The sequence below is a fragment of the Chiroxiphia lanceolata genome, chromosome 11, assembly GCF_009829145.1.
Source record: "Chiroxiphia lanceolata isolate bChiLan1 chromosome 11, bChiLan1.pri, whole genome shotgun sequence".
In the NCBI taxonomy this organism is placed as follows: domain Eukaryota; kingdom Metazoa; phylum Chordata; class Aves; order Passeriformes; family Pipridae; genus Chiroxiphia; species Chiroxiphia lanceolata.
The window spans coordinates 19428615-19657963 of NC_045647.1; the positions used below are offsets into that span (position 1 = coordinate 19428615).

At 45.3% G+C, this 229349-nt stretch overlaps 3 protein-coding genes across 17 annotated transcripts; 2 read left to right on the top strand and 1 right to left on the bottom strand.

The window, feature by feature from the left end:
- Positions 1–1790: 1790 nt before the first annotated feature.
- Positions 1791–26195, top strand: CARD19 (caspase recruitment domain family member 19). Of its 5 annotated transcripts, none has more exons than XM_032698924.1 (6): positions 1791–1924; positions 12120–12262; positions 14138–14291; positions 18297–18356; positions 20165–20236; positions 21653–26195. In XM_032698924.1, exons 1-6 carry the CDS (start codon positions 1906–1908, stop codon positions 21763–21765), a joined length of 561 nt encoding a protein of 186 aa, XP_032554815.1. In that variant the 5' UTR covers positions 1791–1905; the 3' UTR covers positions 21766–26195. The 5 variants fall into 5 exon arrangements, with proteins under 5 accessions (XP_032554815.1, XP_032554813.1, XP_032554814.1 ...); XM_032698922.1 differs by lacking the exon at positions 1791–1924 and adding an exon at positions 5582–5698; XM_032698925.1 differs by lacking the exon at positions 1791–1924 and adding an exon at positions 5997–6046.
- An 11145-nt stretch (positions 26196–37340) lies between these two features.
- Positions 37341–55448, bottom strand: NINJ1 (ninjurin 1). Of its 2 annotated transcripts, none has more exons than XM_032699483.1 (4): positions 55247–55448; positions 45373–45607; positions 40429–40590; positions 37341–38952 (listed from the first exon to the last, which is right to left on the bottom strand). In XM_032699483.1, exons 1-3 carry the CDS (start codon positions 55316–55318, stop codon positions 40436–40438), a joined length of 462 nt encoding a protein of 153 aa, XP_032555374.1. In that variant the 5' UTR covers positions 55319–55448; the 3' UTR covers positions 37341–38952; positions 40429–40435. The 2 variants fall into 2 exon arrangements, with proteins under 2 accessions (XP_032555374.1, XP_032555375.1); XM_032699484.1 differs by having other exon boundaries at positions 45373–45602; positions 55247–55397.
- Positions 55449–102763: 47315 nt separating this feature from the next.
- Positions 102764–223276, top strand: WNK2 (WNK lysine deficient protein kinase 2). 10 transcript variants are annotated; one of them, XM_032698754.1, is made up of 29 exons: positions 102765–103524; positions 143518–143690; positions 144663–144883; positions 150207–150364; positions 160240–160328; positions 161170–161389; positions 163860–164148; positions 167589–167785; positions 171625–171771; positions 176119–176295; positions 177323–177868; positions 180666–180980; positions 183769–183818; positions 185809–185974; positions 186055–186171; positions 186327–186494; positions 186711–186756; positions 187948–188064; positions 188484–188736; positions 188785–189571; positions 191113–191176; positions 193017–193072; positions 193153–193838; positions 194318–194532; positions 196782–196997; positions 197897–197995; positions 203437–203481; positions 204961–205214; positions 213849–216239. In XM_032698754.1, the coding sequence occupies exons 1-29, from the start codon at positions 102802–102804 to the stop codon at positions 214197–214199; spliced, it is 6945 nt and encodes a 2314-aa protein (XP_032554645.1). In that variant the 5' UTR covers positions 102765–102801; the 3' UTR covers positions 214200–216239. The 10 variants fall into 10 exon arrangements, with proteins under 10 accessions (XP_032554652.1, XP_032554645.1, XP_032554643.1 ...); XM_032698752.1 differs by having other exon boundaries at positions 188484–189571; XM_032698753.1 differs by having other exon boundaries at positions 188484–189571; positions 191113–191155.
- The last annotated feature ends 6073 nt before the right edge of the window (positions 223277–229349 follow it).

Sequence of the window (229349 nt, forward strand, 5' to 3'; positions counted from 1 at the left end):
ATCTCAAATCCTGTCCACCCCAAACTGATATATGGAACCTCTCTTGTTTCTTCCCTCAGCAATATGAGCAGGTGATCTTTTCTACTTACTTTTAAGAACTATTTTGAAGAGAGAGATGATTGACAGAGCCAGTGTTGAAAGGCTCTTGTATAATTATTCCACAAGCAATAGGCATTTCTGCTGTCACTGCAGCCCAAGCGTATCAGCTGGTGGGAACACTGGATAGTTCCCCAGCACATCGAGGTGTTTCAAAAGCCAGTCTCCATTCCTGGTAGCCAATGTTCCTGCAATGATGGAATGGTGCTCTGGCACAGCAGCAAGCGAGGCAGGGAAAGTTCATCTGGTGTAAAACAGAGCAGAAGAAGCTTGCTCCCCAGATTTCTGGTGTTCAATATGTTTCAAGGCCAAGGTGATACTGAAAATGGTTACAGCAGTGTTTCCCACAGGATGCATGTTGTCTGTATGAGCTGGAGTCTGTAGTGACTTCTAACCCATGCCCAGTGCTGACCTTTCCTTCACACAGCCTGAGGGTTGCATGCTGGCTGCACATCATCCTCTCCCTGGCCTGTGGGGCTCAGGTGAGGCCAGGAGCTGGCACAGGGATGACTCTACATGTGAGGACATGTAGACAAAATGTCTTTGTTCCCTCCCCAGAGCTCTGTGGCATGTCAGTTTGCCAAACCTGTCAGCTGTTTATTTACACACCTATTTTAAGGGGAGGATGCTCAAACAGATTTATTTACTTCCTGCCTTCAAAGAATTCAATTGTTTGGCGATTTTTAAATAATTAGTTGAGTATTTTTTTCTCCTGTGTAAAAGTATTTTTTTCTCCTGTGATTTGCACTTTACAAGGGATCAGATAAGGAGCCAAGTGTGGTACTGAACATGTTTGTGAAGCTGGCTCTTCATTATCCTGTGGACAACCTAACAGCCAACACAGTAACTTCTACAATATTTATCAGGACGATTTATGATCAGTATAGATGGGCTTATTCTATATGCTGATTTTTCCCTTTTGCCAGGAACAAGAGGTACTCAATTTTTCCATTATCTACATCATCTTGTTTTACTAATGCTGTTAAAATGTCCAAGGATAGGGTGTTGTACAGCAGAACTGGGGGGGTGGGGATGGGTGTAATTCTCCAGGTAAATATGCAGGAAGTTAAAACTGAGCAGGGATTTCCAGACCTGTGGGTGCTCCAGGATATCACAGAACCACAGAATCTCCTGAGTTGGAAGGGACCCACAAGGATCCTCAAGTCCAGCTCCTGGCCCTGTACAGACACCCCAACAATTCCACCATTTTCCTGAGAGCATTGTCCAAACACTCCTTGAGCTCTGGCAGCCTTGGGCCCTGGGGAGCCTGTTCAGTGCCCAACTATCCTCTGGGGGAAGATGATTTCATCCAAGTCAGTTCTATTCCCATTTAACGGTTTGGCTTAACTGGCTGGAAATAAAGCGCTGAGAACTTGCAGCACAGCTTCTGCCTTTGGTTAGAGTCAGAGAATTTTTTTTTTCATCTCCTTCTAACCAACAAAGGAATAAAAGGAATTATACCAATAATAATACTATGACCACATAAATAAGACTGGAAAGTAATCCATTCTATATGCAAAGCAACCGTAGAAATTACAAGTACACACACACACACACAAAACCCTTTTGAGAAAGCAGACATGGTTTTCAGAGCTCAAATCATCAGCAAATTGCCGCTGGCTTGCAGGAGCAGCGGATGCCGCCGGTGGCGGGGAGCTGTGCCGGATCTCTGGCCGGACTCGCTCCCTCCCCGTTTACTTTCGCTTCTCCAAGCAGCCCGTGACCTCTGCTTATCCAGGCGAGGAGGAGGAGGAGGATTGCCCCGCGTGGGACGTGTGCCGGGCACGGCACTACCCCCGAAACCGATGGATGATGCTCTACAGAAGATGTAAGTGCATATTTGTAACGGGGAGTTTGGGCAAAACAACGGGCTGAAAAGTCCGAATCTGCGGGAAACGAAGTGCGGAGCCGGAGGGGCAGTGGCTCTGACGGGAGTGGCCAGCCCGACACTGCCTGCCCAGTTTTTTTGCTTCTTAGAGCTTGTTTTTATAAATTATTGACGAAAATGTGCTGAAGGGAGCTTAGTGTGTAATCTGAGCTTTTAAGAAATATTTTATTGTATTTTCTTAAACACAAAGAAGGACTTTATTACGGGAACTCCCTGCACTATCTGGATTTAATTTGTTGCTAAAGAGATTCAGCCCTCTCGGGCTGTGGGAAAATAACAAATTGTATTGTGATTCAACAGTTAACAGATAAAACAAAGCACTACATAGCGATGCTGCCAGGACAAGGGTGAGATTTAGTAAGTCAAGTAATTCACTCAAATAAACAAATCAGCCCGTTTAGCGAGGGGAAACAGCACTGGCTTTTGAGATTAGCTAACCAGGAAATGGATCTGCTGGGAAATAAAACATTGTTGGGCAGCTCACTTCGCTTGGCCACTAAATTAGGAGGCAGAACCCTGAAGTGGATCAGAGTTTTGGAAAGGCGCTGGGCTCTGTCAGGAGGTGGGGGCTTCTCACAGAGCTCCTTGGCCTGGGAGCAGTTTGAAGGAGCAGTTTGAAAGCCCACGTTCCTGTGCTGCAGGAGCGTGAGGGTCCGTGGGGCTGTCCGTGCCCAGCCCATGGCTGGGACCGGCCCGAGGTGTGGCTTCCATGTCCGCTGTGCTCTCTCAATGTCACGGATCACACCACGGGAGGGGGTCGGTGCCCAGCTCCAGCCAAGTCCGTGCCTCCCAGGGAGGGTGTCCATGGCTGCTGCCTCTGCCGTGCCCATGTGGCTCCCCGAGGATGCCTTTCCAAGGCAAACCTCACAGCAATCCTGCCGCAGAGGTCTTGCGTGCCACAGGCATGAGGAGGAGATATGTTTAACCTCTGCTTCTTGTATCATTATCCGAGTCTGTAGGACAAAAATATCTCCAGGCAGCGTGGCACTGTGCATCACAGCACTCCTGAGGGGTTGATTTTCACTCCCATTTCACTCACTGTGTGCTGAAAAACATTTTAGATTTATGTTAGAGATTTCAGTCTATGTCACATTAAGATGACCAGGTCTTCAGTTTGGTGGTTTAGATTCTGGTAGTTTGAAAAGTTCTAAAAGCTTTTAAATTAGGAATTTCTAAAATTTCTAAAAGTTTCCAGAGAAACTTTATAGCAGAGCACAAAATGCAGTGAATTCACAAAGTTATGAAATGGTCATAAAAACAAATCCTCAGCATACCATTCTGCCATTGCTTCTTAATACTAGGCAACACCTCTTGCTGTAATATTTTAATAAATATATATATGAAATAAAATAATAGAATCACAGAATGGCTTGGTTTGGAAAGGACCTTAAAGATCACCTTGTGCCGTGGGCAGGGATACCTTCCACTACACCAGGTAGCTCAGGGCCCCAACCAAAATAATATTAAAAATATATGATGAAAGGATTTATAAAGTGACAATTTCCTTTCCTGTTTCTTTACTAAAATACATTGCCAAAATCACTCTGGTACAGGTATGAGCAAGGCCTCCATGTGCAATAATAATAGTAATTTAAAAATCTATTTTCATGCTGTTAGAAAGATCTGGATTCCTGAGAGTAAATGGAATAAACTTGGGATGTTTATTGATCTTCTCAAGGACATGCACCATGAATGTCACAGCATTTGGCAACACTAAAAATATTTCAGTGAGGTGTTTTCCCCATGTTCTTACACTTTCTAGGGATGAAGCTGCTTTCATTTCTTGTACAGAGGTAGAGATCACCATGTCAGAGGGTAAATGTGGGGCTGCAGGTATTTCGTTTCTTAATGGAGGTGCCTCAAATTGTGATATAGCACAGGGTGGGACACTACTTTCTTGGGAGAGCTGTGCCACACTAGGAACTGCTCCCTGGCAGGGAAGGGCAGACTCTGAAAGCAGAGGTGAGAGTATCAGAGAGAGAAATGATGTGGAAGAAAGTGTCAGGATGGTGTGGGTAACCCTGCCAGCTGAAATGCTGCCCCAGGACCTGCCCAGGTACGGCCCAGGCCTGGTCTCTGCGGCTGTGCTGGGTGTAACACTCACCCTGTGACACCACGGAGTGGCAGCACTTGCAAACTGCAAGCAAATTCTTTGTTTTCTTTTTCTTTTTTTTTCTTTTACTAACTGCCATGCTAGCTGCAGCTGTCAGGGTGTACAGCATGTCCTGTGCAGAGCCAGGAGCTGGACTCGATGGTCCTCGTGGGCCTCTTGCAACGCGGGACAAGCTATGATTCCTGATCCAAGCACAAAGTCATGTCCTCACTAAATCGTTCTGGCAACTCGTGCCCACCCCACAGGGCTTCAGACACCCCGGCCTGTCCGTCAGGACATGTTGACTGACTTCCAGCTTCGGTGCTACACACTCCCAAGACACTACACCACTCCAAGCATGGAGCCATATTATTATTATTATTATTATTATTATTATTATTATTATTATTATTATTATTATTATTATATTTATTGTCTGTTTAACCACTCCTGGTGTATTGGCACAGCTTTTCCACACACTTGGGTTACGATGGGTTCAAACTGAACGAGTGGAAATTTAGGTTAGATATAAGGAAGAAATTCTTCCCTGGCACAGGTTGCCCAGAGAAGCTGTGGCTGCCTCACTCCTGGGAGTGTCCAAGGCCAGGTTGGACGGGGCTTGGAGCAACCTGGGCTAGTGGAAGGTGTCCCTGCCCATGGCAGGGGGTGGAATGAGATAAGCTTTAAGGTTTCTTCCCACCCAAACCATTCTGTGATTCCATTATTAAATGGCACAGAGGCAAACGAGGGCAAACCTCTCAGGGTCATATGGACTAGTATCATGCATGCAATGGGTGTTTCCTGGTTTAGCATATATTTTGCTGCTTGAGGACTTGTTACTTAAGCAAATTTTAAATAAGAAGTGTCTGTGCAAGGGCAGTTGTGTGGTTGAAGTGTTTTATGTACCAATCTAGAGGCAGCTTTGCCTACTGTGATTTTAATCCCTCTGGAGGATTTCTGTCCCTCTAAAACATTTTCTTCATGGTTTTGACATAGTCATAATTAGAAATAACCCTGTGTCTTTGCCATAGTAGAAATCCACCTTTTCTATACAATAAAAAAAATACCAGATTTTACAGTCAAACCCCCCCTGCAATAATAAATAACATATCCCTTTCTTCACAATTTTCAAAACCGAGATTCGCTTTCAACCCTCTGCAGCATTTATACCTAGGAAGGGATATTGTCCTCCATACCTTGCTGGGTAATTAAATGGTCAAATTTAATGCTGGTGAAATTTAATGCAAATCGGATTTTTTAAAATCCACAGATTTGCTTGTACTTCTTCCCTCATAAAGTTAATATATCCCAATTAATTAGATGCTTCCCTGCAACCTTTTCTATGAGACAGGTTGCCCCTGCCCCTGGACTTGAGTAACTAGGGAGCCAAATGTGCAGCTGCACTAAAACTGCTGCGGCACAGGGAAAACATGAACTGTACGTGGATATTGTGGAGATGTAGACGTGGTATTTTGGGCAGTGAAATCAGCAGTGGGAAAGGAAACTGTGGCATTACTAATGGTGCGTTAATTGTTCGGGCCAAATGTGCCTTACCCGCTGCAGGCGCGCCAGAACTGCTGCGGCACAAGGAAAACACGGATATTGCGCAGGTGTAGACGTGGGTATGTCGGACAGCGAAATTACCAGTGGGAAAAGGGAGTCGCGGTGTTACTAACTGTGCAATGAATAGTTTCAAACCCCGGTGGTTGTGCGGGTGTAACATTCACGTTTTCGCGCCCCGAGGCTTTCAGGGCGCGGGGACACCCGCCGTGGGCTCGGAGGGTACCGACCCTGGGACCCCGGTCAGCCCGGTTCCCCCGGTCCCCCCGGCCCCGCAGCCCATCCCAGCTCCCTGTCCCGCCTCCCGGAGGCACCGCCCTGGCCCCGCCCCGGCCCGGCACAGCCCGCAGGCCGCCCAGGGCCGAAGGCCGCAGCCCGCGGGCCGGGCGGGGCCGGGGCCGCCATGGCCGGTGAGTGCGGGCCGGGCCGTGAGGGACGGAGCCCCCGGGACCGGGGGGGGGTTCGGTGCCTTCCCGCGGGGTTTGGCTGCGCGGCCGCGGGTCGGGGCCGTCGGTCCCTGGGGCTGGGGCGGTGACAGGCGCGCAGGGCACAGTGCGGGCCCCAGCCCGGGGTGTCCCGCTCCGTTCACCCCCGTCCTCCGGCCGGGCGCTGCGCCTGCCGAGCGCACGGGCTGCCCGCCGACTCGGGGGCCCTTTGCTTCGGAGCTTGGAGGCCCTGGGGGCTGTGTGTAAGCTGGTGTCACACTCGGAGGTTAAGGGCGTTTCAGTCTTTTGCTCGCTGTTATTACTTTTTCTCTTCTGTTTTTAAAAGATGTTTCAGGTAGAAATGAGTTGCTGAAGTCTGCAACTTCCTGACAGGGGGCTGTAGCCGGGTGGGGGTCGGGCTCTTCTCCCAAGCAACAAGTGACAGAATGAGAGGAAACGGCCTCAGGTTGCCTCACGGGAGATTTAGGTTGGATATTGGGAAAATTTCTTCACTGAAAGGGTTGTCAAGGCCTGGCACAGGCTGCCCAGGGTACTGGTGGAATCACCGTCCCTGGAAGTGTTCAAAAAACGTGTGTATGTAGCACTCAAGGACATGGTTTAGTGATGACCATGGTGGGGCTGGGTTGATGGTTGGACTCAATAGTCTTAAGCTTATTTTCCATCCTAAATGATTCTGTGATTCTCTGACTTGCTGTCAGACACTCTTGACTTCTGGTGACTTGCCAGTAGCACGTGGCAGTGGGTGAGTGTGGCTGAGGAGGGTGGCATCTTGTCTTTCACCTCTATATCGCCCTTCCAGCCCAGAGGAGCAGAGCAGTTGCTGTCGTTGGGGGTGCATTGAGTAGCTGGTGCCATCTGATCATCTCAGACCATTTCTCTGCAGCCAGAGATTCCTTCTTAAATCTTCAGCATCCCTTTCTTGGGCTCTTGAAAGGGAGAAGCCAGAACTAAATTAGCGTTAAGCTAACAGTTTGTTTAGAAAGGCTTTTTCGTCTCCTTTCTGAAATGCTTCAGCAAGGAGTTTGCATGGACACGTGCAAATGGTTTGATCATCAGATCCAAACTTTCGAGGTCTTGGTTGCCACCTTTCCTGTATAAAGTTTATGAAAATCATCCAGGAGTTTTACAGGAAGTGGCAGCTTGTGTTTGCACTGCAGACACCACTGAGGTTTCTGAACGGATGTTTGCAAGTTCTGTGTGTTGTTATGGTGAATGTCTTGTGTTGCGTTTTGTGTCTCAGTGTTTAAATTTATCTGCCTGATGATCCTGTCTGTTTGGTAAACTGAAGGAGGCTTTTAAGGGGAAAGCAAACCAAAGATGGAACCATACTAAAGATACAGTGGTGCCAGAGGCAGTCTCAAGAGTCCTTATGTAAATGTTGGTGGAGTTGCTAATTGGGGGTGTGCACCTGCCTGACAAGGCAGTTGGCAGCATTTACGCTCCCAGGCCTGGATGAGAGGAGTTATGTGTTGCAGTGTGGCAAGGAGGGGCTGATCTCAGCCTCTGAATTTGAATGCAGCTGGATTTATTCATTTACTGTGATAAATACGAGTGGCAGTGCAGACCCAGCCTAAAGTGGCAAGTCCATAGGGCCTTGTGGCTTTATCCAGAAGGGCAGTGGAAGTAGATGGTGGAGGAACATGTGTTCCTGCAAGAGACAAAATCCCATTTATCTTCCTGGTACAGAAAGCAACATGGGGTCTTTTATGGTACGAATAGTTAGGCAGAACCAAATTTACAAAAGGGTTTTTGACAACCAAGGTAAACTGAAAGTCCTGCGTTGTGTTGTGCCAGTGGCTAGCTTTCAGGGACCAGACACTTCAGCACAGGCTGGGCAGGAGTGCAAAGGCTTGCCCAACATCCTGGCTGCTGCCCATGCCTAGGTTAGGAGTTGTCTCTGACAAACTCCCTAGGAACACTGCTGTTAAATCAGGAAGAACTTCAGCAAATGTGTCCCTGTCACCCGTTCCATTTTTCCTGCAGGTGCTGTAGCAGACAGCCTGGCACATTGTGGTCACATCTGATCAGGGGTTTTATGAGCTTTGTTACTTCCAAGAGCAGAATATGTTTCTGCAGCCTTACAATACCAGCAGTTTGTGTAGTGGCTGGGTCATTCTACGGCTGTTGTCAGAAACCTAATTGCCCATTTGGAGGGAAGGATCAAGAGATGCCATTTTATGAAGGGTTTCAATAGGGGCGACTTGTACTTGCAGGTGGAAAATGGTGAGTGTGCTGCTTTGTTACTGTCATATGTTGCTTGTGAATTTATCATCACTAAATCAGTGATGATGTTTTATAATCTATTTGGTAAATTATAAATGTAATATATGTTATAATTATTTTATATTCTATTTTATCCTCTGTTTGAGGAGCTGCTGGCTGCTTTCCTCTGGTATCTTCTAGTTTTATGTGTCCTTCCTTTCCTTCCTCAGGTGCAAGGTGTGTGTGCTGGTGTGGGTGCCTGTACTGTGTGCCAGAGGCTGCTTGGACTTTGGGTAACAGAAAAGAGTGGTTGTGTGTGGTGTGTCACGGGCTTTTAGTAATTATAAATCAATAACATTAGTCGTGTTTTCTTCCCAACTATCGGAGACAGTTCCTGAGTTTCCTGTTTACCTCTTTGCCTCAGTTTACATTTCCTGTGAGTAAGGAAAATACCAGCTTTTTTAAAGCAGGTCAGGTTCAGTGTTATGGTATCCAGTCTGAGCTGTATTTGCTCTTCAGCAGGGCTGAGCTCAGTGCCAGCCCTCCACTTCCTCCCCAGCACTTGCACACTTGAGCAAACCTGCTTTTGGCTCCAAAGACTGTGGGACAGGATTAAGCCCAGTTAGCTTAATGTTCTGGCAGAGGGAAAGGTGAAACTGTAGTATGTTCCATTTCAAATTTGAAATTATAGACAATCCTTGTGCAGTCTGAGGACATTAAAATGCCTGGCAATGGCACACCTGTGCACTAAACTGTGGTAAACTCACCTGGTCTCCCAGTTTTGCTGCCCTGAAATTTCTAGGCAAGTACTGACTAACAGCATTACTGTCCCTTTAATGCTGGGGTGAGTCCTGCTTAAAAACAGTCTCCTTAGCATAAAGATTTTAAATTGTTCTTGCAATAGCTGTTGTCTCTTTGAGGCAGTGAGATAAAAGCTGGATATGCAAAACATCCCAAACACCCCCTCCCTAAATTCTTAAGACCTAAATTCTTAATTCACATCAGTAGCTTTGCTGCAGTCGTGAAGTCACCTGTTTTGGGGTTCCTGTTACTTAAAAATGTTCATAATAGGTATGTTCTATTAAAAAACTGCTGCTTGTGAGCAGTGATCCTAAAACCTCATAGCACAGCCATACGTGGGCCATGGCTGGCAGTGCACGGGAACAGTGACAAAGCTGCCAGAGCTCCTGGGGCAAACTGGGCCCAGGAGCCTTCAAATGCACACATGTGCTGTCCAGATATCCTTATCACTCCAAAGCAGGGTGCCATATTCCAGCTGCTAGGATTGGTGGGGCTTTTTTTGTTCGTTTTCTTTAAATTTAGTAGCTGGGGCTACAACTCTGCACTGGTGAGCGGTGTCAGTGTGGGAAGTTTCCCTTCTCTGGTCTGAAGGCAGTTCCTTGTGTGATTTGGACAGAGATTTCTCAGAACTAGAGAAAAGACAGAAGATTTTGGAAGAGAGAGGTGAGATACTGGAAGGATGAGATACATTTGCTCTGCTTTCATTGAGCTGGTGTTGAGCTTGGTAAGTGCTCTTCAGGAAATATTAAGCCTTGCTCCTCATCCTAAATACTGAGCTGACATACTTTGGAGGAGGTGCAGGTGCACACAGGGGAAATGTCTGTAGGAGATGTTTCACGGGGGCTTCTTAAACACGGAGCATCCCATGGGATGGGTGAAGCATCTTGCAGGTGCATAAGCCAGGCATTAAACATGTCCTTGGCAGGCACAGTTTAGCAGTAGCCAGAGAGGCCAAGAGCATGGTCCCATTCTCTGCTCCTGTCTTTTGGCTCAGATGGTAAGAAAATATAGCCCCCGAAATCTTGGAGAGGCCTCTGCCCTGTAATTTGTTGCCCCGGGTGGGGGGTTTCAGGTGGCAGCAAAAGGCCTTGGTAAGACCTCATGAACTGTCACATAAGGTGATGGTTTGCTGAGTGTGTGTAAATGGAAACTACCAGGAGGACAGGGAGCACTTGGGACTCCTCAGAAAGTGCTTTTGGCTTAAGTGGAATCTTCAGCTGGTCCCAGTTCCCTTCGCTGGTGTAACTGCTGTGTCTGGACGCTGTAATGACGGGGCAGCAACAGAGAGGAGATGACACTCTGAGCCTGCTTTTATTTCACTTTGGATACTCATTCTTTTGGACTTTTAGCCCTTGCTGTGGTTGGTTGGTTGTCACAGTGTTGTTTGAAGTTTAATTGCTTGGCTGTAAGACCCTGGTTCAATGCATGTTCTGTCCAAGTGCAGGTACAGAGTTGTTGGTGACACTGAGAATCACTACAAATCATGTCACTGAGGCAGAGGAGGGGGAGGATGCTTCGGGGAGCTTCATTACCCAGAAAGCATTTGCATGAACAGGCACAACTTTATGGTCTTCCTGGTCCTTGCCTCAGCCCTTTGTGCATGCCAATGTGTTGATTTGAAGAGAAGTTTGATCTCAGCTCTGAATCCGGGAGAACCTGGAACCTCTCGCAGCAGAAGGGAAGTATTTCAGCACAGCAAGTGTTTCACGGCAGTGTGTTTGTGACAGTGCACTACAGCTGCCTTGGAGCAAGCTGTGGAAAAGTGAGGCATTAGAAAGATGTGGAAGTAAAATGGTGTTTGCATAAAAAGTAAGAATGTAGCTGGAATCCTGTTGTGCCCGTAGAATCACAGCTCTCTGTGCCACATCAGTAGCAGTGTGTTCTTGTTTGAATAGGAGTGGCACTGGCACTGCAGAAGTAAGTGATGGTCACACTGGGAGGTTTTCCTGAACCATTTCCTGTAAATGCTGTCAGTGCTACACAGATACAGAAAAAGGACAGTGTAGTACCCAAACCAGTGACACTACAGGAAGGGCAAGGGCTGTGCGTAGGTGCAGTGCATCAGGGCAAAGTTTTTTGGTTCTTTTCTTTCCCTCCTTTGTTTGTCTTCTCTAAATTGCAGGGCACAAGGAGCTGATGGTTTTGCATTTTCTGGTAGCCAGAATACCATAAAACCTACACATTTGCTTTAAACAGAGAAAGTGCTGGGGATGTGGGTGTGTTTTGTGTTTGTTTTCTGTGCTGCTCAGTTGTAAAGCATTGTACTGGCATTTTAACACTCATTTCAGACACGGTCGTGGATGTTCTCTTTTTAAATCTGATAAGGGCACAGTAACCTGTGGAACCAGTCTGTGCTTGTATCTTAATCTAGGGATTACAGACAAGCAGCTATAGGGAAAGCTATGCTCCTGCAAAATCCATTGCTGACAAATTGGGTATGATGCCTAAACCAACAGCAAATCTGGATTTGTGTATTTGCAGAGGTTTGGGTTAGTAGAAAAAGATGTGGTTTATTTGTGTGTGTGTGTATTTGAGTGTACTTACCTGTAAAAATGTACTACTTTTTGAATGCCCTTTCTTCCCTTCCTGTGTGAAATCCTTTCCTAAAAACCTTGATGGCCCCTTGGCAGAGATGCTGTTATAAAACACATCAGTTTTAAATGTCATAATCTGACTTCCTATATGATAGAAAATTTATTTTCAGTGAATTATTAACTTTAGGGCTGTATTTGATTAAATACCCATCAGTGCTTGACTTCTAAATGATTTAGAACCATCTCCCTTTGGAAAGAGAGAGGTAGCAGGACTGACCAGCCAGGAGTTTGGATGTGTGTCATTTCAAGTGGATGGGTCTTTGGAAGCAAATGGCTGTGTTGTGTTTCCCTAACAGATAGTTCAGTTTTCTAAAATTAGGTGGTGGTGGTAATTTTAATTTAGGTATTTAATCACTGGTAGGAAAATGAAATTTACAGAATTTAAAAATGGCTTGTTAACTAACTGCTGTGGTTTGTTCTGTATGTTATTTTGTCTCTAGATCAGTCGTATTGTCATCGGCTGCAGCACGACATGTATTTCCTTACAAGCACTAGCCGACTGAATGAGCAAGTGGTTGATAAAATTATTCTTCAACTTAACAGAGTCTATCCCCAAATTCTTACCAATGAAGAAGCAGAAAAGGTAATTTGATGAGTTCTGCTGTGTCTCTGACTGCTGTGTTGTTTTTGCGGGTCACTAGCCTAGCTCTTCCCCACAGACAGCCCATCTTCCTCACCTCCTCATTGCTGGCCAGTGGTATCTGGGATCTCATGTGAGAGGAGCAGTCACAGGGCTGGCACATCCCCCGTGCCAAGTGCTTATGAGAGAGGACACTCTCCCAGCAGCAGCTGAGTGCCAGGGTCCCTGCCCTGACCAGGAGCACGCACCCTCACAGCCACTCCATGGGCAGGAGTTCACCATCCTGTGACCAAGTGCCCCACGTGCCTCCTCCTCACATGGGGCGGTGTGGGGGTGTCACGTCAGGTGATCTGTGCTGCATCCAGCTCTGTCCACAAAATCATCTCTTTTAGCTTAATCAGTTTTAGTAACTAATTAATAACTCTGAGTATTCGTAGAGAAGGGGGGGGTGTTAGTCCCACCAGTAAGTGCAGGAGCCATGGGAAGTGGATGGAGTTAGTAACATCTTGCAGTGGTGCTGCCAGGTGTGCAGAAAGGCCGTCCTCCCTGGCATGAATCCTTCAAAAATGGGAGATGTTTTTAGAGAGAAAGAGCTTCTAAGTTTGTGTGGAGACAAAGTTAAAGAGCTTCCCTGATCCTACTTGTAACAGTTTGTACTTGCCCTGTGCTGGCTTCCTGTCTGCACAAGGCTTAGGGGTTTGGCATATCAGTGTTTTAACCTCAGGAAAAATGGGTCTAATTCTGCCATAATCAAACCTCGTGGGGACAATTGGTGTTTTGTGGTGTAGAGCAGAGCTAGATCGTCAGCTGAGCCAGTCTTGCCACTCAGTTATGATAACCAGTGTGACATGTGCCAGACAAGATCATCTCATTCCCTCAAGAGCTTCAAAAGAAATACATAAAGAAACTGTGAAATGTGATTTGTGAGTTCTGCACTTAGATAGCAGTGAGCTGCTTTTGCATGGGTCCAGGCAAGTTTGTGTCAACTCTGTTGAGTGTTTAGGAAGCTTGTAATCTCAGCTGTATCTGGTAGACCCTGTGGGAATTTAATCAGAATAAGGAGTGTTGTGTAAGGTCTGTGGCATTCTCGTCCCCCTTGAGCAGGAATTGTTCCTAAGTCAGTATGCTCCAAAGGTTATCCACTGTGCTGCGATGAAATATGATGCTTTGCTGAGAATGGCTTTGGACATTTTCCAAATAAGCTGAAATCAGTTTGACCTGTAAGCCTAGGGATGCATTTTCCTTATCTCTGTAAGGTCTCCTAATACTTATCACATTCAGCACTACAGAAAAGAGGTAATTTTCCTCTGCAGTTGCTTGCCATATCACCTGAGTAATGGGAATTTGTGCCTGTTGAACTGGGCACTCAGCAGTTAGTTGTGCTGGAATCAAAGAAAAACAATGAAATATGTAATCTTGGGATGATAAGCACTCCAATACTGGGACTAGGATAAGGAGTATAAAGTGCCTTTTTGGGGATCATTACTAGACAACTAAGAGCAAATTTGAAAACATCAAGCTTTATTATAAGATTTGACGATATTTTCTATCAACAGTCAGAATAGAATTGTAGAATAGCAAATACCATGTTAGCTTGGATCCAGGGAAGACATCAAATACAGTGGCTTTCCCTTGATCAGGATGGAAAAAAGCATGAGGGGAAGCAGAGGCAATATCCTCCCCATCAGGCAGTGCTGACCATGTGGAGCTCAGTGCTCTGCAATGCATGTATGTCCTTTATAGGTTCTGCTTATTTTTTTTGGCCTTTGAAATATCAAAGAAGCTCCAAATCTTTGCTCCCTGGCATACTGGAAAGTGATGTAAAATTGATCTCTAGCTGTTGTAATCTGTCTTCTGATGAGTGCTTTTCTCTTACAGTTCAGGAATCCAAAGGCATCACTCCATACCAGACTTTCAGATCTGTTAAAGCACCTTCAAAAGAAAGGAGACAGACACTGTCAGGAGTTTTACAGGGCTCTACAGATCAATGCTGAACAACTGTTTAATGACCTGCCAAGTAGGAAAATCTTGAGTAAGTTGATTCGTAAATTGATTGAGTTGTGAATTTCCTCATCAGTGAATTTCCTCCTTTCAGATGAGGCTTAGGTTATTTAGACAACCTAAACAGGTTATAAATAATATAAATAAACAGATTTTTTAAAGAAATTTTGGGATATACCTTAATTCCTTCTCACTGGGGTTTTCCAAAAGCTGTACGGGGATTTGACTTCTTGTTATTTGCTGATTAGAGCGGGCAAAACTCTTTGATTCTTTTGAAATATGAAATATGTCTTTAAAACAGTTTAAGTGCAACATGTCAGCAGTATGACACCTATGAATTACAGCTTCTCTTTCATAGCCATTGCTTCATAATGGCTTGTTTATTTCCTCTGTGCTTATTCTGACTTGCAGCACAGGGGAACATCACAAACCTCCAATTTGTTAAGCTCAAATGTCTGCTGGCCCAGGAGCTTGGCTTTCCCTCAGTCCATAAATCTCCTCATTGTGTCTAGTTTAACACGAAGCACACATTCATAGGCCCTTGCACTGATGGACTGTGATATTAAAATCACTTAGGACTTGTTTTGTGCAGCTGACAGGCCTGACTGATGTCCATAAAGCTGCCCCCCAAATACACTTGTATGCACTTTGTAAGGGCTGAGGCTCAAACAGGTTTGATTCTGTACTGCAAAGGAGTTCATTTCTTTAAGGAAAATTTCAAGCCTGACTTGCCAGAGTGTGATAATGCTGTCTACTGTGTGTTGGTCTTTCTTTTTTTCCCTACCTAAGAAATGCAGGAAAGAACACTGTTGCAGGTGGATGGGAAATCGGTTCAGGCATCCTGCACACTGAAATGACTTGAGGAGCTTGAGGGAAAACTCCCACATTTATGTTAAGGAAGCTGCAAAAGGACTGCAGTTTAAGAAGTCCTTATAAAGTATCCCAGCAGTAATGCTTCACCAGTCATTTGATTTCTTCTTGTAAGAAACTCCACAGTGAGGTGCCAGGGCAAATTACAGGCATGAGACAAACTCCAGTGGGATTCAAACCATTACTGCAAAAGTCTGTAGGTTGACCTCTTTTATTTCTGCAGTGAAAATGTTGTGTAAAAATGTAATTAGCTTAATTTCAACTTTCATGTTGAAGGAAGGGATTTGTATCTACCCAGCACAAACACTGTGAGGCTGCAGAGTTACCCCACATCCATACCTGAACCCTTTTGAACTGGGGACTTCAGGGCCCATCCCTGCCTCAGGATCTCAGCTGAACACCAATCCCAACTGATTGAGCCTCACAGCAGCTTTAAGACAGTGTTATGATCTGATACTCACCTTGTAGAAGTCATGCCCTTTGGGAAACAGGCTCTTAGTTTTGGATCTATGGTTTTTACTTGGGTAGAACTCAAGAGCAACAGGTTTTTCTGCCAGGCTGACTAAAAGTCAGCAGACAGCCTGTGTAAATTAAGAGCAGTTTAAAAAGCCTTAGTGTAGTCACTAAGAATAAAATTTCAAGACTGTTTTGATGTTTAAGAGTTCAAGCTTGTTAATGTTCAATAGCACCTTCCACAAGCTGTTTCTGATAATATGTCTTCACAAGGAGACTTGGGTAAGGTCTGTGGGGTGTTTTCACTTTTAGCTAGAGCAGAAGTGTGCTCATCCTGGTGACTCAGAGCTTTCCTCAGGTGGCAGGGTAGGCAGGGTTAGAGCTTCTCATGTGCAGACTGTGCATAGCAGGTACCTGTGCTAGAAGTGCTTCGTGTTAAACATACAGCTGCTTGTGGTGCCCCAGAACTGTTTTGCTGCTGCAGCATTATGCAAAGGGACTTCAGTAACCATCAAAAGTTGTTAAATTCTCTGTATCTTGGCACACTCTCTTATGTTAACCATCCTCAGAAGGATGAGAATAGTTTAAATATCTGGGTTAAAACACTACTATTTGCCGAGATTCTGCAGTTTCCTTCTGTTGACCTGAGAAGGAAATACTGAGATGATTGTGTTAATATGCTTGCTGCTTCTTATGAGTTCTGTAATTGAAACACACGTCTGCAGTCTGGATTGAATGGTCAAGAAATGGTCTAGTGGAAGGTGTCCCTGCCCGTGCCAGGGGGGTGGAACTGGATGGTCCTTAAGGTCCCTTCCAACCCAAACCTTTCCATGATTCTGTAATACTCTTAGAAGTTCTTGTTAAATTTGTCAGATTTAGCACAGAGCATTTACCGAATTGCCACTAGAATTTGTAAATGTGAAGAAAAAGGAGAATCCCTAACATGGGGAGTTTTTTCTAAGTGTAGATTGAGCTGAAACAAACAGCATTACAAACACCTGGAGAAATTATTGATAAGGACATGAATGAACCATGGCCAGGATGGAGTTCTGTAATATCGTACATACTGTACATATGACAAATGTTTTCTACAGAGGAAATACTTTCAAATATATCTTTTTCATTTTTGAAACAGCTTTAAAAATTGTGCTAGAACAAAATTTCTTTGCCTGAAGTGTAAATTGCCAGTGCAATGTCTGGTAATGTCAGAGCATTCCCACTAGAGGGGGGGTAAGGCACACGGTTGGGGCAGCCTCGGAGCTATTGAAGGCAAACAGGAGCTTCCAAGGGACTCAGAAAATGTTTTTATTTCCCTCAGTGCTGACATAGACTAGAAGGATAAAGGCTCAGACCAGCCCCAGGCAGCAAAATCCTGAGGGAAGTGCAGAGGTCTGGTTGTGCTCTCCTGTGCAGAGTGAGGATTTCCAGCTGGAGTTCCTAGGGACATCAGCCCCTCAAAGGGGCCGGCTGGGTGAGGCTGCCAGTGACACAGAGTGCTCCATGGAGGCTTTGCAGCAATCCTTCCTGCTTCAGGGACTCTCAGGCCTCACAAAGCGAAGTGCTGCAAGGGTTTCTGTCCTGCACCAGTGCCACGTGCTGCCCCCACACCGAGGGGGATGTCTTTAGCAGGGGAGGTGGCTGTTCCCCTGACAGCAGGTCCTGTTGCTGCCTGGGTGTGCAGGGCACTTTTCCAAGGCACCTCACCGAGCTCCAGATGTCATGTAGGAGAAGGAGATCAGTTGAAACCAGTCAGTCTCAAATTATTTCCTATTGACAGCCATATTTGGAGCTCTCACTTTTTCTCCTTTCCTTTTTTTAACCCTTTTAACCCTTTGGCTGTTGGGCTTGGTGATCTTAGAGGTCTTTTCCAACCTTTATGATTCTGTGATTTTTATGACCACAAAGAGATTTGGCTGAAAAAATTGTTATGCAGATTGGTGATGTGTTGAGGAAAGTCACTCCTCTGCCATGTCTGGTGACTGCTGTGTGCACACCCATTCTGCAGTGTTGTCTCCACATCTGTGTGGCAAAGGCAGCTCTAAAAGGGTCTTTCTGCCCAGAGTGGAAACTACTGAACACCCTGTCTTAAGGCCAACCTCCTTTTCTACTTGAATTTGCAGAAAGATAGAGGTAAAAATTATTTATGCCAAAGGTTAGCACATAGAACCTACAGATTTTCAAAGAAGCTGAGCATGTCTTTAGCCAAGACCTGAATTCAGGTGAATGATCTGCACCAAGAGGCTTTTTCCAAGTGCTTTATCCATTAAATACATCAATACCCAGAGAGATTTGCTCAAGAACAGAGAATGGTGATACGTCAAATTATAAAGGTGTTTTCAGATTAGTGCATCTATTAACAAATAGTTTATATTTATTACCATGAAAATTGCTGGCATTATGGAAGAATTAGCTCCTGCTTTCCTCACTTGGGAAACAAGTGTAATGTTATTTATGTGCTCAGTGCTTAAGCAGAGCAGAGGTGGGGCTGCAGCTGTGTGTGGTTGCATTCAGGTGACTGTGTACCTGTCTGTTGATCAGCATATCCCCACCTTTGACTCTAGTGATGATCTGCCTTTGGAGGGTCTAAAACTTTATGTCAATATTGGGAATTTTTTTGAAATGTGTTGTTTTGCACCATTTTGCATGTGCTGATTATGTTTGTTTGTTTGCTTGAGCTGAGTACTAACTTCTCATGTGTTGCTTTTATTTCTAGAAACCTCAGATCCCACAGAGATAGACACTGACAAGGAGCAATATATGCTAAATGACAGGGGTAAATAAACCATACAGTGTCACCGGATGGAATGGCTTTGCAGATTACGATGCAATTTATTTTATCATGTAATTTGCATTTCATGTAACAACTAGTTTGGTTTATGATGTCTTTACTGTCACAAGTTAAGTAGAATTAATGGAGTAAAATGTATTGAGCTGCTGTTGAGGAAACCAGTGCCAGGAAATTGAAGAGACTGTAGAGTTTAATCAATATTTGCAATGGTACTTTCACTTATACTGTTACAGCTAAACTCTTCATTTCCTGTGATTTCTTCAGTGCTTGAACAGTAAGGGCTATTCAGATGCTGCTATCACTTTGCATAAGGCCATCAGTTTTTTTTTGAATATGACTTTCATTTTTTTTTCATTTTTTTGAGCTCTCAATTTAAGTACAAATCATTTGAAAGCAAAAGCAGAAAGGAAAGATGTACTTAAATATATTTTCCTTAGGAAAACATGTTAATTATTTTCACCTTCCTCTGTTCAATGCCAGATTACACAGACAAATATTTTATTCACTGGAGGATATTTTGGAAAGGAAGAGCTGAAAGAAAGATGAGGAATTTTCTGAATTTATAATGAGCTGTTTTATCATTTAAGTTTAATTAATATTTTATTTAGAATTTTGGATACAATTATGAGATATTCAAGACACTTTCTGTTAATTATACCTTTTTGCCAGTTTTCTGGGAGAAGACTGAAACAAGGGGCAGAAACACAGTCTAATGCAATGTATACTTTTGCCTGTGGTGGTGTTTCTTTGAATATGGAACCAAAGTACTCTTCAGATTTTTCACATTGCTGTTGCTGTCTGCATCATAAAAGTACAGGAGGAGCAGAGAAAGTGCTTGGAAATAAGAAAATGAACTATTATTTTACTTTATTTTTATTTTTTAAAAGGTTTTTTTCCTGAGCTGTCCTCAAACTGGAGATTGTCTGGCCTCTAGCCACCCTCATTGGGAGGTTACATCCCAAGGAGCAACCAAATCCTTGCTCCTTTGCTGTTTCTCCAGTGTCAGCTCCAGGAATTTGTTAGTCTGCAGTACACTTGTCCTTAAATTGACAGATGTAGTTTAATTGTAGCTCTATTCCTAGTGATGTGGTAAATACAAATAGAATATTGGGCAATAAAGAAGCAGATATAAATCTTTACGAGGTTTTGTCAGTAGCTAAGTATGAATTAGAAAGGTTTTATTGAACATCAATACCAACCATCAGCATTAAATGTGTAATTCCAGGCAGGCAGTTTCCAGGGGGAGATTTGTTTTAGGCCCACGTGTGGCTCTTCATCCCAGCCCTCAGGAGAGCTGTAAACAGGAGCAAGAATATCTGCTCTTGTCATGAGAGTGGAGTTTGTGGAACATCTGTGGGGGATAGAAAAACCCCCTAAAAATGTAGCTCTGAGGGGCCGTGGTCTCTTACCCTCAGGCAGGGGCTGTGAATGGAAGTGCCATGCTGTGTGGTGAGAGCCCTGCAGGCTGGTTAGTGTTTCTTGTGGTATTTAAAGGGGGTTTGCACAAAGTTTGAGAGTGATGAAACATCCAAGGAAGCTTTCCCTTAAATTCTAGAGGCTGTAGCTAGATGAGCAGAGGGGAACAGAGGGTGGTGGCAAAGCAACTGTAGTAAAAATTAATTGCTGTCCATTAAATGTGCCTCATAGAACATTAGCCACAGAACAAACAGAATTGTGAATGTGTTAGCTTCATTTGAATATGCTTAATTATGCATATTAATAGCAATTGATGATTTATGAACCAAGCTAAACTTCTGCTGCCCTTAATGTGTTCCCTTTCGCGTTTTCTCCAGGCCCAGTGTTTTTCCTGGCCTGTTTCAGCGTGGCTGCAGGACTTGCCCTGTTTTGGTATTGCTGTAACTCAGGTGAGCTGCTCTGTGGGGTTTCTCTTGGGAAGGGAAAGGAAACACCTTGGAAGGCTCTGCCTTCCCTGAGCACGGGACAGAGAGGGCTCCTCATCAGACACGTCTTTAACGGGGAGGGTCAAGGTGTCATCATTCATCAATGAGCTCAGGATACAAACTGCACTGCAGACGTGCTGCAGTATAAATAATGGATAGTTTGCCTGAGAGGATGCCACAAATAGGGACTCTTTTTAAAGGCAGTGGTCACATGAGCTCCTGTTGCTATAGCAATGGGTCATGATTCCCAGCAGTCATGAGACAGACCCAAGGCCTCTGGTTCCCACAGCCCCTGGGAGCCGGTGTAAGCTTGGCCAGTGCCAGGGCTGGACCATGCTGGCTCGACTGGCTGAGCCCGAGCAGCTGCAGCCATTGCCCCTGCTGCTGGCTCTGGGTGTTGGCTCTCCCTGTCACTTTTGGGTTAGTGCCTTCTGCTCCTTGTGCCCCGGGCACAGCAGTTACAGTTACATTGTTCTCTGCTGGTTTCCTTCACAGAGTTGTAGGTTTCGAGTAGCACCAGTCAATGGACTTTTCAGGTGATGTGGAAGTCTGGGCTCTGTGCTTCATTCCCAGATCAGAATCCCTCAGCTGGACTGTCCATGGTGTCACAGTTTAAGGCTGAGGGAACCCTTAGACCCTCAAGCCAAACCCATGTATTTCCTTAGATGCCATTGCTTCCCCTCATCAGGTTCAGTCATCCACATTTAATAAAAGCATTTTCAGAAAACTGTTCAGGGACTGATACCAAAAAACAGAGAATTCATCACCTCCCCTGATCCCAATTAGTCCATAGCATTAAAAGTGTGTATCTTTCAATTTGAACTGGTTTCAGGTCCAACCTAACATTTTTGTTCAGCCTTTCTCTACCAGACTGAGAGCCCCTTGCCCCTTGTTTCTGTGCCAGCTGACTTTGCACATTTTCTCCCTGTAGAGCTCCTTGTGCCTCAAGTCATCTCTATGTCTTTAGTTCGTAATTTTAGCAAAAATAATCTCAACAAGTGTTTTGTTGCAAGGCTGCTTTTTCCAGTTTGTGAGGCTCTTTCCTGACTCTTTGTAGTATCTCAGTGCCCCGTGTGTAACAGGGCCAGCAGCCCTGGATGTGGTGGTCCAGCCTTGCACCATCCAGTGCCATGCTCAGGTGTGAAGCTGCCCCTTCCCTGACTCACCAATCTCCTCTTCCCGTCTGAACTTGCAGCAATGAATCCCAACAGATTCCTTGTTCTCCTCTCTTGGCAGTTGATTTCTACAACATTGAAGGAAATTTTTCCTCTAGTTATTTTCAATTGATTTTTAATTTTTTGCAGGTGCTGCTTCCCCGCTAAGAATGAAACTTAACTGTGTTCACTTTCTCTTTTTCCTCCCATCTTCATTCTCTTTTAGATACAAAAGTCGTGGGAAGAGCCAGGAGAATCTTGGGCTTTTCTCCTATTATCATAGGAAGACATGTTAGAAATATTTGTATGTTGTATTTGGAAGACATATCAAGAGAATAAGGAAGAGCTGCCTCTTCGCCTGTCTGTGCGGTAACCTGCCAAGGGAAGCCAACGGTGCATAAATATTAATCTCCTATACTCATACCAAAGATTTTATTAACTAGCTTCATCAATAATTGCCTTGCCTCCAGATGTATTCAGAATTTCAGCTATAAATGTCCTTCCCTCTGGGAACGGACCATTTATTTTTGTAAATGCTTATTTTAAAATATTTATCATTTGGATAAAAAAGGTATTTTTTAATACAAGCTTTAAAACGATCTCCTAAGTGAGGGTCTGAAGCCATGTTTGCATATGTGTTTTATACTGGAACGAAGGATCACAACTGTTTGAAGAATGCTAGCCTGTCTTTTGTGGTAATTAATTTAAGAAAAGTACTTCAAACAAACACATGCACTCAAAGCCTTATTAAGAAATGGATCTCCATTTCAGAACTGTTTTGTCTGGATCCTTTTTACTCCCTGCCCTGAGCTCAAGTGTGAAAAGTTTATGGGTGCCAGTTCTCTTTGTGTCTGCCTTGTACTCAGTGTGTCTTTGGATTCCCCGCTGGTGCTCATCCCCGCCTGTTCCTGGTCAAACCCTGCTGGCCCTGGTTTGAATGCCCTGGAGCTGGTGCTGACTGGTTCCAGGCCCACAGAGGGTCCCAGGGACTGGAATGTCTGACCTGAAGCACTTCAGACTACCAAGATGTTTAAGGTTTATTTAGTTCTCCCTTTCCCAGTGAAGTGCTTTGCACTCTGTGGCTAAGAAACAGAACTAACCCAAGATACTTTGCAGTGACTTAAGTGTCATGACATGGGGCTTTTTTATGGCCAGAAATACTTGAAGAGTCTGGGATTGTTCATATGTCATGTGATGATGTTGTTTTTCTTTTCTGTGAGTTGAAACCTGAGAAACTTGCAGAAACCATTGTAAGATAAAATTCCTGAGGGAGAGGCAGGGAGTTGGGCTGCAAGTGGAGCAGCTGGGGGTTTCTGAGCTTGCTCCTGCCTCAGTCAGTGCCAAGGGCTGTGGAGAGTTCTTCAGTTACTGCTCAAGAGCATCAGGAGCTTGAGGAGACCATGATCCTGTACCTGGTGAGAAAGACACTTTTGTGGCTCTTCATTCAGTCAGGAAATTTCCAGATCAAATCAAATGTCATCTGAATAAGCAGATACAGCACAAGTTACCAAGCACTGGAGGATCTCATGTGAAATTTTCAGTCATTTCAAGTGTTTTTTTCAAAACAGACTGAAAATTGTCTTTCAGCTTTAAACCTTATTCATGCTATTAAAATGTCATCATCAGGGACTTTTTATATGGGTAGGACAAGGGGAAATGGTTTTAAACAGGCAGAGGGCAGGGTTAGATATTGGGAAGAAATTCTTGGCTGTGAGGGTGGAGAGGCCCTGGCACAGGTTGCCCAGAGAAGCTGTGGCTGCCCCATCCCTGGAAGTGTTCCAGGCCAGGTTGGACGGGGCTTGGAGCAGCCTGGGCTAGTGGAAGGTGATCTGTGATCTCCCCCAAAGCAAATCTTCTTGTAATGACTGTGTTTCATTCCAGTACAGCACTCTCTTGATAGAGCAGCAAGGATATAGTCCAGGGGAGGAGTTGGGTACAAGGCCAAATGTCCCAGCTCCCCGATGTCCCTGTGCCAGCAGAGTGTTCTGTGTCCACAGGCAGACATGCCCCAGGATCAGCAGTGGGCCAAGGGATGCTACAAACATATAAAATCCTGGTTGCTGCAAACATGGAACGAGGCAAATGCCATGGAACAAAATAACACCCAGCAGAGCAGGTGTTTTGACTCCTTTCCCCTGCCCCCACCCCCAAGCTCATGTGTCTCTTGATCCCATCTCAGGGAGGACTCTTATTAGGGAGAAAACATCTTATTTCCTACAGAATTGGGCAGCCACGAGCTCTGCTGCCCCCATTACACAGTGGCTGCTGCTGTGCTGCCTCCCAGCTTGGGGAGGGCTTTAATCATGGTCTCTTGTTTTCTCCCTGCCTTGCCTTGTCTTTAAGGTGAAAACAGGTTGTATTTTTCTCCAGCAAAGCAGATCTAGTTTATAACATTTAAAACCATCCCTCTCTCCACTGCTGCTTACCTAGTCTAGCTGCCCCTTCTTGAGGGACTAGAACTACCTCTGAAAGCTGAAGGGGTTTTAAATCTTTGCTTTGAAGCAAAATTTGAAACCTCATTAGAGGAGCAGTATACTGTTGTACACACAAAAATCATTATTCCAAATAATACAGTCACACCTTATTTTGAAGCAGAAGCAGAGGCCTTACTGCTCCCAGGCAGATTCTTTCTTTTTAGCTTACCCCCCATGGAATAACAGGTTACAAATTGTTGTGAGCTGCTGCTGAGACTTGCAGAAGTTATCAGTGCCTTTCTGAATCTGAAGATGAGAATTTGCTGGATTGCCCTCTTGGGTCGATCTAACCCTGTGCAGCAGGACATGGTCCTCCTAGTGCCTTAAACAGTGCCTTCTTGGCATGAAAACCATATGGAATCAGAGAGTCATAGACTGGGTTCAGTTGGAAGGGACCTTAAGGACCATCTTGTTCCAACCCTGTAGGGAGGAACACCTTCCACCAGCCCAGGTTGCTCCACGCCCCGTCCAACCTGGCCTTGGACACTTCCAGGGATGGGGCAGCCACAGCTTCTCTGGGCAACCTGTGCCAGGGCCTCCCCACCCTCACAGGGAAAAATTTGTTCCCAGTATGGTACAGGGAAGTTTACTAAAGGCTAGAACTGTATTTCCTCCCTTCCTGAGGTTGCTTGAGATGAGGATGCCTCTCAGGGGGGAAAAAAAGTGATCTGGAATGAGCTGTGCCAAGATTTATAGCTGGGAGGAGAGAGGAAAGATGAGTCTTGGTTCATCCCAGTGTTAAAGGACCTGAAAACAAAGAATAGAAAATAATCTGTTCCTTTATGAGGGCCAGTTACTAATTCCAAAAGTGAAGGTGAGGCTACCTATAAGACTGGCATGTGCATAGGTTGGGAGACATTCTTGGAAGATTTTTCTTTCAGAAGCTTCTCTGCAAGCACATGCAGATAGTGATAGTTCTGTCTTCAGCTCCTGGAGGAAGCCTGTGTGTACCTGTGTGGGAGTCAGGTCTTTTTTGGCAACCAGTGTTATGGACTTGGGAATAAACCAAGCAGGGTCTTGGATGAGGCTGCCTAGCTGCAGAATTCCAGTTTCCCTGGCAAGTCTAGAATATCTTGGCCTTTGCTGCTGAAACTGTGCTGGTATTTATTTATAACTATCCTTCACTCTGCATACAGGGACGTTGTCCTGGCTAGGTTGTAGGTGGGTACATGTGCAGAGGGTGGGGGGCATCCTTGTGAGTGCTGCAGGCAGGAATTTCACAGGAGCTAAGGAAAAGCAGACGTGTTTCCAGCATACCCTCTCTCACCTTGTGCAGCTCCCTGAAGAAGTTTTTGCATATCCCTGCAGCACTGTGCCTTTAGTGGCATTCCAGGCTAAGGAGCCAGATGGTTGCTGGACAGGGATGCTCTCCTGGAGGGCTGGATGTGGCCGTCAGGAAGGAGATCCTGCTCTGCAGCAGCTGCTCCCATCAGGGACTGTCCCCCTTTGCTGCCAGGAGACTTGGGCACAAATCCCGAGGGCACGAGGGTAGGGAATGGGGGATGAGCTCCGGGTTCTTCAGCCCCAGGACCTCCTGATACCTAGCAAAGAAATCATCATCCTCCCCGTTTTTCTTCCTATGAATGGGCATTTTAATTTAAGGTAAAGCTGAACTGCCTCTGATTGTCCTGGTGGTGATGTCAGGGCTATCTGTCCCAGGACAAGAGCTATCCCGTGGGATAACCCCCAGGCTGACGTGCAGGTGCTGGCCTGAGCCATGGAAATGGTTAAGGCAGAGTGATGGGCCCATGTGTGCAGAGAGCTGGGAAGTGAAGTGACAGATCCTACAATGAATTTGCACAATTCCATTTAGAGCCAGGCTGCTATTTAAAGGACTTGGTGAAGGATGGTGTGCCTGCGATCCGGAGTGGGTCTGAAGTGATGATTCATTCTGGGATGCGCTGGGCTGTTTCAGAGCTGCTGGCTGCAGTTCACAAAGCTCCTGAGGCAAACTTAACTCCTTTTGCTTCTTTCATTTGTTGTTATTGTTCTCATACTGTAATAAATTGGAGACACGTTTGGTCCAAATGTGCAATTGTGGGTGCTTTTCCCTGCTATTCTGTGTGCACAGATGTTATTCCCTGTTATGCCATGTCATGCCATGTTATGCCAAGCCTCAGCTGTGCCCCAGCATTGCTACCAAGGAGCAGTTTGCTGCACTTTGCAGATCCTGTGCCTTGTATTAATGTCTCTGAACGTACGGCTCCCTGAATCCTGTAGAAATTCATGAATTTCTTTTTTTAACGGGGTAAAGCTGGCAATTAAATTGAAATAAAATCTGTTCTGAGAAAAGAATGCTGCTGGTTTTTTTGTAGTTAACGTGATGTGCTTCCTTCCAGAGGGGCCCCTCGGTTGTTGCCCTCTTGTCGGCCCCTCCTGGGCTCTGCCCTCTCATGGTTAAAATTTTTCTGGGTATTTGTGGCAAGATTTTTAATGTTTTCATCAGCTTTCAAAATTCTTTGCAGTTTTTCTGCTTAACATGTTTAATGATCTGGAGTTAAACAGGACTCATCAGTGCAAAGGCTGGGTGTCTTTGGGTTAAGCCTTGACTTCGTGTCATTTTGGGAGTCTCATGAGTCACTGCCCACAAAGGCTTTGTGTGGAGACCCTCCTGTGCTTGTTGCAAAGGGACTTTGACACGGGGTTGATTTTAAGGGCTACTTTGACCACCCAAAAAGGGCCTTCAGGTAAGAAAAAGATGCAGACAGATTTGTTACTGGCCTGTTCTTTTGGATAAATTTTGAAGGGGGATCTGCTGGCCCAGGTGCCTCTATGGGCTGTCTTAAGGATCCCACCGAAGGAACTTGTTGCTGTAGTAGGAGAATCATAGGATCCTGGAATTGTTAAGGTTGGAAAAGACATCTGAGATCATTAAGTTCAGCCATCAGCCCAGCACCACCACCACGTTCACCACTCGGGTGCCACATCCACACGTTCTGTGAACACTTCCAGGGATGGTGACTTCATGACTGGGCTTTCCAGGGCTGGACAACCATGAAGAAATCTTTCCTAATATCTAATCTAAACCTCCCCTGACAAACCTGAAGCCTCAGGGGGAGTTGCTGGCCCACAGCCAGGATTGTATCCCCTGTTGCAACACTCTTTGAGGGGCAAGAGGAGCCCCAGAGCCTTGGCACTGGATGCTGTTTAACAGGCCCTGGGTGGAGGAGGATCTCCAGCTGAGATAACTTGATCAGCAGGAGAGATCCTCATCATCCTGTGCCTTTCCTTGGACTCTCCCTGATGAGTGGGAACCAGAGCCTCTCCCCTCCTTTCCCACTGGTTTGTGGCCCTCTGGGAGGAGGAGCAGCTGAGGAGGCTGTGCTTGTGCCTGTACTGAGCAGTGTGCCCCGACCCTCTGCCCCTGCAGGAGTGGCCTCGTGCCAGGTGCCAGAAGGGACCAGTGCAGAACTTCATGGGCATCTCCAGGGTTTGGATGTGATTGAAAAAACAGCTTGATGATGCTACGACACTGTAGGATTTGGTGCAGGGGTAATTTTGTTCATATCTTCAACTCACCCACTTTATTGGGATGTTACTAATGCCACATGCAAAGAAAGCAGAGGCAGGAGATGAGGCAGGCGTGCAGCAACGCTGCTCTGGTTAATTCAGTGCCACTGCTTTGGCATAAAAGAGCATTTTGGGTGAATCCTGAGCTGCCCTTTCTATTTTGGAGCACAGGCCACTATACACTGTGGTCACAAGGAAAAGCTTTCTGCCGTGGTGCTGTTGATAAATCTTTAATAACATTGTGTCTAGTAAAGCAAAACCCTTTCAGTCTCGGTCTGTGCTTCATGAACTGGTGACAGGGGAAGTCAGGTGCCAGCAGCTGGAGTGTCACGGCTCCTGGAGCCTGAGTAAATCACTGGCAAGACACGTCCTCACAGCACAATTTACATCAAATCCTCTCTTTTCAGTAGCAAAATATTTCATCACACTTGAGTGGTTTGGTTTTTTCCTTCTGAGCCCTGGTTTTAGCTCTCCTGGGTGTCTCAGTCCCTTTCCAGAAGATGCTCTGTGCCATCCAGCGGTGCCTCACAGCCACAGCTCCAGCACTGGCCTGGAATGGCAGCACTGCTGAGTCTCTGTAGCTGCTCCTGCTGAACACTCTGCAGCAGCAGAAAGGGGGACATCTGAGGGCGTTTTTCCTCCGTGGGCTCTGAGCTAATTCATTTTAAAAGCTCCTAGCAGAGGTTGAAAAGAGGAAGCCTGTGCCCCTTAAATATTCCCAATCCGTAATGATTGTGGACAGGTGGCTTTTGCTACTCATCTCCCTGTGGAAGAAAAATCCCACCTGCAGAGACTGAGATTTCCAAATCCCCGCAGGGCTGAGAAGCACACTGGAAATCTTTGGGAGAGGTGTGTTCCCTGCTCCCATGGCTGCCTTACTGAGCTCAGCTCTCTCTCCCTCTCCCACCCTTCCTGTGTCCTCGATGACCTTTCCACTTGCCTGGGTGTTTTCACTTTTAAAGATTTCTTAAGAACAGTCCCAAGTTCAAAGCAGATTCTGTGTATTTTCAGGGAGGGAGAAGAGGCAAAAAATCTGCCATCTCCATCCTACCAACTCTAGCTGGGGACTTATCCTTGCTTGGAAGGACAACACATCTTAAAACTTGGAGATGTCAAAACCAAAGGATTGCTGTTGGTGTTTCCTGCCCCTTTCTCCATGAGCCAAACTGGCAGGAGGGCACAGATTCCTGGCCCCACTCCAAGGTGACCCACACCATGGCTGATGCTGGGGATGCTGGCACAGAGGAAACATGGGCTGGCACAAGGGAGACAGTGCCATGCTACAATAGCCAGGAGTGAACAGAGAGCACGTTTAGGTTGGATGTTGGGAAGAAATTCTTTACTATAGGGGTGGTGAGGCCCTGGCACAGATTCCAGAGGGTTGTGAACTACCCATCCCTGGAAGTGTCCAAGGCCAGGTTGGATGGGGCTTGGAGCAACCTGGGCTAGTGGAAGGTGTCCCTGCCCATGGCAGGGGGTTGGAATGAGATGAGGTTTAAGGTCCCTTCCCACCCCAACCATTCTGTGATTCTGTCATTCTGTGATAGCTCCAACTGCGGTGCTCACCCCTGCACACCCAAGAGAGGGGAAATTCATCACTGTTTTCAAATGCAAAATTGACCCCATTATGCACAGATGAGGACTGACCAATCAGAGGCTCTGCTGGATCCTTCTGGACATGTTGCAGACACCAAAAAGACCTCCATATGCTCCCGGGAGCTGTTGCTCCTGCCTCAGCCTGTACCCACACTGCTGTGTCCTGGTGGATCCAGGGCTCTGCAGGGGCTGTGAGCTTTGGCTGGACTTGCATCTAAACCTCTCACCTGGAGGGTTTGTAAGGCAGGTACAGGAGCTTTTCCTTCCACTCTGGAATCACACACCACCCCATGCCTGCTTTGCTTTAGTTTTGTGAGCAGCAAGGTGCAGTCAGAGCCTCCAGAGGTGAGGGAGCTCATCCTTCACTCCGAGGCCCCACCTGTGCTTCTGGAGCTGGCTCAGAGTCACCCTGATTTATCACTGCTCTGGAAGAAATCTGTTCTGCCAGGAGATAGGGAGATAAATTAGGGCAGGTAGGGACGAAATTCAAAGTCCAGGTATAACAGGTAATATTATAGCAGAAAATAATAATAATTTTTAATAATAATAATTCAGATGTTAGTTTTCTATGAAAGAGTTGCAAAGGCATCTTTCAGGGACCCTGGCATCAGGCTGGGAGTGCTGTTGGGAGCAGATGAAACTGGTCTTGATGAACTGTGTCAATAAGAAAACAAGTAGGAAGTAAAATCCTCATTGAGAACTGGATGAAATTCAGCCCTGGATGAGTCTAGGCTGGTCCTGACTCTGGAACAAGACTCATAATTCCATCACACCTTGTCTTTGCAAGTGTAGGGGACGTGCAAGTTAAGGAAAATAGTGACAGTGGCATCAGGTTTGAAGGTGCCAGCACCTCTGTGTGATGACCATGGTCCCTTCAAGGCACTGTGATGAGTCCTACCAGTGTGGCTGTGGGATGTGGACCTTTCAAACCTGGTTTTTAACAGCACGGAGAAGAAAGAGTTTTTATAGAGTGTGAAGGAGAACACTGACCCACACAGGCTTATTCCCAGTGCCCCCCATTTAGTGCACTTCATACATCCGGCTTTGTTAAGTCACATTCCCAGAATATGAATCTCCACGAGGGATGGAAAGGCCTGGGGGGAATACAGTAATTTCTTTCCTGAGTGATGCTCTCTCTCCCTGGCATGACTGATGATTCATGGTTTCTGACACAGAAAAAATAAATCCTATTTCAGGGTAAAGACACATAGCTGCCTCCCTCCATAGCTTCCACAAATCCCAAACAAATCTGAAACATAAGGCCTTCCCAACAGTTTAAATTTCATCCTCGATGCCAGAAATCTGGGGTAATGTTGGGTGGTGATGAAACCGATTCATTCTTGAATGTTTTTGGCACTGATGAAAACAGTTGGCAATGTTTCAGGAGTCCTGGTGTGGTGCTTCATACCATGGCACAAGATTTACCACTCACCTCCCAACTAATCAAAACTTGTACCATTATAAAGGGGGTTGGGGCGGCCTCTGGGCTGGAAGATTGGAAAAAAGAAGAGGAGGAGTGGAAAACATCATGAAGGATCATGGAAAAATCATCATGGAAGAAAAAGGAACCTGAGTTTTTTCCATCTCCATTGGACAAAGCCCAACTTGTCTGATGAGGAGTTGCTGGGTGGTCTCTTTTCCCAGCTGGGAACCATGGCTCTGGGAGCTCCCTCTCCTTGGGAAGGTAGCCAGGTCAGTAAACAGTTCTTGTTATGAGAACCCAAGATGGGAAAACAAACCATGAAAACAGATCTTCAGCAAACTGTGGAGGAAGAGGACAGTGAGTGTAAAATAACCCATAGCACCCAATAGCAGGGCAGGTAATTTTTTGTCACCACCCTATTAGGAAGTTGGATAATTACTGGTTGGATATTATTCTTGAAAAGATTGTATTCTGTGTCTTCCACCATCTATCACAGCCTGTCCTGCACTGATGTGTTGGTGACACAACCCAATGACCCAACCATGGCACGTTGGGGGTGAGGCTGAGTGTGGGCATTTACAGCCCAGGGGGCAGAGGGGCTGGACAGTGGTGCTAGTGTGACTGAACATGAGCCCAGGTGTGCCCAGGTGGGCAGGAAGGCCAAGGGCACCTGGGCTGTACCAGCCATGGTGTGGCCACAGGCCCAGGGCAGGGACTGTCCCCCTGTGCTGGGCACTGGTGGGGTCACATCTCAAATCCTGGGGGCAGTTTTGGACCCTTCATGACAAAAAAGACCTTGAGGAGCTGGAGTGTGTCCAGAGAAGGGAAGGGAGCTGGGGAAGGGGCTGGAGTACCAGGAGCAGCTGAGGGAGCTGGGGGGGCTCAGCCTGGAGAAAAGGAGGCTCAGGGGGGACCTTCTCACTCTCTCCAGCTCCCTGACAGGAGGGGGGAACCAGAGAGGGTTGGGCTCTTCTCCCAGGGAACAAGGGACAGGATGAGAGGAAATGGCCTCAAGCTGTGCCAGGGAAGGTTCAGGAGGAATTTCTTTATGGAAAGGGTTGTCAGGCATTGAAAGGGGCTGCCCAGGATGTGGTGGATTTACCAGTCCTGGAGGTGTTCAAGAAATGACTGGATGTGGCATTGGGCGTGTTCTGGTCTAGTTGACAAGGTGGTGATTGGTCAAAGGTTGGACTCAATGACCTCAAAGATCCCTTCCAACCTAAATGATTCTGTGCCAGCAGAGCCTTTATACACCACATTTTTTCCTGTCAGTGCTTTAGCTGTGGAGGTACCTCTGACAGTGGGTTCCTGCCCTCTGACATGCCCGAGAGCCATCTGCCATCACTCAGCAGGAGCAGTTCTGTCAGCTCTTGCAGTGCTTCTGCCCTCCCTGCCCCCCTCCACTGCTGCTGGGTGTGTTCAAGGGTCAGGATGGGAATAATTGGTGGTGGGAGAAGGATGAAACTCTGGGTACAGCTGACACATTGTCCTGCAGCATCTGGATGTAACTCAGCCTCTGATGGAAACTCTGCTGTGGCCATGCTGATATTTAACTCTTCCTCAGGTGCCTTTTCTCATTTATTTTAATTTATTTCTTGCTCTAGTAATGTCTCAGCTTCTGGCTCTGGTTCAGTCTTGTTGATCACCTGTGAATATTAATGGGCTGTGGCAAGACCCCTACACAACAGCAGGAGGGTGGAGTCCTCCCTCTCAGGAGATGAGATTGGGCAACTCCTCTCCTGCTCCTTATGTGTTTCAGCTACAAGGCAGAGACCTCTCCCTTTCCCATGGGAAAAAGGCATCTGCTCCTCAGCCATGTTGCTTTCCAAGATAAAGGGGTGGGAATTTGGGACAGAGCAAACTCTCTTCCCTTCTGAATGCTTCCAAGAGGGCAGTTAGCTCAAGCTTAGCAGTCATCCTGAGTCAGAAACTCCCTACTTTCCAAGACTTGGTGCCCTGTGGTGTTGTGTGTGAAAGCTGCCAGAACCAAACTGAAGTGCTGAATTTTGTTCCATAGAGGACATTTCCCACTGTTGGGAAATGTTTTTTCCAAGATACATCCTGTCCTCTGTTCCTTGGGGCAAAATCTGCATCTGGATGGGGTGGTCTTCACAATGAGGGAACTTCATTTTGAGGTCATTAAATTTGTGTATATTTAAGTGACCTTAAGAGCTGTGCTGCTTTCTACTAGGAAAATAAAATAAAGAATTTACAAATAGCCACCATCTGGTGCTATCTGGGGCACCAGTTGTTTCCAGACTATTCTAAGGGAAATGTTGTATCTCCACCATCCCTCTGCAGTATCCTTTCCTGGGTATGGGTTGAATAGTGGTAAAACCAAATGGGTTGTCTTTAAGACCAGAACAGGACTGTGCCTGCTCTGCTAGGTCATCTCCTTCCACACAGCCTAGAAAACTGCTGGGAGAAGCTCCTGGTTTTATTATTTTTTAATTTCTTAATGCCCTCCACTGCCTCTACCTTTATGGGAGATTTGATGAATTGTTTTCAAGGAGTGGTGGATTTGAATGTGCAGGTCATCAAAGATGTGAGTCATATGTATGAAAACATATCATCAGTTTTCTTTTAAGCGTCCCCACTGCCCTGCAGTAACCAAATACTCTTCAGCAGAACCTGTTCTCATGTGGTTTGACAAAATCATATTGCAGAACAAGGACCAGCTTTTGATCATTTTTTAGGTGCTTTTTAGAAATAAATTGTAAAATGGTGCATCATCCATCATCATGGTTGGGCTTCATGAATGAAGATTTGGGGAGGGCTCTACCCACGTTTGTTACAAACACACTGGTGGCTAATAAGGCCAATACGAGATAGACACGTCTGATTGCAAAAGGCACAGCAGAAAGACTCCTTAGGTGGTAAATTCTGCAGGACACGATTCTTTCCGCATTGTCTTTTCTCCTCCAGGGTGATCCTGCTGCGTTCTCAAAGGCATCAGCAGCGTTATGATGGTGTGTCTCCAGACCTCCCAATTGGGGGCCAGAGTAGACCAGTTCTGATGATCAATATGGCCAAGGCTGAGATGTTGTTTCAGGCAGTCCTTGTATCTCCTCTTCGGGGCTCCTCTCTTGCGGCAGCCGGTGGCAAGTTCACCATAGAGCAAGATCTTAGGGAGGGGGTGGTTGGTCCTTCATCCTGGAGATGTGCCCTGCCCAGCACAGCTGTGTTCTCAGCAACATGGCCTCAATGCTTGTGACTGCTGCCTGTTCTAGAACAGATGGATTGGTCACATAATCTGACCAGTGGATGCTAAGGATTGTACGGAGGCAGCGCTGATGGAAGCGTTCCAGGAGTCGCAGGTGGTAGCGGTAGATGACCCATGATTCAGACCCGTAGAAGAGAGTAGACAGCACTATGGCTCTGTAAACACTGATTATTTTACCTTTCTTCAGGTGTTTATTTCACCAAACTCTTTTATGGAGTTTCCCAAAAGCTCTCTATGCCTTTGCTAACCTGTTGTCTATCTCCCCGTCAATCTCACCATCCGAGGAGATGAGGCTCCCTAGGTAATTAAACTGCTGGGCTGATTGGAGCTCTGATTGGCCAATGGTGATATGGGGATGATGGAAGACTTCCTGAGGTGCAGGTTGATAGAGAAATTCTGTCTTCTTCAAGCTGACTTCCAGCCCAAAGAGCTCAGCAGTGTCTGCAAAGCAGGATGTTAAACGCTGCAGAGCTGCTTCTGTGTGAGTGACCCTTCCCCAGCTCCCTTCCGTTCTCTGGACACGCTCCAGCTCCTCTATGTCCTTCCTGTAGTGAGGGTCCCAAAACTGCCCCCAGGATCTGAGGTGTGGCCTCACCAGTGCCCAGCACAGGGGGACAGTCACTGCCCTGGTCCTGCTGCCACACTAATGCTGGCATAGCCCAGGTGTCCTTGGCCTTCCTGCCCACCTGGGCACACCTGGGCTCACGTTCAGCTGCTGTCACCAGCACCCCCAGGGCCTTTTCCAGCCTTTTCAGCTGCTTTTCCTCATGCCTGGAGCTGCAGGGGGCTGTTGTGACCCAAGTGCAGGACGTGGTGACCCTCATACAATTGGTCTCACCCCATGGATCCAGCCTCTCCAGATCCCTCTGCAGAGCCTTCCTGCCCTCCAGCAGATCAACACTCCCACCCAACTTAGTGTTGTCTGCCAACTCACTGAGAGTAAAGCAGTCGTTAGAAGAAATTAAAACACTTTCTGAATGGCAGTTGAGCTGAGAACAGTAACCAGGATGATGCTTTCTGCTTCAGCCCATTTTATGTAAGACTCAGCAGCAGAATAAGCTCCAGCAGTGACCTGGTTTAAAAGGCAAACACTTAAAAAGTCAGTTCCAGTAAATATAGTTGTTTGTCACCTGCTTCAGTAAGTACAGCTACGCTGAAAATCTCAGCCCAGGCAGTTGTGGATGCTGAAGAGACTAATGAGAAGCACCATGTGCAATGCTCACCCTGCCCAGCAGCTTATGAAACAGGAGCAAACGGCTGACCTGGCACGAACCGCTCCCCACACAGCCTGGAAAATTCATCTCGCTTCATTATTGATGACCTCTTTTTAAGGGAAGTATTTGCCTCCAACCAAGAGCTCTGGAGAAGCACAGCAAACCAAAGAACGAGTCAAACCCATGGATTTGTTTGCCTCCCCTCAGAGATTCTTGCCAGGATTTTAAAGCAGCACCTGACTTAAAAGAATAATGATCCCATGATTAAATTATTTATATTTGAAACCAACTTGCAGATGCTTTTGTTTGCTAAAAAATACATGAGCTCTGAAGGCTTCAGAGACTTAAAATACAGATTGTGTGCCTGAGGGTGTTTTGCAAATCTTAATTACAATAAAAGACATGGGAATAAACCAGCAGCCTTTTTATTTAAAAATACATCCAGTGGCAAGTTGAATGCTGCTGGTGCCCACACAGCCTCAGAGGCCGATGGATGGCTCTCAGATCAGGTTTTTGTATGTTTAGAAACAGAAGAAGAGACCAGGCTCTCTCTGTTATGATGCTTCAGTCCCACTTGCAGGAGGTCAGGAAGCACAAGGATTCCTGACAGGTTTTTGTTGTGGTTCTGAGCCCAGCTCTGGCAGACTGCAAGTGAACAGGCACCCATCCCCTCACTGCACAGCTCCAAATCCAGCTCTTGGCATCCCACAATGTGTTCAAGCTTCAAGTATTTTTTTCTTTCATTCTAACAATTCCAGAACCTCTGTCTTGTCAAGTCCACTGGAATCTGCAGCTGAGAAGCTGCAGCTGAGAACTGCCTGGTGAGTGTTCCCTGCCCTACAGCTCTGGATTCTGTTAGCTCCACAGGCTGCCAGGGGATGGGATACACAAGCCTTGGTAGTTTGTGTTGGACAACAGCTCAGCAGGGCAGATGCTCTAAGAACAACTACTACATTTTTCAGGAGAAACCCACTGAAACCTTCTTTGCCTGAGTGACCTGAATAATTATGGTCCAATAAAGAGGAGAATAAAAGGGAAAAAGTCCAGGTATGTCTGTACTGTATCCCTGCACTGCTTGCAAGTGTTTCACTGCAAGACAAACATGATCATGCTCATAAGAGGCGATTCTCCCCCTCTACTCTGCCTTCTTGAGACTCCACCTGGAGCCTCATGAGTCCAGGTCTGGGGGCCTCAGCAAAAGAAAGACGTGGAGCTGTTGGAGTAAGTCCAGAGGAGGCCACGAAGGTGCTCTGAGGGCTGGAGCCCCTCTGCTCTGGAGCCAGGCTGGGAGAGCTGGGGGGGTTCCCCTGGAGAAGAGAAGGCTCCAGGGAGACCTGAGAGCCCCTTGCAGGGCCTAAAGGGGCTCCAGGAGAGCTGGAGAGGGATTGGGGACAGGGGATGGAGGGAGAGAACAAGAGGGAATGGCTTCCCACTGCCAGAGGGCAGGGAGAGATGGGATATTGGGAAGGAATCCTTCCCTGTGAGGGTGGGGAGGCCCTGGCACAGGTTGCCCAGAGAAGCTGTGGCTGCCCCATCCCTGGAAGTGTCCAAGACCAGGTTGGACAGGGCTTGGAGCAACCTGGGATGGTGGAAGGTGTCCCTGCCCGTGGCAGGGAGTGAATGAGAGGAGCTTTAGGGTCCCTTCCAACCCAAACCATGCTGTGATTCCATGACAGGACAGGGCTGTGGCAGTAAGAAGCACGATCAGAAGTGGGCCCAATCCCCCAGAGTATGGAGCCAGCAAACATCAGCAGAGCCTGGGTGTCTGTCAGCACCTGCCCTTGGGGTGGCAAGGACAACTCAATAAATGAGAGGATGAACTAAGTGCCAGAAAGACTTTTCTTCCTGCTTTTACGTCTTGGTTAAAAAACTAGAAGGATGCAAATCTGGCAATGAAAAATATCTAATAATCATACTTAAGAGTGACTTTTGGACAGGTTGTGTATTTAGGACAGCACAAAGCAACAAGACACCTAGCTTAGGTACAAAGTTTCTTGTACAGAACAGAGGCAGCTGCCCCCAGAAAGCCTCTCCAGCCAAATCAGATGTGCAGACAGGCAAAATATTCCAGAATATTCAGAAGAATGCTGAAAGTAGAAAAGGTGATAAAGCCAAGAATCTTATCAACATTACTGCCCAGTGTTGAGCTACAGGTAAATTTCATACTGGAAGGGCTCTGCCTACAGTCACTTATTTCCTTCAAAAGAAAGGCTTTCAGACTTTCAGCACTGCTCTGTGGGCAGTGAATTCTCTGCACTGCAGCATCAACAGTGTAACAGCACAAGGAGGGATAAACAGTCCTTCGACAGTTGGCTGGTTTGTAAAAACATTAATACAGGAAATTGTTCTAAATGCCTCATTCAGAACTTGTTCTGAGCTATGTTTAAACTGGTACAGCACACACAATTAAACCATTGACTGCCAGATGCTGGTTAAATACATGCTACAATGGAAATGAAGCAACAAAAGACAAATTAAAAAATCAAAAATAATTCCATTACTCATCACACAAGTTTCTGATTTGTTTTCTGTTAGCAATTCTTACAGAACATGTACATGAAGATCTTGTACATCAATGAACCTTGAGACATAACCAAAGAGAAATGTGAGCAATAAAAACTGTAAATGAAATGAACGCATAGAAGTCAAACTTCTATTCCTATGTGCAAGGGAGCATTTGAAAATTAATGGTAAGGAAATGGATTAGTACAAATCTGCATCTACACATAAGCACAACCTAGAAAACTCAGATTTTTCTAATTGCAGATGAAATAAAATGACTGAAATGTTTTTGTTGTAACTCAAACCATTACTGGCAACAGTGTATTTAGAAAAAGTATCAGTCCCTGAGCCAGCAGGTAAGAACTAGAAGATATTTCTCTCTATATATATATACTTAAAAATAAAAATTTAAAAATTACTTATGCTTCCAGCCATAAATTCATAAGAGTAACAAAATTGCAGCAATCAATGATGGGAAGAGGGAAAATTCAGCCATAGAGAGACAAACTTCTTTCATTTTGCCACTTGAATTGCTGACAGGCACTTGGGACCAGTTTACAGGTACAATTCACCCTTGATCCTCCAGTTTTCCAGTTGAGCCTAGAAAAGGTGCTGCTTCTAACAGGGTTTCCAGAAATTTGATATAAGAAAGAAGTTTTTTACAATGAGGGTGGTGAGACCCTTACCCAGGTTTCCCAGGGAAGCTGTGGCTGCCCCATCCCTGGAAGTGTCCAAGGCCAGGTTGGACGGGGTTTGGAGCAACCTGGGCTAGTGGAAGGTGTCCCTGCCCGTGGCAGGGGAGCTGGAACAACATAATCTTCAAGGTCCCACCCCCCCCGAACCATTCTGTGATTCCATGAAATACATACAATGCACAGAATAGCAGTTCATAGTAAGAAACTATTAACAATTAGGTTATTTGTGTGTCTGTGCACGAAGGACAGGAAACTTTAAGTGTGTCCAGCGATGAAGAAACAAGACAAATGAGTACCTGTGAGCAAAACTGGACAAAAGAGAGCTGATTGTTTCTGTTTGTCTCATCTTTCCTTTAGCTAGAGTAGAATCAAAAAGGAAAATGAGGCACAGTTACCTTTGCACTCTGCAAAGAAAGAGCATTGCTGGGCTACAGAGTACATGGGCTTGGTGCCAGGCTGTGAAATAAAGGACAATGTGGCCACGCCAGAATCCAAGGCCTGACGTTTCTTACCATGGTGGAAATGACAAATTGCTACAAAAACCAAAGGCACATAAAAAGAAAAGTCCTGTGAAGTGCTACCAGATGATATTTCCTTGCTCGACGAGCTCATGTCACTTCTCTGAAAAAGAATGAGTTCCTACGGAGATTGAAATGCCAATATTGCAGAAAAGCACTGTCCTTGGGGCAAAATCAACCTTTTCCTAGATTCCAAACAGTTTAAATATTAACACAAGGGAAAATTTTAGGTACACAAACGTATTGGTTGTTGGAAACTTGAGAAGGCTGCTCAGTGTGTCCAGCTCCTTCAGATAATTTTGTCTTCCCCACTGTGTCCAGGTGTAACTGGCTCAAGTGCAAATGGCATCTGGAATGAATGCTCCAGGTCTCTGTAATGCAAAGATACTGAGATATCAGTGATACAGGAATTATAACAAACGACACATTTACTTTAAAGAGGGAATTGAGTTTCTGTGGAAAAGAGTGCATAACAGTAAAGGTGAGGCCAGAAAATGGTGGCCACCCACCTCTCTCAGGGTTTTGAGAAGACTGTGGCACCAGACTGAAAACCACTCATTTTTTCAAGTTACATTCAGATGACCAGGTGTTTTTAGCAAGGGCAATGTGTACAGATGAGCAAACAACAGCTGTAATGTTCCAAAGCAATACAGAACTTTTACATTTAACAAGTCTGGAGCAAAAAGATACACAGGTCCTGGACACCACATTTGGCTGTTTTATTAGGGACCTAATAAATTTGAGAGCATGAAGGCAGGAGCCCACAGTTGGTGGTTTGGTACATAGGAAAACTCGCTTTACACATCCTCTGGTCTTGCCTCTACCTGAGTTTACATAAACCAGTTTCTTCTTTACTGAGACACTGAACTGTGTTTCATGCTCTCGTGACAATCTCAGAGAAGTTGCAGCAATGTTTCTCATTTAACCTGGCTTTCTAGCTAGGCACTTCACAATCCCAGTCATGATGAAGCCACAAAACCCTTTGGGTTGACAGTCTGTGGAGAGCAGAAGGAATAGTAGAGAAGCTCCAACACAAATGCTGTCAAGAGCACCTCCTTGCCAGCTGGTGCCAGCTAAGCAGCCAGGCACAAAACCACTGCTGTTTCCTCATGCTTATTTCAGATTCTCGTCTCTGCCTCTGTTCCTGGCTGTTCTGTGTGTTTTGCCCTGTGAAGGCAGCTAAAATTCCAATAATTCTTCATTCAGCTCTCTTGGCTTGGCCAGTGCAATTTTGGGGTTAGTGCTTCAGCTGACAGTGAAGGTAGAGCAACAATCTTGTTCTAAATGGCCATGTGTAAAGTGATAGGGCTCATTTTTGGGGGCTGGGTCTCCCTCAAAGCAGAGCCCAGCCCTTGGGAGGACAGAACAGCCACAGTATGTGCAGAGGAACTGAGGGTTCCAGGACACAGAGTGTTACATGTCAGACTTAATAGCCCTGGTTACTTGGAAATAGATTAAGTCTTCAGTGCTCAGGACAGACTGGATTTGAACCTTCCTTAAAGAAAGGAGAGGCATTTGGAGAAAGCCAAACAACACTTTTTCCCTTATTGTCTCAGTCAGCAGTGAGGAAAAGGAGTGGCTAAGGCAGGGCAATCCTCACACTTCCTATCCTGGTACATGCAAGGGGGCCCTGACAGGGTGAGGTTGCCATCAACTTTTGAACTCCACATTTGCAAACACTCTCATAATTTACCAGTTCCCAGCTGCTTCTGCATTAATCTGAAGTGAACTGAGTTACCTGCAGGGACTAGAAGTGTATAGACAAGGCCTAAAGCCATGGTCCAGTGTGCCCTGCATTCCTGGATGCCATGCCCTGCTACCTTATGGTGCAGGGAGACCACACTCACCTGGTACTTATTGTTTTGGTGCTGAATCAGCAATTGGTTTCTGCACTCCAAAGGCAGTGATAAAAATATTCACAACTACTATAATGAATACTAGTCCAGTTGCAAGGTTGTTGAGGAAATCCAGCTTTCCATGTTTTGCAGGGTTGTTAAGGTCATATTTTACTTCAAAGAGAGAGGAGAAAAAAAAAAGTTTAGTGAGATGAATATTTCAAAATCCAGAATAAAAGTCTTCATACTGATGTAGTTCAAGGATTTCTCTTATGCTGAGCTATTTGCATCAGTCATATTTAAAAGGGAAGTCAGATATTCTGCAGTGTCAGTAAAAATGCTAAGGGGAAGGTCTGTAACCACGAGGAGCCTATTAACTTCCAGTAATTAGCATCTAATCTCCGTGGAGGCACACAGGAAGTAATGGATGCACTAACATTACTAGGAATCTTCTGAACTCTTGATCTTTTGAAGCCTAGCTTTGTTGCAGATTTAAGCATTTAAAAATTATTTCAGTCTTGAATATATGAAGTTTTGAAGCCCTGACAGGATGAAGCTAAATTTCCCACCATTAAAATGCTACAGATCTCTTTACCACTGCTGGATTTTTTTCTGTGCTGGTGCCCTTCCCCAGCTTGTACTCCCTTGTACTCCCTGCTTTTGCCCTGGCTCTGTTTTTAGAAAGCAAGGGCTCTCTATCTGTTAAACAGAGGGAGATATTGGAGCAGTGTAGCTGCAGCCCTTCCTACAGAGAGCATCAGCTGTGTAAACATTTTCCTTTGTTTCTTGCAGTTGATTTTTGCTTGAACTTCTAATGGGAGTGAGGGAGGATCACACAAGGGAGATAGCATTAATTTAGTGTAAATTTTGATTCCAGGCCTTGTCAAAACATACAAATTGGTTACACTGGGCTGATAATAGGCTTGGTACAGGACAGTGAGAAGTCTGGGGTGCTTGCCTGATGTCTTAGAATCATTAAGGCTGGAAAAGACCTCCAAGATCATCAAGTCCAAACTTTGCCCAAACAGCAAACGGCCACTAAAACATCATGTGAATACCCAAGATTTTCCAGTGCCACTGTTCCCTCGCAGTAAGGGCTCTGCAGCTCAGACCCTCAGCTACATTTCTTTGATGCTGGTAGAATGAGTGAAGAGGAATCCTGGAACAAGTTTTGAGAATGGTTTTTGCATAGGTCACTGGAGCTTGTGTCTGCAAGAGAAAGTTTATACCTGACAAGTTTTTGCAGCAACATAAATAAAACTTAGAGCTCCTTCTGACAGGCACATACACAGATGTGCAGCTTATATGGCTCTACTGCACGAGATCAACTTTGTTATTTGTGTGACTCAATGACCCTGCCAACACTGCAGAGCTAAACCACAGCCTCCCTTGCTTGTGGCAGCAGTTGAGTGGTGGCAAACGCACTCATGATGCTGAAATACTAAAAGCCAGGTTCATCTGGTGTCCCTAGTTTGGAAGTCTAATGCTTGGTCTGGTTTCAAGGAATTCTGGGCACCTGTTCAAGTCCTGTTTGCTAAAGCAGTGTAGTCAAACATCACAGGCCAGGCAAAGCAGTGAAGGACAGTGTGGGGGAACTGTCTGAGAAGCTCCTGCGCACCTGTGTAGGCATGAAATAATTTAGTCTCAGCAGTACCTCAACCTTAAAGTGAGTTTACAGGTCTGCAAAGCATCTGGAGGTACGTGGATGTTTGCATCCCACCAGGACCTCGAAGGACTCTAGTAACTGCCATGTGAATGAAGCAGAATAAATGAAATGGAAAAATTAATTCTGAAATGTGGAAAAAAAGGCATTTCAGATGGTTGGTTTAAAAAGGAGAGGTAATAATGGCCTAACCTGTCATGCAAGTTAAAAGAAATCATGCTGAAAGGCAAGCTGACACTTTCAGAGCTGTCCCTTTGTCCAAAGGAGGGTCAGAGAAGACAAGTAATGCTTGTTAGTTTAGGAAGAGCTCTAAATTTTGAAGCAGAATTGCAGTAATCCTATCTTCGTAATTACAGTGCTTAAGATGAGGGTTTTTGTGAAAATGTTCTTAAGAACAGTTATTCTTTAAGTATTTTATTATAGTGGGATTAGATTACTATGATTTCATGCTACTGAAACTATTTCAAGACATTCTTTGCTTTTCTTCCAAAAAGTTAAGATCACCAAATCACTTTCAAGGACAAGTTTGCTGAACATTTCTCACATTGTTTTTGTAAAAGGCTCTTTTGAAGGAGGAAAAGCTTTTAATTCCCAGTAGAAACTGTGAGAACTAGCAGCTCCCAGGATAAAACCTGTCTCAAGGAAAGAAACTGGATGGTGGCACAGACTTTTGTTTGGAGATGGTAGAGGCAGAATTTCGTGGCTGGGCAGAAAGGCAAACTGTTCCTGTAGGCCAAAACTCCCAAATATACATTGGGAAAAGCAAGTTCTCACTCTGATGCCTGTATCTTTGTACCTTCATGTCCTATTTCCTCTCTTCCTATCTTCTTCCTATCCTTTGACCTCAGCAGGACAGCACTGTTCCAAGAGGGCTTTGCCACTCTCAATGTGACAAAGATAAAACTGACAGCATTTAAGCCATTTTGGCAATGTCTTGCAGGAACAAGCACTAAAAAGCAATAGCTCAGCACATACTGAGAAATTGTTGCCCAACAAAAAGAGAGGGAACTTGTTTACAGCCTCAAAGCCCGCTGAAAGAACCACCAGGGAGATGCCTTGAGGAACATCCACGTATTTTGCTAATTTTTCCATGACTCTCTTCCCACCTCTCCCAGTATCAACAGGTTGTTTTTTTCCAGTCCCTTTCTGGAATCTCCTCTGAGCCAAGACCTGGATTTTGCTCTTGCACCAACCCTACCAAATGCAGAGACAGCTGTATTCTGTCTCTTTTGTAAGAAAGAAAAAGCTACATCAGCTACTTATCAATATTACAAGACTCATATCCTGGATCCCCAGGAACTTTCTCCTTTAACAGAACCTTGTTTTTTCAGCTGTGATTAAAAAAGTAGAACACTGAAGGACTGACAGGGATGCCAAAGGTGGCACCCATGTGTGATCTCTGGCATTTCATTTACATTGGGCTTATTGTACTCGTTAAGGTAAAGAGCAAGATTTGAAAAAGGTTATGAGAAGAAATGATCACATAACACCAGCAGAAGGGATCCACAGCTGTTTCCTTCCAGAGGAGATGTCATTTATTTCAGTGAACAGTGTGGTTCAACATTTCCTCTGATTTCCATAGGAATCTTTGCCTGACTCTCCAAAGGGCTTTGGGTGCTGCTCATTCACGTCACAGGTTTTCAGCAACTCTGCAAAGTGCTACTGGATTCTTTTTGCATTTGGCATCACAAGAGCACAGGGGAAAATACCACAGTAGGTTAAGACAGCAAGGAAAGGTACTGAAGGCTTGTTTAAGGTCAAACCAGAAAACCCAGTTTTCCAGAATAGTGCTGTGTCTCCACTCTTGGTGGAGTTTCAGCTGGTTTTTTTTGGGTAATGCATGATCACTCAGCAATGACATTGTTTTTTGAAATAAGTCTGTTTCTACAGCTACTTAAATCAATATTCTGCCTGACAGAATATGGCAGAGGGTACAGGACATAAGTGTGCTACTGATTTGGCAATACTAACTAATTTTTAGTGATAAATACTGTGTCTTGTGCCTCACAGTGTTGTACCTGTTAATATTGAATGCCTATTTTTGAGAACAGCAAAACCACTGCATTGAACTTCTAGGAATGTGAAGGTCTGTAATTCAACAAGACAGAAAGGGGAGAAGGGGAAGGCAGGGAGCAGGGAACTAATTCTACAGCTGCCTCATTCAATGTGCCCAAAGCACACATTTAACACAACTCCTATTTGAACTCATCCTCTCGAATGAGTGATTTCCAGCATATGCTAATGGCATCACATCACAATTCTCAGGCAGAAAGTAAAAAGGGTTTCCCAAGCAAGTTCCAGGATTATACTCACACTGTATTTTGATGTCAGGTGTCATTTCAAATTTTGGACTGAAGTCACTATGACTTCATGTGGATAACAGATGAGATACGCTCTTCGGGTGAAACGCTGCTCCAAGTAATCTATTTTTCTTTTTAATTTTAATTTCAGTTTAACATGGATTTGAAAATTAACAACAACGAGTATATTTCTACCAGTCCCCACTTAGAGATTTGGGATCTCTAGCTGGGGAATGGTAGATGCAGTTTGGTTGCAGAAACACGGCCAAGCTGAAGACAACGTGCCACACCAACACGAAAACGGGCATTTTGACTTTCACTTCTCTGTCAGAGTTCCATATTCACAGTAAATTTTTTTTGATAAGACTGATATGGAAGAAACATATTTCAGTCATAAGATTAAGTAACAGGTCTTGCTGGAAACAGTATTATGAAACTGGGCAGGCTGCATGATCCTATCTGGCCTACTGATGTTTCTTTTATGATATTTCATCATTTTCCTTCCTCCTCAGGCTTTCTGCTGAAAAAAACATTCATATTCTGGGAAATAAGAACATTGATAAAAATAGAAGATTCCACATAAATCTGCCCTTCCTGCCTTTGTTGCGCTATTTCTAGGGTTTCAAGAGAAAATCAATATTTTTGGATATTTAAGAAAATTTCTTCACTTGAAAGAGTTGTCAAGCATTTGAACAGGCTGCTCAGGGAAGTGGTTGAGTCACCACCCCCGGAGATAACTAAAAGATGTGTAGTTGTGGTGTTCATGCACATGGATTAAGGGTGAACATGGCAGGGCAGAGTTAACTTCTGGACTCAGTGTTCTTAGGGGCCTTTTCCAACCTAAATGATTCTATGATTCTAACTTTGATCAGTTCTGAGGTAAAGACTTCCAAACACAACAGCTTTTTAAAGTAAATGGTGTGTCTACACACCATCTCATAGGCTGCGCCCTGTAAGAAAAACACACCAATGGCTCTTGCCATGGCCACCTACCAAGGAATATCAGGAGCACTCCCACCATAATTTGCAGTGTGAGTGACAGACTGATGAGAACGATGAGGGGGATGTAGAAGTTGAAAGAAGGTCCTTGCTCCATCACAGCTTTCAGCTGGGACGCGTTGGCCATGAGCAGGGCAATGTCCAACATGCTCTCAGCCGCGCTCTTCTTGTTGGCGTAGTGGTTGATGTTGAGGGGCCCGTTCCTTTGGAAGAACTGCAACCTTCTGTGCTGAAATTGGGAGAGAAGAATGATTATTCACATCTCTCTTAACTGGTGGTGAGTGAGAGATCCCTCGGCCCATCCACTGATTTCTGTGACCATGTGGACAGTTGTTACCACCGTCCTCCCAGCTGAGAGGAGAGCAGGAAACAGGGTCTGCCTGTACTGCCCTTTGGCAGGGACACGTTTTCCAGCTTGCCTATAGGATCAGTCTAAACAGTGGGAAAAGGAAAGATCGGAAAAGCTGAAAAGTTTGCCCTGACAAAAAGTTGGGAGGGAAAAAACACTGTAATACAACCCAGCAAACAACAGATTGTTGGGACTAATTTACTCCTGAAGGCACACTTAAAAATACAGATTTATTAAATTCACTTTCTCTCATCACACATCTAAAAAGTTCCTTCATTACTCACAAGTCTTATTTTGAGGACTGATGTGGAAGTTGGCCACTGTGTGAGCTTTGCTAGCCCTCTTTTTCCTGCTGCTTCTTCCTCCTCCGTGCCACCATCCAGGGCCATCCACATACAGATGTTTTTCCACTTTACTATCATATGATCCATGGTTGCCAAGAACTGCCCAGCTACAAGGGAATCTTTTTCTTTTTCCATTTTCACATCAGATGGTTTTGGTATTTTGGTCTTTTTTGGTTTTTTTTGTTTTGTTTTGTTGTTTATTTGTTTTGGGGTTTTGTTTAAGTTGCTCTGCAAGCAAACAGGAAAATAAAAACCAACTGCAGGGCAAACCCAGGGCTAGTTAACCAGCGGGATAAATAAATGTTTCCTGATGATGGCTCATGGGACTCAACTTGAAATTTGACAGTTTGTCTCCCAGAGGTGCCTATTTCTCCATGGATTAGATGCATTTTAGGGTGACTAGGTTAGACTTAGCTGCCTGACTCCATGGGGGAGGAAGAGGAGCTGATTCTCGATCCTGCAATCTCTGGATAGGGCAGGAACTTCATTCTCTCTGCTCTTACTTCGAGATTTCATTTTCAAAAATAATAGACAAATATATGAAGAGTAAGCTCATTCTAGCTGACTTCTTCAAACCTGCTTCTTAGAGACCTTTTTACTGGCCAAATGTGTTCCCGCTTGCCAGAAAATCCTGTGAGGGAAGTCTGGCTTTGAAGGTTAGTTCAAATGTAGAAGACGCCCTCTAATTACTCTTCCCAGCAGCACTAAAAATGATCACATTTCCAACTCCAAAGCCAGGCTTGCCACAGTCCAGACCTAAAAGCCTCCTTTTAAATAGGGCAAATATTGATGCACATATTGCCAGTTTTTCCAGGGCATTTAAACACCAAACTTGACCTATTTTCACCAGACATGCTGTAATTCACCATAAGCCTAAATATTTGACTGAGTGTAAATCGACATGGGGCAGCAGCAAATGTTTTTTCTGAAAAGGGAAGCAGTCATGTAATCGCAGCTCCACGCAGAGGCTTCTTCACTGAGACCAAGTTCCTGGGAAGAAAATGGCTCTGAGACCGATACTAGCTTCAGTCAGGAAGAACTCAATAATCCTTTGGTTTTGTCTAAATCCCACAATCCAAAAATGCAATTTGGCTAGGGAATCTGTCCCACATTTTCCACCCTTTTTTCTCCTCCAGAAGAGCCTCCTATTTACACCACCCTGCTCCATTATACCAGCACAGCATTTGGATGCTTCAGAAAAAATACCATAATTCCTGCATATCGTCCACCAGAAGCACTAAACCAGGTGCAGATGTTCAAGTTTCCCTTGGGGAAAGAAAGCAGCATTGAATATATGCTGGCAGGACTCAACAGAAAAATCCAGACTAACGTTTTTCGTTAGTTCATCATTTTCCTGTTCATCATGCAGGAAAAAGCCAAACACATACATTTAGCTCTTAGCTACCTGATGCAGCAGAGTAAGAGGGGATAAGGAATTATGTGTGTAACATCAGAATTCCAGTACTGGGCAGGGATTATAAAAAACTGTTCTCAGTACACTACAGAATTAATTTCTATTTTGTCACAAGTTCATAATAGAGGAGAATTTTCCTGTGTCTAGGAAGTAATTAACTCCTTCTTGTCAAAAATACTGACTTTGAAATCTCTATTGGGTCTGCAAGGCTGCAGTGTGTCACAGGCACAAACTACCAGGGAATATGTGAATCAGCTCTTAATCCTGATGGAAGGGGACTGCAGTGAAAACATGATGACTGGTTTCTTTGTTTTCCCCCCATGTAGGAATGTGAACATGTTTCACATGTTTTATCCATACAAGAGAGTAAATAGTCTGGGTGACATCTCCCTTTCAGTCACATCTGTGACTCCATGATGTAAGGCAGTTTCTACATAAACAACAGAACACGGTATTTTCTTTTCCCTGAGGAAATGTACTGCTGCACTTTCAGGACCTTGCTGTTTGCTAATTTTCCATATGGTGGAAACAGCAGGCTCTGGTGTTTGAACTGCAAAGGTCTGAGCCGCTTCTGGGCTCCAACAAATGGAGACTTTTCAAGGTAGGGAGCTGCTAAAGCAAACTAAGGAAAAATCTTCTTATTCCTGGAATGACAACTCAGCTATTAACTGTGTTTAGAATCTAAAAGCTGGCATTTTACTCAGTTAAGAGGCTTTCAGCTACCATTCCTGAAAGCTGACCAGTTCAACATCAGAACCAGGCATATGCAGAAGTGAAATGTCAGAGCTTTTTCTCGGCCTGTCATCTTGCCTTCAGCAGGAAAAAGGACCAGTAATCAGGAAAGCCCCAGAAACAGTCACTTCCCTTCTCCTGACAGAGGAATGGGACCTCCTGACTCATGCTGGAAAACCATAAAACAAAATAAACAAAAAAGCAAATTAGCCTTGCCTTCTGGGAACAAGCTGAAGTGATGCAGTACTACAGTACTGCCAGTACTACAGAGGTAGTTTTTAAGATCAGACTACGTGTTCCACAGCAATATATAGACAGGCAATGAAAGAAGAGCTGTTGCCTTAACCTCAGGATAATGACAGTTGTGCACAACAGAAATTACATGGGAACTTTGTGATGTGGCTTTATGGCTTCAGTGAGATTCTAAGCATGTAGCAGCACGTGCAGCCCTCAGCACCAAACAACACCTACTGATCACCTGCAGGGAAAGTGGAATGTCTGGAGATTTTCTAGGATGCAGGTAAAGCGAGGCTTTTCCCGCAGGTGCCCCTTGGCAAAGAGCAGTATGTATTCCACGTGACCTGCTTCAGTCTCAGTGTAATCAAAATACCTCATTACACACATTCAGTGTTCAAATTACCCGGTGCAGACAAGCTGAGCCCTTCGGTTGGTGTCTCCAAAGGAATCTGAGCAAAAACAGAGCCAGAGTGCAGCCGAGCCACGTGCAGCTGGAACTGCCTTCCCTGCAGTCCCAGCCTGCCCTCAGGTCCCCTGTGCCACCAAGCTTCACCTCTGAGCACAACCACCCCACCAGTGCTGGTCTGTGCACGGCTCCACAAAGGAGAGCAGGGAAAAGCTTCCCTCTCTTGCTCTATCTGTGACTGGAAGAATCCTATGGAAGAGCTTATTTTCCCAGTGGCACAGTGCTGTCCCCACAGACAGTACCTCTCTGGGCCTGTTTGCTTGTCCAGAGCACTGCACTCTGCAAGGATAAAGCTACAATACTGCATCAGAAACTGGCACTTTTCTGGCTCTGTAGGACCAAATCTTCTCCTCCAAGACTGCATGGCACTGGGTTTACAGTCTCACTGTGTTGGCACAGACTCTGCCACTGCTTTGCTTCACTCCCCATTTCAATGGTCCACCCAGAAGAACTGAGTCCCTTCAAAATACAGAAGGGATTTAACTGTTACATTTTTAAAAAAATAAATAAAAGTGGCTCTGAGGCAAATGTCCTCAGGTGCTGAGTTTCATGAATCAGGGCTGTGACCCACCTGGTGACTCAACAGGAAGGAAACAGCACTGAAAATGGAAACATTTGAAAACAAATAATAAAGTATCTTTGCTAAATACAGTAACTGTTATAGTAAGGATTACAGCATTAAATCCTTGCTTGTGACAAAATTTATGCAGTCGTTTGTTCAACAGTCTCTATCAAACACTAGTGACTGTTGAAGGGGTCAAACCCACATGCTGAAAGTCTGACCAAAAAAAAAAAAAAGAAAGGAAAGCCCAAAAGTTATTTGTTTTTCTTGTCCAGCTTCCCAAAATGTGCCTCTCAATCTGTCCAGAGAAGACAAGGTGGGGTTTTGGATCTGCCAGTCTTCTGTAATCCACAGAGAAAAAAAATGGAGAAAATGACATTTATTTTGCATTTGTATTTAGAACTTATGTTTGGTTCTGTCTCTCTGCCCTATGAATGCAGAAGGAAAGAAAGCATTTGGATTTTGCATACAAGGTTTTAGGATTCACTCCCTCTTTTCTGGTATATTCCTAGGTACTTCAGTCAGCTTCTCCCACCACATATGAGACCCCTTAAAGAGATTGTTTTAAGAAAAATCTAAAAAAACCCAACCCCAAAACAAAAATTAAAGCCTCACAAAAACTGTAAAAGGCAAATATTGCTTGAACCAATAGGACCTTGAAATCGCCAATTCAAGAGTCAGATCTGTTATGGACACTGAATGCCCTGTTCCTGTTCAGAAGTCAACACACATTTGCAGTAGCACAAGACTGGTTCCTGTTTTCTTCTTAAATCCCACCAGCAAAGCAGTGTTTTGCAGTTAGCAAGGTGAAGAATGAATACTTAGAACCAAAATCTGCAAAGTACAAGCCAGAAATACAACCTGGGTTGCTTTAATTTTAATTTGCAATTTGTGATTGCAGCTACTTAAGATCAGCTGTGGCTGCAGGACCCAGAGCTCAACACATTTTGCATGTCAGGCCCAGAGTCTCATGTCTGGGTTCTGAAAACACACAAATACTTTTTTTAATATTGCTTCAGTATTAGCACTCATCACTTCCATGGTATTCTAACTTTCAACCATTATGCAGCAGAATGTCTTTATTAAATACAGGAGAGCCACATTTTTGTATGGGATAATTGGAGAAATATTGCTGATTGTTAATTTTATATTCCAAACAAGGTTTCCAATAACTTTGCTTCTAATTAATAACACCTTCCTGAAGCTGTCAGAAAGTTCTCTGCCTTCAGTTACATTTAGTCTTGAATACAGTTTATATTTACTCTGGAATAGTCTTCACTGTCTTTGGCCTGCTCTAACCCTTCATGCCCTCTAATCCTTCCTCTTTTGGGTTAGTGATTACTGCAATTTTATGGGAAAACAGCCTCCATTCCAACTGAGGCTGGACCAGCATGACCTCTGGGTTTGTAATGCCATGGAGCAAGCTTTCTGAAAACCTTATGTTCAGGGACAAATCTGAATTTTAAAACAATGGAAACTTGCTATGTAATCGTGAGCAGCAGAGCTAAAGCAGAGCCATTCTGATGTGTTTTGCAATAGCCTTCCCAATCAGAACTGTTAAAAAGATGCTAAATTTTCTCTTTGTTTGTTTAAAAAGCAATTTGCTAAGGTTTTGAAGTATTCATCTTTAAGAGAAATACCACATGGCAAATTTTTCCAGATCTTTGAGGTGAAATTTCATGTTCGGAAAAAATTCCAGTTAAATCAAAAAAGAGAAGGATCAGACATAAAAGGAATAATGCAGGACTAAAACAGAGCACAATTTCAGAACTTTTATTTTTTCTAAGATCAACCCTAAAGTTACAAAACTGCACTAGTAACTTTATACTAATATTTAATAATCCTCATAGATGTGGAATTTCTGTCCACATCTCCATCACCTACACACTGAAATTGGAAAGGGCCATATGTGGCCACACTGAAGTCAGACTTCCCCTCCATCTCAGAGATCTTGCTGATCTATGAAAAACAGGGAAGATATTCTAAAAAGAAAAAAAATACTCTCCACCAAAAGTAATTTAAGCCATATCAGTCAAGTAATGGATGATTAGGTCCTTTGTACACCTCCTCAGAAGATATTTCATGTTTTTTTCCCCTCAGTAAAACATTAGATCACTTGTTCAGCTTAGCACTGACTCAGAGAGAAAAAAACCTACCTCTGGCTCTGGACTGAATCATCAGTTCCATTTCCTATGCAAATTCCACCTTAAGGAAAGGGGGAAAGATGTCTATCCAAGATGTCAATTCAAGTTTAACACTAACTAGTTCATGAGACTTCTGCAATCACATCTTGGGATGGTGTGGGTGGAGGCAAATAAAAGAAAAAAGGGAAAAACTCAACCTGTGCTCATATATCACAGACATCATGATTTTCTAACACCTTCAAAACCCTGTGCTTAAGAAAAATCACTTCTTAAGCAAACAGAAAATGCAAATATGACTACAGGAAATAAAAAAAAGTGGAAATCATGCTGACTCCTGAGAGCTAAAAAAGTTAATATTAAAAAAAAGAAAAGTACAGTCTGCTGATGTTTTCCTAAAGCTGTACTGGTTCCAGGATCCAGTTAGAATATTTCTCATTAATACTCATTAAATGACTTAAATATAACCAGCACACCTCATGACTAACTTTGTGAAATGAAGGAGTAACTTAAACTTGTTCCCACAGCTATTTTAACGAAGTTTGTTCCTGTAGATTTTTTTCTGCCTTGCATTATTACTGCTCATTCCAGTCATTTGGTCTTACAGTACTATTTCTCACAACTGGGCTGTGGGCTGCCTGTTTTGTGTGGTTAAAACACTATTTGTTTACTCTGGCTACTTAAAAAACAGGCAAACAAAAACTTATCACCAACAGCATCAATATTTGCAGTATATCAAATACCCCAAATTCAGTTTGATATGAGTAATGCTCTAGAACATAATTTCAAGTTCCTACAGGTTGGTTACTTGCAGTATGATGCCAAGAAACTGCCACGTACCAAATTACTTCTGAATTACTATACAGACTTGAATATGTTTTTAGGAATGACATGATTAAAGCTGTTAATTTCTACTATCCAATTCTTGTTCACCTCTTGCATAGCTCTTCTTTAACTCCTGCATCAAGAATGTCCTGTTATCTTGGAAACACTAAACTAGATTTTACAGCACGGTGGATTAGAGTGTTTCAATATGGACCGTGAACAAGGAGAGCAACTAGAGGAAGATGAAAAAACAGTTACAATCTGTATTTGTGTGAACAGATCCTTTGCAGAAGAGGCAGACACTTCTGCCAGCTGTAATTACACACATTAGTCAGTGAGGTGTGCCCAGTCTCAGAAACAAGGAATTTCTTGCTTCTAAAAGCTTGACAGTTGCTAAAACAGTCATCCAAGTTAATGATGGAGTTAAAATCAACCACATCAAACCACTGTGTGACCACTCATTCAGAACTACAGAGGGGTCAACTGGTCTTTTTTCAATAATTCGAGTGCTTTAATTGCTTTGCAGGTAAGATAACTACACCTGCATTTTGTGTCAGCTCTTCTGCAGGAGGAGGCAGTGGTTGGTGGTGAAGATGTACAGGAGAGTCTGTTTTGAGGAGAGGACAAGTGGTGGGGTGGGCAAGGAGCAAACCAGGGTGGCCCATGTTGTGGTGTTTGTGACCATTCCTAAAAGAAGACACACACTTTTGACTCCAAGATTTAGGCACCTGCAGATGGTCTCTCCAGGTTTACTTGGCTGCTGAGCTGGGGTGTTCTTTTGTTTGTGTGAATTGTGAACTTTGGGGTGTTCTTTTGTTTGTGTGAATTGTGAACTTTGGGGTGTTCTTTTGTTTGTGTGAATTGTGAACTTTGGCAGATTTTTTAAGGTATCTCCTATTCATAGACTGTTTTTTGAGAAATCTGTCCCCATCTGTTTTGCCTTGCATGTATTGTGTGTGTGTGAGAAAATGAAAAAAGTTTCTATAAAGTTCTCTGAAGTGCCACTGCATACATTTAAAACAATATAATACCATGTCTCACTGCTTATTCTTTATATGGCACTCACAGAGAACTTGAGTTTTGATGGGAAAGACATAACAAAATAATGATTGCTTGAAACCCAAGATGAAGCAAAACAGGAAAGTTTCAGAAAAATTCTTGGAGCAGACCATACTGAAAAAAAAAACCCTATCACGAGTACTTGTGATGTAATCACGACACTCTGTCACAAAAATGAGAGGGTTGCTGAGAAGTCAGAGGCTTACAGGAAACCACTCCAGGCCAGCAGTTTGACCTGTATATCCCAGCCCTGATTCACTTCAGGTAGGATTTCCAGGATTTATTAAAACCAGATTATTAGTTTTCTTGCTATGATATTCATGACTCCAAGGGGTTGTCAGGGACGGAGGGAGGAAGGGAGGAAGGACAGATGTGCTACACAATGAGCCCAGTCTGTTTGTAACCACAAACTTTTACCAGTGACACGGAAGGCTGTTTAGTACAACGGTTTCTATGTGGCAGAGCCTTAGGTTGGAATAAGAGCTGCCTGTAGAGTTTAGCCCTTTCCAAAACGAGATAAAAGATGCTCTTTTACTAGTCTGGTTTTCCAGATAAGTAGCATGCTCAGCAAACATCCTTCACACATAAACAGAATATGGGATGAATGCTTTCCAGCGAGGATCTCCAGTCATGTTTTGACTACATGGAGTACTAAAGAGTCGGGTATTTCACTTCTTGTTTTTACTTGAATTACTGTATGGAAAATTAAATTAAATAAATACAGGCCCAACCCCTTCAACAACTCCTCCTACTTTTGTAACTGCTTATTGCTGTGTGGATATCCCGGAGTAACTTTCACCATCCTCTCCCGAGTCACTTGGGGGGACAAACCCCTCCGGGTGCGGCCAGATCCGGGCAGATTCCAGGATGTCCAGGGAGGACACCTGGGACCTTGGCGGGGACAGACACCCGGGACCTTGGGGGTTACAGACACCCGGGGGGGACAGACACCTGGGACCTGGGGGGAACAGACACCCCGGATCCTGGGGGGAAAGACACACGGGACCTTGGGGGAACAGACACCTGGGACCTGGGGGGAACAGACACCTGGGACCTGGGGGGAACAGACACCTGGGACCTGGGGGGAACAGGCACCCCGGATCCTGGGGGGAACAGACACCCGGGAGCCTGGGGGGACAGACACCCAGGACCTTGGGGGAACAGACACCCGGGAGTCTGGGGGGGAACAGACACCCGAGAGTCTGGGGAGGACAGACACCCGAGAGTCTGGGGGGGAACAGACACCCGGGAGTCTGGGGGGGAACAGACACCCGGGAGTCTGGGGGGGAACAGACACCCGGGAGTCTGGGGGGGACAGACACCCGGGGAGGACAGACACCCGGGACCTGGGGGGAATAGGCACCCCGGATGCTGGGGGGGACAGACACCCGGGACCTTGGGGGGACAGACACCCGGGAGCCTGGGGGGACAGACACCCGGGAGCCTGGGGGGACAGACACCCGGGACCTCGGGCTGGTAGGTGTCGGAGCGGTGGCTCTGCCTGCCAGGGCCGGCGGGCACGTTCCGCTCAGCCCTGCCTTGGCAGGTGGGCCCCGAGCAGCGGCCTCTCCACACAAACAGCGCCGAATCCACGGCAGACACGGCAAAACACAGTAACAACCGAGAAGCACCGGTGGATCACGGGGTCTCCCCTCCCGCCCGCCCCGCGGGACTCCCGCAGCCTCGGGGCGGGTACGGCCGCGGGTCCCCCCGCGCTCGGCCCCGTTCCCGGCCCTCACCCTCTCGGCAGCCGCCGGCTCCGCGCCCTCCGCCTGCCCATTCAGCTCGTGGGTCTCGCTGCCCGAGTCCATCGCGGGTCCCTCCTGCCCGGGCGGGCCCGGCCAAGGGGAGAAAGTTTCCAGGGAGGCAGCGGCTCCCGGAGCCGGACTGGTCTCCCCGCACACCGCCCGGGGAGGATCCCGCTGGAGGGGCCGCCTCCTCTCCCTCAATCCCTCCCCTCCCTTCCTCTCTTCTCCCTCCCTCTCTCGCCGCCGGCGGGGTTTCCGAGCAGGAGGAGCCGGGCCAGCGCCCAGGGGCCCCGTGGGTGAAGATTCTGCATCCGCACCTTGAAGGTTCTACATCCTCGGGCCCCGCACGGTGAGCAGGGCTGAAGGTTCTACATCCCCGGGCCCCGCACGGTGAGCAGGGCTGAAGGTTCTGCGTTCTCGGGCCCCACACCGTGAGCAGGGCTGAAGGTTCTGCGTTCTCGGGCCCCACACCGTGAGCAGGGCTGAAGGTTCTGCGTTCTCGGGCCCCACACCGTGAGCAGGGCTGAAGGTTCTACATCCTCGGGCCCCACACCGTGAGCAGGGCTGAAGGTTCTGCGTCCCCGGGCCCCGCATGGTCACCGGCGATGAAGCCCAACCGGGCCGGGGTTGAGCCCCAGTTTCCAGTGTTGGCCGTGCGTAGTGTTGTGGTCTATTGGTGATCGGTAATTTTTTTTTAAAAAGGGAAAGTGGGATAGGTCTCTTGTCCTTAGGTGAATATCTCTCTACTGCATCACGGAACTGCCTTTTTTTGTATCTCCTCCCAAATCCCAAGCACTTCATGTAAGCACAAAGAGCAAGCACCAGACAGGAAATTATGACAGACATCATAAGAAAACAACTAAATGCATAGCTCAGGTGAGAATGTAAAGACAAAAGTCGGTTTCTTTCCTGAAGCTCACACCTAAGAAGCCATGAACTAAGAAGATATCAGATACTAACAGCTAGTTAATGGTAAGTGATCTCTGTCCTGATGAATTGGAAGGCTGGGGTTTGATTTTAAGAGAACTTCCATCAGTGTTTTAGGGTTTCAGTTTCACTACTTTATTTTTTTCTTCTCATTGTCCTATATGTTTTTTCTCCCTAGGCTTATTTTCCCACCTGTACTGCGGCAAAAGATGCATATAAAAACAATTAACATACATGTTTGATGGTGATGGGACATCAGAGGAACACTTGCATGCCTAGAAACAACTGGCAATGAGAGCAGTAAGCGTGAAGTATGAAACAGCACAAAATAATTCAAATTACAGTTTAAAATGTTACTGTTATGCACAAACCCTCCACCACTTAAACTTTACAGTGTTCAGAGTAGAAAATAAACATAACAAAAAAAAATTTGGTTTATATGGGCGTAGGTAACTTCTTTTAAAGCCTGAACTGCTCATCTGCCCTGAAAATGTTCCTGAGTAGCTGTTCAAACAAGCCACTTCCTATGTGTGGTGTCCAAAGTGTATTCCTTCAAAATCCACTGTTAGGAATCACTTTTCTCACTCTCTAAAGAGGACTAAAGGATATTCTATTTACAGAATGCAAACAAACACATAGAATATAAATAAACATGCAGAATGTAAGGATATCTAAATATAATTTGAATTTTTTGAGTCGATATTAAAAAAATGAAAATTCAGGCTTGAGGACTGTGACACATCAAATAAATATCTCTCCTGTATACCATATCCCTGCAGCTTTTCCCTTGCAGCAGCAGAACTCACCTTTCTGACATCCAGTAACTACTTAGCAGGTAGGAGAGTGGAATTGTGACAACCACCTTAAAATTTTATGTGTCTCTGTTTAGTCCTTTGGAGTTTCTCCAGTGGGGTTTAATGGAAATTTATATTCACCTTGACATTAAACTACACTGACTTCTCGTAGCTGATTTCTGTTGAGGAGTTCACAGTGGTTTTTTGCTAAAGCAGACTTAATTGGTGACTGAATCCATTTTTGGATTTGCAGAAGCATATGGACAACCAGATGTGGCAAAGTACAAATTAAGCACACGTTGGGCTTCTGCTTTTCAGGCGGAAGGTCGCTGAAGATTTCATTTCACTGTTCTCACCACTGTGCTGAACCGATCATTAACGTTCGTCACGCAAAGCCCCTTGACACAGTGTACACTCACAACTTACTGCCTCCACAATGGCACAGCAAACATTTATTTAATTAGACTCTACAGGAAATCCTCATCTATCTTGATTCCTTGGCTGCCTCTTCAGTGCAGTGAGCTAGGAAACACTAACTTAGAGAGAAATACAGACTGTTATTATTATCAATCATAGAAAATGGAAGAAACCACGTATTACGAGAGCAAAGATATATGTATATGTGTATAAACCATGCTGTTGTCAGTTCCTAACAAGCCCAAGGCTTGAAAAAGCGCATTGTTTCCCTTAATTTTTGGGTTTGTGGTAGCTGAACTTCAGTAATGCACTCGGTGAGGCCAGCCATTATCAGACATATTATCTCTTCTGTTAGCAGTCATTAGATATGCTTGGACCATAATTGCTACTGTGTTTGGATCCCAAGACAACCTGGTCAGAGCCCTCTCTGGTTGCAAGCACACAGGGATATTTTCAGAGATACTGGTGTATTTTTCTGGCCCCTTTTTCATATTCTGTACTTCCTTGAAAGTGCATTTTGTGAAACTCACTTGGCAGTTGTAAAGGTTTGATGTGCTCTAGTGAAATTATTTTGCCTTAGTCTTACGTGACACTTGCTGAGTTATTCCTTCTCTGCACTAACTTACTTTGTGCTGCACAGTCACATGCCAGAAAGACCTGAGAAAGTAAGACCTGATGTTAATCCTCTGGGATTTCAGTGGAACTGGGAAACAGCTTGTGGCCTGTGAGCCACGATTCACAAATGCTCTGAAAGTCAGTTCTCTGCTGCAACATTGTATTGTTGCATTTATCAGTGCAGTATCAATTTTTTTAACAATGAAATTTCCTGTTATCCAGCCTTTGAGTTAGTTTTGTTGTATGAATCTGAAAAAGAAAATAAATCTTTTGTTTATTATGAGAAAGGCCCTGCAGGAAAGCAGCCTCAGACTCAAACTAAGAGAGATACAGCCTAGTGAGGTTATCACTCTGCAGCCAAGAAGTGAGACAACAAGACAACACTATGTGGTCATTCTTGTTTGCATGTGAATTATAGAAAGAGAACTCTGCAAGAATTGTCACAGGAGACTGAGTCAGGGGCTTTGGTGAGTGCTTTGCAGAGCAGATATTGGAGGCTTCAGAGAGGGCCCCTGGGATCACTGTCAGAACAGCCCTTGAAATCTGGGTGGGAATATTAGGTCAAACCCCCCCCCCCCAAAACTGCTCTGCATCTTTGCTTCTTAGCCATGAAAGGAATTTCCAGTCTCTAACAGACTCTCAAGCTGTTAATTGTTATTAACTCTCTTGTGGGTTTTTTCCTCAAAATTGCTGTGATGATTATGGAACAGGCATCAAATGATCCTAAAACACTCCTGACATCTAACTAGAAAGGATAGCACTTTGCATTTACAAAAATTTCAAGAGTTTTTTTGGTTTGACTTGCATTTGGGGAGGGATTTGCCTTTTATTTTACTAGGAATTAAATTTCTCTGCCTGAATACTGTTTATGTGGCCGAAGAGACAACCTGAAGAAACCCGAAATGAAAAAATACATGGCACTCCCTGGCATTTGTGGTCACTATAAAAACAAGCTGTGATGCAAACTGGTACTTCTGAACTAGAGCAAAAGTTCAAGCAAACAAATTGGCATTTTGTATAATTTCCCTGTGGGAAAAATGGATCAGTCATTCAATGATGGAACTAAGGAGGAGGGTGCTGGTGATGAAAAGTGAGGCTACTTGAGGTGTTTAACATGGACATAGAGGTTGAAATTCCCAAACTGGTACTTTGCATCAGGTACAACTGCATCACCTTTCATAATCACCTCCTATCTCCCTCAGCACATCCTACTTTGTTATTTTTTTTGCTGGCATCTTACTTTACATGTATGAAAATTTAGTTCCTTGCCCTGGCATGTGCTCTCAAAAAAACCCCCAAGTCCTTTTTTTTCTTACTCTAAGATATGTGTAGTTTGATTGTTTGTTTGTTCTGGAAGAGGTGAAAGTGCATCATGTCTTTGAAACTACTCAGAGCAAAACCACATCATTTTGTGCTTTCTTCCTTTTTCGGGTTCCTGTTATTCCTGCAAGCCTGGCATTATACCCTGCAGAAAATCATGGTGTTTGAAAAATAACATTCAAGGTAAATACTTAATCTAGGCAGTCTTGTTCCGAATGCCTGACTGATTTTAATGAAAATAACATTAATAAAATTAACTAGCTGTTAGTATCTGATATTTTCTTAGTTCATGACTTCTTAGGTGTGAGCTTCAGGAAAGAAACCGACTTTTGTCTTTACATTCTCACCTGAGCTATGCATTTAGTTGTTTTCTTATGATGTCTGTCATAATTTCCTGTCTGGTGCTTGCTCTTTGTGCTTACATGAAGTGCTTGGGATTTGGGAGGAGATACAAAAAAAGGCAGTTCCGTGATGCAGTAGAGAGATATTCACCTAAGGACAAGAGACCTATCCCACTTTCCCTTTTAAAAAAAAAATTGGGTGAGTGAAAAAATGAAAGCATCAGTTTGGAGAAAAAGCAGAGGAGAAGGGCCTGACAAACACAGCCTGCCAGTGGAACTGCAGAATTCCTGACATCTTCCATTCCTCACTCCAAAATCAGTCTTTGCTTCATGTGCTTCTGTCTGCTTGTTCCCAGCAAGGCTACCTGTTTAAAATAGCTTGATAATTGGTGTGAAAATGGTGCTTTTCTCTATAATGAATGGTGGCCAGTGTGGAATTACTTCTCTGGGTTGCCCATGCCCAGCCGGGTAACCGACACCGCAAGCTTATCCCCTGCAGTACATTTTGTGTCCAGGAGTCATGATACATAATTTAGATCTGACCTGTTGCATACCCTGGATCTTTAGTAAAACTATATTTAAGTGACACTATTAATTCCATAGAGCCATAACATTTATGTTACAAAATTACTGACTTACCTTAGAAGGTAAGGCTGCAAGTCTGGTCTGATTGTGGCTATCAAGCATGTACCCAAAAAAGTTTAAACTGGCTATCTGGACAAGGCTATGTGTTGGAAAGAAAGAGGAAGAAAGACTTAAAACTATTTTGGGTTATGGCTGCAGCAGTCACTAATATTAGAGAGGGTTGTGAGAGGAGGAGTTGGTTGAGCACGCACACTGAACGATGCTTAGATAAGCTGAAACTTGTCAAAGTGAAGTTTTAGGTGGAGAATTAGTTGTAGCAGTACATCTGTATTAACCTGAGAAAAAGGAGGCTCAGGGGAGACCTTATTGCTCCCTACAATCACCTGAAAGGAGGTTGTAGTGAGGTGGGTGTCAGCCTCTTCCCCCAGGTAACAAGTGACAGGATAAAAAATGGCCTCAAGTTGCTCCAGGAGAGGTTTAGGTTGAATTAGGGAAAATTTCTTCACTGAAAGGGCTGTTCAGCCCTGGCACAGGCTGCCCAGGGCAGTGGTGGAGTTGCCGTCCCTGGAAGTGTTCAAGAAGACCTGTAGATATGGCACCTGGGGACATGGTATATTGGTGAACATGGTGGTAGTGCTGGGTTAGTGGTTGGACTTGGCGACCTTAAAGGTCTTTTCCAATCTCTTCTATGATTCAGTGATCTACTACAGGCACACAGTCAGAGCAGCAGATCATTGGGATATTTTTAGGTGCTGTAACGTGTCTGGGGAGGAGGGGGTTACATTTGTGGGTGTACAGTATCGGTGTAACAAGCAGTTTTCTCTATGGCAGGCAAAGAACTAGTTCTCTGCTACTTCAGAACCCATTTTGGGAATGATTACCATTGCATAACCCAGGGTAAGGAGGGTTTTTGAATCCACTATGTAATAGCCTACTGGCTGGAATTGCTCCAGAATACCTTAAATTGTAGGGCTGCCTGGCAGCCCCAGGAATGAAGATACACAGATGGTTATGACAATATCAAAGTTCTGAAGTGACCTGAATGTTTTGATTTACTGTGAGCTTTCATGAAAGGCAAATGATCAAGGCAAGGGATGGTGCCCTTCCCTCCTAAGTAGGTACTGGAAGGATGTTTTGGAATATTTTCCAGGCATTCTGGAAAGACATAGTGGAAGGTTCCCTGTCCATGGCAGGGGGAGTGGGATAAGATGATCTTTAAGGCCCCTCCTAACCCAAAACACGCCATGATTCTGTGATTCTGTGACTTTGCCTGCTCACATGGAACTGGTTGTAGCCTTAATGCATGAAGCACATAGGGAAATCTCTGGCCTCTGTTACTGGGAAGATCAGATTCAGCAATCCCATTTGTCCATTTTGGATTTAAAATCTGTGAAACTAGTGATTAAATATGTTCTTTTGCTTAAGATGTGCTGCCTTTCTTGGCACGTGCACGCTTGGAACAGACTTTGTGAGAAAGAGAAGGTTTCAAGCAGTGCTGGACTCATGCCAGAAGGAAATGAGTAAGCTCCTACCTAGAAATAAGCAGAAACATCTACACAAGTGGTTTAGCATTAAAATTGAGACATCTGGAGTTTGTGAAAATGATCTGACCCAGGATATACAATTTAGCAGCACTCTTTTGGATTAATGTTTCATGCATTTAGAAGTGTAAGGCAGTTAATTTTCTCAGTAAAGAGCGTGTACTACCCGTTACATAGAGGGCTCCTCCATGCTGTAGTGCTCACTTCCCCTGGGCTCGCTGCCCTTCACACGCTCACACACTGCTGTGCAGTGCCCTGTGTTCACAGCACACAGCAAATTAGCTGGGCACTCGAATCAGCCTCTTAGCTGCTCTATTCTGCCTTGTGCAAACAGATGTTCCCACAGTCTGGAATGCTTGGGGTTGTTTGGTGAGCAGCCAGCTTGCCTGCAGTGCAGATGTCAGCGAGGCTGTGCCCAGCGGGGTTATTTCAGGGAGAAGAGGGACCCAGTGGCCTTGAGCTCCTGTGGAAGGGAGGTGACTGGGAGTGCTCATGGGCATCTCATCTTAATGTGGAGTCTAAATTTGCAGCATGGCCACACAACCCCTGGAAAACAGAGAATTCTGCCTGGGATTGGCATGGCATGGCACCTGCTGACCACAAACCACGTGTACAGAGAGAGAGGTGTGGTCCTCCAGCCTGGCACTTACACAAGTTACTGGCATTCTTCCATGAACAGTTTGATGATCCACTTTTTACACATGTTTTTACATGATGATGACAGCCAGCAAGGTTGTCAGGTGGTTCTGATATTCTTTAATTCTGGAGCACACTTTCTGAGGAGATCTGGCACTCTTGGCTTAAGTTTTCTGTTAACACCATCCTGGAATGCCTTCATCCTCCTTCAGCGTGTGCTTCCACTGCTGCACCTGCCTTTCCTGCAAGGGCTCAGGATTCTTGCTTCAGAAAGTGTTACTACACAGGATATCTGGGAAACTAGGTACAGCCTTTTACTTAAAAAAGGAAATAAAGGCTTTGGATAGAAGAGACTCAATAGGAGGAAATAAAGTTCCTATTTTTATCCCCCGTCTCAGAGACTTCATGACTTTTACATTTTCTGGCTGAAATTGCTTAGCTAAGTCTATTTCTATATATTAATTTCTCCTTTAACTAGTCCTAGTAGAATCACAGCACCTTTTTTAACTACAACATATATTTGTGTGTGTATTTACACACTTGTACAATTAGAGGATGTGCGATGTTTACGCAAAAGTTGAGTAAATTGTAGAGCAGAAATGAGATGGCATATAAAGTTGCAAATTGGCATCATGAGGCTGGTCTAAAAGTTCTGCTGAGCTTAATCATTGTCTTTTATAAAGCTGCGAAGTGTGTTAATGATTTCTCTCAGCTGATAAAGTGCCTTGCTAAGAAAATCAGATATGCCTATGACTGGAGCTGCTTAACTGTGTTGCAAAATATACAAACAACACAGAGGTTTAAGAGGTGGTGGTGTGTTTTTAGAGGGTGTACTGGTTATTCACTTCAGAGGTGCTGGATCTACATCTAGGTAATGAATACGAGATCAGAAATCTGTTTAAATTTCCAAACTGTGTTGTCATCGTTTTATTCTGGCCAACGGAACTTTCTTACTATCATTAACTTCTTTTTATAGATTTTATTGTATCAAATAGTTGGAGTATTATTTAAATACCTCTCTGTGCAAACTTTGGGCTTTAATGTTTATTTTTGAAAGGTGAATTTTAACTTTTTTCATCAAATGTATGGTCAGTGATAGGTCAGAGATGACACATTATCAGTAATAAATTCCAGAACAAGAAATTAAAAAAAAAAATTGAGCCTAATGTTCTTTTTAGATGTGTGCACAGGTGGAGCAGTGCTCCAGAAGAGGGAGTGGCAGGAGGTTACCTCTAAACCAGAGTAAAAAATGAACCTGTTTAAAATGCCAGGTCTCAGTACAGGTGTGAATCTGAATTGTACGTCCCTACACAGCTTGTCAACAACCAGGTAAATAAGAGAAGAATCAGGCCCTAGAGCTACTATTGGCAAAGGGTGATTCAATGAAAGGCCTGATCCAGTTAAATGAAAAGGCCTTTGTATATGGAATTACTCCCAAACGTAATTCATAGAACAATGCATGCTATTCAAGTGTTGAGTTTTTTAAAAAAAAAGAGAAAAGAAAAAAAGGAAATAAATGAGCTGTTCAAAGGATTCTTTTGTATCCCAGACTCATACTTTTCAGAGTAGTTCCCAGCTCACAAGATGTATGGGGAGAGGAGAGAGGGAGGGAGGAAGAAGAACAGAACGTTTCCCCAGAGGTGGAGCAGCAGCTCCACAGGTGATGGCAGTGGTGAGGGCCCCAAGCACCCGCCCTGCCCTGGGCCAGAGGGAGGGAAGGAAGAAAGCAGAGTAGACTTCATTGCCAAGGTGCAGCCCATCCCCGTTTGTCATGTCCTTTATCGATTTTACTATGCCTTAAAAAAGAAAAAGAAAACAAGGTGATCCTTGCCAGCTCTCCCAGTTTTGCAGCATCAGTCAAAGTTTCAGAGCTCTGGTGTAGCAGCAGGATTGTGTCTGTGCAAGGCTGCACCAGCTGGAGGGCCAGACCCCGTTTGGTCTCATCTGGGCTCTCCCAAGGCCCGAGTTCATGCTCCACGGTGTGAGGTGGGGTAAGTTTGTGTGCATTACATGTGCCCTTAAATACTGCAAAACAAGCTTATTAGTGTGACTAATGTGTGAAACGAGGCAGTCCACATGCCTTGGGTGTGCAAGCAGTGGGGCTGGTTTTGTTGCCTAGAAAGAGTTCCTAGTCGAGGTTGGTTTTTCCAGAATTTCTGGAAGTTGTTCCTAGATTCTCTGGATAATTCAGGCTGAAGGAGACATTGGGAGGTCAGCTAGCCTAACATTTTGATTGAAGTAGGATCAGCTGGGAGGTCAGGCCAGGTGACTCAGGGCTTTACCTCAGCCTGGCTTTGAAAACCTCCAAAGCTGGTAGTTTCTTTGTCATGATAATGTTTCAATATATATATTTACAAGTATCAATTTATATCCCTTTCATGTTTTCTCCTTGCCAGGTTCAGAGGCAAAAGTTTTTTGAAAAGCCAGAAATTTGACAGTATAATTTTTCAGTTGTTTGTCTGTTTTTTTAAGGAAACCACATGAAATCTTTAGGTCTGGATCACTTAAAATGATATTTACTTCAAATCCCATTGTGAAAAACCAGCTGGGTACCAAACACAGATTAATTACTGATACACAGTTTAAAATAGCAAGAGGAAATTCCATCTCAGATGAAACTTCAAGACCAGAAATCAGTATTGTGATCATTTTGCTTGAACTTTGTGCAGCACCACTCACAGTTTGCCCAGTAGCTTGTGGTTGAGCAGAGCATGTATTTTAGAAGGACAGTTGGCTTTGTTGAAGTCCTTGACATTGCTTTTAAAACTGACACTGAAGGAACTTGACAGCTTTGGGATGTGGTAAACAATCAGCCTATCCACTAGATCAGACTGAAAGCATTAAATATGATACATAAGGAAGTTTTTAAATCAATTTAGACCTGGAAGTGCAGAGTGGCCTCAGCAGAACTTGTAGACATGTTCATTCTGCCTGTGATCTGCATTCCCCTCTGCAGTTGCACTGAAGGCTGTCAGTAAAAATACGGATTTCCTGGTGTTTTACTGGGAGACTATCAGAAATACATTATAAATGTTTCTTTCTTTTGGTTTCTACCTTCAAAAACACGTATATACACACGGGGTTTTTCTTGAGAGATCTGTTGCCTAATGAAAGCAGCGCCATCTGGCTTTGTCTTTATCCCGTTCACCAAATATTTGGTGCAATGTGTTAAAAAAAATCCTATGCAACCAGTTTATTAGCACTGTGTTGCCATGTTTTCACTTCACTAGGTGCTTATACTTGCAAGTATTTCCCGTTGATGGCTTTTCTTCTTTTATTTTCTTGAGTGACTCTTGTGTTCTCATTAAATCTTGATGGTTGTACTATTTGTGAGTAATTTTCTTTGACTTAGAATTTAATAATCGTGGACATAGGACATCAAATAGGACATAAAATAAATACAAAAGCTATCAAGAATATCATAATGTCAGTTATATAGGCCATGGATTTAAAAACACCTTTGTATTTACAGGGTATTTGTTGTAATTCATTCTTACCAGTTTTCATCGAAGCTTTGTAGGAACTTACATAAAATATAAGTTTAGGGTAACTGCCCTATTAAGATGCATGTTGTAGTTTTTAAACTTTGCTATGGCAGTTTCTGCTGTTGCCAAACTGTGCTGCCAACATCTCTGTTTAATGCTCCCGTTACTCACGGGAAGGAGCTGAACATCGGTCCAGTGTTACGGAAATACTGAGCTGTGGAGGAAATTACCCAGAGATAAATGGGGTTTAGATCCACAGACACGATTTTTAAAATCCCTGTCTAGTTGGAGATTAAAATCAATAGTTGTGCTTCTACCTAAAGAACTTCTCACATTGAGCATCTTAATGCTGAAGCTGCCTGAAAGCTGAACACTGTTAATTCACCTCCCCGGGGGGGGCTGAGGATGGAGCTGCTCCCCCTCCACCCCAGGGAATGGCCAGTTTGTCTTGAGGACCAAGGTCCCTCTGGTCTGCAGGGGGAAGATGCGAGTTAACTTTAAAACGTGGGCCTTAGAGGAGGCAAGTTGGTAGTTCCAGATAAAAATTTGGGGTTATGCCCAGAAGTGGGATGTCCAAGGTCTCAGCCCAGCGTGGAGCTGCTTGGTGGGTGCTTTGGGGAGCACAGGGGAAGCCAATCCAAAATTACCTTTTTTTTTTTTTGCTGATCCAGCAATTTTTTCCAGGACTGGTGACATGACCTTGGTGTGAGAGGGGCTGAGCACAGTGACAAAGCCATGGTTATGGTATTTGAGGCACAGGGCTGAACCACTCCTGTTGGGAAAGGAATTAGCTGAGTACTCTGGCAGCTGGACTGCTGCAGTTTATTAAGGGAAACACAGTTGCTGCTTCGTTTTAGAGTAAAGTATTTCACCTGTCTCTGCAGGGGGGAAAAAAGTCATTCTAGCCTGTGGAACTTCAGTGACACTGAGTGACTCACACTGCCTGAGGATAGAAGAAGAAGTTGCTGCCTCAAAATGTCAGCAAGCCAGGCATGCTAATGAGAGTGAGCCCCAAAGGAGATCTAGAACGCTGGCTGTGTCAAAGCCCGTGTTGACAGAGCAGCCAGGTACCAACACAGAATGCCCTGATTTGTTTTGGGATCGGCTGTTGCAGGATGAAGCACTGCTGAATGCAAGTTCTGTGCTGGATCTGGTTCCTAAGGGAGCTTCCAGTGACTAAACACAGGCCACATCCGTGCTTGGAGCAGGATCCAGGTGTCCCCATCTGCACAGCTGTGCTCTTATTCACTGCCAGCCTCCAAGGGCCCAGGGAAGGCTGGGCTGAAGGCACAGATGCAGGCAGAATTTAATCCTTTGGGCTGGAGCTGTCTCTGCTGTGGGACTGATGTGGATCACTCTGCAGTGCCGCTGGCTGCCAGGAGGGAGAACTGCGAGGCCCTAAATCAGTGTGATGGGTTGTAAAAGGGTTATGATTCAAGGGAAAGTCATTAGTCCCTTCTGAGGATTTCCTTCTGGAGCACCACCAAACCATTTTTCTGACTTCCTAAGTAGGCAAGAGGATTGAGATACGAGTTTATCTTTCTCCCTGCCATTGCTTTTCTGCAGGATTACTATATAAACCAGAGATAATCAATGACTGAGAGACAGGAAACATCCTAATGCTGGGGCCAGGGCAGCTGTGGTTTGGATGTTGTTGTGTGCTGCATCTCTAGGCATTTGGTTTTATTTCAGAAGAGAAACTTTAATGGTAGTGTTGAGAGTAATGGATGCTTATACCACCACACTGGGCAGTCTCAGAACCCTCATAAATGCGTTGCTACTACAGACTCACAGTACAGAACAGCAATTCTGAAAAGGTTAAAAAAAAAAAGTTTGACCAAGACAGAAATTGCCACTTTCACATTTTTAAGGAAGAAAACCACAAAATCTCAGCCTAGCCTAAAAATGCTGCATTTTTCATATTGGTGGCCTAAAAAGATGAACAAGGAAGACGAGAAAGAAATCCGTATGTGGATTCCTTAGCCTGGCTGCATCATGTTCCACGTCACTGTGTTCTAAAGCCCTGGTTCGTGGGTGGTGTAAATATTGAAATTATTGTCAGCAATTCTGGTTAATCTCTTTCTTGATAAGTAACATTGCAGATTTCTGTGGCAGATCCTTCTGCAGTGGTGCTGGCTGGATGGGAAGTGAGACATCGATACCTTGAACATGGACCTTCTTAAAGAACTGTTGTCAAGAGAAATGCAAAATGTGGGAAATAAAACTGCTCTGATGTACTTAGTTGCTACTGGTCGGTCACTTACCTCCTAAAAACACATTTCTCTCAAGCCTAGCACACCTGGCATGAGGGTGGAAAGCTTGAAACCTGGGCTGTTTTCCAAACCACTTGACTGAAAATATTGCAAGAAAACTAAGGTTTCCAACTGTCCCAATTTGAGAGATGCCAGTTTCTGATTATACATATGTTCCAAATAAATTTTGTCTTAATGTATGAAAAAAAGGTCAGAATTCAAACTCAAGAGAGCTTCAGCTCTGAGACTTTTATGTCAGATCCATTGGCAGTATTAAAGCCCACACGATTCAGACACCAAGGTGGACTTTAACATCCTGGTTCCAAAATGCACTGATTTTTTGAATATTCTTAACTGTTTTTCAAACTAGACATAGTCAAGTACATTTTTATTCATTATGGTGGAGGTTTAAAAGCAGCTATATAATAGGATAAAATAAGAGGTCTGTGTATGAGCTAGCATGTGACAAGATCCACCATGTTCTCATCTTCCAGAACTACAAGGTCATTAGGAAAAGAAATGAGATATTTATTCCATTTTCACTGAGAGATGGGGCCAGTGCAGCTTTCCAGGAATTAAACATTTTTTTTGTAACCTTGGGGCAAAATCTGAAGGTAAATTCACAATGTAAATCCTCCCAACCCTCCCCAAACCCTGCCACCAGATGGTATTTATCCAAGTCATAGAGAAAACAATGCAAAATGGAGGCTGCACTATTATATGGGATGAATTATGGGAAACCAACATCTGAGATTCTACTATTGTTATTAAAACAGCTCCAGTTTATTAAAGGAAATTTAATCCAGTAAGTATATGCAAAGCTTGCCTGTCCGTTTATCTGACTATCTACCCCACAATATGTTTTCTCCTTTTTTTTTTTTTTTCTTTTTTTAATAAATCTGTCAAAAGCAGAAGAAAAGGATATCTTTGGTCAGTGGTCTGAGTCAGTTTGTTCTGATGCTGCTCAGAGCACAAAATACATGCTTATGTTACTGTGTAGTAGTAATGATCCCAAGAAACTATTTGCTTTGCCTTTAAGCAGTGTTGCCTCACTGTAGACAGCACTACTGTCCATTCAGGAAATTAATTGGAAGTATAATTAAGGACCATTACAAAAGGCTTGAAAAAAACCCCAGCCCCATAGAGCCAAACCAGCACAAATTAACCAACCAAGAGCATGTTGCAGTTCCTTAACCTGCTTTGGTTCTTTGAGAGGGTTTGAAAATGGCTGGTGTGTTTAACTTACGTTTTTCTCAAAGCTTTTAAAAAAGGTATCTTGAATAATTGGAGGAAGGGGCCCTGTCACATCATGAGCTAAACCCTGGCTGAGCAGCTGCAAACAAAGAAACTCATAAAACTGTTTCTGTGGGTAATACTGAATCAGGGCTGAGGTCCAGGATTTCTGGCTGTGGGGGAAGGTGCTGCCTCTCTGCCATGGGAGAGTTTTGCACAGCCCTGGGCCTGGCAGCAGGTGTTGGTGCTGAGCTCAGGGGTGAGCTGTGCCGTGCTGTGCAAGGCTTTCCCCCGGCAGGACCTTTCCTGCCATCACCTCGGATGGGCTGTGGAGAGCCGGGACAATCAGCTGCCTGTGTGCAGAGGCCATCGGATACCCTGATATTTCTGCCCTCGGAGGAGCCTGGGTCTGCACTGAAACAAGAAAGCTGTTCTCAGTGCTTCCAGCTCAACTTAGAAGCCAAGAAATCAAGAGTATGGTGAAACATGCCTTCAGAAATTACTCAAAGGACACAAAAGGCTTCTTAATAAAGGTAAACCAGACCTGCAGACAGTACATTTGAGGATACTTTGGGTTAGTCTTTCAAAGTATAATTCTAGCATACAGTCGTAGCCTTTTGAACAGGCTTTCCTGATATACAACTGAATTCAAAAAAGGAGAGTAAGATTAAAAAAGTATTCTATCTCTCCATGTACATGCTCAGGATTAGCTTTTCTAGGTCTCACTTTCAGTTTATACAGAGTCTGTAGCTGTGAGTTTCTCTTCTTAGCTGGTAGTCTTTTGTAGGAATAACATACACTGGCAGGAGGGAGAAGCAGAATAAAACTGTACTGCCTGTGTCAAACGTCCCATTGGCCTTCAGAGCCCGAGTGAGAAAAAGCTTACCTGAAGTCTGTGTTGCTATGGGGTTTGGTTGGGATGGTTTTGGTTGGGATTATTTTGGTTGGTTTGGGTTTTTTTAAGGTGATGGTACTTCAGTAGAGCATCCATCTTGCTTTCTCCATCTTCTTCCTTTTCACTCACTATTTTGCCTGCTCCATCCTCCCATGGTATCTTCCCTCTTCCCAATGTTTTAACGTCTCGTTGATCCTCTGGAGCATATCCAACAGTACTACATGTGCAGAGAGAACAATTCCTTTTTGTAGCCTCTGGGCAAGTGTTTCTGTCATTGCTCTTTGAGCACAGGTGCTAGCTTACCATGCAGGGCAGAATTCCTTATTCCTTACAAAAAACTTGCTGTTTCAAGATCAGGGAGCTGTAGATTGAGGCGGAAGCAGCAGGTCTGTGCTTACATGGTACATGGACTGTGCTGCAGCCCTGCATGAAGACTTGGCTGTGTTCAGCCCATCTGCCTTGCACAGTAAGGATTTTATCACTTTGTGGCAAGCAGCATAACCTTTATCATAGCACCGCCAGTGATGACTTTTCTTGTATCACCATCCTTGTGAAAGGATCCCTTGTATTAAAATAGGGTATGACTGCTTACTGCTGCCAGCATGTGTGTCACATTCTCTCTGCAGTTGGTAAATACAGTCATTTTAGTATTCAAATGAAAAATGGGAGTGCATAAGCACACCCTGAAGCAGTATTATAGCTCTCTGCATTCCTCTTTGTTTATTCATATATGTCCTGGGATAGGAATGCACCATGGAAGGCACAGGTACAGCGGGTGGTGGGCAGCAGTGAACGCTCCCATCTTTGATTCTGAAACACTGATTGCAGTTGATGTCTGGATCTGTGTTGAGGTGGCTGCATCCCCCTTTGGATAGGCACCAGAATGCATTACAGGATGATAATGGCCAATTCTGCTAACTCTGCTGCTTGTCTAACAGAATGTGACTAGGATGGTCCACAGGGACAGTACTTCAATATGGAAAGTTCTAAGTGTCCTTGCAAAGGTGACAAGGGCAACTCAGAGAGAGGGGGTCTCTGTGTGGAATGTAAATGCAGTTAAGTGAACACCTACACAGCTAAACACCTTTGTGTGTTCTCTCCTCTGCCAGTGCTTTCCTTTTGCTGGGGGAGACTCCACAGGTTCCAACCCCAGCTGCAAAGGTGACCTTTGGTTTCAGGGAAGGTCTTTTTCTGCTGAGGTGTAGGCTGCAAGAGTAAAGATCTCCTCCTTGCAGAGCTTTTCTAACCTCACCACTGACAGACAAGGTCAGAGGCAGCTAGTCAAGGGTTTTCTGTGCTCAGACTGGAACTGTAGGAGGCATAAGTGCAGGTGCATCGTGGATTGCTGGGAGCCCTCCTGTGGGGAATGACTACCACCCTCAGGAATTCTAATCTGTCACATAAAATTGAAAAGCCTTAGATTCAGACAAAGGTTAGGTGTGTTACTCATCATTCTACATCTGAGGTTTGAAATAAGCTTGGTAAAACCCTGGTGCTTTTGTGAGCACTTTTCAGCTCTGGATAAATGTAAGCTAGGTCCAGGGAACAACACACTGCAAGTCTTTGGAAGAGGTGAGGAAATAACTCTTGGGCAGATTCAGGTTGTCAATTAAAATTCAATTATAGCCTTTGGCAATATGAGAGCAAAGGTTAGGTCTGAAGCCTTTGTGCAGTCCTATAAATAAATTAAAGCCATTAGGTGCATTGGTCATCATTTACAAGACAGCTTTTGCCAGTAAACACAATCACATCGTGTATGAGACTGTGGAATTGTGAGTACAACTGTGCAATGACAGAAAAGGAAAAATTGGCTTCCACTACAAGTTTATTATAGTAAATATGTGTAGTGAGTGAATAAAGATGAGAGAGAGGGTTGATTGTAATTTGAAGTAGCAGATTACTTACCTGCACTGGTTATTGCTCTGCACAAGGATGGGGATGGTGGAGGTGAGAGAGTCAGCGCAGGGTTCTCTCAGGGCCTTGATAAGAAAGGCCTGACAACAAATGGCTTAATAAGATAACTGCTCTAATAAGATGAAATAACAAGAGGAGCACGAATAGCAAGTAAATCTTACCTCCCTTTGGGTGCTGGGTACCCCACATTCATACACTGTTGGACAGAGCCTGGACTGACTTTCCCTAGTGCGCCGTGCTGGGCAGAACCGATGCTGTCTGCAGAGAGAAGCCCTCCCTTTTGGTCAATCCAGCTAAAATGTAATTTACCAAAAGGGAAAAATGTCTGTTCCTAAAGGATGGTCTCATGAGAATGTTTGCTGGGCTTTCAGACAGTGCAAGGCAGGTGAGTGGCACAGTGGTGGCCCTGAGCAGGAGCTGCCCACTTGCTCCCCTGTTACACCAGTCTGACTGGGATTGTCCTGCAGCTCTGGGGTCTGAGTGTGTGACATGGAGCCAGGAGCCACGAGGAATGTGGAGCCCAGCACACAACCCTGGGCCTGCCCACCTTCAACTGTCCTGGGGAGTGTCAGCTCCCAAACATGCCCATCTCTGTCAGGATCAGCATTCCACACTTGATCCACATACAGTTTGCCTTTCTCAAAGGTGTTGTAAGTTCAGATGACATAAACAACACACAGACTTCTTCAGCCAGTGCTATGAGGTCCAGCAGAGCAGAGGTGGTGGCACAGAATCAGGGACCCCTCAAACACCATGTCCTCTGCAAGGCTCCCAGCACAGTCACAGTGTCCCAGCCCCAGCTCAAATACAGCCCGTCACCTTCTGCTTAACATCAGAGCTCTGAAGCCTACCCACCTTACCCAACCTTTCAGGCAGGACAGGTGTGGAGGAAACCTGAAATAGGACTGAATTCCCCCAAAACCCAGCAGAAGATCTGAAGAGGTGGTAGGTGTGAGTAATAGGACTGTTCCTCCTGAGAGCATCCAACCCCAGGCAGCTTGTTGCCAGGCAGAGGCACAAGGGATGTGTAATAAGGCTCCAAAGAGGAGTCTGTGCATTTGATTTTTAGAAAGCAGCTGAATTTCAGTTGAGACATTTACATATTTAGTTTGTCTAGCTAGTGTTTGATATTAATTTTAAAAGCACTCTATAATTTGCCTTGCTGACTGTTCTGCTTCACCTGCGGCACAATTCTAACGCCTCCCAATAAACTTTTTCACCTCTGCAATTAACTTCTGTAAAATCAGGTTTCCAGGGGTTTTTTTCAAATTTTATGAAGAAAATTGCCTTGAGTACGATTACTGTGCCTTGGCTTTTCATTCATCCCCTTACACAGTTAAACACATGGTATTAAAATGCAATAGGAGTAACATCATGGAGCTGCAATTACATTATGGAATCATTATCTTCATGGAACGATGGGACTTGGGGGACACACCAGAGTACAGGTTTCCATTAAAGCATCTAGAGGTTATGATGATGCCTCTCTAGCCATGCCTTGAGACTTCTGCAATGCTCTTAGACTGAATGCATAATGATAATAAAACCTGAAAAGTAGCTTTTCCTTAAACTTTTAAGCAATTCAACTTTTTTGGAGTTGTTAATAGCTGGAAGGTTTAAACTGTTGAGAGAGTTAATCAATACCTATATCTGTGTGTGTACTCTGTATTTACACACATGTACAGACAACATCTATGTGTATGTGGGTGCCCATGTAAAACCAACTGGAATACAGACCTGTTCAGCGCTTGGATATCAAGGGATTTCTTTTTCTTTCACTTTTTTCAGCAAAAGAGAGACATGATAAAACCTTAAAGCTGCCATTCCTTTCCTGTTGGCCTTGCTGGAGGTAGAATTTTAAACCTGGAATTTTAACCCTCAGGCCAAGGGAAATAAAAAAAGAATTCAGATGTTTAAAGTTCAAATAGGAGAACATTTTTTAAAATTCTGAGTGTTGTGTGTGTGTGTGTATGTGTATGTTCCAAGCCCACCCTAGTACAACAGGGTAGTAAAAAGAGGGTAAAACTTCAGCATCTTTTGTGGCAAATTTTTGTCCTCTTTATAGGAGATCTGAATACAGCTGATGATGTAGAACATTCAGCACATGCTAAATGTGCCTTATTTCCTTGATAACAAGTGGTTTGTTACTTGCTGTAGGACACCTGAATATCCCATGTAAATGGGCAGAAAGAAAGACATTGCATTTGGGTAGAAAATTAGCAGCAATAATTATGAAATCAATGTGCAAACTTGTTTACATTTAAAAAAAAAGTAATTGGACACAAAAATTAACTGCCCATAATAGCATGAGTCATATTAATTCAAATATCTCCAGGCAATTCTACAGAGATGGCTTCAGCATTTACATTGCTGAGGATGTCTCAGTCAGTTCTGGCAGGCAGCTAATAAGGAAATAGATTGTTTTGCCACAAAATGAAGTTATTTGGAGTAATGTTAATATTATTGCTTATTTATAAGAAAATAAAAAGTAGTCATCTCTGTGTAGAACAAGCCCAAAACTGATCTTGGCTGCCAGGCAAACCAGGGCCACAGGGCAGCTCATGACAAAAGGACTTAGGAGCGAGTCCGTGCCTTGCCAGCAGTTTTTGGCTGGGAAATGGGTATTTTGGGGTTGCTGCTGCTTTTTCCTGCTTTACAACCTTCCCTGAGGGTGGTTAAAGACCTGGTTAATGCCTCAGGCTGTGGTAGGGTGGAGGCTCTTTCCCCAGTGTTGCACTGATTTCCCTCCACATCCATTTCCACATTCACCAGTTGATCATCAGGCAGGGCAAAGCAGCCAGGAATGGTGCTGGGAATGGAGTCAACAAAGAGCCATAGATAACTGCCCCTCCACTCACAGCTCAGGCTGCTCCTGGCTGTGTGTATTTACATAAAAATGCACATATGTGCATTTATGCACATATTTATACAAGTGCTGTCCACTGCTCTTTAACTTGAATTAAGGTTTTTTTGTGTCTCCTTTTGAACTATTGAACTGCTGAAGGAAACACTTGATGTTTGATGGCTTTATATTTATGTGATGCATTTGCTTGGCATCTTTGTAATTTTGCTGATAAATGAGCTTGTCAGCATATAAGCAACAATAGTCTGCATTAAGCTGCTCTAAGTCCTGAAAAATGATGCTAGGAAAATGTAGTTGTTCTATATTACTACGTGACTGGCTTCTGAGGGGGAGTTTCAAACAATCATTCCATTATAATAGACAGAAGTAGAATGGAAAATTTTGGTTTGTTGTAGCCTTGAACTCTTAAAGGTATGATTGAAAATACTGGTATTAACAAAAGAAGGAACAAGGTCTTTATGGGTGGAAAGACAGGAAACAATTTACCATCTCCTAATAACTGTTCTGCAAGTGAACCACTTATTTATTCCACAGCTCTTTCAGAAAAGCCATTGTAAAGACACGGCCCAGTATGTGTGAAAGGTTGTGGATGCTGGGTGGGGGATCCCTGACTGCCAGAGAAAAGCAAATCTTGTATGTATCCTCAGAAAAGGCAAGAAGGACAACCCAGGGAAATCAGGCTAGTCAGCCTCACTTCTGCTTAGAAAAATCAAGGAGCAAGTCTTCTTGAAATCTGTATCTGGGCAGAGCATGGAGAAGGAGGCAATTTGGAATAGCCAGTTTAGAGGTGGGGGTCGGCCTCTTCTCCCACGTAACAAGCAACAGGACAAGGGGAAATGGCCTCAAGTTATGCTGGGGGAGGTTCAGGTTGGATATTAGGAACAATTTCTTGACTGAAAGAGTGGTTAAGCATTGGCACAGGCGGCCCAGGGCAGTGGTGGAGTCACCATCCCTGGAAGTGTTCAAAAAAGGAGTAGACGTGGCAGTTGGTGATATGGTTTAGTGGCCATGGTGACATTCAGTCGAAGGTTGGACTTGATGATCTTGGAGGTCTTTTCCAACCTTGATGTGATTCTATGATTATGTGTTGAGAGGGTGGAAGTCAAGGTTGCAACTTTGCAACCAAAGTAAACAGATGTCTGAAAGCTCTGCCTGTACCAGCTCTTCTGCACAACCCATTTCTCAGCCACTAGGTGAACCCCTGGTGCTGTGCTGCTCCTGGGCAGCCTGTTCCAATACTTGACCACTCTTTTGGTGAAGAAATGTCATGTTTTGCTCTTCTCTCTCATTGTTGGGGAGTTGGGCAAAAAAAAAACCCAGAGCATGCTGCTGTTGTATCTTTGTGCATGTCTGGAATAACACTGCTCCTTGCAATCTTTGTGATAAGTTGCTGAGAGCTCAGGCCTAAACCACTTCTGCAGTTGAACATATGATGTGCTGTGACACATTGAGCTTACAGTGATCTCATACAGGTGCAGACAATTGTACTGGGGGTAAAAATGGTCTTTTCAAATATGGTTTCATTGGCAGTACCCATGCTGACTGCTAAGATCACCAGCACACCCAGCATTGCTGGAGCGTGTGGCTGCTCACAGCCAGCCCAGCTCAATGGATGTCATGCACCACTCAAACATCAGCCATATGTCCAACATGCTCACCTTTCCCACCACTCCTTGGGTTTGCAGGTATGTTTTGTGCTCGGTGTGGACGCTCTGCAGCTGCAGCAGCAGGCTGTGGCAGCTGGGGGGAATCACCACACTCCATGTACCATCTGAGCCTGTGCTCTGATTTGTATTTCTGGAAGGTTTCAAGGAGCCCCAAAGTGTTTGGGCTTCTTGTTTTTAATTATCATTATTACTGTCAGCCAAGTAGTTAAATATATATATATATATGTTTAAAGCATTTTTTTAGTCTTGTCTAGTGAGTCACACTCTCAGCAAAACATGATCTGTAATTATGTTCTCCCTTGGTTTTCACAGTGTCTAAGCATTCCTGTTACACTTGTCTGAAGCTTGTACTGTTTCTTCCACCTCTTTTTAATTTTTATTTTAAGCCTATGACTAAGAGAAACAATTTAAAAACCCATTAGAGTGTTGTCCTTGATGATGTGCTCATCAGAGAACAGCTCGTAACACTCTCCTAGGAGTGGGATTATTGGGCATCTTTAAAGCTCAGCTGACAGAAACCAACCAAGCAAGGGAATTAGCCTGATATATGAGATACAAGAAATCCCTTTCTGCGTTTGCCAAAACAGAATAAAAAGGACCATTGTTGGTGTGAGGGAAGGATCCTCCACTGGCCCTGGCCACTGGCCTGCATTGTGAGACCTGGATTATACACCACTGGAGGTCTGTTAAAAGCAAGCTGGAACAACATGTAACTTGGCAGGAGCGGTGTGTGCTCCGAGGAGCCCATTGGGCTGGGCTGGATGACCTCTCTAAAGTGCTTTTATATCCCTGCTGCTCCAATAGAGTTGTCTTTTTCCCTTGCTTGACAGGCGATACAAATGTAAATGCCTGTGCGTAGCTAAGCAACGTCTCCAACGAGTTCTAAAGTTTTGCCCCCAAAAGTCATTTTTTTCTATCTTTGTCTGTGAGAAAACAGAGACGTGGAGGTTGGCTCAGACCCCAGGGGAAGGCTGCGGAGCCGGGGAGGACACGCAGCTCCAGTGGGAGCACAGAGGAGGAAGGCCCATGTGCTGTTCCCATGGCACTGTGCTCCAAAAGCCCCAGACCCCACGCTCAAAGCTTGGAGACCTGTTGGAGAACGCTTGGAGACCCATCAAGGGGTCTTGGAATGCAGGACACACAAAGAGAAGAAAAAGGTATACAGCTGGGTTCCAGGAGGATGATCCATCTGTTTAAATTCCTTTTGAATCTCTCATTTAAAAACTTTAAAAGAGTTGATCCGGATCTGGAAAATTAACCTGAGTTCAGGCCTCTAGGAAAGCCTGGTGCAATTCTTTAAATCTGTCCCACGCCTTCGGAACCTTTTGAGTTTGCACAAAAGATGGACTGTGTTTGACTTTAAGAAATGATAAGGAGAAACTTGCATTAAAATTTGCCCTAATTCAATGTACAACCCTTTGGATTCTTAGAATGATGGATCCAGCTAGAGCTTGGTGAGGCCTTAATTTGCTTGGGAAATGCAACACCTGAGGTGGTGGATGCTGTGCTGTTACAGCAGTGGCTTGTTTCAGTACATTCTGACTGACTTGAATGGACCCTATTAAGTTATGGTACATCAGAATCTATGACCCAAATGCTTTCTCTTTTCCCCATTTTTTTTGATTTTTTTTTTTTTCTCCGAGCAGATCCAGTCCTTGTCTGGGCAGGGTTGGAATGTAGCAAAATCACTGCTCTCTTCTTCCCTTCTGAGGCAATTTAACCCCCAAAAGGTGTTTCTCTTAAGCAGTGTTCAGCTAGTAACTGTCCAATAGGGGTTTTATCCAGAAGTTGTTACATTCCTTGATTATTTGAATCATTTGGAGTACTGTGGAAATGTCACAGCATTCAGTGAAAACCACTGACAGCTCTTCATATCCTTCCTGGGGTATCCCATTGTTGTTAAAAATGCAGTCAGCGTAAAATAATGTAATGAAAATAGGCAGAAACTCTCTCTCTCTCTCCGTCTCTCCCTCCCTCTCTTATCTAAATATAGTAAAAAAAAATACTTGCTTAGTTTTTAATAAAGACAGCTTTGCTTTACTACCTCGTGCATACTGATACAGTCTTCTTTTAATAAAAAAGAGAATATTCTTAAAATTGACTCTATCAGCAGTTAACTGGTTAGTGTCATGATACTTGATTTTATTGGTTACAACTGTGACAAAAGACATAGAATCATAAAATCACAGAATGTTTTGGGTTGGAAGGGGCCTTAAACATCATCTAGTTCCAGCCTTCATCTTCATTTTCAGCCTGAGTCACAGAACTGTGCAACCACTACCATCAAACTGTGATTTTTTTGATATTTTATATATATATATATATAAAATGTAGACAAGAATATCCATATTTGTATTTGGATATTCTTTTTCTATCATGGGTTTTTTAAATATGGTTTTCCAGGTCTGTCTCAGATTCTGTGTAAGTATCCCAGCACCCAGAAGAGGCAAGGGAGCTGAGATAGGAACCATATATGTGACATATGTGCCACTCCACACATGCAGCACCCTCATCTGACGTACACATGTCTTACCCAGCTGTTTTATATCTTGCCTTCAGGACATGTTGAAGGGAATATGCAGGAAGAGGAAGCACAGCTCCCTGGAATATCCTCCAACCAGGCTTCCCTCACAGATTAGCTGTGATATATGACAGGGATTGCTCTCTGATAGCCTGGTCCATGAAGCTGTGCCATTGGGTTGCCATGTTCAAGGAAGGAAGAATCTCTTTTTCTGCAGAGAGAAGATCTGATGAAAGTGAACGTGAGTTTTGAATAGAGTGGCCTGCCAATGAAGCCCTAATGAAAACATACAGCAAGCTGGAGAACTGTTGAAAGCAGGAGGCTGTGGAAAGTGTGGTGCACTATGTACTGTGTTTGTGTTATGGGCATTATGAATTGTTTTTGGATGGTGTGAGTTCTTATCCAGCAGAAAACAACAGCTCTCTGCAGTCACACTCCAACTGTCCCTCTTTGGTAAGGTATGTTCTCTTCGACAGCAGAAATAATGCCCCAGTAAAAAGCTTGACCAAAGCTTTTTTAGCTCCACATAAGTGTTTCCCTGCTGTCTTTCCTTGTTTTTCTCTATCTCTATCTCCAACTGCTGTTATGTTCATTAACTTCACCTCCAGAAAGAGCAGCTGGAATTAGCCTGTTTCCCTGCGAAATATCTAAACCTGGCAGAAAGGTGGCCAGACCTGACACATCTTCCCATAGCTGCTGGTTCATGAGAGTAAGGAACCAGCTAGTCACTGAGGGTCAGAACCTGCTTCAAGCAGGCCATCTCCTGCACACTGCTGTGGTGAGCCTGGATCAGGGAAGGATACACCCACTGCAGGATTGACAGGAATTTGGGTAGCGTTTCCTTTCTGTCTTTCGTGGTAAGAGACTGTAAATTTTATCACAAGTGCACAGGTATGACAGTGTTGGGTTATCATGCTTGGTTTTATTGTAGCTGTTAAGGTCTCGGGTGTCTCAAAATACTATTTGCTTTAATGAGGAAAATGCCTCTGCTGTTCTGCTGGGAGCTTCTTCTGTGCAATGTGTTTTCCCCAGAGAAGGTGTTTGAACCACCCAAGTGGAAAATGTAGAGAAAGACCCTCTAACAAAAGGACAAGGCGCGTTTGCCGAGTTCCAGCTGATTGCCTGGATGGTGGGACCTGGACAAAGGGAATTCTATGACTGGTGGGGAGGGCTTTAGGCTGTGCCTGCTGCCAGGGAGAGTAGTCCATCTCAAGTGTCCTTGAGATTTCAGCAGTTTAAGGAAGGTGACCTGTGTGATTATTGTTAAATATTTCTGTTTCCATTGAGGGGGTCAAAACCAGCTTCCAGAAAGAATGGGAAAGAATGAATTAGCTCCCTGAACTTCAGAGTACATCTTGGTCTGTTCTTCAGGGAAGTTTAGTTGTTAATTTATTCAGATCAATTCACCTACCTCCAGCTGTCTTAAAATGCTTTCAGAAGAAGGGGAATATTCATTCTAACAAAAATAGTACACTCCAAAGCTATAAAATTAAGGCTGGTTACTAATTATTCTCACCTCTGTAACAGAAGAAATTACAGAAGGCATTAAAGCAAAGAGGGCAAGGAAATAAATGTGAATGACTCATATCACAGTTTTCAAGGAGAAATTTAGTTAAAAGATAGAACCTAAAGATTTCAGATGAACCTAACCAACCAAGCCACAATATAGATAAAATTTAAGGCTGATAAAAAGAACCCACAATGGAAAAGAAACCTGAAGCATCTGTAAACCTGCCAGGATGAAATTAAAGGAAGCTGATCAGAGTGTGGCCATGTCATAAAATGTGAGAAGACAGATAATGATCCAGATAAATGCCATGGCAAATGTAATCATGTCCTATTAGAGATCCACATCACAGCCTCACCTGCAGCACAACATTCAATTCTGTTTGCAGAAGGATTTTTAAAATAAAAGCTACTGAGAGAAGCAGGTAAGAGATAAGCCAGACAAATGGCAGGCAGGGAGTGTACAGGTAAGAGGGGATGCAGGGGATGTGCTTAGAGACCTGAAGAGAAATCTTGCACTTCTGTGTACTTTTAACACAGGAGCAGGTGTTTTAAATCAAAAGGCATAAAATCTGATGTCTTGAAAAGGCAATACACAGTTTCACTGAGGAGCCACTTGTCCTCAGGCGCTGCCTGTTTGCTGGACAAATGTATTAGGGACTAGAAAAGATGTAAAAAAGCTTCACCTATAAAAATTGTTTGAGCTGCCATAAATGATTGCCAGCCTCAGAAATCTATTTCTTACATCGAGAGCAGACCCTGGGGAGCTGCAAATGTACCAAAGGTTTTCTAGGCACCATATGGTGGTTATGAAAGAACCTAACACAGGCTTATTTTTGAGTCGGAAGAATGGAAGAGAGGAGGGCTAAATCTTGGAAAGCAGCATGTTCATGGTTATGAAACCCAATGTGGTAGACAAGGCTCAAGCCCCTGACACTTCAGCAACACTCCTGGCTCCTTCTCTATTTATAAGTGTTCCGCTAGAGGGGCATTAATCAAATGAGAAAATACTCTTCTGCTCCAGCCTAGGAGTGAAGAAACTGCCACGACAAAAGAAAAGCAAATAGAGCTATTTTAAGATGTTGGAAGAGGCATTAAATGCAGTCATGTACTTGCAGAAGGTTGTTGCCTTGGCTGCTGTCTCTCATCCTGGGCTGTGAGAGCCGTCGCAGCCCAGCCTTGCCTCAGGCAGGCAGCTCTGCAGAGCTTGTGTCATCCTTTGATAAAACAAAGGCTGATAGTGCACAACTACCTACAGAAATGCTGGCAAAGCATTTCAGAGAATGTTGATAAAAGCAGACTGAGCGCCTTTAGGACATCTGCCTCGCTGTGATCTCCTGCCCCGTGTCAGAGAGACACCGTGTGATGATTTTCTATAAAGCCATTAGAAAGTGTCCAAAGGAGGGCTGTGAAGATGGTAAAGGGTCTGGAGGGGCCATACCAGGAGCAGCTGAGCACACTAGGTCTGTTCAGTCTGGAGGAGACTGAGGTCAGACCTCACCAGGGTCTGCAGTTTCCTTGGGAGGGGCAGTGGAGGGGCAGCTCTGATCTCTGCTCTGGGGGACCAGGGACAGCACCCAGGGAAGGGCTGGAGCTGTGTCAGGGCAGAGTCAGGTTGAATCTCAGCAAAAGGTTCTTCCCCCAGAGGCTGGTTGGGCACTGCCCAGGCTCCCCAGGGCAGTGGGCACAGCCCCAAGGCTGCCAGAGCTTCAGGAGGGCTTGGACAATGCTCTCAAGGATAGGGTGGGATTGTTGGAGTGTTCTGTGCAGGGCCAGGAGTTAGACTCTATGGTCCTTCCAACTCAGGAGATTCTGTGATTCTATGGTTTTACTGGTGCTGGCACTGTCCTTCTCCATGGCATTCCCAGCACCTCTGCTTCCTTCCAACTCTGGGAATCCCCACAAGCTTCCATGTTTGGGAAGGATGGGGTTATGTGGTTTAACTGCCTGTACCCTGCTCAGCAGGACAGAACCCACTGGGGCTTTGGTTTTATGATGGGTAGAAGTGCTACAAATCGTCAGTGACTTGCTCATGACATTCCTCTGATAAGCTCACACCCAGTCTGGCAAAACCCAGCTCCTCTGTGTGTTCCTTGTAGGAAAGAAAACTTTCAGGAATACTTCCAGGTTGGCTTTACCTGCTTTTTAGCAGTAGCAGGTTACAAAGAGGTCATGGGAAGAGGGGTCCTGCTGCAAGGCCACGTCCATCAGAGGAGCAGAGTAACTCAGCAAGCTCGGCCCAGCTGAGCTCAGCTCAGACTGTTTCAGGCTACTGATTCCTATGGGAGAGAGCCAAGGGGAGGGAGAAAGAGTACTCAGACATTCTCACTTTTAGCAAAAAAGATATATTTGGCACATTGGGAAAATGCATTTCCAAGCTAGTGGTGGTTTCCTTGCTGTGCCACAGCCCCTGATGTTGCCTGCTTCATTAATTCCTTTATATCCTTGATATGAACAATCTTAAGGACAAGCAGACTTATTTAAGTAGGTCACACTTGAAACTGATCTTTTATTGTTCCAATGTTTCTATTATTTAGTAATTAAACCAAATGGATCTGAACCCAATAGCAGAATTTGACACTGAATAGTTAATTCTGCTGTAAAACCTGCAAAATCCCTGGGAAGAGCCGCTTCAGGTGTCAGAGCTTCAGTGCAAAGGATAAAGGTTTATTTTTGTTCCCCTGTGGTTCAGAACAGGGATGTCCAATCTACTGAACACAGATACAGTTTCAACTACTTATTCAAGCTGGAGTCTATTGGTAAAACTAGAATAATACTTTAGAAAATATAAATGCTAAAAAGAGCAAGCTTGAAGAATTCCCTGCTGAGGTATTACCTTACTGCCTTCTGGAGAGCAATTCTGCCCCAGAAAATGAAATAGAGAAAGATCCAGCTGTAAGGGGATATTGCACAAAGGGGAGAACAGAAGATTTTCCTTTAAAATAATAATTTGAAAAAATTTTAATAACTGGTTTTATTTAATTTTTAGCAAATATTTTCTGCAAACCTCTGAAAAAGCTTTGTAAATCCATCTGTCCAACAGTAAATTTGTACAAAAGATTTTCATTCTTCAATTTGTCCAAACTTGAAATGAAGTGCACTAAAGAGTGCTCTGTGCCTTGTTGTCAAAAGTTGCCAAAAATTAATTAGAGTGCCTCTCTGATGCATGACCTGAAAGCCCCATGTTTTAGCTGCTTTTCCAGCTACTGGGATCTTTGGGATTTTTGCACTACTCCCTTGATTGCAGCAGTATTTAAGAAGCAATGATAATATGAAATGACACTGTTTGAAATGATGATGATCCATTATAAAGTGCAAATAGATTAACAGAAAACCACTTACAACTAGGAACAGCAGAAGCATTAGTTGTCCTTCTCGGTACAAATGCCAAGCTATAAAACTTTCTAAAGCACCAGTTAAAGAAGAAATGGAAGGCCAGATGAAAACTAGGCATCCTTATTGAAATCCATGACTGCTTCCCACAGTTTTCCACCATGGGGCAAATGCCTGGCTTTGACTTCCATCTCCTGGAATTGAGTGCTTTTGCCAGTTTAGGCTGTATATTCTAAATTTTACTGAATGTTGTGAACTCGTTTAACTGGTTGGCCAGGAAGTGACTTCCCCAATAGGAAAGGGTAGGATCAGCTTGTTGGAAGCCAGATTTAGGTGATGCTGTGCCCAGGGAAGTGCTGAGCCACCTTCAACTCCTGTCACAGGATGGCACATTCACCCTCTAGAAATTATCACCCTGTTTATAGTTTAATACATATCACAGAGTCATGGATTGGTTCGGGCTGGAAAGGACTTTAAAGGTCATTCCTTTCCACCCCCCTGCCATGGGCAGGATCACCTTCCACTAGCCCAGGTCTCTCCAAACCCCGTCCAACCTGGCCTTGGACACTCCCAGGGATGGGGCAGCCACAGCTTCTCTGGGCAACCTGTGCCAGGGGCTCCCCACCCTCACACTCTTTCATTACCAATGTAATGAAAATTATAGATTAACCTTTTCAGTGTGCACTGAGACACACCAGCTCCTCATTCATTCCCAGTGACGTGCTCACTGCTCCCTGAACCATGAAAACCTGCGGCTCGGGCATTTAACTGTGAAAGCCACACACTTCTTTTCCCTGTCTAATTCAAATTTCCCTGTCTGATACCAGCTAAAGGGTGGCGTTCAGGTGATGCCCATTGTTCCAGCTGAGGACTCTGTGCACTGTCAGCTCGTGCTGCCAGAAATCATTATCCCTTCCTTGCTTTGGTCTCCAGTAGCAACACAGATTTCTCCCAATCTCTGGTGTTCTGACAGAAGCCCTGAAAAGTTATATATAGTTTTTTGATGAAAATCCTAGAAGTAAACAAATTCTTACAGTTATGGAAATAGCAGGGATTTTGAAGCCTTTGAAGACTAGCATGCTTTTCAGGAGGGTGATGGAAGAAATCATTGAGTTTTGCCTTAAATGCCTGCAGCCCCCCTGGTGTTCAGGGACAGCAGACACTACGAGCACCATTTGAAATAATCGATGACTCAGCAGCTTACTCTGCCTCTCCCAGGGTGATGGGCTCATGAGCCATTGATCTCTCATCCAATATGCAATTATACACCTCCCTCTTCCACTCTTTCCCTGGGGTTGCGCCCGTGATTAGTACGGATTGATTCCATACCAGTGGGGAGCTGGGTGTGTTTTCATGTTTGGGGGGGATGCACAGAATTTACTCCACAGAGCCTGGGTGTCAGCCACTGAAGGGAAGCACATTTCGTGGGAAATGGAAGTGGAGGGTCAAAGGGAACAACTGAGGCTTTCCTTCATTCTGCTTCATTCTCATATAGCACAGCTTCACTAAGACCTCCAGGGAAAGGACAAAAACGCTCACAGAATTTAGCTGACATCCAGAAGAGGAATTAGTGTGTTGGAAAAACCGTGTCTTTTAAATTGTTCTAATTTCCAAATTCATATTCTGAGCTAGTTTTCCATGCTGGTATTATCATGAAATTGGGAGGCTATTATTGGAATTCCACCCTCTGATACAGCCATTCCATTTTGGTGCTGTGCTCTCCATATGACCTTTTTAATATTCCATTGCTTGACTGCTGCCTATTCTTACTCTTTTTGCTATTTACAGTTTTTCAGCCTCATAGGGGAAGAATAACTGCACTGACTATTAATGACAATATAGACTGCTAGAATGAGCAAAATGGTTCCTCAAACAGCTACAGCCAGTGGATTTATGAAGTTTAGGATGTAGAGCAGTCTCATCACAATGGTAGTCCTCAGCTCTATTCCCACTGAAGTTTCTGAGTGTTTTGCCATCATCTCGTTCATTTGCAGAGAGCAGGAGCAGCACCAAAGAGCTGTTCCAACAACATTTACAAGATCATGTAAAATTGTAAAGAAAATGAGAATTACAAATACAGGCTTAGTGGGGTTTTCCTCCTCAAGTTCATCATAAGTATTAAGAAATGAAGCCTTAAAAATGTGAAGCTAAGAAAGAACAAGAATATGCATAAAAAAAAATCAGGATCAGGAAATTAAGATTAAATTTATGCCTGGACAGCAAAATTGAGATCAGAAAGGTACACTCGGATTTTCAGCACAACTATTTTATGGCATGAGAGCAGTATCAAATAGGAAGGAAAACTGGCAGAAACCTTTTGGTCTCTCTGGCCCTCAGTGCCTGGCCCATGTGTCCTGCCCTCTGGTCCCCTCTGAGCACCCACAGTAAATCTATGGTACTGAAAGGTTTGAAGTGCCAGGAGACACCTCACCCTGCTCTGGAAGACTGACTCAGGAGATAAGAGATCTGTCCTGCTTTCAAAAGTTTATTTTAAAGAACTGAAAGTTAGCAGAATTTCGAAGATGTGTTATTGATAGTGTTGTGTACCTGGCTGAAACCCAAAGAATGGATTTAGAGCAGAGAATTAATAGTATGTATGATAACAGGCCATTGCAAATTTATGAAGTTTGTGTTTACAAAGAAGTTCTTTTACACCTACCTGAGTGATACAGAGCAGATATATGTCCTTCTAGTACTTAGAGGGGACTTAGAAAAAATGAGAGTGACTTTTTACATGGACAGATAGTGATAGGACAAGGGGGAATGGCTTCAGATTAAAAGAGAGGAGGTTTGGATTAGATATTGGGAAGAAATTCTTCCCTATGAGGGTGGTGAGGCCCTGGCACAGGTTGCCCAGAGAAGCTGTGGCTGCCCCATCCCTGGAAGTGTCCAAGGCCAGGTTGGACGGGGCTTGGAGCAACCTGGGATAGTGGAAGGTGTCTCTGCCCATGGCAGGGGGTGGGACTGACTTGGTCTTTAAAGTCCCTTCCAGCCCAAACCATTCTGTGATTCCATGATACTTGCACACTTAAAGAAGCAGAAAAGGAATATGAGCTCAATGTACAGTAGGATTCTTTTTATTTTTCTCTCTGTTGCATTACCGGCTTTAAGATGTGAAGGGCAGCACTCCTGGGCTGTAGAGTGTTTTTCATTTGCTTGTTCAGCATCTGGCACAGGACAGAAGCTGTAACACTCATAGTTGTAAAGAATCATAGAATCAGTAAGGTTGGAAAATACTTCCAAGATCATCAAGCCTTCAACCAAATCCCACCATGGCCACAAAATGCCATATCTGCTCTTTTTTGAACACTTCCTGGGATGGTGACTCCCCCACTGCACTGGGCAGCCTGTTCCAATGCTTAAACACTCTTTCAGTGAAAATTTTTTTTCCTAATATCCAGCCTGAAGCTCCCCTGGTGCATCTGGAGGCTGTTTCCTCTTGTTCTACTGCTTTTTACCTGGGAGAACAGAGCCTTTTGCTCCACCCTCCTGTCAGGGAGTTGCAGAGAGCGAGAAGGTCCCTCGTGAGCCTCCTTTTCTCCAGGCTGAACCCCCCCAGCTCCCTCAGCCACTGCTTATATTTGTGCTCCAAACCAAAACTTCTCCAAAGTAACAAACAGAGGAGAGACGTGAGCTTTGGCTGAAGGGAGAAAATGCCCCTTCACTATGAGCTGCCTGAACCAGGTTCCATCTCTAATTTCTCCACATGTGTGGATGCAGACTTCTGCACCTGCTCAGGTCTGTGCTTGGGGAGAAGATTAGATTGGCTCAACCACAGGCTTTGTGTCCTCGTAAAGGTCGTGTGTGAGCCCACAGGATCATAGGCTGGGATTAAGAGGACGGTCTCCCACTGCTTAATTCTTTTGGTGTGTTGTCTGTCATGAAGAAAATTACTACACAGCATGAAGATGGGAGAGGAGAGACCCACGCTGTGGATTGACTTTGCAATATCATACACAGAGGGCATGGGAAGCAGTGCCCAAAGAGGGGCTCTGAGCTTGTATGGGGAAATCTGCCATCGGAACGACAGGGATTATATCCTCCTGTATTTCTGATCGTACTCTTGTCTGATCTAATCTCAAACCTGAAGGCTTCTTGCTGGGTGAAAATTGCATGTGGAAATAGAATCTAGATAAGATGCTTGTCATCTTAATATCAAAGCACCCGAGTCCAGGATGAAAATGACAGGGGTTTTTTTTAGGAAAAGAAAGCCTTTTCTTTCTGTGGGGCTCTGTGAAGAGTGTGATTCAAATTGTCCCAGTTGTTGGACTGAAGAAAGTCAGAAAGTCAACTGGGTTTCAGAAACATGGTCATGGTGTGGTGGAACCAAATTAACTATGACAAACTCATTATCTCGTGGTTTTATATGTGTTTTTAGCAATTTCTTACCATCCTCATCTCACCACATTAAATACCTGCAAACACTGTTCTCCATCACTGATTCTGTGTTTATCTGGATTTTATGGAAACAGTTGGCATTAACTGGTTCCTGCCACTCCTGTCACAGCTCTTGGCTTTCTGCAAAAGCTACTTAAAAATCGGCACCAGAGTGAAAGTGCCTCACACAGAAATTTTTCATTTAGAAATAATGGCTTTCAGATTTGCTTTCCCCAAATTATTTAATACCATGGCTCAGAGTATTCCAAACAACTCACAGACCCCCTCGTGGCACGGGTGCAAGAGCAGCACATTGCCCCAGGCACAATGTTTAGACCACACACCTCTCTGGGTAGTGTTTGGTTTCAAGGCAACAATAAATGCATTTAGTAGCAGTTGTGTTGGGGTTGTCTTTGAGGATCGCTGGCAAGAGAAAAAGGATGATAGGCAGGTGCCACAGTGACTGATAAGTGGAGGAGAGCAATGCAGGAGCCTGGTTTGGGCCAGAGCTACTGCATGAGCAAAGGCAGATGTCTATAAATAAAGTACATCAGATGTAGAAGCTGATAAGGAGAGAGGAGAGCGTGAAAAGTGTGCTCTGTGAGCCAAATGAAAACATATGGCTTAAGCTTGGGTTGTGTGCACTGCAATTAACACTGTAAAGGTTATCTGAATATTTTCCCCCCATAGCAAGAACCAGAAATATTCCTTTTATCCCAGAATTAACAGAAACAAGAAAAATACAGACTCTCCAGGAGTCTGTTTGCAGCCCAGTCCCCAGGGAGAGGAAGGGAGAGGGTGAGACACCCCTGACATTCAGCAGAGGAATCCCAGTTATGCCTCCTCTTTGCCAAGTCCAAATCTGTCTCTTGTGAGAATGTTGCTGGATTGGTAACGTTCAGCATCAAGGAATTTGTGCACAGCGAGGCACTGGCTCCCAGCTGGAGGTGGCTGAGGGCTGATTGCAGGGGCTAAAGGGAAATGAAGAACCTTTCTCTCCTGCACCAGCCCTGCTGCACAAGGAGGACCCTTTCTCTAAAGTTATTTCTGCTTCACATTTGCCCTAATCAAAGAAAAGGGACTCGTGTCCTTGTTAGCCCGTGGAAGGACTCTCTGATGCAGGTACAGGAATTCTCAAAGCAGTTGGGGGGGGTAGTGCTTCCTCTTGCAAGGAACTGTCTGTGTTAGAATTTTTCTGGGCAATTTTGGCCCCTCAGCCATGAGATACCATAGTACACAAATGAGGATGATGCAGTGGCTGCTAATGAGAGCAGGTTGATGTACAGAGTATATTCCACCTGATTTATAGCTCCTCTAGCATCAGAACCACCTGGGTAGTAGACAAACCCAAAGAAGTTTTCCTACCTGTCCTAAGGCAACTCCAAAGCCTGTCCAACCCCTGGTGGGGACTTCTGTGTGTCAGTGATTAACTCCTGGCTTTGTGTTCTCTGGGGCACCTCGCAGGGTCCAGAGCTGGCACAGTTGGTCTGGGGCACCTTCTTTTGATGGGATGGGCCACTGTGGTTCTGAGAAACACAGGAATTGAGATGCATTCTGTGACACTACAGATTAATTTATCAATGCAAGAACTGAGGAAACTGAGAGTAATGTTCTTTGAAGCAGACCCAGGTCTGCTGATGAGGGAGGCATTAAGCGAATGCTGTATCGCAAAACCACCAACAGTGTGATAGCTGCTTCTGCATATCCTTGTATTTGCTCTTCAGCACTATGATTTTACAGTAAATAAGTGAGACAGGGATCACAAAAGAGCTCAAATATTGCTCCTGGATGCTGCTCTGTAGTGTGTTCACTAGTGGCCTGCCCCCGGTAGCCTTCTGGTTTTGGGTTTCTCGTAGCTAATAAATAGATTTAAACCCAAGCAAAGGGCAAATTGCACAGTTTTCTGATATTTCTTCCCACATAAGCAACTGCTGGAAAATCCTGGCTTGACAAAGAACTGTCCAAATCCCACTGCCCTCCTATTCCTCTGAGACAAATCTAGTGTTTAGAGCAAGCTAATATCCCTTTGGGATCTGGATTATTTGGTCTCTGCACATTGCACAGTTCTTAATGCCCCAATTCCTCAAGTATTCTTGGGAGCCCTGAAAGCCAGTGGGGGCTGGACCTGTCTCAAGCTCCAGACAGCTCAGTGAGGAGGCCCTGGCACAGGTTGCCCAGAGAAGCTGTGGCTGCCCCATCCCTGGAAGTGTCCAAGGCCAGGTTGGACGGGGCTTGGAGCAACCTGGGCTAGTGGATGGTGTCCCTGCCCATGGCAGAGGGGTAGAATGAGATGAGCTTTAATGTCCCTTCCCACCCAAACCAGTCTGTGATTCCACAATTCTATGACCCTCCCCTCCCAAAACCTCCCCTCCCCAAATCTCCCCAAACCTCCCCAAACCTTCCCAAACCTTCCCTTCCCAAACCTTCCCCAGCCTTCCCAAACCTTCCCTTTCCCTGCTGGCTCTGGTCCAGGGCCATCCTTATCCCCCACAGCTGTCCAGACACAGACAGAACAGCTGCCCAGTTTGGAGTGTGTGCAGTCTGAGTAACATGAGAGCCACAAATCCTCAGGAGGCTGATACTCAGCGAGGAGAAGGCAGATGCTTGTGCAGAGCTGGAGAAAAGCAGCAGATCCACATTGCTAGACAAGGGTGGGTACATGTTTTTGTGTGTCAGATCAAAGTGGGAGACGGTGAGAAGCTGAACCTGGGAAAAGGAGGCTGCTGTTCTGGAATATTATGGGTTGTGAAGGCAGGGATGGCAACAGAGCACAGGGTTCAGACAGAGGGATCAAGACAATACTGAAAGCATCACTGCCTCTGGAATACGTTCTAGGCTGAGAACACATGTTGCTAGGAAACTTTTATATTAAAAGACATTCATCTTTAAGCCCTGAGAACATAGTAATAGCTTCTCCTCTGTGCTAGGGAAGCTCTTTTAATGTCAGTCCTGACGTTACTGAGACAAGTAATATGTGAGAGCGAGAAAAATACCTTGAATTATCTTGGGCCAAGATTAAAATCTAACATGATTTTTAGAGAGCTTGCAGTGTTTAAATGAGCTTTAGTCACTCTGGTCTGACCAGTAGGACACTGATAAAACACAGAACCATAGAGCCATAGAATCTCCTGAGCTGGAAGGGACCCACAGGGATCATCCAGTCCAACCCTTGGCCCTGCACAGGACACCCCAACGATCCCACCCTGTCCCTAAGAGCATTGTCCTGAAATCTGTCGTACTTGAGGCCATGACTACTGCCCTGGGGAGCCTGTTCCACCCTCTGGGAGAAGAAACTTTTCCTAATATACAGTTTAAACGTCCCCTGACACAGGTCCATGCCACAATGGTCATATTTTGTTTGATAAGATGTTATATGTAGAAAGAATTGAAATGTGTCTGCAGAAAGTTTTAGTTGTCCCAATGCAGAAGATAACTTTGACTTGTGGCAAGATTCAATAAGTGTCTGAGGAGGAGGACAGGGAATCCAATTCCTTCAGGTTATCACATTGCCACCCAAGGGTTTTCTGCCTTTCAGTGTTCCCATTTCATACAAGTTCTGTATACAAGTCTCAATAAGTCACAGACACTCCTTTGAAAATCATCAAATATCTCTTCTAACATCTTTCCAACATATTTGCTGATGGCAAAGACCTCCTTCCCGAGCAGAGAAATCTGGAGAAAAGAGTGGAGCTACTTAAGGGCTTCCCTGATCAATTGAGACATGGCAATCTGGTTGTAGCAGTTCCTAATCCTAACACTGGAAGATGATATTACCTATTTTTCTTGTGTGCATTTTGTTCACTCTTTTTCCTTTGTTGGGGGCTTCCTTCCCTCCTTGGCTCAAGGTACTGCCATCCTAACAGTCCCAGACTGATCTGATTATCAGCCCTGAGATGCCTGATGGTTGGAGTGGCAACTTCAGCACCTCGCTCTCGCTGCTGCCACACTCTCCATCATGCCAGTTCCGTCAGGGAATTGTGCAGTAGTTGCTGCTTTTATTCTGCCAGTGTGGTCTCTCCTTCTATGCCCTGGGCACAACTGACTTATTCCCCGTGCTAAATTCAGAATTTAAAATATGTTATACGACATATAATGGTCCCCTTCAAAATAAACAAAGGGCAAAAGACTCCCTCCCCAAACACTACTGGTAGGAGTTTTGTGAATAGCTGGAATGGACTTCAGTTGTTGCAATCACTATGGGACATGTCCCAGGGTGTTGGGACCTTTCCCATGGTGTGTTCACCCTCTATCTCTGCTCCAGGGGTGCACTGCAATTCTGAATTATTCACTGAGAGGGGAAAACACCCTGCTGGAGTTGAGATTAAACATGTTAAGTGAACCTAAAAATGACATCTTTAGAGTTCTGTGCAATGAAGATTGTCGGGGGGGTTTCCTGGGTGAAAATGATGGCCTTTATCACATCAGCTGACACAGCTGGAAAAAGCAGACATGTTTTTAGACTTTACCTAATCATAAATTAGGCTAGTGAAACTAGAGTGGAAATGGCAACCTGAACCTGTGGGATGGGGTGGGACTTCTGAAGGTGTTCCTGCCTTGGGGATCAAGACTGTCAGCACCTGGAGTACACTGTTGTCTTTGTGAGTTTCTCTTGCCTGCCATATACTTCTCCCATCATTTCCAAAAAGGGATATGGGTTAATTTAACCTCTGGAAACATACCAGAGCAGGAACCATCATTGGGTTTGGTGCTGGTTTGCCCACGTGTGTTCTGCCCAGAACAGAAATGAGCAACACCAGAGGTTTGTGGACCAGATGTTTATGTCCATAGAGGCCCTGGTTCTGCAGGGGGTTATGCAGGAGTGTGGCACTTGCACAACTCACCTCATAAAAAAAAAAAAAATCTGCAAAGAGATTGCAAAATTGTATCCCACTGTGCTGGCATTGATAGTCAGTTTGAATTTCCTGGTCTATCTGTATGAAATCCAACATAGCAGCATTTCAGGAAAAACATTTGCTACATATTTGCCAAAAGTACCTGTAACATGGAGGTGTTCTTTGTACCTGGTTCCAAAGTGAGAAGATCATTGAAATATTGGCAGTAGAGATAAGTAGCCAAATATGCACTCTATTAACAAGGAGTTGTTCAAATTTTTCCATTTATATATTTATTTAAAATATTTATCTAATGATATGTCTCTTCAAGGATGTGATGCATCTGCAGCTCAAAGTACAGACACACGTGGAGTTGGACTCAATGATCCTTATGGGTCCCTTCCAGCTCAGGATATTCTGTGATTTCATGGTAACCAGTGGGATGGATGAGTAGATCTGTACTGCAGGATCACAAGTTGAATACTATGTGGATAATAACTATATTGCAAAGAATCCTTCTCTCAATGCCCTACTCCTCTGCCACCTATAAGTAGGAGAACATAAGTAGATACATAATTAATTATGGCAGGATGAAGGGAGATCAGTAACCTTTGAAACCCTTCTAATGCTCGCACGTTATAGCAACACCTTCTCTCATGTGCCACTTGGTGGAGCTTAGTGATTTTGGCTATCACATACATTGTTCTGCAAACTTAGTCTTTGATTACACAATCAGTTGTCACTGGGTCTTGAAAATGGGCCAAATCCCTACCAAGGAAGTAAACCCAAAAGTGTACCATAAGTTCTAAATGAATGAGATGCTGGTGCCCAGCTGGTAATGACTTTGGTAACCATCCCTTCTCTTGAAATCAGTAAAATACCAAGTGTTTTCATTTCAAAGAAGGAGTTAAAATACGAGCTTAGGATCTTGGCATTTCTGACATATAGGATGGGTAGAGTTATGTCACATTTGGTTTATTTTTCAGATTTAGAATAGTTTTATTTTCCCTGAGAGAATTTTGGGGATGTGTAGATGTATCTGGGTGGGAGACCTCACGTTTGTTTGTTTGTTTGAAAGCATGTTTTTACTCAACAAAGACAGGGACAATGATCCATAGTTAAGCAGGGAAATTATTACATTGCACACCATTTCTGCCTTCATTTAAATCAATGGCCAGTCAGTTCAACTAAACCAGAACTGAGACCTTGGCTAATTATGTGCTCAGACAAAACACTTGTGCTTAGAGCCCACCTGGAAATTCAGGATATTACAGTGATTTGGCTCTGTTATCATCTAAACTATCTGTTGTTAAATATAAATTAGTTGCTCTACAAATCTTAACGAGTCCTAATTTTGTATGTTTGCCTAATACTTTCCTTATTTTAAATCATCAGACGAATAATATTGTCCAATGAGTGCTATCTGGTGTTTTGGGGATTCTGAATTTTAGCACCTGAACCTGAACTCCAGACCTTGGTGTTTGGTACCCAAAGTGAGATCTGTTGCTCTTACTGTTGTAGGTATGTTGTAACTAAGAGGTCTCAACGGCTCCTCCTAAGCCCTTTGTCATGCAGGATGCCACTGCCTGAGCAGAGTCTTGAGAGATCAAGGTTTCATGTGCAGCCTTCTGCTGTTGTCAGGGAAGAGCAGGAAAAAGAAGAGAGAATTCAGTCCTGGAATCTATTGCATGCAGTCTGAGGTATCTTCAATGGATTTTCTGGCTTCCTCTTGGGAACTGGAAACAGTAATTGCAGCTTCTTTACACTGTGGTATTGCTCAATATCTCTTTTGTTGTATTGGACTGACAGATGAGAAACAATTTTTTGACATAGCAATGTGCTGTATGTACTTATCAAATACTGAGAACTGGTATCAACATTCCTCTGGAGCAGCATTTTACAAAGCGTGAGAGTAAGAACAAAATTCTGTCAGGAGCTCTAAAAGCAATTCAGAGTTGACTGTGACTCTCTGAAACCTGCACCAGTGGCTGGTGTCTGCTGTGTCTCCACTAATACTTATTAGAAGGAAAAAAGCCACACATGTAATTCTGCCCAAAAGGATGATGCAGCTTAAAGTGATTTAGTCTGGAGAAAATGAGGCTCAGGGGGGACCTTTTTGCTCTCAGAAACTCCATGAAAGGAACGTGTAGCCAGGTGGGGTTTGGTCTCTTCTCCAAAGTAATAAGTGACAGGACAAGAGGAAAGAGCCTTAAGTTGCCCAGGAGAGGTTTAGATTGGATATTAGGGAAAATTTCTTCCCCAAAAGAGATATCCAGCTCTCACACGGGCTGCCCAGGGCAGTGGAGGAGTCACCGTCCCGAGAGGGATTTAACAGATGTGTAGATGTGGACTTGAGGACGTGGTTTAGTGGCAAACACAACAGTGCTGGTTTAGTGTTTGGACTCAATGATCTTAGAGGGCTTTTCCAACCTTAGTGATTCCATGACTTTTTCAGATGTTTTCAGGGGAGCAGGCAGAGAGAAGAGCAAGATTAGACTGAGCAATTACATACGACTGTACTTGATGACACGAGGCCACCCCTCCTGTACAGCCCACGTTCTGTGTCCTGCATTGATTCAATCGATGGACCTCTTTATCCTGATTGTTTTGCCTATTTTCCAATGATCCCTTAGCATTGCAGAAGGGCAGACAGGACTGAAAGGCCAGATGCTGTGCACGTCAGTCACCTTGGGACTGCAAAAAGTTCCTTGTCCTTCTTGTGACCCCCAAAACGGGCTTGGAGTTCTGTGTGTCCATGTGGTGACACCCCTCAGGAAGCCAGTGGCGAGTGCTGCTTACCTAAGAGCACTTCAAAATGAAGTGTCAGTGTGCTGGACAGGAAGGTGGAGGAGGAAGGCTGCTTGGAATTCCTCAGGTCTTTTGTTTGTGTGTGACAGTCTCTATGTTACTTATGTGGTTTACCTTTGTAAATATTGTTTTTACTTCAGGTGTTTGTGACTTTTGACTGTTCCTCTGAGTGGTGTGTTCAGAGTCACTGGAACTAGTCAGGCGAACAGAAATCTCAAACCCGGCGCTGGTTCTGACTCGTAAATGCCCATGGCACCAAGGGAGGGTTTGTGCTGAGGTTTTGTGCTCTCACCACTCCTTCAGTTCATAGAAAAGCCAGGATCAAAGAGCTCAGTGTAACGAGCAGCATTGCGTGGAGACGAGATCAGCAGATGTTCTTATTAAACTTAGAAGAACTTATGCCCCATCTTTTATGTCAGGAGGAATAATGGCACTGTCATCATGTCTTAAATTGGCCTATTTTGCAACACAATGTGTTAGATGGGCTCTTTGATAAGATACAGCTCCATGCTAAAAATAAAAAGTAAAGGCTATTCACTTGCTCGACTTCAACATTACCATTTTGGAGAGCCCTAACCGTGCTAAGAAGTGTTACATTCAACTCCTTGATTTGGTCTATTTTGCTCTGTTCTTTGTTTTGATCTAATCCTTACGTTGCTCTTTCCATCTATTTTGTTTTCATTATAAAGGTACCTCAGGGATCGTAGCAGGAAATGGCACAAAAAGGGGGAGAGGTTTTCAAAAAACCCAACATACTGTTTGAACTCTTGCAATCCCCGTGGCCACACAGGAGCATTGGGAAATTAATTGGGTCATTCATTTGGGTTTATGGCAGGCTCAAAGCCATCATTTCCTGGCAAATAAAAGCAGATAAATAATTCAATACAAACGTTGGAATTATGCAGTTATTTTAAAACAACTATTCATCCTTGGTCAGATTTGGGGTGGGAAAGGTGACAGCCTGCCTGCCTGAAAAATAAACCTCACCTTCATGAAGTGGCATGGAGAGATGACGCTCCATGAAAATTGTATGGAATTGTAAAATAACTGTCATTTTGCTGACTCAGCTGCCCTTCAGGGAGGCCTGAGCACAGATCCCTGGGCACAGCTGCCTCCTGGGCCGGGGACCAGCGAGCACACCTCATAAATCCGTACAGCAATGAAGACACTAATGCCCATTACTTCTGTGCAGCATCATTAAGCTTGTTTATTTAAGGAACCTGAGAGGTAATGTGGTGGCATATTGTTATGCCTATTAAAATCTGTAGGAATTAAAAACACGGAACATTTTTTCAGTCTGAGCTTGCCATGCATGTTATAACAATGTGTTGTACCAGTGTCATACTGGAGGGCAAACAAAGATAAATGGAGCTCAGCCCCTCCCGGAGTGAGTGATGCACACCTTCCCACCCCTCTCTGCCTGGCTCCCTGCACTTGCCAGGTGAGTTTGCCAACAGCATCCATCATTTGGACACACAGAGATGCTTTTTGACACCTTTGAGATAAGTTTGTATTAACTCGGTGACTTAGAATCATAGAATCCGAATCGTTAATGTTGGAAAAGTCCTTTAACATCAAGTCCAAACATTAATTTGAGACCAACTGATACTTAGGAAGAAGTTCTTTACTATGAAGGAGGTAAGGCCCTGGCACAGGTTGCCCAGAGAAGCTGTGGCTGCCCCATCCCTGGAAGTGTCCAAGGCCAGGTTGGACGGGGCTTGGAGCAACCTGGGCTGGTGGAAGGTGTCCCTGCCCATGGCAGGGGGTTGGAATGAGATGACCTTGAATCCTTCTAGGAATCTATGATTCTATGTTACTTGAACTATTGTATCTATATTGTGTCTATAAACTAATAGCTAGAACAGAACACAGATGACCTAGTGAAGAATATATTGGGAAACTGGGTTTTTAAATGGTTGTTATCGTTCTTTTAAAGAAAACACAATTACTATATAACACTCCATTAGGGTCAGTAGCATGTGCAGGTGTAAGAGCACATCCTGGGTGCAAATGAAATTAGCTCTCAATAGGTATTTGCCCTGTTTTCAATCAAGCTGTAAATTACATAAAAAAGGAAAGTGGAGGCCAATATAAATGTTTTCACAGTCCCCTGCAAACATTTATTTTAAACAAATAAAAATTTCTCTGTATCTGAGAACCTGAAAGTCAAGCTGGTCGAACTGGACTGAACTTCCTCACTCACAACTAACAAATTTGGGAAGAGAATAATGGCTATTATTTTAAAACTAACACTAGCTATTAACTGGGACAAGCTGTCCTGCTCTGTGTCAATGAGCTGCTGACTTCCTGCCATCAGTGAGGGGAGTCACAGACAGACCAGTGTTAATCTGCTTGTCAAGTGGAAATGCCCATCTGTGGTCTGGGACAATGTGTGGCTCACTCAGCCTCCTGCATGGAGAGGGAGTTTCACCCAGGGGATGAGTAGCTTGGCTTTCATACCTGCAAAGAGCAGTTCTCCAAGTCAAAGGTTTGATTAAGGTCACTCTCTGAGGTAGCACCTTCACTACCTATTAGTTGAAAGGTGCTATAATTTCCAATGCCATCCGCATACCAGTGAGCTCTCAAGGGTGAAGGTGCTTCCAGCTTGCTCTGGTGATTGTTGATGCTCTAACAATTGGGAAGACTGTAACTGTTCGTCTTTTTCCATGCCCTTTGTCAATAATGCATACTGATGTAGTCTGCTGTGATTGGTGACATAGTGTCCTTATGTCTGTCTGTCTGCTGGCTTGCACAGGGCTGAAACAGGACAGCAGGAGAGTCAATAACACGTTTCTGTTCTGGGTAAAGCAAGAAAGGTAGAGGGACCCTAATAAAATAGCTAATCACAGGATGGGTAAGGTTGGGGGGACCACAGTGGGTCATCTGGTCCAACCCCCCTGCTCAAGCAGGGTCATCCCAGAGCACATGGCACAGGATTGTGTCCACAGCTGGTTCTGGAGTGTCTGCAGTGAGGGAGACTCCACACCCGCTCTGGGCAGCCTGTTCCAGGGCGTGGTCACTGCACGGGAAAGAAGCTTTTACTTATGGAAACATAAGGAAACATTGTAGGTGTCTGTTCCCGTTGGCCGAGGGGCTTTGTATTGATGGTAGAAACAAGTGGGTGTCCAACCACTCTGAACTCAGGGTGGGCTGTGTGCTGGCTGAGCTCTCCTCCCCGAGCGTGGGACGCTGGGCTGGCTGTGGGGCAGAGGGCAGAGGACACGGCAGAACCAGTGCTGGGCATCTCCCCAGCTCTGTGTCCATTGTTGTCACTGACACCTGGGAAGCCTGGAATGACAGCTCCTGACAGTTCTCTGTCTTCTGGGGAGCATCCCACTGCTGGGAAGGGCCATTGCTACCTGCTGTGGAGCGCTGGATCAGACAATGGACCAGTCCCAGAGCTGCCGCTCCACTCTGCAGGTGTGACACTGCTGGAGCCTGGTGCTGGTCCCTGGTCCCCCAGTGCCACACACTGCCACGTGCTGCCACACTGCTGCCCAGAGCCACTCAGCCGGGGATGAGGAGCAAACATAAGGCAGCATGGAGAAGGTTAAACACCAGCAGTGAGGAGAAGCTTTTTCTTTCCATTTCAGTACTAAAGATCCTCCATGTAACAGATTCAGAGCACTTGGTAGTGGATCATGATTAAGCTTGTGACATGCAAATTGTGCTAATTTTTCGGTAGACAAATCGATACGGGAAGAGCTCTGGGCACCATCTGGCACTGGACAGCACAACAAACACTGGAGAAAGCTCAGCTGTGAGAAAACTGGTGTGAGAACAGGTCTTGTTTTGCTTGCAGAGCCCTGGGAATGGGTCAGGGGACATCACTGCAGCCTGGCAGTGCCTGTGTGTCCTCCTGAGGCTGGTTTGGGATACTCTGCTTGCCTGAGAGTGTGCAGATCCCTGCTTTCCACCAAGAAGACCTGGCCATGACAGGTAGATGGGGGAATCCAGTCTCTTTTTTTTCCCCCATATTTTTCTTGATTGTGGGTTTTGGGGTTGGTATTTGGTCAGCTCTAGAATATTCCCCTTTTCTCCTGTCCACCTGCAGAGTGAAACACTGCCAGCTACTTTTAGCCCTCTCATTAGCCTGAATCTTGTCCTTTTTTCTATATAGTTGTGGGAATATTCCTTGCTGGGAAGAGAGTTCTAGGTCAATTTATGTAATAAGATGGAGAAGGTGTCAGAGCTCTTCACCTTCCCTGCTTTTCTCCTGATAACTGCAGAGAGCTCTCTGTGTGTGGAACTGCTGTCTGTGGAGAGGAGCAAAGCTGAGCTTACAGGACAAATGTTTGGGAATTCTGGGTTTGTACACATCACACAAATCTGTGTTTTACGCCACAATTGCAAGTCCTAGAAATATCATTGATATATGAACACTTCAAAAAGCAAACCACTGAAAGATCAAATGCATCTGTGATGCTGAATTATTAGTCAACTGTGATTTATAAAAATAAAGCACCAGAGTTTCCATTGACAATAACTACCTGATTTAATTTAAAAGGTTTTTTTTTTTTAAAAAAAACCCAACAATTTTTAACTAAAAATGAATTAATTAAAAGAAGAACTAATTATGGTTGCCTGGCAGTCAGCTTCCTTTCCTTCAGAAATCTCAAGGAATAATTACTTGCTAAGTCTTCTCTTTTTATACTTTTCTATTTACTTAAATTTTAATTACTAAAACATATGGTATGTTTGTATGAACCTAATACTTGAGAAAGCAGCTTGGCAGCAGTGGTGGCCAGAGTCCTTTTGTGATTTTACAGAGCAGAAATGTCACAGCTGTCACCGGGTGCAGCCTTTGGCAAAGCTCCTGTCCCGCATCTCCGACCTCACCTAGGGGTGAATCACAGAACGGCTTGGGCTGGAAGGGATCTTTAAGCTCATCTCATTCCAACCCCCTGCCATGGCAGGGACACCTTCCACTATCTCAGGTTGCTCCAAGTCCCATCCACCCTGGCCTTGGACACTCCAAGGATGAGGCAGCCACAGCTTCTCCAGGGAACCTGTGCCAGGGCCTTACCACCCTCAAAGAGAAAAATTCCTTCCCAATATCCCATCTAACCCATCCCATCCCACTCTGGCAGTGGGAAGCCATTCCCTCTTGTCCCGTCATTCCAGGCCCTTGCTCAAAGTTCCTCTCCAGCTCTCTTGGAGCCTCTTTAGGCACTGGAACGGGCTCTAAGGTCTCCCTGGAGCCTTCTCTTCTCCAGGCTGAACAGCCCCAGCTCTCCCAGCCTGGCTCCAGAGTAGAGGGGCTCCATCCCTCTGATTATTTTTGTGGCCTCCCCTGGACCTGCTCCAACAGGTCTGTGTCCTTCTTGTGCTGAGGCCCCCAGAGCTGGATGCACTGCTCCAGGTTCTGGAAGCACAGCTCGGTCTCCGGGTCTGAGTTCCCTTTGTCCAGCCTAATTCCAAGTGTCAATCACACTGAACCAAAGGGTCAATATTCATAGAGTGATTTATGAACTGCCTAGAATGAAGGAAAAAAACCCCAAAAGAGCCCTGTGAGACCGGTCATGTGTTCTGACCTGTGATGCTGTAGCACCGGGGCTGTGTGGTGTTTGCAGTGGCCAAGCATGGCTGGTCGGACCCTGGTTGTGTTTTCCATTTGAGGGATGCTGAAAGGTGCCGAGTGGGAAGAGCATCTGGTTCCCTCTAAGTCACTTTCCCGGACATAGCCACCTCCTGGATCCAGAGATCGAATGGAACTGCAGGACCGCTCTGCTCACCCACACCCGCACCCTCGCGGCGGGGACGCTCTAGGGGACATGCTCCGAGGGAGATGTGTGCGTGTGCGTGTGTGTGTGGGATGCTCTAGGGGGATGCTCTGGGAGGGATGCTCTGGAGGGGACGCTCTCGGGGCGATGCTTGCGGGGAGATGCCCTCGGGGAGGGTGTTCTCGGTGGATGTTCTCCGTGGATGCTCTCGGGGCCGGGCGGGCACCTGTCGGGCGCGGGGCGAGGCGGCGGCGAGGCGCGGGACCCTCCCATTGTCTGCGGCGCGGCCGGGCCGGGGGGGTCTGGGAGGCTGGGGACACGACGGGGGCCGCCCGCCCTCCGCAGCCTCATTGGCGGCCGCCGAGCGCCGGTGCCTTAAATGGGCGCCGCCCGGGAACGCTCCCCATTGACAAAAGCGGCGGCGGGGCCGCCCGCAGGCAGAGCGCGCCGAGCCGCGGGGCGCGGAGCGGGAGGCGCGGCCGGGCCGGCGCTGCGGCGGGGGCGGGCTGCGGCGCAGGGGCGGGCCGAGCCGAGCCGAGCCGCGGAGCCCCGCACCGGCAGCGGCTGCCCCGGCCCCGCCGCGCAGCGCGGGCAGCGCACGCTCGGCGGAGCCGCCCCTCCTCCCCCGCATGGCGCCGAGCGCGGCAGCCCCCGGCCCCGCACGTAAGTAGCGGCCCCGCCGCGCCTTTGTGCGCGGCCCCGCCGCAGGTGAGGCGGCCCCGCCGCGCACCTCAGCCCGCAGCCGCACCGGCGCTCCCGGCCGCGCCCCTGCCGGGGACAGCGCGGCCGCGGCCCGGCCCGGGGGCCCGGCTGGTCGGAGCCCCGGGGCCGGGGGAGGTGCCCGGGGGGGCCGGGCTGGGCCGCGGGGCTGCGCTCGCCCCCGCGCAGGTGGCGGCGCGGGCGCGGCTCGCGGTGACTCCCCCGGGCCAGGGCGGCGGCGGGCGCTGAGACCTCGGGCCGGATGGAAACTGGGGGCGATGCCAGAGCGGCACCTCGGCGGGGCGGCAGAGGCGGCGGCCGTGGCGGGGTTCCAGCGACTGCCGAGCCCGGCGCTCCCCCGGCTGCGGACACCGGCGTGAACATGGATGGGCCCGGCGGCGGGGGGAGCGGGGCGGCCGCGGGCACGGACGCTTCTGCAGTGCCGGGAGCCCCTGGAGCCCCCGGGGCCCCCACCCCGCCGCCCCGCGGCCCCGGCTCCAGGGACCCTAAGCTGGTCCACCAGCGGTTCCTGCGGCGGAGCGTGGTGGACTCGGACCAGGAGGAGCCCGCCTTCGACCTGCCCGAGGCGGAGCACCAGCGGAGAATCATCCTGCTCCCCAAAACCAGGAGGATAATCGCGGAGCGGGCGAAGGCGGGGCAGGGGGCGGCGGAGGCGGCCGGCCGGGAGGCCGAGCCCCCCGGGGAGCCGCGGGCAGCGCCGGCCCCGGGCAGCGCCGCGAGCGCCGAGGAGCAGAAGGAGCCCGGCAAGGATGCGGAGCGGAGAGAGGCGCAGGATGCTGCCAAGGACCAGGGCAAGGCTAAGAAAGAGGAGCCCGAGGAAGAGGCTGACATGAAAGCCGTTGCCACCTCGCTGGATGGCAGGTTCCTAAAGTTTGATATTGAACTCGGGCGGGGATCCTTCAAAACGGTCTATAAGGGTCTGGACACGGAGACGTGGGTGGAAGTCGCTTGGTGTGAACTGCAGGTAAGACCAGCTGATCCTCCTGTGCTTTTTTTTTTTTTTTTTCTGCCTTATAAGCCGGGAACTAAGGGCGCCGTGCCGGTATCATCCAGAGCGGCTCAGCCCTGCGCAGCCTTTATGGTCACCATCGCTTAGGATCCAGTGTCTAACTATAGCGCCATATCCCTATTGGCTCGGGATCTACCACCTTATGTACACTCCTCCCACGCTTAACCCGCTCGGCCCGGCGCTGCTGCCGCCGAGGATGCCGCGCTGGACCCGGCCTGGCGCTGGACCCGGCCTGGCGCTGGACCCGGCCTGGCGCTGGACCCGGCCTGGCGCTGCGAAGGTCACGCGTGGCGGCCCCGGCCGTGGGAAGCGGCCGAACGGAGCGGGGCTGCCCGGCCCGGCCCCTGCCCCTTCGCGGGGCAGCAACTCTGCATTAAAATGACAACGGCCGTCAGTGCGTTTTCACGAGCAGAATTCTCTTTTGCTACAAATATAAATGCATTACGGTTTCATAAAGGGTGAGAAGCTGCTCCCACCCCCCCGCCCTGACCTGCCCTCTTCTCTGCCGTGAAATTGTCGGCGTTGGCAGCTTCTGGTGAATCAAACCTTCCAAAGGGCCCCAGTGCTTGTCTTTTTTTAGGCATCATGTGCCTAGTGCTTTGGTTAGGTTGAAGATCTGTCCAAATACCTCTAGAAAGGAAGATTTTTACATAAAAGTTCTAGATCTTCAGTTCGAAGTTATATCATCCAGTAATATTTAAAGTAACCCTGTAATATCTAAAGAGAATGAAGGTTTAGATACTGTCTCTTGATGGTTTTTGCCTTTTGCTGCTACCCCGTTCTTGGTGATTTTTGTATCCTTTTGTAAAAATGACCATACTACAATGCTTAATTTTTTCCTTGTGAAGCTTTTAGCGTCTATTACCTCACTTTCATTGGCATCCATGTGAGTGAGACCGATCTAAGAGAAAAACCCAGGACAGATTTTTATTTTTTTTTTTTATTTTCAGTCTGAATTACCTTGTAATTTAGGTGGAACTAGGCTTAAATCATAGTTAAAATTTGGGGTCTTTAAATTCCCGCTGGGTGACTGAGCTTTATGGCCTACAAGAGTTTGAGAGTAACGTGGAAATAAGGTGATATAATAAGTCTGAGCTCACGATTGTTTGTTTATTTTTTAATGTTGGCCCAATCTGTTTGTAAATCACTCCTGGCTGCCTAGAATAGCTGGGGATAGATGTGCAGCCACGTTCCCTGATGATTTCATTATACAACATGATCATAATTCACTGCAGCACCGCTCCCTTAATAAGAATTATGGGGAACACTTCTCGGTCTTCATAACTGTGCATTGCCGGTTTTTATTAGACAGGGATGCAGAATGGGAGACACAATTGCCGGGCAAAGTATGGTGGGCTGGTGAGAGGGGCTGAACCCCTCTCTCCCCCAGGCTGGCTGGTACTGCAGGGTTTGTGGGGAAAGGGGAGAGCTGAGGGATTGCCAAGGGGGTTTAAAGGAGAGCTGCTGGAGGGGAGCCTTGGGGCAGGCCTGGGCTTTGTCTGGCTTTGCTGGGAACTGAATTCTGAATGTGTGAGGCTTCTACTTCAGCAGCCTGAAATCCATGAGGGATGGTGACTGGGATGCTATCAGAGGGCAGGTTACCCGTAGGAAGAGTCCAGTGCTGCTCCTCTGTCAGTCCCTCCAGCCCAGCCCCATCACTGCAGAGCCATCGCAGGGATCTGGAATTCAGCCCGGTGCCAGGCTATCTTAGGATGCTCTGGCGGGGGCATGTATTTTCAACATATTTTCTGTAACAGAACAGCTTTAACGGCCAAAGCCTGCCAAAGGTATTGGGGAACACTGCATGGAAAGGCCAGTGTCTGGGTCATGTACACACCTAAGGAAGAGCCTGGGAAGGGAAAACTGCACTGTGAAGCTTACTCACCTGGTGATTGGCTTTCTTGTTCCTATTTACACTTGTTCAGGAATTCTTGAGCTGACTGCATATGAAGAAATCTGTATAATTCTCCAGTGTCAGTTAGTTTCCACTATATGTGCTTCAACTTGAATCAGATAGGTGCTAGATATTTTCAGTTTAATACAGGATTTGTTTTAGGCCTCTAATTATGGAAAGAAAACTATTGTTTGACTCCTTTAGGGAAATTGGTGTGAATCCTTAGGGGAAGGCGGGGGCTGCTGGGTCTCCTTAAGGAGTGCTGTGTGCAGGTTTGGGGGCGATGCCAGAGGCCAGGTAACGTGAGATAGTATGCGAGTGTTGAAGCCACTGGGTTGGGAAAGCCTCATTGAATGACAAAAGCCTTTAACGACCACGAGATTAAAGCCTGTGCCTCTGGGCTGGGTTTGCATGGAGGAGGCAAAGCTGTGAATGGCTGTGTTGTCTCCAGCTTTTTGACTTGTAGAATGCTCTCTCAATTCAGCAAGGGAATTTCAGGGAAAAAATTCAGAGGGTGCTGTCAAGTAATTCCCTTTATTCATGGCATTTTAAACTTCTTTTTCCTTTGTGAGCTGTGCCAGTCAGACACGCCCCGGTTTGTCTCTTCCTCTTATAAATTAGAAGTTCAGCTATAGGTAGCAGAAGACTGAGTGGAAGCCATCATATCAGCACTGTGCTGTTGGAGACAAAATGCCTTCCTCTGCAGCCTCACACCGTCAGAAACCAGCCCAGAGCGTTTTTGTGGAAAAATTGCAACAACCTGTACTTTGTTTTTCATCTGGAGATGCCCTTGTGCTTGCTAGGATCGAGCTGGGGAGTTACAGCGAGCGGTGTTGAGGTTCCACCCAGGCATTAATCCCCTGTCCTGGCTCAGCGGTTTTTCAGCCCAGTTGTGCTGTTGCCTGTGTGTCTGTCTTTGTCTGTCTGTACAAAGGCCTCGTGAGCTGTTCTTGTTCAGTGGCTTTATTTCATTGAAAACGTGGCTTTAGGCTTCAGAACTGAAATCGTGGCTCTGATTAGGGCAGGATCCAAGCACTAACCAAACGATCTGGGCTTTAGACCTGTCTGAAGAGGTGAAAGCTGTAGCTGAATTCTAGCTAGAAAATAAGGTTATTGTTCCTTCCTGAAGCTGAAGTGCCAGAGCAGGATTAGTGTGCCCTTGCATTTTGGAAGGGTTTGCATTCTAAGGTTTTCAGCAGCTATAATTAATTTTAATTGGTGGCGTACAATTGCTGTGTGGTGAGGCTTCAGCATAACAGTGTTGCACTCCTAAGTAAAATGTTGGGTCATGAATAAGGAATACAAGCTTTGCCAGTCGGCTGCTGGCAAGCCAAATATTCCTTTTAGTTAGATGAATGGTTTTGAAATGCCCATCCTGTTTCCCTTTGGGAATACGTAGGGAAACTGCAGAGAGTCAGACCTGATGCTGTCAAAGGCAGAGACTTCATTCTACTTTATGGTTCTTGCGTGGACTGTGAATACTGAGATTGTATTTAATTTTAATTTTCTTTGTTGAGAACTGTGGAAAGGATGGACTGTCTCATCCTGCTGTTGCAGGGAAGTGGGAAATGCCTGCTGGTGATGGCCACAGGGAAGCCAGGCTTTTTGTTCTCCACCCTACACATTAGTAGGGTATGGGATGCTTGAATGGATGCTGGTTTCTTCAGGATACTTTATGTTCAGGTGCTCGGTGAGACAAGGTGTGGGGTCCTTCAGTGCTCCCTGGGGCTGAGCTCAGTTCATGTGTTGGCTGTTGGAGGTGTTTGGGCAGCTGTGTAGGAACCAAAGATGAGCAGGGGTCAGTTCTCCTTCCCCCACCCAGATAGCTGAAATTAGAAATCCAGGATATTGGAATAGCTCTGCCAGCATTTTCCAGTGGCCACCAAACCAAGGGTCTGTAATGGTAAAACCCCAAGAATAGCCATGCTGCTCTGAGGTGGCAATGTCCAGCCCCTGCTTCCCACCCCCCCCCAGCTTTTCTGTGGGTTTCTGGTAGTTCTGGTATCATTCTGTAGGAAAAAATTAACTTTAAAGATAAGTGTTTTAATTCATAGTTTCATAGCACTTCTTCCCTTTTATGTCACTGCCAGTCTCTCCAAAGTGCCTGAACCAAAGGGAAAAACATGGAAGTACATTGTATGTTTGGAGTCACTCAGTTATTCAGGAGCTTCGGGTTTTTGAAGGGCATGTATCTTAACTGAAAATTAAGTCCTAAATGTGGATGTGTTTCTGGACATGTCTTATATTATCTATTGCCATATTAACACTGCATATGAATCACATGAATTTTCTTGATCTCAGTTTTTATCCCTTACACGAGAAGCTCACCCAGGTTGGCTGATAGCTGCCAGATTTTAATGTGGCATGAATGGTCTAGAATTACAAGATGAGATTAGACTTGGATTTAATGCAATGTGAATAAAAAGGGCATTTGAAATAATTGATTCTAGACCTAAGTGAATTTGCTAATTTTTCTTTCTAAGGCTGATAATATTTCCTTGAAGCAAGATTTCAAGTTTGAATGGGGGAAGGGAGGAAAAGCTATTTATTTCTAAGTATGCTGTGAGGGAAGGCTATGATCCCTATATAACTTTTACCTTAAATTTTTATGCAGTGTCTTCCATCTTATGCTCACTTGGAAGATGTGAAATGGTTATTTAAAGAGACCGAGGATCGTGGCTTACACTGGTTTTGTGTAAGCAGATATGGTAGCGTGGTTAGAAGTGCGAGCCAGTAAAATGGACAGCAAGTTCACTTTGCTGTAGCTGGCAAGTCACTGCTGGAAAGATTAATGATGTGGAAGAGGGAGGATGTCCTATTGCCCTGTATCAAAATTCCAGGGGGTTTCTTCCTGGAAAAGGTGGGAACTTTAGGGTTTGCTCTTTCGTTAATGTCCTTGCTGGCTGGCAGCATTCATCCGATGTCGAAATAGTAACTGGTCACTATCTGTGCTGGTAATTTATTGGCTGGGTAGACTTTGTAGTGTAAATGAACAGAATAATTTAGAATATCATTTTGGGAGAAGAAAGGAGGGGAAGGAGACTGTCTGAAAGCTTGAATCTGATATTACTGTCTGCTCATATTCAGTGAACTCTGAGACTAATTTTGTCTGTTTCCAATTAATTTTTGAGGTAGTGACTTCTATCTAAATGGAAACAATTGGTTTAACTGTGCTTTACAGTGTGAGTGTGGAAGTGTGTGTCTGTATCGCTGCTGTTTGTCAGCAGAGCTGCTGCCCTGGCATGGAGAAGGAGAACAGGGATATGGGAGTGAACTATTAATAGACTCCTTCTCAAATTCAGTAAATGAAATAGAGCTGGGTCAAGCTTCACATTCTGCTTGTGACTTGCACAAGACTCCTTTCTTTTGCCTTTGAGCACATTGTGCCTAAAGGGAGGTTGTGTGCTCTGTTAATTCTGGTGAAGTTCTTCACGTTCTTCATGCTGAATGTGTGGGTCCATTTACCATAAGAGGAAATGACTTAAAATCAGAACTTCAGTGTGAAGGATATTTCTGGTCCCTTTGGTCATCTTTTATCCACAGCTGATGGGGGTGTGGAAAAAGTTGATGTTGCAAGCTGTCACCTTGGTGACACTTGCACTTGATAGGCAGCCTGACGTGTGTAACATGTTTACACTGGTGGAATTGTCCTGTGTCAGGGTGTAACAGATTTTGGAGTTCAGAGGCAGTGGTAAAAATGTCCTAAAAGAAGGGTGGCAATAGCGATTCAGTTGTTGATTACTGGAGTTATCGGAGTTTTGATGGTCTGAATGATTAGAGATGCTGCAGAGGTTGGAAAGGGTGGCTCCAGGGTGGGTGGAGGGTAGAAGCCCTACTATAAGGGTCAGGTGAGAAGGGATTGTTGAGGAGGGAGGTAGGGATAAACCTCTGTTGCCTCAGGAACCTACTGCAGTGGTACCCGTGGGTTTGAGCGCTGAGAAGTTTGATTTTTTTTTGTTAATTTTTTTTTTTAGAGTTGCCCTGATATGGCTGTTGATGGCCAGCAGCAGGACACTTACCTGTGTATGCAGTAGGCTCTAGGCTAGGTCTGCCTGGCCAGAAGACATAAATATAAGCTAAGTGCTGATGTGTGATCCCTGGACAAGCTGAAGGCATAAGGAAAGGGCAGCCAGAGGCGTGTCACACGAGCTGTGACACTTGGCACCGGGCTGGGAGAGACCTCTGCATTGCACTGCATCAGCAGGGGGTTGCAAATAGCAGCTGGAGAGTATCTGAAAGGGTCATGTGGAGGCAGAACTGGTTTTCCTCGTGTTTAAGTTTGTGTGTGTGAAATTGAAGTTATGTTTGGAAGTGTATCTCTTTCCCTGGAGTGACATTGGCCTGTTAGACAACGTGGGTGCTTATCCCAGGATTGATTTTGATGTGCCTGAAAGCCAGCTTGGCCAGGAAGGGCAACTTGGGGGTTTTTCCTCATGGAGTTGAGAAGTCAGATAAACACAGCCTTCATCCAGGTCCTTTCTATTCCTATGTAGCTCTGAAAGGGGGGAACCAACCTCCTGCTTTCCTGCTGCCCTCCTGCCTTCTCAGACACTTGAAGTCAGCCTTCCTGCCGGGAGAGCTCACAGCCCTGTTCTCCACAGCACTGCCTGGCTGCAGCTGCTTCTGCCGGGAGCCTGACCCAGTACAAGAGTGCTCAGAGCTCTTTATAAATCCAGTTTCTACGTAAACTACAAAATAGAGCCCCTTTCATGTGTTAGATTGGTCCCCTGCTCTGGAATGGACTAATCTGCAAACCATAAGCAGCTTCCCATATCCCCAATTAAAATTTCGTTGTCCTCCAAAGGAATCAGGTCCATACCTCCTTCTAGCACGATGCTTATCCCAAACAGCATGCTTGTTGGGAATTTTGTGCATTCCAAATTAGCTGCATGGCTTCTGAGGGGTTCTTTTGACTTTTGCCTTGCAGATGTAAAAGACACTGGGAATTTGGGGCAAGGAGAGGATCACAGTTCTGCTTGTCCTCCCATGTCTCCTGCCATCACCTGTGTTGTGGACACAAGTTGTCACATGTCACTTGAACACCTCTAAGCCTTAGGAAGCTCCTTATTTCCCAGCCAGCTGTCTGCAGGGATTGGTCAATTTAGGCTGAGTTTTAAATCAGCTGGCAATAAATGTGCTTTGAAAACTTTCTGGAGTGACTCTTGTGTGATGTGCAGGTAGTGGGGGGTGGTGATGTCCTTTCCACTCATTCTGTGAAAGAAATTGAAGTAAACCCATAATTGTACTTTACCTTGAATTTTATTTTTTGGATGATGCTCCCTCTTAGTCTTCAATGGTCTTACATACTTGTTTTTTCAGTTCATCATCATCCCAAAAATGCCTTTTTTTTCTTTTTTTTTTTTTTAACAAAAATTATAATTACACCCACTGGAAAATAATTTTGGTGTATAGTGCTAATACAACATGGCTGTGTAATATAGTGGTTAAATATGCAGTGGGAGTAATGGGTAAAATAAAATGCCACATTCTGGGAACGTACATCTCATTTAAACTCTCAAGGAAGGAGTAACTGAAGACCTAATACCATCTGTTCTTCAGTTGTTTGCTACAGAGGGATACAAGCCACTTATTCACAAACTCTGAGGACAACAGATAGGAGAAGGCAGGCTCAAGTAACACTTGGAGAGTTCTTACTTGGATATTCTTCATGAATTCAATCTGATCTTCATTCTTGATGTTTTTAAAGGAAAGTTAAACACACTTGAAATGGTATTTGGCCCTATCATGAATCTCAGCACCACTTTACTAAAGTTAATTTGAGTTTTAATGTAATTTTTGGTTAGATAAGTGAACTTAATGGCTTTGATTCCTAGTTGTTTTTTTTTTCCCAAGAAAATGAAAACCTGAAAGGAAATGGGCATGTTTTTGTTACACACGAGTCTTTTTTTAATGCTTTTTTTCTGGGGGGGGGAGGAAACTGTACTGTAGTTGGATACTAAATTAATCTTTTTCAGATTCTGAAAGTCCTGCTGTAGTCCAGCTGTCTTGACTGCCTTTTTTTTTTTATTTTTTTTTTTTAAGCTATTTATGTGGTTTTGGGCAACTATCTTATTTTTTCCATTAACTTTTTAGCAAAGATGGACCTTGGTAAACTGTGGTTCTGTACTGAGCACAGTAACGTGATGTTCTGTATATTCCTGAATTAACAGGGCTCCTCCAAAGACCAGTGTCAGTGTGCTTCAAGAGCTCAGAACTGCCTAAAACCCAGTCAGACAACAGATGGAAGAAGGTTTTTTTTCTTTATATAAAATTTTTGTCTATATTCCCTAAAATCAGGTTTTATTACAAAGAACAGATGACAGTTGGTCACCTCATCTATTGAGAGCTGAGTATTGATTTTACAGAAGCAGCATAAATCAGGCATTGCCTCCGTCTGCTTCCGAAATGAACGTCCCTTTCTCTCAGTAGCACGTGCTTGAAGGATTAAAATGGTGTTTATTCCAGATTTTTATACAATAAGCAGCTTTTTCACGTTGCCTTTCCTGATGCTGTGTGGATTTTTTTCAGTTAGAGCAGCATTTCAGGTGCCCCATTGTGCTGCTGGAGCTGACCCAGCTGTGGTGCTTCAGTGAGCAGAATCAATCCTGCTGCTAAAGTAGAACCCTGTGGAAGGGGGGGATCCCAGCATTTCCAGTGGATGTAGCTCGTTGCTGCAGGCCTCTGCTGAAGCATTGGAATCGGTTTTACAAGAGTAGATATTTACCAGATATTATCAAAATAGGTTTGTTTTGTTCCAGGCTTTGCTGATTAATTAAGGAAAACAGCCGTGGTTGTGTGCATCTGAACTTGTTTTGTTTCTCTTTCATATCAGTGTATGTTTGGAGAGTTGTTTAGATAACAAAGCGAGTATTACACTAATGAAATGGACTTGCTTTTCTCTCTATTATAATAACATTTATATTGCCTTTGGTTGCTAATGGAGGATGAGAATATAAAATCACAGGATGGTTTGGGTTGGAAGGGACCTTAAACCTCATCTTGTTCCACCCCTGCCAGGGGCAGGGACACCTTCCATTAGACCATGTTTCTCCAAGCCCCATCTTTGGCAAACACAGTTGTGACCAACATGGAATGGTTTGCATGTGCTTAATGTTGTCTGTGCACAGAGAAAAATAGCAAAAATACACAACCACCTGTGTTAAGCCTCAAGATACAGGACCAAATGAATTGGGAAGAGTGACCTAGAATGACTGCTCACATCCCCTCTGGGATCCTGCCTCTTGGGTTGTGTTCTCCCTCTCTGGGGTTTTTGCATGTGCTGCTGGGGATGCAGCAGCAGTCCCACTGCCCTCCAGGCTTCTAACATTTATTTTTTTTTCTTGCATGAGTTGTGATAACTTGTGTAACATCTTTCACTGTCCTTAATGAGTTTAAAAAGTCATTGTGGCAGTTCAGCCCAATTGAAGCCTGTGATCTGCAGGAACATCCAGCACAGGCAGAGGGGGGTGAGTGAGAGGGGGAATATAATGTGATATTTGGGAGTTGTTTGTATTGTAAGAGTCCTGTTGGAAGCTCTTGTAGCACCATTCCCAGGAAACAAATAGGGATTTTTGTGTAACTTACCTTTAGAAACAATAAGAGGAAAGCTTCTGCTGATAGTCTGCTCGTCCCTGGATGTGTGGCAGTCTCCTGAATTGGATGAAAGTTGTGGAAAGCAAGTTTGAACTATAAATTCTTTTAGGCTGCTGGGAGCTCTGAGCCCCATGGGTGTCAAGTAGCAGTGATCCCTTGGTCTTTAAATAGAAAGCTCACTTCAGAGTCTCCATTTAAGACCTTAAGGCTGGTCTTAGACCAACATCAGGCAGTGAGAGATAAACTTGGGCATCTAGGGCAGTGCCCCCTTTACCCTTCTGGTGGGCACAGGGCTGTATTGGCTCAGAGCAGGGAGCCAAGTGAGCAGGGGCTGGTGGGGGAGGCTCCATCCGACAGCTCCATCTTCATCCACAGGAACTGCTTGGGAGGGAGGTGAGACCTGGGGTGAAACTGCTGTCTGTCTAGCAGGCTCCAGTGTTTCCTCTTGGGATTCACTTACCTGAGAATGGAAGACCTCCCTATTTTGGAGGCAGGAAGCTGCAGGAGGTGTGCTCCTCGCTGTTCTCTCAGCTGCAGTAGTTTGGAGGCTTTGGTAAAGGCTCCAGCGACTCCTGCAGATGTGAGGGGAGCTTGGAATGAACCTCCCCCGTGCAAGATCTTCAGTCTTGACCATCATGGGGGGGGAGATGGGCAATACCTCTTCTAGGTGTCACGTGAGAGGAGAGTGGGTGCCATCACCCACCTCTTTCTCCATGTGGTAGGTGTGCTCTTTGAGGAGTGGCTGAAAAGTTCATTTCTGGGTCCCAGCTGTGTTCATACACGAGGGGGGCCACATAACTGAGGCATTTGGGGTGCGTGGAGGGGCTGTAGCCTCACCTTGAGGAAAGGCACGGAGCCTTCATTGTGCTGACAGAACTGGCTGTCAGGAGAGTGCATTTGGACCCACGTCAATTTTATGCCTTATTTTTACAGTCTCGTGTTAAATTAAGCCAACTGGATAGATTCCCACGTGATACAGGATACTCCTATGAAGGCATGCTGTGGTTTCCTCTAGGCTATAGACAACCCTCTGAATCCCTGTCTGTGGAAGAGGATTAAGCCTTCTTTTCAAAGTATAGAAAGAAAAACCTCATAGCAAATATCTGTGGTTGGGAGAGGGAAGTGAAGCATCTTTTTAATTCGCTGGAATAATGACAGCTATTTTGTGAGGGTTTTGTTTTTGTGACTTGACTGCTTGAATTCCTGTCTCCACTCTTGACCACTCTACCAGAGCCCATTCCCATTTATTCCATTGCCAGGAAATAAATACACTATATCCACACTGGGGCTGCTGACATGGGAGGCTTGGGTGACAGGCTGACATCCCTTACCACGAGAAACAGTTAATAGTTCAGAAGTGTGTGAGCAGGATGTGTATCTGTTCATGTAGATGGATCCAACATGACAAGTTTTTAACCACTGAAGCTGCAAAACTATTAGAAACAGCAATTCTTCCCTTAAGTAACACTGAAGCATTAAATATAGCTTCATTTACTGAAGTATGGGTATACTTATTTAGAGTTATCTGAGCGAGAAGGTAACAAGCTCATGTTCACTCACCTGTGGGCTTCAAAGAAAGCTTCACTATACAGCACTGTTTAGGGGCTTTTCTGTGTGAAATGGAACATTTGGTATGATGGAGCCTGGGCCTTCAAAAGCAACTGTCACAAGTTGGGGGACGGAAGATGTTTGACTTTAGCCACACAAATACTATCTGGATTTTCTTTCCTTTTTTTGGGGGGAGGATGTTGCTGAACAATAACCCTGTTTATAATGACTGTTGCTGGGGGGGGTGTGCATTCCATGTTGGGAGGGAAATTCCCAGCATGGAGATGTTGATGGAGAATGATGGAAAATGCAGGGTCTGTGTCTGGGACAGTTGGCTTTGCCTGAGCAGGACACCACAGAAAATACACACATTCCTAACTCAGGACCTGAAAGGTTACAGGGTGCTTTATCAGCCCCTTTCTGTGTTCCTTTGGCATTTTTAGAATCACAGAAGTGTTTGGGTTGTAAAGAACCTTAAAGCTCATCTCATTCCAATCCCCTGCCATGGACAGGGACACCTTCCACTGGATCAGGTTGCTCCAAACCCTATTCAACCTGGCCTTGGACACTTCCAGGGATGGGGCAGTCACAGCTTCTCTGGGCAACCTGTGCCAGGGTCTCACCACCCTCACTGCCTTTTTAGGGAGGCTTTATTAAAAAAATGGATGCTACTTCATAGAAACTTCCCAATAGGCTTTTAAAAAGCAGTTTAATTTCTTTTTTCCTTCTCATTCTTCTTCTTCCCTGTCCTCCACCACTCCCCTAAAAGTTACAAGGACATGGTCCTACTCTTAACACCTTCTGCACTGCCACAGGGTATATACAAATACACTTGTCCTTTTTTCGCATCCCTTATTTTTCTTTGGAAGGATCATCTTCATAATCACATGAAATCATCTCCTATGATTAATCTGACGAGATACCACTTCACCTGACAGCCTTCCAGTCGTGCAGGGTGTTTCCTTGGGCAGCTGCTTTGTGCAGCCCTGAGACCATCAGTCAGTGACAGCTGGGACAGCATCTGGTCTCTCTGAACATCATCCTGATGAGCCTGAGATGGAAATCAGAATTTGCAGAGAAACAAAGGAAAATGGGGTGGCACCTAGTGAGACAAGGTGCAAAAGCAGTTTATAGCCTTTGTGCAATAGTTGTTTCTGATGCCTGTGGACTTTCTGACCACCTTGTTGATGCTTTGGTGCCCCAGTTCTGATGCTGCAGTTACCGACTTAACGGTCCCACATGCTGTAAATACCTTTTTTAAAAACAAGCTTTGATAAAGCTTATATGTTGTGCATTTTATGCGTGCTTTATCTCGATATCATCTCTCCTTTTTAGAGGTGAAATTGTAGTTTGTGATTTCTGTCATTAAAACCTTTCCACAAAGCTAATTTTTGTGTGCAAAAAGAGAGAACGATGTAATGTCTTATGAACTTGTGACCTTTGTGCCTTAGAAAATGTATGGGGTACGTTTCCAAATGGATTTCTGTCAGCAGGGTAACTAATGAAATCCTCTTGCAGTTTGAGCCCTTGGTGCCTAAAAGGATGTGAAGTCCCTGTGAGGCTGCTGTGACAGTTTGGTTATTTCTGAAAATGCTCTTCTGTGAGTTTTACAGCTACCAGGATCAGGCTTTTGCTGCAGTTTTGTGTTCAGTGGGGCCAACTAGAGAATTTCTCTTTCCCTTTTATATCAAATTTCCTGAATATTGAAAGGTGCTTTGTTTCTGTGTGCTGCTACCGTGATTTACTCACTAAATGTATTGTGGAACTTATTTTCCTGAAGGAACAAAGGCTGAAAATTAACCTCTGAATATGTTTTTGACAAGTGCTAGAAATAACAGGAAGGGGTGAGATTACCTACTATTAGAATTGCACAATGGTTTGGGTTGGAAGGGACTTTAAAGCTCATCTCATTCCAGCCCCTGCCATGGGCAGGGACACCTTCCACTAGACCAACTTGCTTCAACCTGGCCTTGGACACTTCCAGGGATGGGGCAGCCACAGCTTCTCTGGGCAACCTGTGCCAGGGCCTCCCCACCCTCACAGGGAAAAATTTATCCTGTAAAAGAAGTCTTGCTCTTCATAAGTTCATTAAGTCAATGCAAGATACCAATCTCCCAGTAGTTTTGTGTGTATTTTTCTCAGAGGATACACATTTTAGGGTCAGAATAATATGTAATCTGTGACACAGCAGAATGTTTAATTGTGTTACTGGAAAAATGGATGGACTGGTTTACATGGAAGATCTTCCACGTACATAAATGTTGATTACTCGCAGAGGTCTAAGACAGCCAGAGGAATAATTGGTCATGAAAGCCTGTTCACCTGTTTTAAGGTGCTCAGTTTAAAAAAGAAATTGAAAAGGCAGCATACTGTTTGTAAGGTGCCTGTGTCCCAGAGTTTTAACCCCCCTGAGCCAGATTTATGCATGTTTCAATAAGCACTTTATCCAGTCTGTTTTAAACATGCAGCATATTTTGAAATGTAATAACATTCCCAGAGCAGCAGCTTTTATTCTTAGGTTGCCCTAAATTACCATGCAAATTTACCTGCTTTAAAAGGCACTGCTGGTAGTGGAGTGATGTGGATGGTGGCAGGTCTTGAGAATCTTGCACGGTTAAAGTGAGCACACAATTTTTTTTTAATTGATGAGAGATGTCAAAAGCAACACTCTAACTGTGTAGAGGATACAGGACTGTGTGAGCCTGGATGGGAGCTGGAATCCCCACAGAGGAAAACAGTGCAAAATCAGCATATTTGCAAGCATGTGTATTTTTACAACATAGCCAGGGAGTTGGTGGTTCAGGGGATGAACTTCTCCTTAACCTTAGGTATGGAAGTGAAAATAGAGATTCACATGCTTCCCTTGCTTTTCAGAGAATATTCCAGTAATCCCACCTTTCTTTATGAATTGATTTAAGGAATGTTGTACCTGCTCTCTGGCTTCATTTTGTGGTGTTATGCCTTGTTCAACAGCTGGCATGGGATAAATCTGGGAACAGCACTGCGAGTGGAGGGGGAATTCTTGAAGGAATGGCTATGGGGTGATTTGATTTAGGTTGCTGTGGTCTTAACCCCTTGAGTTGCCATTTTCATGGCAAGTGTTTGTCCTTTGTTTTTTTGGGCTTTGCTTAGGGCATGTCCATGAGATGGATGGGAGAGTTCCTTTAAAAAGCCACATGTGTGCAGTAGTTATCATAATGCAGATGAAATGTTTGTACAGGTGAGGTAAATACAAGAGTCTAAAATTGTCAGTGTCCTCCTAAAATTAGGAACTCGTAAATGAGATTATGGCAGTGAGTATTATTCTTTGTTAAAAGGCCTTTTGAAGTAGGTGGGGTTTGAAAATTAATTGCAGCATGTGGCACTAGTAATTGTAGTGGAGTGGAATAGGTACCTCTGGTAGGATGAATGATTTAAAAAAAAGGTTCAGTCTTCTTCAACTTGTGAGTTCTCAGGTGCTTTCTTTAAAAAATACCTGGAGTCATTCAGGTGGACTGTGAATTTGTTAGGTGGAGTTCTACCTAAGCCTTAGTGTCTTTACGCTGCAACTGGTATATCAGCTTTCCCTTAGTACTTTGTATGGGATGGTGATCACTGGCTGTCATACTCTAAGATGCTGGAAAGTTAAGAAATTTGGGGTTTAAAATGAAATTGCAGCCCCAAGGAAGGCTGTGCAAAAGCTTTGGTTTCATTGCAGTCCATGAACTTTTTCGCGGAAGTTCTAATTTTGAAAGCTCCTGAAAACAAAACTTTAAAATATTTTAAGTAAATCACTGTGACTGTAAAGGTTTTCTTCCCTCTTCGAGGTGTCTGGTGTTTTGTATGGGATGGTGTTCCACGTCTAGATGTTGATGTTTTATTATTATTATTATTTTTGTGATATTCAAACCATTGAGTTTCACGGAAATAGGCTGAACCTGCTGGCAAGACTAATCCAGCCTCCTGCTGCAAGCAGTGCTTTGCTGAATCCTTCTGAGCATCCTTTTCTGAGATCTGCAATTTAACTCCAACTACTTAGAACTTTTTGGGACTCCAACTTGTACTGTTTTAATCTCGTAGGCTAAAATAATCTACAAGCGTTGGAGTATTTAGTGTATTTTGAGTCTTGTAGACTATAATAGGGATACCAAGTGGGTATCCCTATTGTAAAGGAATCCTAATTTAGTGATGTCACAGACAGTACTTACAGGATCTTACCTGAATTTTAGTCTTGCAGACTAAAAATAAATCTTTTAGAAAAAGAATGCTGTTTGCAGTAAATCATGTTCTCTTTGTTTCAAGAGTGCTAACACAAACTGAGTGATCTTCAAGAACTTCCTCACCTAGAGCTTGATGAAAACTAAGCCTTTGTCCAGATAAAAGGCTCGGCATAGTGTGCTGCTGGTGATGGATCCCCAGGGAGACTGCCCACAGCTCGAGTTCTTTGCACTGCAGCAGAGAAATGCCACAGATTAGTTCTATAATCAGGTTAATTGAAAGAGCAGAAAGGGGTAAGGAGAAATTTGCTGCATTTATAGTTGAGGGGAAGAGTGTGAAGGGCTGATGTGGCCCGTGCTGTGTTTTAGTGACCAGCAGCTGGGGGTGCAATGCTGGGAGCCAGTGCCTGGAATCTCCTTTAATAATATATTTTTTACATGTATATTTACATGTATATTACAGTGAGAATTAATGTGGCATTTTTTTCCCATGGAAATGTCTTGGGAGAGAGGACTGTGATAAGAAAAATCTCTTTAGCCAGTCTTGTCTCAGTTTTATGGGAGAAAACTCCTAGACTCTCACATTTGAATTTCTCCTGCTCTAGGGAAGGTGATGGGAATTTAACACAAAAAAGAAACTACCCTAGGGTTGTATTTTTTTTTTCTTTTAAATTTCAGTAGATAAGGGCATTCATTTCCCACCCTGTATTTCCTGATTCCTTTTAGAAGCTGCAGATCAGGACTGGTCTTTTCCCTTGGTCACCTCCTTAGTTGAAAGTTGGAAATACTGAATCGTATTCCAGAGCCCATGAGGTTTTGAGAAAAAATTGGTTGTGTGTATTCATTAAGTTGCAGAATCTTATTTTCATGTGAAATGTCTTAATATTGTGGGGCGTGGACTTGGTGTTTGGTTCTTTTAGGGCTCCAGATCTGTCACAGCAGGACTGAGGACTCCCCTTGGTTGTCCATAGGGTTCACATCTGGGAGATTTGTCAATTGAATTTGTAGCCCAAACCTCTGTTGACATATTTGTTTCCTATCCTAATTTTTTTCTCTTACATTTGAAACCATTTTTATTCAGGGTAATGTTCTGAAGGACCTAATGTAGTTAATAGGCTTTTTAAAAAAAAAAGAAAACCCAACTGAAACGCCCCACTGGGAATGAAAGGTCATCACAGAGCTTTTAATCTGACGTCCAACCAAGCAGCCGTGGTATTTAATCCATCCTTCCCTGGAACAGCAGCCAACATTAAAAGCCACAATAAGAAAATTTAGTTACATCCTCTTCTCAGCCCAACAGAACGTCCTCTAAACTAACCCAGGTGGGCCTGTGGTGGCTTCCTTTCAGTGTGGTTTGGTTTTTTCCTCTAAGTTTCTAGTAAATAATGAGAGGTTGCCTTGGCTTACCATGATAACTCTGTTTCTTTCCAGGTAGTTGTACTTACAATAGGTGTCCCCACTGTAAGGGATTTCCATTACTAATGCCACAGAAAATATTTATTTATTCTGAAAAGACCTATTCCTATAATTTCTTCCAAGTTCTTTTTCAAGCTAGTTAAGCTCTGCTGAGTTGTCTCAAATTAAAAGATGTTTTTTTGTTCTGGATTTAAATGCACACCTATTTTTTAAAGAGCTCATGTATATTAGCTACATCTGTTTTGCATATTTTTTTAGGTTGAAGCAATTCTGAATTTCTTTCTCAGGAGCCTGCAAATTTAATTGGTGAGGAAATCTTTTCCTCGCTTTGCATAATAATTTAAACGAACTATTGTGTCTCAAATCAAACTGTTATTATAAAGAATGCAAGGTGCATCATAAGACTTGGCTGTGCTATGTAATACTCTGTAGTTAATGAAAAGTCTTCTGTATGAAGTTAAAGATATGAAAAAGGCTCTGGGTAGCCCTGTGGGCACTGCTCTCCTTCACTGTTCAGGCAAATAGAACTACAGAAACATTAAGGTTGGAAAAGATCTTTAAGGTCATCACGTCCAACCATCAATCCAGCACTCACACCGTGTTCACCACTAAACCGTGTCCTCAAGTGCCACATCCACGTGTTTTTTGAACAGTTCCAGGGATGGTGACTCCACCACTGCCCTGGGCAGCCTGTGCCAGGGCTGAACAATACTTCCCGTGAAGTTCCTCTTGTCCTGTCTCACTTGTTGCTTGGTTTGTTACCTGAATAACCTGTTACTGGAATAACTTGGGCTGTTTGGAAGCAGGGGATTGTAACAGAGCCTCTGTGAAAGCACAGCTGCAGGTCAGGCTGCCACTGGGGCCTTTCCACGCCTTGCACGGGTCGTTCTGCAGAGGCTGTTCCTCGGTCCCTGTGCTATTGAGGCAGAGGATGATTCACAGGACAGAGTTCCTAATGTTCCTTCCTCTCAAAACTGACGTGGATGTACTTGGGGAAATGCGGTTAAAGCTGATCTTGGAGAGCTCTCTCTACACACAGAGGCACAGTTACATAACCTGGGCATGAAGGACAACAAGTGCTGTTGTCTGCAGTGAATTGTAGGACAGCGAAGCTGAGTGGTTGGGAACAGCCAGCTCGGCATTCCACACCAACACACAGAGCAAAGGGAACGGGATTATCCCATTCCTTTGTCTGTTTGATCCCCAAATGTTTGCATAATATTCAGTACTCTTTGGGCACAGTAGAGGGGAAAATGCAGTTCAGGAAGGAGTTAATCAAGGTGTTCAGATGAGCGTCAGGCACACCAGGGCTTTCTGCCCGGCTGGTTGGCCCATGGGCGGGTTATCCTGAGGGCGCTGCAGTAGCGTGGAACCTGACACACCCAGCTGGTGTCAGGTTGAATTTGGCCACTGCTGCAAATCACAATGATCAGCTATTTGGTTTGATGTTTTTTTTGTTTTGTTTTGGGGGTTTGTTTGGTTTGGTTTTCATTTGTTTGTGTGGGTTTTTTCTGTCAGTGCAGCAGAAAATTGAGATGGCACTCCAAATGTTTTCCCTGGGAAGATGAATTGTATGAATGGATACTCTCAAGAAGAGTGACTTGGGGTCTCAGGAGGCCATGGAGGGAGGAGAGGAAGGAGGGGTTGGGATGTGTCAGGGTGGATGGTTGTGGAGAGGGACAAGTCCGCAGGTTGGGAGGTTTGAGCAACATGCAGTCAGGGCAGGGATGCCATTCTGTCCCCTCCTGGGATGTCTTGAGTCTTGTCCTGGCTCCTTCACCTAAGCTGGAGCTGGCCTGAGTCTTCTGTGTGAGATGTGGCTTGGAGGATTTCTTCCCTCTGGGTAGGATTTTGCCAGGATTAGTCTCTCTCCTTTTGTGTTGTGTTGGCAGTGAATCCTGGAGAAGGTCTGAGCCCTTTCTCTTCCTTTTGTGCGGGATGCAGGATTGGTTCTGCCCTTCAGCTGCTGCTCTGGGCAGCACCTTTTGTGTCTGCCTGGCCACCTGCCTGGCTGTGGTGGGCAGGGTCAGCAGGCAGCACATGCACAGAGCAGTGGGGCTGGGAGGGAAATGTACAGGGTATGAATGTGAACACGATTGTCGGGAGAGGAGGATGCACAACCTCCTCTGAGGTGTTGCTTTAGAAGGGATCTATCTAATTGGGATGTATGAGCCTCTTCAGTACTTTCTGAGAAGCTGTTTCTGTTGAAAGATTAATATCCCAAATGCTGCAGTGCCTATAGCCTTTCCTGGATTTTCCTTCTAATTGGGGTGCCTTGTCCTGTGGTTCTAAGGCAAAGCAAGTGTACCAAGAGAACTGGAAGTTTTTCCAGAAAGTGGATTAGAGCAGTATTGTGTTCCAGGTCCCACAGGTAAACTAAACCTTCAGCTCAAAAGTTTGAACAGCCACGTTAAGTTCAGCTGGTGGTGAGCATTGCAATGCTTTTCAGATTAAATAAGAACCTGTGGAACATCTGCTGAGTCTCTGCTCTTCCCAAAAGTGGGTATATGTGTCAGTCAGGAATTGTGAACCATGAGCCCTGCTCTCAACTGATGTTCCTGAACCTTAATGTTGGGCCTACAAAATGTTGGGCAATTCCCTTGGATACCTGACCACATGTTATCTGGTGCAAACCACTGCAGGCACCTCACTTCAAGGAAGATGTGAGAAGGACTAGTCCTTCAGATTCCAGCATCTAGTTACAACAGCATGCAGAGATCTCAATAATATCTGAAAAAAAACCTAAAACACTTAAAGGAGGAGCTGAATAAATGGTTCTTCATGGCCACCATGTGCAGGCAAATAATTAGTGGGCTCAAAATGAAACTAGAGGCACGCAGGTTAAAGAACAGGGAGACCTGTCCAGCTAAGAGCAGTTAGGCATTGACAGATATTCCTTGGGCAGGCTCACTGGAGCTGTGTGCAGGTCTTTCAGGAATAATTTAGAAATCACTGCTCCTATCTTGGAGCAAAGGTGCAGACTGGTGATATTTCCTGGTGACTTCCAGACCCACTTGCTGCAATTCTCTTACTCTGTGCCACGGCATTGGCCACATACTCAGCGTCACAAGGTTTGCATTGACATTGATATGGCCAGTCCTGTGAGCACTGTTATTTCAACATGGTTTATATAAGTTTGGTTTAGTTTGGTAAGGAGCCAACCTAAACTGGATAGTCATCCCATCTTTAAATTGAGCTGTTGGAAAATTCTGTTTGCCTTTATTTCATTAACAGTGTGTTGAACTGGTTTCAGATCATGTAAGTTCAAATAACAGCCCAGCCAACAAAAATCGTCCCCGTTCTGCTACAGAGGAATCAAGCACCTGAGAGCAACAGGGACTTGTCTGGGTGCAAGGACTGCTCTGGCAGTTGTCTTCAAGAGGGAAGAACATGTCATGAGGGGCCACCAGAATGAGTAAGGGAATGGAGAACCAGCAAGGCTGGGCCTCAGCTCAGCCCAGCAAGCTAAGAGGGATGTAATAACTGTAGAAAGGCAGAGGGAGGGAAAAGTCACTCTAAGGAGGAGAGCTGTGAAGGCTAGAGGATGAAGTTGGCTCATGAAGGAATGTATCTCAACTGGCTTTGAGCAAACTAAACAAGGAGGAGGAATAAAGGATTAGCACAGCTTTGCTTTAGGAGTTACATGGCAACAATTCTAATTGTTTTAAGAAGAAGGTTGCTCAGTTTATGAACAAGATTGATTGTCTGGTATGTCCTACACTTGACCTTGGATGTTCTCATAGGAGGCTTTCACAAGAAGAACTCTTCTTGCTTGTCTCTTTTCTCAAAAGTCAGGAGTATATTGTCAAAGTTTTCGGGTTTTATCCAACACCAACAAGGTGGAAACTTCAGAGAGAGAAACATTAAAAAAACACCACTTTAATTTGTAGATCTTGGGTTTTTTTAATTGCTCATATTGCTTCTGAATTACAAGTTTTTGCCTTTTTTTTTTTTTTTTTTTTTTAAGGTATGTAGTATCCTGAAGTTGGGTCAGGTTTGCAACTGCATGAGTCCTTAAATGCTGCACATACCTGTAAAAATAAAGATTTGTGCTTTCCAGGTAGTACTTCCTATTTAAAAAAAACAGGATGAAAGGCTCTTATTCTGCTCATGAGCCTTGGTGCCTCTCAGGTTGTGCATTTACACTTTTTTTTATAGGTTTGATTTTTGTTGTGGTTATTGGCTGGAGGCTCAGAGTCAGAAAACTCACCCAAGTGTCTGATGCCAGGGGAGCCTTGAACTTGAGAGCAGAGATAAACTGATGTGACCTGATGGTGGTTTATCCAGCGCTGAATGTCTGAACTGTTTTTAAGCAGAATGTTGTTCTGTGCAGGTGAAGTGTCTGCCTTGCTCAGCAAGCAGAGATGATCATGGTGCTTTGGCGGCCTCAGAGCGTGGAGCCAGCACGGGGAGGAGGGGCAGCACCAGGGCATGGTCTTGCTGTTCCCCTGGGGTTCACCTTCCAGCCCAAACTGATGAGGTCATACAGGAACTGATTTTGTCATCCTTGCTTTATCAAGTTTCATCATTATGGCTGTGGAGGTGATTGTAGAGTGTTCCCTGTAGATGTTGATGTTTCCTGCTATCTTTCTGATCTTGTTCTAAATAACTTACTTTGTGGTTTTTTCCTTTTTTTTTTTTTTCTTCATAACGGAGTTGGAACTACATTTTCAGTCAGTGTTTCTGTGACTTTAATTTGCAAGAGTAACTGCACATCGTGCAGAATCCTGCAGAATGAAGGAGCCTTTTCTTGATACCTTCTAGAAATGCCATGTCTGGGAGCATTTGCCAGGGTCGCTGTTTTTAAGGACACCATCTTCCCGAGGATGGTGTATCGAGTGTCTTTGCTCCTTCTGCTCAGCGTGATCTGAAAATGTAGAGCTGAGGCTGACACTGTCAGAACATCCTAGGTGGGTTTTGGCTGTAGGAGATTTAAAATGTGATGCTTAAATCTCCAAAGCAATGAAGCGTTAATGTGTTGTTTTTCTGCAAAACCTCATCTCTGGAGACTGGGTCTGTTCCTGCCTCGGTGCGTATTTAGTGAAGCAACCAAGTAAATAGACTAGAAGAAATCGTTGGTTATTAACTTAAGGCTGGTAAAGAGAGACAGTGGTAATAATGAAGGAGAAGCTAATCTGATTTGTTGTAGTGGTAAATCAGCTCTAAATCGGTTACCGTAGTATCCTTATGTTGAATGGGTTTTTTTGGTGAAATAATAACACTTCATTGGAAAGATTATTAGATTATTACTGTTTTTACTGGGCATTATTTTAACACACAGTATGGTTTCTATAAGGGCACAGAATGAGTGTGAGTTTGCCCTTCTCCCTTTCTGTCTTTCTGTCACAGCGATATGTTTGCTTTTCTTTCTTCTAAAGCCTTGACAGAGCCCAAAATGAAATGGAAATGGTATTCCTGTTGTGGCCAAGGTTTACAGTTGTGAGCCATCTCATCAATCACACCTGCTTTCCTTCCAAATGTTTCCTTTGGCAAGAACATCTGTTGAGGAGAATACCACCGATCCCTAGGGCATCACTTTCCATATGCTCCCATTTCAGGATAAAATTAAACCAGTGGACCTTGACTGGTTTTCTTAACCAAAAATGGGTCCTTGTGCTTCTGCTAGCAGAACATGAAGAGTATTATTTAATAACGGCATGAATCACTTCCACTGGTGCTCTTCTGGAGAGAAGTGCTGCCTCAATGTGACTGGAATCGTTCTTTGGCACATGAAGGCAGATGGTGTTAAACGAGTCAGAGAAGCGTTGCGTGTCCAATCTGGTGCTGCCTGGCTTACTAACAGGGTGATGATTTGTAGGATGGAGATTTGGAGGTATGGTTGCCTCCAGGAGGAAGGAAACAGGGCTCCTGTCCGTTTCCTACCAAGTGAGTAGAGCTGTCGAGTGCCCTGATTTCCATGGGCATCTCCCCTTGATGTGTCTGTACAGTTTTGCTTAGGAAATTGAGGGCTCCCTGCATGATGGGCAGGGATCTGAGGTGAGTGGGCAGGCTGTGCTCAGACCAGCTCTCAAGTGTGGGTGTGTCAGTTCACTGTACACGCACAGTAAGTCCAGCACATTCTAGGAGACGTCACTGCCTGTGTGAGGATAGTCCTGTAGGGAAACTGTGAAAGGGACACCCCAGATGAGTTCAGGCTGATGGTCATTTCTCTCTGCATCTATCTCCTCCTGCAAAATTGTGATCTGGCAAAATTAGCATCTGTAAAACCCTTTGTGGTCCTGGTGTGGCTGAGAAGTGAATACTAAGACAGTGCCTGGTATCTGTAATAAAGCTTTTGTATGAAGGCCCAGAAGTCCCTGGCAGCTTTCATGAAGTAAAGCCCATTGACAGAGTGCGTGCACAAGAGGATAAACAACTGCCAAGTTGCACAGTGATTTTTTTTTTTTTTAATGTGTTTTCTGAAATTTTCAGTACCTCCCTGCCACCTACACATCAGTGTGAGTGGAAAAGAAAAGCACAGACTACTGTTTCTGGCTTCAGTTGGACTTTCAGGTAGACTGAAACTGAGGTGTATGCTTTGCACTGGGGTACAGTCCATGGCAAGTGAGTGTATGTGGCCTTGGGTTTTCATGTGCTGATGAGTTTTAAAGGCAGCCCTGCCCTCTTATGTAAGCTTTTAAGACATTTTCATGCCTTATTTTTGCTATTAATCATGGTGTCTTACCTACATTTCCTCTGCAATTACACAAAAAGAATATATTGTGAGAGTTTGGATGGCATTGGGCAAGTTGTTGGGGAAGAATTGATGACAAGACACTTCTGATCTCTCTACTGATGAGTTGAATTAGACTCAAAGACTTAAATTAATTCATCCTCCTTGTCTGCTGTACCTTGCATTAAGCCAGGTCTTGCTGAAATCTCGATAGAAAATGTGTAAAGAAATAAACTATAAAAAATTAATTCAAAGACGAGGTGGTATTTTTAATACATCATCTAAAGGCCTGAAAATATTAAAAATGAGAGCCAAAAATGCTTACGCAGAGAGGCTGAAATCTCTTCATAGTGCTGGTTCACAGGGGACAGACAGTGTCCCTTGAGAAATTCTGAACAAAAGAATTTTATGCAAAACACACACCTCACCACCTTCTCTGATTTCCCCAGGAAGCTTTTGCAATTATTCCTGGTGACCGTTTGCCATCACAGAATCACAAAATATTCTGAGTTGGAACAGACCCCTCAGGAGCATCAAAATCCAGCTTTTGGCTTGTCACAGCACAGCCCCAACAATCCCACCCTATCCTTGAGAGCATTGTCCAAACCTGGAGTTCTGGCAGCCTTGGGCTGTGCCCACTGCCCTGGGGAGCCTGGGCAGTGCCCAACCAGCCTCTGGGGGAAGAACCTTTGCCTGAGATCCAACCTGAGCCTGCCCTGACACAGCTCCAGCCCTTCCCTGGGTGCTGTCCCTGGTCCCCCAGAGCAGAGCTCAGTCCCTGCCCCTCCTCTGCCCCTGCCCAGGCACTTGGAACTGCACTGAGGTCTCCCCTCAGTCTCCTCTGCTCCAGCTGAACACACCAAGTGCCCTCAGTGTCCTCACACACCTTCAAATCAAGGCCCTTCCCCATCTCTGTTGCCTCCTTTGGACACTCTCTGATGGCTCAATCCCTTCCTTCCATTGTGTCCCCCCAAACTGCCCCAATGTTGAGGTGAGGCCGCCCCAGGGCAGAGCAGAGCGGGACAATCCCCTCCCTGATGCCCCAGGACAGGGTTGGCCCTCCTGGCTGCCAGGGCACTGCTGACTCAGGGACAACTGGCCACCGACCAGGACCCCCAGGGCCCTTTCCCAGTGCTGCTTTCCAGCCTCTCATTCCCAGTCTGTCTGTACATCTGGGATTGCCCCATCCCAGGGGCAGAATCCGGCACTTTCTCTTGTTCAGCTTCCTTCCTGTGGTTGGTGATTCCCAGCCCTCTGACCTGTGAGGTTTCTCTGCAGGGCCTCCCTGCCTTCCAGGGACTCAACAGCTCCTCCCAGTTCTGTGTCATCTGCAGACTTGCTCAGTGCCTCTTCCAGTGCTGCATCCAAGTCATGGATGAAGATGTTGAAGAGCACGGGGCCCAAGATGGAGCTCTGTGGAACCGCCCTAGTAACAGCTCCCCAGTCTAATGTCACTCCAGTCACTGTCACCCTCTGCGTTTGCCCCGTGAGCCAGTTGCTCACCCACTCCATGATGTGTTTATCCAGCTGTGGGCGGGACAGTTTGCCCAGAAGGATCCTGGGAGAGACAGTATCGAAAGCTTACTGAAATCCAAAAAGGTCACATCAACTGGCTTTCCCTGATCATTTAGGTGGGTCACCTTGTCATAGAAGGAAATCAGGTCTGACAATCCTCAGACCACACCTCATGACATTGCATCTGTGGCCAGTGAGGACCTGCCCTTCCACCCGAGCGCGGACGCCCCAGGGTGGAGGTGCCGGGACGTGATGCTGTGGTCACGGAGGGGGGGCTGAGGCTTCGTGGTGGGGAAGGGCAGAGCTGAATCAGGGCTAGAGAGGTGCTATACAGAAGCAATGGTTTTATTGAGAACCAAGTAAATGGGATCATTTGAGGGTATCTGTTTTGCTTTTAATTTCAGTAATGGTCTTTAACATTTTCTGGCAATGGTCTATCCTACAACATTTCTTTTTCTTGGGGTAGGGCAGCTACCAGTGATGCCCTGTGATTAATGCACTGCGTTCTTTTTTTTCAATCCACTCTGCAGACACCTGTGCTTTGAGTCCCGTTTTCCCCACGACTGCACAATAGTTTGTTGACCGATGAAGCCCTTCTGTGTACTCACCTGTCACTTATCCTGGGGACTGTGGGAAACACAGTCCCAGGATTTGCATTCCATTCAGTGAGCGTCCATTACTGCTGGTGATTAAAAAAGTCTTACTCGAATTGCTGGTTCTCTTTCACTAGTAATTAAGCTGTTGTTTCCTAGTAGGAAAAAGCTTTCATGCTGTGCAATCATGGGGACCTCAGAGAGACCAGCCTTTGCTTTCTTAAATGGGCATATTGATTGGTCTTTATTAATAGAAAAACCTCTAAGGAGAGATGAAATACCTGAGTTTTGGAAAGTTGAAAAAAATAATTACAAAACCTTTTAAAATCATATGAAAACTAGGCTTTGTTCCCAGGTCTTTTTTCCTAACTTTTAGTCACGTTTTTCATAATGCTGTATTTTGTGTTTTAAAAGTTTAACTGAGCAAAGAGGTCCATTGTCAGAGAGAAAATGCTCATTTTTTAAAACTGCTTAGTGAAAGTGTTTAGTAGTAATGTTATTTATCAATTGAATACGGAACTGTTTTGTTTAAGGTGCAGTGAACTGAGTGGTTCTTCAATCCTACGTTTTGCAGGCAACGCGATTTGTCTTTAAAAAACAAACCAACCCGAGCAGTCAAACGAAGTACTGTCACACCAATTAATATGATATATGCATGCACTTCTGTTTTTTTTTTTCTTTAGATGTTTAATTTGAAGATATTTTAGCCTTTTTTATTTACTGAAATTGAGAGAAGAGCAAACTGTTCTGTTGGGTTGCTTCTCTGCGAGCGGGTTCTTCAGTTCCATAGTAACTTGTTAGTGTGCCTGAAGTCAAACCCCAGCCAAATTGAAACGAGTTTTTGTTTGCTTTTGTAGGTACACATCAAGGTAGCCAAGAACAGCATCGTGCTTATGTCTTTATACATCCTCCTCCTTAAGGGACTTTGTCAAGTAAAGTTGACTTTTGGTTTTTTTCCTCTCAGCTGAGTGTTTTGTGGGAGGGAGAGAGAACAGGGAGAGCAAGGTTGCTGTATGTTTTTTGAACTAGTATTGGGCTTTACGAATGTAGGAAATAATATGTGATTAAAAATACAACAAGCCTTTTTTGGCAAGTAATCTCTGTGAACACTGTCTTCTTGCACTACTCCATGAAATCTGAGTATGAAGCTCAAACAACCAGGCCATTCTTTCCAAAACATAGTTTTCCCATTTTAAAGTCTTCTAAGTGTTCTTAAACCATCTGGATCCTGGGCTACATCACCATCAGTTTGATCATCACCTTCCTCTATTCTGCTCTGGTGAGACCGCATCTGGAGCACTGCACCCACCTCTGGGGTCCCCAACATCAGAAGGATGGGGAGCTGTTGGAGTGAGTCCAGAGGAGGACACAAAGATGCTCCCAGGGATGGAGCCCCTCTGCTCTGGAGCCAGGCTGGGAGAGCTGGGCGTGTTCATCTGAAGAAGAGAAGGCTCCAGGGAGACTTTAGAGCCCCTTCCAGTGCCTAAATAAAGAGGCTCCAAGAGAGCTGGAGAGGGACTTGGGACAGGGGATGGAGGGAGAGAACAAGGAGGAATGGCTTCTCACTGCCAGAGAGCAGGGTTAGATGGATATTGGGAAGAAATTCTCTGTGAGGGTGGTGAGGCCCTGGCACAGGTTGCCCAGAGAAGCTGTGGCTGCCCCATCCCTGGAAATGTCCAAGGCCAGGTTGGACGGGGCTTGGAGCAACCTGGGCTGGTGGAAGGTGTCCCTGCCCGTGGCAGAGGTTGGAACTTGATGAGCTTTAAGGTTCCTTCCAACCCAAACAATTCTGTGATTCTGTTCTTGAAATCTTTCAGAATTGTATATAGTGTTTAACATATATATAATGTAGTGTTTTCTGATTAATGTAGAGTTTGTCCAGTGTTGTTTGTTAAAGATAGTCTATGCTTCTTACACCACATTATAAAATCCATGCTGCTGTAGGTCACACATTTTAACTTATTAAACAGCTGTGATCAAGGGGTCTGAATATACTGACTCATAAGGAATGTCTGTGCCCACCAGCTGGGAATATGCCAGTGCAAGACAGGAGGGTTGTTTAGGTTGGGGTTTTTTTGCTTGTCCAGATTTCAGACCCTTGTTGTGATGGGCTGCAGGGACTCCTATCTCTGAGCATTACTCACATTTGTTTAGATTTGGGGGTGCTGACTTCATGTTTTCTTAGGTCCTGTCTAGCCAGTATTTGAACTATCTTGTTTGCATTTGATAATGGCCATATGAATCAATATTTTGGGACTATAGCCAAGGCCATGTGTCTTATAACTGTGGCTGTAACAGAATGGTGCAAGAGACTTCAAGTCACAAAGTACCACTGTGGTTGTGTAACTGAGCATCCTCTGTGTGCCTTGGTTTCTTTGATGAATCTGATAACCTGACACTCTTTCAGATAAACTGTGCAGCTGAACTCCTCAGGCATGGCCAGTATGGCCCAATTCTTCACTGGTTCTCACAGCCCATCCTGAAAGCTGGGGCACGGTGCTCTCTGCACTGGGACATGCTCTTCTCAGCAGGAGGGTACAGCATTGTTGGGCTGCTCACACCCAGCTTACACAAGCAGCTCAGTCTCTGTTTGTGACCTGTCACCTTCTTGCTGCAACACTCTCCTAATCCTTTCCAAAGTAGCATTTGTTACTAACTATGGGCTTTTTTTCCCAGTTCTTTGTAAAAAATGTAAATCACTTTGACAGAACAAAACCTGAGCCCTGCAAAACCTCATGAAAATCCTCAGGGACATGTATTTTTATAGGTGTAACTTACATGTTGTGACTGATTGCTTACCCAATTTTTAATCAATTTACATTATGTTTAAGGATATTTTGTATTTCATTATAATTCTTAATGTGAAGCAAATGCATTGCAGCAATCTGAGTTTACTATGTCAATGCTATTATCTTTATCAACCCAAACATATAATCTCCTTGGAAAGTGGCCAAGATCTGTTTCTCACACACCCATGCTGATGTTACCCTTTCATGCCTTGCTGTTCAAGGGATGGAGAGTTCAATTTTTAACCATTAGTATGTTTTAGCTGACAAGCTCCTGTTATTCTTTTGGTCAGGGCTATAGAATGTCAAGCTTTGCAGGAGGGAAAAGAAAGAAAAAGGAACTATTTTGTTACAAATGGGATGCTTTCAGCATAATTCCTAACCATTATGGGAGACTTTGATGAATGTATCCTGTCCGGGAATGCAGCTTTGCCTTGGAGTGTTTTCTAACACGTTGTCAAGTGGTGTTAGGAATGCATGAGAAGTGACAGCTTCTTTCAGCACTTAAAAAGGTTCCCAAGGAAGACATTTCCAAACTCCACATGAATGACTCTGTTAAACATTCGGGAGCTGGGATACCCCAATCTGCAGACTGTTTTTGTGGTGGTGAAAGGTCCCTGTCCCCACTTTCTCAGAGCTTTGCGAGCATTGCTACAGAGAATGCTTGTCCAGTCCCTTGAGTTGTTGCAGCAGAAAGAATAGGCTACTGGCTTTTTCCTTTGTCTCCACACTGTATTCTTTTCACACAGCTTTTCTTTTGAATTTTACTTCCAGCAGCAGCGAGCAGTTGGTGCTTTCTTGGGTGCTGCGTGCCGTGGAGCAGGGCTGGAATGGGAGCAGAGCATTCCTGGAGCAGCTCCAGCACCTCTGAGGCTCATGATTTTCCAGGTGCAGGAGTTCATAGAATCACAGAATGGTTTGGGTTGGAAGGCACCTTAAAGATCATTTCGTTCCACCTCCTGCCATGGGTAGGGACACCTTCCACTAGACCAGGTTGCTCCAAGCCCAGTCCAACCTGGACACCCTGTCCTTTAACACTTCCAGGGAAGTTGCTATTTGCAATTATATGGCCCTCTGGAAGGATGCTTTTTTCAAAACAGAAAGAGCACGTTGTCTTAAAGGAATATTTCCTGTACTTTTCCCCCAAAGGTCCCTAGCTAAAACCAGAAGTAGGCTGGGATGAGAAGAGCTCTCCGTGCTGCTGGCTAGGGTGCTGCTCATCCAGAGATCTCCAGGGTGCACCCAGGAACTCCACATCATTTTGCTGTGTGTCTTAGAAATGCTAAAGGTGGGCACAGAAACATTAAATGACTTTGTGTAGGAAGCTCAGCAGGCTACAATGGGCGGGAAGAACTGAGGAAGTTTTTCTCCAGGATTTGTTAAGCTGCTGTTAGAGTTTAAATTAAGGTCTGTGCAAAGACCCATCACTTTTCTGTTGTCTGGCTATTTGACATTCCCTCAATATAATTAAGCACAGCATGTCTGTACACAGGCACAGTGCACTTGGTCAGTCTCACACATTCTGTGAAAACAAAGACATGAAAAGTTCTGAGATGCTGAACTTAACTCTGAAGGCTGCATGGGCAAGTTTTCCATGCTTGCCTGATACTAGGACAGCTCTTCAGTGGGGACAAGATAAAATATGTCCAGCTCAGTAGGGCTGCAGTCATTGGGATTATAGAGGAGATGGATGGTACAAGATGCACAGAGAGCTTGAGGCAGCTGCTGCAGGCCTGGCCAGTGAGACTGATGATGGTGATGATGATAATGAGAGACCTCATTGTGGTCTGCAGCTTTCTCGTGAAGGACAGTAGAGGGGCAGGCACTGATCTCTTCTCTGTGGTGACCAACAACAGGACCTGAGGGAATGGCAAGAACCTGTGTCAGGGGAGGTTTAGGTTGGATATTAGAAAAAGGTTCTTCCCCCAGAGGCTGGTTGGGCACTGCCCAGGCTCCCCAGGGCAGTGGGCACAGCCCCAAGGCTACCAGAGCTCCAGGAGGGTTTGGATAACGCTCGCAGGGACGGGGTGGGATTGTGCAGGGGCGGGAGTTGGACTCAATGATCCTTGTGGGTCCCTTCCAACTTGGGAGATTCTGTGGGTCTGTGAGGGGACCTCCTGATCTCAGTGCTCTCCTGGGCTCACCCTGCTTTGCTGGTGTGTTTTAAGGTCTTCCAGTATTATGATGCATTGGATGGACAGAAGCAAGTGTGAAATGGCTTTTTAGCTCTGCTTTTACATGACATGAGGTGATTTTGTGAGAAGAGTAATCACATTAAAGGTGTATTCACTGCTGTGTAGGAACCATGATTTGAAGAACTCTGAAAATCTCTCCTCCTACAGTTTATTCTGGCTGTCTGGTTTTGTTGGGGAATCTTGAGGTGTTTTGTGGGTTTGTGGCAATTTTTTACTAATTTGAAATTTTTTGAGGTAGTTTCCTAAAATAAATGTAAATTAGTCTGTAATTGGAGACTGTGATGACCAGGAGTTGTCACAAAGTCTGAAGGGCTACTCAGTGGGTGTCTTCTAGGATTGGTAGGGCTGCCTAACCTGGAATTAAATGGGTGTGGTACCTGACCCTGTAGGTATTCCCATATGTGCTCCTCGTGATACTCTTTCTCAGAGCAGGGAGAGGGATCAGGATTGCTTTGCTGCTGTACCGTGGGATGTCAGTTTATGACATGATGACATCAAGGGCAGTGAGGGTCATTTGGGATGTGTGGTCAGTGCTCCTCTCCTGCCCTTACCTTGGGAGCTGCCTTTGGGAGTCCATTTATAATCATACCCAATCTGCGGGGGAAATGGGGAGGGAGATTTTTCCCAGCTTTTTACCCCCTTTTCCTCCTTCAGGCCTCTTACTACAGCTTTTGAGAATTTTGAATTCCCTTTGGATGTAAAGGAAAGCATGTTCTTGTTGCTAAGTCTGCCAGGTCTACTCAGTGTGTGGTCCACACCATGGTGAGATACAAAAGAGATTTTTAGGGAGTTTATTCAGAGATCTACCCCAAAGGTGGATTGTCATGAGTGGCATGGAGTGTAGGAAAAAATGGGCCGGCTTTTGGAGAAATTCTCTGCTCCAATGGTTTGGAAGTTCACCCCTGAACAACTACAAGACGCTGATGAAATGACAGAATAATTGCAAGGAGAATGCTGTGGCAACTCCAGAGAGGAGCAACTCACTGCAGTGTGCTGGGCCCTGGGTACTATTTATCAGACACTGCTCGTCACTAGAGAGCATCCTTGGGGGAGGAGGAGGAAAGCAGAGCAACAGGCACTGTGGCCACTCAAACTGCAACTGAACCAGAGGAACAACCTGTGCCAGGAGCAGTCACCCCTGTACAGAAGAAGAAATCCAAGACCAAATCAGTTTTCCCAGTGAGTGATGAAGGGGAAGCAGGGCCCTCACAACAGGAGGAAGAGGCAGAGCCAGAGATAATCAATCACCTGATCCCCATCCCTGGGTGAGCTGCTTTCTGTTCCTGGTGGATTATAATTAATTCACTGGTGAGAATATTTCACTTTAAGAGCGTTTTACAGACTGAGAGTATGCAATTGCTGGGTTATAACAGGATGGGAAATGAAAATGCTGTTTGCCTGTTTGAAAGGCAGGATTGAATTCTGCCTTCAGATTAAATTTGCCAGAGCAAAGCTAACTAAAGTTTGCTTGTTCTGGTAATTCTTCGTGCTGGGTTGATTTTGGCTGGAGAAGCTCATTGGCCAAGTGAGCATTAACATTTGGACACTGAATTGTAGCATGGGGTAAATAGCAATGTTTTTGGTACATCTTGGCAGGGTGCAGAGGGTGGTAGGACTTCTCTGGCAGGTTCTCCAGCAGGCAAGGGGTGGCATCCCTCTTCTTTAGGAAAAATACCGTGTCTACGTAGCAAAGAGAATCATAGAATCCTAGAATGGTTTGGATTGGAAGGGACCTTAGAAGTCATCTTGTTCCAACTCCCCTGACCTTCCACTGGACCAAAAAATGGAAGGGGATTTCATACCTGTAAAATAAGTTAATTTTAATACTATCCTAGAGTAAGGAGATGAGCTGGAAGAAGGAAAAGCAGGATGGCTTCTCTCAGCATGCTGAGTGTCCTGCCTCTGGACTGGTGCCGGGGCAGTGGCATCTCTCTGCTCCCCACCCCCAGGCCGCCCATTCCACCTCTCCGAAGGTGATTTTTTTAGGCAGCAGCACTGAAATCTCTCTCTCCACCCCTAGTGAGGGCTGCGGCTGAGCCTCCCAGGCATGGCTGGAGCATCCCTGCTCCACTGGTGTGCGGTGCTGACAAATCCAGCACTAAAACGAGGATAATTTACATACCAAAACACGGTGTTTACGGGTGACAGGAAGTAGGTGAAGCAAACTGGTTTTTAAAAACACTACCGGTTGTTGCATAAACTTTGATGAATGTTGGGCTCAGAAGGGATTCCAGAAAATACTGAAATACCAGCTTCTCATGGCATGTCTAAAGTGGTTTTGTGGTGGTTTGGGTTTTTTCCTTTCAGAGGGGATCTGGTGTAGTGGGATTTTTCCAGCTTTTCTCGCACATTAATCTCAGAGTTTCCTTTGAAAAAGGCATTTAGCACGGCAATCCGGAACTGTTTTGGTATTTCATCAGCAATCACAAGCTTATGTGGAGCCTGTCAAGCACTGGTAATTAAGGAAGTTAATGAGGTGCTACCTGCAATTAATTCAATTGCTTATGACAAGAACTGTTTTTTTTTAAGCATTGGTTGTCGTGGTGCAGTTGTGTTGGGAGGTTTTCACCTGGAAAACACAGGCTCTGCCCACGGTGTTGGGTTTCTTGGGTGATTTTGTGGCTCTTGAGTTGAGACCGGTGATTTGAGGTGACTCCCCTTCCTCCTGCCCTTGCAGGACAAGCCTCTGAAGCTCTGAGGTTCAGTAGAATATGTGAATCCCATCATTCCTCTGCCATTAGACTTTGACACGTGCCTTAATCAATTTAAAAAGCAGCAAGCTATGATTGCATCCAGCAAAAAAGCACACTCAGCCTTTTCTACCGTGCCAAATTTAGCTGTAAATTCAACTCCTAATTTTCTATAGATTTCTAGCAATGACTCAGGCAAATAAGTCCCTCATCCTGTTCCATAGCTCCTGTTCACTGAATTGTGAGTATCCATGGGGACAAGGACTGCTTTTTATGCCTTTGGAAAACGAGCTCCCCCTGGGAAACCTCCTTGCGCTTCACTAACGCTGCTGACAAATCGCAGGCTGGATCTTCACCGAGGGTGACTTAGAGAAGAAGAATGTTGGCTGGATGCTGATAGGGAATGAAGCTGTAAAATTTTTTTTCCTGATTTGCAAGTTGTCTGTTGGCATGTGCTGTTTGTTCACAGCGAGGGGGTTTTATCCTTGAGGTTTGCTTCAAGGGATACGTGCTTATAACTGAGTGCACAGGGTGTGGGAATGAAAGGTCATGGATGCTTTTAAAAATTTATAGCATAGGCAGGATAATACTAAAGACAGAGCTGGTACATGAGAGCAGCCACTTCAGTGATACCTTGAGACCTTCAGAGTCCCAGTTACTGCCTGTCTGAGCCTGCTTTGGCTCCCAGTTATGTCTCTGGGAGAAATCCTTGATTCCTCTGAGTGGATTAGACAAGTCTTAATGTGAAATGCAAAACGTGATTGCACTAAATAAATAAAGTTTTCATTTTAAAGACAAAAATAGTTTGGGGGTTTTTTCTTCTAAAATGTGTTACCATTCATCTTTATTTCTAAAGGCCTTTGAATATTTAAAATTTGGAAACTTTTGTAATGTGGTGCCATTTCCCAAGAGGCAGTGCTGACAATACAGAATTTACTGAGCACGCTGAGAGAGCTGGGCTGATCAGCCTGAAGAAGAGAAGGCTCTGGGGAGACCTCAGAGCCCCTTCCAGTGCCAAAAGGAGCTCCAAGAGAGCTGGAGAGGGACTTGGCACAAGGGATGGAGGGACAGGAGAAAGGGGAATGGCTTTAAGCTGAATGAGGGTAGATTTAGCTAGAAAGACATTTTTCTCTGTGAGGGTGGTGAGGCCCTGGCACAGGTTGCCCAGAGAAGCTGTGGCTGCCCCATCCCTGGAAGTGTCCAAGGCCAGGTTGGATGGGGGTTGGAGCAACCTGGGCTGGTGGAAGGTGTCCCTGCCCATGGCAGGGGTGGAACAAGATGGGCTTTAAGGTCCCTCCCAGCCCAAACCCTTCTGTGATTCTATGAAACAATAGTCAGGTGCAGGTGCCAGCTGACATGTCTGAAGTTCACTGTTGAGCAGAACAAGTCCCTGACTTCCCCTGTCTGGGTACGTGCACTGTCTGGGGTCTGCTGGGGTCTGCTCTGGTTCCCCCAGAGCAGTGCCTGTCACTACTGAACTCCTGACTGTAGGGCAGACCAGAACCTGCTCATAAACCACAGGAAACCAACAGGCAGCTCCAGAGGAGACAGCTGGCAGTGGGTCCCATGGCTGATTCATGTCTCGAGGCCATCTCTGATTAGAAGAGTAGCTGTGGTACATGAGCAAAAGGACATATTTGGCACACAGATGTGAAAATTTAATGATCTGAGCAGATGTTCATTCTGCTGATGTAGGTATTTGATTTCTTTTCCTGGGTCAGAAGCACCTCTTTGGTTTTCCTTTCTTCATCACTAATATGGGTCAGGGATGTTACAGCTTCTGCGTGACAGAGCTGAGCCCTGCCCTTGTTTTCTGACCTACTGCTCCTACTTGTCTCACCAGACAGATCTTGGTCTGTCCAAAATGAAGCAAAATTAAATAGCCATCAGTAAATGTAGCTATGTCAATTTAAGCATTAAAGGAAAAAAAAACAACAAACACAACTCCTCCGAAGAAAACAGTATTTATAGGCTGGCTGGGCACTAGTCCTTAGGTCAAGAAGTATAGGTAAGATATCCAAGTGTTTAAAGTGGCCTTTTTTTTATTATTATTGCTAGTGAAAATTCAAGACTTTAAAAGGAGGAAATTAAAGAAACAACTGTGAAACTGCAAAGCAGCACAACTTTCTGGTTGGCAGCGGCTGTGCTCCAGACCCTGCTCCTGCATGGTCCTAGGCACTGAATGTGAAAAATTTGTGTGGTCTTACTTGTAAGAACCCCTTTCTTCGTGATGGGAGGATGGAGTTGATTCCCAAGTCTGTCTGCCTCTCACAAAGAATTAGGGAAGAAACTTGACCTCATTTTTTAATCTTGGAAATCTTCTGAAGGCTCAGGTGAAAGCCAGTCTCCTGCTTGTATAACTTTCAGAGCCTTAGTCAGAACCCATATGTTACAACCTGGAGGAAATGATGCTTGGGGATGACTAACAGAACATGCTCCTGCTGTTAATTTGGGTGCCATTCCAGAAATTTAATTCGTAGCTTTCCGTTTTCCTTTTGTTAACACGTTTACTTACTAATTCCCTTTTCTGCTGTTGTTCCCTACTAAGGAACTGAATGAAGGGATAAATTTTATATGAACAGAGAGAGGCATTTTTTCACCCTGTCTGTGATGAGCAGGAAGAAGCAGAGAGCAAACATGTGTTGGATTAGCAGAAATTTGGTTATGGATTCACTTTATTGTAGCTTCCTACTGCAAACATCATGCTACTCCAGTTCGAATGGGTGTGGGATTTACCAAGACTGAGGCTGTAAAGTAAAGTGCTGTAAAGTGCTGATTGGGAATTCATGAAATCCCCGAATGGTTTGGGTTGGAAGGGACCTTAAAGCTCATCTCATTCCACCCCCTGCCATGGGCAGGGACACTTCCACTAGCCCAGGTTGCTCCAAGCCCTGTCCAGCCTGACCTTGGACACTTGCAGGGGTGGGGCAGCCACAGCTTCTCTGGGAAACCTGTGCCAGGGCCTCCCCACCCTCACAGGGAAGAATTTGTTCCTCATATCCAATCTAAATCTACCCTCCTTCAGCTCCTTCAGAATTGTTTATTCTTTGAAAAAAAAACAAATGCATAGCTTTGAGTGGTTTGATGCTTAAGACTGAGCAGGCATTTATAATCTGATTTGAAACAGGAAAACCAGGAGAAGGAATGAAGAAAAGGCAGCTCACAATGTAGAACTGCTTCTCACCACTGGTTTAACACCTGCCTGCCAGATTGCATGTCATGATGCAGCATCCATTGTATAACCCCAGCCCCATTAATGGTATTTACCTGTAGGAAAGGTGAAATGAGGGAGCCCAAGCCCTCTGGACTGTCTGTGTGACAGGACAGTGTCTGTGACAGGGGTGCTGTGCCCAAGGTGCATTGTGAGCAGCAGCTCATGTGGGCTGTGTCCACAGGAGAGCTCTGTAAGCAGAGAGGCACAGGAGCCCAGGAGCTGTGATCAGAGAATGTCAAAGTCTCAGCAGAGGGTCAAGAGTATTCCTCACAGTTTATTAAGACAGGGAAACCAGTTAAATGTACAGATTCTCTCCTAGCAGTAACTCAAAATGAGCCGCTGTCTTGCATCTTGCTCGGTTCTGTTTATCTCTGGTTTGTCTGGCAAAGCTGAGCCAGCTCAGTGTGATTGCTGTGGGCTTTGGAGGGTTGGATTTTATTTTACCTTGGTGCTGAGTAGTGGACTTGGGCAGCTTCCAGTTCTTTGAAATGGAATTACAGTATTGCCTCCTGAGCCTGGACTTTGTGTCCCAGCAAGGAGGGAAAGAGCCAAGGGGTGTGAATGCCTTAAAATGTGGGGAGATGTGTCAATACCTGCAAACTGATACTGATATATCACCTGGGTCACATTGAGAAGAATGTATTCTGAGTCTCAAGGCTCATGCCTTGAGGAAGCCCAGGGTAGCAGCAGTGCCATGAATGCAGTGGAGCTGGTTTGTCACTCAGTGGGATGCTGCTGTTGCACTTGGGAAGCCATGGAGGACCAGGGCTGTCGTGTGTATCTCGGCATCCCTGAGTTTCCTGTCCAGAGGTTGGACACATCTGCTGCTGCAGAGAGCACAGAGGTTTTGACTCCTTGGGTGAGTCTGGAAACACGCTTTATTTGTCCAAATTTTGATAAATCTGAGTTATGCAAAAGGTGCCTTAAGTCTTGTTGAGTGCATTTAAGCCAGGTTGGATGAGACTTGGAGCAACCTGGTGGTGTCCCTGCCCATGGCAGGGGGATTGGAACCAGATGATCTTTAGGGTCGCTTTGAACCCAAATCATTCCATGAGTCTGTGATTACCTTTCCTTGGCATGACCTTTCCAAAGAATCCTGTTCTCCAGCTTAAATGTGTAATGCCCAAAGGTTGTTCATCCCTTGGCTTTGGGATGAGGACATTTTGCCTTGTGTGGATTGTATGGTGGGGAATAGGTGTCTGTGACCTCAGTAAAGGTTTCCTGGGTTTGGATTAAACCCTGAGTCACGCAGTTAAACAGGTGGTTTTGCTTATTCGGAGTAGAAAACACTTCAACTGTTAAGCCCTGTCAGTCAGCTTATGCTTTCACCAGCCACTCATGTCAGGTTCAGCCTGGAGGGATTTAGAGGAGGGTGGTTGAGCCCTTATGGCAGCAGGGACTCCTCCCGTGGTGGAGGCTGCTCTGCCCTGGCCCTTACCTTGCCTCTCCAGCTGGAGTACGGTGCTTAGCTGTCATTCTGATGCAAAAAATCCAGATTCTTTCTACTGTAGTTAACAGATAAAGCACACATTTGTCTTTCACAATCACTTTGTTGCAGTTGCCCACATGATCTGCACTCATAATATGTAGAATATACAGAATGTGATTGTCTACTGAAGGATATTTTTAAAAGTTACAATTAAAGTAGCGGTGGAAAAGTTCTCACAGTGCTCAGAAATCTGGAAATAAGAGTAAAAGACTATGGTATTACTTTTTTTATTTTTTTTTAAATTGGAAAGTTTTTGCAAATCTGCTGGATCTGTGTGACTGCCTTTCCCTTTCTCTGCTAGCTCCCACTCTGCTCTTCTTGCCTTCACAGGGACTTACTCCTTCTCCTCCCTAATAGCAGTGTGTGATTTATTCTACAGGGTTTAAATTAGGAGGAAACTCAGCAGCAGGGAAGAAGTGATGGATTTGAGAGCAATTCCGGGTCTCTTCTGGCCTGGCTCATTTAGACAGCCTGCCTTTTTTCCCTCTCCCTTTTCTTTTTTTGTACCTTATAAAAAAGTCAGCTGATCCAGAGCAGCAGAGCTGCTGCCTGGCTCTCAGCTGTGGGCTCTCTGTCTGCTGCTGCCTGCTGTCCCCGTGGAGGACAGGGGGTGCTCCTGGCTACTCTGGGGGACCCAGGCACTGGAACCCACAGGCACCCTGCCCTGCCCACCCCGATGGCTGCTGCTGCTTCGGGACAGTGTCAGCTCTCGTGCTGCTCCCTGAACCACAGAGAGAACTGAGAACCCCCTCAGCAGCCCTGGTGCAAATGGAAACGCTCCCCCCATGCACACACAGCAGTAGGGGCAGGGTTTCTGTCATCCAAGAAGGGCCAAATCGTGGTTCCAGCCCTGGGTTTCCTCTTGGGAAGTCTCTGCGTGAAGCTGACTTGTTTGTAGCCGTGGGAATTCTTGTTCCCATCTTGCATTGTTTGGGATTGTGGGTGAGGGCAGGCTGTGGAAATGGACAGGAACTGATCCCTCTGCAGCTTGGCTACAGATCAGCTGGGTTCCCATTAAATTCAATCCATGTGTATAAGAGCACAGCTCACATAGACATGCCTAAGTGACCCAAGAAAGGAAAGATGTCTGAGGTTAAAACATGAACTCATTAATCTTGGTGATTGGTGAGCCTTTGGCTCTCCGAGTAAGAGCAGTTACACGACTGGGCTTTCTTAAGACCCCAAAATCTCCATTTCTTGGGCAGGGGAGAGCAGTTCTTTGGCCAGGGGGCAAACCAGGCAGGAGTGGTGGTGGGGTCTGGGGTGGATCTCCCCTTTTGCTGTGTTTCATCATCTAAAGAGGTCAGAGTGAGTATCCAAGCTGCTTGTTGGGTTCTCCTTGTGCTGGTGAGGTTCAGGCAGCCCAGGAGCTTCTACTGGGCTGTGGGAGGGGGAGAGAGGTTCTGCATGGGCTGGGCAGGGTCATGTCATAGCCAGGAGCTTATGGGAAATGCCCTGAAATTCTATAGGAAAACCAGAGTAGTAGAACATGACATTTTCAAATTTCTAATCTAAAGTGTTTACCTGTGTGAGCAGCCTATGGAAGAGACTGAAGAAACACTTCCTTTGCCAAAAAAAGGGAAAAGTCTGTAATATTAGGCAGAATAGCAAACACATACGAAAATGGATGTGTTTGAGTGTTTTTAGAAGGTGATATGGTTTTAATTTACCCCAAGATAAACAGGCTGGGCTATAGAGCCTGTGTGGTGAGCGGGGACCTCAGCTGGTGGTCCCTGCTGGAGCATCCAGGAGCAGCTGTGGGTGGAGGGAGCCATCCCAGCTGGGAGAACATTCATACCTGGAAATGAAATCCTGTGGGTAATAATCCCTTGGATAATGAGCCTCACAAAACCCAAACATGAAGAAATAGCTGAGGGTTGATCCATCAATCCGTGGGTGTGTTCACAGTGCCTGAAATATTAGTGCTGTCATGAGCATGGCGTAGCACAGCCATCTCTTTGTCTTCTTGACACTGGATTTAGGGCAAGTGCCCTAGTTCATCCATGCTGCTCGTCTCTTACATAAAAGATTTTATAATTGCTCTTGACACAAGCATAAAGCAAATCTAAAATTCTGAATACCCTGGCAATGCAGTGCCTTTATTTTTGTCCGTCACTACTAATAATGTCTCCTTTTTGGCTTATAGGACAGAAAGCTCACAAAAGTGGAGAGGCAGAGATTTAAAGAGGAAGCAGAAATGTTGAAAGGTCTACAGCACCCAAACATTGTGAGGTTTTACGACTTCTGGGAGTCGTGTGCAAAAGGCAAGAGATGCATCGTGCTGGTTACCGAGCTGATGACCTCTGGAACGCTGAAGACGTAAGTACTGTGCTCCCGGCGAGGGGGGCTAAGAATAGCACTGGGAATTTATAGCAAAATCCTACTTTCATGTGCTGAAAAAAGCCATCTCCAGATAAAAGCAAAAAATGGAGCTGTTCTCTGGTGTCTGTCATTTGTCCCTGCATTTGAACCGCAGTGGTTTGACAGACAGGATTTTGGCCTCCATCTCCCTTTCCTGCTCCTCTGTCTCAGTTATGCAACTCCAAGCTATTCTCTGGCTTGTTTCATTTTCCGCCTGTGACGTTTGGATTTGTCAGGGTGTGTTTTGTGCCTGCTTTTTGTGCCTGTATTTGCATGTTTTGTTAGGAAATTCAAGCGGAGTAGCACTTGGATGGTAGAACCGCTTTTAGAAGCAGAAGGTGCTCTAGGTTATCTCCTAAACAATATTGATTAATAGCTTCTGGTACTGACAATCTTGTTAAGGTTGATATAAAGCAGTTGGCATGAATTCTGGAACAGATTTTCAGCCCCAATGGGAGCAGTACTCAGCCAGTGTGCTCCTCTGCCAGTGCATTAGCAGGTCCTACATCTTCCCCAAAAGTCCCCTCCCAATCAGCGCCTCAGGTAAATGGAAAGAAATGCAGATGCATGGTATAGAGGTCAAAGTCTTGTGATTAAAATTAAACTGCAGTGTGGTTCTGATTTGAGTATATGAACATATTCTAAAGCTGTTCTCTGCATGAAATAAATTGCTGAACTATTAAACTTGCAAATATTTGGTTGTATTTGCAGCAAAAATGCTTATTATCTTCCTCCCTAAAATTGAATGCTCTAATTCCTGCTTTGAAAAGATCTATTTCTTTCAATTTTGGGATACTTCTCTGCTGCTATTATGGCATCTAATAAGGGGCTTTTATCCATAGTGGAGTTTCAGCTGTTAAAGCCCCTGGAATCTCTAATAAAATGTTTTCATTTCCTTTATACCCACTTGTGTGTATGTTTGTGCTCTAGGTATCTGAAGAGATTCAAAGTGATGAAACCAAAAGTCCTGCGGAGTTGGTGCCGGCAAATCCTGAAGGGTCTTCTTTTCTTGCACACAAGAACTCCACCAATAATTCACAGAGACTTGAAATGTGACAATATTTTTATTACTGGACCAACTGGATCTGTGAAAATAGGAGACTTGGGTCTGGCAACCCTCAAGAGAGCTTCATTTGCCAAAAGTGTAATAGGTAATGCTCCTGTCCTCCTTGGCTTCCCTCGGTCGGTGTCGTGGTTGTCTATTTAATATCTTTCTTTCCCATTTTGCATTGGTTGGTTTTTTACTTTAAGTTGATAGTAGAGGTTAGAGTATGTTTAGGACTGTTGCCTTTATACTACTATAAAAATAGGAGTCAGTAGATAATGATATCATAACTTCCTCTTCTCTTTCCTCCTGTATCACAGTGGTAAAGCACTTTTTCCTTGGCTCATTAAATGGAGTATTACTTGGGATCCACAAATCCTTCTCTCTCCTTCAAAAGGAGCAGCAAGCGTTCAGCAGCCTGTGTGTGTCCTCCTTTGAGAACAGGCTCCGTGCCTGCTTGGAGGGAGAATCAGAAGGATGGGGAAGAGGAAGGATGGAAGGATACCCTGTGTTCTCCCTAACAAGAGAGCGCAGCAGAAACCTGGGAAAGCCCTGAGAATTCTTCTGCCTCCAGTGGTGCTGGGATGGGGCTGGTTGCTGCTGCTGAAAGGAGAGGCTGTGGTGCCTCTCTCCTTTCCAGGGAGACTGTGGGGAGCTGGGCTGGCTGGAACATCATAGCCCAGTGCTGGGGCAGCCACAGGACAGGCTGCAGCTCTCGTCCTGCCCACACCCTGGCAGGGTCTGCTGAAACGAAGTCTGCAAGTTATTAAAAAAATAATCAGTAGCTACAAAATGTAAAGAAATTTTCACTTGAATTCCTTTCAGTGCCTTAAGGGACCTGCAAGAAGGCAGGAGAGCGACATTTTGCAGGACCCTGCAGTGATAGGACAGGGGGTTATGGCCTTAAACCGAAGGAAGGTGGGTTTACGTGAGATGTTAGGAAGACATTCTTCCCTGTGAGGGTGGGGAGGCCCTGGCACAGGTTGCCCAGAGAAGCTGTGGCTGCCCCATCCCTGGAAGTGTCCAAGGCCAGATTGGACAGGGCTTGGAGCCACCTGGGCTGGTGGAAGGTGTCCCATGGCAGGGGGTGGAATGAGATGAGCTTTCAGGTTCCTTCCCACCCAAACCATGTGATATGCTGTATCCAATGCCCTGGGTTGGTGCCCATGTGAGAAGTGTTAGAAATGGGGTTTGCTTGAACTGGGAGAATATTTTCCGAGTGACTGTGGAAGGACATCATTCCCTTGCAAAAGTTACAGTGAGTGTTTTGGGTGCAAATGTCATGTTTTCCTGAATTCTCAGTTTGTCTTTTTCACTGTATCCAGTCTCCCTAGTTCAGACCTGCAGGTGATGTTTCTGGGAAGCTGCAATTTCCTGAGTAATGCTGCTGGAAGGGGAAGAGGAGATACCACGCATGTATTTCAGCTTACAATATAAATGGAAATTAGATTCTAGTCACTAAGAGTTGGCAAACTGATAGTGACAGCCACTGGTCCCTGACTAGCTATGAAAATAGCACCTTATCTTTCCAGCACGAGTTGCTTAAATAATTGTTTTAGCATTTTCAGATATTATTATTCTTGTATAATTATTTGCAATTACTTGCACAAAAATATTGTCCTTAATGCTTAGGGAGCCCAGAATCATTCAAGTCAAAAAGACAGAAATTTTGGATATATGCTTGGCTGCTCTAGGTCTACTTAAACTCATGGTTTTTAGTGAAGTCATGTTGGTTTATATTTATTAAGTTTCTCTGGTTTTTAACTTCTAATAACTGATGGTCTTTTTTCTGTTGAAGGTCAGTAATTCTTCAGATAATTGTTTTGCAGGATAACAATTGTCCATTGGACATAATGGAATAATATCAATAATAGCAATAGTGGGAATAATGTAAGTAATGCCAATATTGGGAATAAGACCAGTAATACCAGTACTGTGAATAATTCCAGTAATACCAATACTGGGTATAGTATCAGTAGCACCAATACAAGGAGTAATATCAGTAATACCAATATTGGGAAGAATATTAGTAATACCAATACAGATTTTTGTAAAATTAGTTGAGAACACAACACCATCAAAATACACTCGTGTCGAAAAGGAATTGGATACTGAAAGGGCTGCAGGATGCTGGCAACGTGGCTGCATTCATTTTGGCAATAAAACTGAGCTGATCATTTTCGTGAGTAGTGCTGCTCCAGGGAGAGAATTAGGAAGGCTTGGAAACACTGGTGATGAGTAATTCTGCCTGCTCTGTAGAGGTAGCAGCTTTAAAGGCATATTAGTAGCTGCAATTTTGCATTGGCTTGGAGGGATGAAATCAGCATGGCTGGGGTCCAGTTCCTCCCTTGCTGTGCCCGTGCCATTGCTGGTGCTTCCTTGACCTTGCAGTGTCTCTGTGGGAGCTGAGCCAGGGCAAACCTCGTCCTGCCAAGAGGAGCCGAGGGGATGCTGAACAGCTTTACGTTTAGGTGCTCTGTTTTGTTGAAGGATACTTGTATGTATTCCTTCCCCACCCCAAGGAATGGGGGGAAATGTCATTTTTGCACTGTTTTGGAACGGTGTCAAGAATTCCATTTGCTTCTTAGACTATTGCTGTCACATTTTCAGATTTGCTTTAAATTCTCTGTAATTCATGAGATTCGCTCCTGCTGCTAAGTAGTGTTCCTTCTAAAACAAGGCAGCAGCTCCAGAACCGTTCCCTGTGGCAGCTGTTAACCCATTGTGAGCAGCAGCCTCTGCCTGGGTGACAGCTGGGAGAGACACCCAAGGAGCAGGCACTAGGCTGAGCTTAGAATTATAGAATCATAGAATCGATTGGGTTGGAAAAGACCTCCGAGATCATCGAGTCCAACCCTTGGTCCAAATCCAGTCCATTTACTAGATCATGGCACTCAGTGCCACGTCCAATCTGCATTTAAAAATCTCCAGGGATGGTGAATCCACCACCTCTCTGGGCAGCCCATTCCAATGCCTGATTACTCTCTCTGTAAAGAATTTTCTCCTGATATCCAACTTAAATTTCCCCTGGCGGAGCTTAAGCCCGTGCCCCCTTGTCCTATTGCTGAGTGCCTGAGAGAAGAGACCAACCCCCACCTGGCTAGAACTTCCCTTCAGGTAGTTATAGACGGTGATGAGGTCACCTCTGAGCCTCCTCTTCTCCAGGCTAAACAACCCCAGCTCCCTCAGCCTCTCCCCATAGGACTTATGCTCCAGTCCCTTCACCAGCCTTGTTGCTCTTCTCTGGACCCGCTCCAGCACCTCAATATCCTTTCTGAACTGAGGGGCCCAGAACTGAACACAATACTCAAGGTGTGGCCTCACCAACGCAGAGTACAGGGGAAGGATCACTTCCCTGGTCCTGCTGGCCACGCTATTTTTGATACAGGACAAGATCCCATTGGCCTTCTTGGCCACCTGGGCACACTGTTGGCTCATGTTGAGCTTCCTGTCAATTAGTACCCCCAGGTCCCTTTCTGCCTGGCTGCTTTCCAGCCACTCTGTGCCCAGCCTGTGGCGCTGCAGGGGGTTGTTGTGGCCAAAGTGCAGGACCCGGCACTTGGCTTCTGTGACACAAGTCCAGCTGATTGACCAAGACTAGAGGAACGAGTGTCTTTTAGGTGGAAGGGACAAAAACAAGGGAAGAGATCAGTCCTACATTTTGCAAAATGAATTTTACAGCAATGCGTGTACTGAGTCTTGTTTTGTGAGTTAGGCCGAGTCTCCTTCAGAAAATGTGCAGAAGCAGAGCTTTTAAGTGACAGACCCTAATTTTGGGAGTCATCTTTTATGTTGCCATAAAAAAAGTTTAGGACAAGTCATGGAGTCCTAGAGCCACAGAATGCTTTGGTTTGGAAGGGACCTTAAAGATCATCTCGTTCCAATCTCTTCCATGGGCAGGGACACTTTCCACTGGACCAGGTTCCTCCCAAGTCCTCTCCAACCTGGTCTTGGACACTTCCAGGGATGGGACTTCCACAACTTGTTTGGGGTCTTGGATGATGGCTTCCAACTGGAGGAGGGGAGATTTAGATTAAATATTAGGAAGAAACACATTACTGTGAGGGTGGTGAGGCCCTGGCACAGGTTGCCCAGAGAAGCTGTGGCTGCCCCATCCCTGGAAATGTTGAAGGCCAGGTTGGACAGGGCTTGGAGCAACCTGGGCTGGTGGAAGGTGTCCCCACCCACGGCAGGGCATTTGAAACAAGATGGGCTTTAAGGTTCCTTCCAATCCAAAACATTCTGTGATTCTATATGCAAGAACTCTTTCTTCTCATTACATGTTACTTTAATTACAACTGTGCTTTTGCTGCTGATGTAGAGATGTCATAACAAAGTAATAACAAGCATTACTACTGGAATTATTCACAATACCGGTATTACTGATGGTATCTGCCAGGGCTGGGGGCAGTTTGGGTGCTGAGGTTGGACAGGCAGAGTTTATCTGGGTCCTTCTCATGGTCCGAGACCTCTCACGCTCCTTTTGGCATCCTGACAGCTTGCTGCTCCTCTCCCACAGCACACAACTGCACTGATCTCTCTTCCTTTGTCTTTTCTACATGTAAAAAAGGGAATAAACTAGGCATGACTCCTAAGCATGAATTGCAGTATGAGATACAATTCCTGGAATAAATGATCCAAGTGTTAATAGTTTCCCTTTTTGCTTTATAAGCTCACCCTTTTCAGAGTAGTTTGCTGAGCAAATGCTACAGGTGCTATAAGTTTCTGCTTGTCCCAGAGCTGCAGCTCCCTGTTAGGAAGCCATGAGTACAGAGCCTTGCTTTGTATTTACCCAGTTGCATCAGACTTCTGACATCCTAATCCCCGTTGAGTAGGACCTTATTCTGTGAGTAGCCTCATTGATTTGTCCCACTAAACCAGTGACAGAATTAGGTTTGATGTTTTGTGCATGACTCTGTAGGTGATTTGTGGTACTACTGGCTTTCAAAGTGCTGTCTGTCTGCCGGGGGTTGCACTACATATCTGGAGGAAACAAAAAAATGCAAATTTGCATTGATAAAAATGAGCAGAGGTTCTCGTTCCTTCTCCCCTTTTCACATCCCCAAGCCTGTACACATCCCTCTCTCCACCCAGGCAGGAACCATTCCATCACTTGCAGTGTGGGCAGGCAGTAGGTCATAGCTCATTTTTTGTTATATTTTAAAATTTTGATATTTTTTCTTAATTTTTCTTTCCCCCTCACTCTCCCCTTCCCCCTTCGGATTATTACCAGCAAGCCACGGGCATGTAAATCTGTGTGTTGACTTTGGATTTCTTCCCTGGAGGATGCTTGAGCTCTTTTGAAATAACCTGGCACGGGCCCACGCACAGTTGTACTGGGTACATTTCTTACAGGTGAAAAAGCTTGTGGTTAAAGCCATTCAGACTCCTATCAGAAATGGACATTCTCTTTGTGTGTGTCTGTGCAGGTACACCAGAATTCATGGCCCCAGAAATGTATGAGGAACACTACGATGAATCTGTGGATGTCTATGCGTTTGGAATGTGCATGTTGGAAATGGCTACCTCAGAATACCCTTACTCAGAATGCCAGAATGCTGCTCAAATCTACCGAAAAGTAACCTGTGTGAGTACATGTCCTTAATTTCTACTGGATTATGGCACCTGAAGGTTTCAAAGCTTGTTTTGATGCGAGTGCTGTGTTGTTGAGGTATCTGAGGTCTGGGGGACACAAACCTGTTGCAGGTTTGTAATTCCACAGTTGGAATAGTTGTGTTTGACTGTGATGCAGCTGCATCAAATATTTTCAGTGACCTTTGTCATTGATTTTATCTCCAGCAGCCACAAATACATAAAACTTGGAAGGATGAGCAGGGAAAAACCTTCGCTCTAGTCTTGCCCTCTAAATGAGGACTTCTCAGACTGGATCAAGTTGGCATTCACAGCTTCTGTGAGCAACTTGCTCTAGCACCTCACTACCCTCACAGTAACACATTTCTTACTAATACCTGATCTAAATCTCCCTTCCTCCAGTTGGAAGCCGTCACCCAAGTCCCCAGACAAACTGGTCCAAGGCCAGGTTGGAGGGGGCTTGGAGCAACCTGGGCTCGTAGAAGGTGTCCCTGCCCATGGCAGGGGTTGGAATGAGATGGACTTTAAGTTCCCTTCCAACCCAAACCATTCTGTGGTTCTGTGATCTATGAAGTTTCCCACAGAGCTAAAAGGACTAACTTTTAGGTTACAGTTTAAATGCTTTTTTATGCAGTGGAGGGTGTTTGATTTGGATTTCCAGCCCAGATTCTCTCTGTTTGTATGTGTAGCAAATTCTCTGAAGGTACAAAAGGGCAAAGATAGCAATATCTAGTTTTGGAGTCAGCCAGAGGAGCTTTAGATGTGCATTTGGGAACTCTGCAAGGTCCGGTATCCCCAGGCAGGAACCAGGGTTCCTGCAATGGGTTTGCTGCATTTTCAGTGAGTTAGACTGGAGGACTAGTCAGTTTAAAGTAATGTCTGCACTGGCTAAAATCCCCTCTCCAACACCCTCACGCCAGATGATAAATGTGTTTGTCTACATGAGCTGGGCTGCAAATGCCTGAGAAAACTCCTGAGCCTGTAAGATGCTCTTGGATTACAAATCACTGACTGCAGAGAAATGGGACTTGCCACAGGCTTTGGCAGTGGTGGTTTTCCTCTCTTCTACTTGGTTGAGTGAAACCAAGAGGTGCAGGAGGTTTTCTTCAAGGTAGATTAAATCACACTGACTGGTTTGGCAAAGATTTTCCCAAGCACTTCTTTCCATCTAATTGCTACCAAAGAAGAAGGTGAGCTGTGTGGTTTGGCCCTGGTGCCTCACCAGAACTTGCAGTCTGCACGTTTGGCACAGGACAAGGGTAATCCTTGAAAAAAAGCTGCACTAAAACTGGCAAAGATTAGCCACAGATCATTTCTGCATCTATATTGTAGAAAGAGTAGTTAGGCTTACATAGGAGATACATTGAGCAGATCCATCTCTCAGTCTCCAAAAGCATGGTCTCAGAATTAGTTTCTATTCCTCATAACTGTTTGTTATGAGCAAAAAACCTCCCCAAATGAGATTTAGTAATAACTGATTGATTTTGAAAGGTATTTGAGACCACTTGCCTTCTCCAAGAGGTTTAGGGAATCAGGCTAGAATAAATTTTGGTGCTGAGGGTGGTGAAACATGGGCACAGGTTGCCCAGAGAGGTGGTGGATGTGGCGTCCCTGGAAACGTTGAAGGCCAGGTTGGATTGGACTCTGAGCAACCCGGCATAGTGGAAGGTGTCCTTGCTCATTGCAGGGGGTTGGACTGGACTGGATGGCCTTTAAAGGTCCTTTCCAATCCAAACCATTCTGTGAATCTCTGAGATGTGGTGCTGTGAAATCCTGCTGGCAGCAAACACTGCTCCAGGTGGGAATTGCGTCTTCTGATGTGCTGTGTGCTGATCCCTCACACTGGGTGTAGAGATGGTGTCACCAGATACCAAACACTTGTGCCAGATGAGGGGTTTATGTGCAACGTAATTTTTATAGGTATAGTTTGTATTGTTCAGTATCTGTCTTTTCCCACCACTGAAGACCAGGATACTGGGAAGTTAGTACTCTTGTAGCTTGCTGTACTGGCCAGGTGGGATGATGCTGACCTGGAGGGAGAGGGAGAATTCAGGCTACTCAAGAGGGAATTTAAAAGTTGAAGTCAGTATCATCAGACACAGGGGAATGTCCCTGCTGGAAATGAGGGAGATGCAGTGACTTTCTGAGAGCAGGAAGCCACATCCAAAGAGGGGAAGCAGCTTCATCCCATTTTTGTGTAAACTGTGCAAGCTGACATTTGTAGCTTGATAAAGCTGAATCTTTCCCAGTTAACTGATGCCTGGTAGTTTAGCTCTTCTTAGAGTGTTGCTTTCAACACAGAGCTACTCAGAAATCGTTTTTGAAACCATGGAAGGCCTCAGAAAGTGCTCAGTTCATCCCTGTGGCTGGGGCAGCTCCCTGTGGCTTTGCAGGGAGGTGAGTATTTGCAGCCATGGATTGCTGGCTGCTGACTGCACTCTGCACCACCCCATGGGCTCCAGCTTCTCAGAGACATGGAAGAGGTTTGATAGCTCAAGGCAGTTTCTTGCCTGAGTCCTTGTTATTCGAGGTCAGTTTGGACAGGGCTTGGAGCAAAACCTGCTGTAGTGGAAGATGTCTGTGCCCATGGCAGGGAGGTTGGAACGAGCTGATCTTTAAGATCCCTTCCAACCCCAACCATTCCATGGTTCTATAGCCAATTGTTCCACATTGTGGTGCTTTATTGCAGCGTTACTGCCTTTGGCACAAGGGTTATTGGCTCTGTTTTGATGTGTGGTCCTTCAGATGTGCTCTAAATGCCACCTGTGTGTGCAGCTTAGGGGACACCTCCTTGGACTCTAGAGCTTCACAGGGTGGCTGCAGGAGGCTCTTCTAATTTTAGGCTCTGGAGCCTTGTCTCCTGCATGTGATACCAGTCTGGTACCCAATATCAGCCATGCTCAGCTGTTGTTACTGGGAATGTATTTGTGCATCTGGAGCCTCGGAGAACATCAATCTCTGACTGCTCCGTGCACCCAGAGAAGCAATGTATGCACCTCTTAGGCATCTGGAATATTGGTAATTAAGACTTTGCAAGGCTCCTAAGCCTTACTTATCAAAACAATATCCAAGATGGCGAAGAATAATGATTAATCAGAGGATTCCTAATTAGATGTTATATTTCAATTTGCGGACTTAAGTAACCTTTTTTTTTAAACACTGATGGAAGCCTGAGCCAGCTCGTTTTCTGTGACAGTAACCTTTGCACAGCTGAGGATTAGATGGTAAATTATTACAACTTCGAAAAACTGGCCTTGTAATGGCAACTTTAGAGAGATGGGAGATGATGGTTGTCTGAAGAACAAGTGATTGCAGAGAAGCTGTTGAAAGGTCACTGCAGTGGGTATCTTTGAAGCAGAACTGTCTGACAGGAAACACTGAAGCCAAAAATGTCAGGTTCTGGCATGGAGGGTGCATTTACTGTGGTTTTCAGCTGAATTTGGGGCAGTAGCAGTGGGAGCAAAGGCAGTAGGATTCCTTAGGTGGCAAAATTGGCATGACTGGTGTTCCAAGGAAAGGGTTAACCAGCTCCCTGTGGAGTGGAGAAAGCCCTGTCAAATGCCATGAGCTGCACAAACTGTCAGCCAGGAAGGAGGAGCAGGGGGTGGACCTCTGGGGTGAGGGTGCAGGAGGAGCCTGGTGTCCTGGGGGAGATCCTCTGTCCCAGGAGGAACCTTCTGGTGGGCTCAACAGCTTCTCTAGAGGAGCTGCATCCACAGGAGAGCTGGTGACAGCAAGGGACCCTGCTTCGACCCGCGTGAGTCGCCCCGCGGCGCCGCAGGGGCTGGGGGACGAGGGACGTGGAGGAGGAGGAGGTGTAGAAGTCTGGGGTGTGGGGTCTTGAGCTAGCACCATGCAGTGGGGTCTGCCCTGAGTGGGGGCAGTGCCCATATACAGACAATAATTCTAAAATCACTTGGATGAAGAGTTAGGGTTGGTCGTGCAGCAGCTTGTGTGAGCCCCGGGGTTTATAGGCTGAAATATAGTCTAGAAAAGGAGTGTAGACTAAACCCAAGAGGCTGAATTAGACTGTTTTCTTCCAGTATTAGGTTAGGTTTGGGGCTCTCACTGGAGCAGAGGGTGGCTCCGACCTTCTTGAATGGAGAGGATGCAGAGACCCCTGAGTGCTGCAGCTTCTCAGGGAGAAATTTCCTTACTTTTTTGTGACTCTGAGGGTTTTTATGTACCAGAAATGTAAACACTATTTTTAGTGTTTTAAATTGAGGGTTAATGCATTGTAAAAATTTGATTGCTGTGTCTGGCTACCTGATGCTTTTTTAAAAAAAGTATAAAATAAAATAACTCTCCTTTCCTGCCTTGGGCTCAGCATGGCAGTGCCAGCCCCTGGAGGTGCTGATAAAATCAAAAGGGGTTGGGATTGCTGGCTAGAGCAAGGTATTGTATCAAGGAGCAATAACCAACAGAATCTTTAGACTACCTCCAGCCTCCTGTTGTGTCCCACTGGGCTGTTCCCTCCACTGCCCAGCACAGGCCAGGGATGATTTGAGTTTTGCCACCATAATATCTTTTTTAGTAGTTCCTACTCTGTGTCCTAACACTCTACCAAACCCTTACCTGCTACTGGCATGTAAGATACACCTGAAGTCCTGGCTGTCCAAGTCACACATGTTGGTAGTCCTTATTGGTGTAGAAAATACCAACCATACCTTTCTGAGACATTGTTATTTCAGGATATGCCACATTCACATGTCTGTAGTGTAAAATTATTATGCTTAATTTATTTCAGTGACCTATTCTACCTGACCGTATTGTCATGGCTTAATTGCTGTTTTAGGTTTTGCACTCCTGTTTTCCCCTGTGTGTGGCTGTATGTATGTAAATGTCCACAGTAGTGGTGGTCATGTTTGGAAATGTGTAGAGGGGCTTCTTTCTCTGCCAGACAAGACATGCTTGTTCTGACTTGTCACCTCCTTGTGCCCTTTCAGCCTGAATGATGGAGTATAAACATTACAAAAAAAGGATATGTACCATAAATAGAAAATACATCTTTCTCAAGCAGCAGAGCCAAGCCACATTTACCACAGTTCACTTTGAAGTGATTTCCTGGTCAGCATATTTGCAGCGCCCTTCGTTCTGATGCCATAATCTCATTTTTCATGCATAACTTGATGGTTTTTCTTACTCAGTTTTTTTTTGTGTTTAATCATTCTGCCAAGTGATTCTGATGTAGACAACAGTGATGAAACATCAGCGTCCGTGACCTTCCCAGCCCAGTGTTTTCTTAGGGCTGTGCTGCAGAATGCACAGCACAGCAGCTGCATCTCCCACGAGTTTCCGGCCACCTCCTTGGATTTAGCAGCACAAACCTGTGCTTCAAAACAACCCACACGGTTATGGTGTTCTGGTTTGCATGTAAAGGTTTCATATTGTTTGATTTTGTCCATGTACTGGAGGTTTTCTCAGCACTCACAGATTGTGATGCCATATTGCTCACACAGACAGAATAAATGCTGTGGCTGTGGCACAGCGACAACAGGCAAATAATGCTGTGAGTGCCACTGCATGGACTTCTTGTGGGGTTTGGAGATCTTCTTAGGTCTGCAGGTAATCCTCTTAGATTCACATTAAGATGGAGTGAAACAGATGAGTTTATAATTGCACACAGTTAACGTCATGGAACAAAATCCCGGTAAAATTAAGAGCTTTACCTTCATTTCAGTGACTTCAGGGTGCAGGTTCAGTTGGAAACACGTCTTCAGCCTTTTTGGTAGAAGGTTTTTTCTCCTTTTTTTAGGAATGACATGAGACTAGAGATTTCCCTTCAGGTAGAAGGTGGAGTGTTAGCCCAGAGCAGGCTGTCTCTAGGGTGAAAGGGCACCTTCTGGGGGACGAGAAAACCCCTGGAGAAATTCCTGACTGACGTGGGTCAGTCGTACCGTTGACTTGGCTGGCGTTTGCTGTGTACAAAGCATCATGTGTTGCTGTCCCAAAGTGTGCTCTGCTGATGGAAAATGGCACGTGGCTGTTTTTAGACCTCTGGAAAACAAGCAGCACATTTTTTCCCCCAGCACGGAGGTCGCAGCTTTAGTGTCCTATATAGTGCCTGGCTGTAGACTCAGCTACCTTATACTGGGGGGCAATGGATTGCAAATCCAATTGCTTCAGAAAGAAGGGGACAGGAGTAAGTGGTGGTGAGGGATTCAGAATAAGTTATCCTGTTTGAGACAGAGAAATTCTAAAAAGGGAAATTATTTGATCTCTCATTTTACTCTTGGATTATATATGTGTATGTATATTTTAACATTTGAAGGATTTGTATGACATTATTCTTATTCCCCTTGTGCCCCCCAGCCAACCCTGCATTTCACGTGTGGTGGGGTTAAGTTTACTTTAGTTTACAAGAGGCTGTACAGCTTTCAAACTGTCATGGATAATTTCTTAGCTAATATACTTTGAGTTTTGGTGCCATTATTCCTTGGGAATGCTCGGAGAAGACAGATGGCTTTTGTGTAAATGAATGAGATGAGTCCTTTGGTGGCAAATAGAAGCCCCCTTCATTGCTGGGAGGCACCGTGCCACGAGGAGGGTTTGCAGCATCCCAGTGAAAAGGCCTTGGAGAGTTTAATGAAGAGTAAGGAACAAAAGCATCCTAAACCATATGGGCAGGGTGAAGACACTTTGGCAAAGCAGCTTTTTTCACTCTCCTTGTTTGTTTTACTCATCTATTCATAGCTTAGCTGTTCGGCACATGAACACAATGGATGTTTGAGGAGGGGTCGGTGCTCCTTCAGAAGATGGTGAAAGTAAAGTGTTGTTGGAAGAGGTTTTTTTGTTGGTGGTGGTGTTTTTTTGGTTTTTTTTTTTTTGGTTTTTTTTTGGGGTTTTTTTTGTTTGTTTTTTTTGTTTGTTTTGTTTTGTTTTGTTTTGTTTGTTTTGTGAAAGCGATTTGTAAGGTCAGTATTGGAAATCAGTCATTAGGGATTTGCTAAAAGGGCTGTTTTCAGGCAAACCTAATTTCTAGATACTCAGCGTGTCCCTCCCTCCCTGCTCCATCCCAGTCATGTCAAAGTTCAAGCTGAACCAAGTACCTGGAGATTGCTTGTGAACTCTGCAAAACAAAATGAAGTTGGGAGAAACTGTGATATGCCTCATGGTATTTGTGCCTCTCATATGTTCACTTTGTGTTGAGATAACCACGAAGTGCTTATAAAAATTGTAAAAAGCAGCTGGCAGGTTCCCTTGTGTGTGTAAACATGCGAGCAATATATTTGTCTGGGTAGCTGCAAGTAGAGATTTATCCTGCTTTCTGTTTTGAATTACCAAGAACTTATTCCAGCTCCTCCTTGGAGAACACACTATGCTCCTGTAGCTTTAGGGTGAATTAGGACACAGGAGTCCTGCTAGAACTGACTTTTGGTGGTGCTTTGTTTTTTTTTATTTCTAGCTCAGGTATCAGAGCTCTCTTAAGTGCTCCCCTTGGCACACTGGAGTCAGTCTTGGTTTTGCAGGCTGGGCACTCCCATGCCTTTTGACAGGTTTTTCTAATACACAAAATTTGAGCCCTCATCTCATAGGTAAGATTTAGGTTTGCTTAAGCAAATAATTCTTTTTAGTGGGTCACAGGCAGCCAGCCATGTGTACAGATTAGTTTGGTTTGTTCCCACAAGAATGGGGGTTTTTGGTCCCCCACAACTTTCTGCTGAGGCAAAACTGGGGAGCTGAGTCTTGTGTGACTATTCTGTATTTTTATTACTTTTTTTTTTCAAAATTTATGAATTACATATTTCACTCTAGAGTTTTAAGACAAAAAGGGAGTGGTGGTTGACCTGAAATTAATGAATTAAATAAAGTTTGGAGTAGAATCTGAGGTTTGAATGGCAACAGAATGTTCATAAAAACATAAAAGTATAATCTGATGCCAGAATATTCAGAAATTCTCAGAGAGCTGCCAGCCCCTCACTGAAATCCACCCATAAATTTTATTCAAGACTTAATTCAGTGAATTACTTGCAGACAATCTTTGAAATACTTTTTTTTTTTTTTTTTAATTCAAGGCAACATTGGATGAGCCAAAAATCAACTCTGCAGGGCTCCTTATCTGCCACTGCATGAGCTATTATTTACTGTTATTTCAGGGTGAAACTTTAAAAGGATTTGAATGGAGTTAAATGTCCAGTTCCCATTCAGTTATGTGCTTAATCACATTCTGGGTTTTTTAGATAAAGGAAACTGTGTTTCTTTTTTGTTCTGCTTATTGACTTTATTGGAAATACTTGGGTCCTTAAGTGATAGGATCTAACTGAATAATCTCTTCTCAAACTAATTTTGTCAAATCTTCGTCCATATGTACATCTTGGTTTAGTAGGTGGAGATGTTGATGTGTTTTTAAAAGGGAATCAATTCTCTTGTGATTTAAAGCTGGACGTCACAAATAAATGATAACTTCTGGTGTTGCCATGTGTCATCTGTAGCTGAATATAAATGTGGAAGGCATCCACAGGAAACTTTCTGTGGATGGGAGGAGTTACCAGTGTCCCAGCTGGGGGGCTGGTAGTTGCTCTGACATCCTTTGACAGGAGAGTGCTGAGGTGGCATCTCTGGAAACCACGGCTGTTCCTATGGGAACATCCCTTCCTCCCTGTCCACAGCCTGCAGTCAGAAGAAACTGTCACTCTGGGTTCTGGGAACACACAGCCCCACATCTGTGCTGACTGCCCAGGTGTTCCCCATTGGTGTTTTTTTGGTATATTTTGGATATCTGTACAGAATGATGACACAATGTATGAACTGTTACTTAGCTGAGAGCTCACATACCTCTTCTCCTACAGTCTGTCCTTATGTTGGTAAGATATATGTTATTTTTATATTATGTGTTATTTTATCCAGGCTCTGTACCCTGAGGTGGATCATGCTGAGTTAAGATCTGGGTCCTGAAATACTAGACAGTGGGGAGAGCTGACCTGTGACTGTCCTAGGAATGTGTTTGTGTATCCCTTTTAAATCCTCTCCATCTTCTTAACACAATCCCAGCTAACCTTAAAGAAAAGCAAAGTATCCCTGTTGCACCTACAGAGCCGAGCTCCCAGTGTGGGGACATGGATTCTGCCTCTCCAGGTTTTCTTTTGCAATCAGCGGTTGGGTTTTCTCCTTGAAAGGCCACTCTCATAGGTTGCTGTTCCAAATCTATGCTATTCCCAGAAAAATGTTAACATTTGGCAGAGATTTAACTTGATTTATAGGCTGCACCTGCTCTACCACGCATTCCCAGTGGGATTCTAACAATATCCTGGGAAATTCAAGAGCAACACAGAGCTGTTGGGTATATTCTCCTGCTTTCCAGCTTTGTTATTAGGGTTGATTTTTAATTTTTTGTGGGAACTGGGGTGTTGGAGAGTGTTTGGGTCATAGAAGAGCAAAAGGTTTGTGGGAAACAGGAATATGGACTATTCCAAGGTATTTTGATTAAATCTCAGCACTGGTTAACTGAAGAAAAAACATGATTATTTCTCTTTATTCATTTAGTGTTTTAAGAGTTAAGGCAAAAACATAAAAGGAATCATTTCAGAAAATGGTTATTTTTGAAATTTAAAACTGGCTGTTTCTTGAATATTCACTTCAGAGTCCACAGGATATAAAGGTAAAATTTGCAAAAGATGGTAAAGAAAAAGGGATACTTGCCCTGTGTGTGGCTGAGCTCGTGCAAACTAGTGTAGTACTTTTGAAGTGCAGTGGTACTTAGAAATATGGTAACCCTAAGTCTTAAACTCAGTTTTGCATTAAGACTAACAACTTTAAAGCATTAGTTACTCCAAGGGTTGAATTAACTGTACAATGTAGGAAAAATATGCTTAATTAAGAGATATAATGCAATTCTTTTTCAAACTAAATTGTTTTTCTCTATCCTTTTAGGGTATAAAGCCAGCGAGCTTTGAGAAAGTTACTGATCCTGAAATTAAAGAGATAATTGGGGAATGCATCTGCAAAAATAAGGAAGAAAGGTTTGTTTCAAGTGATCAAGTTTTGTATTAAGTAATGTGTGTGCAGGGATTTCAGAACTGTCTGTGGAGTTTTGTTCTTTGTGGATTTTCTCTGGGACAGGAGAAAGCACAGAATGGGAATGCAAATATGAATGATTTCCTGCTTCCCTGGCACACAATGTCAGGACAAGTGCTGTGCTGTCTCTCAGCCTCTCAGCTCCAAAGGATAAGGTCAGGAGGCATTGCTGTGGACCCGAGCCTGGGTGTTCCAGTAGCAATTTCTGGCTCTGCAGTCCATAACATTTCCCTTGGAAGGTTCTGCCTGGAGCACCAAGTGTGGTGAAGGTCGATGCAGATTCATCACAAGCTGTTGTAGCAGATCCCATTGGCCTCAGTGGCCTCTGGATATGGAGACATGTTGTGCACTGTTTCAAGCTTTAGGTTTAAAACCTGATCTTTTGCTGGTCTCTACCAGTTTCTCTAGTGCTCAGTGCTTCCTGTCTTTCCTAAATACAGTTTTTAGGGACCTCAACTGACTCTCTAGAGGGAACCTTTTCTTTAGTACTCCTTAGGCTCAGGTACTCAAGAAAAGTTGAGCAAAGCTATAGTCTGCATTTCTGTATGTGCTTGTGGTGTGTGAATGTTGCTAAAGCTCTGAGAAATGGAAATGTCATTTTTTCACTTTCATTTCATTTTCAGTAACATGGGAAATCCCATGTCTTTTCAAAAAGAACACAAATTTGTTATGGTTGGACACCAAACATACTGTAAATGTTTCCACCTTTAACAGCAATTTCTTGTCACAAACCTTTCTGAAATTGCTTGACTTGCAGTATTTGAATCTTCTTTATATCCTTTGCAGATATGAAATTAAAGATTTATTAAGCCATGCCTTTTTTGCTGAAGATACTGGGGTAAGAGTGGAACTTGCAGAAGAAGACCATGGTAGGAAATCCTCTATTGCCTTAAGACTCTGGGTAGAAGATCCTAAGAAACTGAAAGGAAAACCCAAAGATAATGGAGCCATTGAGTTTACTTTTGATCTGGAGAAGGAAACTCCTGATGATGTTGCACAAGAAATGGTAAAATAAACTTCTCCTGACAAAAATGTGTTTATATAAAGTAGTGCATAAGTCTCAAAAGACAGCAGGAACAAGTCTGGTAAAGTAACTCCACTTGACCCATTCCAGGTGTGTCCAGTTTAGGCACTTTGCATTGATTTTGGAGTGAATGCTGCAAGAAAGGGGTAAATGGGGAAGAACTAATAACTGAAACATGTTGTTTGCCATGTATGAAAGCAGATGCCTGAAATAACATTTCAAATAGCTTAGGGACCATAAAGGTCCACTTTTATGTTTTGCAAACTCTTTTGCCAGTTTCTGTAGGCTGTTGAATGTCTTTGAATGTGTTTGGAATCTGTTTAGTTCCAGGCAGCAGCTTGAAACAAATTAGAAGAGCTCAGAAGTTCAGTCACAAAACTTTCTGCACTGAATTCTCCAAAACTCCTTTTCCCATCTTTTCTATGGTGTTCCTTAGGAGGAATGTAGATGAGGAAGGTCTGTGGTCAGCCATTGTACCGCCAAACATTGATAGGAAACTAGATTCACCCAGTTAGGAATAAGCTTTGGATTTTTTAACAGATAAGTTTAACTTGGTGAGTTTCTGTGTCCTCGTAACTTGTGGAGTTTTGTTAGAGAATCTGTGTTCCAATTTCACTACATTGTTCTTGAACTCATATTTCAGTGGTGCCTTTACTGCACCGTTCTAGCGTCGTGGAGGCTCAGAGATCAGTAAGCTCTGAGCCGAGGTCTGAACTTTCCTGTGCTTGCAGAAATGCTGTTGTAATCTAAATCCCAAGGGTTCCCATTTAACAGTGTTGTCATCACCACTCCTGTTCTGCTCAGGAGGCACTCTTTTTGGTAATGCTGCCTTGCTCTGCTGGGAATCGTCACCTTCTGCTCCAAATTTAGTGGGAGGAATTCAGGCTCCTCTGTCTTCTTGTCATTAGTTTGCAGTTGGTCCAGTACTTTTCCAGCAGTGTATTGTTACAGAACTATTTAGTTTAAAAGTGGCTCTGGTACAGTTACCTGCTGTTATATTTTGCATTTAAATATTGATGGAAATATCTGGCATTTTGAAGTTCTGTAGGTTGCTTGGTCCATAGTTGTGATGTTTTGTTTTGAAGAGGAAATGATTCTCGTAAAAAGTGTATTTACAAGGATCATGCCCAAACTACAGTGTCACTATACCCTTTCCCAAATAATTTTAAAACCTGTGTTATGCATTAATAGTTACCTAAGTGACTGTCCTGAAATGCTTTCAAACTTGAGGCTGTTGCAGGGGCAGAAAAGAGGGACATTTATTCCTAAATGTCTTTTTCTAGTCCTTATCAGTTGTGGAACACCAAAGCCATGTGCTTTCATCAGTTTGTTGTTTTATGTGCTGTGGAAGAGAAGAATGCAGGAGACCTCCTGAGTGCAGGCAATTATTTATCATTACTGATGTGATGATGTGATCCCACCTGTCCAAAGGATGTGGCTAAAAGGAACTTGAAGTGTTCTGGTGGGTTTGGAACCTGAAGTCAGCTCTCCTGATCGGTGGGGACTGTAAAGTGGCACATCTTCATTAAAATGAACCTGTGTTTTAGGATACTTTACCCCCATTAATTTTAAACAGTGAAAATTTAAGCTGTGAAACTGCCTCATGTTTGGGCAAGAGCAAAGCAAGAAAGCCTCTAGATCTCCCCCATGGATACAAGTGCTTCCAAATCCATTGAATATGTATGTTAAGAATGTAGGGAGAGTAGACAAAGCTCTGGTAGGTTATTATTAAATGAAAATTCATACCCTGTGCTGGAGGAGATTATGCGAACAAATAGCACAAAGATGAATTTCCGTTTCATCTGTCGAGCAGTTGAGTTCTGAGAAGCCTCGTCCCCTTTTCCATCGGATGGGAACAGTCTGCATCGGGCTCACTGATGGGCTTTTTGTTTATAAAAGTCAATCAATACTGACTGACTTCACTATTTAAGAGAAGTTAATTTGAGACATAATTCTGTTAGCATCTTGTCCCTCAGAGATTGCTGTGCTGCCAGGCAGAGTAATTTGGGAAACTGTGTGCTGGAAAGGTTAAGGCAATAAATTCAGATTTAGGGGTAGTTTGATTCACTCCAGTTGCATTGTTCAAAGATTCTTTTTCCTGTTTTGACTATTCTTTTAGTGTTAATAAGAAAAAAAAGAAGGGAACCCATCTGCCATTAAACTTGCTCTCCACAATGGATGTTAAGTGGTGAATAAATTGAGCCAATACCTATTCAGATCTTAGAAATTACATACTGGGTTTTTTAATGCATTCAGGATAGAAGTTTTATTAAAAAAAGACCCCATCAAGCTCTCGAGTTCCCGTTCTCGTGAGAAATAAATTTATTTAAATTCAGATTGTTTCAAACCGGTGTTTTCTCTGTTAGGAAGAGATTTCAGTGACACACGTGTGTGACGCGTGTGCGCACGTCCATGCACGCGTGACCTTGCTAAGTCTGTGCCTCCTCTGTAGATTGACTCGGGATTTTTCCATGAAAACGATCTCAAGATAGTTGCCAAGTCCATACGGGACAGAGTAGCACTGATCCTCTGGAGGAGGGAGCGGATCTGGCCCAGGATGCAGTCAGAGGAGCGGCGGGACTCGGAGTGCCTGGAGAAGCTGAAGGCGCCGCAGGCGCAGCAGGTGCAGGTCACGTACCTGTCCCACACGGGGCACCACATCCTGTCGGAGCCGGAGGAGCCGGAGGCGGACCAGCACCCCTTCCAGCAGAACCTGCCCACCAGCGTCACCTCCGTCGCGTGTAAGTCTCGTGGTTTGTGGGCACACGGTGATGAATCTCCAAGGGAAAAAGCCACAGTGATCCCAGCTCGGGGGAGAGAGGAACTGATGTGTGTGGGTTTGAACAGTAGCTCAAAAAACGCAAGAGTCCCGGGCAGACACATCACAATTTTGAAAGAGGCTCCCCAGGGCAGTGGGCACAGCACCAGGGCTGCCAGAGCTCAAGGAGCGTTCGGATGATCCTCTCAGGCACGTGGTGTGGCTCTCAGGGATAGACCTGTGCAGGGCCAGGAGCTGGACTGGATGATCCTTGTTGGTCCTTTCCAACTCAGCATATTCTGTTAAAGTTTCAAGAAAACTATATAATACAGATATCTCTATATAACATTCCTTCAGTAGCAATAAATGCCAAAACCATAATGTATTTGTAAATGGAAAGGCAAGGAAACCTGCTGCTTGACACAAAAGCTACGTGTTTTCTGTGCTAGGTGGTGGAATCAAGTTTGTGGAAAACATGATTTCAGAGCCTGCAGAAGTTGAATTGGCACCAGACTGATTGCTGATCCTTGTGGGTTCCTTCCAACTTGGGATTCTATGAATGTGTGTGATTCAAACTGGTCAGAGCAACTGGTGGCTCTTTCAAATGATGTTGGCCTTGTGGAGATGTTCATTGCAAACCAGACCTTACTGAAACCAAGGCGTGGCAGGCTCTCGTGTTTTCAAGTGACTCCTGATGTCTTGCAGTTTTTTGTGATGCTGTGCAAAGGTCTGTGGTAGGAAGAAAAATCCATCTCTGGATGTTACATGATATAATTTAAGATTTCCCTGTTTTGTAAGAAATACCAGCTGTGTTTTGGTCAGGGGTCTTGGGAGCACCAGAGCTGTGGACTGGCACTGTAATTGCTGTTGGATCTTTGGATCGTGGTCAGAGGTTAACTCTGTTCCCCCATGCTCTCTTTTACCCTGAGCTTATAACCCTGAAACCAGGGCCTGTTTGAGCTCCCCCGTGGCAGATCAGAGTAGGGAGTCACTGATCTGCCAGCCCTTGATATTCAGCTGGGGCTGATCCTGGGGCTGTTTCAAGGACGCCTCCTAGTTTAATTCCAGGCACTGATTTTGGTCTGTCTCTAGCTAAGAAGCTCCCTGGTTTGGCTTGCAGAGCTTGTTGTTTCTTCGTTTGGATTCTGAGTGTCAGACTTACCCCCAGCAAACAGCACAGCACAAGGAAGGGGGAGTGCTTTTATTTTCCTGAAGTAACTCTGCCCTGACTCTGGCCGCTAAAATTAACCTTTGATACTGACTCGAGCTCTGGTACTGAAATCTAAATCTGTTTGTACTTTTAACCATCTTGAAGGAAACATTGCCAGATATTTTTGCCCCATCCCTGGAAGTGTCCAAGGCCAGGTTGGACGGGGCTTGGAGCACCCTGGTCTAGTGGAAGGTGTCCCTGCCCATGGCAGGAGGTGGAACAAGATGAGCTTTAAAGTCCCTTTCAGCCCAAACCATTCTGTGATTCTATGATTTTTTGCTTGGAAGATTTGAAATTTTATGAGAGTTCTTTTCCTTTTTCCTAGCCAGTTTTTCTGATAAAATCCGATATGCATATTTTCCTACAAAACAATTATCATAATGTTTCTGTTTTACTGTTCTGGGCTTGTATTTAAGCACATTTGAGTTAAAGATGCATTAGCTTTAGCAAAGACACAGCTGCTGCTTTAATTCAGGTATTGTATAAAGGGCTACACAGAGGTCTGCTTTGAATTCTGAAATATCCGTGCATGCCTCTACAGGGAAAATGTCTTTACAATGTTATGCCACATTTGCATAACACTCACAATATTGCTGTATTCACAGAACTTTTTATTTGAATCTAAATTGAGCTCATTTCATTTTTTTGGATCATATATTTATTTCATGCTAATTCCTTTGAGGAACACTGCAATTATGACTCTTTTTGTTTCCAGTGGTGCAACAAGGCAATTTGTGCTTGCCATGATTCTGCTGGACATGAGTTGGCAGAATTTTATACTAAATATAACCCCCCCAATTTATTTCCTATTCCTCCTCAACTTTTAACCAACACTTGGTGTTATTTGACAATTTGCTATCAGAGTAATTGAACATTTTCTTAGCATAAGACCTCTATAAATTAGAGTGCCACCTGTTCATGTAATCTGAGGTCAAATGTAAAAATGGAAATTAATAACTTAATGTGTGTTGTTCTATAAAATCCTGAGGCTGACTCACAGCTTTTACCTTAGCACTTGACTGTCATACTTTTTTTTTCCCCTTTGAGGTCCTGAATAATTGTTTGTAATAAAATGGAAGTGTTTATGCAGCAGAATTCCCATCGTGAGAGAGAGCTGTGTTGGCTCTTCAGAAATGAACTGAATAAATAGAGAGGGGAGTTTAATTTTAGAAAAAAAACCAAACAGTTGGGAGAATAGTTTGTAAGTACTGAAGAGAAATGTCATCTCTGGTGCTATTAAAAAATAATTTTTTATTTAAAGCCAAATAAGTAAAACCTCATTTAGAATATGGAAAAAAGAGACGATGGAAAGTGTTGGAAAAAGAAATGGTGTTTAAGCTTAGCTGTAACTTAAGCCATTTTTTTAAACTGCGTTGCAGTTTTCTTTCGTTTTTTAATTTTTAATCTCTTAGAAGCTGTTTGTCCTTTGGATACATCCAGCTGCAGTCTGATTATCTCATTTCCTTTCTCAAGTGAAGAAAGCAGTAGCTTATGCTCAAGAAGAGCTGGGAACCTGTACTTTACAGGCTTTAAAAGTCATGAAGAAACATTTTTAAATCAGTAATACCAATATTTCCCCTGGACAAAGGACCTGGTGCTCTCCCAGTGTATGTAGCTGTGCAATTCCACGGGTTCACTGGGCAAATGCTCCCTGAGAAACTCCCAGAGTGTGTGCTCTTAACTCACTGAAACCTGCATATGGTTTTGTGTCTGACCTTCAGCTTGAGGTACTGCTCTACACGCAAACAGGGCGTGACTTGTTGGACTAATAAGTCATACAGCATAAAGAATTTTGTGATTTTTAGTGTTGCTAGTAAAAAAAGGTGTTAAAGTCAGTGCATCCCTGGGAGATGGAACTCTAAAAGACCCATGATCTGCTCTGAACATGACAATTGGGATTACCTCTCCTTTCATCCTACAGAATCTATAGACGTCTGCAATTCTTAATGTCAACCTTATGCCCTTTAAAGGAAATATTAATGTGCCTAAAATATCACTGTGCACAGAAATCCATGGGGATGCCTTTTGGCTTAAGAGAAGCAGTATGTGCCTTTTGCAGAAAATAACATTTGTGTTGTATAATTTATTTATATAACAAAAGGACCAGGGTAGTAAAAACGCTAATTGCATAAACCACGGTGACCTTGCTCTAAAGTCGTCACTCGAACGTTTGGAGTTGTTGGGCTTTTAATAAAAATTAACTGTTCTTTCAGCTGACAGCACGTTTGACAGCGGCCAGGGCTCCACTGTTTATTCTGACTCCCAGAGCAGCCAGCAAAGTGTCATCTACTCGTCCCTGCCCGATGCAGTGCCCCCGGCCATCCAGCGGGTGTACAGCCCCCCCCTGAGCGAGAGCCAGCCCGTGCCCCACAGCCTGCCCCAGCTCGGGCACTACCAGCAGCCCTCAGCAGTAAGTCTAAAGCTTTTTTTTTTCAGATCATTTTGTATCCTGGGTCATATTTAGTATTGCCATTTATATTCTTGTTCCTGGAGGGTGTGGATTCCGGGACTCTCTCTATGTGTTCCTCGCTCGTCTCTGTGGGTGGTGACCTGCTCAGTGATACGTTTCTGGTGGATGTGAAATGGGTGATGGTGCCTGAGTAGTGGTATTTGCCATCCTGCTTCACTGGCAGCTGTCATGCTTTCAGTAAAAAAGTTCCTTATCAATCTGTTGATGCTGAAATCCGTTAGTGGCTTTTGCCACAAAGCACAAGAAGGACATGGACCTGTTGGAGCAGTTCCAGAGGAGGCCATGAAGATGCTCCAAGGGCTGGTGCCCCTCTGATCTGGACACAGGCTGGGAGAGCTGGAGGTATTCAGCCTGGAGGAGAGAAGGCTTTAGGGAAGCCCTGGAGCCCCTTCCAGTGCCTAAAGGGGCTCCAAGAGAGCTGTGGAGGGACTTTGGACAAGGGCCTGGAATGACAGGACAAGGGAAAATGGCTTTAAACTGCCAGAGGGCAGGGTTAGATGGGATATTGGGAAGAAATTCTTCTCTGTGAGGGTGATGAGGCCCTAGCACAGGTTACCCAGAGAAGCTGTGGCTGCCCCATCCCTGGAAGTGTTAAAGACCAGGTTGGACGGGGCTTGGAGCAACCTGGGCTAGTGGAAGGTGTCCCTGCCCAGGGCAGGGGTTGGGATGAGGTTGTTTGTAAGGTCCCTTCCAAGCCAAACACTTCGATGATTCCATGATTCTGTGTTTCCTTTTAATCTGCTGCACATGGTTGCAAACTGCTTTGTTTTGCTCACTGTTGGTGTAGTCCCGTGTTTCTGCTCCAAGAGCCCCCGGCTCTGGTGTTCCTTCCAGCTCTGACAAGGGTTACAGGGTCATCCAGTCCCTGCCTTTGGGGCTCTTGGTGTGGGTTTGACCTCGTGTGGAGTCAGCGATGTATGTCCCTTACTGGGGCTCCAACACAGGCACTGGCAGCCCTGTCAGATGTTCCCTCTTGCTCCCATTATGACCTCGGCCAAAAGTGCTTCATGGAATTGCTGGTGCAAGGACAAACATACACAAGGAACAGAGATCTCTGAGCGCTTCCAGCGAGCGCGTTGTGTCCCTGGGGAGCTGTGGAGGACTGTGTCCCAATCCAGCCTCTGTGCCCCTCACGTGTGACAGGCCACCCTTACACTGTGTCTTGCTGCCGCAGTGACCCCATCGTGGCTGTGACTCCCAGTGCCATATCCCTTCCCTGGGAACCGGGAGAGGAAGACGCGGATCTGCGGGGGAGAGAAGAGGAAGCGGGCGCGTGGCCTCCAGTGGCACTGGGGTCCTGCAGGCTCTACAGAGCTCATGTGTCCTCACCAGTCTCCTCAGGCATGCCCAGACCGCTCATTTTGGACTGGTCAAGACCAGAACACATCAGAAGCCTCAATGCCTGCTGGAAGTTCTCACTCCCCAGTTAACTGACTCCCAGAAAATGCTGTGTTCCAGCCCCTTCCCCGGAGCAGGGGGCCCTGTGGCAGGTGTTCAGACCTGCTCTGTTATGGGAATCTTTACAAGTCAGAATTGGCCAAAAGACCAGTTCTTCCCCCCATGAGACCTACAAGGGTTGCAGAAAACATTCTGCCTTCTGAATCCTCTGATGGCCAGGAAGCAAGGAGCACTGGCACCGGCTGCCCAGGGAGGTGGTGGAGTCTCCTTCCCTGGAGATACTCAAAGCCTGTCTGAGCAGAATCCTGAGTAACATGCTCATGGGAAACCTGCTTGAGCAGGGAGATTGGACTGGATGACCTCAGTGGTCCCTACCAACCTGAACCATCCCGTGACTCCTCTGTGAGAAGCCTCCGTGGTCCCATCCCAGCTAGCAGAGCACGCTGGGGACTGGAGCACCCCAAGCAGTAAAAATGACAGTGATGACGTGGTATTCATTTTTTTGTTGGTTGCATCCTCTTGTCTTAAGAGTGATGCCTTAAAGATCACGAGAGCAAAAAAATAGACTCCCCAGGCAATTACTAGTAGAGATAAGATATAGAGCTGGTTCTTTAATGAAGGCCTTCAACCACCAGGAGTACAGAGACGTTTGTCCCATGTGTCCAGGGGTTCCACAATTTATGGTTTGTCCATCCAATCCCAGATCTATCCACCCCCCAGATCCTTCCCAGTTCTACCCCCAGCATACCCCTCCGGAACTTGAGTCAGGGGTCCCTCAGGACCCCTTCTTCCTCATCTTCCTCTTCATCACAGCACATACAGTCTCTTGGAGCTCCTCCAAGGTTAAGGATTTGAAGGTTGCTTTGACTATGGTGTATCTTGTTCTAGAGGCCTGGAGTGCAACATTCTTAAACAGAATGAAGGCCTGCCTTGAGAGAAGTCTAAACAAACTAAAGGAATTTAGAAAGTTTGATATGAAATGGGGTGAAAGGGTTAGGTGTAAACTACTGTGCTAAAGGGTGACGAATTATACAGGTACATTAAAACCTACATTCATTACACAACTACTTCTAAAATCTGCAAAAAGCTAAAAATCTAAAAAATCCAGAGGCATCAAGAGAAGAAAAAAATTAAATCCAGGAACAGTGTTTTTTTCCAGATTTACCCTACACACTTGGGAAGTGCCTCATTTCCCCTGATTTTACCATATATTTTTCCAAAACTTTGCCAAGAAAATCTGAACTGTATTTTGGAAATGCATCAACTCTGTTCACTTGAAGGTAAAAAATTCATTCTTGGCATCTGTAGCCAGCTCCCTCTACTGTGGAAAGCACTTTTCCTATGGGCACACATCTCCTGGAATGGATGGGATGAATCCTTCCTCATTTCTTCTTCACCTGAAGCACCAAATGAACCCTTCTAAATGTAACACTCCAAAGGCACACCTTGAGCAGAATTTATTATCAAGTCAAGCTGTGCAGCACATTCTGTCATTCTTTCTGTTGATATGTTCCAGTAATTTTAATCTAAACTTGTTGATTGAGGGTTTGAAAAGACAACATCCTTCATTCACAAGCAAAATATTTCATCTAACTTTTTATTTTCTGATGGGTCTGCCATGTTTTTTTTTCTTCCTGTGATAATTTAGGTTAAGAGTTCTGAGTCCAGTAAATCTCAAAAAGCACAGGAAACAAAGTCTGATGAAAAACCTTCTGTTTTCCAATTAAAAAAAAAAAGAAGAATTGCTGTATTTAACTGGGTATTATTGACCAAGTTGACAAGCACATAACTGGAGCTGCAGTAGGGGATTTTTAGGCCTATGAGCCTCAGTCTGACATACTGTTTATTTATAATTTATCTGTTTGTTTGAGCTGAAGTTGTAGAGATCTGATGTTGTTAAAACCTGATCTGAATTTCTATTTTAATTTTTTTCCACTTCAACTATGGTTTTAATTTGTTTCTCATTTCTCCATTTATTTTCGTGGCATCCATTTCCAGTAAATTACCTGCTTTTTTGGAAGATGAAGATTACAAAATTAGAAAAAACTTTGTGAAGATAAATTTGAAGATAAATTTGTAAAGATAAAACCGTTACCCAGTTGTTGTTGCTGGTCTGTTCCCACTCACTGTGCTTCCACTGGTTTTACTGGTCTGCACTCTTGCTTCCAGAAAGAAATGCGGTGTGGTTTCATTAATTTATTTGGCATTTGCTGACTTTTTCCCACATTTTTAGATTTCCATTCCTTGCAGAGAAGTTTTCTCCCCTCTGTTTTGAGCCAAGTACCGAGCGGAGGAATTGTGCGCGGCTGTGTTGGTGCTGAGCGGTTGCAGAGCCCCTGAGGTGGCGGTGCCCTCCCTGATGCTGTGCTCTCTCTCCACAGCCTGTCCTCCCCGCGGTGCCGGCGGCGCCCGCCGTGGTGCCCCAGCACTACCAGGAGCCGGCGATGCCGTTCCCGGTTGTCCAGCCCACCACGGTCGCCTCCCTCCCGCTGGGGCAGCCGCCGCCGCCAGTGCTGGCCGGCCAGCAGGTGAGAGTTGGGCTCTGCCAAAAATCCCTTGACTCATCCCACCCCTTCCCTGTGCTCTGCTCCAGCTCATACAGGCTGCCCAGAGAAGCTGTGGCTGCCCCATCCCTGGAAGTGTCCAAGACCAGGTTGGGTGGGGCTTGGAGCAACCTGCTCCAGTGGAACAAGATAAACTTTAAGGTCCCTTGCAACCCAAACCACTCCTGTGATTCTGTGATACCTGTAGCGAGTTTGAGCTGTTTGAAACTGTTAAACTGCAACTTGAGAGACTTAGGAGTGGGGCAATGGGTATTTGGCCTAACAGCCTCGAGGACAGTCATGGAACACACATTGGCATGTCTTGGTTGAGTTTAAGTCTTCTATTGTGGCTTCACAGCATCAACCTGAAGCCTTGCATTGATATCAGTGTGCTGTCTTGATCTGTAAAAATCCAATAGTTTGTTAATAATTTTGTGTTATTATTCAGCACCTCCTTTCTAAAAGGTTAGAAAGAGACCCCTTAGCCTTGTGCCAGTTGTCTCTGAATCCTCAGTGGTGCTGCTCGATGAGATGTGCAAATACAGTGTTAATACAGTTCAGTGCAGGCACCCAGCCAGGAGGTCCACCTTCAGCAGCAAAGCCTGTCTCTTGAGTTGCCTCCAAACAGTAACTCTTGTGCATTTTCAGGGGTCAAATCTCACTCCAAACCCTGCATTTCCTAAAGCTATTTCCAAAGCAGCTCTTCCCAGCTAGTGGACGGGGTGCTCTCGTGAGGGATGCAGCCACAGCCTGGTATGATCTGGTAATTCATGGCTTATTTCGGTGATTATACAAGAAACTTGGCTTCCTTCAGTAGAAACTGTTGCTAGTGCTGGAGAGTGTCTCTACTTTTTGACTGGCACGAATCATACCTCTCCAAACCTTTTGAATTATCAACATTTATCTCACTGGTTGCCATTTAGGGTTTTTTTTAACATGCCCCATTCTTCTCAAAGCATCAATAACGGAGACGTGTCATTTGGTCTCCTTGAAAAACATACCTTTGTGCAAGGTTTTGTCACATAACAGGTTTTTTTCTAATGGGTAGAGATATTCCCGTGGTTGTCTCAGACAAAAATTTTATACTCAGGCAAGTTTAGGACCTCACCATTTGCACAGGTCTTGCTGGTGGCCTCTGGAGCTTTATTTTGACAGTTCCAAATCTGTTGTTTATTTTCCCCCATGAGCAAATTCTGGTTTGGAATAGGATATTTGCCCAACTTAATTTCTTTATCGTGCCCTTTCCTCACAGCATTGCTCTCTCTTGGAATAGTTCTGTCCCTGACAGCAGAGGGATTTAATTACTGGTCTGTCTTTGCTTCCTAATCTTACCAGGAAGCCTAATAAAAAACTGGCTTTTTACAGTTTTATTATTATTATTATTACAAAAATAGGTAAAATGGTCAAGTTTTTCTGCAGAACTTCCCAGAGTGCACCTGTGTTTCAGAGACAGCAGTAGGTCCAGTGGTCCCGGAGTCCCCAGGTGTGTGGGGACTTTGGGAATGTCCATGCTGGGGGGGGTAGGGCAGAAGAGGAAATGGGGGTGAGAAATTCACTTGCCTAGGGAATGTTCTTGTATCATTATACACTGGTGGCTCAGACGTGGGATCAATGTTGCATCTTCTAATTGTTTTGGGTTTTTTTCCAATTTGAGTGTCTGTGCATTTATACTGTTAAAGTTATGAGGCAAAGTTACCTAATCCACCTGGATATTTTCCCCTCCCTGTGCCTCATCCCATTCACAAGCACTTTAAGACACAAGCTGAATTTGAAGCAGAGGTTTTAGGAAGCCTCTCTGTTCCCTGACTGCTGTTTTCCTGCTGCTAACGCGGTCTCTCCTCGAGTGGGAGGTGGCTGAGCCACCTGTGCCAGTGCCCCCTGTCCGTGGTGACCCGTGGGCAGCCGTCTGAGCTGCAGATTAACCCGGCTGGGTGTGAGAGCTGAGCTGGCTGTGGGAACTGGCAGGTTTATTTGCTTCAGCCCAGTGGGTGGGCGGCTGTTCTACTCTGGAGCTCGGGCTGGGTCTGGCAGGAGTTCCTCCATGGGGTGAGTGGGGTCCCCCCCAATCCCTCAGGCACTCCCCAGGTGCCTCCACCTTGGCCAGTTCGTCCCATCAGCAGTGCCAGGCCAGCTCCCACGCTGCCGTTCCCTTGGGTTTGGGACTGTAGCTGGGTAGATGCCGCCTCTTTTCCCAAAACCTGGGATGGCAGAAACTGCAGCACAGATCCATGTTGCTGGGCTTTGATGTCATGTGGCAGAGTAATGCTCAGGCATGGCCACCTTATGCTACAGGAGCCACACTGAGGCTGCAGGGAGTTCTTCAGTGCCACCTCCAGTGTGATGTGCTCACTCGTGGCACTCAGTGTTGTCAGCCCTGGATATGTGACACCAAGTGCCAAATTCTCTTTTGTTCCCTGATCCTGTATTGGGAACTTAACCAGTCATGGCTGAATTTTAGCTGTTTAAGGGTGGATGGCATCTTGCTTCGTCAATGCAGAGACAGGCTGAGAGAGCTGGGGGTGTTCAACCTGGAGAAGAGAAGGCTCCAAGAAGGCCTTTCCAGTGCCTAAAGGGACTCCAAGAGAGCTGGACAGGGACTTGGGCAAGGGGTGGAGAGACAGGACAAGAGGGAATGACCTTAAGCTGAAGGAGGGTAGGTTCAGCTAAGATATGAGAAAGAAATTCTTCCCTGTGAGGGTGGGGAGGCCCTGGCACAGGTTTCCCAGAGAAGCTGTGGCTGCCCCATCCCTGGAAGTGTTGAAGGCCAGGTTGGACAGGACTTGGAGCAACCTGGGCTAGTGGAAGGTGTCCCTGCCCATGGCAGGGGGTGCAATGAGATGATCTTTGAGGTCCCTTCCGATTGAAATGTTTCTGTGATTCTATAGTACATCTGCTACAGTTTTATTGCATTAATACCAAACTGGTTGAGGAGTCCTGCTATTAAAAAAGTGCTGAGCAACATATTCCTATACAGATTTGTGGTGGAAGTGGCAAAGATGAAGGATTCTAACACTTGGCTATCCCTTTTAAAGTTTGACCATGTTTGACCTGACCATGGGCACGGTGTGAGGTGCTGTGTGCTGCAGAGTCTGGTGGAACCATCAGCCCTGCAGTCCCAAATAGGTCACCATGAGCCAACCTGTGTCTCCAGTGCCATCTTTCTGGACCAGAAGGGTTTTTTAAGTCTTTCCAGAACTAATTAGAGGAACTGAAGGAGGAGATACTGGTAGCACACAAAATGTGGAAGTTATTCTGTTATTCTGTTATTTTCAGCTTTAATGTAACATTTTCTCACTATTCTGCTACCCAAAGCCTGCTTTCCCTGGAAGAGTAAAACTGCTTTTTTCACTGCCACATTGTCACTACAGCACCTCAGAAATAACTGGGACCCAGCTTTTACTGTAATTACTGTGATTTATTGTGTCTCAGATAAGAAGTGTTGTGGTTCCTATGCCTGCTTCTTTAGGTAGCAGCTTCTGCACGCCAGGATGAGCTGGGTATTATCTGCATCTTGAAAGTTAGTGGGTGGGATTTCACAGTGCCAACTGGAACAATCTCTGGGATTTAAAGAGTCTGAGTTTGTTACAAATAACCTCTCCAAGATAGTTAGAACTTGTCTTTTTAGGTAATGTGTCTTGTATTTAAATATGTTTCAAACACGGGCTACTGTGCAGTGTTTGAATTAGGAGTGTCCATCTCTTCTGTAAGCTGTCCATGCTGGGTGCATGTCCTGAGGGGCTGGAATGTCTCCTGTGGGGCTGGAGCGTGTCCAGAGAAGGACAACAGGGCTGGGGAAGGGTTTGGAGCGCAAGTCTGATGAGGAGCAGGTCAGGGAGCTGGGGGTGGCTCAGCCTGGAGAAAAGGCTCAGGCGGGACCTTTTTGCTCTTTCCAACTCCCTGACAGGAGGGGGGAGCCGGAGGGAGGGCAGGTTGGGCTCTACTCCCAGAGAACAAGTGACAGGACAAGGGGAAACTGCCTCAAGTTGCATCAGGAGAGGTTCAGGTTGGATATTAGGGAAATTTTCTTCATGGAAAAGGTGGTCAGGCATTGGAGGGGTCACTGGAAGTGGTGGGCTCACTGCCAGTGTCCAAAAAACATGTAGATGTGGCACATGGGGACATGGTTGAGTGGTGGACCTGGCAGTGCTGGGTTGGCGATTGGACTCAGGGATCTTAAAGGTCTTTTCCAACCTCAGTGGTTCTGTGGTTCCACAGTCCAACCGCCAGGTCTGTCCTGACAGCGCGCTGGACAGAGGCAGGCAGTGTGTTCCGCCACCTGGTCCTTCTGTGGCCCACAAGCCAATAAGCCTTTTCCCCTGTTGTCTCCCGCAGCAGCAGCAGCCCATGTCCCAGGTCCTGGCCAGCCAGCCCGTGTGCCCGCTCCAGCCCGCGCCACACCTGCTGCCCCAGTTCCCGGCGCAGGGCTCGCCGGTGGCAGCCAGCAGTGCCCCCCTGAAGCCCCTGCAGATCTCCACTGTGCCGCAGCTCCCGCCCGTGGCCCCCTCCCAGGTAACGGCGTGTGAACACATCCATTTGGGGAAAGCTCTCCAGCTAATAATTAACGTGATTTCCCGTTTTCGTGTGGCTATTTTGACTGCATGCCAGTTTAATTAGGCCATGAGAATATTTGCTTTTTCCCAGTTCCTGTGTATTCCTTTATTATTTATTATTTGTTTGGTGAAGCAGAAATCTCTTGTACCCAACCATGTGGCATCCAGTTAATGGCAGTTCCAAACTGGCAGTGACTGCTTTTTGATGTTGTTTTGGTTTGGGTTTTTTACACTGTCCCCTCTGGAACACTCTCTTCCCCATCCCAGGCTTGATAGCATGAGAAGTTGTCCTTTTTTTTTTAATTTTCTGACCTCCTGACTTCACCACTTTCCCCTACACCTGCCACCCCTGTCTCTTTCTCTGCCCTGGTTCTGATCTCCAAAGCAGAGATGTACCCTTCCCTTGGCCTGGGAGGTGGTTGGTGCTGTCACTGTGTTCACTGGTAACAACCACTGTGATGTGAAGCAGCTTGTGCCGAAGGGCAGGAGCAAGCTGGCACCATGATGCCAGGGTTTGTTCCATCACCGGGAGGTTTCAATTGTAAAAACCCTTTTTTCTGGGTTCTTCCACGCTGCTTGGGTCGCAGCTTATTTAAAAACAAGGGTTTAAATAGTCTTACTGAATTTTGCATGAAAGAGTTTCATGTTATGTCTGGTTTAATTCCTTTTAACTTCTGTTAAAATAAAAGCAGCTTTTAATTAGGATGTTGCTTGAAGGCTTCAAGATGGTGTTAGAAGTAGTTTTAAGCTTCTAAAGTATAAAAATGCGTCCCGAAAGTTTTTTTTTTTGCTTTTACTAATGATTTAAGCATAAATCAGTTTTTATTACTGTTTGTAAACCTCAGGAAGTGAATGGAAGTGATTAACGAGCAGACATAATTATCCTCATGGCACAGGTGGTTTTTAGGGACTTGCGTGGCAAATGGAACTGTTTTGTACCATCAGTGGAAACACCGGCAATTTATGCGATATTGTATTTTTTTCAGATTCCTCAGTTTCCTGTCATTCCTGCAATTACTCCTCTGGCAGGCCTTGACAGCCTTCCTCCAAACCTCTCTGACATCCCTGCTGCAAACGTGCCCCCCATTCCTGCTCCTTCCCAGTACTTTGCTCCGGCCGTGATCCTGCCCAGCCTGCCCATGAACCCCACCCTGCCCATGGCCCCCAACTCCCCTGCCCTGCCCATGCAGGCCGTCAACCTGCCTCACACCACCGTGGCTTCCCTGGTCCTGCCCTGCCAAACCATAGTGCCAAACATGTCGGCTGCCACGATCCCGCTGCTCGCCGTGGCCCCGCCGGGAGTGCCAGCGCTGCCGCCGCACCCCGGGGTGCCCCCGCTGCCCCAGCAGCCGATGTTCCAGCCCACCTTCCAGCAGATCCTGCCGAGCGACGCACCCTCTCCCCACCACACGCAGAGCACCCAGGCCGTGTCCCAGGCACAGCAGCCGCCTCCTCCTGCTCCTCCGGCGCTGCAGCCGAGCGTGATCCACCCTCCCGAGCCGGCTCTGGCCGCGCCGGGGGCTGCTCACCAGGTAACTGCCGGGCTGGGGCGGTCTCTGGGCACGGGCATTCCCGGGGCTCTCTCCCTCACCAGCACTCAGTGGGGAGGCTCATTCCTTGCTCTTGAGATGTTTTGTTGGCTTCTCGACCTCGGTCCTGGAGATGGTGGCTGGAGCTGTGAGGTCAGGGGGGAGCAGGTGGTGCCTTCACCCAGGGACAGGGGGGTGTCATGAGCGTAACCCAACAGGCTTTGGGCAGCGAGAGGACGGAGCACTTTCTGAATTCCCTCTTCCTTCTCCATCTCAAATTTGAAGAGGTGTGAACTGTGGTTCTCCTGGGGCAGGAGGGCATGCCGAGCCTTGCTGGTGCCCATACCCTAGTCCATGTCAGATGCAGAGGATACACATGGGGGAGTTGGCAGGAGCAGAAGAATTGTTTTGATGCAGAACATCTTTAAGACAGCAAAGGGAAGTGTCCATCTGGTAACAGCTCCGGAAAACTGTGTGGAAGAGCACTGTCAGGCCTGCAGGGCAGGGATGGATTCGAACTGCAGACCCTTCCCTCCTTAAGAGAAATTAAGCATAAATGGAGCTCGAATAGTAGCAGTATTTACAAGGAAACTGGCTCAGGACTTGTTGACAGAGTCTGTAAATACTTCTCTCACCACATCTGTGATACGACAACGTGAAACACAGTCTGACCTGAGCAGGAGAGGGCACTCAAATCTGTTAATTAATGGCATTTGGAAAATCTGTGTTCTGCCACATCCCTTCGCCATAACATGCTGATTAAAATTCATAACATCCCATCCCAACCTGCCATAGCCCAGCATCTTCGGAGCACTACATCATTTTTAAATTTCTCTCTTCGGCGGTGTATTTGGTACAGAAATACTGTCTGTGAGAATTGCAGTAGCATGCAGCCTGGGAATGTTACCCAGTATTCCCAGTGGCTTTAGAGGGGGTGGAATCAAGCCCATTAGGCACAGGGAGCATGGCAAACACCAGAACTGGAGAGCTGATGTTCCCAAACCATCTTGACACAGTTGTCACTTATCAAATATGCATGGAAGAGTTGCATATGGAAGAATTTAGAATAAAAAATGGCTATTACAAAGTGCAGAGAAATATTTTAAAATACATTGTTCTGATGTGAAGTACTTTTAATGGAGAGGTATTTCTGTACATAATGTAGTGCTGTTGTTGCAGTTGATGTTTAGCACCTCTGAGTTTTGTTTCGCCCAGGTAAATTAGACATTGAAATATTTTGCGAATTATTCTAGTTATATAAGATTTGAAATAGAATGTCACCACCCTTCTGTGGTGTTACACCACAGTTGTCAGTCTAAAAACCCCCCCTTGGGCAGCCGTGTAACTGTGAGGTGCTGTGAAGCACATCCTGTCTTTATTTGTACCCACAATAAAACCTGGGATAATAGTTTTCAGCTCACATCCAGAACCTGCAGAGAGCATGCAGCAATGAAACAGTGTGGCCTAGTTCCCATCTGAGTCTTGACTTTTTTTAATGTATTTTCCAATAGCCTAAATCTCTAGGTGATGATACTTTAAAAAAAGTACAAATTAGGCACAGTTCTACCTAGTACTAAAAGTCTTTTTTCTTCCATATACTCCTTTCTTTCCTTCTTTCTCTTCCCACAAGCTCTGTCCCTTTGGAAAAAATACATGATGTACCTAAAAGGAGAATGTTCTGGTTTTAAATATACAACTCAAAAGGACTGTTATGCAGAATAACAACCCAGTCTCTAAGGTAGTTGGAATCCTGTCACCTCAGTCCAGTTCCCACCAAGTGCTTACGCACACGGGTTATTTTAATGCACTGGAGAAATCCAGTGAGATAAATGAAAATCCCTCTGTCCACAGGGGAGTGCTGGCAGGATTGGGGCCTTTGGGCTTGGCATGTCAAGGGTTAGGTTGTGACTTCAGTGTGTAAACTACACTAAACTAAAGTAGGACACTGGTGCATATCCAGTGAAAAAGAGTTAATTGTGTCACTTAACCCAGCTACTGATTCTGCATATATGGCAGATTCCTTAAAATATCTGAAGTTAGGTTATGGGTAGAGTGTATTTTTCTCTGCTTGGACAGTGGTAGGCTACTAAAAGCAGAGCGAAGTATTCAGGAGAATGAATTAATCACCAGAGATTTTGAAGGGAGTCCAGAGGAGGCCACGGAGATGCTTTAAAAGGTGGAACCCCCTCTGCTCTGGAGCCAGCCTGGGAGAGCTGGGGGTATTCAGCCTGGAGAAGAGAAGGCTCCAGGGAGACCTTAGAACCTCTTCCAGTGTCTAAAGGGGCTCCAAGAGAGCTGGAGAGGAACTTGGGACAAGGACCTGGAGGGACAGGACAAGGGAGAATGGCTTCAAACTGCCAGAGGGCAGGGTTAGATCGGATATTGGGAAGGAATCCTTCCCTGTGAGGGTGGGGAGACCCTGGCACAGGTTGCCCAGAGAAGCTGTGGCTGCCCCATCCCTGGAAGTGTCCAAGGCCAGGTTGGACAGGGCTTGGAATTCCATTCTGGAATTCTGTGATTTTTCATTACTTAGCAAAATATGTCTTTGTCCCTACAAATTAACTGGTGCCTGAGCAATGCACACGGTGTCATAATCATATAGAGAGAATCTTTAGTTTTTTTATTTAGTCATTTCAAAGGAAGTTTAGTCTCTTTAGTAGTCAGTGAGCTCACCCAAACCCGGTCTCACTGCAGAGCTGGGGTCCTTTCTCCATGGATGCGGGTGACTTTGATGCCTTGTCACGTAAGTCCCGAGCCCTCTGAGCAGAGGTGTGTGCTAACAGCTCTCATTGTGTTGCAGCCCATGCCTGGACACGCTCAGTTTGCTTTGGAAGCTGGAGCCCAGGTGCCCGTGCTGCCGGTGCAACCTTCGATAGTCATGTCACCGCCGTTGCAGCTGCAGCCTGAACTGGTGCCGCCCTGCGTCGCTCCCGAAGGCGCTCCCCAGGTCCATGGCAGCCTGGCCACAGCCAGCCCGCCCGTACCTATAGACCCCAGCCTGCCTGTCCAGCCCTCTGCTCTGCTGCAGCTCCAGCCTGATCTTTCCCAGCCACTGGGCCAGCAGCTCCCAGCCCCCTGCTCGGCTGTCCCGGCAGGCGCAGAGACATCTCAAGAGGTAGAGCCCTTCCTCTGAAGTAACTCACGGGCCTCAGCCTTAACTTCGTGCTTCCTCCTTTGTGAGACAGTGAGCTCATTGCACAAGGGAGGTTATCCCCTCACTCTGTTGAGCCGCTTGTCCTGGATGCCGGCAACTCTGGGTCAGCAAATAATTGGCAATTCCAAGTGAAGCTGGAAACCTCACGTTGTACCTTGGGAAATGTCTCCTTGAGGCAGCAGCGCTTGTCTGTAGCTGAGCACAGAGATAGACATTTAAGAGATTAAGAAATTCTCACTGTGGGTCAGTGAGAATTTGTTCTGTAGAGTTTCACCTGTGTTTTGTCCAGTCCTGTTTTAAATGTCTCAAGCACTTGTGTGACCAACCATCATTTGCCTTAAGAAACTGCTCCATTATCTAAGCCTTCGTTATGCAAAAGCCCTTCATGTTCCTCAGCTTGAGCACTATTCCCATTGCATTTAGCATTTTGTCCTCCTGTATTGCCTGAAGTCTACTCTAGCCCTGGGATTTTTGTTTCTTCAGATATTCATAGGCATTCCTAATTCTCAGTGGTCATATAAGCAGGACATGTTAGTGATTTCCTTTAGAGAATGTCAGCTTCTCCTGTTTGCTATTTTGACTTTTCTTTCCACTCCCATAATTACTTAATCTTCAGTCTTGACAGAACATCACAGAACATTTCCTTCTCTTCACCTCCCTGTTAGCAAAGCAAAACAAAAGCCATGACATTTCTACCTAATTTCAGGAAATAAGTCTGATTTGTTCTCCACTTGTGGATGTAAATGTCCCCCTGTGATTCTGCATTCAGAGTTGTTCCTCTTGAGGCTCTGTTCTGAGCTACCTTTCCTCCCAAAGTATGTGTTTCATCTTTTCAAGCTGAATCTCTTGGTTCTGCCTGTTCTTCCATGGCTTATCAGATACCTTGACTCCACAGTGCAGCCTGGAATTCCATTGGAGGCACAACTCAACACTGCCTCCAGAAGATGCTCAGGAAGGGTTATGCCGACACTAAAGCTGGATTCCAGTTCCCTATTTTTCCTGTCCATCAGTGGCAGATTAATTCCTATCAAATCAACGTTCCTGCTGTAATGTAGGACGTTTCCTCGTGAATGTCTGTATTCTGTATCTTAGATGGAGCAGGAATGGTAGAGCCTGTCTGTAGTACTTCACTTGCAGGCTCCCCAGAAAAGCCTGGCTGGGTCAAGCATGTCCATCACTTAAGGTATTCCTTCTCCAGCTGCCTTTTTTCTGAATGCACAGCTCATGACAGGGTCAGTGCTGGTGCCTTCAGTGCAGGGTCAATCCCATTAGACACTGTGGAAACACGAACAAACCTCCTTGTTGTGCAGTGTGATATGGGGGATAAAAGTCATCCTGTACTACCTTAGAAACCCCTGGCCATCAAGGCACATGTCTGTTCTTCACGTCCCATATCCCTCAGGACATTTAACCGCTGGTTTGCTAAACTCATTCTTGTGTCCATCTGTAAGTTACCCCCTTCTCTTGTTCAGTTTAAGAAATCAAGCCGGTATCAATCCATGTGCTCTCCATGCTGGTTTTCGGATATACATTGGTAAAGTCTTCTTGGGTGTAAGAGAAGTTTCATACTTGTCTATATAATCCAGACACTGCATTTTGTTGCTATTCTGCCATAATGTTTTTATCTCTCCCGTTGTGTTCAGACGTGGCAGCCCTCGCATCCCAACCGACCTGAACCTCTCAGGCAAATGAGATTTTTGTAAGGCACTTGGTCAAGTGCATTACCAAAATGTAGATACATTATATCTGTGTTCTCATTGTTCATTAATTTTGCAGTTTTATCAAAACTGCAGTCAAGCTTGGCATGGCCTGTGTGTGGTGTTAGAGACAAGGAGTGGGACTCACTGGTTCACTGCCACAGAACCAGTGGGGCTGACTGGTTCACTGCTGAGCTTTTAACCCCAGCCCACCACTGCTTGAGTGTTAAGTGTAGCAGTTGCAGTCCAGGGGCTTGTTTCTAGCTGTGCACCTGTAGAAGGATTTTAAAGACATATGTTTGTAAATATATATAAATATATATAAAATTATATATATTTATGAATATATTTGGGGTGTGTGTATATGCACAATTATATACATGCACGAGTGTGTGTGTCTGTGTACAAACTGTGTAAGTTTGTTACAGCAGGGCCTGTAGCACCGTCACAAATTATGTGGAAATGGGTTTACCTGGTGCAAAAGCCGTGCTATGATGTCTGTCCCAGAGCTGCAACCATTGAAGAGTGAGGCTTTTAGGGGAAATTTGCGTAGAGGACAAGAGGACATAATGTGAAGGTGGTGTTATTAAATGATGAATATCCATGTTTTAATTGTAAGTTCCTCAGAAATTTTCCCACTAAGCCAAACACAATGAAAATAATGAGCATATTTCAGGAAGCTATATAAAGCAATTAAGCAAATTAGCAGATACATTCAAAAATAAAAGACAATGGGTGCTGATCTGAATTTGTCCCTCAATCAGGTTTTGCCATGGTGGTGAGAACTGTTGTGTTCCTTTCACCATCTCATCTGCTGTGGAGGCAGCAGAAGGGAGCTGGTTGGTTGGTGGCTCTGTCTGAAAAAGTGGTTGAGGCCTTGGACAGAAGTGATGTTGGGAGGGTAAAATGGGACATTTGTTTTATTTCCAAGTTCCGAAACTGGTTAAACAGAATGGTTTTAGGGTTACTGGTATCAACAGCAAACCCTTTCTTAAAGGTGTGTTTCCTCTGCCGATACGCATTTGCTTAAATGACTTTTTCTTGCATTTTAGGAGCAGGCAATACAGGACAAACTGCAAACTCTGTCCCAGAGCTGTGAAAGGTATTGTTATTATCTCTTTGGTGTAAGAAATGTTTGCTTTCTGGAGGCTGTTTGTCCTGACCTGACTGGGAGGAGATGGATGGGGACACATCTAGGGAGAAGCTGGCAGTGTTCTGTGTGCCCATTCTGGCACCTCCAGCTCTTTCAATTCCTTAGTTTGGGTGCAGCATCCTCGCTTGGTGTATGTACAGCAGTATGGAACTTGTCTTTTTGTTAGGATAACTGAAAAGGTACAGCCCCTGGCTTTGACATTGTTGAACCTGTGGGAAAACATGCCACAACCGGTATAGCTAGGTATACAGTTTGTTCCCTCTGGGAATAAACTGGGTATTCCCAAATCACCTCCTGTAAGGATCCTTCCGCAGGTCTCTTAGAGGGAACGGTGCATTGGTGGGAGTTGTGTGTTGAGCTGGATGCCTTGCCCACTGCAGGAACCAGCACCAACTCTGTCCTTATTGATTGCTAAGCCTTGGGATTAGAATTTTCATGACCCTTTTCTATTTTCCTGAATAGACAAAATGAGTTCAGTGAATGAACATTAAAGACACCTGTTTCTGACCTTATTCTACCCCATCACAAAAGTTCACCTGACACAAGTCAGTGCAACCCCACAACCATAAAGTGGAACTTTTTTCCCAAGAGTTTGCTGCTGTTAAATACTGTGTGGAAAGGGAGATCTAATCTTCTGTGACTATAGATTCGTTCTGGCTGTAAGTAAGTTAGATGTGATAGAACAAAATGATTGCCCTTTGTAGGAAGGCACACCAAATTTTCAGTCACTTTTTGAGTCCTAACTTGTCTGTTGCAGAGGTGTGTTTAAAGGCGGCTGTTAAACACAGCACCAGCACACGCCTCGTACTCACAGAGGGAGGGCTCACTCTCCCAGGTGAAATAAAGGACAGCTTGGAGCTGGGTTGTGCTTTTGTAGAGTGGACAGTAATGGCATCACGTGGCTGGGAATTGCTCCAGAGATGTGATCTGGAGTATATCCCGTGCACTAAATGTGTTCACTTTCCTAACACAGGAGTTACACAGACAAGGTGGCTGCAAATGGAGGAGAAATAAGTTGTTCTGTGCAGCTAGTGCAGAATGAGAAGGAAAGCCTCGAGTTTAGGAAAGGAAGTGGATCCATAGGTTAGACTTCAATCCTTTTCTCCCTGTGTGGCAAAATGAACACAGGAATAAATTGTCCAGGAGAGCTATGGAATCTCACAGGAGCTTTATAAGATCAGTTTACACACACCTCTGTGAGGACTGGTTTAGCCAGAGCTGATCAGCCCTTGGGGTAATAAATGGGCCAGATGGCCTCACAGCTTTCACTCCTCACTTGTTTTTTATGAACCTGAGGAAATTTCCTGCAAATTCATTGCATGTTTTATGTAGGCCATGTAAGGCTGGAGCAGCTACTGGCTTGGCTGCTAAAAATATTATACTGTTGCTAGGTGGTCACCTGGGATATTGGGGCACAAAACCTTTCTGATCCTTGAGAGCTGCAGAGAGAGGAGAGGCAGTCTGCTATAGGATGCTGTACTGACCTCATTCTTTCCTCCCTCTCCAGCAAACCTAAGCTGGCCCTGTTTACCCCTCTGCTGGGAGTGCAGGCAGGCAGGAGCTGAGAAAAACTGCACCTTGAAAAGGTAGGAACTGGTGCAGTTCAGAGAGGGACTGTCAGGATCCCTGAAGTGAAGGTATAAGGTGATGTGGGCATATATTCAGAGCGATGAGATTTTCCCTATGGTGTTGTCAGAAACATTAATAGGTCATTTCTTGGTAGGTATGGTAGCCAGAGAATGTACCTGATGAGAAATAGTGCCCTTCAGTGAGAGAAGGCACTCACTGAGTATCTTCCAGCTGACTCAGTTTGGCCAAAAAAGGTGCAAATGTGCCCTTTTTTTTGCCGCCTCTGTTGTTGTGTAGCTTACCCACGTGTGACTCCCTTGTGTGTGACTCTGGGTTTATTTTGGGGTTGTTCTTCCTTTCCCTTATAAAGCTACATGAGTCCAGATGTTGCTTCGGGTAAAGAGATGAGTGACAGCTTTGAAGGAGCAATAGGAAGTGGAAAGCAAGAAGGAAAGTCTTCGAAGAAGCATAAGAAGTCCACGCGTGCTCGTTCGCGCCAGGAGAAGTCCAACAGACCCAAACTGACCATATTAAATGCAAGTACAACCTGCTGGAGGGTAACTTTGGGATTCCTTTGGCTTTGCCAGGAGTAAAGGTTGTTAATCTCTGCGTGCAGGTGTGTAACACGGGGGATAAGATGGTGGAGTGCCAGCTTGAAACCCACAACCACAAGATGGTGACGTTCAAGTTTGATTTGGATGGTGATGCGCCAGAGGAAATCGCTACTTACATGGTGAGATGTGGCTCCCCACAGGCTCTCCGTGCACCGGGTTGCTTCAGGCAGCTTCTTCTCACATGTGCTTGTTGCCCAAGCTGTCTGACAGCTGTGGAATGAGACATTAATCAAAAAAATACTGTTTTCCTCTTTATTTTGATGTGGCCCTCTAGGTAGAGAATGAGTTCATCTTGCAGAGTGAAAAAGAGACTTTTATTGAGCAAATGAAAGATATCATTGATAAAGCAGAAGATATGCTCAGTGAGGATACAGAAGGAGAGCGAAGTTCTGACCAGGGAACGAGTCCCCAGCAAGATGCTGATAGGCTGGAAATGAGCGAGGTAAGAAATGCTAAATAAAGTTTTCTAGTTTGATTAATTTCTCTTTACAGCCAGATGCTGTAAATTAGTTTTGCATCCTGTGTTCAAAAAAAGTAAGAAGTTTCTTAGCTAGAAAAATAATGGTTTTATTTTGTTAAGCCTTACAATATGAGTGCTCCTTGGGATGATGCTCCTCCTGCACTGGTAGAGCTCATTCTTCTGTTGTTTCTTTAACAGGAGAAGCGTCAGTCTCAAGTGAAGACACCTGTGTATCAGCAAAATGGTAAGTGTGCCTTTAAATTTTTAGTGGAAGTTATGCCTGCCCGTGGCATGGGGTTGGAACAAGGTGGTCTTGATCCCTTCCAAGCCAAACCATTCTGTGATTTTATGATTCTATGAATACAACTTAATCTCAAGCTTTGAGGCAGTGAAGAGTTCATGCAGAGGTTTGCAACCACTGGTGGTTGGAATATATCTAGAAATAAGGGTGTAATAGTGATCCCTGCTGTTAGCAAACTGGAATATTGCAGGGCTAACTGGGATGGATGGGACATTTGGGGATGTTAGGGAAGCCCTGAATGACACAAGCTGATAACTGGTGGAAAAGTCAAGAAGGTGCAGGGAAGCATCCTCTGAACACAACAATAAAAATATTTACAAGAGGAAGCTAAAAGATTACATTTGCATTGGGAATTTAATTGAAGTGTCTAACCCCTCAGTTTCCAGCTACTCTGGTGTTCCAGGGGGAAACTACGTTGGCATTCCTGGAGTATCTTGGCCTCTAAACACAACTGTATCTTAGGGGTCATACAGACAAATGGGATGGGGAGGGAATTGGCCCCTGCTTCTCTCTGTAAGTGCATGGTGTTGGGATAAATGAAAGGGACCTGGCTATCAAGCCTGTCTGAGTTCAAGAAGCATTTGGACAATGCTTTCAGGCACACGGTGGGATTGTTGGGCCCCTCTGCAGGGCCAAGAGTCAGACTCTGATCCTGATGGGTCCATTCCAACTCAGCACATTCTGTGAGTCTGTGATTCTCTGCTGAAAGTTTGCCATTTACATATTAGATGTGACAGGCTTGAAGAGAAGATGTAGAAGGAAATATTAGCTACAAAACTTCCAACATGGAAAAATTCAGCTGCATAAACTTGACAAAATTAACAAATTTACCACTTTGAGAAAACTATCCACTGTTCCACTAATGAAATGTTCATGTACATAACTATCACTCTTCTAAAAGTGTGAATGCCTGAAAACAAATTTTCAAATAACTTCAAATATTTGGCAGAACTGGGAGGCACCACTGTCTGCCTTCCAGAAGGGATGAGGATCAAATTCGAAGCCATTGGTCTGCTCTTGGCTGTAATTGTAGAAGTTCTGATTTTCTTTCTGAACGTGGAAATTCAGGTTTGGACACAATCTGGAGACGGTGGAAAGCCTTGTGTTTACTTGTTATTTTCTTTTCATCCCTAGTTTTGCATACTGGAAAAAGGTGGTTTATTATATGTCCTGTGGTGGAAAATCCAACTACGGATGCACCCGAATTTTCCCCTCCAGTACCTCCCAGTGGCCAGCAGGCAGAAGGACCAGGTATGTCCAAACTTCATAGAAATATCTGCTCTGGAGCTGCTGTGTTGTCTCTCTTCTATCCTCACCTGACTTAGCTATGATGGTTTCACTTCATTTAGTTGGAGGAAGAAAATGATGAATTTTAAGTTGGGCATTTACAGAGTGATCCTGATATTAAGCCAAATTGGGAATCTATTTTAGCTTCAGAGAAGTGTCAGTATTTTAGCTCTACCTTATGCTATTAAGTAGATGAAGCCTTGGTCACTGCAGTGCCCTTTCAGTGAAATATTTTTTTACATAATCTGCAAATTCTAATTTGATGTGTATAACAGCTATTTTCTGGTGGGAAGCTGTAAGGGGTTGTCCCTGCAGCTGGCTGGGGGGTGTGGTGGTGATTTTCTTTCCTTAAAACATTCACCTTTCGTTTGTGTTCTCTCTAGACCCGGAGCAGGATGAGCAGCCCATGAGCTCCGCAGTGACAGACGTGCCCGAGGTCGGGGCTGGGCAGCAGCTTCCTCTGCCCGGAGGAGTCTGTGACAGCCCCCTCGGAGCTGCTCCATCCTTGGCACCAGCTCCCACTGCAGCAGCTTCCGCCAGCGTCCCGAGCCAGGCAGAGTTACCAGCCTCAGCATTGCTGGGATCTGCCCTGAACATCCCGGAGCAGGCGGCAGCTGGCGGGGCCCAGCCAGAGTACCCCCCAGCCGTGGCAGCAGAGTACCCCCCAGCCGTGGCAGCAGAGTTCCCCCCAGCCGTGGCAGCGGTGCCCCCTCATCCGGGGGGGCTGGAGGAGCCCCCCGACGCCGCCCCCACAGCCCCGCAGCTGCAGCCGCCGGCAGACGAGGCTGCGTGTGTGCCCGACGTGGAGATCGCCTGCTGCAGCGTGGGGCCGCACAAGGCCGTGCCCGCGGCTCCCGGCCCGCTCCCGCTGCTCCCAGACACCGTGGTGCTGGAGCGGCAGCCGGTGGCACAGGTACCGCCGCTGCCAGAGGGCGGCCAGCCCGGCACGGGGCCGCTCACCTTCGCCAGCCAGCCCTTCCCCGCTGCCCCCGAGGGGCTGGGGCTGGCGGGGTCCCAGCTGCAGAGCCCCACGCAGGTGCCGCTGGCTGCAGCCCAGCCGCTGGCCACGGTGCCACCGGCGCAGCCCGTGTCCGGCCCCGGCGCGGGGGTCGGGCTCCTGCAGCAGCAGAACCCCCCTGGCACCACCGAGTCCGATGGGGAGGGACCCCCTCGGGTGGACTTCGTGGACAACACGATTAAAAGCCTCGATGAGAAGCTGCGCAATTTACTGTACCAGGAATATGTTCCGACTTCCTCTGCGTCAGCTGGGACGCCAGACACTTCTGTGCCACCCGAACAGGGTGACACTGAATTTACCTTGCCACCTTTTCCCGAAGAACAAGGTCCTGCATTGGTGTCAGATGGGAGGGATCCAGGCTATAATGTCCCAGACACCAACCAGGATGTGAAAGCTGCTGCCGAGCCACCGGCACCCCTCGTGCCATCGGAGCTCTTGCCCTGCCCACCACCGGTCAGTCCCACAGTGGTTCTGCCCTTTGTGCCCCCAAACCCAGCCTGTAGGGCCAGCACTGGGGCAGAGCTCAGCACCCACATACCTGCAGTAGGACGTGTGTATATCTCTTGCTTCCCTAAACATTTTCATGTCTCTGCTCCAGAGTATGTTACCTTTGCCTGCTGACTGGCTTTCCAGTGTGAAAGCTCTCTTGAATTTTTCCTGTTGGATGCATCCTAACTAATTTTACAGAAATGCTTGTTAGTGAAAGCCAGACTTTACTTTTGGATTTAAAAGTGGTGTAATACCTTAATTCATCTCCTCTTGTGTCCTGTGTCCAAAGCAGGCAGAAATGCATTCATTTCTTTGTAGTTTAAGAATGCAAAACACAAGTGGTGTAGTCGCTCTAGTTCTGATGAAGACAACTGTGCTTTAATAGGAATTTTTAGAAATATAGATTGATGGCAGTGGTTACGATTCCTGCCTTCCAAGTCAGTCTGGATAAAGCAAACACTTTAGGAGCCTTTGCCTTGTCCACATGCTGCAGCCAAAGGCAGGCACTCCATAGATGTCCTGTAATGGTTTCTTTTGTCTCCTCCTAAGCTTGCCAGAGCAAGAGCACCCTGAGAGCCTCTAAGGCAGGTGGGAGCAGTGGGTACTCAGTGTCTTGGTTGAGCCCCCATGCCACGTTCTTTCAGATAAAATCTCCAGTTTATTAAATCAGCAGATTTGCAGAACTTTGTGCTAGAAGATCAGTGTCTATTCCAGGCCCTGGCACAGGTTGCCCAGAGAAGCTGTGGCTGTCCTATCCCTAGAAGTGCCCAAGGTCAGGTTGGACAGGGCTTGGAGCAGCCTGGTGTAGTGGAAGGTGTCCCTGCCTGTGGCAGGGGGATAGAATGAGTTGACCTTTAAGGTCTCTTCCAACCCAAACCATTCTGGGATTCTCTATCTTATTTTAAAAGTAGTGTTTCAGGAGATAACTCCATCCCCACTAACAAGGCTGAGGCTGTTCCAGATGGACTGTGTCAGCTGTTCAAGAGACACTGTACGGTACACGAAAGTGGCTGCACTCGAGTGACTGTTCAGAGTGTGTTGTTTTCTAATGATAAATGACTTTCTACAGCAGATAAAATTCTCTCTCCGTGCAAGGTGTTAGGTCTCTCCAGTAACTGGAATTTGTCCTGTTAAAATCAGTGCCAATAAGGAAAGAGACATAGAACTTCTGAAGGCACACATACAGATGAAGAATATGCAGTCTGGCTGGAAAATCAAACCAGAACAAAACCCCAAGCATGTAATATACTGCGTTTTAGTAACTTATGCTGCAGTTCCCAGTGTGACACTGCCACTGCTTTATTTCTTCCAAGGAAAGAAAAAAATGAAGGAGTTGGAGGCAAAGCTCGAAGGCCACCTCCACAGGCACTGTGAAATAGTTTAATATTCCCCGACAGTGCGAGGGCAGCGAGGGGGAGCGAGGGAAGGAGAATGCAGTGCCATTCTGCTTTGTGAGTGAAACTGAAACTGTGTTTCTTTTTTCCTTTTACTGGAATTTTGACCAGTCGGAGGTCATCAGCATCAGTGCACGTCCCTTGGAAGCAAGAGGTGGGTCAGCAAGTGGAACAGGTAATGCTCCTTCACTGAGGCAGCTCTGCCTGTGCACGGTCCCTGCTCCAGATCCCCTCCCTGCTCACCTTTTCCTGATTCCAGAGCACTGCCCAGCACTGCTGTTTAGGATCCTGGTTTTAATATAACCCATATTAAACATCTCATTTCTGTTGACCTTCCTAAAAACTCGAATTTCTTTTAACCCATCAGTGCAATTCCTGTCTCTGGGGTGGATGTGGGGTATTCACACAGAAGGCTGCGTTCCCAAAGGTCATTTTCCAGTGCCCTTAAAGAGTCTCTTGGAATTCCTGGGTTTCAGAAAATCGTGTTGACAAAAATAGCATGATTAAGGGTCACCCCTCTGGGGGAGTGTGTGCTCTCGGGTTCTGCCCTCTGAACCACTGCTGGCTTCACATGAGGCTCGTGTCCCTGTCTTCACACAGACCTCAGAGGTGAAGTTTTACAGGAGTCAGATCCTCTCCACCAGAGATTCCAGAAGAAAACAGAATGAGAGTTTATCTCCCTGCACCCTTGCAGTCTTTGGGGAACTGTAACAAAGGTGGCACTGCAGATATTGTCACTGTTCAAAACATTTCATTCTGGAGTCTTGATAACTTATGAAAAAGGGAGGTTCCAATTCTGGAAAGAATATTGTATGGGAACAGCAGATTTTAAACAACTAAATTCAGTAGGAGTTTATTATGTTTATTATGGGGGATTCTCAAGGGAGTCCCATGGATCACTTCTCCTCAGGTGCTTGTAGCTACAATAACACTTCCTACAGCATCATAGTAGGAGCCACAGAAAGAACATGGGTATTTATTTACCTGTCTACCTATTTATTTACCTCCATTCACCTGTTTATTTGCCCGAGTTTGCCAATTAATTCACCTCCATTTAGCTTTGTTGAAACTCATGGGAAGTTTTAAAGGCTGAGGAATGCCACACTGCTCCTGCTGTCATGGGTGAGGTTGGGGAGGGCTGATAATATGTATGTTTTTTGAGATCGTGGCAGATCTGGCTGCCAGTTCCGTGTGACAAGCTAGACCAGTCTGGTCCTGGTGGATGTTGATTGTCCCGAGCTTTTAGGGTAGAGTGAGAGGGTTTTGGGTAGCTGGCATCCATTTGTTTCCCTACAGGCAACGGAGAGAGTTTGCAAGTGCTGTGTAGTAAAATCAGTATATCTTAGAAACCATCCATATGCTATGGATATGTCACCATTTCAGAGCTCTGAAGTGACAGATTTGGCTGTGCCCTCACTCTGTGCAGTGTGTGCCATACAAATGCAGCATTCTCAAAAGCTTGTGTGCATTGGTCTGACTTTAAAACCAGTATCTGGGGGGTGAAATACTGACTGATTAGTCCTACCACTAATATTGCGCTTCTGGTGTGATTGTTGTCCAAGTGGCTACCTTTTGGGCTTATAATTTCCACTTTTGCCAGGGTGCATTTACCTCCATTTCAGGTTTGAGGTGTTGATGTCACAGTAAAGGTGTGAGACATTGGCCTGTCCGTGGTCACTGTGTGTCTCTGAGACACCAAGAACACTGTAGGAGTCAGGCCCAATGTACCATGCAGGTTTCATCCTTCTTCTGGTTTTCTCCTTAAAAATTTTCAACTGACTAATGAAATTCCACACTTCTATTATTATCTGAATTCCCCAAATCAATAGGTCTGCCTACCTGCAGATATTTTATATTGTCATTGCTATTGCCTCCCGCATTATAGATCCTGTATTACAAAGATTGAGTATGTAAATTATTCTTCAGTGCTACATTTCAGTTTATCACATTAAAAACATTGGCTTTTATTACACTAAAGATTTGAGACGTGAATTTTTTTTTCATCTTTAAAACAGGTCCAGCTGCAAGCATCACTTCAGCTCCTGCTGCTCCAGCAGAAGGTCTCCTTCAGGTAACCAGAACAAGGAGCAGTTTTGATTGTGCTTGATTGTTACAGTTACTTTCAAAATTAATCTCTCTTATTTCCTGCAGGTTGCACCTACATCATCAAGCATAACTCCCCAGCTGGAAGCTTCCCAGAGGAGCGAGGAGGCAGAGAGGATGGCTTCGCCTGCGCACACGGAGAGCGTAACGCGGCGATCGACAGCAGATGGGGTGATGAGTAACCTTCACAGGGATGGCTCCCTAGACTCTGGTTCCTATGGCAAACAGGCTGAGGCTCAGGAGAGCGGCACCCCAGCCAAAACCATCGGCAGGTTTTCAGTTGTCAGCACGCAGGATGAGTTGACTTTGGCGTCCCCGCACTGCCTGAGGTTCTCGGCGCCCCCGGACGTGTACCTGGACGAGCTGCCCTCCAGCCCGGACATGAAGGCGGCCGTGCGGCGGGTGCAGACGGCCTCGTCCGTCGACGTGCTCTGCGACCAGGCGTCCAGCGACTCCGCCGACGAGCCCTTCCCTCGGCAGCCCGCTGCTGCTGCCCAGCTCTCCCCCCCCAGCAGCAGTGCAGCCACGGACTTGATCAAAAAGGCTGCTGCTTTCCTACAGAGGTCTGGCAAAGGCGGCTCCCCAGGCCTGGAGTCGCCCAATGGGCAAGGGGCGAAGATTCCCACCATCAACATAACGTCCTTCCACTCACAGTCGTCCTACATGAGCAGCGATAATGACTCAGAGTTTGAAGATGCTGATATGAAGAAAGAATTGCAGAACCTGAGAGAAAAGTATGTTGGGTCGCAATAAATGCGAGGGAAGCTCGTGTTACCATAGCTTGGCAGCAGCTCAACTTAGGATGAGCAGAACTGTAATAGTAAACTGGTTCTGGGGGGAAGTTGTCTCAGGGGAGGCTTAGATTGGATATAGAAAAAAGGTTTTTCCCCCAGAGGGTGGTTGGGCACTGACCAGACTCCCCAGGGCAGTGGGCACAGCCCCAAGGCTGCCAGAGCTCCAGGAGGGTTTGGATGATCCTCTGAGGCAGGAACACCTTCCACTAGCCAGGTTGCTCCAAGCCCTGTCCAGCCTGGCCTTGGACACTTGCAGGGATGGGGAGTCATCACAGGTAGACAGTTACAACTTCACATACTTAGAGCTGATTGTCTTATAACCAAGGACTGTTTTGTTTCATCTCTTACAATTAATTACACTGTCAAGACGTGGTGCTTTGTCAAATACATCGCTTGCAGAGTTCTTTATTTTTTTGTAGGCATATGAAAGAAATTGCTGAACTCCAGACCCAGCAGAAGAATGAGATAGAGGCACTCTATATTCGGCTGGGGAAACCCCTTCCTCCTAACTTGGGCTTCCTTCACTCTGCCCCGCCGAGCGGCCGGCGCCGAAGAACCAGCAAAAACAAATTGAAAGCTGGAAAACTCTTAAACCCTCTGGTCCAGCAGCTCAGGAGTGGAACATCAAGCACAAGTAGGTGCACTGGGATGCTTCCCTATACCTGTTGCTTGTGTCAGCTGTGGCTCTGCTGTGTGGTGGCCTGCAGGAAAGGATGGAATTTTTGTTGGGTTTGGACAGATTTATCCCAGCTCCCAGTGCTGAGCCGTCCCTGCCTGCTCTGCATTAGTTACAGTGCTTGGCAGAAGAACAATATTCCACTTTAATTTGGAAAACAGCCTGGTTGCATCTCTTCCTTTGTCCAAATGCTATTTACTGATGTTTGTATTCATTTCTTAGGTGCTGTTATCCTCTACTGATTAGGTGCTGTAGCTTGTTCTTGTTTACTTTTTCCTCCCAGATGCCATATAAAAGAGATGGGATTGCATTTGCTCCACCAAAGGATGGGAGTTAAAAGCAGTTATAAAACTATGAGGTTTTGACCGTCTGAAGTAGCGTGAGATTTTTCACACAGTAGTACAGTCTTGAGTTGTTATCTCTTGGAAAAGTATAAAAATATAATTTAGCTGGGAAATGTCAATATACCCCAGTACCTATTTCTTCAGTGAAATGTATTCATACTAAAGTATGAATAATTTTTTTTCAGCTTAGTTCACACTGTTATTTAGGGGAGCAGAGCATTTCCAGTGTCCACCCTGTGTTTCAAACCTGGTGGCTTTTGTTTTCAGTGTCACTGAAGGTCCCCTTCGAATTTCATTGCATAAATCTTTATAGACAGAGTGTTTAGGAGGTTTTTGCTTTTAGGGAAGGATTTCAACTGAGAAGGGAAAAATAGCATTCAGAGGCAGTAAGTTCTGTGGTCCATCTTGAGTCTGAGTGTTCTTTCCTGCAGGGACTGTAGCAGTGTTCAATGCTTTCTGGCCCTTGAGCTGCAGTTTGCCTGATGTCCATGGGTTTCACTTCCTTCCCCTATGGTCACGTACTCAGAATGGCAATTTTATCCTTGGGCCATTCATTTTCTAGTTGGTCCTTGGGTTGTCTCTAGCTGTTTTCCTTCTCTCTGTCCAAAAAACCTACATCTCTCTCCACTTCTGGATCTTGGCTTATATCCGTATGCTACCCTAGTCCAAAGAATTTAAGCTTATTTCTGCATTAAATGTCCCAATTTTCTTTTTTTTTAATCCTTATCACCTTCAGTTAGAGCCCAGAAATCTGCTCAATCAGATCACTGGTGCTTGCTCTCCTTCATTCATTCCTTTCATGTTATTTTCCAGGTTTTGAGACACTGTCTAAAGTTCACATCATCATTGAGAATCTGTGTTCCTACATAAGTCTTCTCACCCTGGACAGTGTAGATTCCTCATTTTTTTGGCCTTCCTCAGTTCTTCCTCATGGATCAAGGACAGGCAATTTCTAATAACATTACTGATGTTATTGTAATTTCCACTGTTAGATGCTTTTGCTGATAAATCCATGTAACAACAATTACAAGGGTATTTTGGTTTTAAAAAGATATCTTTGTAGATGGAAGTATAGATACAGAAGTATACATACAAACATTATCTAGATATCTATAGATATGTATCTATGAATATGTAGATAGATGCATAGATACAGATATTTATATAGAGATATATGTGAAATTATAAATATATAGATGTATAGATGCAAGTATTTACATAGAGAGATGAATCTACACATAGATACCTTGGGTAAAATATAGAATATATAAATATACAAAACATATGAAATATATATAGAGAGAATATATAAGATATAAAACATAGAAAAACGCCAGAATACAAATGCCATAAATGTGTTCTGTAGATTTATCAGCAGATGCATCTAACAGTGGCAATGACAGTTGTACTCAGAGAGCTATAAATAAAAATTTCCACATGTCTGCAGCAACTTTTTATTCCTCTCCGTTTGCTTAATTTCACCTTTGGTGTCAGAAGCAACACCAAGGCAAACCTCTGTGTCCCACTGCATCGTCCCCTGCGCTCCTCCTCCTCCTCAGCACCCCAGCAGCTCTCACTTGATTCCAGCTGTGCTCCTTGGGAGGCTCCTGAAAACGCAGAAGAGAAACTGTAAAGCCCAAACCTGCTCCGTGATCTCTGTGGAGAAGGGGGCTCAGCGATAGGATGTGTAGGTGGTTTCCTGGGGCAGGCTGTCCCCGAAGCCTGTGCTCCGTACAGTACACTAGGATGGTGAACTGCTGTTCCTCTTGGTGCCAAGCTACAGATTATTTTTAGGCAGGGATTTTTGTCTGGAGGTTTCCTAGAGTTTCCTGTCGCATATGTTCTGTTTGTTTGCTCTTTCAGGTAATCTTTCAGACTCTAAAGACTCACCCCACAAAGAAACAAGTAAATCCCAGCCGGGCTCCCCTGAAGCAGCCGTGGTGACCCTCCCCACACCCCCCACCTTCGGGAAGGCTGTGCAGACCCAGCAGCCCTGCTCTGTCAAAGCCTCTCTGTCCTCTGACATCTGCTCCGGCCTGGGCCCCGACGGAGCCGACGCCAACGCAAGCTCTGGCCAAGGTGATTTTTCTTGCCGGCTGTTTCGTGTCTCTTCCAGCACATGCTAAAATTAGTTCCCTTCCCTTAGGCTTGAACTTTTTAGGAGTGATAGAGGAACGTGAACCTTTGAGAATCCAAACTACTAGCTTGTCTTTGAAAAGATCATTGCAGTATTGTCAGAAGAGCAAAATTAAAGTATCTTTCCGAGTGTTACCACCACTCGAGAAGGCATGCCCAAGACATTCCTGATTTTTAGGAAGGAAATACCTTTCAGTGGCTTTATACTGGCACCTTCTCTGGAGTCTGCCTTACAGATTCCTGAGAAAAAAATGAAAGGAAAACAAAAAAGATACAGAAGGCTAGGAGACTGTTTCCTTTGGTTCGTTTTTTTAGGCCCTTGATGCTGGTAGACCTTGAGTTCCTCGTTATAAACGACTAAACTGTCTTGGATGCAAGGGAAAATAAAAACAAAATTAAAAGAAAACCAAACCCAGGGGACCAAATTACGTTTCCTTTCTCTAAGGGGTTCACTTTGTGCATGATTTTGGAGTCCCAGCTGCAGGACTGTAGATTGGCTGTGCTCCCCAGCCCCCACCTCTGAGATCTCTGTGTATTGCCCCTGTTGTAGGCTTTGACTGATCTTGTTGCCATGCATATGGGAAGTTCTAATGATGATTAAAATACCTTCCTCTCATTGCACATCCTGCCAAACTAATCTGCAAAATATCTATCTGTCCTCTTCTGCTGTTATTGCATCCTTTGTGTATGGTCAGTGAACTTGCTCCTCTTTGGCAAAGTTAAGGGGGAGATGTGGAGGTTTAACTAACAAAGCTGATTTGACTGATGGTTTAGGACATCTGATCACAGCTACTTGTACTTTATAAGTGTCTTTGTTTTCTTCCCTTTATATTCATTTGCAGGCTGGACGGTTTTCCACCAAACGTCTGAGAGAGTGACCTATAAATCTAGTAGCAAACCTCGTACCAGATTCCTCAGTGGACCTGTGTCTTTGTCCATCTGTTTGTATTTGTTCTTTTGTATTTTATCACAGTCCATCTTTCTTTTACTCCCTTTTTCCAATTCCATGGTTTATATCTCTAATATGTTTGGCAGGATGCCCCTTTTTCTGAAACATCTTTTCTTTCTTTTTCGCTTTCTTTTAAGTAATCATCATGAACACACCTTATTTATATTAATTTTTCATATGAAAGCTTTTTTTGCACTGCTTTTGGCTCGTGCCTGGGCACCAAAAGCATGTGTGGAAGATCTCATCATTTATTATATATAGCCTGATGGTAAATTTTACCCTGGACTTACCAAAGCTTTTGTACTTTATGTGATTTCTGTTGAAGTAATTTTATTTGCAATGTGGCAAATATACATGTCTGCTGTCCCGGTTCCAGCGACAACAAAACGAAATCCATCCTTCTGTAGACGAATGGTCTCTTTCACACATGTTTGGACTCTGAAGACATGCATGTAGCAAGCTGATACAGTTCTAGAAGGTCACTGGAGGGTATAACTTCCATACAAGGGCTGTATTAACACAATATACAGTACTGTTTATATCCACTCTATTTTCTTTAATTTTTTTTCCCCGCTCTTTGCATGTGGAAATGCTGAGACAACAGTGCTCCAGCTAGTTCTTTCCAAATCTGTATCCTAGGTGGGCTTTTCCTCATGTCACTTTAATTACTTTAAGTGAGCAATTTTTTCTGTACTCATAGCAGCAAGAAGATCTGGTTACTCCAAGGGAGAGTCCCATCACCTTTTTGTGTAAGCTGATCTGGCTGAAGCACTTGACTCAGTTTATTTTCTTATGACCTTATGTGACCTCAGAGATGAAGTCAATTAGCAGTTCATCAAAGCATAAATAAGTAAAAAGCAATATCAGATTTTTAGATACTTGGAAATGGATTGTTAGGATCCAGGAGTTCTGTCTCAAATAACTGTGCACCTTCTATTTGTACCCTATTCGTCTGACTTCTAAAGTAATTGGCAATTCCACCAAATGCTATCAAGCTATATAATTAAAAAATTAAGACTTTTTTACCCAATTGTAGATGCTGCTTTTTAGGCAAACGGATTTTGCTTGTACAATAAAGATATGTTGTGCTGAACAGGTACTATAGGCCACTTACATATAACCTTAGAAAGGCTGATAACGTTTTTGAGGAAGTGTTTGGTTAAATAACTGTGGGTTTGCATTAATAATGGAGCTCTGCATCGCTCATCACTCTCCAAATGGTTCAGATCAAAGGCACAAGACCACTCAAATACACTCCTCCTAATTTTATGAGTAAACAGTATTCTAAAAAATAATCTTGATTTATTTTTTTTTTTGTTTGAGCTCCCTGAAAGCCCAAGCACTCAGGTTCTTGAAAACTGACATTTACTGAATTTATTGTCATGTAGTTTTTAACAACTCGTGAAGTGGTGAGACAATTTTGCATTCCGGGATTTTTTCTGAGAACCTGAGGGGAATTCTCAGTTCTCAAATGTTCCCATTTGGTGTTACAATGGCCACAGTAATTTCTTCCTCTGCACATGTAATTGCCAGAAGTTGTTTCATGAATCTTCCACGGAATTACTATTCAGTAGGATCTAAAAAGACTGGGAGATGGCAATTAAAAACTAGTGTATTAAAAATGTTTGGGTGCATGGATATTGTGAATGAAACCAAGGGAATATGTAAATCCTTCAGATGGTGAAGTTTCCTGGTGCTTAAACAACTCAGCATGACTAATTGCTTTCTGTTCTCAGCCCATCTGCTCTCTCGGGTTCTTCTGGGCGCCGTGCTCAGGAGGAGGTTTGCACTCCCCCATTCCTGAATCACACCAGGAGATGGACCACGTTTCAGGCATCTAACCCTGGCACGTCAATCCAGAGTCACCACTGAGCAGATTCAAATCCTGAGAGCACAGCCTGGTTTCCAGTGCTGCCTCTCACTTGGGGTGCCAGACAGGGCCCAGGGCTGAGCTGTGGGCAGGTTCTGGTGGGGCAGGAGGTTATACCAGCTATTTTCCCAGTGAGCCCAGCAGGCTGGTGATGTGTGTGTGTGCAGGAATGGGGATGGGGCTGTAAGGACGTGCAGCTGATGATTCTGTTGAGCTGGTATCCAGAGCAGCTGTGACCAGGGGCCTCAGGAAAACTAGTGCTTGAGGAAGGCCAGGTTGGAAGGGGCTTGGAGCAGCCTGGTCTAGTGGAGGATGTCTCTGCCCATGTCAGGGTTGGAATGAGATGGGCCTTTAAAGGTCCCTTCCAACCCAAACCTTCCTTTGATTCTATTATTTGAAGATGAAAATGATGGAAATGCCAGCTGGCTCATGTTTCTCTGGAAGGGATGTCAGTTGACCCAGCAGGCAGGCAAAGCAAGTATTTGGACTAGGCACTAAGCATGTTTGCATCCATGCCCTGGAAGTGTCCAAGGCCAGGTTGGACGGGGCTTGGAGCAACCTGGGCTAGTGGAAGGTGTACCTGCCCATGGCAGAAGTCTGGAATGGGATGATCTTTAAGATCTCTTCCAACCCAACCCATTCTAGGTAGAGTTCCATGATCTGGGTGCCTGTGCCGGGTGTGCAGGGCTGAGACGTGGCCATCCAGTGCCAACAGCTCAGGGGCATGTCCAGGCAGTCCTGGGAATATTCACAAATTGAGGTTTCCCTGGGAATTTTTTGTTTGAGAGCTGTTGGGAATGATTGTGCTGGATTTTCAGAAATGCTCTGAATCTGTATGTTTGAATAAGGAAAACCAGCCCTTTGGGGAGGTGGAATATTCCATCAGGAGACCTCTTGCTGCATTAGCAGAAAAGTCAGCAGCAACTTGAAAAATAAATGTTCAGATGCATTAAAGGCAGTATCACAAGTGTCTTGCTCTGGTTATAAGATCCATCAAACTTGAACACTTTTACAGTGTTCTCCAGGACCTTTTGGTCTGTTCCCCGTGTCCAGTATTGATTTCTCCTTCATACATTTCATGAAATAAAATATTTTTGATGGGCTCCAACATAATTTTAGCCTGAATTCCTTTCCTGGGTTAAATTGCAAGGGTGTCCTAGGGAAGAGTTTCTGCTGATTGTGAGAGGAATTTTCAAAGCTCCATTTGGCTTAGGCTTGGAATCTTGTGTAAAGCAGTTTTTGTCAGGTCTGTAGCAATTCATATATTGTATGTGCTTATGCAATTATGGAAATGGCCTAGCAGTTTATTGCCATTTCCATTTTTTTGTAGCTTCCCAGCTTTTTGGCAGCTGTTAGAGTGCAAATATGGGACAGTGGATTTTTTTCTGTCCTGTATGATATAATAGCTATTTAATTCCTCACATAAGAAATCTGCAATTGGAGGTAAAATACTCTGCTGAACTTTCACAGTCTTACATTAAGTCTTAATTATGATTCATCTCCTAACTTTACAGTTCTTAAACACCTTGATTTTAGCAGTAATACAATTAATCTGGTGAATTAGGTCTACAAAGTGAATTTTTAATTGAGTTTGAATTCAAAACCTGCTGTAGATGATGACTGTCAGTCCCTGCTTCAGGCTGTATCACCACTTAGGGAAGGTTTCCCATCTCTCAGGCCCCACGCTGGAATGATGCTGCTTGGAAGGAGCAGCTCTCTTTTTGGTGACTGACTCTCCTGTGATATTTTCCTTGAAGCCACCTCTCCTCACACAGTGTTTTGTGAGTCTCTCAATTGTCGCCGCTCTCCGTCACTTCCCCACAAGCCTGGAGGCCCTGGGGCAGATTTGGCACCTGAGGTGCAGGGAAACCTGTGCCTGGGTGTGCAGGAAGTGGAGGGGCTGGTGATTAAAACGTTTTTACATGCATTTGAGCACGTACTGCAGTCAGCTGCCTGCTTTTATTTCTCGCAGGCAGTTGCTTTCCATTCGCATTCATATTGTGTAAGTACTGCCTTTGCTGCAGGAAATAACCTCCTAGGATTGCTGCCACGGCCAGTTCCATCATGGGAGTTCTTTCCATAATGGGAGTTGGTAGCTAACTTTGGGATAGGCAAGGTAAGGTATATCTGAGGGAAAAGAGGGGAAAAGATTTAAGAATACAACACAGATGGTTGAGTTGTGAATGTGACTGTGTTTGTTATCTGGGCTTCGAGATGAGAACTAAACATGATCATGCTTGCATTGCTGTAGTCTTGTCCTTCTGATTTTCCCAGGATAGAAACCTATATGAACTATATGAAATAATAAGAAATTCTTTCAAAGCAATCCTCTGTTCCTCCTCATGCCACCCATATCCAAGCACAAACATCTCTTCTCCCTTACTTCCTCCGTTGTTTCTTTACTTTCTCTTCCTCAGTCTCTGACTGACATCTCTTCTTTCTCCTGTGAAGACTCATTCAGGGCCTGTGTCAGCCTGGACCTGCAATCTCTGAGTTTAAATCTTTATTTCTGGCACAGTAACATCAAATACCTCCACTGTTTACTCTAGAGAAAAAGCACATCCATCCTCTACCTTACTTTTTTACCCCACTCTGATTTTGCTCATGTTTTCAAGTGCTTCTTCCCAACGAACTCTCCATAGCCCATGTCAGACACTCATCTCCTCCCATACCATAACAATATTTTTCTTACCAAGTCCAAAATACCTTTCAGGAAATTTGGCACCCAAATAGCGACGGTGCCGATGTCTGGCAAGATCTGACAGTCGAGTCGGGGTCTCGGCATACTTTGGCACTCTGCTATCTGTCAAAAGACTATGTAAAATCACGATGAAGGATGGAACGAGATAATAATGAAAAAAACACATAGTTAAGATAAATTAAAACTCAGCTACTCTGCTGGATTATTTTTCTGCACTTGGACAAGGCATAAGGGAAACTCATTCACAGTTCCGTTCAATTGAAGTTCAGAATCTCACATTTAGACACAAATCCTACCAAATAAAATATTTGGAAACAATTGGCCTCAGACCTGCAGAACAATGTATCTTTTTGGACTTGTAAAACAGGAGTTTTAGGGTTGTTTTATGGTTTGTCTTTGCAGCCAGACTAGCTTGACTTGTTCCTGAAAGCATTTTTGGCCTCCAATCACAAACTGAATTGACATCATTTCCTGCATTAATAGCTAACAAATCAAAACCTCCTATTGGGAAGCCAAGGCGATTTGGAAAAAAAAAAAAGGAAAAAAAAACAAACAACCAAAACACCCCCCCCAAAAAAAAAAAAAAGAGCCAAAACCCAAACAAATGCATCTTTAAGTCACGAGCCCTTGCTTTTGGCATGCTGTGGTACTTTCCAAAGCTTCTGAATGGCTGCACATTAAGAAAGGTTTGAGCTGTCCAGTTATTTAGGCTTCCTTTACTCACCTGAACTGCTGACTTTGTCTGTCCTTTCTTGCATAATAACTACTTTTTGATTGCTTAAAAGTACAGAAGCTTGTCCGTCCGATTCGTTGTGTTCAGTCTTACCTAATTCTGTGTGTCTTGTATTGTTTTACCTTGTAGGGTCCACCTTGAAACGACTATGTCTAGGCAAAGATCACAGTAGTAGTAACTATCCCATTTTTGTTTCTCAGTATTTCCTTCATGGCATGGGATGTTCTTTGCTTTTTTATATTATTATTTTTTTACTAAAAGCTAGTTGTTTAATAACTAGAGCTGATGCACTTATACGAGAAATATAAATTGTGGTACTTTTGAGACTAATGCATGTGCTGTGATGTCTTGGGAACCTCGCATGCTGCAAGAGAGTTGTGGTGTTCTGTGTGTGTGTGAGACGTGCACGCATGCGGCCAGGAAACTGGGTTCAGTGTTTGTCTCTGAAATACACACCTTTATATGACTGCAGTTCTCTGCTGGAGGAATTGATAGCTTAAAACCATCCCGGCCCCCTTGAGCTGCATGAAATATTAAACACCAATTGAAGAGCTTTTCTCTCAAAAGCCTTATTTTTCTCACTTTCCCCCAAGTAAAGGAAAAGGGATTGAGCAGTATTCACTTAGAAGTGACATTGCAGGTTGAATGCATGATCATTTAAAGGTTATTAACGTATTCTGTATAACTGTAGGACTAATTAGTGGACTCGGTTTCATTGGCTGGTAACTGATTAACAGAGAAAAGAAGACTGAATGTTCATGTTTGCTTATATAGTAATTATACTACAGTTCTATGAACTTTTTGCTTGGAGAGATGGTCTTTATTTCCAATCTTTAGCTACCTCAAATATGTTAGCTGAAAAGTTACTTTACATTTCCTGCTTAGGTCAGATTCAGGCTCCTTCAGTTGCAGTTCCCTGCTGAGCTTGCTGTGTCAGAGCTGTAGTTACCAACACAGGAAAAGCACAGAAAATTTTCTTCCCTAGTGAACATATAAACTTAAACCTCTGTCAATACTCTTCCTGACTGCTTTTATCTATACCAAAAGTTCTTTATCTCAAAAATTCACCCCCCACTATCTTCTCTCTCCTTTGTCTTCTATACATTCACGGTCCTGATGGGGTTTTTTCCCCAAAAATATGCAGATGGCCAAATAAATGGTCCTGATGTCATCAAGAGAGATGGTGGGTTCCCAGAGCCTTTGAGGCGCAGGAAGCAGTCCTACCTGTAACCTCTGCAACAATTACATTTTTCCAGGAGGACAGTAAACTTATGGAAGCAAAATAAATGGTAAATCAATTCTGTGAATGCCTGCAGTTTTAGCAATACATCACACCTCCCACTTTCTCGTGGTAGTCTCTGATAAGGTGTTGTCTGCCTCAGGATGGCAGTGTTACTGGGCTGCATTCCTGGCTTCTCTCCCTGTCCTCAGTTTCCCCAGAGAGACGTTAGTGGCCAAGGTAACATGATGTGATAGAAAATACAGACCCATTGGACTTGGACCATTTCTTTAAGCAAAGGAGTTCTGTAGGCAGGAGGGGGAGGGTTAAAAGTCTGAAAAGCCACCATTGGAGTGGCAGTAGATGAGAAGGTGTTTGAGCTGCAGAGCTGAGGCAGAGATGTCATTGTCAATTCTCTCTGTGTGATTTTCCAGGATCCTCGACCAACAGCCTGGTGACGTGTCCTGAGCCCCTCCCGCAGTCGACGCTGCAGGTTCAGGCCAACAACAGTAACAACAAGAAAGGGACGTTCACAGATGACCTGCACAAGCTGGTGGACCAGTGGACGAGCAAAACTGTTGGAGCTGCACAGACAAAACCTTCGTTAAACCAACTGAAGCAGAACCAAAAAAGGCAAGACATGGAGCCAAAGGCTAACCCCATGCAAACACAGAATGAGACGTGTGGAGTAAGTGGCCCTCCTTGAAGGACATACCTTTTGCTATGTGTCTGACAGCCTTTTCAGAACTCAGATGTGGAGGAGGACATAGACTAAAATTACTCCAGATAGATGCTTCCTATAAATGTCCAGCTCTTTTCATTCAGTACTAATCCGATTTTTTTTTAAAATCGTCTTTTGGAATAATCTTAAGGGATACGTGGGCTGCAGTATATATATATATACATATATATATATATATATAAAATATATATTTTTAAATTCCAAACTGCTTATTAACAATGATACACAGCAATACTCATATCATTACCACCTGTTGCTCAACTTCAGTTTCAACTTACTAAAGTTTTCTTCTTTTTGATGTTTAATATTAACCTTCCTTCAACAGAACAGTAGCTGGTGGCTTGGGGATTGTGAGCCGTTGTTTGAGTGGAATTGGAGTGAGTACTGGGCTGAGAGAGGGGACAGCTGGATGTGTGTGCTGACCCTTGCTTGTTGTACTGGGCACCGTGACAGTACCACCCTCAGAACTGCTGTGAAAGTATCCTACAGCAGACAGGTGCCTGTTCCTCCCCTCGTAGATTCAGTAGCAGGACAAAGCCATTGCAATGTGTGTGTGTTCAGGGCTGGTTTTCATGGCTGAGGGGTGATACAGAGGGAGGCAAAAAAAGGAATGAGTGCACATCCAGAACCCCAGTTTACCGTTCTGTCCCACCCTGGCCTGGGTTTCCAGATGTCTTCCTTCTCCTCACAGTTGGAGGTTGTTTGACTAATAAGTTTTGCTGGCTTCATTTTTTTTGAAAAATGAAAAATTGAGCCAAAGTAGAGGAAAATAACAGTGAGGAACTGCTTTGTAATCCCTTAAAAGCAAGAGAACTAGATCTGGATAGTAAACCATTGTCTTTTTTGGCATGTGGAAGGAAAAAAAAACCCGTGTAGCACTGGTAGCTCTGTAGTTGTTTGTGAGGTGAGACGTGCCAAGGAGGAACTGCTCCAGTGCCTCTGCTTTGGGACCTGCACGTTCCTGAGTTGATTGGGTCACTGACTGCACAGGGAAAAACATTTGTGCAAATTTATTAAGCAATTTAATTTCAATTCTTAGTTGCCAAAGTGGGCGAAAAGTAAATAATCCTTCTATGTAATAATGGTTTAACTGGCTCCAGAGTTACATATACTTGAAGATTTATAGAGAGTGATGGTGAGGGCACAGATTTTGCTCTGTGAAGTCACTTCTTACCTTCTTTTGATGTGCTTTTTGTGGTGTTTTGGTGTCTTTCCCCTGAGACTCCTGCAGCAGTTTGAAGTATTTGATGGGGGTGTTTTGCCCTCTTGTAACTGTGGAAAAGTGAGTGGTTATTTTTCTTATTTAAATCACTCATTAGTATCAATTTAGAGTTAATTTTACCTCCTGCAGTCTTGGTGTCTCTGTCTCAAAGCCTGTGGGGAAGGCAGAATATCACTGAGAGAGCAGCAGGAATGTCCCTCTCTCAGGACACTGATCTTAGAGGGTTTATGTCTTTCTCAACCACAGCAGTTGTTCCAGGGAATCGACAGGACTGACTGAAGTCTTTTGGAGGTGATTTGCCAAGAGCATGGAGAGGTTGGGATTCCCTGCTCTTCATTTCACATCATTCCTTGTTGCTTAGAGGAGTTGCTTGGAGCGCTGGTGTGGGTGATGCCTGGGATGGTTTGGGGCATGAAGCCCCTGTAAGAACCACGGTGGCTGCAACAGAGATGCAAGAGCAGATGGCAAACATTCCTGGTGTGGGTTTTATTGGGTGTTTTGGCTATGAAGATGGCACAGAATGCTGTGAAGTGACAGAAAATAGAGCAGTAGGATGATATAAAGGACTTTGACAAGAGTTGGTTTGGGAGTTGAGCATCATTCTGCTATTTGTACCCTTTGAATTCCAGCCTAAAGGGGAAATTGAAGTTGAGGGAGGAGAAGGCTGTGTGGTGTTGGGAGAGAAGTGGCCAAAAGAGGAGGAAGGGAATAGTGTGACACAACCAGACAAGCGACCTGTGTGTCAGTGGTCAGAGGGATGAGCCCCATGAGGAGATGTTACACCTCTGCTGAATCACAGCTGCTTCCACTGGAAGGACAAAAAGAACTTGGGAAATAACATAAAGGATGGGGAAAAATAGCTTTCCAAGAGGGAGAAAGTGAAGCTCAGGCTGTACTTCCTCAGTCCATCTGGTAACACCGTCTTTTGTCACTTCTTTTGATCAAAAATGCCTTTGCAACAAAAGAATAAGGAGCACTAAGCAGATTTCCAACTCATTAGAGAAAGTTATAGTAAGGTTTTATGTTGGAAATAAAGGGTGGATAAATAGGAAACACGGGAATTCTTATGCCTTTTGTGGTTTTTTTTTTTTTCAACTGGAATAAATAGCAGGAAGCTGTTAGGGCAGGTTGTCTCATCTCCTCATGTGGGGGATTGGTTTTGAGAAAAGCTGTCGCTGGTCCCGTGTGTTGGTCAGAAATGAGGGACTGGGGGCAGCAGTATTTGTACCTTTGCTTCTGCATTGTCTCTGGGGGTTACTGGACAGAGAGAGATGCCTCCTTGAAGGGTTTTCATAAGGGGTAGGAGTGAAGTGAGTTGTCCCATGATGCAAAATACATTTTAAAAAAATTATATATATAAAATATTAACTATGCATTTAAATAGAAAAATGTATTTTTCAATTTATTATTTTCTTTTACTGTCCACCCACTCTCATTAATAAGCAGGGCAGTTGTGTGTCTGTCTTCAAGTCTTCTCTTTCCCCCTGGAACCAGAAGACTCTCTTTCCTGAGTTGTCTCTGATTTACCTGAGATGCTTCTACCACGAGCAGCAAATTGTTTGCTGTGAATGTAATATTTTATATGATTTTTTTAACAAAGTGAAGGCTACTCTTTAAGGCTGGAAATAGCTCAGAAGAGAAACTGATGGTGTGTTTAATAAGAGTAAGTGGTTTTATTTTTTGTCATCAGAAGTGTAGGCAGCAATGAAATAATTGGGATGCAAAGCAAAACTTTATATTCTGCTTTGTTTCTGTGGAAGTTTGGCTGCAAATCCTGGTTAGAAGTTTGCTGGGGGGGGGGGCAGGAAACTTCAGGCATCCAGTTGTGTCACAGGAGCACTGAAATGTTCCTTCCCAAATGTTTTAAGGAAGCATGGAAATGCAGGTAGAGTCTCATCATCAGTAGTTTGAATTGTAATAGGAGATGTTAAAAAGAATTGAAGTCAAACTGCCTGATAGTGGTGATTTCTGTCTTTGTCATCTGTGTGAAGATATGGTGTAATAATCCTTTTTTACAGGTAATTCTGGTTGACATTGGTCAAGGAATATGCTTAGGAATGTGAGCTGCCTTCTGTGCAAGTATACTGAATATTGGGTACTTACAGACACTATTTAAAGATGCCTGGGAATGAAGGACTTGCCAAAAATGTTTTCTATTCTTCATGCTGTTCTGGAGCTCCATGGGTTTTAAAAGGCAAAAATATTACCCCAAAAAAAAAGGTGTAAACATGTTCCCAGTGCATGGTGAGGCTGTTTCTGTGAACACACAGAGCTGTGTCAGTGGGTGACGTGTGCTGGGGGCTTGGACACCGTCGGTAACATCTGCACATCTGCTGGCATTTCCTAACTCTGGGCTCCGTGGGCTGACTGCCAGGGAGCTGGAGGTGGGCACGGATGCCAAAACCAAGCAGGAGGACCAGTGCCACCTTTACTGTATCCTCCGTCTCTGTTGGGTTGGAAGGATAGTAAAAAATGAATCTGTGTTTGAAGGTTGGTCTGAATGTCAGGATGACTTTCCAGGAACTTGGAAAACCATAAACACAGATATTCAGGAGCACCTAACAACTTCAGGTTTTCAGCAAACTGGGCAAAAGTGATTAAAGAGGTGGATTGGCATCCTTACCTGCTCATGTTGGCAGCCAGCTGTGACTCTGCCCTACCACTCAGTTTTGTTTCAGTGGTAGCTGGTCTATACAGAAGTAAAACACTAATACTAATGGGGTAGCCATCAAAAGAAAAATATTCTAAATCCTGACTTTTTAAGTGGGTTGTGATAGTTACAGTCAGCTTTCACAGCAGAATTACCTGGTTTCCTCTATTCCAATATAAACCCAGAAGTATTTACGGTGTTCATGAGTCATACCCAACTCTTGACTGTGTATTTGACAGTACAGGAGCTGTGAGTATCACTGAGGTGGCACTTTGGAGCTTGCCTGGTGAAGCACAAGAACAAGGTAGAGAATTAAAACAAGTCCAAAGAACAGATTTGGGGTTTTTAAACTACTTGAGTCTTTGTCCTGTGGGGTTTGTTTCATTTTTACCAGTGTTTTCCTGTATGTTCTCCTCTGTGTGTGTATTATTCTTATTTTCTAAATGAGTCTGTGTGATTATTTGGTGCAAAGGGAAGACTGGCAGGAGAAGGCAGGTGTTGGGAAGCAGGAAGGAGAGGTGGCTGGTACCTGCAGGGATGTGTACAGGGCAGAGGTTTGCCAGTGCAGGCAGAGCTGGGGAAGGGCAGGTGGGGAGGTGGCCTGAGCAGAGGGGAGAGGGCAGTGGGCAAAGGTGCCCCTGTTAGGTGTTGGTTCAGTAAGTTTATTGCTTCTACAGAGGAGGTTAATGGATATGTAGAGAGGGAGAGCAGGGGAGGAACTTCCCTTCCTACACATGTCACAGAGGGTACTCTGCCCCCCTGAGACCCCCCCAAGAGCTGTGTGCAGGGCTGGGGCCTCAGCACGAGAGGCACTTGGAGCGAGTCCAGAGGAGGCCACGGAGATGCTGCCAGGGCTGGAACCCCTCTGCTCTGGAGCCAGGCTGGGAGAGCTGGGAGGGTTCACCTGGAGAAGGGAAGGCTCCAGGGAGACCTGAGAGTCCCTTCCAGGGCCTAAAGGGGCTCCAGGAGAACTGGAGAGGGACTGGGGACAAGGCATGGAGGGACAGGACAAGGGGGAATAGTTTCCCACTGCCAGAGGGCAGGAATAGATGGGATATTGGGAAGAGATTCTTCCCTGTGAGGGTGGTGAGGCCCTGGCACAGGTTGCCCAGAGAAGCTGTGGCTGCCTCTTCCCTGGGAGTGTCCAAGGCCAGGTTGGAGGGGGCTTGGAGCAACCTGGGCTAGTGGAAGGTGTCCCTGCCCATGGCAGGAAGTCTGGAATGAGATGAGCTCTAAGGTCCCTTCCAACCCAAACCATTCTGTGATTGATTCTATGACTAAAGGACATCAACCCAGTCTTTCTTCCTTAAAAAAAAAAAAAAAAAAAAAAGTAGAAAAGTCCCTATTAAATCTCTCTGGCAGACAGACTTTTTACGTGGTGATGTCAGATGTAAATTTTGCAGAGCAGTTGTTAAATTTGTTGGTTTTGGGACTGTTGGCCTTATCAGCCTCCTTAAGGCCAGGGCAGCTGACTCTGCTAGGCCTCGACACGCAGCAGAACAAACAGGAGTCATGAAGTCATGCCATCCATAGTTGACTAAGCCATGGAATCTGTGGCATTCCTCATTGCTGGTGTTATGGAGTCTAAAGTTGAATCAGAAAGGGAGAAGACCAGTTCTGCTTTCCACTCCTTCAGGAGGGTTGTTTTATTCTAAATAACCCCCAAAGACATGTCCTGTGTGACTGTGGGTACAGCTCCAAGGATCTTTGTATGTCAGTGGTCTCTCAACATGGGTTGCTTGAGCTGGATGCTGTGCTCTGATATTGTACTGCTTGTTTCCAGTTGCCAAGATAACTTCAGAAACCATTCACAGCCATGTCTTCAGGCTGTGGGGAGAATGCCAAAGCCCAGCAGCCACACTGGAAGCCGAAACCTTGGCTCCCTGGGATATAGTGGGTGTAGCTGGTGCACATTGTAGAATCAACAGCCTGTGCCAGAACTGGCACCTTTCATAGAACCACAGAGTCATTGAGGCTGGAAAAGCCCTCTGAGACCACTGAGTCCAAGTGTTCCCCCAGCACTGCCAAGGCCACCACTAACCCATGTTCCCAAATGCCACATCCACACATCTGTTAATCCCTTCAGGGGCAGTGACTCCACCACCACCCTGGGCAGCCTCCAGCAAACTTGCAGAACTGTCAAGGGAGTGGTCAAGGGGAGAGGTGCCTTGGGCCAGCAGGGAGCCAAGGATACCAGGCATGTCCTTTCAGCCCAGAACTGGCCAGCTCATGAGAGATGGGAGAACCCACAGGCTCACAGCTGCACTGGGGACTCTCCACCCCTGGCAGCTCTCAGGCTGGTGCTCAGGTGACCACTCTGACCACTGGCAGGGCACTGGTCATGAATCCCAGGGCCTTCCCTCGGTGCATCTTGTTAAACACCAGCCTGGCTGACTTGAAATGCTGAGCTAGTCCTGTTCACAGCTGAGATCTGACCCCATGTAGGTGATGAACGCTCCTCATTCATCACCATCTGAATGTCCATCTTCTTCCCTTCAAACTGTACAAGCAAAGGGACTCGTAGTCTCCTGGCTTTCCTGGAGCCGGGAAATCCACAGCTCCTTGTGCTGCTTTGAGGACTCTTCTGGCACATGTTAATTTTGGTGTTTCAGTCAGCATCTCCATGCAGGACTCAATGGGTTGTGTGGGCCTCCATCAGTGTTGAGTCATCAGAACTGGTTAAAAGGTGATGGTTAAATAGAGGCCATGACCAAGAGACTCCTACCCAGGGGAAGACACAAGAGCCAGATGTTGTGCCTCCTAAAGTGTGCATTTAGCTCCCTTGAAGCATGGGATGAAGGTAGAGGAAGAAAACTTAAGTCATTAATATGCATTTGTCATTACATTATCAAGTTTAATGAGTATGTGTAATGGTGGGTTTGGAGCATGACACAATTTTATTTCCAGTAGCACATACACAGCCTTAAATCCAGCTGCTACTTTGCTGAGGAATTCAACTGAGAAGCAGAAAGTTTAGAAGCTTGAACTGGGGTGAGTCAGATTTCTCAGTACTTTAAAAGAGCTGAAAAATGATGTTTTTCAAGTCAGTTTTTAAATAGGGCCACTGAAAATGTCACCTCACATTTTCAATGCCACTGAATAAATAATCTGTTGCTAGTGTAAGAAATGCTGTCCTGGAACCATAGGGTGTCCTGAGTTGGAAGGGGCCATCAAAGATCGTCAAGTCCAACTCCTGGCCCAGCACAGGACACCCCCCAACAATCCCAACATGTGCCTGAGAGCGTTGTCCAAAATCTGTATTTTGGTTAGGTACATCACTCACAGGCGTTTAGCTTGGTAGAAACCATGATTTGAGGATGTTAAAAAAAGAGTTTAATAACAGCTTAAAGAAGTGTGCTGGTCTTAAAAATATGTCCCTGGTTCCTCTGTTTCTTGTTCTTTGGTGTCTGTTGTTAATTTTGGTGGGGTTTTACACTTTAATGATGTCAAATTCCTTATACTGAGGCATCTCTTTCAGTTCGATGTTCACCATCAGATTCAGGTTTCAGATGAAAGGAAGTGAAGAAGGGTATTAGATACTTCTGTATTTTTCTAAAATTGCCTTTGGAGCAGAGGTTCATGCCCCAAAGCAGAAAATCCCAGGGGGACACTGCCATTTTTATTGTTAATTGAGAAGAGAAATTAAAATCAGAAGCATGGAGTAAGTGTTCCACACAGCCTTATACGTATATTCATTTTTTCTGTTGAAATTTCACCTTCATACCAATTTTATCAATTGAATGTAAAATATCACATTGGTGGGAGATTCTCAGAATTAAACACTCCTTTTTCCTATGCCACAAATAGGTGCTGGCATGCTGGGAACCCCACAGGGAGTTGTAAATTCTGTGACATTAAAAACATAATGAAATGTGAATGTTTGGGATAACGGCAGTTCCCATGGTATTGTGCAGGATGGAGTGTGTCATCTGGAAAGCTCTGCCATCCCATGTTGAGGGAGAGCTCTTTCTCTGCCCCTTGCATGCGAAAGCTGAATAATTGTAGTGGGCGTTAATAGAATTCCAGAAAACCGGCTGGAATTGGTTGTGGCAGCGCCTGAGGCAGAGCAGCCCCGCTGTGCCCTCGCTGGTTTTGCCACCCTGGCAGGTCTCCTTCCTTTCCTCAGCTCTCTGGGGCCAGATGAAACACTTTTGTACAGAAATATGGGCTAGAATTTTTAAGCCTCTTCTGAGGCTGATCTCATGTAAGCGCGTGAGATTTGGGTTAATTCTGCACTTAGTGCAGTTCATTTACTTCTATGCACAAGATAAAAGATACTTGAGTTCCTTTGGGCATGCGAGGTTGTTTGTGACTTTTTATGGTGTTCATCCTCACTTGTTTAGTGATGCTTCCTGCCTTCTTGAAGAGCGAGGTTATAATCAGATAACTTTCCCCTCTGCCCCATATCAATCTTTCCTATTAATTTCCAAATTTTATGTCTTTAAAAAGAGAAAAAAACCCCAAAAAACAAAACAAACCCAACCCAATCCCCCACCAAAAATATAAAAGGAAAAAAAGAAATGAACCCAAAATAAAGGCCCAAGGACACTGTGACACTCTTGTGCCTGTGCCCCCAGCTGGCAGCCCCTGCCGTGCCGTGGGGGAGCAGTACCACCGTGGACATGTGTGTCTGGGCTCGGTGTCACTGCCCGTGGCAGGGGGGAAGAGGAGCTCTGTAGCGACGCTTCTTGTATTTCTCTTTTTGTAGGTAAATTCGGTAAGGACAGGACTGGGGAGCAAGTGCCCTGTTCCGGTGGCTTGCCCCATGCCCACAGGATTAGCTCCTGGAGCTCCACCATCCCTGCCAGTGCCTGTGCCAGGGCCCGCCCTTGCTGGCGCGGTGACACCGTATGTGATGCCTCTCTGTCAATACGGAGGAGTTTTCCCCAGCCCCGTGTACGGGGTGCCGTGGCCGGGGCCGATGGCGCAGCCCGGGCTGGTCGGGGGTCCCGGCATCGTGCGGTTCTCGCCCCTCAGCAGGAGCTGCCTGCGGATGTACCCGGTGCCGCTGCAGCGCCCGCCCGCCCGCGCGCCCGGCCCGCGGCTGCGCATGACCTAACGGGGGGCCTGGTCGTGGGGACCCTGCCACGGGCATCCTGCCAGGGGGGCTCTGGCTGTGGGGACCCTGCCACAGGTAACCCTGCAATGAGTGACCTCGCCGTGGGGACCCTGTCATGGGTAACCCTGTCGAGGGGCTGACCTTGCCACGGGTGACCTTGCCGTGGGTGACCCTGCCATGGGTGACCCTGCCACGGGTGACCCTGTCGGTGGGTGACCTTGCCACGAGTGATCCTGCCATGGGTCCTGGTGATTTTGACGCCGTCACGTGGAGTGTTTGCTCTGTGGATGATCCGTGTGGGACGGGGCGGGGCCCGCGAGCGCACAGCCATACCCCGCGTCAGCAATCACTGTGAGGCGGCGTCACAACAGATCGTTTGTGCTTATGGCAATATCTGCTTCTGTTCCATTGCTGAAGACACTTTATTCCTTGTGTTCTGTTTCACACTTGCGATCCTTAATGTTGATGTACTTGAATTGATGACTTGCAAATTGTACTAACCCTGCAGGACTTCAGTGCCTTGAATCTCAGCTTTCCAGTCCCAGCTGGAAAGAGATGTACAATTATTTGAAAGGTGTATTTTATTTACTGCTTGCCAGTTGGAGTTCTTTTTATTTGCAAAGATATTGCAGGTTTACAGTTGACATTCCTCATCAGTTTAATTTTGCTGTAAATGCTTTCGTTTTTATTCACGGGTTGAATTTTCATTTCTGAAGCTTTTAAAAAAAAAAAAAGAATTGTGAGGTGAGGTTTGTTTGACACGTTTGTTTGACGCACTGATCATAAAACTGTTTGTGTTTGTTCAAGGAGTAGTGAAGTGCACATTGTAATGTAGGAGTATTTACAGAGTGATCCAAGGAAAGTGCATACAAGGACAGGGAATAGCTTCAGGCAGTGCAATCCGTTCTCCTCCCCAGCCTGCGGTAAAGTCGTTGTAGACGGTGGCTTAACTGCAGTAACAGGCAGCAAAAATGCTGCTTTCCTCTGGATCAGCAGCACATTGGATTTAATTTCCTTTCCCTATCTGGGCTTTTATAATTCAGTTAAATTACAAGTTCATGCATGTTCCATAAGTGAAGAAAACTAGTGGAACTCTTGATCATAGGAGAACGTATCTCCAGGGGACTGTCAGACCCGTGTAAGTACAGCACTCGCACGTGCTCTGGCTCCGGTTCGGCCACCAAGGCTCAGGGTGGTGTCTGGCCACTGACAGTGTTCGTGCTGAAACAGAACAGAATATGAAGCTGTTCTTTCTCATATCTGACACTTCAGGTTTGGAGTCTCACCACCTTTCATATGGAATTTTTTTTTTTTTTTAATTTATTTATTTACTTTTATTTTTACCAAAGTTTGCGCTCCAGGTGGCACGGACACCTCTCTCCTGTTTGAAAGTTGCTTTTTGCCCGTTTTACTGTGCGTAGAGTCTCCACCTGCACCTCAGTCTAAAGGCACAAGGTAACCACTAGACCTGGTTTGCCGATGGTAAGTCTCCTTCCCTCTGAAAGCGCTGCGGGAGCGTTACAGGCACAGGACCCGGAGCGGTGGCCACGCCCAAAGGCGCCGTCACTCCCTGGTGATGACGCTTTGTACCGTCTGCTGAAGGGCAGAGATGTCCTGTGCTGCCAAGCTGTGAATTGTATAGTTCTATTGTACTTCGAGCATTATTATACCTGTCTAAATTATTTTGTTTGTACCCTTTGAATATATTATTCCATCAATTCAGTTAGAATTGAATTTTATAGACAATTATGCAGAGTCTTCTGCCTGGGCAAAATACTTACTGTAGTAAGAGATTTCTGTTCTCTGTACCATGTATCTTTAATTTGTTTGAGTTTTTTAGATTCATGTATGTATGCTTCATGAGCAAACATGGAAAATATGTTCTCACACCGGGTTCCCTTCGGCTCGCACTGAATCCTACAGATTATGTCGCTATTGCCTGTATAGTCCATCCCTTGTATACTGACAAAGTCAGTGGCACTAAAAGCCCCGAGAAATTGTATAGATTAAAAAGAAAAATAAACATTTTGTGCTTGAAAATGGTGTGAAAAACCCGATGTTTTTCTAAACTGTAGAACTGTGTCGATTCGCAGCTATTCGGGGTAACACCGCGTTTGTTTTCCAGACTCATTCTTGTCCCTTGGTTGTGTAGCAGGAGCAGATGTGATGCCTCTGCCAGTTCTTGGGTTCTCCCCATAGCCAACACCTCCAGCAGCTGTAGAAAGGAAGCGGTGCCCCAGGAGGTGCGTGGGGCCACCTCACAGGGCACAGTGCCCCGAGTCCTTGCCTGTGGAGGTGTTCCTGGTGTTGGGGCTGCTGCAGGGCAGAGTGGACTGAGTTCCTATGAGCAGATGGTGCCCTCAGCGCTGCTGGTGGTGCACGTGAGGGTGCTGAGTTTGGTAGACGGGAAAGAAGCCCATGGACTGTGTCCCCCCTGTGCTGCAAAGCACTAGGGAAGCCCCTCTAAAGGGTCTTGGCATTGTTTTAAGTGTGAGGAAGCTTGGCCCCGTTGCCAGCACCCTCTTGGCAGTCACCATCATCGGGTTAGGCTGCAGGAGGAATGAGGGAAGGGCGTGCAGGTGACACCCCTGCTTCTGTCTCTCTGTGCACCCATCCCACGTGGCTTTGCTGTGTGTGCTCTGTGTGTTGGGGGCTCTGTGCCCCGCGCTGGTGCCCGTCCCCACCGTGGCTGCGTTGCATGTGCTGCGCTCCCGAGGGGCGGCCGGGGCGGCAGGGCAGGATTGCAGCTTCCACATCCCCGGGGGGAGCTCCTGCCTGTTGCACCTTTATCCAGCACTGGGGCTAAGCAGCAGCTCAGAAGGTGATGGCATTGTGGTACTTGTGTTTAATTTCCTGAGGGCCCTCTTGGCTGCAGCTCTTCTGGCTGTTGCTTCAGGCCGTGGTTCTTTCACCCTCAGTTGTGACAGCTGTGTCATGGGGTGCTTTGACCCTCAGCAGCAATTAAACAAATGACATGAGATTAAATAAATGGGGCGACTCCTTGAGCAAAAGGTGAGCCAAGGAGCGAGAGGGACCTGAGGGATCTGTGCTGCACCATCAGAGAGGGATCTGTACCCACAAAAGATCCCTTGTAGATCGCAGAGCTGAACTCATTTTATTCCTGACTCTGAATATTGCTTCAATGGGCAGCAAATGGGTCAAACCCACTGGTGTAGAATTCCTGACCTCCCTAGTTCCTGACCTGCTGCCATATCCTGTAGCTGTGCCATCACCCAACATTCCCAGCCCTGTGCTGACACATGGGAAGTCAGCACAGAGGCTTTAAATACCAAGTTTCAATGAGGGAGCTCACAGATCCCCCAGTTTTCAATCTTTCAGTTACAGAAAGTTAATACAAATCTCAAAGGAATGTTTTAACCCCCCAAGTCACGCACCCAGTAGTGGAGGAAAGTTTTTGAAACTTTGGTAGGAAAGTTTCAAAGTTTTCACAATTTGGGAAGTTGGGAAAGTAGTTGAAGTTTTCCTGTGTGCCATTCATTTAGCTTTCTGATTGCCTCGTGTCATGATGGAGTATCTCAATGCATAATCACATTCTGCTTTCCCACCCCATCCTTGGCTTGCTTGGAGTGGGACTGGGTATCCTGAGAAGGAGCTGCTCATCTGCCACAGGGATGCAAAGCTGGGCACTAGAGATGGCAGGGAGAAACACTGGAGAGCTTTAAGGCTCTTTTGCAAATCCAGATTCAACCTCTCTGGCACAGCTTTCACCCGAAAGAATGATGTAACGTTGGCCCTCGCAGTTTGTTCGTGTATTTAACTCTGGTCTCCATTTCACAACTTTAAAGAGGAAATATTTTTTTAATTCCTTTAGAAAAGAAAAAAAATCCTTTAAAAAGCTGCTTTAAGGAGGAAATGTTGCCCAGAGAAGCTGTGGCTGCCCCATTCCTGGAAGTGTCCAACGCCAGGTTGGACGGGGCTTGGAGCAACCTGGGCTAGTGGAAGGTGTCCCTGCCCATGGCAGGGAATTGGAACAAGATGGTCTTTAAGGTCCCTTCCAACCCAAACCATTCTGGGACTCTGTGATTACTTAACCATCACTTCACACCTGTCTCCAAAGTGCTCCATTCTTGCTCTCTGCTGTATAACTTCTTTACTTTTCTCTGAAATACTTGACATTGGCTGAGATCAAAGGCAAGGCGAGGGTGAGACGTGGCCATTACTGTGCTCAGACAGAGATACTCATGTTGGGGAACAGGGCCTTGGTGCTCAGGGGCAGTAATTCCTGAAATGAGCTTCTTCATCCAGTGGCAGGTTTTGCTGTTTGGTGTTTGTGGAAGGAAATCACTAATACTTTGAATCATTAGTTTAACTTGGCTTTGCCAATGGTATGTCTTCAAGCATTTTTCATGATCCCAGTGCATTACTGTCAGGTCTGGGAACATTCAGAATATTTCCAGACAAGCCTCGTGGACACTTCGTAGGTCCTTGTTGGATTTGTTCAGTTTGCACATGTTTGGGCAGGAAAAACATCGGTCCTCAAACATTCCTTGGAAGTTGGCTTTGTAGGGTTGTAACCATAAGTCTCCCTTCTGAAACTGTGTGACCTCAACATTGCTTTCCCTGTCATCCCCACCCCCACAATGAAGCAAAGAGTTCAAGACTTTTTGGGTGAGATTGATGTTACTCATCAGGTATTGGCTATTAATGCAAAAACCTGCCTTGTTTTCTGCCTTGCTGCCAGCAAGTTCTCCCCAGGTTTTCCATGGATGCTATTGAAGGGGTTGTATCAGAGGCAGAAGTCACACATGAAATAGTTCCTGACTGTGTCTAGTGTCCCAGTAAGGTTTCCTTGCCTTCTCCTGCTCCTCATGTGCCCTCCTCTGTCCCTGATTTCTGGTGATGTCTGTGGGGAAGTGTGGGCACAGTCTCTGTGTACAGGCAGGGAACTCACACATTCTTGTCATGGATAGATAAGTGTTTGACATAGGATTGAATATATAACACAGCAAAACCATAATCTTGTGTTATTTCTGGCTACAGTTATTTATTATGGATTGAGTACTTGAGGACAGTTATTTATTATGGATTGAGTCCATCTCAGGGATCTGTAGGGTCGGGCTATCCTAGTCGGCGCTTGTGCAGATTGAGTGGAGTGAGTCTGATGTGCTGATCCCTGTTATTATTTTACTCCTGACAGTCATTTTCCTGTCTGTGTACCCAGAAAGGAGCTGTTGATCAGATGGGAGCTGTGTGGTGACTCACATGTGCAGTTGGTGCCCTTGGCAGGGGCAGTGTCTGGCTGTGGAGCTGCCCCTGCAGAGGCAGCAGGACAGGGAGGCTCCAGCCCTGACCGTGCTGCTGCTTTTATTAATACAGCCAAGCTCCAGAAGGGCAGCATAACGAGATGGATTTTAGGAGCTGTCAGGTTACAAATTCTGCTTTATGAAGGAATTTGTTGCTCAGAGGGGTTTGGATGTGCTGCAGTGCTGACGTTGACTGTGTCAGCACAAAGATCACTTACACTTGATTCATTTGGAAGACAGGCTTGGAGCAGGAGGTGGCTGCTGCTGTGAGTGATGTGGTGCTCTTTGCTCCCTTCCCAGGGATAGTTGTGGTGTGCTGTCAAGGCTGGTACTGCATGCTCTTGGATCTACATTTGATTATAGAGCGTCTCCCTTGAAATAAGTTTCTCATGAAGAGTTTAGGGGCTGCGTGGTTCAAGCCTTCAATCTGACCTGCAAAGCCTCAGGAAGCTTTAGGGCTCGCTTGGTCACTGTGGAGGAGCTGTTCATACACAACAACCTACTATTCGATAAAGTATCTGTTACAACAGTGAAATTCTTGTGACAAGGCCTTGGTTTTTCCAAGTCTGGTTGAGTAAGGGGCACTTGGATGAATTTCTTTGGATGTAGTGCAACAGAATGGATGCATGGTGAATACTGATCACGTTGTTGTAGTTGTGAGGCAGAGGGAAAAGTTGGAATTATTTTTTCTCCTCAGAAAGGATCAGATCCTCACACTTTGTCTTTCATTATTGAGGTGCCACTGAGTGCTAGCTATGGCAGTGTGGCTCTCGAGGAGCTTCGGGTGACAGGGCGAGCATGGTGAGAACCTCTCCAACCACTCTTCCGGGGTCTTCTTTGTGCCTGTTGCAGTTTTTGTGGGGTATTCAGGACTCTGACACCATGTAAAAAATTAGGTTTAAGAAGAAATAACCATCTGCCAATCATTCTCAAATGGGGCTTCTTCAGGTCTGAAGAAATTGCCCCCAAAAGTATTTACTCTTCTGTTGTTTTTTTCAATTACTTTGCAAGTAGAGTAAAAACTTCCTCAGCACTCAGGGTTTGTTTATCAGACTAGACAGACTGCATCTAGGGTCTTCGTCACCACATTAGGCAGCAGCTACAGGATGTGCCATCACCACCGAGCAAACGTGGGGTACAGTCACGTTCCCCGGTCTCTCCGGCGCTGTTGCCTCCTCAGCCTGTGAAAGCTCAGACTTGACTTTGTAGTAAGAAGTGAGGAGTTTGTCTGTGGGCTGAGCACCCGTGAGGGTTTGTTTGAGGAGCCAGGTGACTGGGGACCTGGCTCTGCTCAGGGTGTTGTGGCTGACCCGTGGCTGCCATACCTTTTTTCCTGGTTACATGGAGATAGTTCATCTTACTCTGTTTTCCTGGATGAAACTCTTGCCGAATGTTGGTTATCCATAGCGAGCAGGTGTCGGGGTGGATCCAGGTGGATCTTCAGAACCGGCATTAGTCAGAGGCTCAGGAAGGAATTACGATCAAGACATGATTTTCCTTCCCTTAAAAGCCATTCTTCCCATGAACAGGCGGAGCAAGGAATACGGGAAAGTTGGGGCTGCGTTTAACAAAAGTGGAGCCCAAACCACAGAGACCCAGCAGGAGCTGTGCCAGACCCAGATGGCATCTGCACCACGTGCTGTCCCCACCCATCCCCCGCCTTCCCTGCTGCTCCAAGGACTCCCTGCTGCTCCAAGGACACCCTGCATGTGTTCTGAGGGCATCCCAAAGCCATCTGCTCTGTCAGGCCTGTCCGTGGCTGTGATCCCACAGTGTGCATGTGTGTCTGTGGAGCAAGGGGCTGGGGTGCATGTCCCTGGGAGCATGTCCCCAGCACAGCGTGGTGGTGGGCATGTGCTGCAGGGTGGGGGACGTGGTGGCACCTCGTGCTGCTGCTTCTTCAGCCACGTGCTGTGCCCTCGGCGCCCTCGCTGCCTTTTATCCCAGTCCTGTCCTTGCAAATCCTTGGCATTGCTGTGCCCTTCCACGTCTGTCCCACCATCTTACCCTGTGGTCTGCCTCCTGTGGAAGGCTGATGGATCCCATCCCTGCCTGGGTGGGACATGGCATCCCTGCAGCCCGGGTGGAAGGAGGTCTCTTCCAACCCAAGCCATTCTATGATCTGTGATCCGAGGCTTGGCTCCGTTTCCGTTGGACAAGGGAGCCAAGCCTGCGGGTGTGGGGAGCTGGTGCCACGGCGTCCCTTGCAATCCCACCATCCCTTTGGCACCTCCACACAGCATCACATCCCTCTCCCCTCTTCCCTCAGCGACAGGGTCCCACAAACTGAGCCCAGTGCTGGGCGTCTCTGCTGGCTCTTTCCATCTCTACCTCCTGGGAGCCTGGCTCTGCTCAGGGTGTTGTGGCTGACCCGCTGCTGCCATGTGTTTTTTCCTGGTTACCTGGAGATACTTAATTTTTTTTCCTGATTCCCACAGGTCCCTCTGGTCTGAGGGACCCTGTGAGGTGCTGAGGTTCTGCCACCAAAATAAATGTGTTTACACATCTGAGCTCTCAGCATGACGGATCTTGGTCTCTGTTTCCTTGCGGTACCTGTAGCGTGCTCTGGCAGCAGCAGCTCCACACACTTGGGGCCCATGAGCTTGCGTGGCCCTTTTTGGGTTTGGTTTGGGTTTTCCTAGATGTGAAATCCATATATGGATTTTTTTCTTTTAGATTCTGAAAATGAGACCGTCGGCGACTGACACGTGGCCCCCGCAGCTACAGTGCCAAGCGCGAGGCCCCGCCGCGGCTAAGGAGGAGGAAGAGGAAGATGGGAAGTGATTTATCATGTGTGAGGAATTCTGTGCTGTTCTGGTCCATTCGACACAATTTTGTAACTTCTTTCTAATCATTTTTTTATTTATAGTTGGAAATACAAAAAATGTTATGCAAAAAAAAAAAAAATAAAGGAGAATTATTTTGGGGGAAAAGGATTTTGTTCCAAATTGTTCCCTTCTGTTGTGAGCCAGGTTTCCATGAGCAGCAGATGGAGAAGAGGGAGGAGGAGGAAGAGGAGGAGGCACTCCTTCAAATGCTTTTTGTTTCACACAATTAATTGTCATTTAAGCAATTTTCCAAGCAATAAGCCAGGCACACATACAAGGAAGACAATTCCAGTTCCATTTAAATGTCTCACCATTCTTTTGTAGAGATGAGACTCTATTTTAAATCCACTTAAATCAAGTAAAAAACCCTCCGGATCCTGCACTGGAGAGTCAGTCTGTGCTCGTCACTTCCCTTTTTACCTCTTTCTTTTTCTCATAGACCAGCCACTTTTTCTTGCCGGACTTAAATACAGTTTCGAGTCACTGCTGATTTTAACAGACCAGTGGGTAATTGGAGCCATTTTTAAGACTCTAAAGTGCCTTCAATGAGCTAAAATGAGCAGTAGGGGCTTCTTTCTCTGGGTTCACTAGTGGTGGGTTTCACTGACTTTGGGTCGAGGGGATGGACAGTAGTTTGAAGCAATAATCTCACAGGTGATCATTTATCAAAGGACTACTCACCTCTTTTTAAGAAAGCTGGGTTAGCATGGTCCTAAGGAGTGGGAAAGTGCTGCTCCTGCGGTCACATCTGGGCCACAAACTCTGTGCACCCACAGGCCTCCCTTGCTGCCTCCGCAGCCCCAGCCCAGGCTGTTCTCACCCTCTCACTCTTGGTTTGGATCCCAGAGCCATAGGAACTTCCACCTGCCCATCAGCCCCTCGGTACCCCCCTTCCTCACAGCTGGAGCCTGGCGTTCTGTTTCGTTGTTATCTGCCATGTCTGTCTCTTCCAAATCTTGGTTCTAAGTAATAAATCTTATTTTGATGCCGTTGTTCCCTATTTCCTTTCCACCTCAGCCCCTTCTGCCCACCAGTGGGAGGGAGGAGAGCACAAGTGGAGGTGCGTGTATTGCTGAAGCTCCAGGATCATTCAAATACTTGGTTAATTCAGAGTTTTGAAGCCCCAGGGCCAAAATATATGTATTTATGTTAATTTTTTGCTTCTCTGGGATGCCTCCTGCCCTGTCCTTGTCTGAGGAAATGGAATGGATCACCTGCACAGGAGCAGGGACTGGGTAAGTGGTAAAGGCTAAATTGTTGCAGGCCTTGGGCTTCTCTGCTGGAAGGGAAGTCCAGCCAAGTGCTGTACCTTTCTTTTTGGTTTTTTGGTTGTTTTCCTCTTACACACCTCCTTGCCATCTGGTCCCACATCCAACATGCTGGGTACAGGACAGGGTTGTCACTTTTCTGGGGATGAGCCACTATTCCAGTGATCACGGAAACAAAGCACTTTGCCCTCACCTGAGACTTTTATTCCCAAGTTCAAAAGATGATTTTTCTCCAGGGAAATCCCTTGCAGGGTCTCCTGAGGTCTAGGTGGGCCTCCTTCATCAGTTATTCCAACCCTCTTTGCTGCTCCTGCAGATCCTCGGGCTCCTCCACAGCTACAGGGAGCCAAGGGGCCTCTGACTCCAGATAAGCATTTTATAAATATTCTATTAATATTCAGGTTAAATACAAGATTTAGTATCAGGATTAAATCTCAGGAGTGGAAGCTGGGGCCACTCCCCACCTGGTTTTGGATAATTTCTCCTGTGAAGACCTACTCTGTCTTGGGGGGTACACATGTGTTTGCTGCTTGCTCAACAGTTTGGAGCTGCCAAGGGTCCCTGAGCTCCTCTGGGATGAACCACTGAATGGGATCCTCTAATTCATCCTGTGATTCTGTGAGGGGGAATGGTTTTAAACTAGATTTAGATTGTTTATGAGGAAGAAATCCTTTCCTGTGAGGGTGGTAAGGCCCTGGCACAGGTTGCCCAGAGAAGCTGTGGCTGCCCCATCCCTGGAAGTGTCCAAGGCCAGGTTGGACAGGGCTTGGAGCAACCTGGGCTAGTGGAAGGTGTCCCTGCCCATGGCAGGATGGGAACAAGATGAGCTTTGAGGTCCCTTCCAACCCAAACCATTTGAGGCTTTGAGGATTCTCTGCAGAGGAAGAGCCAAGCTTTGGGGCTTTTCCCCACTCCCTGCTGTCCCAAGTTCCTCTCTTCCTTGCAGTGCTCTAACGAATATTCTCAGCCTGGTGCCATGCTTGGGTTTAATCAGAAACCTGAGCAGGAGATTGTGGCCATGACAAGGTTTAACACAGCACTGAGGAGTGAAAAGGAGTGTGAAGAGCTGAGCTCTAATCGTGCTCGGAAACGCGATGCTTGGTCCCTGCTCCCATCAAAGTTCTCTCTCCAGAGGCTGGACATGCTTGTTGGGGTCCACACCTGCCTGTGCCACCTCATGAAAAGATAGAACTCTTCAAAAAGACCCAAAATGTTGCAGTTTGGGTGCTGGGTGCTACAAATTCCAGTGTATTTGGTTTGGCAACAAGCATGCCTGTGGGCATGGAATGGGACTCCTTGGTGTTGGTTGGTTATTCTGAAATTACTTGGAATGTAAAACAAATGCTGAAGGGAAAAAACAAACAGCTCGGTATAATCATAGAAGAGTCACAGAATGGATTGGGTTGAAGGGGACCTTTCAAAGGTCATCTAGTCCCAACCTCTGCAGCAAACTGGCAGCATGGTTTCAAGGCTTGGAGTTAAATTAGAGACTGACTCCTGGAGGTGGTTCTTCCAAGTTTCCACCCCCAAGATGTAGATGTAGATGTGAAGGAACTGAACTCTTGGGATAATTGTCAATAAAGATTTTCTGGGTGGTTGTTCTGGGGCACCTTTATACCTCCAAAGTGTCCTTGGGGATGTCCTCAGGGTCGGGCCTCAGCTTCAGGATTTTCTGTGATCTATTAATCTGTGTCGTCCTGAAAAAACAATTTGGGTTGTCATCAATCCCTCCAGCTTCTACTGGAGCCAGAGGAAGAGCTCGTTAGTAATGGCTGGTAAAGCCATAGTGAGCCTGCTGTATAGGATCAGTTGTAACTGCCAGGACACTTTCCTGGCTCTTAGCTGAGACAAAATGTGTGCTCTGCCAGAGGAATCCAAACCAATGATGAGGTTGATCTGTCAGATCCTTCCCAGATCCTCTCCTACAATGCAGAACTCAGTGTTCCCTGGATGCTATCTTTTGGGAATAGAACACTTGGGCTTGGACACACTGAGTGCAGCCCCAGTGCCAACACTGACTGGGTTCAGAGCAAGGTGAGATTTTAGTCTGTGTGCCATCAAATCCTGATCCACTCAATGGATTCTCAGTCACTCTGTAATATGTTATTCCAGAGGCAGGTGAGGCTGGATGCAGAGGCACATGGCTTTACCCGGACCCAGGGTGTGGTTGGTGGTGTGCCTGGTACACAGGGGGCTGCTGGAACAGTGATGTTACTCTTCACAGCCTGGGCACTGTTCTAGAACCATTAATGGGAGTTTAGGAACCAGGCTGAAGTTTCCTGAACTCATTTCTGTGCTCTCAGGCTGCTGTTGTCTGTCAGAGTGTCTGCTCTGCAAGCACAGCCCACAGCCCCCTACCAAGAAGGGATGTTTGGGACATGGTTAGGAAAATTTGGACTTTTAAGAGCTGAAGGAAGAACTGGGGCAGCTCCTGGTGTGTGGAAGGATGAGGCAGCTCCTGCCAGGCTGAGCCCCTGTGCATGGACAGCTGTGCTCTCTCTGGGCTGTGGCTCTGCATCCCAGAGAAGCTGTGGCTGCCCCATCCCTGGAAGTGTTCAAGGCCAGGTTGGATGGGATTTGGAGCAATCTGGTTCAGTGGAAGGTGTCCCTGCACATGGCAGGGCGTGGAATGGGGTGAGCTTTAAGGTCCCTTCCAACCCAAACTATTCTAGGATTCTGTGATCCCAGTGTTGCATCCCAGCCTCCCTGCTGGAGAAGAAGGGATGCGAGTGCTGGGGATCTGTGGCAGCTGGCAAAGGGAAGATTGGGGGGAAATTATGGGAAAAAAGGGGCTCTTCTGATCTAGAACTATTACAAACAACATTAAAGTTTATGGAATAATTCTACTTTTCTCCCCACAGAACAGGAGAGTTCTTGTTATTATAGAAGCAGTAAGTAAAATCACTTGATGTATTAGAAAATATATGTGTGTTTGAAAAGAAATACATTTTAATTTGACCAAAAAAAAACTTTTTGTGGCAATAGAAGGAAATCCCTGCAAATGTTGAAAGCACAGCTTAGTTCCCTGTGACAGGGGCTGAAGCAGTGACGTGTTTGAGTGGCTGCTGATTTTGGAGGGGGAAAGACTGGAAAGGTTTCCAATCCCGTCTGGGTTTCTACAGTTTCTGTAAGACTGTGGAGAGTGTTGAAATGGTTTATTCTCTGTGCAGCTTCTCAGTGTTTTAGTGCTCTGAGCAGTAGAATTTTTGGAAAGTAAAAGGAGGAATAAATTTGGTGAGAGGCTGATTTGACGCTTGGGGGTATGTGGAGATGTTTGAGGCTGTTGGATGTTTAATGAGGATTCCAGGGGCTGGTAACAAAGTCATGAAAATGGGGACTCAGTTAAAAATGTCAAACATAATTCTCAATATTTGCTGATGGCACGTGAGCTGCTGTGGGTGCTTTGAGAGAGGGGTGGTATGGGGATTCCGCAGGGCTTTGCAGCCCTAAACCTTTCATTTTGGGGGGACTTTGGAAGGCAACCCGTGTTTGTTATCCCTGTTAAATCAGAGCATTCATTGTTTTTTTTTAAAAAAAACATTAATTGGCATTGGTGGAGCTCAGCATTGCTGAGCTGCCTATTGGTGGCAGAATGAACCTTCTGTTCGTGCCCAGCACTGGCTGGTGACGCAGGGGGAGAGGGGATGGGAGAAGGTGGCTGGAAGAAGTGACCCCCCCCCCCCCCCAACATGGTCCCTGTGGATTTGGTCTCACGTGCGAAGTGGTGAACACCCTGAAAATCCCTGACAGTGTCCCATTTGTTCTTGCAGTAGGATTCTAGGAGCATATTTCTGTATTTATTTCATATATATTGAATGTTAAGAGATGGTATTTCCAGAAGCTGGCAATTAGCAATGCAGAAATAAAAATATTTCTGTTTCCTGATAAGCAGAGACAAGTAAAGGGACACACATCTTGTAGAGTTCAGCACCTGGAGACTTTTATTTGTCATTTTCCTTCCATTTCCTTCAGGTGTCCCTGCCCATGGCAGTGGGTTGGAACGAGAGCTTTAAGGTCCCTTTCAACACAGATCATTCTGTGATTCTGTGATTATTTTTTGCTGTTTCCTACTGCCTCTTATTATGAAAGCAGACAAGGAAAATTTTTCAGATATCACCTACTTGGATGGTTCCTCCATGGGAAAATGCAGTTGCTGGAAAGCAAACCCTAATGCTCCATTTCAGCAGGAACCGACACTATGAGCAGGTTTCCTGTGTCCAGCTCCAGCTGAATTAGAAGTGCCTGGAGTGAGGCCATGCCCTCACCCTCGAGATGTGGGACCCTCTTGGAGCCAGGCTTGGCTCTCCATAATTTTTTAATAAGCTCTGAGATGCTTTTAGTTACCTCCTGTACCTGAGCACTTTACGCATTCACAGGCGTGCGCAGTTGCTCCCATTGGGAAAATGCTCAATTCCATGTCTTTCCCACAGCACTGTGTATTTCTGTATTTAGTCTCTCTGGGTTAACTTTTTGCTGTGCTCAGTATGAGGAGCTCAGGCCCTGGTGACAAATGAAATGTCCCCAGGAATGATGGCCCCCGTGCAGGGCAGGTGGAAGCTGTGCTGGCCACAGAAGAGGTGAGGGGGTTTGGGGGCTCAGCTGGGCCAGGGAGTCTCTGCTGGACCATAGCCAGGGGACAGCCTGAGATGATGTTTTCCAGATGAAAAAGCAAAACCCCTCCCTTTTCCTTCCCTTCCACTCCCTCTTCAGAGCATCCCAAGGGAGCTCTGGGAGCTGGGGTTGCACTGTGGGGGCACCAGGGCAGAAAAGAGCGTGCTCTGGAGTGGTGGGTGCACGTCTGCACACCCTGAGAGAGGTTCATCCCGTGGCTACCAACTCCTTGCTGGGTCTGTCTCTTACCAGGAAGTCAACCAGAGGGAAGGGCTGGGAGCAAACATGGAATTTTTTCAATGTCGTTTCTAATCAGATCTACGACAAAATCCTCAGGGTGAGGGCTGGAGCCTGGAGCATCCCCCTGTGCCAGGCCAGGATGGGGCAGGCAGGGGCACAGGCAGAGACAGCCCTGGCCTGTAACTGTTCAAATCTCTATTTTTTAAGAAATCCCTGCCTTACATCCTGGCTTTGTGAGATCCTGCTGTTCCCAACAGTTAATGAAATGACGTGGATGTGTGCGAGCTGCCGAACCTGTCCCCAAATACTGATTTTCACAGAGGACTAAATCCAGAGTTTTAAGTACAGCAGCGGTGGCAGGGTGGGTTTCTCAGAGTGGGTTTTTCAGGCTGTTTTCAGGGTGTGTTTTTCCACACACACCAAATTCCTGATGGGCCGGAGTAGGCTTTCCCCTGGCAGCAGCCCTCTGGGCTCTTTGTCATGGTGATCAGCAATGCTTCCCTGTTGTCATGGCTGCGGGGTTACTACTGAAGCCAAAGCGCTCCACAGCCCCTTTATTCATAGTTTCAGTGTATAAACTAATTAAGTCAACTGAAAACAGCAGTCTGTTCCCTGCGCCTTGTTTTTCTAATACGCAGATCAGATAGACCTGATTCCTGCCATCCTCCAAAATATCCAACCTGGCTGGGATGAGTTTTGTATCTTAAGACCCAGCAAAGTTCACTGATTATTTAATTGCCCAGAAACCTCCTCACAAAATTGAAAAGGTCTCTGGAAAATGTCTTTCGAGCTGCTAAGATGAGGCTGGGAGCTGGCTGTTGCAGCCATGCTGATGCTGGATTCCTTATTGCTGCTTTACTCGGGGCAGGAACTCTGTCACTATGTTTAGTTTCTGAGTTTATGCATTGCTGGGTTAAAAAAAAAAAATAAAATGGTGGC

Excerpts from the sequence above, each read along its gene's own strand:
- NINJ1 (XM_032699483.1), bottom strand. The coding sequence starts at position 55,318 with ATGGACTCGGGCAGCGAGACCCACGAGCTGAATGGGCAGGCGGAGGGC. Across the intron at positions 45,608-55,246 it reads AGCCGGCGGCTGCCGAGAGG|CACAGAAGGTTGCAGTTCTT; the intron begins GTGAGGGCCGGG and ends TCCCAATTTCAG. Across the intron at positions 40,591-45,372 it reads AGTGCTCCTGATATTCCTTG|TAAAATATGACCTTAACAAC; the intron begins GTAGGTGGCCAT and ends CTCTCTTTGAAG.
- CARD19 (XM_032698922.1), top strand. The coding sequence starts at position 5,620 with ATGTGCCTTACCCGCTGCAGGCGCGCCAGAACTGCTGCGGCACAAGGA. Across the intron at positions 5,699-12,119 it reads TTGCGCAGGTGTAGACGTGG|ATCAGTCGTATTGTCATCGG; the intron begins GTATGTCGGACA and ends TTTTGTCTCTAG. Across the intron at positions 20,237-21,652 it reads TTGGTATTGCTGTAACTCAG|ATACAAAAGTCGTGGGAAGA; the intron begins GTGAGCTGCTCT and ends ATTCTCTTTTAG.
- WNK2 (XM_032698752.1), top strand. The coding sequence starts at position 102,802 with ATGGAAACTGGGGGCGATGCCAGAGCGGCACCTCGGCGGGGCGGCAGA. Across the intron at positions 171,772-176,118 it reads CAGTGCTGGCCGGCCAGCAG|CAGCAGCAGCCCATGTCCCA; the intron begins GTGAGAGTTGGG and ends TGTCTCCCGCAG. Across the intron at positions 205,215-213,848 it reads CACAGAATGAGACGTGTGGA|GTAAATTCGGTAAGGACAGG; the intron begins GTAAGTGGCCCT and ends CTCTTTTTGTAG.